At 41.8% G+C, this 217926-nt stretch overlaps 14 protein-coding genes and 3 long non-coding RNA genes across 23 annotated transcripts; 5 read left to right on the top strand and 12 right to left on the bottom strand.

Moving 5' to 3' along the window:
- Positions 1–15513: 15513 nt before the first annotated feature.
- Positions 15514–21897, bottom strand: LOC120724089 (transmembrane protein 182-like). Its single transcript, XM_040016057.1, has 4 exons — positions 21868–21897; positions 19023–19146; positions 16053–16190; positions 15514–15734 (listed from the first exon to the last, which is right to left on the bottom strand). The coding sequence occupies exons 1-4, from the start codon at positions 21895–21897 to the stop codon at positions 15514–15516; spliced, it is 513 nt and encodes a 170-aa protein (XP_039871991.1).
- Positions 19038–29621, bottom strand: LOC120724254 (sodium/hydrogen exchanger 2-like). The gene is made up of 14 exons (XM_040016356.1): positions 29369–29621; positions 28772–28994; positions 26901–27141; positions 26575–26825; positions 26258–26475; positions 25976–26172; positions 25801–25890; positions 25418–25488; positions 25106–25243; positions 24907–25003; positions 24662–24787; positions 24164–24227; positions 21868–22931; positions 19038–19146 (listed from the first exon to the last, which is right to left on the bottom strand). The coding sequence occupies exons 1-13, from the start codon at positions 29613–29615 to the stop codon at positions 22747–22749; spliced, it is 2148 nt and encodes a 715-aa protein (XP_039872290.1). The 5' UTR covers positions 29616–29621; the 3' UTR covers positions 19038–19146; positions 21868–22746.
- A 13379-nt stretch (positions 29622–43000) lies between these two features.
- Positions 43001–45158, bottom strand: si:dkey-237j10.2 (uncharacterized protein LOC568721 homolog). Its single transcript, XM_040015834.1, has 2 exons — positions 44908–45158; positions 43001–43961 (listed from the first exon to the last, which is right to left on the bottom strand). The coding sequence occupies exons 1-2, from the start codon at positions 45074–45076 to the stop codon at positions 43291–43293; spliced, it is 840 nt and encodes a 279-aa protein (XP_039871768.1). The 5' UTR covers positions 45077–45158; the 3' UTR covers positions 43001–43290.
- Positions 45159–46311: 1153 nt separating this feature from the next.
- sh3bgrl (SH3 domain binding glutamate-rich protein like) lies at positions 46312–59190 on the bottom strand. 2 transcript variants are annotated; one of them, XM_040015835.1, is made up of 4 exons: positions 58930–59190; positions 50496–50681; positions 47602–47682; positions 46312–47221 (listed from the first exon to the last, which is right to left on the bottom strand). In XM_040015835.1, the coding sequence occupies exons 1-4, from the start codon at positions 58972–58974 to the stop codon at positions 47183–47185; spliced, it is 351 nt and encodes a 116-aa protein (XP_039871769.1). In that variant the 5' UTR covers positions 58975–59190; the 3' UTR covers positions 46312–47182. The 2 variants fall into 2 exon arrangements, with proteins under 2 accessions (XP_039871769.1, XP_039871770.1); XM_040015836.1 differs by having other exon boundaries at positions 59133–59154.
- A 1013-nt stretch (positions 59191–60203) lies between these two features.
- On the top strand, positions 60204–63702 carry LOC120723963 (non-histone chromosomal protein HMG-14A-like). Its single transcript, XM_040015837.1, has 6 exons — positions 60204–60345; positions 61303–61335; positions 61513–61542; positions 62196–62243; positions 62335–62454; positions 62572–63702. Exons 1-6 carry the CDS (start codon positions 60331–60333, stop codon positions 62617–62619), a joined length of 294 nt encoding a protein of 97 aa, XP_039871771.1. The 5' UTR covers positions 60204–60330; the 3' UTR covers positions 62620–63702.
- A 4846-nt stretch (positions 63703–68548) lies between these two features.
- On the bottom strand, positions 68549–79460 carry LOC120724184 (flocculation protein FLO11). The gene is made up of 3 exons (XM_040016231.1): positions 78302–79460; positions 75699–76013; positions 68549–75439 (listed from the first exon to the last, which is right to left on the bottom strand). Exons 1-3 carry the CDS (start codon positions 78314–78316, stop codon positions 72149–72151), a joined length of 3621 nt encoding a protein of 1206 aa, XP_039872165.1. The 5' UTR covers positions 78317–79460; the 3' UTR covers positions 68549–72148.
- A 325-nt stretch (positions 79461–79785) lies between these two features.
- LOC120724186 (charged multivesicular body protein 1b-1-like) lies at positions 79786–86049 on the top strand. The gene is made up of 8 exons (XM_040016233.1): positions 79786–80359; positions 80676–80773; positions 80867–81013; positions 82016–82084; positions 82177–82284; positions 82431–82474; positions 82667–82739; positions 85855–86049. The coding sequence occupies exons 1-8, from the start codon at positions 80344–80346 to the stop codon at positions 85900–85902; spliced, it is 603 nt and encodes a 200-aa protein (XP_039872167.1). The 5' UTR covers positions 79786–80343; the 3' UTR covers positions 85903–86049.
- A 10423-nt stretch (positions 86050–96472) lies between these two features.
- Positions 96473–103733, bottom strand: tbx22 (T-box transcription factor 22). Its single transcript, XM_040016232.1, has 8 exons — positions 103212–103733; positions 102519–102777; positions 101295–101396; positions 101044–101218; positions 98838–99002; positions 97968–98032; positions 97570–97655; positions 96473–97476 (listed from the first exon to the last, which is right to left on the bottom strand). Exons 1-8 carry the CDS (start codon positions 103345–103347, stop codon positions 96950–96952), a joined length of 1515 nt encoding a protein of 504 aa, XP_039872166.1. The 5' UTR covers positions 103348–103733; the 3' UTR covers positions 96473–96949.
- Positions 103734–108086: 4353 nt separating this feature from the next.
- Positions 108087–109417, top strand: LOC120724359. The gene is made up of 2 exons (XR_005693897.1): positions 108087–108543; positions 108708–109417. It is a non-coding gene; the product is annotated as an uncharacterized LOC120724359 (long non-coding RNA).
- A 5264-nt stretch (positions 109418–114681) lies between these two features.
- Positions 114682–121221, bottom strand: LOC120723938. Its single transcript, XR_005693836.1, has 3 exons — positions 120583–121221; positions 119743–120025; positions 114682–115124 (listed from the first exon to the last, which is right to left on the bottom strand). It is a non-coding gene; the product is annotated as an uncharacterized LOC120723938 (long non-coding RNA).
- A 2413-nt stretch (positions 121222–123634) lies between these two features.
- LOC120723937 (integral membrane protein 2A-like) lies at positions 123635–129903 on the top strand. The gene is made up of 6 exons (XM_040015794.1): positions 123635–123863; positions 124243–124380; positions 125929–126108; positions 126205–126315; positions 127091–127235; positions 128661–129903. The coding sequence occupies exons 1-6, from the start codon at positions 123792–123794 to the stop codon at positions 128753–128755; spliced, it is 741 nt and encodes a 246-aa protein (XP_039871728.1). The 5' UTR covers positions 123635–123791; the 3' UTR covers positions 128756–129903.
- Positions 129392–136083, bottom strand: gpr174 (G protein-coupled receptor 174). Of its 2 annotated transcripts, XM_040015790.1 has the most exons (4): positions 135328–136083; positions 134891–135068; positions 131657–132106; positions 129392–131087 (listed from the first exon to the last, which is right to left on the bottom strand). In XM_040015790.1, the coding sequence occupies exons 3-4, from the start codon at positions 131954–131956 to the stop codon at positions 130287–130289; spliced, it is 1101 nt and encodes a 366-aa protein (XP_039871724.1). In that variant the 5' UTR covers positions 131957–132106; positions 134891–135068; positions 135328–136083; the 3' UTR covers positions 129392–130286. The 2 variants fall into 2 exon arrangements, with proteins under 2 accessions (XP_039871724.1, XP_039871725.1); XM_040015791.1 differs by lacking the exons at positions 134891–135068; positions 135328–136083 and adding an exon at positions 132207–134854.
- A 109-nt stretch (positions 136084–136192) lies between these two features.
- On the bottom strand, positions 136193–141719 carry p2ry10 (P2Y receptor family member 10). 3 transcript variants are annotated; one of them, XM_040015788.1, is made up of 5 exons: positions 140719–141718; positions 140253–140356; positions 137879–138118; positions 137620–137800; positions 136193–137338 (listed from the first exon to the last, which is right to left on the bottom strand). In XM_040015788.1, exons 3-5 carry the CDS (start codon positions 138025–138027, stop codon positions 136490–136492), a joined length of 1179 nt encoding a protein of 392 aa, XP_039871722.1. In that variant the 5' UTR covers positions 138028–138118; positions 140253–140356; positions 140719–141718; the 3' UTR covers positions 136193–136489. The 3 variants fall into 3 exon arrangements, with proteins under 3 accessions (XP_039871722.1, XP_039871723.1, XP_039871721.1); XM_040015789.1 differs by lacking the exon at positions 140253–140356 and having other exon boundaries at positions 140719–141719; XM_040015787.1 differs by lacking the exon at positions 140719–141718 and having other exon boundaries at positions 140253–140673.
- Positions 141720–143201: 1482 nt separating this feature from the next.
- Positions 143202–148656, bottom strand: lpar4 (lysophosphatidic acid receptor 4). Of its 2 annotated transcripts, none has more exons than XM_040015792.1 (3): positions 148354–148656; positions 144354–145106; positions 143202–144248 (listed from the first exon to the last, which is right to left on the bottom strand). In XM_040015792.1, exons 2-3 carry the CDS (start codon positions 144927–144929, stop codon positions 143760–143762), a joined length of 1065 nt encoding a protein of 354 aa, XP_039871726.1. In that variant the 5' UTR covers positions 144930–145106; positions 148354–148656; the 3' UTR covers positions 143202–143759. The 2 variants fall into 2 exon arrangements, with proteins under 2 accessions (XP_039871726.1, XP_039871727.1); XM_040015793.1 differs by having other exon boundaries at positions 148383–148656.
- A 7286-nt stretch (positions 148657–155942) lies between these two features.
- Positions 155943–161272, bottom strand: LOC120724431. The gene is made up of 2 exons (XM_040016640.1): positions 160941–161272; positions 155943–160152 (listed from the first exon to the last, which is right to left on the bottom strand). Exons 1-2 carry the CDS (start codon positions 160973–160975, stop codon positions 159375–159377), a joined length of 813 nt encoding a protein of 270 aa, XP_039872574.1. The 5' UTR covers positions 160976–161272; the 3' UTR covers positions 155943–159374.
- Positions 161273–174119: 12847 nt separating this feature from the next.
- cysltr1 (cysteinyl leukotriene receptor 1) lies at positions 174120–177580 on the top strand. Of its 2 annotated transcripts, none has more exons than XM_040016422.1 (2): positions 174120–174870; positions 175631–177580. In XM_040016422.1, the coding sequence occupies exon 2, from the start codon at positions 175639–175641 to the stop codon at positions 176671–176673; it is 1035 nt and encodes a 344-aa protein (XP_039872356.1). In that variant the 5' UTR covers positions 174120–174870; positions 175631–175638; the 3' UTR covers positions 176674–177580. The 2 variants fall into 2 exon arrangements, with proteins under 2 accessions (XP_039872356.1, XP_039872355.1); XM_040016421.1 differs by having other exon boundaries at positions 174121–174870; positions 175628–177580.
- Positions 177581–183766: 6186 nt separating this feature from the next.
- Positions 183767–184330, bottom strand: LOC120724389. Its single transcript, XR_005693901.1, has 2 exons — positions 184040–184330; positions 183767–183961 (listed from the first exon to the last, which is right to left on the bottom strand). It is a non-coding gene; the product is annotated as an uncharacterized LOC120724389 (long non-coding RNA).
- Positions 184331–217926: the final 33596 nt, after the last annotated feature.

The following is a 217926-nucleotide window of genomic DNA, read 5'->3' as shown; positions in this document are numbered from 1 at the left end:
ATTTAATCCTCTCTGTGAGGGGCAAGAGTTTCTCTCCCTGTTTGGTTTTGGGAGATCAAAGAGGCCGTTCAGATTCGGAGCGAGATGGTTCACTCTTTCTCCCATTGAGCCGACAGACGCTGCACACACTCGCACATACACTCACATACTTGGGGTGAGCTGTGAGGACACTGTGGTGGTAATGAGGCAGTGATTGATGAGACTTTATGCTTCTTTGCTTCACAGTCTTAAACCACCAGTGTTTGAGCAGACGCCAAATGAAATCAAATCTGTCTGTAGAAAGAAATCGGTTGGTTAAGACAGGAAAAAGAAAAACACAATTAGCTTCTATTAGCAGTGTCATAAAATGTTTCTTTTGCTTGTTTTGTTTCTCACTTATAATCACAGAATTAATTTCTTGCTTTGGGAATCTTTGTCCTCCCACGTGCTCCCACTGTGTTTCTTCATCTGGCATCGGCCCAGCAAAACAAACACACCTGGAGTCGGGTCAGTGTGGTGGTATTTGAACTCATCTGCAGTAGGAGAACACACCAAATGCAGCTGGCTGTGGGCCGTGGCCCTAATGCTAATCTGAGTGCATTTCAAAAAAACATTTTCCCACTGCTTTGGACATTCACCAGGACAAAGTTGATAATTCAGCTATCAGGAATTGGAACAATGCTCTAAAAAAAAGAAGATTTCTGAACTCTCGGTCTCGATATCTTAGAGTGATCAATTTTTAACAAATCTTCCATTCCAGTATAAGACGAGCATGCAAAATGGCTTCACCAATTTAATTTCAGCGCTCATCAATTTCTTGCGCTGTCAAATTAAAGCAAAAATAGCCACGGAAAATAAATACATTGCATAAAGTTGATTATCTGCAAACTTGATAAAGCTCAAAAGTACTTTTCCATTGTTTCTCTGGGTTAACGAATGCATGAAAAAGTATGATTAAGATGGCATCGCTTTAATTGTTATGCTCACAAATGGTCCTTTCAGTCTTCTCTGCAAAGGTAGGTGGAATACTAAACAACAATCAAACTTAGAATCCATCCATCCATCCATTCGCAAACTTAGAATCGTTTTAATAATATTTTTCATCAGGACAGATTTTTTTCAGCTTTCATTTATTTGTTCTAATTAATCAAAAACATTTTTAATCTTAGTAGTTTGTAATCAGAATTATTACCATAAGTATAAGGGACACTTTTGCTAGAAATTGGATGAAAAATCCAGAGCGTCCAGAGAGTCCAGAGCTACATTTTGTATAAAGATTTGATTTTGATGGGAGTGTAGATGCAGTGGGTACAGATACTGGGCACTGAACAACAAAAGCAGTGACTCTAAGAGTCCTGTACATTGGGCATATTTTGCATTTGATTGGGATGATCAGGAGCAGTGTGGGTCACATAAGAGTCACAAAGATTTGTGTCGTTTTGTTCAGGCTAAGCAATAACTCATAATGTGCTCATACAATCTGTAGGCTACACTCATTAATGTTAGATTTCCCAGAAAATACCATCAATGCTGCAGATTGTTTGTGGTTTTGTTTTTGTTTCAGTATATGTTAAAAACATTAACTTAATATTTTTATTTTATTAATACCAGTTGTAATTCTGTGGTGCTGTTCTGGTCTTTAAATGATGACGTATGAAACCTGCTTCTTTCCGAACTACTCTGCGTTTATTAAGGCTGTTGTGTTTTTAACATGTTTTAATGCTTTGTATTTTGTTCTATTTAAACTGAACAAGCCCGTGAAAAAAGGCAGTGATCACTGTCGGCCTCTCTCAGTTTTATTGCCACTGTTTATTTTAAAGCTTAGTTTTTAAAACCTTACGATGTCACTACAGCCCAGCACACACAGCAGTATATTAATGACTAACCTCGTATTGTGGATGGATTATCTCAGTTGTTCTCCTGACTGAAGTTTGGCCCGTTTACAGCATCCTGCCATGCGATTGCATTTGTCTCTAACCATCAGGAACCCTCACGTTAACTTTTATCGAGTGGAAAAAAAAATTGCATTCATCCTCCTGCTTCACTGTGCTAATGTGTTTATATTATGCTAACCATAGCTGTGTAGCTAGCCACCACGTAGCACATCATTATATACCAGCTAGTCCAACTTCGTAACCCTACAAACGTCACTGCTGTTTAGTTTTCTGTCTTCATTTATGTCGGAAGTGATAACAGAGCTGTACGTTTTAATTTTTTCAGAAATCTCTCAGTCAGAACATGCTATACCATCTTTAGATAAAAGCTAGCAAGCTAACTTCCTGCTAACTTCTGACTCCGTTAAATGACATAGATTTTGTTTTCATGGATGCCTGGATGTTAAACTTAATTCTTACACTTGGTAAAGTAGCAACGCTGATCATTTTATTGAAGATGAAAGAATTTAGACAGTATTTAACTCTCAGTGATGCTGCAGTGTTCCTTTGACTTTGGGACCTGAAACAGATTTTGGACCCGGATACGGCTAATGACGTCAGACTTAAAGACTGGATTAGCCATACTTTGATTACTTTGATTTGGATATATACACTCAGTTTAACCATGGACATGGTCAGCAGCAATACTATTCTGTGACATTAAGGGGGGCAAAATTTGCAAAGAAAACATCACCCGAATTACAATTACGTGACCATCACCAACCTGAACAATTGATGCAATGTAGGACAGATTCATGCTTTCATGACATTGGCACAGCAGAAATCAAGACAACGGTGTGGTGCATTCAGAGATGCTCTTCTGGATACCTTAGTTGTAAAGACTGGACATTTTCTCTGACCTTTGGCATCAACAAGGCTTTCTCACCTCCTGCTCACTGGATATTTTCACTTTTCCACCTATTCTCTGTAAACCCTGGAGACATGAAACCATGTCATATTCAGAGTAACTTAAATCACCTTTCTTCTTCATTCTGATGCTCAGATTGAACTTTAGCAGGTCATCTTGATACAGTTTCAATAGTTGCCATGTGATTGGCCGATTAAGAAACAAGTGTATCTAATAAAGTGGCCAGTGAGTTTATGTAGCCTCCAGATGTGAACAGTGAAGCCCTGAAGTGTCTTAAACCTGTATTTTTTGCAATGAGCACCAGGGGGAGGCTCCTTTGGTTGCAGAGGCAGTAATATGCTATTTTTTAACTGATTTAATGCTAAACTGTTTCCTAATGAATATATGGTACCAGTTGCTCGCTTCCTTTTAAAAAAATATATAATCACAATGTTCATTTGAAATCATAATTAAACTCAGATTGAAATAGGTGATAAAGCTGGAGACGTTTTGGACGTGTTCTTTCTTAACCAGAGGTTATTCCTGGCTAATGTCTGGTTCAGTAAAACAAAGGCTGAAGATGTCAAAACAGGACTAATGGGTAACACCAAGATGGCTTTGTCCATTTCATATAGAGTCATGTATCATCTACCAAACTTCTGGCATTGTGGCGAGCTGCTTGCACTCTTACTCTTGCCTGAGGAAACAGGAAATGTGGGAAACAGTATGGTTAGGTCAGAAAATGTTTGGACACCAACACATATTCCTCAGTGTCAGCAAAGCGCAAGACACTAGATTTGAAATGACAACATAAGTTGCAGTTAAAAAGTAGACTTTAAGCTTCAGCGGAGTTGCTCATTTTGGACGTAAGGCCTACACCTGTGGGTGATCTGTCATATCAAAAACCGTCCCGGGATATTTCTCGAGATAAAATATGCTAAGCAGCTCTTACTGCATCCAACAGTAAAGTGCAGGCTCTGCTGTTCGCAGTGATGTAATGCCTAAAATGAGTTTCACTCCCCTTGCAGTACCCCTTGCCAATGGTTTATAATGTTACTTAAAAGATATTCTGTGAGTCATGAAGTGAGTACATTTCAGCGCTTTCTGTTTCATCACCCTGGAGGAGTTTGTTAACAGTGGGAGCCATAAACCGCGTAGCTGACGATAAGAAAAGTGATGATTCCAATGTTTCCTTTCCATTTGTATTTTAATTTTATCCCGAAACACACACACACACACGCTCATACGGACTCAAATGTAAACCTGGCGGCTCCCCTGCCACTCGGCTTCTGAGGTTTGGAGGTCTCTGATAGGAAGCCTCTGAAATGGAAAAGAGATAAGAGTAAATAAACAAATAAATACAATAAAACTGAATTTGTGCTGGTTCAGTGCACACAGAGGGAAAGAGGGGGAGAGAGAAAAGGAGGGAGTGCACTCTGCGAGGCCTGACGGCGAATCCCACAAAGGTGCATTCTCAGTAAAGCAAAGCAAGGTAAATAGCTAAGTGAATTCATGCGAGTTGCATTTATTCACTGAAATCTGATGGAGAGAGACACCATTTTGACTCAGACAATGAAGCTATCGGTTACTGCCTCTGATATGATCTCTGTCCATTTTGCACTACCCAATTGCTCCAGAAAAGGCATTTTTATTTCCATCACAATGAAGTTATTTGGTGCTGTCAGCTAATTCTCAATGGCACGACAAGCTTTCTTTGGGCACACATCGATACCTTCGCAGAGGAAACCACGCTAAACCAAATGTTCTGCACAGCGAGCCCGCCTTTAATGCAGTGCCACGGGCTTTGATGTGCACCCACACCAACACACCACTCCAACAGCCTTTCTTCTCAGATGTTGCTTAATTACACTATCATAGTCTGTTAATTACCTTATCAGTGGTGCATAATCCCATGGTCAGTGTCTGAACGCCACGTATCAAAGCAAAGCAACGTCTCTTTCATGCGGCGGTTTCTTTTTTCAGAGGCCCTGATTAGTGAATTCAGTGGTTTGTGAGATTGCAGATGAGGTTATTTTTTACTAACAATTAGTGTCTTGAGGCCAAAATAAAAAAGATTTTTAAAAAGGTGTGTTTATTTTGTTTTGTTTATTTAGTAGTAGCGCTCTAACGGTAACTCTAATTGTTGCCCCAGAGAATCCGTCTTAGTCATATGATTAATGAAAACAGTGCAAGGCTGGATTTTGTAGATATAACATTAAAAGAATAAATCAGCTCACTGGAAAAATGTTTAAATATTTGCTTTCTCGTAGAGAGGGAGCTGATTGACTGAGGAGATGATTGGCCTAGATTAGTACAGCCGGTGCGCTTTACAGTTCGTTTGTTTGGTACTTTTTGGTATTAAAGTAGGCAAAAGATGTTAATTTCTATGCATCTAGTGTACTCATGGGGTAAAGGTAGGGTTAGTTCACTATGGCCACAACTCATATCTATCCAATAATAATAATAATACAGGCTCAAAAAAATCAAGCAGCACACAAGACAACAGGACTCTCTCAAAAAACAACAAGTATGGTTTTTAGGACTTCATCCAGCCATTTAAAAGCTCTAAGCACAGCATTAGGACTGTATGAATTTATCCGTTTCTTACATTGCTGTGGAGGAAACATGGTGGTGGTGCATTGAGGTTTGCAGGCATTCATTTATGAACAGCTCTCACAGCATTTCAGTCAGGTCAAGTTCTGGACTTGCAACATTTGTTGCTATTTTGGGGTCATTGTCTTCTTGCATAACCCAATTTCAGCCAAGTTTTGGCTTTTTGACAGAAGAGTTCATTGTGGAATCAGTGACTGCAAGCCGCCCACATCCTGCGGCTGTGGTACGCCCAAATCATGACTCTTCTTGGGGTCATTGCCTGATAATAATATAAAGAAACCATTCTTGTGATGTTTTTATATTTAATATATAAATGAAATTGAATTTAATTAAACTGTAATTCTCTTGAATTGCTGGGATTCATGCCTACCAATACTTACTTCAAGTGCATTTAATGCGGTGCATATGTGCCGATCTCCACGCATCTCCGTTTTGATGTGGAGATGATAATTAAGAAATAATTGAAGCGGCTAGAGAAGTGTGAAAGATGCATTCTTAAATGTCTGTTTAATTCTGCTCAGAATATGTTAACGTATGCACAGATGTTAATGCAGAATCTACGTTGGGCTCCTGTCTTCGCGCACCTCAGCGCTTCCACATATGTACTTACCCTCAGCTCTGCTTGCAGCCTTACTGGATCTGTCAACTTGGGGAAAATTTCCATTTTGCAGCTAACTCTGCAGCCTTTTGATGGGTGCGTCTTGCCGACTTTTATCTCTCTGCGCGTCTGAAAACTAATTAATATTTTTTTTACTCTCACTCACTCTCTCTCGCTCCCTCCTTCAGGCAAATATTTGTTTCCTCTGAAGTGAGCGTGGGCAAACCTTCTTCACGGCTCCATATGCTGCCAGCTGCCAATCAAGCGAGCTAGAACCCTGAAACTAATCGCAACCCCCTCCTCCTCCTTTCTTCTGCGTCTCCTCTCCCTCTCCTTCAGCAGAAATGAAGGAGCTTGGGAGAGTGATGTTTGTGTGTGAGTGTGTGTGTATGTGTGTAGGGGGTGTTACAGGAAAATAAAGACATACAGTAGAGAAGAAAAATGATGGCTGAGACACGAGCCCAAAGCAGGATCTCCTCTGTTGTGTCTGTCCACAGAGCACTTCATGCTTGTCTCTATGCTAAGCTCTCTGTTTCCATTTTACATCCTGCTATTTATTTATTTACTGTTCACATAGATTGTACTGTCTCTGTGCTGGATTTGTACTTGTTTGCTTGACAGCTCCAAGAGCGAACAGCGTGTGCACACAGTGGCTGGTGTATGTGTGCGTCCTACCAGATAGCTACAGTGGTGCCAAAAAAAACATACAGACTAGGATAGAACAGCTTTGCATGCCCCCACCCCCACGCAACCTGCAGCAGGTGAATGAAGAAGGTAACAGAAATGTATTTTGTCAGTCATACTGGTGTGTTTCCACGTGAGCTCGCTGTCTCTGTAAGATACTCAGTGGTTGAGACTGTTTCCCATGGGGCTCTTTGTGCATATAGCACCACTGTGGGTAATGAGGGAAGAGAGGGAGATGATGGACAAGTGTCCAGTGCTCTTCTGAGGAACTTTTAGGGCAACATTTTCAGCATTAGCATGAGGCTCGTAAGCCTCTTCTCTTTTTTTTCCAACCAGGGATTTATTTTAGACACATACACACACAAAAAAATGATCGTATCTCTCATATGAAACATCCAAGACCAGCTTATTCAGGGAAGAGAAATCAAACACACCTGAGTATAAACCATGAGAGTGCATCTCTTGTCTGGGACTATTTTTAAGTTTTTTTATGCTACAGACACAGGGGAAAGGTGGGTGTACATGACCATGACTATGTGCAATCAACTTGTGATCTCTTTGCCTGAAATGGTTGCTTGAAAACGGGGACGAGGTCTGCAGCTGCCTGCAGTCAGCTGCTGTCTTCAAAGTAACTGGTGCGTCGAGATGGTGATAAAATAAGACAGAGTCAGTCTGCTATCAGCTTGCAACTGAATGTGGTCATTTGGCAATCTGTCTGGGATAAAATCACAAATCATGAATCTGTCACTATCTACATGCTCGAAGGTATTTATTGGAGATAGGTCGCCTCCCACCAGACGACCTGTGCAGCTGCCTTGTGATCAAACGTGGCTGTCCAGAGATTGAGGGTGACAGTGATAGCAATGTAATCACTCTCCAACTGATTTTTCAGTCCTAGGGAAGTTGCTGTGTGACTGCAGAGTGTCCTGACCTTTAGAATAGAATAGAATTCAACTTTATTGTCATTGCACATGTCACAAATACAAGGCAATGAAGTGCAGTTTGCTTCCATCCAGAAAGTGCTTTAGCAATAATATAGATATATTACAGAATATAGATCTATTATAGGTATGTTACAATGTTTTATTATGCAAAACAAAATCTTATTTACTTGTGTTTATTTTTTTAATATGTGTATATTACTGATTTAGTGACTTTTATGTGTAGCGCACATTATGTGTAACTTGTGCAACACTTTGGTCAACTGATGTTGTTTAAAACGTGCCGTAAAAATACACTTTGCTTTGACATGACTGAGGCTTCAGGGGCGGAAACTTCCCGGTCATGCGTCAAAATATAACTTTTTTAGAATATTGAACACGTGTTAGAGAGATCAGTTTTTCAGGTTTCCCGGTTGCCTAGCGCCACTTCATATGCAGGTAATGACTTAAGTGATAATACCACGTGCAGGTCGTGACATGGCAGCTCGATGGTATTTTTAAAACTTCACTTTATCTCGCTAAAGCCTGATTGGACAACCTGTCTGGTCTTTTGGTGGGAACAAAGAGAAGGAGCCCAATCATGGCTGTTTTCTCACTTCCACATGCGTGGCCAATCCCTGAGCTAAGTGGGAAGTTATAACAGTTATCCACCTAGAAGGTTGGTACTAGATTATCTGACAAACACTTTGCTTTTCTCTTTGTAACAGTAACACGACTTCAGTTTTTCCACTTTTTCCACAAAGCATCTGCAATCTTCCACTTCAGTTATTGAATGAGAAGCACCTATGAGCACAGCACTCACATATACAGGACAGTAATGTAATGACAGTAACGTATTTTGTGATTATTCTGAACCAGCAACGAGTGCCAGACAAACAAACACAAACCTCGTGTCGCTCTATTCAACTTCTCCACCAAACGTAGACAATCTGTTTTCCTTTGCCTTACATCCAGTTTTTCTCTTTTGACCACACTCAGCAGTGCATTTCACCTATTTGCTCTTTTTTTCTCTTTCCTGCAGCATATGTTGCAAACGTTTGAGAGAACATCTCGGGCGATACAGAAGAATCTCTCTGAAGACTGAAACCACGACATTAAGTCCTTCACTAAGAGTCAATTCTTGTATCAGGCCTTGCTGTGAAGTACAGTCTGTTGTATACATTACACACACACACACACACACTCACACACACTCACAGGCTTCACTGTCTCCCTCCTGCTATCATCATCATGTGTGTGTAAATGATCCTGTCTTTGTGAGGTTAATTGAAGGCAGGAGCTCTGACTGTCTGAGACATAATCTGTCTGTGTGAAAAGTAAGTGTGCCTGTATTGTGTGTGTGTGTGTGTTTGTGTGTGTGTGTGTGTGTGTGTGTGTGTGTGTGTGTGTGTGTGTGTGTGTGTGTTTAAGGATTGGGTGTTTGAGGGGAGGGATGTCTTTAATATGGCGACACTACTTTTTTAAAAAATACAAAAACAGAAAAAGAAACATGCAGCAACTCTTCTTTATCCCTCCACCTGCTCCCTCTCTACCTCGACTAAAACCCCCAATACAGATTAGCTCTGTGTGTGTGTGTGTGTGTGTGTGTGCTGGGTGAGGGGTTAGTGGGTCTGTTCCTGGGGATTTGGGGTTTACAAAAGAAACAAAAAAAAAAGAAAAAAAAGCCAAGAGTGATGCCATAAGGCTTTGCTTTTCTCTCATATCAGCTCTTATCAGGGCAGTCATTTTTGACAGGAGAAAAAGCCTTTATCTGGAAGAAGCTGTGTCCGTCTGGCCCTGCGTGTGAGCACAGACACACACACACACACAAAGAGCCACACTCAGGGCCTATTGGACTGGGGCTCACACACACACAGAGCAGGTAATCGGCTCACTAGTAGAGTTAGGGGGTTAGAGAAAAGAAGGAAAAAGCTCTTGCCAGAGTGTATCCCCCTCTTTGACTGGATTAAAGCCCACCAGTATTCAGTCCAGGTGCTCTGGATGACAGAGGGCCGAGGGGGTCCACGTAGGGTTAACTCTCCCTACGGTCCGAGATCACTTCCTGCTGTTCGCCACCTGACACATCGTATGCACGTGGCCCTCAGCACAAACTGGGAAGTACATCAACGCATAGACATACATGGAATCATTTCTGCTGATCGATATGCTCCTCTGATGTTTCAGGGTTCATTTTCAGAGCGTTTAAGATCTTATTACCATGTCATGTCTTTATTCTTGTGATATACATTAACTATAACTATATAATAACACCATAATTGCCGACACTTGAAGTGCAAGATTATTTCTCTTTTAAATGAAGTGATACTGTGTTTCCATTGTAGTGGTTGACAGGGGAGGAGACATAAGAGTTAATTAACTCTGATTAGGATGAGCCACAGTCACTGAACAAGCCAGGGCTCTAGCTCGATACGCCGCTCAGTAATTGCTTCCTTTCCTTTTTCTCTTCTTTCCTTTTACTTTCCCTTATATGTCTTCCTTGTGTCCATCCACGCATGGGAAGCTCGTCTTTCATAGAGGAGAGCTGGAGAGCCCTCTGCTGGCTCATCATGCACGTCTGTCAAGTGAAGATAGGCCAACTATTCATCTGGGCTGCAAAGCATTGGTTTGTTCAATAAAAATAAATAAAGATGTACAAAGTACTTTTTTCCATACAGAGTTCAGTTTTTCAGTCAGCTTCATGTAAAAGTCTTTAGTTGATTGTTTTTCATGTCTTTTAATCGCACACTGAGATCAGGCTCTGCGAGTGCCGTGCCATCTGTTGCAGGAGCTCTTACTCTTCCTCATGCTGCAGATAGCTGTTTATGACTCTGGTCTTATATTTGGGTTTGTTGTCATGCTGCAGCAGGAATTTGGAACCAATAATAGGACTCCCTGATGAGAATGCAAGACAGATAAAAATGCAAACATCTGTGTATGGTCATTTGATCTGCACGAATCAAATTTAGTTTTACAAGAGAGACGTTTTAAGACACTGACATCAGCTTTTTTAAATCCTCAATAGACAAAGAGTAAAATGACTCTAACAGTCAAGAGTCACGGGGTTTTAGTAACCCCGATTCTGAATTCATACAGCTTTTGTGGTCCCAGCAGCAGCAAGCCAAGTTTCAGTGAAATTTCCTGCCATTTGATTAAAGCTACAACAATAGGATCAATACTTTGTTTCTATCCCTAAAGGTCAGTGGGTAGCACACTGAATCATGTTACATATATTATGTTTTTGTGAAAAAGAAAAAACTGTACCAAAGTACATTTAACCAAAGCATTAACTTTAAAAGAAAGCTGATTAGCATGGCAATAGCAATAACATGGCTGATATCCTGAATTCAAATTGGATAAGCAGTAACCCTACTGATATACATCGATCTTTGTATTTCAATGTCATCTTTGTAAAATGACATTGGAAGATTGCTAGCATTAGCTAGCTAACACTGATATTTATGAAGGATGTATTAATAAAGAAAAGACACCCATTAATTACACATATTAATTAAGTAGTCAAAGAATCAGCTTAATTGAAGGTCAGTTGTTTAATATTTATGAGAATACGTCATTATGTGCTTATTTTTACAGAAAAAATGTCTACGAACTGCAGTGCCTACTTTGTAACACAGTCAACTCATGCTAAGCTGCACTTATACTTTGACATATTCAACAGATATTATGAGCAGAATAAGTCAGCGAGTTGATACAGTATTAAAGTCTTCCTACACAATCATTAGAAGTTTTAGTTTTCTTCTGCTCATGACTTACAGGACGTAAATTGAAAGAATTGAGGCTAGCCTAGCTTCAGGGCTAACAGCGTATGCGCTAACATTATTTGTGATGGGTTCAGTTTCAAGATGAGGACCAGACAACTCTCATAATCATGTATATTTAAACCTTATTAGTCAGTTTTTTAAGTAGGTACCCTTTCTCTTAATTTAACTCACCGAGCTTGAACAGAAAGAGTTAGAGCTACCACAAGGAATGATGATTAGCTCTTTTATAAAACAGGTATGGAGAGGGGAAGACAGCAGGTGGGGTCTCAGCAGAGGTCTTGGCAGGAGAGGATATTTATGCTCATGGCTCCTCGTGTTGTTAACAGAAAATGCAAATCAAAGTTACTATTACAGTGAGTATGTGTTTAAAGAATCAGGAGATGTACTTCTCTTTTAGTTACACATCCTCATCATAGGAACTGCTGTCGTACTGTTCAAGCCCCTCAGTGGTTCACCATAAGCCCCGAGAGTCTGAAAGAGTTTGTTTCTCAATATAGACCACAGGCCTGAGTCATGGCCTTTAGGTTACACACAACAAAGTAAAGAAGTTCAGTCAGGAATCTCTTCTTATTCTTATTATTCACGTAATTGTCACATAAAAGCGGTTCATAAAAACGTTTTTAGTACCCGACGAGCAACTAAAATGGGAGGTTTGCAGATTCGAAAGACTTTTTAAAAACATTTTCAGGCCTGAGTAAACTGCAAGGGTCTTCTAATGGGCAGTCAAAAGACAATACAATGGCTGCAATGTTTATTTCCTCTTCTTCTTCTTTTTTTTTCCTCAAATTTCAGTGAACCAGAAGAATATTTTGACCTGTTCAAAGAGTTCTAAGGACAGGGCCCAATACTTAAAGGGATTATGTTAGGACAAGCCGCACTACCCACTCTCTGTTCCTACCTTCCTCCCCAGTGCCATTCGGTCCCTTTGCCTGAAAGACTTCCAGTGTTGCCTCATCTCTTTCAGGACCCTCACATCCTCGAGCCTGACAGCCATCGCCTAATCAAAGACCTTCTTTTCAGAGGGAATGCTAAGTGCTCCTTAAATGGAATGAAAACAGGACACTTATTACTTGCTATTAAATTCTTTTCAGTGATAGTACACTTAACAGAAAACAAAGCTAATGTAAAACATGCCATTAAAGCTCAACTGTCACTGGAGACATCCGCTGGTCCAAGTCTGTCTGAGTGGCCAGCAATGGTAGCGAGAACCACATCATCGGCCTCGCATGTAGCGCCACTAGCAAATCACTGACTGCATGCCACAGGCTTTGACTTCTTCTGTTTGTTTTTCATCTGTCAGACTGTCATCACGCTTCCTCAGATCAGAAGTGGTGCTTTTTTTTCCCCTGTGGTTGAAATCCTGTCAGAAACCAGCTGTGCTCAGCTGTTCAGACTTCCTGCTCAAAGGACCCAGTGTTCATTTGTTATGTCACAAAGTCGAGTTAGTTTTATTGATATATGTTGTTGTATTTTCTGCACAGAAATAATTCCACACACAGAATTTCATTGCAAAGATGTTACAGTCGGTCTTGCATAAAGCAGCTCTAGTAACGATATTTAGATATTATGTGCACGTGTATTTCAGAAATCAGTGGACAGTTTGATCACAGCGTGTATGTGTGTGTGTTTGCGTGTGCATGAACACACGTGTGTCGAGTCCTTTGAAGCAGACATACACCCCACCACTATCACTGCCGTTCTTGCTCCTCAGATGAAAGCTGATATGTGATCGAGAGTCCGGCCGCTTATTTCCATTCAGAGCAGTGAAAAGGAAAGACGAGCTAATATTGTAGCACTTGTGATACAATCACCCGTCAGCGTTTCTCCTTTTGAATAACACAAGAAAAGATTCCTATAGGGCACGGCTCATTTTGGGAATTATTTTTGGATTTAGCTGCACTCTGGGTTTGAAATCTAAATCTAAAGTTTCTGTAAAAACGTGGAAAAAAGAACAAAAAAACAGAAAGAAACAATAAAGCATGGGGGGATTGAATGAGGAGTAAAATGTGATTGGGGTGAAGGAGGCAGGTGGCTGGCCTGCTGTACACCAACCAAACCCACAAACAGCTGTTCATTTCTCAAAGCACCCTTGTGCCCCCCTCCATGCATCAATTCTCCCTCTCTCTTTCTGTCTCTCCCCCCCAATATCTTCCTCTTTCCCGCTCCACCCCCACCCTCTCCCCAAGCCTCCAGTCCACCCAGCCATTCCTGCCTCCCACCTCACTCTGCTGCAGCTAAACACACTTTGATCACGCGCCAGAATCAGGACACAGCTGGCTCACCCGTGCACTTCTCACCGTCTGCTTATCATTTGTGGCGATAGTAAAACATGGCAGCGATAACATGTTTAAGTAAATAGTGACATTTGAGGAGAAATTAAGCAAAGTGGGAGACAGACAGAAAACTTCCAGGAGACCCAAAGCAGCGACAGTCTTTCCTGTATTTACAGTGGGGCAAAAAAGTATTTAGTCAGCCACCGATTGTGCAAGTTCCCCCACTTAAAATGATGACAGAGGTCAGTAATTTGCACCAGAGGTACACTTCAACTGTGAGAGACAGAATGTGAAAAAAAAATCCATGAATTCACATGGTAGGATTTGTAAAGAATTTATTCGTAAATTAGGGTGGAAAATAAGTATTTGGTCACCTCAAACAAGGAAAATCTCTGGCTCTCACAGACCTGTAACGTCTTCTGTAAGAAGCTTTTCTGTCCCCCACTCATTACCTGTATGAATGGCACCTGTTTGAACTCATCATCTGTATAAAAGACACCTGTCCACAGCCTCAAACAGTCAGACTCCAAACTCCGCCATGGCCAAGACCAAAGAGCTTTCGAAGGACACCAGGAAAAGTATTGTAGACCTGCACCAGACTGGGAAGAGTGAATCTACAATAGGCAAGCAGCTTGGTGTGAAAAAATCAACTGTGGGAGCAATCATCAGAAAATGGAAGACATACAAGACCACTGATAATCTCCCTCGATCTGGGGCTGCACGCAAGATCTCATCCCGTGGGGTCAAAATGATCATGAGAACGGTGAGCAAAGATCCCAGAACCACACGGGGGGACCTGGTGAATGACCTGCAGAGAGCTGGGACCAAAGTAACAAAGGTCACCATCAGTAACACACTACAACGGCAGGGAATCAAATCCCGCAGTGCCAGACGTGTTCCGCTGCTGAAGCCAGTGCATGTCCAGGCCCGTCTGAAGTTTGCCAGAGAGCACATGGATGATACAGCAGAGGATTGGGAGAATGTCATGTGGTCAGATGAAACCAAAGTAGAACTTTTTGGTAGAAACTCAACTCGTCGTGTTTGGAGGAAGAAGAATACTGAGTTGCATCCCAAGAACACCATACCTACTGTGAAGCATGGGGGTGGAAACATCATGCTATGGGGCTGTTTTTCTGCCAAGGGGACAGGACCACTGATCCGTGTTAAGGACAGAATGAATGGGGCCATGTATCGTGAGATTTTGAGCCAAAACCTCCTTCCATCAGTGAGAACTTTGAAGATGAAACGAGGCTGGGTCTTCCAACATGACAATGATCCAAAACACACCGCCCGGGCAACAACGGAGTGGCTCCGTAAGAAGCATTTGAAAGTCCTGGAGTGGCCTAGCCAGTCTCCAGACCTCAACCCCATAGAAAATCTGTGGCGGGAGTTGAAAGTCCGTGTTGCTCGGCGACAGCCCCAAAACATCACTGCTCTCGAGAAGATCTGCATGGAGGAATGGGCCAAAATACCAGCTACTGTGTGTGCAAACCTGGTAAAGACCTATAGTAAACGTTTGACCTCTGTTATTGCCAACAAAGGTTATGTTACAAAGTATTGAGTTGTATTTTTGTTATTGACCAAATACTTATTTTCCACCCTGATTTACGAATAAATTCTTTACAAATCCTACCATGTGGATTCATGGATTTTTTTTTTCACATTCTGTCTCTCACAGTTGAAGTGTACCTCTGGTGCAAATTACTGACCTCTGTCATCATTTTAGGTGGGGGAACTTGCACAATCGGTGGCTGACTAAATACTTTTTTGCCCCACTGTACATCCCAAAAACACGCTAATCCAGTCAAGTGCAGGACGTAAAAAAGTCAGGCCTCTCCACCACCCCCCGCTCCCCTCCTCTTCACCCTGTGATCCAGGCGGGCAGGTCACTTGCTGGCATGAATTGCACGGCCTACCAGCAAGAAGACCAAACCAGAGATGAGCTCCAGGGGCACTCCGGCAGCCGCCACCATGAATGACAGGCCGTAGAGGACTGAAACCTCAGCGTTCGGACATGTTTCCCCTCTCTCCTGAAGGATGTAGCTCTTCACATCCACCACCTCCATCCACAGGACGTAGAGCAGAAGCGTGAACAGGAACAGGCAGGCTGCGGAGAGAGACAGTATTAGAGAGACAGACACAGAGGCCGTCAGATCTGTGAGTGGCTGCAGAGGAACGCAGCTCCTCTTCATCTCTACTGTTACCACGGCGGCAGTGTTTACTGCTGTCGTTATAGTGACAACACTGCAGAGTGACATCTGCTGCTCCGCGTGCCGGGTGTGTGTTTATCATGTGACAGGTATGAACAGCTGACAGCAGCAAAGGCTGCAGAATGAATGTGCGTCTGTGCGTTCGTCTCTTATTTCACGCTACAGTTAGGACTTACACACACACATAGATGCACAGGCAGCAGTCTATATTTTACCAGCAGCTAAGAGGAAGGCCCCGCCCAACTTGTAGAGTTTGTAGCTGATGAAAGGAACACCACAGACCAAGAGGAAGCCTCCAGCCAGAGCTAAGACGAGTCCGAGGATTATCAGCACGGTCCAGAAGCCCCGAAACACTGCAAGAAACACAAGCACAGCAGTGGAATCCCATAAGTGTTCTGCAAAGAAAGGGTGTTTTTGCACAGGTTTTCAGTTTAATCCCAGCCCCTTGGATTCATTTGCTGACCGGTCCACATACAAGATGCTGAAGCCCAGGTTGCTCCTGTCGGCTGGCGAGTTTTGCATTCCTACCCAGGAATTTTGTGTATGTGTGTGAATGGAAGAATAGGAAACACATTGCAAAGTGCTTTGTAGAGCTGCCAAGGTTAAAAGGATGTCATATAAGAACGGATCATTTACATGTAAGAAGCTAAAGTCAGCATCCAGTTACTCTGGCTCTGAGAAAAAGAAAGCAAGAAAACTGCTCTTCCACATCAGTCATTACATGTTCATTTTGTTTGGTTTCAGTCACAGGAAGGCAACGCTGGTTCTGATCTTTTGCGAGAAGATTGGAAACAACCAGCCATCTGTAGATGTGGTTAAATGCTGTCCTATTTAACACACAAATAGAACAGTGTTTCCCATCTTCCCATAAAACGCTTAGCAAGAAAGCACAAAAAAGTATTTCCCAAAATAGACTGTTCCTTCAGGCTGGTCCTTTAATAACTTCGATATGGTCCTGATACGTTTAGGCTGTAATATGAGCACTTTTTGACTGAATAATAAATACCAGATTAAGTATTTCTCTGCTAAATCTTTACTGCTGTAGCAAAGATGGGATTTACTACTGATATATATGTGGGGACCTACAGATGAGGCCAAAATTATTAAGCGTTGCTTCTTTTAACAGATCGAAGGAATTTGTTATACAAGTGTCTAGAACAGGAGTGAGGAGTATCCTCAATAAATTCCAAGAAACCCACAGAGTACAGAACACGCCTGGCAGTGGTAGGAAGTGAAAGATTTCAAAGATTCTGGAAAGAAAACTAGTGAGAGATGTTTCTAGAGAGCTCAGAATAACTGCGAAGACACCCATGAATGATTTAGCCAAGTTGGGAATTGTAGTCTCAAATGAGACAATCACTAGAGCCCTGCACAGGAATGATGCGAGATTGGAGACCAGGAAAAACTTCACTTCTGCAGAAGACACACCTTCAAGCCAGACTGCGGTGTGCTAAGGACACCCTAGAGACAGATAATGCACACTAGAAGAGCGAGAAGAGGAGATAAAACTAGAGCTCTTTGTCCGCAGACACTTTGCTGATGTTTGGAGAAAGTAGTGAGAGTTCTACATCTCAAAGGACAGCGTCCCCACAGGGGAACACGGTGGTGGGAGGATCATGATGGGTGGATGCTTCAGTGGGTCTGGAACTGGGAATCTCATCAAGGTGGAAGGAATCATGAAGTTTATGTGAAGATTTTAAAAGCATTCAAAAACAAACCTGAGTCTGGGTCGTCTCTTTATCTTTAAACACAACAACAACCCAAAATATGTCGCTCCTGGGGAACAACTACCTCCAGAACACCAAAGTAAATGTTACTGACTGGCCAGTTCAAAAAATGCAAAGCCCTGACTTGAAAATCACTGTGGGATGAACTGAAAACCAGGGTCCCTGTTGGAAGACCATCAAATCTGGAGAGCATGTGAGACATGTTGAAAACTACAACAAACGACTGCAAGCTGTTATCCAGCAAAAAGAGTAAACGACTGACTGTTAGCATCGAGGAGGTAATTATTTTGACCCTGGTAGTTTTTGTGAAATAATTTTGTTTCTATGTGCAAAGCAAAAATAATGTAAGCATCCAAAATAAAACAAGGATGTTCGGACAAGCTGTGCTAAAAACAAGTTATCGCTCTGTTAAACAGCATTTGGGAAATACCCATATTTTTATTCAAGAGTAAAAACTATTTCTCAATCATGTATCAAAGATTTGTATCAAAGATAATTTTACCTGAAGTTTAGGAGTGAGACTACACCTTAAGCACTCCTCTTCTAAATACCTGTACCTGCTCCAAACACCTGTCTGTTCTCAATTTTAGGTCCCACCCTCCCCGTCTTTCTCTCCGTTTCCCAGATAGGCACTTGGTGTATCCGGCATCCTCATATCAATCTTCTCCAAACCTCTGCCTCTCACCCAGCTGGCGTCAAATAATCTATCCACGATTATTTGTACATATTTTGTTGTTCATAAAATGTCTTGCATAGATTGCACAGACCTCACTACTGAACAACAGGAAATAGAAAGACGTGTGTCCATGCAGCATATATTTGAGACTGTGAATTACCTGCTGTGGGGTCATAATTTGGATGAGGGACTTGTCCAACTGCAACCGGTAGCGGGAAGAGGTAACCATGGATGCAAACCTTAGACTCTGGCTGGTTTGCTATAGTTAAAAAAATTAGAAAGGTTTACAAAAATAATCACTCAAAATAATGGGCAAAGGTCTATAACCACAATAAACAGCAGACATATTAAGGCTTACACATAATTCAGTACTGACTTTATTGTTGCCTTTTATTTCCCATCATTGACTAGATTTTCTAAAAGCAGTGTCTGAATGAGTGGCAGAAGCACACTCAGCTATCAGGCCACTTGAATAACAATATGCTCAATGGTTATTCTGGATTTCTTTTTCAATTCAGTGATGAAACATTAAGTGCAGCAGAAAATAAAAAAGACACAAATGCAAAATGCAGTCGGGGGAAAACAAAAAGCCCCAAAACACCCCATAAACAACATATTTTAGCAATCCTTTACATTTACTGTCACATATGGGCATTTTTCTTTTCTGCACTTGTAGCATGTCAAGGAGACCGCAGTGTTGAGCAAGGGACACGCAACCACATTGGACAACTCCCAACAAAACCTTTGTTCAGCTTAACTAGAGGAAAGTTTCGCCTACGTACTGAAGAGAGTGGCCAGCACTGCGTGCGTCGTGGGCTCCACCTGAAACGCACAGCGCCAGAAAAAGCCCTCGTGGTGCAGCGTGAGGGAAGGAGGGGAGGTACTCGCTTCTTCCACCAACAGCGTCTGAGAAAAAGAAATGGAAGACAGACTGACATCACACAGATAGATGCTTGAATACCTAAAGATGGATGAATCCCATTTTCTGTCAGCGCTGTCAACACATCTGCGCTTGCAGCTCTGTGTGATTCCCTACTTCAGTGGAGCCACGGCATCAAACGTGGTTCTGATTATGGCCTGCTGGTCTGTGAGGTTTTCGAGGGGGAACTTATATTCTCTGCTCGCTTGTCAGAAATATGATTGATGGCGCCGAATAACACAACAACTTTAATCATCCTGTTTTATTGAAAATGAAAGACTTTGTTTCTGTGATGTTACGGAGGAATTCACTGGGGGATTAGCTTTTATAAATATATCCCTTACGTTGCACTCTTTGAACTTTCTCACAAGTGCTTCATGGGAGAATAAACTGGAAAATTAAAGGGCCACTCCACTGATTTTACACATGAAGCTCAGCCGGCTCGTCAGTGAGAGTCCTACTCGCCGTGTAAAAACAGTCGTATGAAGGTGCCACAGTTTTGTCAAACCTTACCCCGAACCGCTTTTATTTTACAGCTGGCAGTCGAAGTGATGGACCAAAAATATTAAATCTATGAAATACACTCAAATTTTCAGCAGCATGCTGATAGCAGCAAAAGGTTATCAAGGATGTCAGTGTGTGATGACTGGGTGGTCCACAGCTGTGGTCCAGACTGAAAGATCTCAACATCTGGGTGGATTACTCTGACATACTCTATATAATCCCTGTTTTTGTCTCCTATTCATGAAATAACACCTCGGCTGCTTATTTGCTTAATATCAGCATGTTCATATTTTAACCAGAGCCATGCTCATCTTCACAAAGATGCTACTGTAGTGTGTATGATGGGATGCTGTGTCACAAACTCTGGATGTGAAGTCAGGAAGAATGTAGGTGTGTAATGAGCAGGGAGGGTTAGATGAAAAATGCATTTGGAGGTATTGTGGTAAGATCATAAAGGCCACTAAATACAAACTACAAGTCCACATGTCTCTTCTAACTCCTCTCCTGTACACTTTACAGAAGTGCAGTCACCTACAACAGGAAGGCCAAACATAAGGTCCGGGGGCCAGAATCAACCCGGCAACAGCTCCAATCAGGCCCACTGATTTTGAACCTTTAACTGTATTTTCATACGTTTTACAGCTTTTCTGATGAAAACCTCCAACAACTCGTAAAGTACCAGTGGGGACAGTGCAGGGAATGAGCAAGCGGAACTTTTTCTGTACTTTTGCGAATTTATCATGTGGAAAGACTGAGGCGTGCTGTTTAAACTGCACTTCTTGTTCTTATATTGAGACATCTCATGGATTTAATGTTTGGATCAAAGTCTTTACACTGACAGAAAGGGGAGTTTTACTGGTCCAGTCTATTTAAGATCAAACTGGGCTGTACTAACCACTATGTAAAATGAGTTTAGACATCCCTGGCCTCCCACACGTTTGGGCAGAGTGTAATCGGTTAAAAAAAAAAAAAAATGCAGTGGTTTCCAAATCAGGAAGACTTCTGATAATGATTGTCAGTCAGCAGCTTTTACTGGATTCACAAATGCAAGACCTTTGCTATGCCATTAAAGAGACAAAAACATATTTTTTAAAAACACTTCAGTTGAACTTATTTAAGAGGCAAAGTGGAAAACTGTAGCCTGACTGCTTTCTCTTGCAGGCCAAAGAGGTTAAGAGTCCTCTGCCCTGACACGGTTAAAAGTCAGTACCTGTGTTGGTATGGAAGTAGATTAATAATAATAATGGATTGTATTTATATAGTGCTTTTCAAGGCACCCAAAGCGCTTTACAATTCCACTATTCATTCACTCACTGGTGGAGGCAGCTACAGTTGTAGCCACAGCTGCCCTGGGGCAGACTGACAGAAGCGAGGCTGCCATATCGCGCCATCGGCCCCTCTGGCCAACACCAGTACGGTAAAGTGTCTTGCCCAAGGACACAACGAGCAGGACAGAGAGCCCGGGGATCAAACCAGCAACCTTGCAGTTACAGATGCGCTTCCCAACCCCCTGAGCCATTAGTGAGCATTACTCGGGTAACCGGTAATGCTGACCAGTGGATTCAGGTTCTGGAGCAAAATATGCTGCATTGCAGTGTCTTGTTTCAGGGAAGGTCTTGCTTATTTCAACAAGATATCAGCAAACAACGTTCTGCATGTATTCCAGTATGGGTGGAGCTGTTGCCCAGTCAAAACATTTGGAGCAAGATAGGTTCAAACTGCTGGGCAACTGGAATCCTTACAAGAAAGAATAACGCTACTGCCACGTTTCAAGAATTCGATATTGCAGCAAAGCATCTGACCCAGCTTTTATGAAACATGCCGGTAGCATCAAATTCTAAACTTATATTTTTTTCTTTTAAAAACAAAATCCCTCTGCTTCAACATTTGCTGTTTTCCTTGTTCTAGTTTTAATTAAAACTCATATGTTCTGTGATTATAAATGTGTTTTGCACAGCCTCCCAGCTTCTTTGGAAACAAGGTTGTAAATTGCTTCAGGACATCTTTAAATATCTTATAGTGGCATAGCTCGCACAGCAGCGAGTCCACAGCACCTGATCGGGTTTCCCCGTTTATTCTTTTTGTGGTTTTCACGTGTGACCAGTTAAAAATAATATTTTCGGTTGCTGTTATTGAATCGATGTGTTTTGATGGAAGTGATCAGTGATTGCTTATGTTAGGAATCGCACTTCTATCGGTCCTACCTCAGTCCTGTTGGCATCTTTGTCCCCCATCGGTGTCGTTTGTGTTTGCCATCTATATGGTCCGCAGTTGTCGCTTGCGACCAGCCAGTAGTCAGTACCAAATGCCAGGAAGAAACACAGAGTCCCTATTACCCCAAAAATCCCCCCAGACAGGGCTGCAGCTCCCACCCTCATAACTCCGGCCTTTACCCCGCTTTAAAGTATGATTCCTCTTAGCTTTTAGTCTTCAGGTCAGTGACTCCTTACTTGTGTCCACTCTGAAGGCTGTCTGCCCAGTCCCAATCCTAAAGAACATGGCCAGCCTCTCTCAGCCACTCCCTGGCATGCTGGGAGCTGTGAGGAAAAAAATGCTACAGTAACCGAGCAGGTCAAACAGAGGGAGGTGGGGGGACAGGAGTTATTTTAGGACGCAGTAAGCCTGTCCTCGTCAGATTACCAGTGTATGTATTTTGCTGTGCATTTGTAAAGGAAACAAGGAGAGGAAAGATTGGCGTGAGGACGTTGTGGGCAGCAGGTATCAGCATTTATGACTGCGAGGTATTTGTAATGTTGGTGTTACTCTGGGAATGGCGCTTTGAAAATGAATTAGGCTGGAGATACAAGAGTTGTTCAAGAGGTGAAACATAGAGCTGAGAAAAGCTTTATTGTAGCCGGCAAATACTCTGAATAAATAAATAAAACCATTAAATTCATTTTATGAGGAATTTACTTGGGATGCGTCCATGAAATTGCTGAAGACTTCTACTAGTTCTGCTTTGCACCTCACAACTCTGTGCTTAAAGGAATACAAGGTACTTATCACTTCAAATGATGGAACACGCTGAGTTCTTTGCTTTCATATGTTTTTCTCCCTGCCTCCCCGTGTCTCACAGTCTGCATTCATTGCTGCTTCTCATTCTCCAAAACAAAGCTGAGGTGTTTCCTGGCGGCTCTCTCCACGGTTTCCTGATGTTTTGGAGAGACTAGGTCTTCTCTAGCAGCTTTTGGATCCATTGATCTAGTCTGAGCCGGGCCAGCTGAGTCTGAGGAGTCCAGGAGAGTGGATCGTGGGCTTATGGAGCACACTGCCAAGAGGGAAGAGGGTGAAGTGAGCTCAAGAGTCACAAAGTCAAAAAAGCTTCTGGTCAAAGATCAGGAGGGAGAGAAATACTAATAACCTGTTTTTTTTTTTTTTCTTTCTTTTCTTTAAGTTAGAGCAGAAAGTTTGAGAGACAGCAAACACACAGTTAAAAAACTGCATGAATTAAAACACAATTTTGCAGAAGTAGACAGGAAGACTGAGTTTTAATCTTACGTACTAACTAGCAAGAAAAGCAAAAAGCCTTTAAAAGTAAAGCTTTCCATTTGTTCAACATAAGTTTGATAAACAAACATTTGAAAAAGAAAGTGGTTGTCGGACTCTATGCGATCACATAAAAAAACAAAGTGCACCCTTATTGGTTCCATATGAGGGGAAAGTAGCAGCCTTAATTCATAATTTTGGTCATGTAGCCTGGAAAGTAGCAGCCTGGAGAAACTGCAAAAAACCAAAGAGCTGCATGTCCGACTCCACAGGCCTCAGTTAGCATGTTAAATGTTAAACTTCATGACAGAATGGTTGGCGAGATAAGTTATGGCTTGTTTTGGAAGGAGTGCCAGGAGAAAAAACGACCATGGCAGCATGGTTTAGTTTTGAAAAGCTGCATCTGAACAAACAACTTCTGAAACAATGTCCTTTGGACAGACCAACAAGACCGAATTTGAGCTGTCTCACCATCATGCACAGTTACGTTTGGAAAAATTAAACACAGCATATGAGCTGTCAGGCACAGTGGTGGAGGGGTGGTGATTTGGGCTTGTCTTGGGGCTGCGGGACCCGTGCACCTTGAAGTTATTGAGTTTAACTCAGTGCACCAAAGTCATCTAGAGTCAAATGTAATGCTATCTGAGAGCTAAAGTTTGGCTGAGAGTAGGTTATTTGGCATGGTAATGATCCCAAACATCGAGGTGTTACCATGGCTGAGACAAAGTCCAGACATCAGCTTCATTAAAAACTGTGGTGGGACATAAAGAGAACCCGCAAAACCGCAATGAACTGAAGCAATGATGTAAAGAAGAGCAGGAAAAATGTATTGACAATGATGTGAGAGACTGATAAGGTCATACAGAGAATTAATGATTCAAGTTATTGTTACGTAAGTTGGTCCTACAAGCTGCTGAATCATGCAGAGGACTTGGCTGTTTTTTTTATAGGACTGCATAGAGTCCTGTCAAGACTTTCTGTTTCACATGGCTGTGCATCTGGCTGCGTCTTTACCTGTGTGAGATCTGCTAAGTCCAGTTCTCACTCTCTGTGGCTCACTTAGCCCACCATCCTCCCCCTGCAAAAGTAGAAATACACAATACAGCACCATGGAGGATGTTCTCTACTCTGATACCGACACTCCATCATTCACGTAGAGTTTAAACAGATTCCTAAACTTGGATGCAGTATTTCAACATGAATCCACCAAACCACAGGTGTCGAACTCCAGGCCTCGAGGGCGATGTGTCCTTGATCCAACACAGCTCATTCAAATGGCTAAAGTACCTCCTCAATAAGTCTTGAAGTTTTCCAGAAACCTGGTAAGGAGCTAATAATTTGATTCAGGTGTGTTGACCCAGGGTGAGATCTAAAACCTGCAGGACACCGGCCCTTGAGGCCTGGAGTTCGACACCCCTGCAACCCTGTGAACTTACTCTCCTAACCATTCAGTCTTTTTAATTCTGTTCAATAAAACCCAAACATGAGGAAATGCAGGTAGTTTGCATGCACCTGAAAGTGTGTGATTGTGTTGTATGAGTATCTTTCTCCCAGACTTTGGTGTCTGTAAAGGGGCTTCCTTGTTCTGTCCACCGATGTGTCCTGGTGCAGGGTGTGTCTGCTGTAGGCTGGAGTCTGCTGGAGTGAGGACACATGCATGAGCCCAGAAGTGTGGAGCTGAATTATACACATTGTGTAATTTCTAAGTTATAGTAGCTGGAAATAGGAAATAGCTAACAGTGGCATAGAAACTTTACCTTGTTGTTGAAGTTTTGGAGGTTTCTTGAGAGGATGCGCCTGATGCTTTCCATCTCCTCCGGTAGCAGAGGTCGCCCTTGGGAGCGAGGATCCACTCTAGGTTTTTAGAAAACCCTGATTATGGTCACGAACCTTTCTTCCGTTATTCTGGGAACTTTAAGGACAAACACTGACACAGTCCAAAAACCATTTTCTTACATCGGCGGGGCCTCCTCCTCGACTCCCCTCTGCTCCCGTCTCTCCAGCTCCTGGTAAACTCTGAGGATGCTGGAGCTAGCCTGGCGGTCGTTACGGATGAGGAAACGGCGAAGGTACTTCTTGTTGAACTGCTCAAACCTCACACACACACACAAGCACACAGATGGCAATACTGTGACTTGTAGAAAATGTGCATAGTGTTTGCTGCCACCTGCTGGTCATTTCATATTTTATCTGTTTATATGCACAACAAACGCTTTATGATAAAACACAAGCAGAAGGCAAAGTAACAGTTAAACACGGAAAACTAACTTGTCTTTCCAGTAGTGCTGCCCCCAGTAGCCAACCACGTCCTCTATACCTGCCACCAGGTGATCTATGAGCTAACAACAAACAGGATTATTTGCAGATAACTTGCAAAAAATGATATCCTTTGGAAGTATTGAAAGAAATTCATGAAACAGGCTGCCCTCTGTGCACATCCACTTCAGTGCATCCTTCAAACATTGCATGCTTTGCATAGGAAAAAACTGAACTCACCTTGTTTCCTTTTGGTTAGTAAGCCTTGCTCTTCTGAGATCATAATCCTTGACAGTCTTTGCTAATTTACTGATATCTAAAAATCAGTAGTGTCCAGAGTTATCTACAGTCCTATCACAAATCCACACTTAGCTGTGATTCCTGTGATCTCTCACCCTGCTGTGGATCTCCTCGCTGAGAGTAGGCAGAGCTCTCTTCTTCCTCTTCACATACAGTAGCTCCACCAGAGGCTTGATGGTCATCCCCTGCAAACCAGACTCAGAAAATAAAATCCACCTTCAAACTATGACAAACTTTTTTCCTTACAATTCACGAACATGTTTGCCCCACCTGTACAAAGACAGTAAATAGAATGACCACGATGGTAGTGGTGATGAAGAGTCGTTTCTTTGGGAAGTCATCAATCAGGAAGACCAGGGAAAAACAGATTGCCCCTCTCAGGCCACCGTAGGCGATGATGAACTGGTCTCGGAAGGTCACGGCGTTCCTCCGGAGCTTGTTCACAAACGCGGTCAGCAAAAGCACGCCTTTTAAGAAGTGAGAAAGAGTTTAGATATCCACTTTGCTGATCTTGTGATATAACTTGTTTTAAAGTGCGGGGAAGACTTATACCCGTGGCCCTCCAGATGAGACAGAGCAGCAGTGTAGAGCACACAAACGGCCAGCTCCACATGTGGATGTCCTGTATGGTGGACACTCCCAGGAAGATGAAGATTAAGGTCTCGCTCACGCTACTCCACATCTTCAGAAAGTACTGGATGCTGGTGTTGCTGCGCTCCGACACATTTGCTTCCACGTACTGTTTCATTGTAGCAGCACAGGTCACTATGCTGCAGGGCGGGGAAAGGGGAAGCAAAGTTAACTAATGTTTATACTAATGTGTACAATTTGTGGTCTTTGGGATTCAGATGATTCTGAGCAGCACTCACGCCATGATCCCAGAGAGGTGAAGCATCTCTGAGGTAAGGTAAGACAAATAGGAATAGAGGAAGACAAAGAGCGGGGCGATGACTTGGGCCCTGGAGGTAAAACGTGAGGTGAGGGCTGCCAGCAGGCCGAAGAAGAGACCTACACACAAGCCCCCGATTCCCACCACCACCACCCTGCAGCCCCCCAGCAAAACATCCAGCCCTGACACTGATGGCAGACGGAGGAAGGACTCAAAAAGCTTGTAGAGCACCTGAGAGGAAGAAACGTGTATGAGTATCAAGTGTTTCATTTAGGTACCTGAAACACGCACCGCTTCTCTCCTCACCACAGTGACGGCGTCATTGAGCAGTGACTCTCCGAACACCAGGATATGCAGCTGTTCGTTAACTTGCATCTCTTGGAAAACAGAAAGCACCGCCACTGGGTCTACAGCAGCGATCAGGGAGCCAAACAGCAGGCAGTGGAGCAGAGAGACATCTCCTAGTGAGCTCTGAGCCAGCAGGCAAACACCGTACAGAGACAGGCCGATGCCCAGGACGTTCCACAAGGTCCCCAGCACTGCATACCTGCACATGCACAAGAAACCAGCTTTAAGACACCTGCTCCAGGTACCTTAAACAAATACTCGATGAACATCTGATTTTAGCCACTCAGATCCATAAAAATAAGCTCAAAATATGACAAATGTGGTAACATATGCAGTGCGTCATGTTTATTTTGAATATTCAATGTGATTCCTAAGTTCATGGTCAATTCTTAGTAATCTTAGAGTTCTTCCTCCCTCAGTGTCTCGTCTTCTTCTGTGTTCATTCAGCCTTGTCTTCACGTTGTCTTCATGTCTTGTCTCTGTGTTTTGTGTTCCCCTGTCAGTCATGTCCCCATGTCTGTTTCTGTCCGGTCCCAGTGTCAGCCAGTGTGTGTTAGTCTTCTTCTCTGTTTTTATTGTACTTCCTGTTTTATTTTGACAGTCTCTCATCCTTGTACAGTATGTTCAGTTTTACTTCCCCTGTCCTATTAGTCTGTATTGGTTCCAGCTGTGTTTGCAATTGTTGCCCATCCTCTCGTTAGTTTCTAGTTTATCTTTTATTTGTTTCTATTTGTTATTGTTTTTGTATTTTATTTCAAGCACCGTGTTACAGCACATGAAATTTGCCCTCCTTTAGTTCACTCCCTTTGTTTCATCTGTCTGCCACACAGCCATACATGACACAGTGGGTGAAATGATTATTAGGTCTCCTGCTGAATTTGTAAGTTCACTCACTTACAAAGAATTGAAGAGTCTCTATTTTTGTTGCAGATAAATACAACAAAATAAAACCAGTACCGGTACCCCAAAAAAAAGAAGATCTATCCATAACCACGGGAAAAGAACCAGGGAAACCAAGTTAACAGTAAAAACGATTAAAACAAATAACAATAAAAACCAATAAAAACCCTGAAAACCATAAATTTCACACCCAAGCGTCAACTCTTGCAGCCCGGTACCAAACGGCTCATGGACCGATACCGGTCCATGAGCCGGGAGTTGGGGACCGCGGCTTTAACCCATTCCAGTCAAACAATCCTGTGACTCTGTGGGAGGCAGAAATCTGGCTGGGCTGTAGGAAACCAAATACTTATTTCACTCAGTGACATGCAGGGATGTTTATATCTTGGTTCTCTCCATTAAAATAAAACTGTCATAAAAATTAGAGACTGTCCAATTCTTAGTACACGACCAAAATTATGAATTAAGCAGGAGATCAAATAATTATCATTTGGATGTTTCAAATTTCAACCCTGAGCCTGAACCATGAAATAATTGCCACAAAATTCAATTGTTTTTGAATGTAGAGCATTCATTAAATCATTTGAAGAAATTTAAACAATAAATAAATAAAATATAGATTTCTGTTAGTGAATTTTAATTTGTATCATATTTGGTGCATCATAACTTTTTTTTTTTTTGCAATTTATTCTTTTGAATTTTTATTTTATATTGTGTAATTTACACTGATGATTCAGACGTAGAGGTAGAAGAAGGCTTTAAAGGGTAAAACCAAAATAAAGAGTCTAATTCTGACTTTTAAATCAAACTCTTTCTACTCATATTTTATGTGGAAATGGTGTACTTTCATTCTGTTCAACTCAATCTGCATACCAATGCCTCCACACACACGCACACACACAAAAATCAAACATTTTAAAGCTACCAACCAGAGGATTGTACCAAGGTTTTCAAAGAACAGCCTGCCTGGCAGGAAGTATCCCGCATCTAACACGATGGGTGGCAGCAGAAAGAGGAAGAAAGCATCGGCGCTGAGAGTCGGTGGAGCAGAGTGGCGCACCCCATAGATCACACCTCCAACCAGGAGGCCCACCATGATGAGGACGCAGCTTTCGGGGACAACTGCAGGGACTCGACCTGACCAGTGGAAACCTGAGGGAATGAGAAACGGAGAGGGAGTAAAAGGAAATCAGCAGGATCCGAACTTTGTGGAGTTCTGACTAAATCGCTATGACTTGAGACGCTTGTGTAGCTATACCGAGGGAGGACTACTACCATTGCACTCAGATAAACTCTTTCGTTGATAGAACAGGTTGTTAGCTTGAGGTTTGGTGTGAGTTTTAAAAAATCCTGGAAATAACTAGAAATGTAGAAAAATAATAGATATTATATACATTATATTATATATGAAATAAGTTTAATGAACTAAATAAATGTTAAATGGAGGTAACCTAAGTTATTAACATCCAGCTATCTGACACCAAACTGGCTTCTCGTGGATGAGTGTGAGCACAACTGAGGCTTACCCAGCTTGGCCAGTGAGGCCAGCATGATCCACAGCACGATCTCAAAGGGAGCCTGTACGTGGTGATAGTCCATGCTGAACACCCTCAGAGCCATGGGCAGATCCACAGACAGGCTGCCATCGCTACTGTTGGTGCCCAGCGAGGGGGGCAGATTGTGGGGCAGAGAGCTCCCATCGGGAGAGGTCACGGCCAGACAGCCCAGCAGACTGGCAGAGAGCAGCAGAGAGAGAGTCCACAGAGCAGCCATCCTGCAGCCATGCTGGGACAACAGCAGAAAGAGGCAGAGAATAGGAGTGGGACTATGGAGATGGGGGGTGGGGGCGAGACACACAAAACAACCTGACTGGGACTCATGCAGCCACTAATGTGCACAGGAATCCCTGAGCTAGCAATGATACCAGCAGCACAGAGCTCAAGGGGTGTGTCACACACACAGACGGTCTCATCAGCAACTCAAAGAACATTACATCCATTTCCTGAAAATGAACCCTAACTGGAAGCCAAAACAAAACCCAAAATATGATTATTTCCATTACAGGGAATTGCTTTAAGTCCCCAATATGTGCCTGTGTACACACATTTGTGTCCCCACGGCATAAGTAATGCAAGTACACATGCACAAGATTCAGCCAGGGTATTAGCACTGATGGTTTGTTGTGAACAAAGCTTAGATTGCAATAATTGTTAATATATTTTGTTTACCTAGCAGAGAAAGGGCTTCTCCGATAATGGACTCATTTTCAGTGTTTGTTCTCATGCTGTGGCAGCAGTGCTTCATTTGGTGGAATTTGTGTTCTGCTGTGGCTTATTTGATTTGCAATCTTTCATTTCAAACAAGCAACTTATTGTCGATGCGGCATGTTGTGATTATTGAAATAGTTTGAATTACAGTTACAAATATGTTGCCTCATGGTGAGAAAAAGGCTTTAATTATCAGCCAAGACAGTATCTCTTCCTCCCACTGGCTTCTTATTAAATTCGGTTTATCGTCTTTACATATTTTATGCCAATATGCGTGCAGTCCGTCAGTTCCACTGCAAACACAAGGATCTGTGTCAGAATAAGCCTTCCACTGTATAAGTGCACAAAAATAATTGGTTTAGTGAGTTTAGTTGTACGGGTCATTTACACAGAAAACAAACAAAAAGTTAAAAATATGTTGCTTGTGTGACTTGTTCCCTTTTCCAAAATGTTAGGCAGATGGCATGTGATTTTTTTTCTGTTGCTTTAAAATCTGTTTGTGCTTCTGGAAAGTTGTTAGTTGTTCTTCTCCAGTCCAAGAGAACATTTAAAAGCTAAGAGTTGTTTTGGTTTTTTTACACACCCTCACTACCCTCAGTGATTTTGCCCTTCGTCCCTTCTTCCCTACAAGTGAACTCACTGAGGATCAGACCTCTCCACCTCTGATTAACACGCAATGCCTGACTGCAACTTCTGGCTATGTTAGGAAACAGCTGGAGAAACTAAGAAGCAGCAAGTCCATCTGTGACTCTGAGTCATATTTACAACCCGAGTCTGAAGCAGGAGAAGATACCATTGAAATGGAAAAAACATCCTGTTTGATTCCTCTACTGGAGAAGTTGACAAAGTCCAAACTTACTGACTATCGTCCTGGCGGACTTCAAATCGCGTGTGAGGAAGGTGATGGGAAGACACGTCAGTCCACGTCAGACCAGAGGTGAAACATCTTGACCCTCTGCAGTTTACACACAGTCCATCATCTACATGCTGCACAGCGTTTAATCATTTTACACGATTCAGCCACTGATACAGACAGAGGAGGTAATATCAGTAAACACACCCTCCATCGCATGGATTGCTGACAGACAGGCGTTGCTCCGCCCAATCTCACATCCGTGGACTGTGCAGTTATTCCTGTTCCCCTTGTTCACCTTAGACTTTCAGTACAACTCCAACTCACGCCACCCTCAGAAATATTCTTTGATCCTGGAGTGGTTGGATGTGTTAGAGATGGCCAGGAGGAGGATTACAAAGCACCAGGATGATTTTGGTAATGAATGAACTGAACAAACCACCCATCATGGAAAATCCTAAGCAACCTCACCACACAGGAAACCTGTCATATCACATGCTGTCATGCTCTATAATACAATATATCTGTCTGCCAGATATTATTATTATCATTATTATTATTACACAGTATTTATTTTGTATGCATTTCACAAATATGGGTTAAATAAAGCCATTGTCAGCTTCGTGAAATGTGTTCATTAACTCTAAACTGTTAACAGTAAATTTTAATGTTGCATATTATTACATAAGAAAAAGTATGTAAGTAATATATAATCAACTAACTTGTCATTAATGTATAAAAATTAATGTAAAATATAATTCTATAATACATGACTGGGAATATCAGCACAAACAAACATTATAAATTTGGATCTTTCTAACAAGGTTTACTTTTTTTTCCTAAATCCCTTTTCATTCATCTTTTACTTTAACAATAGTAACTTAAATACCAAGTTACTTGTTCACAAGAACATTTAATGACACAGAATCACTGTTCATCACACCTTACACATACACCTGTGCTATAAGTAGAGATGCCCTCTCATCTGAGTGTTTTCACTTATGCAAATTCATAAGAATAAAGCTACTAATTCTAAATAAATTTAATCACTTCATTAATTTTATTTGCTTAGAACTCAATTTAATTATAGGACATGTAAAGCCATGAATGTTGTGTAATGTAGGTGTACACACCTACAAACGGTGGAAACTGTCCACAGCCTCCTGCCTGCCGTCCGTCCTGTTTCAGGTCAGACAACTGCTCTGAACTGACTTGAATCTAAATTTCTAATGTTGCCTGTGCGAGCCTAAATCAGGTATGCCATTTTAATTCAGTTATTAAGTTGCAGATAATTTAGTTTTATGTTTAAAAAAAATCCATTTTCAGTCACGGGTTTTCATATCACTTGATTTTGCTAAAGCATGAATTAATGTCCTGTAATCCCTGTAAACAGCATGCATCATGGATACCAGTACACCACATCCTTTTGATGATGCCGGTGTTGTGCCAAAAAGTGACTGTCTGCCAAAAACTGATTTCCAATGTTTCTGTGTATTTTTTATGTGTAATATCTTTACATATGTTCGTAAATAGACTTCGGTGAACAGGGTTTACAAAGGGGTTATATAGAGAATTAAAAAATTATCCGTTTTTCAAGTATCTTTACAACTCTGCGTTATTGTACTTACATTATAACCAATCCGGTCCTTTATCCCCACACTGAAAAAAAGGGATTGGCCAACTCTTGGATTTACGTAAGCATCTTGCGTGTATACATAAGTGCCTCATGTTTTGAAGTTAAGTGTAACTATATAGTGTAGAAACTACATGATATGCAGAGAGGCTCGATTAAATTGTTCATATCATGTTCGAGTGAAGTAAGTCAATAACTTTCAGTCTCGTATGCTTTGGATCGTGGTTTCAGGAAGGCATCCATCTCAGTCAAATCGAGTAGCCTCCACTACTTTTTTTGGTATACTGAAAAAAGTAAATTGGGTGTTTGTTACATTAAAAACAAAATTACATGTTTAAATTAACTTGTAATTTAAACACAATAATTCCATGCTTCTATGAACGTAATTAAATCATGAAGGATCTGTACGAAATCCAATAACTTAATTTGTCCTTGTTGAGATGACATGATACAATCTAGTAAGAGTGGTTAGTTGCTGAACTCATGAAATTCACAAGATCGCACGAGATGTCAAACTGTAGGAAAATCACTGGCGTTATAAGAGGCAGACAACTACGACACACCACGTGCATGCTATTGCTATTTATTGTGGATTAACCTGTCAAGGACAAAAACGTACAAAAAAATTCTGCATCAAGCCTTGAAATCATAGCTTTCCTACTTTTGTTAAGTCTGGATTGGTGGCATGGTGGTTAGTGCTGTTGCTGTACAATAAGAAGATCCTGGGTTCAAATCCACAATCTGGCTAGTTTGCACTGGTTTCTCTCTGGGTATTCTGGTTTCTTCCCACAGTTAAAAGTCGTAGAGTTAGGTTAATTGATGATTCTAAATTATCTGTCAATGTAAGTGCAAATGGTTGTTTGTGACAGACTTGTGAGTTTTCTAGGGTGTACCCTGCCTAACAATTCAGGGTTATTTCCCAGCCCCACTGCAACCAGGATAAAGATAGGATGTTAGTTGTTGTAGATCCATTAAATTTTTATGTTAACCAGACTCTAGACTTTGTTGAACATTATGTAATATGAAGACAACATGTAGTATTTAAATGAGCAAGTAGTATTGGGGTAAATGTTATTTAATAGTGTTGAAATACAATGACAAAATTGTGAAGGATTAAAATATTCCAAGAGCTCAACTTACTTCATCTAAACATGTTTCAATCGCATTTTATGAACACAAAATGCACATGTTTATTGAATATGAAAAAGTTGTGTTGATTGAACACAATTGTTTAAGTTTCTGCCAAAGCAAAACATTTGTGTGCAACCAATGTCCACTATTGAATCGAGTAAATCCAACATGGCCTTTTTTTCAGTGCACTTAAAATATTTTTACAGAACTATTGTAATATTTGCTGCCATTTCTGCTGTGCTCTTGGCCAACTTACTCTTACAAAAGACATTTTAATGTTAATGAGATTTTTTTAACTGCATAAATAAAGGTTATATAAAAGTCACTGCCAAAAACTGATTGCGGCTTCTACCTTGTTACACTGTAAAATGTAATATTGTGTTTAATTAAAAATATTAAATAGGCTGAACTCAATTTTTAACAATTTGTTATTAGAACTCGATTTAAATAAGTTACCAGTACTTTTATGCAAAAATGCTGATAAACTCAATTTATTTGAGTGGTCTTAACTTAGAAAAACTAAGTAAGCTGGAAGTTTTGCTTCTCAGGGCGGAAGGATGAAAGATGTGTTTTGAAAATGCCACGTGACTACCGTCCTCCTCCCTCTCGGATCAGTCCGCGTGTTCATGGTGCCAGCATTTGTTATGGAATATGTTGAGCAAACCTGGAGAAGCGTCAGCTCAAGAGATTATTGTCATTGCTGATACACTGACTTGGTGAGTAAATGTTTACTCTTATTCAAACTGATTTTGTGGCTTCTCTTAGTTTAGCACCAGGTTTATAATCTTGCTAGCTAGTTAATGTTAGCCTAGCGTTGCTGCTGCCGCTGGGCTCATGTTACTTAAAAATTAACACCACAGCCTTAAAAACCTTACATAAAACTATGTCTGTGAAATTTTCTGTTGATTGTTTGAAATAAAAAGTGAGATAAGAGTAGGGTTGCCAACTCCCTGAAAAAAAAAACAAGGGACACCTCGTGGCCAGGGCCGGGCGACCCAATTGTCTTCAACCTTCCCTGTGTGGTGAATTTTTTTTAGCTCTTTTTTTGAGTGTGAAATTTTTTTTTTTTTAACCATTTGACTTGAAGTTGATTTAAGTAGATGCATATTCTTTGTGATATGAACACACGGGAAACAAATGATCATTTATCCATTTATTTTTAACGCAAAATGACAACATTAACACAATAAAATAGGTCTCTTTCCTAAACGAAAGACTGGTACGCTTCACTTTTTGTGCAAAATGACAAAATTAACACAAAGAACTCTGTCCTGCTTAACTTAAAATTATATAAATTAATAGAAAATGATAGAAAGAAAAACATTCTTGTAACAGTGCACATTTAGTGCAATTAGAAAAGTGCAAAAAAAAAGTCTGTGGAACACCTGTAAACACAACATTTGTGCCTCAAAGGCCTTGACTGTAGCTGAAAGTTGAAGTAAAAAAACCCAACGAACTCAAAAGCTCAATGCTACATTATGTGGAAACAGACTACTTTTTCCATTTGTATTTTTTTTTTGAGCTCTTGCTGCAGTTAGTTGTTTGTCTTTCAGTACTGCAGAGTAAAACTCTGAGCAAGACATATCATAATTTAGACTGACAATGAGCTCACTTCTAATTAATTCAGTAGAACATTTGTTCCGCACATCAGTCCACTTATTCTTCATAAGAGAGAAAATCCTCTCCTCAAACCCAGTGGAAGATGGGATGCGGAGTACAAAGGATACAACAGCCTGCATATTGGGGAGGTCAGCTGCCTGAAGAATTTCCATCCACTTCTCTGCTGTTCCCTTGGACTGCCACTTTTCCTTCTCCTGATGTTCTTTGGTGAGGTGCTTCAGAAGGCTGGTTGCAGTGACACACTCTTCATAAAGCTCATCCATAGAGATGTTTAACCTGCCAATAGAGATGAGAAGTTGACCTAAATCCTAAGTGGTACATAGAACATTTATAGTGGTAAATAAATGGAAAAAATGTATTGTATATGTTTATAACGTTGTATAGCATTTAAACAATACAATAAGTATAGTTTATTTATTATGTATTTATCCATCCTTATATTAAGTATATGAACTCCTTGAATTTGTAAAATAGTCTATAAAAGATTGCATGCGTGTGTATATACACTCCAAACAAAGTTAATGATTATGGTTTTATTTATATATGTTATCTATCAATTGTATTTGTTTATTTTTAACCATCAATACTATTAAAACATAGTTTATCATTTCACTGGCAAATGTTTTCTTCTTACCTGCCAGCCAGGTGAAGCCGTTCCATGATCTTCTCCATGTCATCAAAGGAAATCTTCCCAGATGCTAGAGAGAGGGGCTGCAGGTGGAAAAGCCAGTTTTCTTCTGAAAAGTCAAACCACTTCCGGACATAACTGATGGCAGTGTCTAGGAAGGCTGTAAACTCCTGCCTGGCACCATCAGCATCAGATGGCGAGAGACGCTGGAGCTTTTGTCTTGTTAGGTACCCATAGAACCCATCATCTCTTCTCTGAATAAGTCTTTTCAGGAAACACTCCATGATGGAATAGAGGTCAACAGACGTGGTTACATTCTTCTCCAGTTTTTTCACCACTTCTTCAAACAGACACATGACATTATTACAGAAGAGGAGGTAGACTTCCACAATGTCTGCCTCTCCCTCAACTCCAGCAGCATCTTCTGTCAACTTCAGCAATTCCTTCAGGCGCCTTGGACATTCCTCACCAATGCTGATGAGATATGACTTCAGCGGGTCCCAGTTCTGCAGCAGGCGGGTGATTGCAGGGTTGAGTGACAGCCATCTTGTCACAACATGGCGCAGGATATCATGGAATTCAACGTCACAAAATATCTTCAGGACAATATTTTCCACATCAACTGAGAGCTTGTCCAGGGCTTTTTTCACAGTGTCATGAACAATATGTGCATGGCAGTTGCCACGAAGGATCTCACTGTTGGTCTCTTTCAATTTTGTGAAGACTGAGTTGTGGATGCCATAATTTACATTTGCATTGTCAGCACTGAATGCAGAAACCTGATCTAAGGATAGCCCCACGTTTTCAAGAGAGCTTTGTATTATTTTTACTATTCCCTCTGCAGACTCATCTGGATTTTCAACAAAATCCAACATCTTGTTGACAACTCCAGCCTCTGGTGTAAAAAAACTGCAAGGCCAAGGGAAACATCTTCTGATTTCCCTTGTTTGAAGCATCAGTGTGAAGAGAGAATGGGAGTGGAGTTACACCACTTTTCAATTTTTTGATCACCTCTTCTATTGCCTTTGGAGACAGGACATCTGTGACAACTGCTTCAGCTTTCGTCCTCCCACAGGACATCTTTTTGGCAATACTGGAGTCATTCAGCATTCGTACAGTCAGTTTGAGTGCACAGTCACCGAGTTATAACTTAAACCGTGCTTTACAGTGTGGTAGACATGGGTCACCTCTGCAGCAGTCACCTATAAAATAGAAATATATATATATATATTACAGTATATCTGTGTAATTTGTGTAGTTTATCAACTGACTTTAAAGTATAAATTACACATGCAACTTGTAAGAAATGGGTATGGTCATATATATTTATGTTTTCAATATAATGTGTATTCTTTATATATATTCAATTCAGTAATACTTTATTAATCCCAGAGGGAAATTAGGTGTTGTTGCAGCTCAGACTAATCAAGTCTTCAAAGAGTTGTTGAAGACCACAATCACTGTGGGAAGGAAGGATCTCTGCCTTGCCTTGAAACTGAAGTCTCTTCTGTGTCAACTGTCTGTGTCGGGCTTCGTGGCTTCAGTTGAGGTATTATTTCAGCTTTTCTAATGCTAATCAGCTGCTCCCGTTTGTAAACCCGCTTGTTCCCATGATTACGCATCATAACTCATCATCATTATTCATATATGTATTACTTTTATGTATTAGTCATCTATTTGTTGTAATCATCTATCCTTGCAGTTGTTTATTACACAAAACAAATTATATTATCAAACTTCTGGCCACACAGCGCTGATATTCACTGCACATGCCCATATTAACCTTAACCAGAGGGTTTAAAAAAACAACAATGTTTACATACCATATCTGGTTCTGCCGTGGCCTGGTGGACAACAAATTGGTCAAGGGTTCCTCTTTCTTTCACGCCCCTCATATTCATCATGTGCCCACCAGTAGAAGCATGCTGCTTAACGTCAGTCAGTCCACCATGGCAAATGGAAAAAGTGCGCCGGCACACAGTGCAGTGCGCTTTATACGTGTTATCGCGCACTTTTCCCAGCCAGTTGTTTTCATTTTCCCATTCCTCCCTGTATTTTTGCAACCTTTTTTTTCCTTTCTAGGAGGGGAACAAGCACTGTTGTTCAAAGGTGTACTGTCGTCCCAGAGTCGCGCCGCAGTGTCGGTGTTTGTCTCTCTGTTGGCCATGCTGGTCATCTGTTGTCTTCCGGTATCTTCTCCGCACGCGACCTTTCCTCGACCAATTAGATAAGCGGTAATCTGAATTGTTATACTCGTGCTAAGTGTGCTGTCAGCTCATTGGTCACAGAGCAGGAGAGGGGCTGGGAATTATGTTTTCAAACAAAGCGTTAAATCCATTAACATTTATAGACTTTTTGTGATTCTCCCTGTATTACGGGACGAAGTGCGTCCCTTATTAGCTCAATACGGGACGTGTACTTTTGTTTCTAAATACGGGACGATTCCGTTTTTTAAGTGACGGTTGGCAACCCTAGATAAGAGCCCAGACAAAATTCTTCGGGAGGTGCAGCCGTTAGGGGTAGGGTAGGGTGTGGGGGGTATTTTCAATCCATAGCCATAACTAACTATATATATATATATCATGTTTAACCTGAGTAGCAAAAGAGTGCAGGAGGGTTGAAAACAATAAGCCAGGAGTTAGCTGTGCTCCTGGACTCTATCGAGCCTTGACCTCCCGGTCAGCTATCGCGCTGGTGGATAACAGAGCTCTCCGAAAACGTAGAAGCACTTTTGCAAATATGTGATATTTTGATAAATTAAGTAGATATTTGAGCATTACACAGCTACATTCTCGCCTGAAAATATCTTAAAAGGTTATTTTGTGACCCAGAAAGGGTAGTCTGGGGAAAAAGGAGGATCGCATTTGTCACTGGTTGTCGGAGCCTGTGCGTACTTGTAAGCGCGGTACTGGCGGAGGAGCGCGGCTAAAAAACGTATTACTTTTTCTGGGTCACAAAATAAACTTTTAAGATATTTTCAGGCGAGAATTTAGCTGTGTAAAGCTCAAATATCTGCTCGATTTATCAAGACATCACATATTTGTAAAAATGCTCTGACGTTTTCGGAGACGTCCATTTTTATTTTTTTTTTTCATGCTTTGTGGCAGCTTTTGAACATCTGTGGCATCTATTAATGTCAAATCTAGCCTTTATTTAACAACATAAGCAATCTCTATGTTACAATGATTGCACAGCCATTAAGGATAAAATCAGTTTCTGAAAAATGTTCTGTTTTTTCTCCCTCTGCTTGCTTCTTACTGTCTTTGAGGCTCGGGACCAGCACTCCTGTTGTTGGACAGAAAGACATCAGTAAGTATTTTGGTTTTCCAATATATTAGCAACTGTCAGTGACATTTATATTAATCAGGCTGAACTTTAATCATACTTTAGATCAGCCTGTTTTACTTATTGTTTTATTTGTGCTTTGGTTTGGGGAAGTTGTTTCTGTACTGATCTTTTCCTGTCTTCTGTTATTAGACTTGAGATATTGCACTATGCTGTTGCTGGTGACTCCAGTTAATTCTACAAGACATGCTGTGTAAGTAAACAAACAACAACAGTTTGGTCTGCATTTCTTGAAAGATCACATCCCCCAAACTTAGTTTAGAGGGTCTACACTGTATATAGTGAAGTCTGCAGGTTTTCTAACAGCAAAATTTGTTTTGTTCCCAAATCATTTTGCACATCATTAGAATGAAAGTTATTGGCCATGTTTGCGTAGTCCTTTTTAAAATGATGCTTTCGTGACATTATTGTGTGTTGGGTGGTGGTCACAGCTATCCAGACTGACAATTGGGACATTGAATGTCACCTCTCCGGTGGGGAGGGAGCCTGAGATTGTGTAAATTGGAGTCTGTTTTATACCAAATGCAGAAAAAAAATGTTTTAAGAAAGCAATTAAGTTCATGTTCCAAAAAATATGATTGTTTGCTTGCAGGACAGCAGGAGAGATGAGTCCTCCGTCACAGATGGTGTGGTCAGTGAAGATGGTCGCCTGCAGGTTCAAGCTCATTGCATCTCCAACCCACATCCACTGCCACTGTACTTAAGGGAAGTTAAAGACTTTCTTCTGCACCTACATTTGGATCACCTCGATCCATGATAGTCATTCAGGCAGTAATGCCTGGACTGGAAACAAGCCATCCTTAAAATATTACAACATTCCAGCTCCTGTGTTGGAATGAAAAACAAATGTGTTGTTTAAATCAGAGACTGCACTTGTGACAGAACAATAAATATTTTATTTTGATTATATAAGTAATGTAAGTACAAAACAAACTTGTGGTAGGCCTAAACTTAGTTTCAGAATAATTACATCTGAGACTTTGTTTCATTGTAAGATTATAACAGTGATGGCAATATAATTGTTTGTTGTTCAGCAGAACAGTGTCCAGTGTGTTGGCTGTTATACTTTGTTGTGTTTGAAAATAAAAGTTGGGCTGATTTTAACATCATTACAAAAAGTGTTGTTAATTATTTTTAATCATATTCAGGTTACCACAAATAGTTTTTTCATTTAGTTGAACTTGAAATGTTTGTCAGTAGGTAAACAATTAAAATTGTGCAGTCAGAAATATCAAGTTATTCTTAATACTGCAGACTTGCAATGTGTAAGTTGTCCTAACAGTCATCTTAAGTAAGCTTTACTTAGTTTTTTTGAGGCAACGAGTTTCCTCAATTTTTTTGAGTTCTGGGAACTAACAAGGCTGTACAGTGTACTCAAAATGAGTAAGTTGCCCTAACTTGGTCATCTTACGTAAACTTGATCCAATTTTCTTGAGTTCTGGGAACAAATGAGCTCGTACAGAGTACTCAAAATAAATAAGTTGTCCTAATTTAGTCATTTTTAGCTAAGCTTTACTCAATGTTTTTTTGAGGCAACGAGTTTCCTCAATTTTTTTGAGTTCTGGGAACTAATTAGATTTTACAGTGTACACGAAGGTTGTTTGTGGCTCAAGATGACTTTATGTCATCCATAAGGGATGCATTTGACGTATGTTTCACATAGTATAGCCCAACAAGTTATTTATAGCAGTTTAAATACGAGCAATCAGTTTTTGGCAAATACCGGAAATCAGTTTTTGGCAGACAATCACTTTTTGGCACAACACCAGAACCTGTTAAAGTTGAATAGCTTCCACTTTCTACCACAGGACCTTATATAACTCCTGCTTGCTTCTGCCTTTACTGGGGTCTAATCAACCAGCTGAAAACACTTGTGTAATTACACTGGATAGGGCCCCTAATAAGGTATAATGTTATCAATGTGAAGTGGGGAAGTGATTCAAAACATGAGGTAGCCTACACTGCTCAGGGATACCTCTGTAGTAGTTGGTACGTGGCAATATTAGCTTTGCTAATCAGAAAAATTAAAAAATATTTTAGTAAATAAATTGTGTGATCATGAACAGGCGTGAGTTATGAATAAGGACTTCAAATAGACAAAGAGAGGGCAAAAATGATTAGAATAGCATGAATACTGGGCCAGAGTGAATAATAAATACTTGAAATAGCTAGCTAAACGTATAGCTAAAAACAGCTGAAACTGTTAGCTAACGGGCTGGATTAACATATTGTGAAACACTAAACTGACGTTAAATAGCATAGCAGAATAAAGTAGTGGTAGAATTGTTTCGTAGTTAGCTAAAAAATAATGATGATAATAACAAGTTAGCTACAAGAATATCCAAAACATTTAACCATCATTGACTATGCTTAGCATTACCTTTAGCTATGCTTAGCTAAATGTAATGCTAAGCATAATCTGAAAGTCATTGAGAAGTGGTTTAAATAAAAATGTATTCATGATGAAGTAAAACTCTTAAAAATGAATTGATGAAAATGATTATAAATTTGCTGGTAATGGACAGATAGTAAAATACAAAGACTGTAGCTCAGAGCAAACTGACCAAAAAAACCCACGGACTGATAGTTTGACTTGGTTGAAACAAGTGTTAAGTTAGACTGGGTTCAGATGAACACATTTAACAACAAACATGAGGTATTTGAATCCATCTCAATAGACTTCAAGCTTATATCAGATAAAACATAACTTAATTTCCTCTGTTCACTCGGTTTGGGACTAATACATCTCCCACAAGTTAAATCTAATTTACCCCTGTTCTTTGTCTTTGTATTCAATTTTTAGATTAGCTCCTCTAAATTACCTTGGATTTACCTGCCATAATCTCCACACAGAGGCTACATATAACAAAGCCTGATCACACTGCCAATTCTAATCTATTAATTACAGGATAACCTCAGTTAAATCTCTGTTTTCCATCTCTTTTCACAGATGAATAGCATGTCTTAGGCTTCCAAAGATTATGTTGGTGCATGTTAATGAATTACCATTAACCTCACTGCAAGATGCCTACTTGTGAGGACGATTTGTGTTTCCTCTTAGCAGCCAGATCAATCATATTTCTTGAGACTGCTGCTCTGACAGTTGATGCCAAAGCTAGAGTGATCTTCAGGTCCCTTTAAACAAAAACCTAACCACTACTACTAATAATCATGGTGGAAACAGCTGTACTAAAGCCTATTCTCTAAACTTAACAAGGTAACATCTTTCTCAGGACTACAGGAAGAACCTGCTTTCTCCTATTCCTTTATCTGCCAGCGGAGATCAAACTAGGTGATGTGTATACACCCGTGGAAATCATCATGGAAACCTAATCACACACGTTTGCATAGAACTGGTCGATAACATGTAAAGTTTGTGCTTGTGTTGAAGGGGGGCCTTGTCGGTGGGGTTGTGTTTAATCTCTGTTGCTAACATGGCAGCATTATCACCTTTTTCTCCTGACCTCTATTAGATATCAGGCAGTCCGAAGGCTTTTTGTAATCACACTTGAATCAGTTATTTGGTAGCGAAAACCTTTGCACACCATATTTTTTCATAGCGCACATAAATGTCAATATCCAGCCTTCTGCTGTCTAAGTAGATGGGTACAAGATGGCTTTACAGGTGTTGGTAAAAAGCAACAGATTAATAAAACGCAGTTGTAAACAACCACAAGCTGATACTTTGTTATATCTTGCTTTATTATAAATCAAACACTTAACACATTCCCAACTATAAGTCAGTAAAATCCATTTGAATGTATAACAAGTAGCTCCCCGGTGGTGTAATACTCAAATCTAACAGGAGATGGCATATGAAAGCAGCTAAGTTTCAGGCATCTTAAGCAAGAGAGCAAGGCTTTGTATAAAAATAGCACTGATATAGTGGATACAATTGTGTGTGTGTAAACTTGGGTGTGAAGCACTGAATCAAAGTCGTCTAGGTCACAATATTTAAAGCTTTTGCAGGATCATTGCGGATGAGGATTTTCCGCCTCTGAAATCCTCAACACTGGGGAGCTGAAGTTGGAGGAGCAGGGCACTAAGTTATGGGTGTTCAGATAACTAATTTTACTGCTGCTGTCTTCTGTGCTTTCTTCCATGCATCCCAGTAATGAGTCTGGCCCCTCTGACTGGCTGCTAGGCTGCGGCGGGGGCACCAGGCCGTGCAGGAGGCTGTTCCCCAGGTGGGAGTTGCACCGAGCTAAGTTCTCAGTTAGATGCTGCATGTACACCTCCTCCAGCTGTTTCTCCAGCAGCCCGTTCAGCACCGAGTTAGACATGGGCTCTAGCCCCGATCCAGGCAGATCCAGGCTGATGTTCACACTGTCCCCCATTGCTAGATAACCCTGGTCTGGTATGGATGGTACTGAATTCTGTGGCTCTTGCTGGGCTGTGCTTGGACAAACTTGAGAGATGGGAGACTGGATGCAGAAATCATGCTGGCTGACAGCAGTTCTCAGTAGATTGTGTGTGATGCGGCCTGAGTCAGCCACCTGCAGGTCTGGATACTGTTCCAGCAAGCTACAGTCTTCTATGTAAAGGGGGTACAGGTCAGTAGGGATTGAGAGGGCTACAGGTCTCTGAGGCACCACTTTGAGAATCTGCGGTTGGCTGGAGTTTAGATCTTCCTCTATGATCCCTGATTACAGAAGAGAAACTGGTTACATGCTTGCTTACAATTTTTTTTCCCAATATGAAACCATATAAAGGACAAATGATTATTTACAAATGGATTGCTTCTTATTAGCTATATTTAATTATTTAATACAGCTGTTAAATTATTTAACCAAACTACAATATGGGTATTATTAGTTTTAGATTCAACAAGTTTTTACCTTTAAAATATCATAAATCCACTGTCACCTGTACCACACTTTATTCTATTACGTTCAAAAAAAGGTTATAATAGTTAAATAAAAAGAGAATAAAAATCACACCTTTGAAAAAAAAAACTCGAAATGAAGTGATTTTGTGAAGAAAAATAACTAAAATAAAATAAAACAAAAAGTATAGAGGATATATTCATAGTATATTAGTTTGCTAAAATTTGATCAAAACTTGCCTGACGATTCTTTGACGGACACATTTTGGGTGTTTACAAGACTGAGTTCACTGCTTTCAGAAGGTTCTGTGTTTTTTGTGTAGTTTCTGTACTGCTTTTCCTAAATCTAACCTCTGACATGTGCCCTCCATACAATAAAAATTCATGAAGACTAAAACTAACACAAACTAACCTAAAACTAAACATGTTCAAACTATAAATAAATAACCAGAATGAGCAAACTCTGCCTGGAAATGAACCAAAACGTAACTGAATTAAGAGAAAAAGCTTTTTGTTGTGAGGCGTTAGTTCTATCAACTGCACCACCAACCATTTTAAGCCAGTGACTGTTGATGTGTGTGTGTTGGCAAGTTTGCATTTAACAAAAAGAGGAAGCTTTTTAGTTCGAGGGAACTAGACTGCAGCAGGATACAAAGTTACTGCATAAACCCCACTGCAGAATAACTGTCTGTCACACTAATATGGGACAGTTGTTCCAACATGTTTTGTTGTTTGTAATCGCAAAAAAGGCTTCTTTTTTTACCTGCTTCTGCTGAATGCACCCCTGGGACTGCAGAGCTCGAGTCAGAGCGAGCACAGTTGGATGGATCAGCACAATGACCACTTGTCTGCAATCTCCTTTGCTTGGAATTGGAGGCAAACTTTCTCTCCTCCCTGTACACCAGCAGTCTGAGAAAACCTTCAGCCAACATGCCCGCCTAGTAACTGGCCTTCTTCTTCCTCTGCCTCTCTTGCTTCTTCGGTCACTTGCATGCACTAATGGCACTGCGTGACTGTAAGTGCGGTTATAAAGATCTCCAGTCTGGTTTCACTTCTGCATATAAGAACTGCCCCCTCCACCTTCCCGCCCCGGCACTTCCTTTATTTAATCTATAACTGAAAATCTGAGTTAAAAAAATGAGAACAGCGCATTTTTACATAACAGGATAAGTTAACATCGTCAGGTTGAGGAGCAGATGGTATCCGGCTCCGTTACTTAAGCAAAGGAAAAGTTCAGTTCAAGTAACAGTCATTCATTCAAAGTCAGAGAATAATTATATTTAAAGTCTGTGGAAAAGTTTATATAACGTGGCGTTTAGTGGCTAATAACCTCAGAATCAGACCCAATTCAAAGAGTGACAATCAAAATAACTCTGCTGTGATAAACGAGGTAGGCTGTTTTAGTTTGAAAAACAGCAGTCTGATATAATTTCGTTTCATTTTCCTTGAAATAGTTATGTAACTGACATCATGAGAGATGTTTATATGGGAAATCTTTTCTTTTGGTTCTATTGATCATATGACCATCCACAAACCTTAAGAAACCTCGAAAGGAAGGTTTACGCATCTCACCTTAGGACTCCTGTCCTTACCACTAAGTTGGTGAGAGAATACACGGTGCCTTACAGAAGTTAAAGCACTTTTGAAATGCAGTTTTTGTCTTTATGTGTTATTCAAATGATAATCAGTTCCAGAGGTTTCACATTCTGAATTTCATTAGTACTTTTAGTGGCTTCAAGTCTTCTGGGTAGGTTCTGTTAAAGTGAACACCTATCTGAGATATTACAGTCAAATTTAATCAATGTCTATTCTTACATTTCACAGCTGTTGAGGCTGGTGGTAACACGCAGAGCTTTAGAATAGGTTACATGCGCTTTTCCTGATTGAGAGAGTTTTATTTTGAAGGTCCACTGACAACTCCTGGGACTCTTTGGTCCTGAGTTTGGAGGGCCACGGTAAAGTGTCTGAATACTTGTTATTATTTAGTTACTTCAGATTGAGATTTTGAATAGAATTTTAGAGAAGCGACACATATCAGTCTCCTGGATGTAGATGGATTAAAACAGTGCATTTGTTTAAAACTACATTTACGAAACAGTTACGTGTTCTGAATACTTTCTGAGATGACTGACACACGCTAAAGTAAAACAAAAACAGACACGTCAAGTCAACTTACAATTATTTATTGTACATAAAAAATGAACAGCACGGGGTGAGGAGGCAGAGCTCGTTTCAAAATCGGCTGACTGTTTTAAGAGTCATTCTTTTTGTCTGTGTGTCATTGCTGTTTTATTCCGAGGAGAGATTGTACCAGTTTACGTAAGTCAGGGATTTACCAACACATTGTTAAAAAAAATTATTCTAATAGGAACAAGAGCCTCTTATCCAACTTCCCCCAAAACAAAAAAGCACCAAAATTGCATGTATTGTCATTTCTTTTAAGCAAATATCATCTTGTAGAAAAAGGGTTTGCTATTAAAACAGTTTTAAGATGACAGAAAGTAACTATAAACTCAGCAGGTGGGACTGTAAGAGAAAACAGTTACTGGGTCACACAATGTGGCTGAAAAATTTAAGACTTCTACTGATTAAACCTCTAAAAAACAATAATATTCATGTTTACAGTCAAAGGTTGGATGATGTTGTTTGTGGCTAACAGTGAATCTTTCTTTGTATATTTCACTGGGTCTGATGATGTCGTCCCAATCGGGTAGTCACACATTCACGGTAATGCTCTGATTGACATGTCATTGGGCCAATAGGATTATCAGGCTGAGATTAACGGGAGGAAGCTGAGCTGTTTTAGATACCCTTAATAGTCTGCTTTAGCACCTCCTTTCAACTACAGCTAGCAAGGCACGGCTGAACGCAGATTTATGAAACAGAAACGTCATGAGAAAAAGTACATCGAAACCTTCATTATATTTATAAGCTGAGCAAGGTGTTGCTTCTATTCCCCCCCCCCCCCGGGTCTAGGCAAGGCTGGGTCCAGATGTAGGTTAGGCCTGAGGTGTCAGGACGGGAACGATGGGAAGCTGCTACTGCTGTGCTGCTTTCTTCGCTTGAGCCTCGGCCTCCTGGAGAGAAAAAAAACAGAGAGGGAAGGGACAGAGCGTGTTATATTAAAATGGAGGATACTGGTTAATATATCCCTTGCCACAGCTCAGAGGAAAACCCCCTCTGTCTCCATGGTAACTGGCACACCTCCCTGCAGTCCCCTTTGTGGCCGAGAGGAGGCGCCAGCGAGCGAGAGAGCCTGCAAAACCGATAGGAGGCCTGCTGTGGTGGATATCATGAACAGATGTATTATGTAATGTGTGTTTTCTTTATGGAAATTAAAGTGTGAAGACGAGTGTATATTTAGGATTGTTTTACAGGAAATGTGGCTGAGGGTGTAGGAATGCACTTCTCAGGAGGGACAGTCACCCAGCATGTGTTACTGTGTCCGTGAGCTCACCTTAGAGCCCGGAGGAGCGGTCAGACCCAGAAATGCGTACACGGCGTTTTCCTCCCTGGCATCAAAGAAGGCCTCGTAGTTCTGCGAAGCAGGAAGAAACACAAACAGAGAGGTTTAAGGCAGATCAATCAGAAGATCCGGCTCTCCTGAAGCTGAGCGCTGATAATTTGAAACAGCCTCTGAGCATGTGCGGCCTGAGGCAACAATCTGGGCGGCTGTGAGAAACAGTTGAGGTTGTGTTATCTGTCCAAGGACAGACCTCGGCAGTCAGTGTGATAGGAGGGCATTGTCTTTTGAGAATGCAGCGCAGGGTAAACAAGCTAACACGTTCAGCCCGTCTACGGTTTAGCCGTCTTGCACATTCCTGATCCCTCGCTCCTTCTCTGACCCTTTGTCTTCTTCCTCTTTCTCCACCAGAGCACAAAACTGATTTTTCAACAGAGCTCTACAGCTGCGAGCATCCCTGTCGTCTTTGTCTGTGACATTCAATACAGCCCATGCTGCAAGTGCACCTTCACTTTGAGCCACCCATTAGCAGCACAGGATGATGCCACAGTGCACGCATGCTAAAGGCCCCAAGTGTTTACAAAGGGAGTAAACGAACATCTGCTAACACAGTGCATCAGGTTTGTGTAGTGTTTGGTAGAGTATGTCTGATCAGCACAGCTGCCAAACTGATTCCTGAATAGAAAAAAATGAATGGGAAAGTAAACAGAGGAAAGCAGAATTCATGTGTCACATTTTAAGACTTAATGCTTACAATTGTTTTGTTGTTTTTAATTGTGCGATTAGTGTATTTATACAGCCATTGCAAGAAAACTTCTTAAAGTCTTAAAGTCAGTCTGGATATAGTTCCTCCTGTAGACTGGTTGATGTCATGCATTGGTTTGTGGACTTCTCAAATAAGAGGTGGATGACTAAGAAATCACTATATATGCTTTTTCACTAGAAGTGAGGCAAATCGCAGGCCTGTGACCTGGTGACTCAATTACATTTTTGTAGAGGATACAAATTTTGGTGACTGTTAAGTTACGTATGGACTCTGTATTATGACTGAACATAAAAATAAACGCAAACAGAACATAGCCTTACATCCGCAGGGTCATGAGGAATATGAAAAGAATTTGGATCTATAATAAATGTTTGTTTTTTTTAACACATACAGATGCTAATAATCAGTGTCTGAGTGATGATGTTCAACAAAGTTTTGTTCAGATTGGCCTGTTTGTTAAGGAGGATATACGTACATATATATACCCTGATCAAGCATAACATTCTGACCGCCTGTCTATTATTGGGTTGGTCCCCCTTTCGCTCCCAATACAGCTCTGACCCGCGGAGGCATGGACTCCACTAGACCCCTGAAGATGTGCTGTGGTATCTGGCACCAAATTAGCAACAGATACTTTCACTCCTGTAGTTGAGAGGTGGGAACTCCATGTATCAGACTTGTTTGTCCAGCACGTTACACAGATGCTCGACTTTGGAGGCCAAGTCAACACCTCAAACTCGTTGTTGTGCTTCTCAAACCATTTCTGAACTATTTCTGCTTTGTGGCAGAACGCGTTAATGGTCTGCAACAGTGGTAGGTGGGACGGGTCAAAGTAGCATCTAAATTAATGGCAGGACTGAACCCTGCAAAACAATATCTAAAGCATTGCACTGCTTCCTCTAGCTTGCCTTCTTCCCATAGGGCATCCTAGTGTCAGGTATTTCCCTGGTAAGCGATGCACACAGACAACTGGCCTTCAATGTGACCAGGCCACCTTCTTCCATTGCTCCATGGTCCAGTTCTGATGCTCACGTCCCCATTGTTGGTGGACAGCAGTCAGCATGGGCAGCCAGATTGGATTGGACTACACAAGCCAGTCTTCACTTCCCACATGCATCAGTGATCCTTGGCCGCTCATGACTCTGTCAGTGGTTCATCACTGGCCTGGAACATCCCACAAGAGCTGCAGTTTAAGAGATGCTCTGTCCCAGTCGTCTAACCATCAACATTTGGTTCTTGTCAAACTCTCTCAAATCCTTTCACTTGTCCATTTTTCCTACTTCTAACATGAACTTTGAGGACAAAATGTTCTCTTGTTCCCTCATACATCCCACCCACTAACAGGTGTCACGATGAAGAGATAATCAGTGTGATTCACTTAACATGTTAGCAGTCTTGAGTTTTGCCTGATACATGCATACACACATTTACTACATTAAAAATGAAACCATACCTTAAAAGACACCCTGATTTGTCACCAGTTTTACTATAAATCATTTACAAAAAATGGCCACAATGTTGCAAGCAGTCAGGTTTAAAACTGAACATAAACTCAGCAGGAGAGCATTTATTAGGCTATAGATCAAATGACAAGTACGGTAAACAAGCTCCCCCTATTGCCCATTAGAAAGTAAATTAAAGGTAGTTTGCATTAGTTTATTCTTTCAGACTCAGGGGTTATGTCCATCGTTTATTTACCGTCCGTAGGGATAGCAGAACAGTGACATATTGAGACCTTACGTGTTTTGTATCAGCTTTAGTCTCCAAAAACTCTGTTTCCACTTTTAAAAAAACAATAGCTGTCTTGTAAGTTGCTAGATTCCCCACTGTGTTCACCAGCTATTTGCTAACAATGTTTGGCAGCTCTGCGGTGCTGGGAAGGGAGTGTACGGAGTGTATTTTTATTAAAGCCTTTTCACTGAGCACAGCAGCTACTGAAAGAACAGTGAAGCTGCAGTCTATAAACCCAAAACAAAGGGATAAATGACGCCTGTACACTCTGTATACTTGAGGTCAACTTTTAATCAGGTGGTATTGAAGACATGAGCTTTATTATCACAACAGTAGCTGCTTAGATGATCGCATGAAAATAATTTTATGTGTGTGCACGTGTGTGTCTTACCCCGCAATATTTGGTTTCATTAAATATCTGTGGGGGGAGCGGGTTCCCCGTGGCAGGCCTGGATTCCTCTGGGACATTCTCCCTCATCCACTTCCTGTTAGCCTCGTTGGCTGCGATGTCACACTCCTCGAACTCGATCTTATTGGCCGCCAGGAAGCCCATCACATCCTGCTGCTGCTTTTTAATCTGTGTGCGGGTGGATGAGAAAAGATGGTAGAGGGGGAAGTTGTCAGTTAAACATGACTCAGCCGTATGAGGAGACACAAGAGCCTCAGTTCATCATGCTGTCATGAGTCTGTTTTAGAAATAAGGAGACTTTTTCTCTCCTGTGAGAACTACAGAGATCACTGACTCTCTGTTACTAAGTTACCACTCTGCTAGCAAGTGAAGGAAATGGGAACTTGGGAAAGGCTAAGCAGGCACAGATTATACTTCATCTGTATCAAAAAACACCATACAGTGAAGAAGCCTGCAGACACCAGTAATTCCCCACATTATCAGAGGAAATGTTTAAAATAAAAGCATCTCAAAATTAGTCAAAGGCTGCACTGTTTTTCTCACTGTCTGGGATTTTATGCAGATGCGATTGATTTCGACAGGAGGATATCCTGCTGCACTGGAAAAAGCACTAAATTAAACATTAACACATTTGTCATTTGTCACACTTCTAAAATAGTCTATCCGGCTTGTTGCAAAGCAACATTTTTATCTAAGGGGATGCAGCTCTACAACTAACAAGGAAATAAAGGTCTATCAAGGTTGCCACGGTGATATCTTGCAGGGTTTCATCTCTTTACAAAGAAGCCTAAATGCATCCTGCTGACAGATAAAGAAGAAGCTACAGTCTGCATAAAAGTGAGTGTTTAACTTTGTTTTCTTCCTCCTTCTGTGTGTGTGCGTGTGTGAGAAGTTGTGGTCCAATGAGCTCTCGGTGGGTGTGTTTAAGAGGGAGGATGGCCCTACAAGGCCAGACGGAAACATTAGCTCCTCTGGGACTTGAGAGGAGGTAACTGGTCAAACACGAGCCAAATAAGGCCTGCTGAATGGAGACACACACACACACACACACACACACACACATTCAGTCTTAGCGGCACACACACACCACACCCACACACCAAAAGTAAACCAACTTCACCACGAAAACACATAATAAGGATCGATGTATCATCTTTGTGCCAGACCTGACGCCCCTGTGCGAGGGTTCCTCCCAGCTTTATGGCATGCAGATGAGACAGGTGGATTATTTAATAGCTGTTGAAACTTCACTAAGGCATGGAGGACAGTTCTCTGTGATCAGCCAGGCTGCAATCTGAATCATGGCAGTTTCACTCCAAAGGGCAAAGTCCTAAAACCAGCTCTCACTGTCTATCCACCTGCCCCGAAAAGCAATGCAACATAAAGCAACCGAGCAGAAACCTCAAAGGCTTTTTAATAGACTCTGTGTCTCCTAACGTGCATGTTTTGCACAATCACAGGAGATTATTTGAATCTCAAAATGCTACAACGACAAGTTAAGCATAAGGTTTCTCATACTTTGGTCTGTTTTCTGCTTCACTTTGGTGCACTCGGGCCATTGGTCCAACAGGGCTACATTGTACCGCTGCCAAGCAAAATTAATTTGTAGGACAAACTGGCCACATGCCATCTGCACCGTAACTCTAATTGAGCAGTGGGAGCTCCCAGCTCCGGGCCTCTGAAATGCTCCCTCATGTCTTGAGTCCCGAATTGAGCGCCTGGTGAAAGAAAACTGGCTGTCCTTGGATTTGGGTGTGGTAATAAACAAACACTTACTTCTTATCCATTTCTTCAGAATGCTTTTATATCATTCCTTCTTCTCAAGAAGAAGATAATCATCTAATCATCTTCTTCTTCTTAAGAAGAAGAACACAAAAAGAAGTGTGAGGCAGGCCAGTATGTGCCTTACAGCAGAGACCTGCAAGTGTGAGGTTTCATTTCCATAAACTATGCTTCTCTTGCATCGAGTCCAAGCATGCAAATTAATACTGGTATTTAGCTGAACATAATGCAAAAACCAAAAAGGGTGCGCTAATGTCAGGGTTGCTTCTTCTGCATAGATGCTGATCAGCATTAGCCGTGTTACTCTATCTAATCCAGGCGTTCGTGGTACTAACCCAATGATTCCTAATCAATCAAGCGGTCCTTTTAACATTTCCAGCAGTTGGATTCAGTCATAGAATAACATTCAATAACATTCAGTTATTGAATGTCTTGCACAATTGGTAAGCAGTTTTCCTTTAGGCCAGACTGTTTAAATATCTTCACGATCAAAGTAAGCTTAACTTATTTAAGTAGTCTGGCTTACAATCAAATTAAGACAGCTGAACATCAACATGTTAGCGGTGTCACTGTGAGAAAGATAGCACCCTGATGTCAGTGTTTAGCTCAAGGTGCTGTGCAGCACTCACTTAGCGCCGTGTCTCCTGTGTCGAGTCACTCGCACACAATTACTTACTGCTGACTAACTACGCTGATTTCAAATGTATCATCTGGGTTAGGAGAGAGGAGCCTGAAACAAACACTTCAAATCACTGATAACTACCATCATAGCACTTACTTGGCACAGTAATTAAATTTGATCACACCCACGCTGACGGACACACCCATGGAATGACTCAGACAATTCCACATTAGCTTACTATGATTACTTATTACTAGGATGTCCGAAACCTTGATAAACAACTCCAGTAGGACAACTCCAGGGATTTATTAGAATATGAAAATGTATCAAACTATGCTTTTGAAGTCATAGCAGACAGTGCCGGATAGCTTGCCCGAGCTTTAAAGTCAGGAACACTTGTTTAATATAGTTTAAATTTCTTAATTATTACTTGGTTAAAATTGTTACCATTGTTACCCTCCGACTATCTGCTCTTAAAAGTTGCCATGCTAAGCACAAACCAGTATGTCTAAAAAGATACATACAGTCATGTAAAAAAGAAAGTTTTCACAATAGTCTATGCAGTCCTGTGAGCTCAAGGTGAACTCAGTGACCGCAAGGTACCCGGTCCAAATCATCAACCTTCTACCACCGTTGTTGACGGTTGCTACAAGGTATTTGTGCTGATATGCTGTGTTTGTTTTACGCCAACATCTAAACTTTGATTTCTCTGTCCAAAGGACATTGTTCCAGAAGTCTTGCAGTTTGTTCGGATGCATCTTTGCAAACCTGAGGCATGCTCCCATGTTCTTTTCTGCTGCCAACACCTTCCAAACAGGCCATACTTGTTCAGTCTTTTTCTAATTGTACTCAATGAACTTTAACGTTTAACATGCTATCTGAGGCCTGCAGACTGAGAGCTCTTGGGTTTTTGCAGTTTCTTTGAGCATCGCAAACTCTGACCTTAGGGTGAATTTACTGGGACGTCCATTCCTGGGAAGATTGTGGCACTCTTCCAGACCACAAAAACTGCCACAACATCTGCTTTCCTATAGGTGCTCACACTTTAATCAAGTGCATTTGGTTATCATCGCCTGGCTGCTACTTGCCATCTTATTTTCTTTGGAACCAGTAAGGGTGTACTGACTTTTTCCAAGTACTTCATAGTCTTTTGAAACTTTCTTTTGCCTGTACTAAAGTTACAGATTGAAGTACAGATTAAGTTTATTATTAATTAAAAGAATAACTAGTTTTTGGTAGTAAGTTCAGCGGAACTTACTGTATATCGTTACATGAATGATTATTGTTGACTGACTAGAATCTGAGTTGAATACAGTTGAAGGAGGTGGAATCTGCACCACGTGAACTTTGGTTTACATGCCTTATCATCATGTGAGAGAGTTATGGCAGGACAATCCACATCCAGACATGATCAATCCCAGAAAAGGTCAGAACTCCGGCATTAACAGCTGCCAGACAATGACAAGCATTGATTGGATGGACCATATCCACAACACTGGCTTAGATCAATATGGTGGACACTAATTGAATACCCCATCTGATTAAGGGTTGGGTTCAGCTCATGTTAATTTCAATAAGACAGGAAAGAAAACATGTTTAAAACGTCAGTTGCTCTTCACAGATAAGACAAATAGCCTTTCATATTCCCCGGAAGCCCAACATTTGAATATGGGAAAGAAACCACTCTTTGCGCCAAGAGGAAACATGAATCAACCCCTGCCCTGTATGCTCATAAGGGATAAACGTTTGTTTTGATTAGATCACGTCTGATTTCAGCTGAAAACAGTTGCTTACTGGAAAAGTACCAAAAGCAGTAGCCTCCACCCAGTCCTGTACTCAGTCAGCATTACAATATAGTTACAAAAGAGCCTTACACTGTTGCTCTGGCTGAATTCCCATACTGCTGCCTGGAGGTGAAACAGCAACAAAATTAGCTGATATAGAAACGAACAGTAGCACCAGCCCAAATCACGTCTGACCTATAAACCTTAACATCAAATCCACAATAGGGAAAAGCATGATAAGGCTGACATTCTGAGGGCGAAAGTCCTGGGCATAGAGAGTTACACTGCATGTCCACAGCATCTCAGGTTATTACAGATTCACAGAGCATTTATTGTGACGATAAGGAAATTGTAAAACAGTGTGGCTGCAGTTCAGGCATGGAAATGAGGGAGGAAATGTGCCGTGGTGCTGGCCAGTGCCTTTGGCTCGTTAGACATTTGCAGTTTAAGTCGACCTTGTGGTCTATGGTCTAGATATACTGTTGTAGGTGCATATGTGCATTGGCATATGTGTATTTAAGGAAAAAAAGATTCTAGTTTGTTAGGCAAACTTGGCCTCGCTCAAAACCAGGCGCAGTTGAGATACCCGGTGGCATTCTGTAAAAGATATTTTACATACAAATACAACATCAGAAATTTGGGTTATGTTTTAAAGAGCCATTAGCAACAGGATTGAAAACATCCCTAGAGAACTTACACGAAAGCACAATATTATATATCTAAGTGATTGAAATGCTCTGCTTCACATTACTGGGTGGAAATACAATAATGTCAGCTCACATTGTGATACCCTCCTTCATACTGTATAACTAGCTCAGACCAAAGTCAAGCAGCAACCTCCAGGGATAAAAACTGAAACCGATGTGGGAAAGTGCCAAAAACACCAGTTCATCAAACGGCCACTTGGCAATATAATGCACACAGCTTCTTGCACTGGCACAAAATATGGCTGTTTTTATAAAAGCGTGCAGGCACTGTTAACAGATTCCACTGTTAATGTTACTCACTAGTCGCTCCTGGAGGTAGTGCTGATAATACGGAGTCTTCGTAGTATTGTACCTTGAGTTAGTCTACAATTGTAGCCACTAAACATGGGTGTCTCTCCCTGTGAGACACATCCATACTGTCTATAGCTGTGCCTTTCTCTTTTAGCACTCAAATCCAAACATGGCCACTTGTGGCTTCAAAAAACCAAGATGCTTTTTGGCTATAATGCCATCTTAAAGCTTCAAAATGGGACTTCACGAACTCAACATCACAATGCAAATGTCTCCTGGGGAAAGGTTTTATGTTCAGATGGGATAAATATTGAGCTGTTTGGCCACAATGACAAGAGGTGTGTTGCAGGAGTAAAGGTGTACCAACTGTCAAGCATGGTGGTGGTAGCATTATGCTCGACAGTTAGTACACTATTGTTAGGTTTGAAAGCCTAGCATTATGCTCTTGTTAATGAAGAAGGAGGACTACCTCCAAATTCTTTAACTTCATTTTAAATCAACTGATAAAGTGTTGAAAGTTACTCAGAGAGTTGCGTTCCAACAGGACAATGATCCAAACACTGGTTTTGGAATGGATAACACATGCTAGCAATTAGCTTCTGTAATGGCCTTCCCAAAGCCCCGACCTCAACCCTATTTAATATTTTGGGACTATAATTAAAAGCCAGGCCTGTGCAAACAAACCAACCAGATTAAATGAACTCTACCAATTCTGCCAAGAAGAATGGTCAGATATCGATCCAGAATTATGCCAGACGCTTGTTGATACCAAAAGTGCCTGATCAAGGTGAGTGTATATGTATATACTTGCGCCTGTATGTAAACTTGGCAACTTGTGTATATCAGAGAAAACCTGAAACTATTTCAAACTTTTGTACCAAGTTTATGTTTTTGGATATAGAAAATCTGAAAAAAATAACATGTCATGCATGACCATGATGGATGTATCTGAACTTCTAATTACAACTGTATACATTTACCATCTCCTACCAGAATACTCACATTGTGTATTTATTTCTTATATGTATTTCTTTAGTGTAAAGTGATCTATTTTTTAGATCTATTTCTTTTCTGATAGTTTTATTTTTATAGAGCTATGTTTTTTAATGTTTTGGGGACATGGTAATTTCCCAATTTTGGGGATAAAGTATTTCCTCATCATATTCTTCTGGAATTTTATTGTTGTTCCCTTTTTTCCATTTTTTTCTGTCAGAAAAAAAAACTGTTTTTTCCAAGTGGCAGCAACGTATGCAACTGGAGTTTGTGGCATTTTGCTAAATCATATTTTGAGGAACAGTACTGTTGACATAACTCACCTCAGTTCTTTTTTTCATTACCATACTGTAGCCTTTTCTAACTGAAATCTGTCTATTGACACATACTGTAAATCTGATGTTGTGCTCTTCTATGACAAACTGGTACTCAAGCTCAATCAAATTAACAGTACTTTGTTTTTGACCTTTGGCTCTTGTACGGATCAGCTTTCACATGAAATCAATCAGCCCCAAAAGCTAACACAATGCTCAAACACAAAGCAGAACTTAATGTCTTGGAAAACAAAACCATCTATCTGGATGATGCTGACTGTTGTAGTTTGTCAAGTGCTGAACCTCATATAGCCCTCTGGCTAACTTCACACAGTCTGCTGCTCTGACCTGCATTCAGTTTCCTCTATGGAACAAAAAACACTTGAAATATTATTTTTTTTTAAATACTCCTACTTATCTCCCTGTTTTTGGATGTTCCTCTCTGCACATTCTTATTTATACTCGAGTGCTTAATGTAGTATCAGATGGGGCTGGGTAGAGGAATGTGATGACACTGTTTTGTAGACACAGACGCAATCAAAAAAGCAAGCTTAGTTGCGACAGAGGCTTTTCGCCACAATTTCCCGCTCAGCAGCCTACTCATGCTAATGTGCGAAGAGAGATTTTAAATACTGTGTAATTCAGACATTCAGTAAGTGCTTTAATAATCTACAATAGTGCATCTGCTAAAATAAAAATCAAAGGGAATGAGTTAAACATGGTAAGAACAAACAAAATGAACTCTAACGCTGCTGCTCTGCTGACTATGAAAACAGTGCAAAATCTCGTACGCCTCTTCTAGAGGACTTAACCAAAAACAAATCAATGAGAGGTAATGCACTTTCCCAGACAGACTCCAGGACGCTGATGGCATCGCTGGCTCTAAACTCACTCCACTCTGACTCTACAGGAAGCTCCTGTGCTCTAAAGCCTGCTGCTGAGCCTGTGCAAATGTCATTTACTGTCAGGGCAATAAAGTCACTCAGAGCAGTCCAACTGAAAGGAGGCTCTGTTTGATTATTTCCTGTATGTGAGCTGTGAAAACAAACGGCTGGCGGAAGGAAAATCGCCCTACAGGTGATCTAAAGCACAAGGGTACGACAAGTGACTATAAAGTTGGACACTTTTATCAAAGGAATCTTTAAAGGTTCTTTTTTTGGGAGCATTTCTCCTGATAAAATTTGCACGTTTACAGTTTTGAGACTTTGCAGACACCAGGCACGATGCTAAATGCAATATTTTCATCGCATCTGATGTTGACTAGTTGTAGGATACAGTGTGCAAGAACTCAGTGTTTAATGAGCTTCTGCATGCTCGTGTTTATGTTGATCCAGAACTTCTGCAAGTCTTAAACCCTACTTCAGGGCTGCAGCTGCTTGTCTAAAAGGGGGGCCCTGGAGAATTGCATCACCATCATTCCTCTGCACCCTGGAAGAAACTGGCAAGTCTGGAGCTAAAAGAATGTCCTCTCTACTGAAGGAAAACAAGAGTCCTGCTCTGGCATCAGGTGACACAGCACATCGTTTTAAGTTCATCTATTGATTTTTGTATTTTCTGCATGTCTTTCCTGTTCACAGTCTAGTTTCAGCTGAAAAACCCAATAAACTGCCACTCCAGGAAGCACTGTGACAAACCGCAGCTGAGAGAGACAGACGCCCGCTCGCTCCTTAAACTTCCTCCCTGCCCCTTTCTCTGTGCACGAAGTTAAAAGAAAATCAAGGAGAGACTCGAGCTGCGTTCAAAGTGTGGTGGACGGCAGAGCTGCATGCTTACTGATGAGTCAGGCCACCCCGCGCAGTGAGAGGATGACAGCCCGGTGGACATCAGTTAAGTAAAATAAAAAAGTTCGGCCTGGCTGCTGCATATACACCCGCCTATCACCTCGTACGCACACAAGCCACACGCAATCACCCCGAATCTTACCGAAGTGGATCCAGAGGACGATGCTATGTACACTTTGATCACCATCTTATCTCCCTGATGCTGTTGTCACAAAAGTCCGGCGGGCTGAGCTGGTCGGCTGCTTGCTCTGCTGCTCGCAGACACTGTGCAGGTGGGCGGCTGAGCAGCGAGACACAAAGGAGAAAAAACTACAGCAACAAACTTCCGAGGCTGAAATAACGTACCAGTCTCTGGTAGACAGCGCAGACGATCTGCGCAAATGCTCCGGTCCTCAGCACTGGATGGAGCTTTGCATTCCTCCCCCGCCTCCACTCTGCCTCCCCGCCCCTTCTAGCCTCTCTCTCTCTCTCCGTTTGTGTGTGTGTGTGGAGCTGAAAAGCACACACTCTCAGACTGGTACACGCACAGAGAGGTGGCCTGTCAAGATGGCAACGGGGTTATACTGCCTGAATATTTCAGCATCGACCTCCCCCTCCACAGCATCACCACCACCCCTCCTCACCCCTTTGTCTGTAAGCCAGACATTGGCTATTGTTCGGCGCACAATGCACGTGTGCACGGTTACAGGTGTCCCGACACTACGTGTGAACGAGGAGGCAGGTTAATGTGATAGAAAATAAAAATCTGATTTGAATTTTTTTATTTGGAGAGTGTGTGTGTGTGTGTGTGTGTGTGTGTGTGTGTGTGTGTGACAGCACAGCCTGTGGAAGCGCCGTCTTCAGAGCAGGCGCTTTATTATTAGCCGGGCTTCGTGGGCCCCCTGCAGGCGTCTGGAGAAGTCGACGCGAGGCCTTTTTTTTCCCCTGAAACGAATTTAAGGAAAGCCGACTGACAAAAAAAAGTGTCGGAGAGGAGGAGGGGGAGGAGTGGGCGCCATATTGGACTGAAACTCGAAGTGAATCTATGGTTAAATCTCCCCCGCTGACTTCTGCAGAGGCGAGCCTGTGCTTTAATAAGAGCCAGCGAGGATGCCTGGCTCGCACTGGGGGCATGTTGCCTGCCGCCGGGGCCTGTATGAACCATGCATGCGGCTCTCTCTCTCTCACACACACACACACTAACACGGCTCACTCGTGTGAAGGCAAACATGTCCTCGAACGCGAGCCTTTTCCCCCTTCTTTGCAGGCTTCCTCCCATCTCCCTCTGCAAGAACAAGCCATTCGCGGCAGACCCCTCAACATCACCGGCTCCAAAATTCCAAGTGTTCTGCAGCCCCGAATGGCGTCACCCGATTGGCCGAGGGCCTATCAATCATGCCTTTAGCCGCACCCCTCCCCCCATTCAACCACTCGCCTCTCTGTTCCAGTGTGTTTACTACACTGCCGAGCATAAGGGAGACACTCGTCTTCACATGCACTGATCCCACAGAGAAAAAAAACAGTTTTTAGTTGTATTTGTAAGGAAACCCTCCAAGAGATCAACATGCCCAAGAGAAAGGTACGTATTACGAAAATAGCAAAAATACTTTGAGGCGGATAGCAGCCATTAATGCAATGAAAACGATTGTGAAGACATCCCTCTGAGACATTACTTAATTATAACGCAACGGATAGCGGTTATTTTTCGCTGGTAATTTTTTGCCTGTTTTCTAGATATAATCTGCATTTTTTTTGTGTTAGAGCGAATATTTTCCTGCTCGGACACGGCCTTTAAAACGCCTTTTTCGTGTGCGAGCCGCTGTCCTTTGGGGAGTCAGAAGTCTCTCTCGGTCTCCATGCAGTTAAAGCACAAGCAGCAGCCATGCTTTGCAGCTCTTGTCCACCTTCGTCGCCCGACCTACCGAGAACAAACGCTTCGCTTATCGCCGTTCGGGCTCCAAACCGGCCCGAAGTGGCGCCAGAAAATGCCTTAGTGGCTTTACTTTGCATTTTGACCGCGAAAACAAACATTCGCCGTCGCGTTTCGATAAAATTATATATTTTCTCTCTTTGTTCGCGGTCCCAAATGGCTGCGATGGCGTTTCCCTGCCGCCCGGTGGCGCCTGTGAGTCCGCTAAACCTGGTCCCTCCCCCTTCTCAGAGACTCCCGCGCCAGCTTTCAAATCTCAGCTCCATGCACTGAATGAGAGAAAGAGATGGGGGGGGCGTGGAAGGGGAAAGCAAGGCCTGGACCCTCGAAATATGGCCTCAGAGACCCGCACGACTCTGCTCTCACAGCCTCCGTCGGAATCCAGGCGTGGAGCCGGCATTTCTGGCCTGTAAATCGCTTAAACCCACCTGTATTTGAAATGAACTTTGCTTTTCACCTGAAACTGAAAAGTTTTTTCAGCACCTCTATGACCAATCCTAATATGTGTCCAGGTCGCACAGCATCTGTTCGCTGTTGATATAAACAGCAGCTAAGCTCTTATTTTTTCCAGTCACTCATTTAAAGCTGTTGTATTGTGTTTTTCAGGCACACGGAGCAGAGGCAGGAGAAAAGGAGGAGGTAAGCAAGGAAACGGCGAGCTGCACCTCTCGCACGCCATTTAAATTCAGATTTTAATCGGCACGTGAGAGATTAAAAGGGAAAATAAAATTTTTAGATTAAATACCTGTGTGTCTGTGCTTCCTGCTTGTCAAAATAAAAGCCTCGCATTAACAACAACCTCTTGTCATGTTTCAGCCCCAGAGGAGATCAGCTCGGTTATCGGCGGTAAGATGGCACACACTTTTCCACGCTCACCGACATCACCTGATGAGAATGGACACGTAAAAAACCCAAACAAAGCGGAGCGGCTAAAGGTGTAGCACATGCAGATATTTAAATTGAGTGTGCATAGGGGCGCATAGGAGCAAGAACTGCGTTTTCCAGCAAAGCAAAACTTTTCAACAAGTTGTTTTTGCATAACAAAGCATAGCAGTGACTTGAGAACAGTTATATAGTGCATTAAAATTACTACAAATGTCTCAGATATACTTTAATTTGCCTAAATTCACAATTAAAGCAAGATTAATGAACATTACAGTGAGTTAAAACCACCAAAATCAACCTCAAAGATGTGTTCACATGTATCTACATGTAATACTAACTAAAAGCCAATAGCTGGCATAATCGAGCCCCAGTATTGACTGTGGGGGTTTTTTTTTTCTTAATGAAGCAAATTATTGGCACACTGTGTCTTTATTCAAAGAAGTTTCTTTTCAGGAACATTTTAGGGGTTTAAAGATGTCTTTCATGCACCAAAGTCCTCATGAACATTCAGAAGTACTGGGAAAAAACAGGCTCTAAACTATCATAGATACTCCTGTAGTGCTGCTGTATTCAAGTGTAGCAGTTTCTACATCGCTTTCCTCTTCTTTCCCCAGAAACCGGCCCCGCCCAAGCCGGAACCAAAGGTGAAGAAGGCGGCGAAGGTGAGAGGCTAAATGAAGTTGTATTCGAGGGTGGAGGGAGGGCGTTTGTAGATGCTCAGCGTGCTCACTGCTTGTGTCTAAACCTGAACAGAAAGAAAAGGCTGTGAACGACAAGAAGGAGGACAAGAAGACCAAGAAGGCGAAGGAGAACGCCGAGGCAGAGGCGAACGAGGAAAACCACTCTGAGAACGGCGAGGCCAAGACCAACGAGGTGTGTGAGCAGCGGGGACGCCCCTCCCCTTGGCCTTTTTGGACAACCCTGGTAATTTCACGATTTCACCAAAAACTAACAAAGTTTTAACTTCAGCCTTTCTGCTTCATCCCTTAGGTGGAGGCAGCTCCCGAGGAGGCCAAGGAGGAGGCCAAGTCCGAGTAGCACCACTGCCCAAACTCTCTCCTCCTCCATCTTCTACAGCCCCTTCCCCCCCACTCCACCCAAAAAAACTACCCCAGCCAGTCCCACCCCACCCCCCCTCTAAGTCTCTCTCACATGGTTTCCCTCCAAGGCGTATTGTTAACAGAGGAATATTTTTATCAATGATTTTATAAGTATCCGTACAGATTTTTAGCACAAAAAAGCAAAGCTGATTATGGAGCGCCTTGCAGATTTGCAGTGGTCATATCAAAGTGTCTGCAAGCGAAATGAACACACTAAAATCTTTTTTAAATGGCATTTCATGATTGTTGAAGGCTTGTTTTTGGTGTAGAAAGCGTGTCCCTGCCGGATTGGCTATGTTGTGAGTTGTGTATTACTGTGGGTTTTTTTTTTTGTTTTGTTTTTTTTGTTTGTTTGTTTGTTTCACTTCTAACTCCACAAAAATCAGACCTTTTCTTCCTCACCTCCTCCCCTTTCTCCCCCCTTTTATCCACGTTTTTACTACAACGGTTCAGACATGTCGGTGTGGGCGATTCCTTTTAGACCTCTATAAACGTGCAGTGAGTCCCCTCCTCATTTTTTTTTTTTTCCATTTTTGTTTCTCTGCTTCTGTCTCATGGTGTTTTTTTTTTTTCTTTCATTGAAATTGTGTTTTGACGAAGAAGAAGAAAAAAAAAAAGATACAAAACGAAAAACTACTAGCGTGTTGTCCATAAGAAAGAGGAAGACGAACATGTGAAACATTCCGGAGAACGGCGACTGCCTCCGATCCGTCTCCTTAGACGACCCTGCGTGTATAAAAGAAAAGAGGAAAAAAAAATTCTAAAAAAAAGAACAAAACAAAACAGCTCCCGCTCCATCCACGCTGTCACGCCAGCTTTTCTAAACACTGTTTTTTGTTTTAGTTTTTTCTGGTTTGGTTCGGTTTTTTTTTGGTTTTTTAACAGCGATTGAATTTGGAATCCTTCTGTGACAAAAAAAAGGAAAAAAAAAAAAGAAAAAAAAATATATGCAGGTGTCCGGTCCCTCTCTTATGTTCTGAAATTCTCTTAATAAAAAGAAGTCCTGGGAATTTTCCTCGAATCGGAGTGTCCAGTTTGCTTTCTTTGACGACAGAGTGGGATAAATAAAGGGAAATGAATGGGGGGAAAATGGGTTGTGAGTCAAAACTCAAGCGTTTTGTAGATAAAAGCAACCATGTGTTGTCTTTGAATTGAAATATAAAGCCTGCTTGTTTCTTTAAAGCATGCGATTTCCACTACTAACTGTGCTTAAGAGCCTCCCGGGATCTATCTGTACGCATAATCAAAAATGACTGCATTCATTTTTCTTTTTTAAACATGAACATCCTTGCCACTTAGCAAAATCCAGTATTTCCTTCAAGAGAAGCTGCTGCAGGTTATAGATTCCACATTTCATCCGTCCTCCTTTCTCTGATTACACACTCAAGTCCACTTCATCCTCCAAACTTACTCGAGGCATGTTTGTTACAGCCTAGACTGCAAATATCTGTTGCAAAAGACTCTTTAAGGGAGGTCAGGTCAGCAAAAGGTCAGCCAGACCTTCATTGTTCATCCCACTGATCGATCCTTCTAAAATGCACCAGTGAGAGGACATCATACCCAGTAACTGAGCAAAGTCTTTAATAAAGTCATGCTTCTACATCCTCTCTGGCTCGCAGCCTTTACAAACCCAGAGAAAAAGGGCCTAGATGCAGACAGTTCCTAACTGCCCGCTTCTTCCTTCCCCTTTAGGGCTTAACACGCTCACGTTAAACCCTGGCGTGAGTGCTGTGACCCACATTCACCTCGACACTGAAAGAAAGAAGAAGTTGCTGCTTTATTTCGTAACCTGCTTTAAAGAGAGCCCCACATTTAGGTTGCACGTACAAAGCTTTCATGCATCGGTTCATGGCAAAGGCCTGGCAGGAGAATGGTGAAGAAGATGCTTGTAGTCTGCTGAGCAAACACGGTGTGAATGGGCGACTCTGATGTGCACTTGCCTGCAGCACTGGGTGTGTGAGCGTGCACGCTTGCTGCGTTCTGTTGAGCCTCAAAGTCAACCGCTGCTGCGAGTTCAAGTATATGAAGACACATATGCATGTGTGTGTGTTTGTAACAGCATTGTTTTTCAGGCTTGGACTGGGTGCAACAGCCTGCAGCAGCTCCTCTGGTTTAAGCTTCAGCTTTGTGTCTTCATGTGCTTCACTTATCTGTGAATCACTGCACAATATGACGCTCGATTTTAATTTGTATTTATTTATTTTGTTTAGTTTTGGGTTATTTCCCCCCTTCTCTTCCGCTATGCTGTGCAGCAGTCTCAGTCCCTCTGACCTGCATTGTCATGGCCGAGCACTGGGCTCCATTTTGTCGATGTCTTGCTGTGCGTTAAGCGTCGTTGCGCCTCGCCGCCACTAGATGTCAGTCTTGTCTCATATTTCATACCTTAAAAGAAACCAAAACAAAAAACGCTCTTTGCCCACGGCCTCATGTGGAGCTTTGATTAACCTTACATTTGGTTAACTCATGCATTAAAAGGTGTTATTCTGTGTTTTATTATTATTTTACTATGAGAGATGACTCACACATTTCTTAATAGAGCAAAAAAAAAAAAAAAGCATTTCAAAGGCCTCCTTACCTCCCTTCCCCTTCTTATTCACATCTCGCTTCGTTATGGCTTTTAATCCTCTTGTCATCAGCTGTTGTTTAATGCATTTACTTTTCAATCTAGTGTGACTTGAGCCGGGCCGGATAAAAGCACACGGTCGGGCCTAGGCGATTAATTCGCAGCCTCTGTGTGTGAGATCCGTCGATAAGTGAGGGAAACTAAAGGAAATACATTATTGATCAGACAGAAAGTTTCACATCTCAGCCAGGGTGGTCTCTTTTTTATTGCTCACCACCTTCTTTCATCTGTGCACTCCTTGTGATATTCCTCAGCTCTTACACTCTCATTGATCCGTCCATTCACCCTGTCTCCTGTGATCAGCCCTCTGACTCGTTAACGGCTTTGATACCGAGACACACACAAACACGCGCAAACAAACCAAACATGCAGCCCTCTCTTAAGGCAATCGGGCATCAAAGTTCTAATTAGCCCCTACCGATAGTGTTTTATCTTCTGCCTGTGTGAGTGCTCTGGCTGAAATTGAATGTTTGTCTGCCTGCTTTATCTGTCTCTCGGCCCATCTGCCGGTCTGCCTGCTCATCCTCTTCTGTCTTTTCACTGTCTGGTCTGAGTAATCACAAGGCTGCTTTGCCCCCACCGTGCATGAACCCCCCTCCACCGCCAGTGTTTACTCTCACTTTGTCCTTACTCCTGGCAGGCTTGTTGACTAAAATAGCCCCCACCCCCATTTTTCCCCTTTTATTTATTTTTTAAACATTTGCACAGCCTATTCTGTCATCCCACGCGTTTTCAGCTCCCGTCGTTTACCTCCCCCTGTCCGCATCCCTCTGGTCAGGGACTGTGCATGTTTGCACACATCTTCCCCGGTGTGTGTTACATGGAAGGAGATGGAGGGTGGGGTGCTCTCTGAGTAAAAAAGAATGAGGATGACCTTTTGCGAGGAAGTGATTTAAATGATGCCCTGTCGTCAGCAGGAAGAGCACTGTGTGAATGTGGATGAGCAATTGTTGTGGAAAGGACGTCACACTTTTTGCACACGCGTAAAGCTGGGGGACAGTGCGCGCGCGCGCGCGCACACACACACACACACACACACACACACGTTCAGGTTCACATTTTGAATGGAAAATGTCTGGCTGTCTTAAACAACTGTTTGTGTTCGACTGTCTTGTTTATCTGTACTCGATGGGGGTGGGATGTTCAGGAGTGAATGGGAAGACGCAGGAGGAGAAAGAGAGGAAGAGGAAACTAACGGGAGGTGAGGAAGAAGAGGGGAAGGAGAGAAGAGAGGAGAGGAAGTGTGCAGGGGAGAAGAGCTGGATGCAGATGGGGATCTATTCTCTCCGTGCACACAGACAAGATGGAAATGAGTGGGCGTCTGTGACGTCAATCAGTGAACACACACACACTCCCCTCCTCTTCCAGTCCCATGCTAATACATGCTTCACTGCAAACAGCAGCAGTCCTACGGATCACAGGCATAAACATCAGCACACACAAACACCATCTCCACCACACACACACACACACACACACACACACACACACACACACACACACACACACACACACACACACACACACACACACAGGCACATTCAGATATGCAGAACTGAGTTTCATCTCTGAGCGGCTCGCGGAGCGCAGGATCTCTGCTCTGTTGTTTACACAGAAAGAAAATCTTGTTTGGCGCCACAGATGGCATTTAAAGACACTCAGATCTTTACCAAAGTATAAAACATAAAAAATTCTAGTCAGATTAATGTAAACATATATATGTTTTGTTCATTCTGTTAAAATTTCTTCTAAGTTTTTCAAACTTGTCAAGTCTTTGTTTGAACCTTCTGCAGAGCGCACTCACTTAAATTAAAATTTCAATAAGAAACAAAAAACTGGCATATAAGCCGACTCCAGCGCACGCTACAGCCACTCTTGTTTTTGTGCAGACCTAATGGAAAGTTGCTGTGTATATGTAATGTGGAATTATCTTCCTTTTAATGGATGAAGGTTCCGCTGAATTCAGTCCCGGCCTCCGTAGACTTCTCGTGCCATCTTATCGCTGACCGAGGGAATCGAAACAAGAAAATATAAATTCTTCATGTATAACCAAGAATGTACACAATATCACACAAGATAGCATTAGGGGGTTGTTGGAAGAATGAAAAGAAGATGACTACAATTAAGGCATGCTATTGACGCACATAGATGGGTTATCTTGTTGAATGCTGGGTAACTGTACCCCACTGTTCATTTAAATGAGAGGGTGTGAAGAGTCTAAAAGGAATCCACCGCATCTTGTCTTGAACATGAAAAGAACTACTTTCTAAAAGCTGACATTTTTTGAAGGATTTGAGCACAGAAACTGAAATTCGTCAGTGAATGTCACAATACATCATCAGCTACATAGCAGCACTTGTGCTGCTGTATGAAGCAAAACACTTGGTAAACTCACAGCAGCCACCTGCATGTTTTTCTCAGTAAAATGGGCCCCTCCCGCTGTCGTAAACCTCCCTTTCCGTCCGCCTGATTGATCACCTCTTATGTAAGCCAGTGTCTTTGCCACGCAACCACCATTAAGATCCATTATGCTGAATTTAGTTTGCATAATTAAAAAAAGAAGTAAGGTCTCGTTGACCCGCAGGTTCCTGAATAAATCTGATAACTAAGAGTGAAGTAGGCAGGCGGGAGGCACAGACAGCCGCTCAGTAAACATAATTGTCTGCCACTATATTCCACATCGGTGCACAATTTTCCACTACTTTAAGAGGAAGTTAAAGCCATCGTGGTGCGAGCTGAGCGTGAAAAACATCACAGATGGGTTGGCGCCGCTCGGAGAGAAAGAAAGTGATATGATCGACAGCTTTGATTCCTCAAGGTTTTCTGATTCAGGGCCCATGTAAGGCGTGTATTTGGCAAGTTCGCCTTTAAGAAATCATCCATCCATGTCACAGAGTCGTGACGACACAGACTTCTATCTAGAGAAATGAAAAAACTATTTTTGAAACACTCCACGCTGCCTGCCCAATTTTTGCTTTTAAGGATGAATTACCGGATAAAGTAAGAGCGCATCCGTTTCAGAGCGGGGGCGGCGCGTGTCTGTGTGTGGGGGGGATTTGGGTGTGTGGGTGTGGTGGGTAGCATTAATGATGCAGCAGACACTTGTCTTTCTGGCTGCTTTACTTCTTTGAGTATTTATCTCCCCCCTCCCCCCCATAATGTTCTCATGTATCCTCAGCTGGAAGAGGACTGAGTCACTGCAGCCATGGAAGCAGGTGGGTGGGTAGGAACACAGTGGATGGGAGGGCGAGGACATGGGTGTGGGATGTGGGGTAGTAGGAGATGAGGGAGGGGGATGATGAAGAGGGAGGTTGTAGTGAATGAAAGAAAGAATATGTGAATGGTGAATACTGTGTGTCCATTTTATTGCTCTGCACTGCTCAATCACTAAAAGACAAATTCTGTCTGCAAAGGCAAATAAAGCCGTCCCAACTGGTTTTGGACTCTTACAGTCGCACGCAGGAGACTTTAAAGGGTAATCGAGAGAAAGGAGCAGAAAAATTAATTCATGGGAATATGATCGGGGGAGTGGGAGCAGGGGGAATACATTTGTCGGCAGCCTTAATTATCTTAATACACACTTCAGGCAGAGCTACATGTTTCATCCCTTAAGCCTCCGCTAACCCCAACTTGATGCTTTGCTTTTCTTTTCTTTTTTTACATTTTTTCCCCTGCAGAGGCTAAATGTGCCCACAAGCGATTCCAGATTTAACTCTGAGGTATAAAAAGATTAGGCAATGTGAGCATATCAAACTAGAACCCATATTGTGTTCATAAAATGGTGCTGAGAACATCATCTAACCAAATGTATTGGCCTGAGTGTGTGAGGGACAGAAAGAGACAAAGGCAGATGTGTGGGTGATGTTCTCTTTTTGTCTCACTGAGTTTGAAAATGTTTATTGAGGGTGGACGGGTGGGCAGACCATTAGGAAAATTGATGTGCATGCAGATGTGTGTGGACATGTGTGTGTGTGTTCCTGCTCTGACATCACTGCTGCCGTCACTGCAGCCACCTCACGGTGACTCCCTTGTGACTGAAGGCCTGACAACCTCCCACGCTCTCCCCATCAAACTCCCATGCTCCTGCTCCTCTCTCGCCTGGCTTCATCTATAAACCCACCCCCCTCCCACCTCACTCACTCCTCATCCCCTGCTTTCCGTCTCCTCCTTAGCTCCGTTTCTATATCCATACATCATCTCCGTCCACTAGCTTTTCACCTCACCCACCTTCTTTTCATTCTTCCTGTTTTTTTTCCCATCTCTTTCTCCCCCTCATTTGGTGTGTGGGTCTTCCCTGTCTTCCGTCATGCTCTCTGCACCCACAGTGCTCCCTGTCTGTGTCTCTATGGAAACCCTGAGTGGACATAAGTAGCTCAGAGGTCTGTGAAACACTGATACAGACACTATTAGATCACATGCTCCCGTTTCCTCTCAGAAAGCCGCGTGCGTGTGCAAGCCCTACTGTGTGGGAATAGATGCTGCGTGACCATGGCAATACAGCCTCCTCGCAAGATACACCTCGTCTCCCCCTGTGCCAATGACCTATCAGTGGTGTAAAGTGGGAGGAAAGGATGGAATGAGGGAGTAAGTAGGGAGTCCTATTGTTTCATTATACTGTAAGTCTCTTCAATTACTAGCTGGGGAAAGGGACCACCTGATGCCGCCTCTGCACAAATATTTCCATCAGAAGAACACACACAAGGCTGTGTTACCATGGCTTCAGAGGACTCTTGACTTACAGTCATTTCTTAGAGACATACCTTAACCTTATCGCCTTACCTTAAAATATGTCCCCATCTTATACTATAGTGATTTAAATTGCTTCATGTCCTCATAAAGATGACAAGTCCCCATAAATATGACTATGTAAACAGATTTAGGACCCCGTAGTATCATAAATTCCAACCCATACAAACATACACACACACCGTCCCCCTCCTCTCCTTTCTCCCCGATCACTCTCACACCTCATGAACCGTACTCTCCTCACATTTACACATTGTTGAGCCTGCTGTGTTGCGTAGCTCGTGCGTCATCTGTGTCCAAACACATCAGAAGGACAGGTGATTTGTGATAAGAGGCCTCGCACAGACAGAATTTTACAGCTCTGGGTCGCTCTCCTGGGCACCATCGTTATTTGTCGGTCACGCTTAAGTGGATCATTACAGAGCTTAATCATGGGGAAGGATACGTAAGCTGCACAGCATGTCATTTCGGGAGTGCCGTGAGGTTATGAACGTGCGTGCAAAAAGGCAGGAAAATACGATAGTGGAATTCTTTTTCTCTTTGCAGTCGAAGCATTAACCGATTTGAAAAAGGGGGAAAAAAGAATCAGTTTCACTCACATGTGAAGGTTTGTCGAGTCTCCCCTTTATTTTATCAAAATGTACATACAGAAACTACAACAGGACTACATTAAAGAAGACATCAAAATGGGCAGCAATAACAGGGGTCAACAACTGAACAAACACCCAACCCAGCCCCAGGCCCACCCCATTAACATCCCCAGTGCAGTGAGATAAAGACATGCCAATGATGTCTCACATTTAGGCACTTGATTTCCCTACCGAACCATCTTTGGTCATAGTTGCTGTTGCACGGTTTCAAACTGAGATTCAAACAGGTTTGAGGTGGATCCGAACTCGATTCATGTGGGTTCTGCTGCGAATCGGCCGAAGCCGATGTACGCTGAGAGGAGTCGCATGAGTTTTAAAGCAAATCGGTTTAGACAGAGCTGCATCTGCCAGGTTTAGAGATGACCCAAAGATGGTTTTAACCTGACCGCCTCCATAGAGTAAACCGCAGTATTAATTAAATTAACACTAGATGATACAATACTTCACATGATTACAGAAAAGACTCCACAACAGAAAGGAATCAAGCAGCACATCTTAACACAGTTTACCTGAAAACAACGCAGTGTATTTTCACACGATATACTGTAATCAATACGCTGTACAGTCTATTCCAAAGGCAATGTTGTTAGACTTTTTTGTAAGAACTAATCAGTCTTTTTACCACTGAGTATAATCTTGGAAAGTCTTGCAAAAATAGATCAATTTTTAATAAATTAAAAGCCTTGTTTTGATTGTAGGATGTGACCTTTTAAGCTACTCATGCATTGTCTAACTTTGTGTGTATACAGTAATATGTGTTACCTTGTATCTCTTTATGTATGTATGCATGTATGTGTGTCTATATGTATGAGAGTGATTTGATAAAAATACTGTACACACTAGTAGACTTATCCCTCTCTCCTTTTTTTGGAATACACCTCTTTCGGTAAAGGAATAACAAAGTTACATTAAACTGTTTAAGAAGCATAGTAGTCACACAGTATTTGGCAGTGAACAGTCCTAATTTATCCATGCACAATATCAACCACAGGCAAGGTCCACATTCTGAACAAACCCATTAAGAACAACACAGTAAGAACATGGAAAGAGTTTACAAGAATTTAAGACCCTGGAAGTGTGTGTGTGTGTGTGTGTGTGTGAGTGTGTGAGAGAGAGAGAATGTCCACAGCACATTTGGTTTCCCAGGGAGACCAAAGGCCTATGACTCATGTAGTGCATACAGCATTTTCTGGAATTTTTAACAATATCGGAAGAATTATTATTTTCCACAAAGCCCAGATAATTACATATAATCATGTTAGAACCTTACAGAGTACTTGGGGAGTTTAGTGTAAAAACCCACTCAATCCCACCCCCATAGGTCTATTATAGACCAAACAGTTTATCCCTGGATTATATTTCCATTCTCAAGCTTTTTCTTTGGAGCATGCATCATCCCCTAGCTCAATTGTGTATTTTGTGTAATGACATGTATATCCATGCATGTTTTACACAAGTCCAGTTTGCGGGTGCAGGTGTAAAGGGTAAGGTTGGTACAGCAGAGCTGATCCCCCTTGGGGTATGTAGTAGCTGCAGTAGCTGGGTTCTGCTAGATAGGGGGCAGTGTGCTCAGCAAGGTACGGGGCAGGCTGGTAGAAGCACGTCACATGGTCTGTGTTGGGTATTATGTTCTGCTCTCCCAGAACCTTCAGTGCCAGCACTGTGATCATATTCAGTGTTTGACGCCTTTCGTGTCCCATCAGACACACTGTGCTGTCATCTACCACACGACGCAACGTCATCAAGTACTGGTACTTGCTTCTCTCCTCGCCGATAAAATGGTTCTTCAAGTAGGACAGGATCTTTCGCTGTTGTTCCTGCACGTCAGGGAAATCAATAAAAAAGCGTGAGCACATGTAGCGCTCCAGTGTCTTTATCTGAGTCTCGCTGGCTGGTCGGTAGTCTCGCACCAACAGGTTGCTGTATTTCAACAAGCCACCACCTCGAATCTCTTCGGGGTTCCTGGTAGCAATCAGGCGGTAGCGCAGGTGGTCCATGGCTGCCTCAAAGTCACCATACATGCTCTCCGCCAGGACCTCGACAGCAGGGACTGAGTCAGATGCCTGAGGAGAGTCACACTGTTCAGAAGTGTCTGTGGTTACCTCAGGGGCCTCTTTGTTCTCAGGCACAGAGTTGGCTGCCTCAGTGGCTTCTGGAGAGGCAGATTCCCCGGGGCATTCAGACTGAGAGTGAGGCAGAACATGTGAGGTGGAACTTGGGATAGTGATTGGAAAAGAGACAGGCTCAGTAACCTGAGGCAAAGATGAGATATATTCATGTTCTTTTTTAACCTCCAACTGTAAGAGAGGAACTCCCGGCTGAGGGGAAGACTCTTTAATCTGTTCATCACTGTCCGTGTTTAGTATCAAAGGCTCCATGTCTGAAGATACCTGAGGTACAAGGTCCTCCGACTCCACCGGTGGAGTGAGGCAGAGGAGGGGAGGGCTCAGGCAGGGGGAAGGGGGGGTGAGACAGAGCGGTGTAGGGCTCAAGCTGAGCATTGGAGGGGTGAGGTAAGGAGGCGAGCTGAGGCAGGATGAGGTAGGGCTGAAGCTTAGGGTTGGAGAGCTAAAGCTAGTAGCAGGGCTGACAGTGCTTAGCATCGGAGACGAGAGGCAGTGAGATGGAGGGGTCAGGCATGGGGGAGGGCTGAGGATGGGGGGCGGGGGAGTTAGGCAAGGAGGGGACAGACTGACTACTGGAGGGGTGAGACAGGACACAGGAGGTGTAACACAGTGGACAGGAGAAGCTGGACTGAAGGCGGACCCTTGCGGGCTGTCACTTGGTTGATTCACAGCCATCTTTTTGGTCTCTTGTTCTGTTCTGGAACTAGAAGGATCTGACTGTGAAACTAACATGTCTGCTGAGTCAAGGGGCTCTACTTGTTTGGCAGTTTCTGTAGGGGAGGACTGACTGGGCTCACTGAAATCCACATGTGTAGTTGGTGTTTCAGTAGGGCTCTGAGTAGCCGTTTCACCTGGGTCTTCTGTGGCTAACTGAGAAACCGGTGGGTCTTGAGGTAAAGCAGACATGGAATTCAGAGTAGAGGTGGAGATTATATCAAGGGCTGGATCCGGAGCTGGGCTAAAGTTAAGATCTGAAGCTAGGTTACTGGAAGGACTAGGTTCAGAATTAGTTTTAAAAAGAATGGTGCTTGTTGGGGTAGCTGTAGAGTTTGAACTGGAAGCAGTTGGCTCTGTGTTAAAGGCTATCTCGGGGCTCGCGTGAGGGTTTGACTCCAGGCAGGGCACAGAAACGAGTAACTCGTTTTCAGGGAGTGAGCTGGGGTTAGGACTGGGGGTGACCTTTCTGCACATCCTCCGAGGGGGTTTGGGGGATGAGTGTTTGAGCACCACCATGTGAGATAGTCTCTCTGAGGCCTTACAAGGGGGAGCAGAGGAGGTCTTTTTGTCAGAAGAAAGGCTAGGTGGTGGAAGTAAAATATCCTGAGTATCTGGAGGGTTAGCGGCATCAAGTGTGTTAGGTGTTTTTTCTGAGTTTTCTGTTTGTTGTGTGTTGTCAATCTCCAGCAAATCCTGTGCGTCAGGAAGCTGTGTGCTGCAAAGTGTGAGAGCGGAAGAGGAGGAGCAGGAACAATCAATACCCTGTGTGTTCTCTGTGATTTCACATATTTCTGTGTCAGTTTTCCTCTCTTCCTCTATTTCTTCCTCTGTTTCTGCATTTTGTTCATCTGCTAACTTGTGTGAGGATGTACTAGTGTGTAGAGCTGGCACATGTTGTGTTTTATCTTCCTCACTGCTGCTCTCATACTCTCCGAAAGACTTAGATACGTTTGTTTTATCAGATTGCTCTGTACTGCGAGGGCTTTCTCTAAGGTTCAGACACTCTCCCTGGGTTTCGTTTGAGGTTTTTGGCATCTCAGACTGTCCCATCTGCTCTGCTAGTTCTTTCTGTTCATCAGGGGGTTTTGTGTGGTTAGCAAGTTCTTTCTGGACAGAGAGTTCTCCGTGGTTTGAATGTGCTGGTGGTAAGTCGTCACAGGGCTTCGCTTGCTTTAACTGTTCTACCTTTGTTGAGCCTTCAGTCTTTTCCAAGAGCTCTGGCTCATGTTCAATCTGAGCTGGTGGTTCAGCTTCCTCAGGGACTTGTTTCTTTTCTGACAAAGATGTCTGGCCTGTCTCGTTTAAGTTTTCTCCGTGCTCTGACACTTCCTTCAACCCTTCAGGTATTTTCTCTTTGCTGTCTTTCTCCAGTGCTGTGTGTTTTGTCTGGTTTGAATGTACAGTTTGTTGCGAGAATTCGGTCTGAGAATTGTTTTCCTGCACCTCATCTCTCTGTTTTATCTGGCTGTTTTGAGCACCTTCTTCACCGAAAATGTCTCTATCTGTGGGCTTTTCTGTTTCTGGCGCAGCTGTTTGATTCAGCAGGGAAGGAGAGTATTTATTCTGATTCTCTGCGGGCTGGTCCTTAACTTCAACCTTATTCATTTTGCGCTGCGAGTCCTGCTGCATGTAAGACTCTAGAAGACGATCCAGAATGATCTGGAAGGAGTCTACGCTGAACTCAAATTGCCGCCTGAGCGCACTCACAAATTTGAGCTCCAGGTTTTTGCCACTGTTGTTTGAGAGGGAGATGAGGCTCCAGCGGTCATGTTCGTTGAAGACTTTTACCATTTTCTGGACATAGGCCTCTTTCATTGTGGCGTTGCTGATCCTTTCCCTGTTGACTGCAGCAGGCAGAAAGTCCAGCAAGCAGCCCAGCACTGACTCTTTGATCACCTGGGAGGGCAAAAAGTTAACAGCATGACAGCTACAACTAATCACAACGATCTACTGAAATAAAAATCACTGCTGTGGTTTAGGTTTTGGTATAATCTAGTTAAAACAAGCATGATCGATTCAGCTACAAATTAATTATGGTTAGGATTACAATATCATGTTTAACAGAACCCCAGTAAAAATCATTTGCAACCCCTACATGGCTTATTCAATGCTGTCAGCGCAGGTAACTGGTGTCTAAACGCTACAGTAATCTCACCTGGAACTCCTCTTGAGTGGGCAACTCCACTCCAAAGATGATGTCCAAGTCCTTGTAGCTTGTTCCGTTGTCTCGGACAAGGACGTGGCTGGCCGTGGAGCCGTTCAGACGAACATCTCTAACTGTGATTCCCTGCTTCTGCAGCCTGGCCCGCACGGCAATGATGATGTCACGAGGACGCAGCTCCAGCGTGGGAAAATTCCCACGGCCGTGGATTGGAACCACCTCTGAAAGAACCTGATGGAGAACCTCCACCTGCTCAGCGTTCAGGCTGTGAAATCGCTGACTGGATTTCTTTTCAGACATGCTGCTGCCCTGAAGGGAGGGATGACAATGAGAGTTTATTACAGCTCCTCAATGAAATATGCTGTGTGTTTCTCTCTCTCTCTCTCTCTCTCTCTCTCTCTCTCTCTCTCTCTCTGACACACACACACACACACACTCACACACACACTCAGTATCACTCATATGCACACTCTCTGCCAGTCTGCTGTCTGCAAGTCACAGCTTGGCTGACAGCTTTTCCACAATGCTAATGTAACTGCTGTGTTGACAAGCTGACACATGGAGCAAACCACGCAGATGTGCTTTGCATAAATACTCTTCAACTGTTCACCCAGGTCACAGCAAATTATGGGGAAGTGGTCGAGTTACAAAAAGAGTCTGAAATGCTTTACAGTATTTACTACTCACGACTTACAACGTGTTAATTAGTCACTTTATTTACACTCCATCTATTAATAGCTGGCTCAGGATTTCATGTAATTCCCTTAACTCAAAATATAACATTTACTTAGCCTTTGTATAAGATAATAATAAAAGATAATAAAATGCAACCTTTGTTTATTATTTTCACCGGACAAGAAAGGGTTAAGTTGAATGAGTCATCACCAGCAGACTGCATTAATCACACCAACGTCACTAATTAAAGACACACATCTGTTTTTGTGGCCGTGTGTGCAGCACATGATGCGTGCATATTACAATCAATAAATCCATCCATTTGTGGGACTGCATGTTAAACGTATAAAAAAAAATTCCAACCCAAATTGAAACAAAGAGAAATTAAATAAGAGCTAATTATGCTGTTTTGCATTTAACATGTGGAGTCCTCCGGGCACTTACACACTCAGCCTCTGCATCCAGACTCCATTAATAAATCTCTAAAGAGTCAAAATATTTTCAATAAGCTGCACAATATCTTTATTTGCCTAACCAAGTCAGTCTGAAGAGTCTCTGTTAAGTGACTGAGTGTGCGATTGTGAGCGCCTGTCAAAGTGTTTCGGCGAGTGAGTGCTCGTGTTCGTGTTTGCAACTGTGGTTCATAGCAGCCCATTATGATCTATTGTTTGCTTTAATCAATAGTTGTCACTCAGTGCTACAGCTGAATGCAGCTGATTGCTATGATTTGTCAATACTAGCAGGCTAAACAGTGGGATAATAATGAGCAGTAATCGGATGCTTTCTGGTATCATTTAGTCAGACACCAGAGGGTTATAGTCTGTAACAACCACAAACAAAATCTATAATGGGGGCGTCTTAGAAAGCTTTGCATGCATTTCAACAAACACTAAATCAGCATAAGTGCAGATCGTACATAAAGCTACAGAAGTACAGAAGTTGCTGTTTTTTGAAGAACTGCTTACCAGGATGAAAAGAAGTTGAATCTTAGAGCACAGAGCTCCTAAATAGCTTTTGTGGATGAGACATCGGCTCACGTGTCCCACTTTAACCAGGCAAACTTCACATCGCAAAATGATCATACATCCAGAGCTGATACAAACACCTCCAGATGTTTACACTTATCACACGCACAGCGACACAATATGTTGACGAGGCACTGCAGGAGCGTTTTTCCAACTGGCCCCTTGTATTTCCCCCACAACCCCCCTCCCCCTTTCTCACTCTCCTGCAAACTTGCAGCCTGAGTGACTCATCCAGGCGTATCGGCTCAGCTCACACATAATCTATAGCCACTGAAAACCCAACAAATCTGAGAAGCTCATACACACTGGGCTACATGTACAAACAAACAATAAGGCTCTGTAAACTCAGGTGAATGTCTTGGGTATAAAATCTGTCAAGTAGCACACAGGAGGGAGAGTTAGTCCTGTGGTTAGAATACTCTAAATATATGTCCTTTATATATACCTATATATAGACAGACAGACAGACACACACACACACACACACATACATACATACATACATATATGTTATTTGCATGCAAGTCCTTGATTTTATAAACATATGAATACTGAAGTGGAAGACAACTCAGTAGGCTACTTACTGAGCTTATAACACAATATTTACTGAGAAGAAAGTCTGTATTTTTAAATGCAGTGCTTGAGTTCACCAGTACATTGCTAAAATAAAGAAATAAATAAGAAATAAAAATACAGCTATTAATTTTTCCCATAAAAGTTAACACCTGTTGGGTGTTATAGTTCACCACTTGTACAGTTTCACAGTCCTGTGGCAAGTGGAGGCAATTAAGCGCAATGAAGTGCCTGCCAGGGTAAAGGGCAGCACTCGTGAGAATTAAAAACTTAAAAACGGGATTAAAAGAAAAAAAAAAACTTCACAGAGCTGAGTGTTCTTACCTGTTGCTGAGGCATCTGAGGGAGCAAGCGGCTCCTGACTTGTCAGCGGGATGAAACAGCGGGTATCCACCGAGCTACAGGTCCGGAGAGTTCGTGTTTTCTACTGGCTTTGTTTTTTCTTTTGAAGTCCCTGCCCGCTCCGTTTAGACTCGATGCTGACGCGGCTGGGTCCCTTATAAGGCATGCGTTGCCAGAATCTGCGCGCGAGTTCATTCGGGCGCTGTCCGGGAGGCGCGTGGTGCTGAAATGAAGAATGAAACGAGTCCTCGCGCTCTTGTTTCTCCTTCGGCAGCCTGGAGCGTAACGCAGTTTCCATAGCGACCTGCCGTCATTCAGTTATGACTGGGGAGTGCGCGTGCACGCGCGCGCGCGTATGAGTGCGCGTGCAGCAGTCTTCTCACAACAATGGTGGAGTTGTGGTGGTAAAGAGGGCGTTAACAAGTGTCAGGGATAATTCGAGTGTTCGTGCCAGGCCTGCATTAAGAAGAATAAAAGTTTACAGGACGAACTAATCACAGCCGTGCAACCTGTGCGTGTACCAACAAATCCTCACTTTATTATGTGGCCTTTCTGTGTGTTTGACGTGTCAGCGCTGAACTCAACTGCTACCACATCACCTCAGTATTACACCGTGGCTGAGCTGAGGTTGAGGCCATAAATGTCGGGACATATGGTTTTGGGGGGACATTTTCTCAACCGCTTCTCATCACGAAAACATCATTATATCTAATGCTGTGTCCACACAAAGTGTCAGCAGATACAGTATGAGTCATCCATGCAGCTCCCTCCCCCTAACCCAGCCTTAAACCCCCCCAAACCCGAGCCTTCTTTGGCTGGCCGGTGCACGCACACACTGGAACACTTTCTCTATCTGGACAATTACAGCCAATAATCCTTCTCCCCCCTTCATACTGCAAATTCTTGCTCCATCCCTTAAAAACCTACTTGCACAAATCCCCGCGCGTGTTCCCTTGCCGTGTTAGCTCACACAGCCATTCTTTCCGCGCGGAACTCTATAAACAAGCAGTTGCAGATGTTACCTAGTTACGTGTTAATGCATCCGCAATAAAGTGGAAGGATATGCGTGAAAGCGTTAAGTCAAACACGGCTGGCTCTGTGGAAAAGGTCAATTTACTCCTTCTCTCTCTCTCTCTCTCTCTCTCTCACTCACACACACACACACACACACACACACACACACACACACACACACACACACACACACACACACACACAAATGACGTCACTAGACGTGTACCACAACCTACCGATACCGGGTAAACTATTTTTAGCCTGGATGGAACTTGTCTGCTTTGCTTTGGACACGCGCACCCAGTCCACTTTTCCAACGGTCGTGACGTAGAAGGCGCGAGCACGTCACGCAGAATCGTGATCAAGTGTGACGACGGTGAAAGGTGGCCAGAAGTATCAGCGATTGTATTCAAAGATAAAGATTAACTAAGATGGTTCACACATTTCTCTTCTGCCCCGATATAAAGGTTTTAGTCATAGATCGACATTGTTAATGCAGATAATTTATTAATTAGTGACAAAGCTTATTTTGTACGTGTAAATATGGGTCGAATAGTGGGCTATTAATAAAATATAGATGCAAATGTTGAGAAAATAGGTCATAAATACCACCAAAAACAAGAAGGAACATTCGGGAATAGTCGTCGTGTCTAATAGACGCTCTTTAGCGCATGCGTGATAAGAGAATTCCTAATCTTTCACACTTAGTAGCATTTTTTGCGAGCGATGGAATTTATTTTTTAACTGCCTTACCAACGGATTAATATTTCACGATTATAAGAGCATTTTGGGGGACAGAAAGACAAATAAAAAAATCTACCACTCTTTTTTAATCGAATTAAAACAAAAGCGGAAGTATCTGCAACCGATGCATCTTGCCTCGCTACACTGCCGTATGGTATAACCCTCAAAAATCAAAACAAGCATCTCCGGTTGAAAAAAAGCGAGTGTCTGGATGCTACTTTGTACATTACGAAACTCAGTAGTTGTCTCAGAAAAAGACTTTTATCATGTCGAATATGGAAAGTATCCTTTCATTTGTACTCTTACGTACATTTGCCTAGCAAAACCGTAGCTAGTCATAAGCTGGGCTTGGTAATTAAGCTAACTCTTTCATACATGGAAGTTCTGCTCTGTTGTGTCGTTATGAGCAAAAACCTGACCTTGTTTTCACGTTTTTCTTTTTATATTTGGCTAAATTTTCGCTAGCATCATGAGAACCACTGACTTGGGTTAAATAAGCTAGATGTATTCAGACTCGTCCTCATAGCATTAAATTGTAATTTGGATTTATTACCAGTGCTCTGCTAACATGAAACAACCCCTTGACCAGCTGCTCAAGAACACTTGTTCAACCTGAAGTTTGCTGCCAAGGAGCTACAGCGTAACTCCAGGAAATGTGATAAAGAGGAAAAGTCAGAAAAAACTAAAGTGAAGCAGGTTGGTTTATTACACTTATTAGAGTCTTGAAAAGCTGGCCCACAGTATAACTGCACCGCGTGTTACACTGTGTGTGTATGCTGTGTTTCTCAGGCTATCCAGAAGGGTAATATGGAGGCAGCCAGGATCCATGCAGAGAACGCCATCCGGCAGAAGCACCAGTCCATCAACTTCTTGAGGATGAGTGCCCGGGTGGACGCTGTAGCCTCTAGGGTCCAGACAGCTGTCACTATGAACCAGGTCAGGACTGTGGGTCATGGGTTTGCAGGTCACTCCTCTTGCTTTTCCACTGTAATGTAAACGATGACCACCGAAAAACTCTTTTAATGGCATACATTAAGACAGAGAATGTTCCCTGGCTTGAGTTGGTTGTACTTTGCTTTTTACGTTCCATTCAAAGTCAAAATCAGTTTTGCTTCTCTTGGATTGCAGTGATTCTAAAGAATGATATAAGTAATTATAGTTGTGTACTGCAACTATTCCAGATATTTGTCACACATTCAGATGTGTAAATATAGTGTTTTTTTTTTCATTTTTAAAAGGTTATATATGTAAACCAGATTTCATCGTAGCCTTGCATGTGCTATGACATCAAAACCTCTTGTCCTACATTTACAAGGAGTGTGCTCGTTCACCACATCAAATGTTATGCATGTATTTTTTTCACTGTGCATGTTCTGAAAATGACATCTTATTTCAGAAGAGGTGAAGAGCGCAGCCACTTCAGAGTCAGGCAAAAGGGCTCGCAGACATGCAAACAAAAAGACACCAATAACATAATGTCATTAGAGGCGCTTTAGACCTTGTGCTATTAGCTCCTCGCTCTTGTGAGAGTGACGGCCTCTTTTAAATTGCTTTAATTCAGCATCACTACAGGAAAGGCACCTTTTCACAGAGTAAAGCGTAATAATGTCTGCAGAAATGGAAGGAGTGCGTGTGATGTTACAGCCGAGCAACACCTCTGAGCACCCTTGTGTGTTGCTATAATACCGCTGCCTCTCATTAAAGCTAATGCCATCGCATTTATTATAAACCCATTTACCGCAGCTTGTTTACCTAATGGTAGGTTTGTTTTTGACTAGATTAATCTTTAATCAGCATCATCCTAGAACTATTAGAGGTGCTTCTAGTGTGAGAGTCATGATAGAGGGTCTAGTTAAAAGGGTTAAAGTGACACCTAGTGGACACGTTGGAAAACAGCACCCAAGCTTCAGTGGTGTATTTCATGTTTTGTTTTCCCAGGTGTCAAAATCCATGTCTGGAGTGGTGAAGTCTATGGATGCTACACTGAAAAGCATGAACCTGGAGAAGGTTAGAGGCTGTTTGCAGCATATGGCACAAAAACTATTCAGGAAATTTCTATTCGTTAATTCATTTTTTTGGCTCACTGTGTTTCTGCACAGATCTCTGCACTGATGGACAAGTTTGAAAAGCAGTTTGAAACTCTTGACGTGCAGACAGCTCAGATGGAGGATACCATGAGCAGCACCACCACTCTAACGACGCCTCAGGTAACACTTCCTGTTATCTCCCAAGAAGGAAACACTCCTGAGCCCTTGTTGCTGCTTATGCATGCAGGATCACTGCATTCTTATTCAGTTGTTTCATTTCTAAAGGCCTTTTTTTTTAAATTACTATTTGCTTGTTGGGTCCCTAGAATGAAGTGGATATGCTGTTGCACGAGATGGCTGATGAAGCCGGGTAAGATCTCTACGCTGTCTAAAAGCATTAGGAAAGAAATTGGCAACTGCAGTGTATAAAATGAACTGTACTAAAAGCTTTATTCAAATGACTTTCATTAAGATCGAGGATGCACCTCTTTCACTGTTTACAAGGCTGCCTTGAAACACAAAAGGCTCATTAAGATTAATTAATTAGATTTTTATTTTTCAGTTTGGATCTTAATCTGGAGCTTCCTGCAGGCCAGACCTCTTCACTGGCTTCATCTGTGGCATCAGCAGAGCAGGTAAGATATCCCAGTAGAGCAGGGCGATATGAGCAAAAATATTTTATCACAATATACATTTGAAAATTTGCGATAATGATATAACTGACGATATAATTGACACTAGACAAAATACTTTACAACTCCACAATTTTATTAGTGAAAAAAAAACCCATCAATGTATTTTCACTTAAACAAGCAGCTGTTTTTTATGTGCATTAAAGTTATATAAAAATGTAACAGTGCAAATGCAAATTCCTTGCTGACAGTTTAACCAAAAGGCATTTCCAGTGGAAATTGGCCGACATATCCTCAGCATAACCATGTAGAATATCCACAACACTTAAAAAGAGATTAAACACACACAATACGGTAATATTATGTTGAAGCACCGTACGTATCACTCTGCGAGGCTCCTGCCTACGATAGCCGTAATGCTCCGAAAATCCATCAAGTGGTGCGGGTTCGTAGGCAGGAGCCTCGCAGAGTGATACGTACGGTGCTTCAACATAATATTACCGTATTGTGTGTTTGACAGATTTTTGAGTGCCATGTACCACATAAAATCGTTTAGAGGTCAGTAAACACAACCACAATTCATACATAAGACACACAGGATTATAAGGGGCACTGTAGATTTTCAGGTAGCATGCTCTACCAAAAATAGTGCTTTGTTGTGTATCTGACGGATGAAAGCTAAACCAGTTCCACACCACTGAAGTTGCAGCATTTTTACAAACCAATTCTGGTTCATCCGTTTCATTCAACGATCTGCTTTCGCCCTTCTCATTCTCCGTCGCCGCCATGCTTTTTCTGCCATTTGTGTATGAAAACAAAGGCACTGCGTATGCGCGTTTTACCCATATTCTATCGCGATATTTCATTTTCTTATCGTTGCCCAACATTATACCGGTATTACCGTGAACAGTATGATATGGCCCAGCCCTATATACCAGCTGTTAAACATCCATCCTTTAGAGCAGCGGTCCCCAATCACCGGTCCGTGAGTCGTGTATGTGTGATATCTGACAGGGTTTTATTGAAGCGAGTCATCAGCACGACCCTCTGGTGGACAAAAAAAAAAATCTGTGCCAAATCAAGCGTGCTGATCCATCCACTGTGCCGATCCCACGGGAAATGAGGAGGCAAGTGAATGTACCTACTTCAAACCCATAAGTATGCAGGTCACTCTGTTATTGTTAAGCAGAATTTATGGTTCAGTGAGGGCAGCGCAGCCGGGGATAGCCCATCTACCTGCAGACCAGTGTGTGGGCTACTCTTGCTTGTGCTGTGGAGAACAGTGTAAGTGTGAAACTGAGTGTAAAGATCAATGAAAAGTGTCCACTGACCCGCTGTCTGTGCTTTTCATGCTGTATTTTTGAAGTCACTAAAGGTTTTTTTTTGCGGTTCTCCAGTTCCCAGTAAACTCCACTGTTGCTCCTTTCTCTATTCCAGCCCACTTGTCAACCAGTCAGCATTTAGCGAACGCATATGACTTCCGCTTTCAGTGACATGCAATTGGAATCTTGGAAAACTGCAGAGGAGCAAGTCTGTGTTGGGTGAAAACCGTGATACACTCGTTGTCTGAATGGTAGTGTGTACGCTGGAGGACACGTTTACGGGACCTTAAATTACGCTTTAGTCTGACTAAACCATCAGAAACAGACTTCATGAGGGTGTGCTGAGGGCCCGATGTCCTCTAGTGAGCTCTGTGCTCACCGCCCAGCATGTGGAGCCCGATTTGCATTTTCCATAGAACACCAGGATTGGCAGGTCCACCACTGGTGCTCTGTGCTTTTCACAGATGAGAGCAGGTTCACCGTGAGCACATGTGACAGACGTGAAAGGGTCATGAGAAGCTGTGGAGAATGTTATGCTGCCTGTGACATCGAACATTGATTCTGCAGGTTGATCATTTTCATTTCCATCAAACGATGTGACATCCCTTCACTCCTAACGCATTACCTCGTCCAATCAGTGTAGATATCGATGTGATTTACTTTCCCAGTGAGATCTGATGTGTTTTCAAAGTGTTCCTTTAATTTGTTTGAGTAATACATGTTCTTCACATGCCATTAAGGGTCAGTCAGTGGGATTTGTGGAACGTGTGAAGCCACAAAAAGGATCATCATTGTCTTTCCTGTTTAAGGAAACTTGTCTTTTATTGAGGTTTTCTTCGGTTTGTTTTGTCCTTTTTGTTAGTGTGATTGCTTTGTTACTCATCTTTAACCTCCTAAGACCCGAACTCTTCCATTGCATGCATTTTTAATTTCTCTTTGATATTTGGGCATATTGGGGCCTGATGAATGTAAGATTTTTTTTTCTTACCTTTTTCTGTTTTTAAGAAAAGTAAGAGCCACATATGAAGATATTTGTTTAAAATTTTGATAGAACAGTAGCAGTAAAATGTCCTCGTAAGTGGATATCAGGCCCTTAAGTTAAGTATTTTGGTCTAAATAACCCAAAATGTGATGTCCACATATGTGGACGCCAGGTCCTAAGAGGTTAAAGAACATTGCTGTCTGTCAGGCTTAACCCTGTATCCCTGTAAACCTCACACAGTTACAGCAGTGAGCTGGTTGGATTTTACTTAATGGCTCACCCTCTGTTTCACTGTATCACATTTGGATGAAAATTGCTTGAAACCGAGAGGTTGGTTAGCGCCCCCCCGGGAACAAGTGCTAGGAAAAAATGTGTATTCCCGGATAGCAAAAGATAGCGCATGAAAATTTGAATTTCAATCATTTAGCAGGTTTTTGGAAGTTGCAAGGATTTTGGATCACCAGGTGGTCACTGACTGGTTTCCGGGCATGCACGACTGGGAAGATAGCTAACAATATCTTAGTACCTGCAGCCCTCACTAGGATGACCTGCTGTCTGTTGTTTTGAAAATGTGTACATGATGCTGGCTGCAAACTAAATCTACCTACAGGTATAAATATTTAAAGGAGCCGGAACATAAAAGATTTACAGTTTTTATAACTCTGTTCTTTTCTTCAGCCCTAAGAACACACAAGATCAATATATCGAACTGGACTATGAATGATTTAAAACCAAAGCTCCTGTAATAAATGTTTCCTTTGACCTAGCTGTCTCCATCTGCTGATTTCTCTCTCGTCTTTCGTGCCGTCATCAGGATGAGCTCTCCCAGAGGCTGTCCAGGCTGCGAGACCAGGTGTCATAGTGACACGGCGAGGAAAACAACAAGAAGGGACAAGAAGGAGCAAAAACACGGAAGGGCCAATAAAAACAAAAAGTGCAATGTGCCTGCAGGCTTCATGCCCTCCTTTATATTCTTTTTTTTTTTTCTTTTGAGAAAAGCCTGAAAGCAGAAAATGATGTTTTTATAAGAAAGCAGGCTTTCAGTCCTGCAAGTGCGTACAGCTATTACCTCAGTCTAAGCTGGTTATGTTGCATGTGTATATAATGCAAAGCAAAGTAATATATTTATTTATGTACTCATTTATTTCCTAACTGAATGGATATTGTAAGGGTGTACTTTTACTGCTACTGCTGACGGTGTTGACACTTTTGTTTTTTGCTTCCAGCGTCAGCTTTGCTGTCGTAATACAAAATTCTCCAGGTGAAATAGTTTCCTTGAGTATTTAATAGAATTTTCTTCATGTAGCAGTAACCACTCCAAAGGCTCACACCGCACTGCTATTCACAAACACAAAGTCATTAAAAGTATTGCAAAATCTCGTCCTTGTCACTTTTTTTTTGTTGTTGTTGTCCTTGTCATTTTGTGTTTTGGATGAAGTATGCAGCACACATTCCTCTCGGTCTCTCCATTTTTCTGCGTGCCCCTCCCTCTTTCTCTTCTTCAACAGGGAACAGATGAGAGGTCAAAGGTGTCACCTGTAGAGGAAGCAGCCTTCTGCCACTCGCATGCCAGTACCTCATTACACACACACACACACACACACACACACACACACACACACAGTGTATCTCTGGGAGGGAGGCACGTCCCAGCTGGGAGCCATTACAGGTGCCGTCCTAACACACACACACATATATCTTCATATGAACACGTTCGCAACCCTGTAGCGAGGGGAGCTCTCCGGAGTGACACTCGGTCACCTCTGACCTCTTTTGTGTCCCTCCTAATCATCATCAGCACAAACTTAACTACATCCACAATCATCATCATCAGTGCTCGCAGACTGACACGAGTCTCTTGTTTGCGCTTGCTTCCAGACACTTTGATGAGTTCGAGGTCTGCAGTACGTTTGAGCACGCACCCGCTCCTTTAAGTCCTCAGTTCTTCTTATTTTCCACTGACCTCGGTGATCCAACAGCTGTCAGTCATTTTTTTTCTCCACCGTTTTTTTGGGGGTCTAAAATTCAAATTCCGTGTTCCTTTTGTGGTAACAACCACAAAATGTATTTGATACTTTTGTGTGTGTGTTTCAAATCTAATTTTAACCCTCAATGGCCGTCTCTTCTCTTTCAACATGATTAAAGCTGGGAGAGTCTTTCACCGCCTGCCCCCTCCACTGTGTGCATCTCAACATATGTGCAAGGGATGTTTTCACCAGATGTGCAGGAGACAACTCCTGTGTGAGCAACACCGCAGGGAGAAACCTGTGTTTGTATGTGTGTGTGTCAGGTGTTGATACCTAGCAGCTCTCCCCTCCAGTCAACACCTCCCTGTCCAGGTTCCTACAGGAGTGCCACTTGCTGACAGGAAGGGATCTGGTGGGCTGTGGGTTGTGTCCCTGTGGCTGACCCTTCTGCTTGTGCACAGTGTGTGTCTGCATGTCTGTGTTGGTGGATGAAAAGCTGCTCAAAGCCACAAATGCTGGCTCAGCGAAAAAAACTAATTGCAACAGGGGGGATTGGTTAGACTTCCATATGATTCATGCGCAGGATATGAAACAGCGAGTTTAAAGAGTCATAAACTGGATTCAGCAGGAAGAGATGAATACCAAAAAGTCCCAAATTATTTTCTGGAGAATTAAATAGAAGGAAAAAACGAATTAATGGATCCCCAAAGAGTTGATAACTTCCTGATAGTTCCCTTGAAAGTGCTAAAAAAATATGGTACTTATTATAAAGAAAACTTGTTGTACTTGGATAACACAGGTTTATATAAACAAAGATGTTTTAATAATCATTTAATTGTTCCAGGATAAGTTTCAGTACAAATTGTTTTAATAATGCAGTTTTGTTATTGTTCAAAAACCATACAGTGGTGACGAACGCAAAGAAACAAAAATGAACTAATACCTAATGAAATAATTAGCAACCATTTATCATTTAATTTAAATTACATATGATCAGCAACAAATTATCTAGTTTCTTACAGGAAACTTAATGTTAAGCTGTTTTTAAGAAATCTCTGATTTGCAACATGAATACAAAAAAACCCCTAAATTGATCAGTTTTTATTATTTAAACCATTATAAAATCCTGATGTTGTACTTTTAGAGTGTACTGTGATTAAATCAAAATGCTGAGAAATGTAAATAAACGTAACATCTGCAGTTTTAAATGTAACACATACTTTTTCAGTGAAGACCACATTTGCCCATCACGTGTGTCTTACGCTCATCTTTTTTGAGTGTGGATGGTAAGAAGACCGATATTTAAGGTGGCACAGTACATGGAAAAGTGCAGCGCGGCCTCCTTTTCCTCCTCTCCTCTGCTTGTCTTCCTTCCACCTCTCAGCTTCCCATTTTAAATATTCAATTACCACGCGTGAAGGGTCAGGTCAAACACAGGAAGCCGAGCTGATTGGTTCTACTCAGATATCGATGGTCGTGTGTGACCAATCGCTGCTGCTCAGGGCTTTGCCCAGCTGCTGCTCTGTGTGTGTGTGTGTGTGTCTAATCGTTCCAGACCACGGTTTCCCTGGGTTTCCACTCACCTCTTGACCACTGTATCCTGTCAGACGTGTAAACGCTGCTTTTAATCAGTTTTACCGTCTCACACACACATACACCAAATGCAGCTGACCCTGTCCATCCCTGCTCTGTAAAGCACGCTTCATTAAGATTTAACTGATCTCCTGCTCACACACCCCTCTCACAACCTCTGTCAGGCACACACCTGATCCTACCAGCGCTGTTAACCCCCCCAACTTAACCCTCACCTCACCCCATCATCCACCCTGATATCTCTTACACTGAAACAGCTCTTCAGCTCGGACATGCATCCTTGACTGTATGTGCTACGCTTCCAAATCTGCGTTTGACGTTATAATTGATAAAAATCAAACAAATTGGAAGACGCAGTAAGACCATGTGTTACAAAATAATAACCATAATTCATCATACTTTTTTTCTTTTTTTTTGCTTTTGTCTGATTTGCTCTGTTAGCCAAACTGCAGAATTTGACACATTAAAGTAATAAACTCGACACTTTTGGGAAGAATATGTTAGAAATATGGATGCGATTTTCCTTAGTGGAGAATCTGGTGGACCAGAATCTGGTCCATTCATCTTCTTCCACTTATCCAAGGTTGTTTGAGCCTAGCAGAGCTGTCACAGAGCAAGAGAAGCTTGGTGGAACCTGGACAGCTCGCTGATCTGTCACAGGGCTAACACAGAGAGAGACAGAAAACCATTCAAACTCACATTTACACCTACAGCCAATTTAGAATCATCAGTTAGCCTGACTCCGTACATGTCTTCGGACTGTGGGAGGAAGTTGCAAAGAAACCCCACAGACACAGGGTTAGCATACAAACTCCATGCAAAAAGGCCCCGGGCTGTGCGGTGACACTACTAACCACTACATCACTGCACCTCTATAGAAGTTAGGTCACCCCAACAATTTCATTTTGCACCACATACCTGCTAAACTCCTGTCAGTCACATCAAATTCACTTTATGTGCTTTATGTTGAGTCCTGATACTTGTGCACTATTTAATTTATCTGCTGTGCTACTATTGTTACTTTATAGCTTCTTAATGTATCGAGTGCTTACATCATGCTAGCCTAATCCCACCCCAGCTGAGTCCGGCTGTGCCAGAGGTTTCTTCATGTTAAAGAGTTTTTCCTTCCCGTCACCATGTGATTACTTGCAGGGATCATCTGATTGTTTGCGTTTTCTCTGTAATGCCTTACCATATTAAAGCCTTAAAACTGAACTAAATGCTTTATTTTCCTGTAAAGGGTTGGGCACACTAAAATACAATCAAATATGAGAAATCTTTATTGCATTTGGCATCTAAAGCATGCTTTCCTAACACTTTACAAAAAGGACACTGAAAAAAATGGCTCCATAATGTTATACTAGATAGGGATTAATAAATTATCTAATAACTGTTGATTAGTCAGTGGTCAAGCCATAACTCCACCCCCAACCATCCTACAGAAAACTGCAGATTATACAGAATTTATCTGCTAGATTTTTAACTTTTAACTAGAACAAAGAAACAGGATGACATCACTGGCATTTTTACGCTGCCTCCCTGTTTGTTTTAGAACTGATTGTAAGAGCTTATTGATTAGTATCAAGGATCTTCATGGTCTTCCTCCCGCCTACACGTCTCACCTCTTACTACCATATGAACCAGTATGTATCCTGAGAGCCATGGGCAGAGTTTTTAGGGGCCTGGCTGAAAATGAAAAGAGAGCATTTGAAGTCAGGGCCTGGAGGCTCTGCAACAACCTGCCCAAGGAAACTGGGTCAGTGAAGTCAGTCGTTGCCTTCAAGTTGACTCTTAAAACATGCTTTTTATTGATTATTATGAACTGCACGGGTCACTAAGTACATTTAATAATTATTAGGGAAGCACTGATGAATGACTCCCTGACTCTCGGGTTGCTCCTGATTTGCTCCTCGCTCGTTCTTTGTCGTCTCTTGTGTATTAGCCACGTCTCACTTTGCTGGTAAGGTGATTCTGGCGTAGGCAGTGAGGATGAATCGGTTAATAAGGTGTTTGTCGATAGTTGTTGACAAGAAGGTAGACCCAACAGTTGTATTCTTGACAACGAGGGAAACAGGAAGAGAAGAGAGATCTACCGAGGATTTCTGCCCCTGGAATAACGTTGTTATAGCAGTGGATGTGGCAGAGCTTTGTGTGTGTGTGTGCGTGTGTGGTGCATATGGTAAAATACTCTGCAGGTCTGCTGTTAGTCACACTTCCGCGTCTCAAATTGAATTAGCGTTGACAGCGCACAGCGCCGGCCGCGTGTATGTGTGTGTGTGCACCGGGGGCACTAGCTGTTGGCAAGCTGTCCACGTGTGTGTGTGTGTGTGAAACACAAGAGAAAGACGGCCTTTCCCCCCTGAAATCAATTACACAAGTATAGGTCTGTGGATGTGGGGGTGAGAGGGGCACATCCTGTAGAAGGCAGCCCAGACAGACAGCACCATCTGGGGCAGCAGGCGGGTCGACCCTTGGTTGAGACATGAAAGAAGCAGAGGCTTGGATAAGAGGAGAGGAGAGTACAGCCTGGTGCTAAATCACTTTTTTCTCTCCACCCAACACCCTCGCCTCATCCTCTCATCTGCCATCCGATACATCAGCCACAGAGCATCATTCTCACTCAATCACTCTCTGCCTCTATTCCTATTTCCCCCTCTCCCCCCTCTGTATCTGTCCCAGGAGTGATAACCTGTCATACACAGGAAGCAGAAAGAGGTAAGAACGATCTATCCCTCTGCCAGAGATAGGGGCAAAGAGAAAAAGAATATCTCACATCTCTTGTTCCAAAGGGGTTGATGTATAGGCTTGTATTAAATAAAACCAATGCCAGAGACTCGCTCTCTCTCTCACACACACACACACCTGTAGAATCACACTTTAGCCTAACAGACAAGGGGAGGAATTAGCAAACACACACACTTTCTCCCAGGAGGAGTGGAGCTGCATATAATAAAGGGTAGAACGTGTTTTTTGGACAATCTTTGTGCAGAAAGTGCTTTAGCTAAATGGATGCACTGTCACATAGCTGCAAGTGTGTTAATTATGTTGAATCCCTTTTTTTGGGGGCTTCTTAAATTAGGAGATCCAAAGATATGATATGATACATGATACATGGACTGAGAGAAATGATCTTAAGTATAAATTTGGGAAATGAGGGAGAATGCAAGAACTGGTTGGGTGATTAACACTTTTTCTGAAGAATGGCATGTGTCTGAGGCCCAGATGGAACATGCAGAGGAAACCCCAAAACTCACACACACAAACACGGAGGCCAGCTGCCAGACCACATGTTAAAATGGTTTGTCCTCCACTCATCTAACCTCTGCTCCTGTAAGACAGAGGCTTGTCAGGGAGCACATGCCAAAGCGAAGCCCCCATGACCCCCGTCTATGCACACGTGTGGCTGTACTGAAAGGTATACACGTGCATATAAATAGAAATCTAACTCATTGAGACTTCTTGCGCTGCGTCAGAGAAGAGGTTTTGGACTATATCTGTAACTAGGAGGGAGATAACGATCACAGAGAGGAGGAGAGGAGCACTTTCAGTGTAACTGTGCAGCGTACGCCCGGTCGATGGGGCGGTAGAGGAGTGCTTAATAACTGTTAAACTGCTCTTGCTTTTCACATTACTCACAGAGTGTAATTCAATTTCAGCCACAGCTGGTTTCACTTTTAACTTTACAGCTGAGCTCAGTCATGTCCCATAATCTGACCTGATAAATAACCAGCTTTTATTGAATTTGCAGAGAAAATAGGGTCCAGTATAAACCTTCACGAGAGACACGCAGAGGTGAACACGAGTTTGGCTGCAGGGCGTTTAAGCTGAAAGAGCATATGTGTGTGTGTAAGTGGGTGTATGGCAACTATTATTAACTGGCATACACGTGTTAGTGGTGTGTGTGTTTCATGTTTTTTAATCTAATGAAGGCAGAGTATACTTACACGTTCCGACTCTCTGCTGAGCCTCTCTCCTGTTTCAGGATGCCATTTCACATGATTGGAAACAAATGACTTCGGGGTCACATTTCTTTCCCTTTACTGCCTGTCAATCACAGTGGAACAGTCCAGAAAAAATCAACACACACAAAAAAAACACAAGCCACCCTTTCTGTTGTTTCATAAGCGCAGCCTCCATGTTATTTCAACCAGAGGATTATGCTGACTCGGTATAAGGCAAATTCATAGAGCGGATGAATGGGCAGATATGGATATTCTTCCACAAGTTGATGAAAGGTTAACCCAGCTGTTACCTTCAACACGCTATGGGGTCTAACCAACACAGCAAAAAGATGGATAGTAGATCCTGTGATGTCACCCACTGGTTAGTAAATTTATAAAGCCTTGAGCTCAACTTGTTCCCATCGCCATATTGAAAGCGGATATAACGGGAGAGCACGGGACACCACACAGTCTTTGGCTAATGACTTGTGATTGACAAGTTGTTAGAACTTGTTGACAAGTTGTTAGCCTAAGAGCTAACAAATTGTCAACAACTTAAGATTTACAAGTCAATGAGCAAACTAATTTGTCTTTCCTGTCTTAAATTATAATCATATTTCACAAAGTGAATTTCATATTTTTTCTGTATATAAAACTAGCGACTCAGCCCATGAAGTCACCAGGAAAGTGTTTAACGAGGGAGCTAAGGACCATTTTCTTATAGACTTAGCCTACATACAATACACATCCATCTTTTAAGTGGTTTTAAAACACGGTTTCTTTAACTAGCCAAGTAATATCCTGCTAAATTATAATCTGTAAATACATGTAACTCTCATTACTGAGAGTCGAAGGAACTATTGTTGCTTTTATATTCTTCCAAGTTTCCAATTTTATGCTAAGCTAAATGAAGCTAAGATAACCTAAGCTAACCATGTAAGAACCCTGCTTCCGGGTCCAAACTACTCTGTGTTTATTAAGGTTCTATTTAATCTGAACAAGCCTCTAAAAAAGGTATTGATAACTGTCGGCCTATCTCGGTTTTTATTACCACTGTTCATTTTAAAGCTTCGTTTTAAAAACCTTACGATGTAACTACAGCCCAGCTCACGCGGCAGTATATTAATGACTAACCCCTTATTGTGAATGGATTATCTCTGTTGTTCTTCTGACTGAAGTTTGGTTCGTTTACAGCATCCTGCCATGCGATCGCATTTGTCCCTAACCATCGGGAACACCCGTGTTAACTTATCGAGTGGAAAAAAGTTAACGTTCATCCTCCAGCTTCACTGTGCTAATGTGTTTATATTATGCTAACCATAGCTGTGTAGACACCTAGCCCAACTTCAGTATCCCAACAAACGTCACTGCTGTTTAGTTTCCTGTCCTTATTTATGTCGGAAGCAGAGCTGTATGTCTTAATTTTTTCAGAAGTCTCTCAGTCAGAACATGGTATATTATGTTAAGTGGAAACTAGCGAGCTAACTTCCTGTTAACTTCTAACGCCATTAAATTTAATAAATTCTGTTTTCATGGATGCCTGGATGTTAAACTTAATTGTTACACCTGGTAGAGCAGCCACACTGATCATTTTATTAAAGATGAAAGAATTTAAACAGTTTTTAGCTCTCAGTGATGCTGCAGTGTTAGTTTGACTTTGGGACCTGAAGTGGAGTTTGGACCCGGAAACAGCTGGTAACGTCAGACTTAAAGACCGGATACTTTTGCAGTTAGCCAGGTAGCTTTTTTAAAAAAAATTTATTTGTTATATGAATTCTGCTTTCCAGATGAAATTGGAAGACAGAATTTACAATTCCCAGTTAGAATTTTCATCTTGAACAATTTAAATCAAACAAAATTAAAAACAATAAAACAAAAAAATTCTAATTTGAAAAATCGGAGCAATCCCGCAAACCCCAAATTAACAATCCAAGTTGGCATGAGCGAATGGCAGTGAAAGTGTAAAACCTTTAAAAACAATTAAATTTAATCTTTACTGCCACTATCACGTATTTGTGACTTTAAATAAGCCATTCACGCAGTACTGATCAGGATCTATCCATAAGCGTGCTGCAGGGGTGTTTTTAACCATAAAAAAACAAGTATTGCACTGCTTTGCTAGTGACATATGACTGGCTCTACCTCCTAAGAAGCGAAACAAATCCTGTTTTTTCTTGCTTTTCTGACTTTACTGCTGTAACGAGTTCTGAAATCCACCTTTTCTAGGTGGAACATAGACTAGTGGCATATTTCTTCTTCTATTGGCAGAAAAATTGTTTGATGGACATTGATGAGGTACAGCTGTTCAGCTTTTTGACCATTACAGGTACACCATTCATCGTGGACTTTATGTAGTAAGACATGATACTATGAACACTGCTATATGCTGAAACCAACAAGTATAAGCCTACAGTGTAAGTGTGCTCCTTCATTTATTAATTCACAGTGTGCAGTCATGGTAGATGGCTGTCCCCAGCTTGAGCCTGGTTTTGCCAGAGGTTTCTTCCTGTTAAAAGGGAGTTTTTTCTCCCCACTGTCACCAAGTGCTCAGAGCATAGGGGGTTGTTTAATTGTTGGGGTTTCTCTCTATTATTGTAGGGTCTTTACCTTACAATATAAAGCCCATTGAGGCGACTGTTGTTATGATTTGGTGCTATGTAAGCAACACTGAATTTAACTGAATTTTATCAAACACAGTTTTAGCTATTTCAGACTCTATGAATGTGCGTCAAACCTCTTGTTTATCTTTTTCAATTTAGCACACTCATATTTAGGCCCACATGCTCATGTTATCTTTTTCCTTCTGATATCTACCACAAGCGTGTGCCTGCTTCACTGAAGAGTGACAGGTGCAATGTTCAGCCCTCCTGGTATGAAAGCAATTTGTCTAATTGAAAGATCAGGAATTAGAAGGGAGTTTAAAATGATTGTCCTATGCAGGCCAAATGGAAATGACAGACAGTATCAAATAACCTGTCCAGATTATGTCGGTCTGCAGACAAAGAGCAGGCTGTTTGATAGCGGCGCACCTGACCATTCACCAAAACACGGGCCATCCCCTTACCGAGATCCTCAATTAACTTCTTCCTGCTATTTCCACGTCCAGCTCACATTAGCTCACCGCCATGCTCGGCTGTGACAAGTAAATTGCTGTTTGGTTATGACCGTTTGTCGGGAAACAGGCCATTTCCCTCTCCCTCCCTCCCCACTTTTCCTAAACTGCTGTTCCTAGCTCTGCTGAGAGGGAGGAGAGAGACAGGGATGAACGGGTGCTGGTTTCTGACTGAGCTGAAGGCAGGAATTATCACATCAGTGGCTGAACGGGCGTGCCCCATTTGGTATGAATGCAAAAAAAAACCCCAAAACAACCGTGTTGTGTTGGCCAACGGTAGTGATAGCTTTTCATTTGACTCTGAACGTCTTTCACATTAAAAAAAAAGCTTCTACAACACAACAATCAAGAAAAGAGCTGATTTAAACTGTTTCAGGGAGCAAAGCTCTTGTTCCGAATAAAGGGCTCTACTGAATAACCATTTCACCTCCATGCATCTCTGATTAGCCTTATTATTGGTAATAAAATGCAGGAATGGAAACTGGCTGCCTGGATTCTGGCAGCTGTGGTTCTTCCCCTAAAAATCACACAGAAACCTGATGAGCTCATGTTATTAGTCAGGGGTGGCCAGGCCTGACGCAGAGATTCAAAAACACAAAACATGCTTTTGTTCACTTTAAATGGACAGCGGCAGATAATTGGAACATAATGTGCACCCTTTCATCATGTCTCCTTCAAACTCGCTTCCTGTTGCTCAATACTGCATGTGTGCTTTACTCTGAAATACATTTGGCATTTATGTTCAAGCAGAACTGTCATTATGCGTGTGCTATGTGTGCACTGCCGTGTTTGAAAGTGTGTAAAAAGACCATTTGGAAGTTGTGGAGCTCAACAAAAAGCAGGAAAAAACTTTAATGGGCACTTATGGTCACTTTAACAAACACGTTCATTATAATAGTTCTGTTACATACCTCATTGCTGATGCTCTTTGGTAACACTGTTACAGCCCTTGATGCAGTAAAACTGTGGACTGAACTGTCAAAAGCAATCTGTCCCGAATAAAAATCTGCATCCTGCCTGAACAGGAATGTTTCTGTTTACTCCGTTTTTGGCTTCTCTGGCTCTAGACGAGATTGCAGAATCAAAAGGAGCTGCTCGCAATCTGCCTCGGGATCGCTTGTTTGTGCTGGTAACTCCAACACGTTTGTGTAAAAGAGTTTATAAATACAAAGAAGTCCCCACAGCCACATTTCTCCTCTCAGTCAGATCAAGGAGGATCAGCCCTTTCTGTTTTGTGTGTTCAGTTTTGGGATTGTTATGCTCAATGGGCCGGAGCCCGCAAGTGCCGTCCAGCCGTCAGAGGCAGTGGTTGGTGGTCGGGAGCCAGGGAGGCTGGCGTAGCAGACAGTCTGTAGTGTCTTCGGCTAGTTTGGGGTGCCGGGAAATGGCTGCAAGCTGGGGGTTCAGAGGGAAGCTGTAGCGGTAGAGGCAATACGGGCTTACAGTGTCTGAGAGATGTGGGGGGAGAGGAGAGCTCTGAGGGCTGAGAGGGCAGTGTAAGGGGAGTAGGCAAGGAGACCCCGGGGACTCGTGGGGACACGGGTCCCTGCAGTGGGGCGGTTTCTTCCCCTGCAGCGCAGAGAACAGCGGGAGGTCTGTGAGAGGAGGCAGAGGGGAGAAGCCTCTCAGTCTGTCTGCTCCCAGGGAGGAGAAGGCTCTGCTGGGCAGAGGGGAAATGCTGGGTGAGGTGGTGGAGGTCTTGCTGTAGAGGGGGAGAGTGAAAGCGTGGACAGCGGCGTCCTGACAGGACAGTGGGTGAAGGGATGAAGATGAAGAGACGGGAAGGAGGCTCTTCACACTGCTGGTGGGCGACCCTGAGCTCCCTGTCAACGGACAGGACAGGAAAAAAATAAAACACTGAATCAACACGTTAAAAAAGTCAAATCTCAGAAGTAAATAGAGCTGGAGCACTTTACCTTGGAACTGTATGGTGAAAGGCTTGAAGTCCAGGCTGAAAGGGCCTCTCCAGGGATATGACTCGAGCAGGCCATCCAACACTCCCCTGCACACACACACACACACACACACACACACACACACACACACACACACACACACACACACACACACACACACACACACACACACACATTTATACATACTGTAAAAGCAATGAAAAATGTTATTCCAGGTATTTATTTTTGGTACTGAGAGGTGTGAAATTCTGCACTACTCAGCTCAGCTTTATTTGAAGGTTTTATGTGGCTTCAGATTTCAGTGGTTGAACTTTAAATCCCTCTTGGGTCCTTTAGTGGAGCACTTTCAGCTAAATAAAAAGTATTTATGTTCAGCGTTCAGTGAGAGTTTGCTATACCTATTCCTTCCTGGATCTCGGAAGCCTTTGGCAAAGGGGTTCCTGTCGATCTTCAGTTTTGTAATCTGGCCCAGAGGAGAGGAACAGACACGGGTTAGAGTGGATTTGTCAACGGTTGACGTGCTTAAGCTAACAATGAGCTCAGCTTTTACAATAGAGGAGAGTGGCAGAGCACCCCCGCGGGACTGCATCTCCCAGCAGCACCCAAGGCGATCAGCCATGTCAAACAGGGGTTCTTGCAGAAAGGGTTCAGGGTCGTTCGGTTTTATCCTGTACTTTAATAGGCCGTGGACGGCGGCAGTCGGCGCAGTCACAGCTCGTTACTGCGTTTCTGTAATAACACGTTCACTGATCGTAAAATGAGCCCTGATGAAAAGAGCTGGCAGTCCCTGCGGAGGGCTCTGTTACTGGAGGAATGGTAGCCAACAGCAGGGTCAGGTCCCCTCGATGGGAACACACACACACACACACCCTCTCTGAGCAATTGGACCAGCAGAAAATCAGAACACTGCAAATTTATGATTTGGCTGCGAGCACATGGAACCGGGCCTCACTGGCTTCACAATGTGGACATTTTATGAGGTCAAGCAGCCTGAGCTGTTCACTGGAACATCATCATAACAACCGTGCCAAGGAAGAAAAGGCTAAACATCTGTTTTTTGATCAAATCTGGCAAACAGTAGTAACACAGAGTCACTGACTGATCTTTCTTTATTAAACATCACTTCATTTTTTTAACGTTCCAATTCATGAAAAAGTCAGATGTTTATTAAAGAAACAATCCAACATTAGTGCGCTTAGTTTCTGAGCTCAAACCTTCTGTTTGTGAGAAGTATTGAGAAGTATTTCAGCACTGCTGCTGAGTGTTACCTGCTGGTTCTGGTAGGCTGTGACTGTGGTGAACTCTGTTTCTGGGAAGGAGAAGCTGTGCACTCCGTCAGCAGGCAGCGACTGGATCTGAGACAAGTCCATGCGAGGGTTGTGTTTGATGATGTGCACACGTGGCTTGTATTTATGCATCGACTGAAGAATGATCTGCATCATGAGACAAAGAATGAAAGGCTTTTTATTTATTTATTTTTTAAGGTGGACATCAATTTGGAATCATCTTTCAGATCAGAAACGGCCATATCAAGTATTACAGCTGCATGTTCTTTTTTGTTTTTTATAAAAAAAAACCCTTTAAAATAAAAAAATGCAATTTTGTAAATCTGTCATTTCCATTTTTTGTGCTAACATTCCAAAAAAAATAAAGAAAATTCTGGCAAAAACTAAATTTTGCTGTACTTTGTAGTTTTTTTTTTAAATGTAAAACACATTTTAAAATAAATTTCATTCTTAAAAAAAGGAAATTAAAAAAGTGGATTTCAGGCTATTTTAGATATAAATCTTCTTCTGGTGCACTACAGTAGGTTGCATGACTAACAGGATAATGAAAGGAAATATCCAAGTCTTTAAAATACAATTATGAAGAGCTCTACGTTTTATAAAAGTATTTAGCACAAATGTGCCTTTCATCAAATAAACCTAATAAAACATCAAATATGGTTAAATATGTCATATTACTAACAAAGGTCTGACAAATTATTAGTAATACACTATGGGTTACATGTGACCTCTTTGTGAACAAAACAAAATATATGAAACAATTATTTTGTTCCTCATATATTGTCATGGAGTAAAACTGGTCTCCTAGAAGGTTTTGGGGGATTTTATAGCACAATTTTTGAGGTGGAATATTAATATTATCATTTTTTTAATATTTGGGAAAGTAGATTAAAAACACTGAAAAGAGTCAAAACAAACAAACATGTAAATGTAACAGCACAACTGTAAAAATTTGTGGTCCTAACATCTCGAGCAGCTGTGTTAAACTCATTTTGCGTCGTGGGCCACATACAGTCCACTTTGATGTTAAGTGATCTGAAATGGGCCGGGTCGGTGAAACAACATGATAAATGTGTAAAATTATAGAAAAGGCTATAATAGTTCACTGTTCTGTAATTATAAAGCCTAAAGCTCTTCTTAATACAGTTTAATATAAACAAACTATCCTGTAATTACAAACGTTTTTGTTTTTTAAATTATTGTGGACTCATTAATATTTTCATATTATTTGATATTTAATATTTGAAACAGTAACTTTCCTGTAAATTTAGCTCTTTATCTGTTAGTAAATTACTGTGATGTTGTATGATGAAAGGCGATGGAGGTGGAGAGGTTTAATAGGAAAAGCTGTAAAATTTATGAAATTAAAGATAGAAATTTAAACTCTATCCACTCCTTCCCATTTTCTATAGCTGCCCAATGGGCCGGATTAGAGTCTTCAGCGGGCTGATTCTGCCCCCCAGGCCTTATGTTTGACACCTCTGATCTAGACTATTTCTTTTCGCAGGAGAAAAGTCCAATAAAAAAAACGGTAATGTGATATATGAGGTTTCACAGTGGAGGGAAACGCTTTCTAAAATAAACTCAGCACTTACTGACAAACAGCAATATGTTAAGAAATAAAAGTGAAGACAATAAAGTTAATTAAAAATGCGTAAAATGTCCATTTGAGATTTTACACTGACCACGAGAGATGTGGATTTCGAGAAAGTTATTCTTGTCTTTTTTCTTTTCTTTCTTTTTTTTTTAAACATGAAATTAATTTCACAAACACACAAGTTCCAGCGTGGACGTATAAACAGCAGGATCGAGTTGAAAAGCCTCCAGATGCCTCCCTGGTCACAACATTTGCAGATTGCTAAATCTTTCGCGGTAAACTTTGTAGCTGAGAAGTATTTCCGCTTCCTTCCTCCCTCTAAGACATCCAGGTTTCCCCTCGATGTTACAAATGTGTAGGAGAGCAGTTTGAGGACTGAAACTCTCAACGCAGTCAGAAGAGCAAAAGCAACACGCAGAAACACATAAAAATGATTAAAAAGATTTGTTAATATCATGATCTAATACACAAAAATTAAAGAATGATCTTCAGCACCTCCGCTTAAAAAAACGAACTCCCTTTTAATCTCAGTGCATCTGATCCTTATCCAAAGCAAGAAGAGCAACAGGAGGCAGCGTGTGGGTTACCTACATGTCCCTTATCGTCCATCTCGTTGTTGGTGAGCTTGACTCGGTCAAAGCTGATGACCTGACGCATCCACGTCTCTCCTGCGCACGGGGAGTCCGGGTGCACGTAGAGCCGCGGCGAGATGCAGGAGTGATCCGTGTTTCCAGCCACCATCCACTGCGAGCTGTGGTACACATACCTGCGTGGAGGAAAGCGCGTGTAAGCAAAAGGAAAAAACAACAACAACAATAATAAAAAAAAAAATCGGCGCTCACCTGTAACGTTTGGAGTCCACGGGCATGACGTCCATTGCGATATAATACTGCTGGCAAGGGTCCAGATTGCGCACCTTGACGCGCACAGAAGGAAACATTCTCCTGATGAGAGGAGAGGAAAAATAACAGGAGAGAAGTCATGTTTGATCTCTTTAATGAAAGCTGCTTAATAAAACTGTTAAATGCGTATTTGGCCATCACGGATTTCAGTTTATAACGACGCCTTAAAGACAAGAAGAGGCCGAGACGCTTCTGCTTCTGCCGACCAGGTTCACAGGAAAGTTCAGGGACCTCCAGGGGCCCTGAGGGCGTCGTCACTGTCCGAGATTTACAGCGCATGTTGTCGGTGATTGAGTAAACGGAACTTAGATTTCCGCGCGCAGTCATGTTCCAATAACTCATTTATCTGAGCAAGAACCCGTTTTCTGCGAACCTGAGATAGAAGCTTAATTACACTCCCAGCAACAAGTTTTCTCTGTGCAAACGATGCGTCGCATAAAAGAGATCTTACAGATCGGCAAATATGTCTAAAATACAAGCTAAGAATGATTTAGAAAACGGTTTAGTTCATGAATATGAGTTAATTCACAAAAGCAAAAGTAAGTGACATATTTCCACGTGATGAAAAGCCACTTTCAGTTTTTGTTCTGCACCTCATAATTTGTTTAATGATAGCTGCCTCGTTAGTTTAGGGAGGGATCTTATTGTACACTGTTGTTCTTCTGCTCGCCTCCGATTGGTTGTATCTTGATAGAGCGTTTTAAAATCCTCGATAAAGCCGCACCTGTGACCGCAGAACAGTTAATGTAATTATCATAGCCTGATAAGCCCGCTCCACATTGGATTTCATTTGCAACAGACGCTTTAATGAGGAAGCACACCTTCAGTTATCATTAAAAATGTAGACAAGTCTTTTTTAAATTTATTTGCGGGGGTAATCCCCTTCAGAGGCCCGGACTGAAAACTAAACCGACGGGTTTAAATTGCACTAAGATAAAGTATCTGATTAAACTGTCGTTTTAACTGAAATCTCAAACTGTGGCACTAAAAACATAACGGCCAGACTGCACTGTATCTGGTGATCTACAGAAAAACGACTGTAGCTCTTTGCTTGTTAACGTGGAGGCAAATACAGTTGGAGTTAAAACGTTTTAAATAAAAAAGCTGGTTAAAGACTTCACACGAACTTCTTTGAATTTAGTCTTTCTTGCGCAGATGTTTTACCTTCCGGCTTTAGTGATGATCATCTCGGTGCCGATCTCGTAGAATCTCCTCCACAGCTCGGAGCCCTGCAGCTCTACTCGGACCTCTCTGTCCGGCCGACAGTCGCTCTCCTTCGGCTTCTTCTCCTCGCTGCTCGGGTCAGAGTCTTCAGTCTGTGATCTGTCAGTCTGTCCCTGCGGGTCACAGGCTGAGGGGTCCTCTCCCCTCCTCGGTGTCGGACATGCTTTCTGTAGCTGGTTGATGGGATATTTATTCTGGTCTGAAAAGTGGGAAAAGGGGTGAAAAAAGAGAAATGAGAAAAAACACAGAAATGTGTCTATTTTTTAAAATATTTAATGGAAAGCCAGAACTTTGGAAGCTCTTTTAATTTGGGGAAATTTTAAAAATTGGTAATATTATAAATCTTATTTTACTTCATGAATGTTAAAGTTCCTAGAGCGAGCTAATTTTAGCCCTATTCCTCAAAAGCAAGTTCACGTGATAACTCTTGAGTTTTAACTGATTGAATATATTCTAAATCATGAGAATTCTAATTTTTGAGAACTTTAAATGTGGCCTAAAGATGAAAAATCAACTGAACCTTGCAACTAGAAAGTTGTGCGTTTTCTGTTTCCTCCCCCAAAATTGTGCGTAAAAGTCCTTCAAATAAAAAGCAGCAGGGTGCTCTCGGCGGTTAAGCAAAAGTGTCCTCACCGGGAAAGATGCTCCTATCGCCGCTGGTGTCAGCGCTGCTCGGCTCGTGCTCCTCCGACACTTTAATCCTCTTGCAGGGCTTCCCGACCAGCGCCTCCACCGAAAAGGCGTGAGCCCGGGAGCTCAGTCCCTGCATCCTGGTGGGAAACACCGTCTGTACGGCTCCTGTATTCCCCCGAACTTTAACTTCGTCCCGCACAAAGTTCAGCCTCCTAGCTCGCTCAGAAGAGGACAGGCAGAGCAAACACCAGCAGCCGCAGCACCTCAGGGAGCTCCGCGTGACGCTGCGTAATTAAACCGCTGCGTTCCCATGTGTTCTCCGAGACGCGCGCCCGCATCAAAAACACCTCACTGATTATTGGCACGCCTCTTCTCCTCACTACAACATTTCCCCCCTTTAACCGGATCAACTTCTCGCCTTCCCTCTCTCACAGAGAGCTCGTTCCTCCGGTTCCGCTCTGCGCGTCATAGAGAAGGAGGAGAGAGCGCGCATTCCTTCACGTGCGGCCCCGCGCCGTAGCAGACATCCACCTAAACTCTAATATAACCTGAAATTCATATTAACTGAAACGAATGAGAATAAAGTGAAATAATGACATTCCTTTCATAATCAGTATTTTTGCGCTCGACGTTGGAACTTTGGAACCAAAAACAAGCAGACATTTGGCTCAGTACGCACCTGAATTAAGCTTATCTGAAATATCTTTTTGTTTCTTAACGTTGAGAGAAAAGTAAAAGGACTCGATAGATGTTGGATATTTTTTGCTGTGTGTTACTTTGGTCTCGGAACAGCCTGTAGGAGCATGTTTGCGCGCCTCACTGTCCTCAGAAATTCAAAATTCTTAGGTCAGTTCATAAATTTGGGCAGTAATCTTCGACTCATATCAAATAATAAAATTAAACGTTTAAGACAAAAAATAAATTTGATGGCTTGAATTTATCCTGTATCTTCGTCAAATGTAAATTATGCAATGTAAAGGACTTTTTTTTTTTTTTTTAACAAATAAGCCGTTCATTTGCATTCTAAGATGCTCTCCTATTTAGACGGCCCATAGGTTAATACACTTATTCTGTCAAATATTGTAAGGAGGCGAAAGGCACAAATATTTAGATCTGTTAACTCGGACCATCTGGAAGGTAAAATATCACCGTGAAACTCTCTGCATGTCTGCTGAAGCTGACATTTCCTATATTAATTTGAAGGCTTTCCGTAAAGCGCGCTCACGTCTCCCGTTTCCTTGGTACAGAAGTGGGGTTCTTATTCGTGGTACCCGGTGAGGTTGTGCGCAATAGTCTGGTTCTCATAAATGCGTGGATCAGATGGAGTTTGGCGCACAGGGGGAAGAAAAAGGGTCTGTAATGACAGCTCGGGATTATTACATTACTGCTCGACATGAAATAGATCCGCTTTACACAAATAAAAGTCAGCAAAGGCTCTATTTAAAATGTTTTTTAATCACATGGTGTAATTGCTCTGAGGAGAAAACAAATGAGGGCTGTGTTTACAGCACGGTTGGTTTGGTTGCTGATGGAAATCTCTGACAACAGCCGGGAAATGGAGAACTATGACCAACCGGAATCACATGTTCCCTGTCATCATATAACCTGCTGTCGGACCCCGGCCTTCGTGTTTATTCTTTCCTAACTTGTCGTTTTCTTGCAAAGCATCTCAAACACCCGCCGTGGTTTCAGGCTGGGAGGGAGGAGGAGGGTGTAGCAGATCGGATCTGGCTGCGGCCTGCTGCTGCTGTTCCTGCTGGCTTTTATTGGAAAAAGACGCTCAAAACTGATAGAAATAGCCTGCGCAGTCTCTTTCCTCTCATGTTTGAGAGATTGCTTTCCGTGCTGTCTTCGCCAGTCAGCTCATAAATCTTTCTCATGGGATTATGGGATGTCAGGAGAGTGATGACGAGCGATCGCCTCGCCTGGCTTTCTGCTAAACGGCCCGGCACCTTCTTGCTGCTTTCTGATTTGGCGCAAACCTGCGGCCGTTCAGGGATGGCTGGCACACATGTTTCCTCTTATTAAACACAATATGCGTGCACGCGCTTGGCGGAAACAAGGGATTCAAATCCAATTAAGAGGGAGGCCTCGGGTTTCCATTAAAGCGGAAGTTCGATGACCAGCTGCAATTAGGTTTCCCATTCATTTTTTTTCGCCTTCCGGCTGCTCGCTGCCATGCTGTTGATTTGTATACAGGGCCTTAATTAATAGCAAATAATTGGCCTTAAACTAAAGGACCTTTATTTGTCCATAAGAAGTGTTTTTCTATTATCTGCACTTCAGTTTTCGCGTTGTTTATTCACAGCCATTTGTTTTTTCCAAGTTTGTGCCTATTTGGAGCTGAAGGCCAGGGCCCAAAGAATAATCACCACCAGCCACACACCCATGTGCTGTATGTGCGCACAGGCTCACAGCTCGCAACGTGTGTGTTTATAAACAGGTCTGGCTGTCTGTGGCTCACTGCTGAATGGATGTGACGGGGCTCCCTTATGGTTTGTTTTAAGTTGGGTCATGTGTGTGTGTGTGTGTGTGTGTGTGTGTGTGTGTGTGTGTGTGTGAGAGGGTTATTCTGGGCACAGGATGCCAGCTCTCTTGCCAAACATCAAACTTCCACTGCCTGTCTCCTGTGACGTTTGCAGAGTGATTAAATGTAGGACGGTGGCTCTAATGGGATGTGACCTCTCTGCTCTGTGCTGGTACATGGATGACGGCTCACCTGGAGTACTATGACTGCTATGACAATGATGTGCTCGTTTTTGTGTTGTTTGCTGATATCGTCATCGTCTGCTCCTGTTTTCCATTCGAAGTAGACGTGGAAAAAGACGCATAAGGAAGCCCAAACAGAAGCTATTCATCCTCATGTCATCATGTCCAGGGATGTGCATCTGTGTAACGTCACATCTGCTACTCATAACCTCTGCCTTGTCCCTCTTCTTGGAGGTACAGCAGTGTCTCTCAGACTTTCGTGTCCCTGCAGGAATGAAGCCTTCATTCACATTCACTGCCTCTGCATCTGCAGCAGCACTCATGTGAGAGTCACTGGGACTGATCACATCCTCTTCTACTTGTAATTAATTAACTCTGTGTGCCAGCACATCGTGGTTCTTGATTTGCTGTTGAACGTCATCCAAACGCTATCTTCCAAAATCTGATGATGAAATGGTAAAAAAAATGTAAGAGACCCATAAGTTTATCAGCAAATGGATTGTAGAGCTATTTGCTGTTCATGTTCACAACTGTGAATTTAATGACCATCATATACTCAACACATAAATCCGGCATGTGGGAGTTTCACACACTCTCTGCACATCATCACTGCATGTAAATTAATTTCTGGATTTACAGTTAGGTCCCCAAAGAACTTTTTTTTTCTGAATTATTTTGTAGCTGAATTTTAAACCAAACAATCAAGATGGGATTGAAATGCAGGCCTTCGCCTTTACTTCAGGCAGCTTAACAAAAGTATTCATTAACTGCTCAGGAATTACAGACATTTTTATACACAGTCCCCAGTTTTCAGAGGCTCGGCAGTAATTCTACAGTTAAAGCAGTTTCACAGATGAGGCCTCTTTTCATGTTATTTTGTAACAAATTAAGCAGGCAGAAGATCTGGAGTTGACCATTGAACTCTCTCATTTGGTCTCTCTTCACTGGAACCATGAGTTCTGAAAACATGTCAGTGCCAGTGAGGGAGGTTATTATTAGGAAGAAAAATCAACTATTAAAGAGAGATAGCAAAACGTAAGGAGTGTCCAAATGAATAATAGTAGTGTAGTCAGAAAGACTACAGAGGAAACCTAAAGTGGATGATTGCAGAATTCTTTCCTTCATTTCTTCACAACATCTAGCCAAGTCAAAAACACTTTTGAGGAGATTGGAGTATCACTGTCTGCAATCAACAGATGCGTTAATAAGTAGGAATCCAGAGGGTTTACAACACATTCAGAGGATTCTTGAGTATATGGGTTACACTTACAGTTTTTCTCAGTTGCTTTGGTGCATTTCTCACAACAGAATTAAACATTGCACAACAGTTAGTTCAACCACCACAACATGTAGTCGTTTTGGCACAACCCTGTGGCGGTTTCACGTTCACTGCGTCCAAAGGCAAATGCCTTTGGACATGAAGCAGTTGAGTGAGTACAAATATCTAAAGAATGGTCACTTTTGACTTGCTATTCATCACTATCTCCTTGCTTTTATCATGAATGTCACAATTATTCATACTTGTACCGGCTGAATAGTCATTGTCCTTACAACTAATAGTCTTCATTTCATTGCTTGTGTCAGTGCACTCAAAATTGTTGAACATCTTGTCAAACAATTTGTACACCCATTTTGAAAACCCTATTTTTAAGGAGTTTCCATGAAAATCTCATGTGAACCTTATCTCACACTAATGAAAATTGGTGTGTGTTACTCTTACTTGCAACCAATGAAAAGCCTCTTCTACCCAGTCACCCTACTCTACAAGTATATATATATAATGTAAACCAACAGACAGGATTGGCATAAGGTGCATACTGAATCTACAAAACTGCAGAACATGGAACGTCAGCCTTGTGGAAGAGGGGTGAGGATCGGTGGAGGACGAGGACAAAACCGGGTAAGAAGAGGCCAACCACATAGACACGTTCCTGATGAAATCAGGGCAACACTTGTGGATCATGTGATAAACCATGGCCTCACAATGGCCGAGGCTGGTCGAAGGGTGCAGCCAATGTTGGGAGAACTACTGTAAGTTCTATTATTCAGACACTTCGTCGGGAAAACAGGTGAGCATACTGTAATGTAGTTATTCAGCACAAACTAATTTGCTCTGCACTTTCATAGTCATACAGGAGACTTGCATTAGGACATGACCTTATCTTTACATATAGACGTACTGTAACTGAAGCGCAGACTAGGCCCAGGTGTGGCATAGTGTGCTGTGGTACAATACAGTAATGCTGTAAAGAAAGGAGTTTTGAATGATAGTCCTGTAACAATTACTGTAAGCATGTTTGCGCTTATTTATGTTTGTTTTGTCATCTGCATCTCAAAAAGGACTGCCAGACAACCTGGAAGAGGTGGAAGAGGTCCACTTTTGACTCCGCAGCAAGAGGAAAGAATTTGTGCAATGGTGGCTGCAAACAACGCTTTGAGACTGAGAGAAATACAAAGAACTGTCGTAGAAGATGACACCATCTTCGGAAATATTCAGTCAATATCAATTTCCACCATAGACAGAGTCCTCAGACGGAATGAAATGTCCATGAAGCGATTGTACAAAGTACCATTTGAACGGAACAGTGATCGAGTGAAGGAGCTCCGTCACCAGTATGTACAGGTAAAACATAATTGCATATGTACCTCTGTTTACTGTAAAAGTTTAGGCCATGTACTGCACTTACATTTATGCATGTTACTGTAATCCTATTTACAATTCAAACTGTGCAATCTGTTGTGCCAAATGCACCATTACAGACTTTTTTATTCTCATCCTTTGTATAGCGTATCCTGGAATTGGAAGCCAGGGAACCCCTGCACACGTTTGTATATCTTGACGAAGCGGGATTCAATCTCGCAAAAGGCAGACGGCGTGGACGCAATCACATTGGAGAAAGAGCCACCATTACAGTTTTTCTCAGTCGCTTTGGTGCGTTCCTCAGAACACCATTAACATTTGCACAGCAGTTAGTGCATTTCCCAAAACAATTAGTGCAAACTGCAAAACCTAGTGGATAGCCTGCAAAAGCACGTCACATGCACAGAATTGATTATCCATACCTCAAAAGCAAGTATCCATGTCAATGAAACTGTCAGTGCCATCAAAATGAAAAGTCTTGACACCATCTTTATGAACAAGATAGTCAAATGGCATTGTCATGTTTCCACTATGACAGTTTATAATTTCAGTGTTTCCCATTGCAAAAACAATTGGTGACACCTGAAAATGCTGACGACAGCACTATGGCCTACCTGTACAGCCATCTGAAATGTGCAGTAAAGTCACTGTAGATGTTATGGGAGTCTTGGGAGTAACTGAGACACTGAATACGTACGTTTCACATTTCCATTGTGTAGAAGTGTTTGTAATCCTACAGAATTGTGCAAAAGAAAAATATGCTACAGTCACTTGTTCACTGTAGAATACATGTAAACATAAAATCACCCATTTGGTAGAGCTGTGCACTAATGTGAACAATAAACAGCACATGTAACAGTACAGTAAATCATTCTGGCACATCCAGACGTTCCTGTCTGTCTGGCCACATATTTTCATCTACATCACAACAGATGTTATCCCTTGCAATGCAGCGAGGAAAGTATCTCCTGGAGTGGCGAATCCATCCTCTGCAGGACCCTGCTGTGATGTCGTCACATGCTGCATCCATGGCTGCTAGCAGGGCCATTTGCTCATGTGGATGCCGGTCATAAACTTTCCACCTCCAGGCAGAGAAAAACTCCTCTATTGGATTAAGGAATGGGGAATATGGAGGGAGATATTCAACCAGAATTCTGTCATGTGCTGCAAACCACTCTCTGACCTGATGGGAGTGGTGAAAATTGACATTATCCCAGACAACAACATACTTGCTGAGTTGGCCTCCACCTCTCTCATTCTCAGGGACTAGGTCCCTGTAAAGAGTGCCTAAAAATGTCAGGAGATGTTGGGTATTGTATGGACCAAGAAGGGGGATATGGGTGAGGACGCCGTTGTCTGAGATGGCTGCACACATGGTAATATTCCCTCCGCGCTGACCAGGGACTTCAGTGGTTGCCCTCTGTCCAATGCGATTTCTTCCACGCCTTCTGCCTTTGGCCAGATTGAAACCTGCCTCATCAACATATATGAATGTGTGCAGTGTTTCCCTGGCTTCCAGCTCCAGTACACGCTTTAGAGAGAGACAGAAATGCAATGTCACAATATGCCTGTGTATAGTAACAAACAGTAATGCATGCATTTGGTAAAACACATTGTAGAGTATGTGCTGTGGAATTGCAAGTGTACTGCATGAAACTACGAAGTACTGTAAAACAGTTTGCAGTGCAGAACATAGAAGACCAGCTTTACCTGCACATACTGGTGACGGATCTCCTTCACCCTGTCACTGTTTCGTTCAAATGGCACTTTATACAATTGTTTCATGTGGATTTCATTTTTCTTGAGTACTCTGTCAATTGTTGAAATTGAAACAGATTCAATATTGCCAAATACCGTGTAATTCTCTATGACAGCGCTTTGTATGTCTCTCAGCTTTATTGCATTGTTTGCAATGACCATTGCACAAATGGCTTCTTCTTGCTGTGGGGTAAAAAGCGGCCCTCTTCCGCCTCCGCGAGGTTGTCTTACAATCCTATGTGGTGCAGAGTGAACTTTTTGTGAAATTGCAAATACAGTACAGTAACATGTGATGTGTCTGAGATGGCACAGTACAGTACAGTGTATTACTGTTTGCATACCTGTTTTCCCTACGGAATGTTTGAATGATTGAACTGACAGTAGTTCTTCCAATATTGGGTTGCACCCTTCGACCAGCCTCCTCCATGGTGAGGCCGTGATTGACAACATGGTCCACAATTGTAGCCCTTATTTCATTAGGAATCCGCCTATATCTGCCTCTTCTCCCTCTTCCCCTTCCCCTTCCTCCCCGCATCCTCACCCCTCTTCCACGGTGCTGACCTTCCATTTTGTGTCACAGAAGTGTAGAAATGGTACACACTAGCTCCTGCGCAGTTTATATATGCTTGCCAATTGGGGATTCACAGGATTCATCCATAATTGACAGTGAACAAGTTGTTTGTCATTGGTTACAACTAAACTTTCACACGCCTCCTCATGAGTGACAGCTGTAATTCACCTGAGATCAATTGTTCAATTTCGGAGACATTTCCAGGAACAATGATACAGAAAGGTATAGGATTTGCTTGACAGATGGCCAATATTTGGCATGTGATAACTAGTTCAACAATTTTGTGTGTGATGACTCAAGCAATGGATGTATGACTATTAGTTTTATTGGGAACGACTATTCAGCATCCATAGGTATGATTACTTTTGACTGACATGACATAAGCAAATGGAAATGTCAGAAAGCAGCAGGGAAATGTATGGAAGCAACTGATTCATGTCCAAAATCATTTGCAGTTTGTTCAGAGAGAGGAGAAATTGCTACTATGATGTGCACAAATGACTGAGTGTTGTGGAGGTTGAACTAATAGTTATGAGAATTTCAATTCTGATCTGAGAAACGCACCAAAGCGACTGAGAAAAACTGTAATGTCCCAGGCCAACGAGGAGGAAATATTACAATGTGTGCAGCAATCTCAGAAAATGGCGTTCACACCCATATTCCTCGTATTGGTGCATACAATACACAACACCTGTTGGCTTTTCTGGACGCTCTTTATAGGGACCTAATCCCACAAAATGAAAGGGATGATCCTGGTGACAATCGGACAATGTATGTAGTGGTTTGGGATAATGTTAGCTTCCATCACTCTGCTGTAGTCAGGCAGTAGTTTGCAGCACACGACAGGATGCTTATGGAGTTTCTTCCTCCTTACACTCCATTCCTAAATCCAATTGAGGAGTTTTTCTCTTCCTGGAGGTGGAAGGTATAGGACAGGCATCCGCATACCCAAATGACCCTGCTAGCAGCTATGGATGCAGCTTGTGATGACATCACAGCAGAGTCCTGCAGAGGGTGGATTCGACACTCCAGAAGATACTTTCCCCGATGCATCGATAGAGCTGACATTCGCTGTGATGTTGATGCAAATATGTGGGCAGACAGACGGGAGCGTCTAGATATCAATGATTGATATGCAGCAGTGTCTGTTTTTCAGTTGTGGTTTTTTTTTTTTTGTTTGTTTGTTTTTTTTGTTTTTTTTGTTTCATAACTACTGCAGTAAGGTTTACTGTCTAAATGAGTTTATGTTTGCTGTAAAATGTTTGATTTACTGTATTTCCCCAGTTGCACAATGCTGTGAACAGTTTCAATTAAATATTATCAAGAGTGCATATGAAGTGTCTTGATTTTCCTTTACAATTTATGGTTTTCAACATGCCATGCATGCTGTCCAGACTTGACATGTCATTGGGAAGCACCTACAAAGAAATCCGTCACAATGAGAACATGTTCAAACAATTTGATTTTGTGACCAAAGGTGCTGGTGTAATGACTTGTAATTGTGACAGCCCTGACACTTTGATATAAGTACTTGCTTTTGATGAATATATTATCTGTTTTGATTAAGGGACTTGCTTTTGAAGCATTGACTACTTATTTTGAGCAACTGACTTTTCTTTTTGATGAAGTGACTCACTTTTGCAAGTTATCCACCATGTGCTGCAGTTTGCGCTAATTGTTTTGAGAAGAGCCTTAATAGTGGTGCAGAGATCAATTCTGTTGTGAGAAATGCACCAAAACAACTGAGGAAAAACTAATCTTCGATGGCCAGTCATCTGATCTCAACTCAACAGAGCAGCTTCAGTTATTAAATACAAAACTGAAGGCAGAACGACCCACAAACAGACTCATTAGCCTTTACTTGACATGGAGAAATTACCGTACACTCACATATGAAATCACCCAAGAAAGGCCGTTTCTGAGCCAAGAGAGACGCCTGAAAAGGACCTGGTTGCATTATGAGAAGCAGAGGATCTGAGGCTTTTCAGCTTGACACATTTAAGGGAATGAACAATAAACAAACCGTCTCCTGGAAGTTATGTTGATATGAAGTTAACTTGTAGTAATGGCGCTGTGTCTTGTGCTTCAAGCTATGTTGACTTTTCCAATATTTAATCAAGACCACAATGTCAACTATGTGCCGTGAGCGGCTAAACACACCCATTAATAATGTTAGTCATAACAGTTCCCGTAGTGGAAATTGGGAATACTGTATTATAAACATTGTGTTGTTTAAAAAAAAAGAAAAAGGTATCCGGTTGGTGTTAAATTTGTACCAAAATGCATATGACAGAAAAAATTAGTATGAGATTAGTTTAGATAGAAAGCTCAGCCTGTCTCTGCTCCTCAGCAGCACATTTCTAAATCAACTACAGATCATTTAGTCTTGGGGGGGTTGTTATGAGTTATTACAATGGTTATAGAAGTGGTGAAACTGTCTCCCTCTGTGGATCCCCTCTTGCTGTCTGCTCTCTGGGTCTCTAGCCTGGCAGCATGTGGGGATCCTGGGCACAGGGCCTGGTACTGCTGCCCCCGCCTCCCCCTTTGCCCGCAGTGCAGGAAGATTTAATGGCTCATGTGTCACGGCATCCAGCCTTCACTGGCTCCTTCTGTCTCAGCCCGGTAACAAAGGAGCGAGGGCAAGAGGAAAGCAGGAGAGGAGAGGAGCGCCTCTGCCAAGATGCAGGCCTCCTCCTCCTCTCACCACAAGTGTGTTGTGAATTATGTCCTCCCTCTCCCTCCCTCTTTTCTCTCCCTAAGCTTTTACTTATCCCTTACTACTCACCCTCTTCCCATTAAAAACATATAGATCTTCATCTGTCCACAATGCTTTCATGAGGCCAACTGTGAAACTGACTCTACGGCACATTCGTCTCACTTGTTTGGATAGCTAATTCTTTTTGATGAAAATTGCTTTCTCTCTCTCCCTCTCTCTCTGCCTGCCTCTCTCTCTCTCACTAACTCCCCCTGGCTGCCAGTAACAGTGTGGTTAATGGCTGTGGTAAAAAGAAACAAAAACAGCCGTAATTGATAATGAGAGTCAGACTCTGCATGTGAGGGTCTGAGCCGAGCATCTTTTCTCCCTCGCAGACAGCCCAGACGGGGCAACTCTGCCAAGCAGGACGCTGATTGAACGGGGCACCGGGAAAGTTGGGATTTAGGAATAGATCTCTGGGAATGAGAGCTCTACTTCCCAGAAGGATGTCAAGGGGTGAAAAACTAATCTGCCGGGTGTTAGGGTGTAATTTTCTAATACTGTAATGTGTAACTACCACACGATTTTGGGAATGTTTGGATAGAGCGATGCATAAAAGTGAACGACGCTCCAACGTAAATACACTTTCTGGATGGCTCGCTGACTTGAGCAGGAGTTTGAAATGTGTTGAGTGCTCCTTTCGCTGTTGTTAACACGTTTGGTGAGAGGGGGAAGTAGTAATTATTTGAAGGGGGGAAATCCGTCGTTTCACATGCATGCGGTGGAAAGCTGTTGAGGAACCGTCACGCATGTCTTTATCTGTTTCTGTCCCACAGCGCACAATCGTTCTGAACACCAATATTTTTTTTTTTTATCAAAGCCACACCGCAGCAGAGGAGGGATTATTTTTAGATTTCCCTGATAAATGAGGGGTTTCGTGTATCTGGATGTGGTCGCAGGCGGCCAGGGAGAAGGGTGAAAATTTAGGAGAAGAAGAAGTTGGGTGGAAAGAAAAAGAAAGAAAGATCTGGCAGAGCTACAAAAGCGTTTAAAACATGTGAAAAATCAGCAGTTCTTTAACAGTTAGCTTGTCATTTTTATTTGCCTCTTCAGATGGTGGCAGCGGTTGTCTTTCAGGCTGTGCCAGCTGGGATTGGCTGCTGGCTCGAAGGCGCAGGCCTGGCCCCGGTTAGCACTCTTATTATCATCACCACACACTGTAATTCACATGCCAATCACAGCTCTGAGGAGCGCAGGACGGAGGGGAGCAGGGGCTGGTTAGAAGGGGGCCGCCGACTGGAGTGATGGGCCGGGCAGGGTAGCGACTGTGTGCTGAATACTTCCAGCAGGCCCTAATCGGACCTTTCATTCCCACATCTCTGCAGAATGAGTCTGGATAGTGGTATGATCAGTTATACAGGGCTGGCCTGTGTTGAAGCAGGAGGCCGTGCTGGGCTGGCTGCTGTAAGAATAGGAGTGACCTCTGAGGAAGGTCAAACTGTCAGAGTTTGGCTGGTTTGGCCTCGAGTTAGACACAAGCTGGGAGAGACGGCAGAGAGGAGAAGAATATAGGAAATATTAATCTAGCAGAATTCTCAGTTTTTAAGCCAAAAGTCACAAAGCTGAAAATGCCTGTTTAAGCTAAAGAACAGTGGGTTATATGCTGTACATGAATAGTTTAGGAAATTTGTTTTAAGATGAACACTGTAATTCCCTTTGGAAAAATACTGTGCTGCAATGGATGTCTTTTTACTGCAGGGAAACTCTACAACCTTCTCTAGATGACTATCCCCCTTGTAAAATGGAGGATAGTTACTGAATTTAGATGCATCATTAACATTTAAACCATTTAATATGGGTTGCGCCACACATAGCTTTAACATAAAGAACCTTTATCTGTGCGTCCTGTGTGTTCTGACCGACACCCCAAGGTGAACACCACTGCTATTCAGCCAACACCTATACAGTCCTGGGTTCAACCCAAATTAACATTAACTGTTATTAATTCTAAATCATGCTGGGAGTGCAGGAGTTACGAGATAGATAGATAGATAGATAGATAGATAGATAGATAGATAGATAGATAGATAGATAGATAGATAGATAGATAGATAGATAGATAGATAGCACATTTGGGATGTTGTTAGGGGGCCGGGACAAAACACACACACTGTATGAGTTGAATAATAATTTATACGTTCACCAAGCATCTGCAGTTATGTTTGATGTGAAAGCTGTTTTGTAAAACTGTGGTTTGGAATTTAAAAGACTCATTGTGATGCTAAAATACAATTTCACATTCACGTGGTCGACTGTGCTACAGTGCTAGAGATGGTGTGATTCTGCCTTGGAGGGCATTTGTTTGAGCATGAAAACACCACACACATAAAAGACAGATGTAGTTTCTGCATTGTTTTTAATGGCCAGACGGGGGCGACTCCTCTGGTTGCATAAAGTTTCCCAGATATAGAAATTAATGGGAGACAACACTTGGCTCCCCTGCTCTGTGACCTTTCCCCTACGGTGGCCCTGAGAGGCCAAACAGACTGCAACTTAAGAAAACACCAGCAATAAGAAAAATGCTGCAAAAGCACACACAATACAACGGAAATAGGAAAAAAACAGATTTCCAAAAAGCACAAGGGAAGAGTTTCTGGGGAGACAATAACCCCAGAAACACTTCAGGAACCAAACATGCTAGGTAAGTGTGTTTTAGTCTCATGATTCATATAATACTGATGATGGATTTTTAGGCTAATAGTTAGGCTAACACACTTACCTCTCATCTTTTCTTTCCTCATAAAACCAATAGACCCTCCACTTCTTGTAAGTGTCTCCAAGAGCAATTCTTAGCATATTTTGGTTCCTGTAACTGGTCCGTCGGGTTATTGTCTTCCCAGGAACACTTCCCTTGTGCTTTTGGAAATCAGTTTTTTCCTATTTCTGTTTTCTTTTTCCTATTTCCGTTGTGTTTTGTGTGCTTTTGCAGCGTTTTTCTTGTTACTGTTGTTTTCTTAAGTTGCAGTCCATTTGGCCTTCCAGGGCCACCGTACCCTTTCCCTTTCCTGATTACTCCCCTGGATCAGTTTTCAGGTCATAGTAAATAGAACATCACATCTATTTTTATATATTATGGTCATTATTAAATTAAGAAATGAGGATTATCCGTGGTATGCACATTGGCCACTGACTTCTCGCACATTCAGTTTCTAAACACCAACACGGTGACGATGAGCTTGAAGGTTCATAACGGGACAAAAATCCAATTAACATGGTTGCATGCAAACTGTATCATGTAATCAGAAACATGCATAACCATAATCAACTTCGATTTCATTTGGAAAAATGTGCAATTATATTACAGTTACACTCTCAAGGAGTATTTAACTGCATTTTATCAGTAATCTGGCCTAACCCTGGTCAGCTTGTACAGCATTTCCATAAATCATTAGCCCGTGAGTGAGCAGTTTCTCATTTTTCACATAACGCTTTAGCCATTTAAAGGCAGCAGGAGGATGTTGTGGGAACAGCGCTGACATACAGCATCCCCTTTTAAGCTGATATTTCAAACTTGTTATCAAACACTTTCTTGTTCACACGTGCACTGATGTTTTCAACCACTTGTAAGAAATGCAAGTAAATGTAAAGTAAATCTCAACTAGCACGCAATTTATCAGGTTCCACATTTGAAACTTGCAAGAAACAGTTACTAAGTAATTAGTGGGGACTTTACACATAAACTGAAATAATTTATGTGTAGCAGCTGGAACCTAACCTACGCCCCTTGTAATTTTACTGAAAGCCATCACCGCAAACGACACGACACCCGGTGACAGGAAAATTCACACGCGAGGTTTTGACACCAGTGTGAAGCTGGAGAAACTAATTAATCTTGCTACTGCAGCGCCTGGACCAGCATTTGGGGAAAATTAAGAGTTGTTCAACTTCCCTTCACTCATATCCACAGTGTCCTCACATATACTGAAAAAAAACTTCTCTTTCCTGACTTTATTCCCACCCTTAGAGACGTTCTGCAGCCCCGCAGAGACACTATAATTTAAACGCTGCCGAAATGGGAGCTCAAAAGACAACATGCTATTTCAATCAAAAGCCCAGCTCTTGCCCCATCATCCCGGCTGCCAAAGCCTGGTGTGACTCTTGTACACACACACACACACAAGCGGGATTTCGCCTGCCAATGTGCGGTTTGCTTTCACGATGCCTTAATGCCTTGTGGTTAGTGCTCTATCAGGGCCATGAGAAATGATTTATTAGTGGCTCCCGCCTGTATTTATAGATAATGAGCCTCCGTCAGTGTTAATAAAGAGATCCATTCTCAGCCTGGAAAAGCAGCACTGCTTTAAGAGATTACTGCCACTGCTAAACAATAGCTCGCCCTCCAAAGATAGCCATATATGCTGAAAGTGTTACCGTATATGTCATGGGAATCAAGGAAGAGGGTGGGGCAGGGGGGGTAGACAATCCCTCTGCCCTTCTTAGCACGAGCTCATTCATTATGGATACACATTTGTCTTCACGCACGCTTACTTTCCCATTATTGTTGCAGTCAGAGCTTTTCAATCTTCTCGTCGGGCTCTTCACTGATCCAGCTTTATGGAAGATCTTTGCTCTGCTTCAGATGTGGGAGAGGAGCAAAGCAGCGCGAATAAACGTTTCCCTTGTAGGCACTTTTATCTGTCTACATGTCAGTCACATATACAAGTCTGAGAGTGTGTGTGTGTGTGTGTGTGTGTGTGTGCAGTGATGATTGGGATAAAAGGGGGGACGTGGAGACACTTGAGAGCTTTGTGCTTGTCTGACATCACTCTGTCTCCCTCTGGTTCCAATCAGCCCATCCTCCCCCTCTTAATGACACCTGATAGATTAATGACTGATAAAGTGTGTGTGTGTGTGTGTGTGTGTGTGTGTGTGTGTGTGTGTGTGTGTGTGTGTGTGTGTGTGTTTGTAAGGACTATACATTTCAGAAGTCTAAAGCTCCAGTCAGGATGTAGTTATGGAGCGCTAATTTGAAAGTTGTCTGATTGAGGGCTTTGTGTGGGCCCCTACCTAACACACACACACACACACACACACACACACACACACACACACACACACAGGCTATCACTTTCATCCTCACTAGACATCATATTTGTCTTCTTTGCAGCATGTTTACAGTTGTAACTTTTATATCACAGCTCCTCCATCTAGCACACTCTCTGTCTGCACACTTATCATTCCTAAAAATGTTGTTCTGTATCATTGCATTTATCATTTACTGATCTATAAAATGACATACATGTTTAATCAGTGATCTCTTCAGTTAAAATAATTATAATAACAACTGTAGATGTGATCAAGAGACTACAAGGTTTGTTAGAAAAAAATGTAAGTTAGGCAGCACTGCGAGTGAATATAGATTTTTAATATATCGTCCTTAACATAGGCTGGTCTTTAACTAATGACTTTATAAGTGGTCTGTAAATCGGATTTTTAAGGCTTTATATTTCTGCTGGACTCGTTGGTACTGAGCACACTGACACCTAATGGCTTCGCAGTAAGGCCCCGGTCTGCTTTTGACCACAAAGTATTCTGTTGAAACGGTCAGTGGTCACTGGCACGTCAACAGCGGTTGCAAAAGGAAAGCAGTGTCACTCCTCCCCTCTCATTTTCCCTGTCATCCTAGGTTATAAACCAATGGCCTCCCAATGGCCTCTTCCCTAACCTCTGCAGGCTACTAAAACCATATTAGGGGCATGTTAGAGTCCAGCGAGGGACTCTGGCCTCATGGCTCTCAGCCATGAGAGTTTAAGTCTGTCAGTCCTCAGCTGTTCCCACACAATGATGTGAGGATAGTTCCTCTCTAAGTTCAGTTAAAAGAGGTGGAATTAAAAAGCCTTGATTTGACCTCTGTGTCATAAGTGAATCAAAATAGAGATCAAGCTGCTGCCCTCTGTTGGAAAGGCTCTGTGTGTGTGTGTGTGTGTGTGTGTGTGTGTGTGTGTGTGTGTGTGTGTGTGTGTGTGTGTGTGTGTGTGCTCCTCCCGTGAACCTGACAGAGGTGACGTTACTGAGTCTGGAAGTGATTCGCACAGGCTATGATGCTATTGGCCACAGTTCAGCGGAGGGTGTGTGTATGTGTGAGTGTATGCGTTACCAGTGAAAAATCAACATGGCTGCAGCGCTCTGGAGAGGTCTTGCGATGAGGTAATTTCCCCAGAGTTTAACCCTCAAGAACATAACAGACATACATCCGTTTCCATCCCTCTGTTCTCCTCTGCTCCTCCGTCTTTGTTCTCTTTCCACCTGCGCCAGTTGTCTACCTTGAGTTGAGAGCAGTACATGTGTGATTCACCTTTTACTTTTGCAGATCTTTTTGCCCTTTCCCAAGATTTAAAAATCCTCTCGCTCCAGGGTCCTCTTGTTCTTTTTCTTTGTTGCTTTAAGCAGACAAAAGATGGACAGACAGGCAGCAACATGAGGTCATAAGTTAAGAAAACAGCCATTCATCTTAAATCTATAGGCAGCCTTTTGAACATTCAAACTTAGCTAAAACTTTGGGTTTACTTAGTTGAAATGTATGTATCAGTGAATTAAAATTGGCTGAATGGCATAAATGTATTGAATTTGATAAACAATAACATTTATTGTTTTTAATTTGCTCCTAGTAACTGCTAAAAGGCTAACTGCTAAATGATTAAAATTAGCATTAGCTTGCTAATCTGGCATTTAAGTCTTTAAGAAAGTAAAGAGGGAAGCACTAATGCTTAGCAGTTGATAAAATTAATTTAGTAGCATTAAATGTATAATAGCATACGTATTTCACGATAATCCTTCAAAAACAATATACAAGACCTACCTTAAACTGCAAAAAGTTTCGCTAATTTTACATGATTTTAGTTAAATTAGCATATTAGGAATTTAGCTACAAAAAATTGTGAAAAATAAATCGCACAATATTTCCTTGTGTATCCACATAAATATAGCAAAGTTATACCTTTTGTGAAAAGTCAGAAAACCCATGATCCAGTAGTTTTCAAAACCACCTTTAGCAACAGTAACTTGAAGTAACTGTTTTTCAGTAATTGTCTTTTTCTAATTGTACTGCCATGAACTTTAACATTTAACATGCTAACTGACGCCTGTGGAGGTTTTTTTTGTTGTTTTTTTTGTTGTTTGCTGGGGGTTTTTTTTGCAGTTTCTCTGCACACTGCATGGTCTGACCAAGCAATTGCTTTTATAGAGGGGCTCACTCTTGCTGATGGTCAGTGCATTTGATTAGCAGGTACTTTCTCTGTTGCTATGGAAGCAGTAAGTGTGTACTTAGTTACAGGCTTGCAGAGAGTCCTATGAACAGACATGACTGTGTGTTCACACACTTTATTTAGCTCTAAAATGTCTGTAGCTTGTAGCATTACTTCCTCTTTACAGGTTTATGTTTAGCATGGAAGTTGCTACAAATATTTTCTACCTCTCTGTAGCCAGACTATATATAAAGAGTTATTTACATACTGTCTATGGTTTAGAGTGAATGTATATATTTTTAAAAAACTAGTTAAAAGTGCTTAGGAACTTCATAAGGGAGTCACATAAAAAACTTAAGAATAGCCAGTGCAACCCAATCCTACCCTATTATCCCCCAACCACCCCAAAAGAACTCCTTCAGCATGAAATTATTACATTTCCCAGAGGTGAGCCAAGCTGAGAGGATGAAGAGCACAAGACAGGCAGTGCTGTGAGGGAGCAAACACAGCTTTAGAAGCTGATACTCATAGGAAAGACTCATTTGTCACCCTTGTCTCAGATCCACATGTGATTGCCAGAAGTGTGTGTGTGTGTGTGTGTGTGTGTGTGTGTGTGTGTGTGTGTGTGTGTGTGTGTGTGTGTGGTGGGGCAAGGATCACTCAAAATTTTGGATACTGTGAAGCAGCATCGCTGCTCATTCCCCGAGAGATCCGCCGCTCTGTTTCTCCATCTTCTTCTGCTCTCCCGTTCTCTTTGACCACTAAATGTTCTCTCACTGGAGGCACATGGTGATTATGGTGGATCCACATGAAGACATGTCAGTGACGCTATGAAGCACCGAGCAGCGTCTAACGTTTTGGGCTCAACAAAACCCTGTGGCCAGCTGTTACCATAGCAGTATTTTAGGGCTGTGTGTTTCTGTCTGCGCCGTGTGTGTGTGTGTGGTGTGTGAGCACTGAAAGGGACAAAGTCATTTGTCACTTGTGGTTTCACATGTCTGGTATTGAAATTGATGACAAATCTATGAGGTGTGTGTCTGTATGTGGGTTCATATTTACTGGCACGAGAGCCGGTGATGTCATGCATGAGAATGTCTTTGTGAAACCAGCTATGCCCCTGCAGACTCCCACACTGTGCTGACTTTGCAGGCGCAGGGTGTGCGTGTTGTGTACACATGTGCACGAGTGCAGCCTTATTGCTTTTGTTGGACGCTTGCTGCAGACCACAGGGGAACACTGGCGCTCAGACTCCCATCATACATGCCTGCCATCCACCATTATGACACTCTCCCACCTATGTGTGCTTGTGCACCAAAAACACGGCTGTCCGATTGTGTTCAGCTGTGTTCAGTTCCACCTAGGAGGCGTGTTAGAAAGTTTGAGATCTAAACTGGATGGACTGCAACCTTAATCCGCCGCTAATCAGCTCTTCGGAAAACTCACTCAAGCATCAGACTCTGTAGATTGCTCTGCCTCTCCCGGCAACTCCTTCTCAGTGTTGCCCCCCCCCCCAGTCATCACTTTATGTTCTACCCGAATCACTCTATTTCACCCCCCACCTGCTTCCATGCCTCTCCCACCCCACCTCACCCCCAGTCATCCCTTGTTTCCCTCCTGGAATGAGAATCCTGCTCTCTCCTCTGCTTTTTCCCCTCTCCTGCTGTTGTGTGTGATGCCGAGAAGCCCTCAGGATTACATATAACTCTTTTGTTTATCATCTCAGCTATTACTGCTAATGCTGTCTCTCCCTCTCTCTTTTGCAGCGTGTGTGTGGCGTGTCCGTGCTACGCATGTGTGGGCAAGCTCTCAGATCAAACACAGCGTAAGACGAGCCCATAAACAAGCCTTCAGGACCACTTAGGATTTTCAGGCAGAGCCAGTGTTGAGGGGGCGCACGGAGGGGGAGTAAGGTACAGAAATCAGCTGCTCTGTTTATGTACCTTTCAGTGGTGATTACCGGTCCAATCTGTCTGTTTAACAGAGCAAATATCAGAGCCTTGCAGAGTGTGTGTGTGTGTGTGTGTGTGTGTGTGTGTGTGTGTGTGTGTGTGTGTGTGTGTGATGCATACAGTTGCAGTGCAGAGGGTTGGAGAGATGCCACCGAGTTGCGTGGAGTTAAAGCGGCAGTACAGCAGTTAAGTGTTTATTTACTCATACGTACAAACCTAACTGAGAGAGAGGAAGCAGAGGGACCACCGCCGGACTGAGGATATGTGTCAGACATACTGTACGGCCTTGGCAGCGGCCCGTGTTTTGCACGCAGCGCAGTAAAAGCTGTGTACTGTGTGTGCTAATGCGAGTGGGCAGACACGCTGGCAGGTAGTGCCCAGCATGCAGGAGGGAATGTGTTTGCAGAGTGGAACATTCGCAGAGATGAATGAGCTGCATTATACACTCAGATATTATTTTTCATTGCATTACAGTGCAGTCGGTCGTGAGATCGAGTCGTTTGTCATGCAAGAAGTGAATGTAGGCAGTGTAGCTGACTGAAAGTGTAAACAGTTGTGTCTTTGGGTGTCAGGTTCAATCTGATGAATGAATGGAAGATCTTGCATGGGGAATTGTTTAGGTTCCACCTGCGGCCACTGGATGGCAACAAAACTACACAAACACACCAAGAAAAAAAATAAAGGCTGTGGAGAGAAACTGCTAATAAATAAATTATGAAAGCGGTAAATGTTAAACCGCTACCTGTAGTTAAACTAAGGCAGGTCATGGCTGCCTACGTATTCTGAGACTGAAGCATATTCTCCAGCCTGTTGTTTGTTTGTTATTTTGATTCCGCCCCCTGCAGCCACCGGAAACGCTAGATAAAGCCGAGGCTGGAAAGTGCGTCACACAGCTGAGCTGCGGAGAATAAACGGAACCTGCAGTCTAGCGCCGCAAGTCCCCCTCCCCGGCGTCCTCCTCTGTTATTTTTGTTTGCACAAGAAAAACCCAAGCTGACGTCTGTTCTTCCAGCATGGTGAAGATCGCCTTTAACTCGGCTCTGGCGCAGAAGGCGCTGGGCAAAGAGGTGCCAGCCGCTGTTAAGGTGAGCTAACGGGGCACAGCGCTGCGCCTGAGCCCGGTGTTCGACTTTAGCCTGGTAGCAGGCCTGCTGTGCCGGATCGGCCAGCAAAGCGTGTGGACTTCACCCATGTGAGCATTCACAGGGTTGTCGCGCATTGTTGTGCTAAGTGTGATTTGACACGCGGTGATTTTTGCATAGCGCACGGAGTCAAATTGCACCTGGCGCAGGACACGATGGGACCGCCCATCTCATGCACAGCTGTTTTTGTGCGGAGGACAAAGATGGGGTGGGATTAAGGGATTGTTTAATCAAAGCTGAATGTGAATGTCATGCTAATATGGTGTGTGTGTGTGTGTGTGTGTGTGTGTGTGTGTGTGTGTGTGTGTGTGTGTGTGTGTAGGACCCTGAAGTGGCCTCTGCTCCAGTGGGCGCCGAGGGCTCCACAGGTCGCTGCCTGCTCACCTTGTTAGGCATCGCCTTCATCCTCAGTGGGCTCATCGTAGGGGGGGCCTGTCTCTACCGATATTTCACCCCAAAGGTGTGTGCGCGTGCTCTGCAGCTCATTCTTCGTGAATATTCTCTTACACATGTTACCATCTTTTAAAAAGGGGTTGCAAAGAGTGGGAGGGGGTCTTATGAAATCAGAATATTTGATTTTAAAAAAGGCATTTAAAATCTTAAGTCCTCCTCAAAGTAAGTACCTGTATATGTATATATATGTGTGTGTGTGTGTGTGTGTGTGTGTGTGTGTGTATACATTAGGCCATGATTGTGGTTTCATAACTGTGCATAACACTTTAATGTTGCAGATGAGGCAGACTTTGCAGACTGCCTCTGGGAAATTAAGCAGCTGTATGAATTAATTTGGTTATCCACTGACGTTATCAGATATGTTTTCTTCCACTCATAAACTGTCACTGTCTAGAAGTGATGAAGAATTATTAACACTGGTTTGTACCGTTAGAAAACAGAGTGCTATTGTTCACTCCTTTTCATGTTTAGAGAAAGTGCAGACTTCACCTTTTCCCCCCCAGTTGTTGTGTTGCCAGTAGGAGGGTCTTAGAGTCAATGAGATGAGGCAACCACACACCCATGCAAATGAAGCAAAGCGAGGTGGGGGGAGAGCAGTGTGTGAAACTGTAACTGTCAGTATGTTGCTTGAGAAATTCTGATAAAATTGAGATTTCATCACAAGAATCTGTTGCTCTGAATTTTGTCGTGCTTTTGATCTCAGCTGTTTCCTCACTTCTAAGCTTTGAAACTGTAGTGACACATGATACACAGAAAAAGATAATGCAGCAAAACTCAATGGTCCAGTTTGTGCATTTGCACAGCATTGAAATGAATCTTGGACTAAAGTGGAGAAACCCTTGCAAAAAGAATCCATATCAATAATAGGCGCTGCCCCCTCTGTTCATTTCATTCTGTTTGAAAGTATGATTCTTTTGATTGGATGCTCTTTGCAAACAAAAGGTTAGAGCAGCGGGTGGGTGGGGCTTCTGACATCTCAGCCAGAGCCAGTGTGCCATAATTATCACAATTTGATTTGCAGGAAAATAAATGCCTCACATATGCCAAAAATGTTACTGGAAATCTTTATTATCAGTGCCATGTGGAGAGTGAGTGTGTAAACATAAGCTTAAAACCTGATATTAAAAGAAACTATGATCAATAGTCATGGAAAAACTGTAGGCTTGTTTGTGTAAACGTAGTCCTGCTATATGCCGTCATGTAACTGTGCTGGAACCAAGCAGAACATGCGTGCTTTGGCTCCCCCTGGCAGCCTGAGCTTCCTCGACAGCTGCGTGATTGTTTTTCAGTAGTTGGTGCAGTTTGTGAAACGTGAACTTTAGACAGGAACAGAACACACAGGTTCACAGCTGATATTGCAGATTCACAGTAATACCAGATGATGCGTCTGTGGTTGTAGAGACAAATCCCAGCTGCACCGCTGGTTGAAAATAAAATAACTCTATTACGGTGCGTTTTCTTTCTTTTTTTTGTAAAATGTACATAAGCAAAGGTTCCAGTGCCCCCACCTCACTTTACATGTTCTTAAGACTAAATGAGATGCATTCTTCATCAGAGGATGTATCATGGCGCGATGGAGTTCAGAGACGTGTCGTCCGGAGCAGAGAGCCAGCCTTACTACTTGCCGCGAGTGGAGGAGGAGGTGGAGATCTCTGACAACATCGCCGTCATCAGCGTCCCTCCTCCCCGCTTCAGGCCCGGAGACCCCGCTTACATCCTGCACGACTTCAACAGGGTGAGGATTGTGGACTCTGTCACACTTGGCGCAGCTCGGTGGATGATTTCTGCTGCTCTAAATTCTTTCCCGATGATTTCATGTGTGTGTGAGCAGAAGCTGACAGCCTATCTGGACCTGACTCTGAGGACCTGCTTTGTGATTCCCCTGAACACCTCAGTAGTTCTCCCCCCTCAGGACCTCATTGACCTGTTCTCACAGCTGATGGTGAGTACGGTCCCTCCTAGCAGCACCTGAAGACACAGATGAAAGTCCAGACTTGGATGACGGACAAACCGAACACATAAGTCTTGCTAAAGCTCATGCACACATAAGAAATTCAGGGATGTGTTGTCATTCCACAGACTGTCTGCTCTTTAATCCTTCTCAAATCTGTTATATCTTTAATTTGTACATATGAAAAAAATCTTCACCTGCCAGTAAGTATGAATGTGCCAGGTGTCCTTACAGCATGTAGGTTTTAAATATTGGCTAAACTGTAAAGTTCCTGTAATTCAGTTTTCTATTATTCACTGGCAGAGACTAGCAGAGACTATGCAATAATATCATCTTAAGTGAAACGTAGGTTCTTGACAGGAAACTAAAGATGATAAATGAGCGACTGCCACCCACAGGCTTGTCCCCTTCTTCCTTTATTCATGCAGTAAACTAGAAGTACGCTGCATTTATACTGCATACTTGTATTCAAAAAGTCTCCATATTCAAATAGGGACTTTGTAAAAATCCTTGATGTAGTGTTGGGTAGTTTTAGCATGTGAAGGTGGAAAAAGCTTGGCGGAGTTTAGTTTGCTTAGTGAGGAAATCAGGAAATTTCAACACTTGGTGTAGAGTTGTTTCACAAATCTAGGGATGTTTCATCACCTCTTTAAATTTTGTTTTTTATTCAGTTTTCACTGATCTGTTTTATCTGGTGGAAGATCAAAAGTAATTTTTTAATTTAAAAAGGTGCCCTGACAGTCTCATGCTCTGGTCTTTGTTCCAGTCTGACTCTTACCGCAGCTACCTGGTGCACGAGGACCTGGTGGTGACGGAGCGCATTGATGATGTCAAACCCCTGGGCTTTTATATCCGCCGTCTTTGTGATGGAAAAGAAACGTACAGAATGCAGCGCCGTGCCAGCCTGCCAGGTATAGATGTGATGGAAATGTAAAACCTCTGATTAACGTGCAGCTCTGTGGCAACCCCTCGGAAATAGGGTGCAGACCAGAGGAACTTGTGTATATAACATGCATGTCTTTAACTGTATTAAGCTGTAATATATAATCCTCTTTAATCTTTATATTACTTAATTATATTATTTAATCTTTAATTATGACATCACTGCTGTTATGCAAGATTTTTTGCTTTACTCAGCAAGTGCAAACTAAAAAGTTTGAGTTTGCAACTTTTCTATCCTGTGCTTGTCTTGTATTTTAGAAAGGAAGCTACTTGGCTGACATTAGCTCTTTCATGTCGTGGTTTTTTTTTTTTTTTTTTGGTTGATCTGGTTATGGTTAGGATAAATAACCAGAACGTCAAAATTAATGTCTGTATATAAAATATATCTGAAACTGGACTTTGTCTTACAGTTTCAGGATCATTTGCATTCATGACTATGTGTAGAGCTGTTAAGTCATAAGCTAACATTAGCGGTAGCTAATGGTAATAAATAACCACACAGTCAAAATTAGTTCTTGTATTTAAAAGACGAATGCCCCCAACATGACTGTGCTCTTTAGTTTCAGGACTACAGGTTTGTAGTCATGAGTTAAGCTTTTTGGTAATACCGTGGTGCTGCTTAGTCATAAACTAACATTAGCGGTAGCTAATAGTAATAAATAGCCACACGATGAAAATTAGTGCTAGTATTTAAAAGACAGACCCCACCAACATGACTGTGTTCTTTAGTTTCAGGACTATAGATTTGTAGTCATGAGTTAAGCTTTTCGGTAATATTGATGTAGTAGTGTTGTCAAGTAATCAGCTAACATTATTGCTAGCTAAAAAATAGCCAGACCATGAAAATTACTGTACTGTATTTCACACTGGTTATGTATAAAACTGTATGAGCTAGCTTGTTTAGCAGAGTGTTAGTGTAATTTACTATGATTTTATCTTTTGGCTAACAGAAACAGCTTTCAAACAAAATATGCTGACCACAACATAAAGGAAGCAAGCTGTCACATAATGCAGCTACAACTTTAGGCCTTCATACATTTCTGATGGTTGAGTTATATAAACATGTATCCCTGTATAGTTCTTATCAAGGATGAAGTTAGCTGCTGACATTGATAACTTTTTATTTACTAGGTACACATTAATATTGATTTTGGAGTCACTAATCACTATGGCTCAAACAGAAACTGCTGATTTATCAAGTAGATGCAGAAATTATACACTGTCAAACACACTTTGGTTAGAAACCGAATAAGAGGACGAGTGTAAACAGGCACCAACCATGCTTGACACATCTTCCTAAATGTAGTTGTGTTTGAAATGTGTCAAACACGCCCACGGCTGAATATTGAGATGAATACTTAGCACTGCTGCTTATGTGTCTTTTTGTTTGTCAGGTGGAGGCATCCAGAAGCGCTCTGCGGACGAATGTTTCACCATCCATCACTTTGAGAACAAGTTTGTGACTGAGACCCGCATCTGCAAGGCTTAAGCATGAATATAGGTCATAGAGAGCGAGAGAGGGTAGGTGGGAGTGGGTGGTGAAGGGAACAGCAGAAAGTTACTTCTGTACAAAACTCTTTCCAGTTTTTGCCTCCCCTGCTTTTAATCTAGTGTTGAGTGAATTTAAGTTGCAGCATTAGAGCCTAGCCCCCTTCTCCTCTGATGTACTCCCTCGAACCCGTGATAGGTCACAAGTGCGTAAGTATTCATTAGCTAGTCTTGTACTGGTTATTACTTTAAGTCAGTAAGCTAAAGTTAGATATACAAGTTTCATTTATTACGTTGCTTTCTGTTTTGTTGCTGTAGTTTCCTGCAGACAGATCTTATTGATGTTACTATATAACGACACATCCGCCTCATCCAGAGCAGAGCTATTAGTCATCCTACTGAATATTCTAGTGAGATCATATTAGGCGTGTGTTGCGTCAACCTCCTGTCGCCGCTCTGACCCGGGTGCACGGTGCAGGTTCGACCAGGTATTTGTATTCTGTTACAGCGTGATATAGCACAAGTCAGCATGGAGATGTCTGGTACAGTATACGTGTAACATGCTTGTCCGTGGATGGTAACGCAACGCTCTCAAGTCACCACTGTTTGTAGATATCCCCCACAGTGCTGCTGTGTGATGACTTTAGTGTTACCGATGGTCTCATACCTGATGGGGAAACAGTCCAGCACCCTTACAATATATGACCAGTTTTTGTGTTTGTGTTTCAAGCTTCATGCGTGATCCTAAACCAGAGTGATGAGCTAACGATGAATAAGCTAAAGGGAAATTTCACTTAATTTGACTTGAAAACAGTCGGTTATCTAATTTGACTATTATGTATCCGTAGTGTTATAACACGAGATGGCTCCCTGTGATCTTTACACACATCGTGTGCTTAAATGGAAAACAGTCGTCCTTGATTTCTGAAGTCTGTCGAGCACATTTTAAGTCATTTTTTAGTGATTTCCTACTTGATGCCTGCACAGAGAGACAATCAACAGGAAGTGTGTTTGTAAAGATGGGGTTTCTGTCTCTGCTTTTTAATTGAATACTAGAAGATATTAGGGGGGGAAACGCCCAATGTTGTGTGCAACTACTGAACTGAACTCCACTTTGTTGTTTGAATAAAGTTGCATTTGTTTACCTACTGAACTTCGCAGTGGCTTTGTTATTATAATGGCGGTGAAAGCGGCACCAACACTAACCCTTTTATCATCCTGTGAAGGACATCGGGTTATCAAAACACTGGATCTGGAGGAAAACTGTCGCTGCGTTTCGGGGTTTTCCTCTCTTTCACTTGCTGACACTACTCGCCCTTCATCGAGGAAATGCAAATTGAGAGGGGGAAGGGGAAAAAAACTTTTATTGAGAAATAAATAGGTTTAAAAAAATAACATTTTAAAACTCTACTTCCATATTTTCACATTCCCGTTTCAGCATAAATGTTATTTCCATAGTTTGCAGGAAGTTGAAGTTTGCATAGTCTTCAGTCTCAGTTAGTGGTTGCGGGGAGGCTGTCGCCACCAGAAGTTTAGTCCTCCTCTTCGTCCTGTTCTCCGGTTATACAGGACAGACGCCGGCTGAGATGTATGCTCTCCGGTATCTCTGGCTTGCTCAGTCGCCTCCAGAATTCATCAGTAGTGAAATAGTACATGATAGGGTCCAGGCTGCAGTTCAGGCTGGCCAGGCAGAGTGTGACCGGGTGACTTCGAAGAACCAGTTTCTGAAAGTCACAGCTGGTAACTTTCTTAGCTTTGACCATAAGGTCGAGAGGCATCGTGGCGTGGTAAGGTACAAAGCACACTAAGAAGACTACAGCACAGCTTAGTATCATCCTCAGCGCTCTCTTTTTCTCCCCTCTGTCAGAAATAGCATTTGCTGTATTTTCCCGAAGGCTCCAAATAGTCATGCACGTGCAGCCTAGCACCAAAACAAGAGGGACGAAGAAGCCGAACAGCTCTAGTAAAATCAAGAGAGCCCACATTGCCGGAGGACCGATATCCTTCCGCAGAGGCAGCTCCGTGAAACACTTATTTGTGTCGTTCCTTTCGGGCAAGGAAGGATCGTGTCTGAGCAGAGGGAATCCGAGGCAGACGGTACAGATGATCAGCCAGATGATCCCACATATTAACACGTCTCCTTTTTGTCGACCCGAGTTGTACAACAGCGGACGCATGATGAGCTCACAGCGACGTATGCTGACGAAAACCAGGAAGTAGATGGAGGCATACATGTTGACGTACTTGAGATAGAAGCAGAACATGCAGAAGAAATACCCAAAGGGCCAGGAGTTATTCAGGTAGTAGTAGATCCGCAGAGGCAGAGAGAGCACCTGAGGAGAGGCCAGAGTGACAAAACTGAAGGCAGAGAACAGCAGGCAAACACTGATGTACATATTTGCTCTTTGGGGATGATGGTAAGGAGCTTGCTTGGTTATCTAGTAAACAGAAACATTTCTAAATAAATTTTTAAAATAAAATCCTCCCCGTTAGGCAGTTCATTGGAATAAAGAGATGAACTTCTGTAGTTGTTGTGTTCTATAATGGAAGTTTTTTCTTGTGGTTGGAATTCTCCCACAACTCTGCCAACATCTAAGAGTCATTTTGTTTTTTTGACTTCCTAATTTAGTACATGAAAGCAGAACAAAAACTAAAGAGGTCATTACACTAATTTGCTTTATTGCAGTTTTACATTACATTTACATTACAACACTAAATGTAACTATTAGAGGCACAAGTAGTGTAACAAGTACTTCTTGCATGCAAACTTCTTCCCTGATTAAAGCTTGACCCCTGAGGACGGCTATGTGGTCACTTAACCACACAACCACATCATGTGATTTCACAGTAATGGTTTAAACTAGAAAGTAAGTGCGAAATACGACTGAAGAGGATTTTTTACCTGCAGTAGGTCGGCCACAGCCAGGTTCATCATGAACACCACGGCCTTCTTGGTCTCTCTGATGTAGGCCCTGAACACCCACAGCGCCAGCACGTTACCCAGCAGGCCCGGTGCTAAGATCACACTGTACACCACGGCATACAAATGGTGCTGGTAGTCTATTATCTCACTGGTATTGGAGCAGTTCATATTAGGAGAACTGACATTCATGTCAGTGTTAAGATGAGCTGCCTTGCAAACCAGCAGGAAGCTTGTATCAGCAGAGCTGCTTGTAGTCCGGTGACGGGTTGGTTTGAGCATCCATGCCGCTGGTTACATCATGCTGCCGCCCGTGCAGCTGGTACTCTCTGCGGCATGTCAGACAGAGGAAGAATGTCTTTTGTTTTAAGTTTTTGTCCAGCGCTGATGTGTCCTCCAGGCTTCTCTGCGATCCCCAAAAAGTCTGGTGGTCTGGTAGAGGAAAGAAAAGTAAGTTAAGTTAGTGTAGTCGGAGGTGGAAAGCGTTACCAGAAAGAGGAAGAAAAACAACTACAGGTTTCTGTGCTGTCACCTCACACCAAGAGGTTCTGTCTCTGCCTGTGTTTTCTCACACACTGTAGTACAAATCAGCTCTTGACAGTGACGCAGTTGAGTTTTAACTGCTTTATCTTTTGCCCAGTGCAGCCTGGGGATATTAAAGTTACTGTTTTGCATGTTGCATAGATAGCCATCAGAATTGGAGAAGGAACCTTTTTAGATGAGACACAGATGACACAGATGACATTGTGCTCGGCGGCAGCACCTGCCAGCTATAATCTCCCATGTGTTTTTATGAATAACGTAATTAATCAATGATCCTTGATAGCTGTGTTTTTGCAGTGCCCTTTACAGCAAGCGTGCAAACCCGCAGAGAAGTCGGTAAAATCCCCCACGTGCTGCTTCACTGCCGAGCATTATGGTGCCTGCACTGAGTCTGTGTGAAATAACTACGGCGCAAGGCATCGAAGTGAAACTAGCGTGGTTAGCGCAGGCAGACCAGGCAACTGGTTAACAGCCCAGATCAAGGAAAAACCTGTCACTAAAGGGCACTTTGAGATGAGGAGCAGCACCTGCGGGTGGTTTTTCGATGTAGGTGACGCCTGTAACGCGCTTCTTTTTTTCCCTCCTTCTTTGTGACACACACACAGAGCAGAAAATGAAAGTAATAGAGATGAAATTTTAAAGCTTTTAGATGACCTTCAACTTAGATTATCTTCAAATGCTTTCGGTTCAAATGGAAATAGTAATGTTAGGGACTGAACGGCCTATAGGTGCACACACCCACAGCTATAAACTTTAGTGCGTATAAACCAGTTTAAAATTATGTTTTTTTACTTACTGTTTTCATCCTCTTTTTGATCAGCTTTTGTTTCTTGTTATCTTATTTCTAATGAGACTTATCAGACCCTAGCAAACCCAGGAACGATGTGGTGTTGCGATCTTCCACATACCTAGTACCCAGACACCTGCTATGCTCAAATAAACACCTCCATGTGTTTATTTCTGGCCTCCATTAGTCCATTAACCCTCTATCAGTTTAAAAGGGACACTGTTTATCATGTGGACCCTTAGTTCATACACTGTCTTCCTCCCTTCCCGCTCTCTTTAAGCTAGCTTTCTTCTGATTGGCTGCTCCTTGCAACCAAAAGGTTTGAATAGCTGGTGGGTGGAGCTGCTGTGCTAACAGCATTGGGATATTTTTCAGTGACATCATCCAGAGCAAAAAGCAGTGAAAAAAAGAACAGAAACTGTGTTTAGAGTATTCTGAAGCCTGAACTTTGACTCACAGGGATTAGTAATGCATACTCTGATGTCATTATTTGGAACTTTGGCCTTGTTTAGCACTATAAGAACACTATATATGTATGGCAGAATGTTAGCAAAGCATATTAGACCTACTTTAACCAGTTTCAGGACATCTCAGGATCATTTATGAACCATTTTATCGATGTGAAAATGCAAATCAGCCAGTAAAATATTGTTCATATTTGACAAGAAACTTACTGCCACGTAAACTGTTCAGAACAGCATTTTTTGTTTTGTTTTTTGCACCTACTATACTCAAAACACGCAGCAAAAAATGTGTAGCTATTTTCGTGCATGAGGGGGAAATGGCACTTGCCAAACACAAGACAAACAGTGGTTAACTAACTGCTCTTAGTTCTCTTTACGGGCTCCCTCAGCAGGTTTTTATATACACGATATTCGCGTTCCTGTTGCTTAACTAAAAGAACGCCACATTTCTTTACAGGGAAATGACTGAATATAGCGGCACATTTGACTACATTTGAATGCATACATTTGGCTGCTAGCATTGCACTGCTGTTTCAGCTGCAACAGTAAAAAGATGGCACGGTTTGAGTATCGCCTTCTCACCCGTGTGTCTGCCCTCCCCTAAAGAGTCACGAGATAAATTCTGCATTGGAGTAAAATGATTAATAGGGTGGACCTTTTTAGAAAAAAACAAAAAACCTTTATTTGGGAATATATTTTTACTTTCTTCAATGTTAAAGCTATTTATCTAAGACATTTACACTTTTTTTTGTTAGTTTGTACTCCTTGTTTTTGTAAGCGGTTACAAGCCAAAGAAGTTTAGGCAGCAGTCTTTTGATAATGACCTGTTTAGTAACTTGTACCTTTAGCAGTGTGTAAGTAAATGTAGCGGAGTATAAACAGCGATCCCTGCCTGGGATGTACCAGTGTAAATGTATAAAGTAGTATTTGGGCCTGAACTTAACTCCTCACAATCATACACAAACAAACAGTGGAATTTTATTTGTAAAAAGGGGGGGTATGCTAAGCTTGGACTGCTTCTCAGCTCCCTGACTGCCTTTTATGCTCAGGCCGAGGCCCCAGTAGACCGTCAGCCCTCGGACTGCCTTTTAACTCAGTGACCGCTGACCTGTGTGTTACTGTTTGAAAAGGATTCTCCACTTATTACTCTCACTTATGCACGTACCATGTGCTTCCTTCCAAGGCTGTGTGTTGATTTGTATGATGTGCAAAAGGCCAATCTGTGACAAGCTCTCGTTTCCTTCTCGCAGTAGAGGCTTTAACATGTATGTACAGGAGTCAAACCGAGACCATCTGTTGTGAAAGTAACATGTTTACGGTAACGAGCGTCGGGATCAAGCTGAAATTTCCATCTAACCGAGAGAAGTGAGCTGTTTTTAAAAAGATAAAGATAAAAAGAAAAGGCAAGTGCTGCTCCCCTACCTTAGGACTCAGTAGTTTTCATCAGGTCTTGCCAGTGGAAACACATAATCTCATCTGCTGTGATTCACCTCCGTCTGTGGGCTGCTGGCATGTAAGCAGCTTTCCGAAGATCTGACCTCGTGTTACAGAACCAAAAATGCTGCCGGTGAGCATCGGGGTCCCTCCACGTGTGTGTGCCCTGTTCAGATACACAAGAAAATATGCCATGATCTCCAGGAAGTCCACTGACACATAAAGACCAGACACCCCAATACTGGCCCTCACACACACACACACGCACTTCAACATAACAGGCATTCCACACACTGGAGAAACAGACAAGGTCCCCCATGAGCCATGACTCCACATAGAAAGCATCCACACACAAACCCCCACACACTCGCTACTTTCTCCGAAAACTTCTGAACATTATTAGCAATTAATAATCATCCTCTCACCTCTGTCTTTAAAGATGCTGGAGAAACGAAAAGCTGATAAGACCGAAGCGTCAGACGAAAAACTCCATCCTCCTTTCTCCTCCTCTAACACTCTTTAATTTCAGTGTCCCGCCTCTTTCTCTCTCTCTGCCTCTCTCTTTCATTCTACCTCTCTATCTATCTTTCATATCCATTAACTTTTGTCTTCACTCGTACTCTTTCCTGTTTTGATTTCTTATCTATCACTCGTTGCATGTGTGTCGCCCGTCTGTGTGTCTGCTGTTCTGGGGATTTTAGCGCGCACACACACACACAGACACACACACAGAGGGCTTCCTGTGAGCGTAGGGGTGTGGTTTACAAGAATTTTCTTTTGACACTTCTGCTATTACACTCTTAGTTGCCATTTCCTTGTGGACAAAGTCAACACGCACTTTTTTTTGTTTTATTGACAGGACATCAAAAACAATCAATCAAAAATAAATATTTACACCAAAGCCACGACGCAAACTTTCACAAGTTACAATGTGACACTGTCAGAAAGCAAACGCTAAACTTTGATGCGTGTGAGAACAGAGAAACAAGAGGCAGGTGCATTTTGGTGGATGATTCATTCTTGGTAGATTTCCTTAGGTGGGCTGCATTTGTGCGTCTGGGGGCTGATGTAGACTCAGAGTTGGCTCAGGCTTGGCCTGTACAGATGGGTGGGTGGGGGGGCGCCTGACAGTTACTGGTTTCAGAGCTGCTGTAACTGCTGCCAACTGCCTTCACCACTTTGCATTCTGAGAGGAAGTGAAGCAAAAATGAGCTGGCACCTGTTTTCACATTTTACCTGAAAGAAAAAAAATCCAACTCGCAGTGAAGAAACAAACATCAGAGCCAGAGGTGAGACTTAAAGCTTTTAATGGGAGTGCATTTCACATACAGCTTTTATTACATAGCTTATATCAAGTTTTATACACACTAACTGAAACATTGGGCAGCGTTTACGATACTGCATGTTGGAAGGTGTTTTCTGCTTGCTTTAGAGGAGGCGGGCTTCACACAACTCAGGTCAATGTCTTTTGGGTTGTTTGTGTTCAGACAGCTGCAACATGTCAGCTGATCATATCCAGCTTGGACCCGGTGTCAGTCGGCTTTAAAGTTCAACAGAATCCTTCATGGACTTTTCCTCTGAGCAATGCTACTCCCTGTATGAGGAGGTGCTCATGAGTCTGCTCTGCAAAGGACACTGGGTCGGTGAAGTGGTCGGGGAGGAGATGGAGGACGAGAAGGAGGAGGTGCGCCTTTTGAGGTGCATCCTAAACTCGGCTGTAAGAAAGTAATAAAGGATGGGGTTGAAGCAGCAGCTCAGGCCCGCCATGCACAGAGACACTGGGTGAAACTGGAGCACCACCCTTCTGACGGTGCAGCTGGACACGATACTCTGCTTCACCATCAGGTAGAGCGCGAAGTTGAGGTGGTACGGAGCGAAGCAGAACAAAAAGAGAATGAAGCAGCCCACCACCATCCGCAGAGCACGCCGCTTCTCGCCATTTGTGTGCTTTTCATTCGGTTTCTCCGCCTGGCAGTTGGAGGTGACTGAGTGGAGGCGGCTGCGTGCTGAGGAGTTGAAGGAGTTGTGCTGATCCTGGATCTGCTTCTCCTTGAGTGACCAGAAGATGCAGACGGTGCTGTATGACATGCATGCTAGAGGGATTAGGAAACCACACGCCTCAAGAAAGACCAGCATGGTGATCGTCAACGAGAGAGGAGGTTGGCGCATGGGCAAGTCTTTAAAACAGCCCGCCGAAGTGGCGTTGGAGTCTAAACTCTGTTTGGTGACACCTAAGGGAAACTGGGCATGGGTGCTGTTTAATGCCACTTCATTGCTGCTACTGTTGTTGCTACTCCGCATCAGGATAAAGGGAGAGCAGCTCAGACCAACCACAACCCACACTACAAAGCTGATCAGCAGGTCATAGCGACGCCGCCACCGTCGAGCCGTGAACGGCTTCTGCAGGAACAGACACCTCTGCATGCTGATGCACACCTGAAATCAGAGAGAAATGAAAAGAAGCTACTTTGTTATTTATTCTGAGGCACAGGAAGCAAAGCAGTTTCAAGAAGGAAGACAGAGGCTTTCATTCAAATCACTTTCTGCTTTGGAGTTTAATTTTTAAAACAAAAACAACAACAAAAGTGCTTTGTACTGACATTTGACTGATTTTCAATGTAATGAAAACTAGAAAGATCTCATTTGATTATCCTTGTTCCCTGTGATGAGCATTATCAGGAAATTCAAGGCTTGCTTTCCCTAAACTGCCTGCTTACCAGGAACATTATAGCGGCGTACATGTTGAGATATTTCAGGTAGAAGCAGAACAAGCAGAGACCGCGTCCAAAGGGCCAGGTGTGCGTGAAATAATAATAGATCCTGAGGGGCAGAGAGAGGATGTGGGCCAGGTCTGCGATCGCCAGGTTTATCATGAAGATCACCGCCTTGGTCTTCTTGCTGTTAAACGGCACATACAGAGAGAGTTAGTGAAAACATACCTGAAAATCTAAAGGTGTGAACTTGTATGAGTGTTACCTGATGTATCTGAGGAGGACCCAGAGTGCAGTGGTGTTGAGCAGCAGCCCGGGTATGAAGAGAATCAGGTAGAAGTAGGTGTATATCACGTCCATTTTCTGATTCCAGACCGTTTCATTGTAGTTGCAGGCAGTCATATTGGTGACCATTTTTCTTTTTCTCTCACAGTGACACCGATGATATAACCAAGCGTGCCTTTCCTTTGATCATAATTTTTTTTTGCTGAAGTAGCTTTGACAGCTGAAAGGCAGAGGAGAACTTGTGAAACATCCGATGCACATACACGTTGCGCTTTATCTTTATTTCATAATTTGCCCTTAATAAAAATCTTGTAGCCTGCGCGTGGAAAGAAAAAAGCTGAACAGTGCTTCATGTTTCCCGTTATGTTGTTGCGAAAGTTGAAACTAAAAGTTTGCTTTGAAAACTGGAATCAGCAGCTGCCAGAGCAACAGTCAACGGTGAACCTACATTTTCACTTTGGCAGGTGTGAAGCCTCCTGCAGTATGACACATACTTTGTAGCTTTAAACCCAGTTTAACACAGAAATGCTCCAAAAAACAAGAGCAACTGCAAAAAAACTGCATACTGGTTTAATTCAAATCCAATTCAATTCAATTTTATTTATATAGCGCCAAATCACAACAGCAGTCACCTCAAGACGCTTTATATTGTACAGTAGATCGTACAATAATAGATACAGAGAAAAACCCAACAATCATATGACCCCTTTAGAGCAAGCACATTGGTGACAGTGGGAAGGAAAAACTCCCTTTTAACAGGAAGAAACCTCCAACAGAACCAGGCTCAGGGAGGTGACCGGTTGGGGTGAGAGAACTGAATGACTGCAAACGTCTATATGTAAAAAAGTATCAAGTGTATTTAGATGAGATGATGTAATCGTTGACTCTAAAAGTGAATGTTAACAACTCATTAAAGGGGCATTCCATGAATTCAGTTCATCCACTTTCATTCGTTGCTGTTGCTCCTGACATCATCATCCCGATGATGTCATTAGCACTACAGGAAAAAAATTTAAGAGTTTGGCTTTTGCTTGAAAATCAACTGGGGCATTCATTTCATGCTATTTGAATCTGTTAGCCACTTTGCAACCCACCTCAGCGATCCCTTTCATGCTGCAACATCAACACCTGCTCTATCCTATGTGCTACTCCTCGTTTCACCTCAGTGTGCACATGGAAAGGCAGAGGGAGGTGTGTCCTCCTAGATCAGCTAAAAATAAATTGCTACAAGTAGAAATATCAGTCTTCCTTCACTATATTTGTTCCTTACTGATCAGTCAGGATATCCCCACCTTTCTTCTTTGGGGCTTGTTTGTGGGAATTTCTAAACAGATTTTGAAGCAGATGTAGCTGCTCTCTGGAGATAAGTGCCATAAAGTCTATTGGACTGGTAAGCTGCAGACCCAGATAAAAACAAGGTGTCATAAAGCAGCAGCCAGCAAAACACAGAAAAGGCTTGCACTAATGGCATATAGCAAAATTACAACAATTTTCTATATGAAGTAATTTTGGTCATCACAGCCAAGCTAATATGAAAAAATAATGATTCAGTTAGATTTTTCTCCCCATTCTTGTGTGATGGTTAATTGTTTAAATTATGTGTTTTTATATGAGAATGCCATGAAAAAGCTGTTAAAGTGAAAATAAATCAAAAACTGCTTAGGACGGCAGCAGGAAGTGACCGGAAGAAAGATCGGGGACTGGCTCTGCTTATCACGGGAGGATCATCCTTCCTCTAACATCATTATAAGTCCGCACCCTTTCCTACACTAGGCCCACGAGGGGAACACAGTAATAGTGGTCGTTTTTTAAACTGCTTCACCAGATTCAGGCCTGTTTAGACTTGTCTGACAGCTGCTGAGACTCTCAGTTTAAAAAAGCTCCCTGATGATGCCTGTACGATAAAGAGTTGTGTAATACTATCTGAGGAGTTGTGCTTAAGGAAATTACAGAAACCGAGAATTCATTTTAATGACACACCATGAAACACGTGTAAAGAGTTTCTTATATCTGTTAAACGTGCTAACATAAAATATCAAGTTGATATGATTAAATATTGGTGATACAGTAACTGGTGATTCGCTTTAGCCAACATCGAAACAAAAACAACAATAACGATAACTTTTTTTTTTCAGCGTATCAGAAATTTCAAAGTCTTTATATCTTGTGACACAAAAGCTTTCGTATGCACACGGCGACACATATACATTTCCAGATTTAAGATTAAATGCAAAGTGAAAGCACTAATAACAGTCCTGTTAACATCAGCAAAATTCAAAGCATGACTGACCGCAGGGCACAGCAGCATGACGCCCTCACAGACATGTCTACACAAACAAACACTGTGTCAATACCTCGTTTCTTGTGCCTCTAAATCACCCGTATAGGCAGAAGGTAGAGGTCAGAGCCAGGAGCGACTGCGTGGAGCATCGCGCACACCTTCTACAAAGTCCTCGCGCTGTGCAGCAGAAAAAGGAGTCAACAGGTGCCGAAAGAAGAATCTGTCAGCGCACTGCAGATGAATACAGCATGAAGCTGATGGTGATGTGATATGAGAGTGTTTGCTGGAGGTGGCGGGATCTGGTGTCACTTGTTCTCTGACTCAACTAGCTGCCAGTTTTGAAGGGAAGGGGAAGCTCTGCCCTATTGCGTTTGAGTGTTTTTCTGCAGTTTGCGACGTCGTCACTAGTGCTTAGCAACGCACGTAAGAGCTAAGACGAGCAGAGTTGGACACACATGTGGTTAAACCAAATGGCAGCAGGAAAAGAGGTTACGCTGAAAGAGCACAGGCAGATGCAGACACATGCTTGTTTTTCTTACCTCAGAAATTTCTGAAGATTTTCAAAAGATCTTTTCAAAGGTGATCTGGTCCGCAGACGCAGCAGATCCCGAGGAAATCAGCCCTCTTCTTTAGCTTCTCTTCTTTGCAGTCTGTATTTAAATACATCTACAGTGCAACACTGACGGTGTAAAAGTTGTCTCAGTTCACTGACAGCCGTTGTGACCAAAATAATTGCACTCATCTGCTTCCCCGTTCAGATTCCTTACTTCCGTTTTTAAATCATAGTATTTATTCAGCAAAATGTAGGTTACCTGGCTCCTAGTCCTCTAAAAATTAAAAAGAAAAATTAAATAAAAAAGCTGCATTTGTGTGTCCTCTGACACTGAGCAGTAGCTTTTAGGCTTTGTTCTTGTGGTTATGGTTTTCGTTCACGAGGCCTAGAGAAAAAAAAGAAGGAAAGCCTTCACGTGCTGTAGAAATGTTTAACCACGCTTCAACTTTATGACAGACACTCGCCATCCTGTTACTTTCAAAGCATGAGGCCACACCCAGAGAAAATAACTTGATAACACTTCCCATGCTTGCCCCAGCTGCTTTATGGCTTCTCTGAGACTTCTACAGGGCTGACAAACAGGTGACTATAAAGCCCAAAACAGGAAAATAATCAGCAAACGTGGAACGTGGTCTGTGGTCAGTCTGTCTCAAATTAAAAATTGCTGTTCTTCCAACTTGTTGCCACTAGATGTCAGGACAAGCCACTGGTCATAAATGACTGAGCCATGTGCATTTTTCTCTTCTAGATTTAGGGCAGACTGTTTCTTTAACAGGCGTGCTCGAACGGTAAACATCTGACTGTTATCTGTTCAAAAAAATGGAAAAAAAGTGACGCAACACTCTTGGAATGAACCACTCGGGGGGTGAAGCTCATGCATACCTCTACACTCCCACTGTTCTTATTTCCTGGTTTTCTTCTCTCCTCCTGCTACCCTTGACCCCAAATCTGAGAATCCAAAGACTGCTGCCCCTCTGTCGTTCTGCTGCTAAATGCTCCCATCATTCACACAACCAGACGCCCCCCCCCAACACCCTTATTTCTCACTGTGCATACCAATGAAGCAGGTATACTCTGTTACATTGCCAACTAAGGCAATGGAAAGCAAAAGTTGTATTGCTTAGTAAAGGAATAGAAAAAACTAAACTTGTACCTACATTGAGTGTAATGACCCCAAGAGAATTTATTGAGCTTCTCCAGCAGGGGGCTGTAAGTACACAGAGAGAAGCTGCGAGCCTGCTGTCATCCTCGGCTCTACAGTTTATGCTTTAATGACCAAACACGAGGTGGTGCTTCAAGCATGGTGGCATAGGGACTACTTGTTGAACTACTGAAACTCGCTGGGTTGGAAGACGGTAGAGTTCAGCAACACAGCTGGTTGCTCTACACTGTGTTGTTTACTCTCTGGACCGTTTATAATTCCAAGGTTTGAAGATTAAATAAAGCCCTCCAAACTATCCAGCAATCCAACCCAAACTTGTAGCTCGGTTGATAACAGGAAATTTCACCGTTAATTCTGCATTTGCTTGTGTTATTGATTCCTGCCTCACAGCTGACCTCAACTCATGTGTCCTACACGTGTATGAATACTTCTGCGTCAGATCTACATTGTAACTTATGCAACAACCGAAACTTCATTTTAACCTTATGCCGAAATCTTCTAAATAACCTGCTGTGTACATCCAGAGAAATGTAACTAAACGTCAGGTTGATGCATACCACATAAGGCTGAGGTGTGGGGATAAAAGGAGTTTACTGTTACTATGTAGATTTCCCACAGAAGTATAAATCAAGTTTAATGTAGAGCAGTTAAGCTACAGGTGGTTCCTCCATCTTCAGATGCCAAACTTGACCAAAGTTTAACTTGATTCAGAAGCTTCTTCACAGATTCAGCTGCAAAATCGATTTATTTTGCTGTTGCAGATGCTGCTCTGACCGGATTGTGCATCCTCTTCGGACTTTATGATAAAGATTGGACAAATTCTGCACATTTCTGCATTTTATACATGCAAATTCAGCAACACTCAAACATCCAAATCTGCTGACACACAAGTGTTTTGTGCTCCATGCAGTTTAAATCCATGATTTTGGGTAAACAGCTAAAGGCGTTCATCTGTACTTGGAGTGTTTGCACATTGCTGTGTGTAAGAGACTTTGAGCAGATCTGCAGTCTAAGGCCGGATTAAGACAGAGAGACCTCATTCAGAGGCAAACAATGGACCATTGCTCCAGTCATAATAAGCATTTGGCCTGTGACACAGCACACAGGCCGAGGTCCTCAACTAAATCAGAGCTGCCCTCTGCGCTGAGGACAAGCTCACACTGGCTGCTTGGTGAAAAACCAAGAAGCTGGAGTAGAAAAACTCCCGCACAAGTTCAAATGTACAGGCTCGCTGACAAAGAGCAGCTCAGAGCAGGTTTGACTGTGAGGACAATCACAAGACCGGAGCAAAGAAATAATGAATGCAATTCAAAAACAGACATTTACTGGCCTCAGTCTTCAACATGATGAGATACATTTGACTCAGCAGGTCAACACAATGCTGTGTTACACAGTAGCATTACTAGTAACACACCACAGTGATATAATGCACTGTGAAAGCTTGAGCTTTATAACAATAATACTTAAGGAACTGTTGTGTTACACAAGTACTAAACAGCATGTGGATGGACATCATCTTCTTCAGAGTCCAGTGGAAGTGTGCATGTCTTATGTTTGATCAATGACATGTCAGAATCTCTTATAGACCCACTTTGAGTCTCTGGATTATTGCAATAGTCCCAGTGTAGTTGGATCTCTGGTCCCTGTAGCGATCGCTCATAAAAACCACAGATACATTCCTCTGATCCCCGGTGCCGGGTTAATCCATAAAGCCCAGGCCATGCCTCAGGACTTACCTCAGGACTTAACTAATCTGGTGAGTTATGTGTTTTCCATTTTCAGGACCAAACAAGTGATTGTTATATTTGTTAAATTCAGGAGTTGCAGTCAAATCCACCCTGTCCTTCTTCTCCTTCTTTCTTGAGTCACAATTGAATTTCAGTGATCTTTGTCTCTTTTCCGTTGCTGGTCAGAGTGTGGGTGTCGCTCGGGACAGCGGTCGCTGTGTCCTTAGTCTCCGTGTCACTGCGGGGCATGCTCTCAGGTCGAGAACCAGACCCTTTGCCTCCCTTGGTCAGGCTCTTCTGGAAGCTTTCTGAGGTGAAGTAGTACACCACAGGATCCAGGCAGCAGTTGAGACTGGCCAGACATAGAGTGATGGGGTAAAGTGTTCGGACAAAGCGCTCCACAGTGCAGTTAGCCAGGGCCTGGGTTCGCACCAGGGCATACAGGAAGAGGATAGAGTTGTACGGGACGAAGCAGATGATGAAGATGCCAAGATGGACAAGGATCATCCGCAGGACGCGTTTCTTACTGTCACAGCCGTGACCAGCAGTCACGGGGCGACGCAGCGTCCGCAGAACCAGCGAGGAGCATATTAAATTGGCCAAGAGCGGGAGGAGGAAACCAACAATCTGGAAAAAATAATAAAAACATTATGAAAATTACACCTTAATTCTATGTCTTGGTTATCGTAATAAAAAAACAAAGTCATCTGTATGTTGTGCGTCTCGATTCACCTCGATAAAAATGGTGATTTTAGACAGGTAGGTCTTCCAGGTGTTCTTGGAAAAGCCCTCGAAGCATGTGGTGGCTTTGTGTCGGCTGTTGATGGTAGAGAAGAAGGTCACCGAAATGCCTCCTCCCACGATGGTGAGCCACACGGCGGCGCACATCAGCGCCGCGTTCCTCCGAGTGCGGATGCCGCGTGAACGGAACGGATAGACTATTGCCAGGAAGCGGTCCACGCTGATGCAGGTGAGGAAGAGCATGCTGCCATAGATGTTAGTGATGAAGGCTGTTCCCGAAACCTTACACAGTCCATCTCCAAAAGGCCAGTTGCGGTTCACGTTGTAGAAGACCTTGAACGGCAACGTGAAAACAAACACTAAATCAGATAATGCTAAGTTGGTCATAAACATCGTGGTCTCGTTCTGCATCTTCATCCGGAAACAGAACACAAAGAGTGCGGCACAGTTGGTTATCAGGCCCGACACAAAGACCACGCTGTAAACCGCAGAGTACAAGTTGTACTTGAAGGAGTCGTCAATCCCACAGTCCACCATTCCGGTCTCGTTGATCACCAGGCTAGCCATGTTGAGAGCTCGGCCGCAGGGCGGGAGGGGGGGCTCCAAAAAATATATAAATAAAAGGGTGCACAACAGCTCAAAAGCTGTCGGGAAATGGGGGTGTTTTAGAGCGGAAATCTGGGGATCAAAGATGTCAGCAGGGGATCCACCAGTCAAGCCCCCTCGGACTCATCGTCAGTCCTCCTGTGGAGAAAGAAGGAAAAAGCACTTAGTCACTTCCTCATTACAAAACCGCTCTAGTTCTCCAGAAAATGTGGTACAACTGAACATGATGCAGATTTCATTTTAGGAATATGGCTGGTTGAAATGTATTACTCTGTGTTTCTACAACTGAATCTCAAGTGTACAATTCAGAAGAAACTACCAGATAGAGCCAAGTATTTAAAAGAAACAAGATACAAACAAAACTACATGGATTATCCATCCAAAACCATCTATATGTACGTATTGATACAGTCCTAAGATTTGGTCATGTTTGTATGTGACAGGATCGGGAATCATGGAGTCGCTCGTGATCACGTATCACAATATTTTATATTTTAATTCTGAAAGGCACTTATCCGTGAGACATGCCAAAAAGAAAATAATAAACCTGAATCTTGAACTGCATGATTATTATATATTGTTATCTGGCACTACTACATTTGTAGCTGATCAAGTAGAGTTAGTAAGGTAGGTTGTGAATGTTTCTCTCTAGTTGCTGGTCGACTTTTCTCTGCTTCAGTCAGTTTAGGAGGAAAATAACCTTTTAGACACAAATAACTGTGACGTCTTGTTAAATTCACACTATTGGCTAGCTGATAACATAAAGACATCAATGCTGCTGAAGTGGGACCTCTGCAGAAATTCTTCTGCAGTGCTGTTAATGTCAACTGCAGGTCACAAGTTCAGCCTCTGCCTCCCTGCTGCAGTGCTGTGCGGAGTTGTTTCCACAGGAAGAGGTGAACACGGCACGGTTAGCGTAGTGTCAATAGTGTCAATCGGATGGTAAGTTTCAGTATCGATTAGCATCAGAGTATCAATTTCTCTCATAAATGTAACGCTAATAATGGGTCAATTCAATTAATTCACGGGATTTATATGTAATTATTTGCTATAACAGTTACAAAATTGACAGCTGGGCCATTTAAAAGTGCACATATACAGACTGGGAAACTTTACGCCCATAAAAAGAGAGAATATTGAATGAATAACCACGCTACTTTTCATGAAATCTTGTATGTAATCCCAGTAATCTTTTATATCAAAGAGCGCAACGTAAAATGAATGTATGGCTGAGCTCCAGCTGGAAGAAGTAAATAACCCAGCATGGTGGAAAGAGCAGCTGAGAGCGGCTCCCACCATCACAGTGCACTGCTGTGGGGTGAAATACAATAGTTTTGTCAAACATTAACAATTACACTGATCTGATATTGTTCCAGACAATGTATTCCCAAGTTGTTTACTCGATGCTAAATCTGAATGTGTGAGGTCAGAACAGGAAGTAGGCTGATGGAAATGTGTTGGAGAGTGGTAACTATCTTATCTCTGCCACATCCACAACAAATTCAGTATTTGGATTGGGGTAATGATTTCCAGTGAATCACAGTGTTCGAGTGGAAGTAAGTTAGAGGAAAAAAGCATTTCCATGTAAAAGAACATGGGCATGAAATTGCTACACAAAATAAGAGTAACTTTCCTTACAAAGTATTACAAATGTGGCAAAATAAACAACGCTTTACACTGAGAAAGAGGTGACGTCACCGAGCAGAACTACAAACCTTTAACTGCTGAGTGATTCAGTGCACGTTAACACATTATTTTAAGTTTCATAAGCAGTGCAGCTGTATGATGTTGGTTTCTAAGGTTTCTAAAGTCAGTTAAAAGCAAACCTCAGTGATGTCATCACACTTTGTGTCCAATTAAAAACGAAAAATTTGGCATTTTAAAGCGATTCCTGCATCCATCATTTTTCAAGCTTCACCTAAAACTCTAATTCTAACTTTCTTTTTTGGTCTTCCATGGAAATGTACCCATGCTTTCCCACCCAGTTAAATAACCCGACAAGAGCTAAATCTGGGTTATGCAATTACACTAAACAAGCAGTGAGGTGCTCTCAACAGACTCTCCAACGCACGTACAAAGTAATCAGAGTTCAGGCTGTGTTGACAAATAAAGACGAACATATCAAATATTGATTTTCAAGTTCGATGGAGTAAAGCGTACACTAGTCCATCAGCACTGTCCTGTGCCTCCATCAGCCTTTACAATACCCCTACTGTACCCGTCTGCACCAGACGCACGCTTACATATGCACAAGGCTCCACATGTGAACGCACAAACAGGCAAACACTTTAAATGTGCCAGTCTTCCCTCTCTCTCTCCCACACAAACACACTAACACTATGCTTTTCTGTGTGCCGTGGCTCAGGCCCAGGACCCCTGACAGCGTCCCTGATTCACAGTCAGCTGTTGTTGCCTTTAAATGCAGCAGAGCCTATAGAACCGGGAATCTGGCAGCTGAACAGCTTGTTTAAAAGTCAGGAGAACTTCCAAGGTTTGAGCATGTTGTGGATTGCCAGTGGTCCAGCTGAGGGTTCTCAGCCTGGAGTGTGTGATTTCTCGCACAGGTCGTGGACAGCTGCACGGTTACGGGGTCTCCCCCCGCAGCAGCGACAGAAACAGGCCTCTGGAGACTCGCTGATACCAACAGATCGAGTTCAGAGCTCAGCACACATCCAGCTGTTCCTTTCTCTCACATGCTAGAAAGAATGAAAGCACACAGGGCTGAAGGTGGAGGACGAGGAGACGCACAGCGCGGTGTAATAAACGGACATCTTGACTACTTCACAACAGTACATGAAGTCCTCTGGGTGTTACTTAGATCAAAGCAGAAACAGTCAAAAAAAAAAGCCAATATTAGAACTTTTTTATTATTATTAATAAATGTGAACATTTGCTAGTTTTCTTCTTCTATGATCCCAATTCGAGTATTGATTGAGACCTGAGAAAATGTACTGGACGTGTTTATTTAACTATTTTATGATAATACATACACAAAATTATTTATCAAATGTTTTAAAAATAAAGAAAACTAAAAGAAAAAATATGGTGCTGGACGTAGTGTAATTTAACCAGGCTGTTACATGCACAACAAATGCACAAAAATCTACTCATACTATCCATACTGCAAAAAATAATAATAATAAGTAATGAGCATTACAGACAGATGCTAACGGTATTTCTTTCAGCTGCATCACTCCATCCACAGCTTATAGGTTTTCTTTGTTAAAGCTGTTAGACCTGCTGCTGGTTTCAGAAGCTTCAAACAACCAGAACCCGATAAAAAGGTGTTTTGTTTTGTTTTTTCTCCACTAGAGACAAAATCATCAGTTATCATCAGCTATAAAGGGAACTATTGCAGCTTAAAGACAAAGCAGAGCAAACTTACTGACAGCTGAATGGATGGTGACAGCTCACCTTCCGGTCACTGATGTTTGTCGGTGCAGCGGCGCAGCTGTCAAAAGGGGGCGAAAAAACCCTCCAGACCTTCTTTTATTTCCCAACTTAAAGGTTTTGCTGCTGCTCCGACTGCAAACTACTTTCCTTAGAGTCTCTCACGAGTTAAACTGTAACCCAGCAGCGCAAACCACTGGTTTTTAAGCGAGCCGCAAATCCTGACGACTCGCTCCGTCCGTCCGCTACAAATGTGACCGCATCACAACCCGCCGCGCCTGCTGTGCGCGTGCGGAGAGCCGCCCGCACGGTGACAGGAAACGAGACAATAGTACCTCGGCCAGTGAGAAGGAGAGGGGAGGAGGGAGAGAGTGAATAGAGATTTGTGAAGAAGGAGAGGACAAGGAGAGAGGGCCACACAAGAGTGATCCATCACAAAAGTCTTTCTTTTTTATTTTGCTTGGATGAGATAAAGATGGCGAGATTTTATTGGAGGATGTGTATAAACAGAAATGCACAAACAAAAAGTTTGTATAACTTCATTGTTCAAGTAAATATTTGGTATGATCATCTATATTCTTCAGTACAGCTTCCTTTTAATTTGCTCAAGTAGTCTTCAGGAATAGTTTTCCAGGTTTGCCAGGGACATTCAAAGCTCATTTTTTGATGTTGGCTGCCTCTTGTTTTTTTTTGCTCTCTGTCAATATTTTTAATTCAAATCTTTTTTTATATAACTCCAAATAACAACAACAGTCACCTCATATTTATAGCCCCCTTTATATTGTAAGATGAGAACCCAACAATAATACAGAGAAAACCACAACAACCATTAACTGGTTCTGGGTCCACATTTGCCTACTCGTTAGAGTTGGACAGATGGCACGGCAAGGTCGGATTCACCGGAAGGAAAAGTTGGAGGCTGGTACCCTAGAGATTGTTCAAAGGGCAAAAAACCAGTAGCAGAGGAGGTAAGTGAGTTATGTGCATACCCAACCCACACCAGTTGAGAGGACCAGGAGGAGGGGTTTGGGGGGGTTACACAGCAGAGAGCTGTTTTTAGTTCTGGGTTTAGCCTCTCTGATTGACCAACATGTTGGGAATGAAAACCTGAGCTGAACTCCGAGGCTCTGAGTGCTGAACATTAGGTCTTTCATGCCTGGGAGATGAACTGAGTTCCTGGGTTGCTGACTATTTCTGAGGGAATTACATGCTGCCTGAAAACATCATCAGTCAATAATTAGTTTCAAAACAGTGCAAGTTACAGTGCAGAATTATTTCTAATAAGGTAGCACCAATCTATGGTGAAGAAACGTCAAACGGTCTGAAATATTGTTGAAGATGCAGCAATTCATAAACATTCACTAGGAGTAAGTGCTGCCTCATAATAACATCGCAGTTATATTGAAGTAAAAATTTCAACCACAAGATAACTGCTGTAATAATGGAGATAGATATCCCATCTGCCACAGGATGAAAGGCAGGGGTGCACCCTGGACTGTTCAATTGTCTGTCGCAGGGCTAACACAGAGAGACAAACAAGCACTCACATCCACACCTACGAGCAATTTAGAAACACCAGTTAACCTGATCACACTAACTGTTTGGGAGGAACCCAGAGTACCCAGAGAGAACCAGCACAGGCTCAGGGAGAACATGCAAACTCCTCACACTCCCCAGCCTATCTATTTCTTTAGCAGGTCTGTTCCTGCACATCAATCTAGGATGGATTACAAGCCCATTTCAAAACAATCTGAAGTCTATCAGCGATCGTGGCTCAAAGAGTTGGCAGTTCGTCCTGTAACCGGAAGGTTGCCGGTTCAAGCCCCGGCTCGGACAGTCTCGGTCGTTGTGTCCTTGGGCAAGACACTTCACCTACGGCCTACTGGTGATGGCCAGAGGGGCCAATGGTGCGATATGGCAGCCTCACTTCTGTCAGTCTGCCCCGGGGCAGCTGTGGCTACGATCTCCACCAGTGTGTGAATGTGCGAGTGAATGAATAGTGGAATTGTAAAGCGCTTTGAGGGGTCCAAAAAGCGCTATATAAATGCAATCCATTATTATTATTATCATTCTACTGTGAGAAACATTAGTACATTAAGATGGAACGGCTTGTTTGCAAGGAAAAAGACTCTTCTCTAAAAGGAACATGGTTGCATCCATTAGGTTTGCTAAAATGCATCTGAACAAACCACAAGACATCTGGAAAAATGCTCTTTGGATAAACAAGACCAAAGTGGAGATGTTTGGCCATAATGCAAAGCGCCGCTATTGGCAAAACCCAAACATAGCATATCAACACAAACACCTCATACCAACTGTCAAGCACGGTGGCAGAGGGGTGATGATTTGTGGTTGTTTTGCAGCTCTGTACCTTGGAGGCAAAGACCCCAGTCACCCATCACATGGACTCTTCACCCTCCTGCCCTCTGGGAGGCGCTACAGGAGCCTCCGGACTAAAACCACCAGGTACCGGAACAGCTTCTTCCCCACAGCTGTCAGACTCCTGAACTCTGCCTCCTGACATCTGACCCATGTTAACACATGGACTGGACATACACACACACACAACCACCTACACACACAATGGACAACTGTACCCTCATACACACAATAATAACATGGACTGAACCACCACTCACAACCACTAGCACTTTATACAGCCTCTGTAGAAATTATCCACATATCTTACTTATCTTAACTGCACTACTGTATAGTTCTGTGTAAATAATCATTCTGTACAATACCATAATTTTTAAATCTACAACTGTTTATAACCTGCATAGTTCACATTTCTGTATAGCTGTATATCTCATATTTCTGTATAGTTTTTCATATTTATATCCTGTTCATAGCCTGTACATAGCTTGTATTCACTACAGCCTGTACATACTTATAGTTATAGCATATTCATAACATACTTCATACCGTGTACATTATAACATACCATAATAGACCCATTTCATATACTTACATATCTATATTATTGCTAATATATATTGTAATATATCTATATCATGGCTAAAGCACTTCTGGATGGATGCAAACTGCATTTCGTTGCCTTGTACCTGTGACATGTGCAATGACAATAAAGTTGAATTCTATTCTATTCTATTTAGTCAACCACGAAGTATTCTAGGGTCAAATACGGGGCCATGTGTCCAACAGCTGAAGCTTGGCTGAATCTGGGTCACGTAAGTGGACGATGATCCCAACAAATCAACAACAGAACGGCTGAAGAAGAAAAAAAAGAGTCCAAATGTTGCAACAGCCCAGTCAAAGTCCAGACATCGCCATGATTGAAATGCTGCGATGGGACCTGAAGAGATCTGTGCATAAACAAACGACCGCAGACCTCGATGAACTGAAGTGTGCCAAAATTCCTCCACAACACTGTGAGAAAACTTCATGTTTTTCCTGCTAAATGTGGTTCTACAAGCTGTTGAATCATGCGGCGTAATTCGTTCTTCACACACTTCTTCTGCTTTACCGCAGCTAACTGTTAAATAACGATCTGAGGTAGTATTTAAATCATTTTGAGACCTGGATTTTAAAAATTATATCCTGATATGTAAAACCTCAGACCAAAGAGAGTACAGTCTTTTTTCCCCCTATTATATACAGTATAAATACAGCACAATAAAAAAAAATGGATGTGACATCTTCGGGGTGCCTGCCAACTTTACGGAGCCAAAACACACAGTCAGCTCTGGTGAGTGATACCTCAAAATAACAGCGTAGTGCTATTTTGGCTGATCAAAGTCCTGCTATTGTTAAAACACAGCCATAATCTGTTGCAAAAAGAGTTATTTTTAACCAGGTGACAGGGCGGTGTTGGCCAGGTTTCCATTGTGTTCAGGCTGGCATGGGGCGGTACAGTATGTGAGCATGTGTGTGCTTGTGTGTCCGTGTGAACAATGTGTTTTTGTGTGACAGAGACACAGAGAGTGAGGTGCTTGACAGAGGGGAAGTGGTCTTTAGGAGTAGCGTCTGGCAGGCTGACCACTCCACAATAGCAGCAGGGAGGACAGGACATCCTGCTTAAAGCCTAAACTGAGCTGAGACACACACACACACACACAGACACACAATGCTTTGCACACCACCAGATGTCTTTAACCGTCTTAATTTCTGATGTTGAAGAACAAGCACTTAAAGAAGTGTGAGTCACACCGTGTGATAAGAGCAGATTTCCTGAATGGTGTTTCACGTCTTGACTACTGTAATTGAATCCAGATAGTGAGCCTAAACAAGCTACAGCTTCATGTAATCATCCAGAGGGTATCCCATTAATTTGGCAAGGCCTAATATAAGCCACAGTGGCATGTAAAACAGTGCAAACAATGCCATTTTCACATATATCCTTACAGTGACTTTCATCTGCCACCACCAAATCCACTTTAATTTATTCAGCCATCATCAGAGGGGCTGGATGCTAAAGCAGTATTAATAAAGTTAAATGTGTAAATAATCAGAGTATTGGACCTATATTACCTCGACCTAGAGCCCCAAAACGTACCCCAATCACACAAACCCATATGCACTCCTCCCTCCTGCTTCTCTGTGTTTGGTAAGGGTAACTAAGCTGTGCGGCCCTGGCCAGGGCTTTGTGAGTCACACCAACCAGAACAAAGACCCCATTACTGCCACCACCGCCTCCTTCCCTCCCTCCCTGGCCTCTTCTTCTTGGACCCTTCTGTCCAACGCTCCTTTAATGCGATGATGAGTGTATTTCCTTTGCTTTTCTTCCCTTGCCTCTGCCCATCCTCTCATTCACGGGCTCCAGGAGGGTTTAGGGGTAGCCCCGTCATGCCGTACATGCCTCTCCCCTGACAACAAGGCTGGACAAAGGCAGCAAGGCAGTATAACACAGGAGTCTCGAGCTTTGTAGGCTCTTTTTGGACTGATGTTAACAGGAGTACAGTGGGCTTTACTCCTTTACTCCTGTGTGCATGTGTGACCTTAGTCCCTGAGACGGCATTAATCTCTGACCTGATTAGACACTCGATTGGGCACTGCCCAGATCAATGCCGCTGGCTTTAACTGAGGCCTCTGAGAGCTACTACAGCTTGAGATCGAGGGGGAGTTGTTTACCCCACAGCACTGATAGGTGCAGCATGAGCAGCCATGGGTGAGTGCCCGTTTCTCCAGACTGAGAGGCGAGGCAGACAGGCTGACCAGACTGACCTCAACCTGTTCAGACTGAGCTGTTTGTCTTTGTGATATAATGGGCTGATGTTCCTCATTTCAAGGGAGTAAAAAGTCAGCTCTCAAAGACTGTATCAGCTCTTTTTCCAAACATGGTCTTCTTGAAGGGAAAAATTGGCATTGCTCCAGGCGATAATTGAATTTAGTTAATTTTAACCCTCTTTACTGTATGATACAATAGATAAAAGCACTGTGTTACCATAGCTGTGTTGAGTGCTGAGCTTAGAAACAGTAAAAATCCATAAATGCCTCTAATGATACATGAAAAAAGGACGTCCTTCATCCTATTAGCATAAACATTACAACCAAAGTTTTGTATTTAAAGTTCGGTTGTATATACTGTATATACAGCTGTTCATTAAGCAACCTACATGCATAGCTGTCTCTTAGTTAAAATTATCTCAGTGCAATAAACAGCTTTTTAGGGCCGGAAGGGGTGCCATTAAGGGGGGGCAAGGGGGGCACTGGCCACCACCCAAGATTTGCTGCCCCCTCCAGTGGCCCCCCACTGGCAAGCGGAGATGGGCGTTCGATTACTTTTTTCAAGTAACGAGTAGTGTAAGAGATTACTATTGCAAAAAAGTAATTAGATTACTGTTACTTTCCCGTAAGCACACTGTGTTACTGCGTTACTGCGTTACTAAACCTTCATGATTTTGTTTGTGAGAGTGTCTCATGACAGTGACGTAAGCATGTGCGACGCCCGTGGCAGCAACAGACGTGTGCAGATCAACAACGGATAATATGGAGTGATGGAGAGAGTACGACCGTGCAGTTTAAAGCGTGGCCGTACTTACATTACTTTAAGTTTTAGTCCGTAAAAAGTGACAAATAACATTAGCGTACACTGTACACTCTGCATGGGAAGAAAACTTCTGTCTACAGCGAAAAATCCAACTTCAAATCTGAGCGAGCGCCTAGCACGCCGCCACGGGAACGTGACATTCACAGAGAAACCCCCGGATCCCCCTGCGGACATGACTGCGACACCAGGCAAACCTCCACCTGCTCCAATCCTGCTAAACAGGTGAACATAGATTTAAGAGCGACAGGACTTAGTGCCGCTGAATCTTTGATTTTATTTATTTTCTGCTGTGTTTTACTTGCATCTATTTGAAAGAGTGTAAACAGAATATGCAGAATATGCAGAAAATAAGTTTAAATGTTAAACAATTTCTTCAAGTCAAAAACTGTTTCATATAGTTAAATCTTTGCTTAATGCAGTGGGCATAAAATTAAAAGATTAAAACTCATAAAACATTTTCTATTTGATTCAATTTCATATGATGGATTATGCATAAAAAATAGAATTGGGCTGAAAGGTCTGTTGCTTTATTACGTATTCACATTGTGTATCATGTTTTTTAAAAAATTACTAAGTAACTAATTACTTTTGAAAATGAGTAATCAGTAAAGTAGCGGGATTACTTTTTAAAGAAGTAATCAGTAATTAGTTACTAATTACTTTTTTCAAGTAACTTGACCAACACTGCTGTCATGACTGTCCTATGCTGGTATTAATTCTAATAAACGTGAGCAAAAGAGAGCGACACCCTACAATGAGTTGAAACATTAACTTCTTATTTATTCCTGCTTAAAACTGATTATTATGAATTTCAAAATCTTATTTGGTTTTCAGTGTTATCATCTTTAACAGCAGGAAATTAACTAGGCATATATTTCTTGTCTCTCTTTTTGACATATTTTTCAAGTAACCTGTATTTGACAACACTATAATAAGACTGGAAATTCTGTATTTGGTGCGACACTCCACATGACCACTGCTATGAAAAAATTCTGGAGACGCAACTGCAGCAGAAACTTGAGAAATCTCTGCTGGAAACATGTAACAGTTTATAAATATTTTCTTTATACATCAAAATTAAGGAGGGAAAAATACTTTTCCTGTATATTGTGAGTACGTTTGCAGGTAAAAAAAAAAATCAGTTAAATACAGTAAAATGAACGTGTGTCACAGCTCAAGGGATGGACATGCTAACCTGTCTAGAACAGGTCTGCAACCTTTACTATCCTAAAAGCCTTTATGTGCGTTATCGTTCTGATTTCTCATCCACAGGAAGAGATCCATGCCATCACACAGATTCACCAGAATAAATGAGAACAAGGCGTCGGGTGGTAGAAGTAGGCTATGATGAACTTTTTTTGCTGTTGCTTTTTTTTTTAATATAGCTACATTTATATTCACACTCAGCCTGAGTGTGGTTTTTTTTCTCCTCCTCTTACCTCATGTTATGTATTTTCGTTGTTTTTTTCCTATCAGCCTACCTTTCTGACATGTCTCCCCAATGTGATGTTTGTGTAAAGTTGGTCAGAAGGTTTCTTTGTAAGTGCGCATGCGCCATTAGCGTACTGCCTTCTGTAACCCTAATTTCCTTCGGGATTAATAAAGTATTCTGATTCTGATTCTGATTAACAAAATGTAAAACTGTAACTTACTGTCAGTTTAATCAGTTGGCGAAAATCTGCACATTAATTGATAGATTTCTTTACAGACATCATAGCTGCAACAGTGTGACAAAGCATGTGGCTTAATGATCTGGACTGATGGATTTTTCTTTCGTTGAGACTGGAAAAATGAAACAGTCCAAATGAGGGCGCTGTTGAACTACATGTCAAAACAAGAGGCCATTCTGTACTGGTATATGTTACTGACTGTTTCATTGGTAACAAATGACATGTTTTTGATGAACGTATAACAACCTCATCTTCAAGAAATGTTAGGACAAATAAATCAGGTCCTATCAGGACTGTTGGCAATGAGTGGATACAGGTTTGGTCCATTTGCTAATTAGTAAAAGTCAAACACAGAAAGAGTTTTAAAGTGGCCGACAGGCAGGTTGTTGGTGACTTTCACATGATAGAGTTTTAAGCATAAAAAAAGAGTAGATAAACTCGAGGAGCATGGCAGCCTTCCTGAGAATCATGGTTAGCAGGATCAGAGAAGAAGTGAAACCCAGGCCACAAGCACGGAGGCAAAACAGCAGACGCATTATTATTACAGATAAAGGCAGTGGGAGAAAACAGGAACAGGAGAAGGAAAATACCCAAGGTATGAAAATTTTCAATTTCAGCCTTATATTTAAAATTGAAAGACAACACATCAAAGATCAAAGCTGAGAGAAGATGAAGTCTAAATGTCAGAGGGCTCATTACAGACATACAAACTTCGGTCCGTAAACCTTTGATGCAAACCGGTCGAGCACAAGGCCCATGTTGATTTGAGATGAAATGACCCAGTTACCACAGTCTCTCCTTTACAGCCTGTAGTGCAGATGAACCTTGACTCGTTCGAGAGAACAAACAGGACATGTTGTTATTTTTAAAAGTGTAACCTCCCACATTGTTCCCCTGTGAGTGACAGCTGCGATGCCAAAGTAGTCTGCGTAGGGCGACCACTGCCAAACATCACGGAAAGGAAGCGGCCACCGAGGCCCCTCTTTCTTAAGCTGTTCCTTGCTTTTCAGCTTTAATTGATTTCTTCCAGGAACACTTGAGTTTGCAGCTACACACTGATACACACAAACACAGTAGTAAATAGGTTAGCATAGAAGCAGAGTTCCTCGATCCTCTTCAGTCTTTTACACTGTGTCAGGAGCTCCTTGGAGTGGATTATGTAAAGAAGCAGAGCAAGCAGCTCTGTGCTTCCTTCTGCTGGACACACCGCACACTGCAAGAACAAACTCTGGATTCAGTCACAAGTACGTGGAAGCTGCTGCTCACATTAACTTTGAACCATGTAATGTGTTCACCCCTCTCTGTGGTTGGAACTTCCTTAATTTCATCATGTATGGCAGTGACAGAGCACATATTTCTCGGCACTGACTGCTGTGTGTGATGTGGTTATGTCGCAGATTCTATCCAGATGTAAGCACCTGTCATTATCTTGAATCTCTCATGTGCTTTGTGACAAATGTGAGGAGTTCAGGTATGACTGTGGTGGTTGGTTAGATCATGTCTTGATACAGCCCTGCCTGCCAAGCTGAGTGTTTGTGGCTTTGGTCCTGCCCAAAGTTACCCACATTTCACTAACCATCCATCAAATCATTTAGGAAAATTATTTTCCAATCAGCGTGTGCGGATTTGTACTATCCATATAGTAACAAATTAAATCAATAGAAGACATTACGGAAATTACGCTGAGGCCATTTCCATTCATTAGAGCTTCCTTGTGACCCATCCCAGTTTGTTGTTTTTGTTGTTGTTGTTTTCCGTTTTGCCGCACAAAAGAAATGATGAAAAGCTGCAGTGAACTGGAAACCTTTTAGGAAAGACTGTTATGAGCTCTAGTGTGCGGTTTTACCACGGCAAACATTTTATTGTGTTGCACTCTGGTATTAACACCATTTCCTGGGCTGGCTGCCAGTTTAAATAAGGGAGAGACAACAAGTGAGCGCGCATTTGCACGTAAAGCTGATCATGTCATATAAGCCTCTCAAAAATCAAGTGTGAAAGCGTGTGTGTTCAGATTCCCATTTAAAGGATGTTTTGTCCTGTTGCAACACATTTTGTTGTACCAAAAGTATTTGTTTTTTTAGTAATATATGTCAATACATCATTTTAAACTCCAAGCAAATTTCAGGTGTTACTCCAAGTAATGTTAAAAAAAACTAAACTTGCTTTTAGTTTGTGTTTACACATGAAAAGTTGCATTTAAAAGAATTTAAAAGTCGTTTTATGTCTGACAGTCAGACGTTCCTCTGCTCAGTTCATAAAACACTGTACATAAAAGATGGGCATTAAATGTGGTTACTGAAAAGTGAAACGGCTTAAATGTGAACTCTTTTTGAATCGTCGTGCCGAGCAGGGTGTGACGACTTTGAATACAAAGAAAAGAAGAATTGTTTAGAAGTTTATGAGAAAATTACACTAATTCATATTTGATATGTGACCTCAGTAAAGAGCTTCCTAATGAGTTAATGGTTATAGTCACATGTTTTAACTCTTACTGAATATAACATTACATTAATTTTGTCAATTATAGTCCCATTAAGACTCAAACAGATGCAGATAAAGCAGGGAATGTTTTAGTGCATGGCTCCGCCTGTAACAGATAAAACACAAAAATTCCAAAGATTAACCCCTCGATGCCTAGTGTACCACATATGATACAAAGAATGTACTGAAAAACCTGAATAAACTCCACAATGCAGCTTTTTTCCCCAAATGCCAGATAAAGCAAATATGATACAAATTAAAAGTCCATCCATTCTCTTTTCCTTGTATCCTTATCAGAGTTGCTGGGATAAGCTGGAGCCTACCTCAGCTGTCATAGGGCGAGAGGTGGACTCAAATTAAAGATCAAATTAAAGGTCATTTATAGAAATTAAAATGTTATTAATTTTTAAAGCAAATTCCTCAGATCATTCATAAAGCTAATTTTCCTCAATGATGATCTGTTTCTGAAAAATCACTTTCATTTTACTCTGAAGCTCCTGAACTGGTTAAGTGGCTATGCAAATGGGAATTCAGATGATGGGTTAGTCACTGATTAGTTGCCTATTTATGACTACTGTAAGTATGAAACACTTGTATTTCCTGTTCCAGCTGAACAGAAGGCCTAGTGTAACTTCTACTTTGCTTTCTGTAGTCAAATTCATGTTTATTAACATTTTAAAGCATTCATTTTTACATTAGTATATTTTTTTTATTGGTTTTATAAATTAAAATCAAATAGTCTGTATGACAGATTATTCGCAGAAAAGCTTACATAGTCTGGCTTGTAAAATAAGTTTTATAAATAAGATTTTGTTTTTGTATAAATACAACCATTTCTCCTCCTCTTACAAAGGTCTAATGATAAGAACTCTTTTTCCTCTGTGGTTGACCATAGAAGATGGTGTAATGCAGCCATGAATTCACCAGCCATAACATATTCCTCAGATAACATGAGAAAGTAGGCAGGGAGGGGGGAAGCACGATGCCAGGAGGGGAAATCTGAGCATCCTGAAATGCTGAGGGGTCCTGCAATGTTTTGCAGTGTAGCAAAGACGTGAGTTCCAGCAGCACAAGCATCCAGGCCAGACGGCAGCTGAGCTGCGCCCAGCGAGAAGTCCTGAATCTCCGAGTCTGCTGAGGCCAGCGTGACACCAGCGTGGCCTCGAGTCCCAGCAGACCCAACAGCAGCAGAGAGGCCAGCTGATGTGCATCAAGCAGCTGATGACAGAGCACTTTTGCAGCCTCTCTCCACCAAACCAATTTCCCGTCCTTCATAAAACTCACCTCCGCCTTCCAGCCCGCCTCCTCCATCCACTTGCCCAGGGTCGCTCCCAGCCGAATCGCCCAGTGCAGCAGCACCAGGCTATCTGAGTGAGCCAGTTGGCTCAGGAGGACAGTGGAGGGCTTGGTGGAGATGTGAGGGGAGCGCAGGAGCAACAGAGCACGCAGGCTGAATACACAGCCCAGGAGCAGGGGGAGGCCCACCCCATGGGGGAACAGCAGCACCGTCACCAGCTTCAGCAGTAAAAACCTGCGTAGCCATCCTTTGGAGGCCGGGTGCACCCCTTTTGTGACTGAACCAGGAAGGCAGAGGCAGCTTATCTCCCAGATCGACTTTAAAAGTTGATGCGACCTGCAGAGAGTGCAGCACGGGGCGGTTAGCTCAGAATGACATAAAACAGTTTAGACACTAAATAATTCTCTAAATTGTCGCTGCCTCACCACAGACTCACTGCTGACTTATCTCGTCTACATAGATTTCTTAATGCTGTTCTCTATTTTTATGAGTAGGCAGTACTACTCATGAAGGCAGAAGCCCAGGCAAGCAAACAAACCACTGATAAATTTCTCAGCTTTATAGGAGTCTTAAGATGACTCATGTTAACTTCATTTAGCCTATAAGTCAAGTTACACTAAAAAATACAGCAGTAAGTTATGCTTTTAATTGGAAAATAAATATAACGTGCAAACTTTTAAAATTTCCTAAGCAAAGTAGCTATATACCAGTTTATGTGTATAAAAACTCTCATGATTCACAGTATGTATGTATTCAAACCTTAACTAAAGCTATCTGGAAAACGATACGTTTGAAACTGCTCTTATTAATTATAAAAGTTAGCTTCATTTAGATCAGGGGTGGGCAACTCCAGGCCTCGAGTGCCGGTGTCCTGCAGGTTTTAGATGTGTCCTTGATCCATCACAGCTGATTCAAATGGCTAAATTACCTCCCCAACATGTCTTGAAGCTCTCCAGAGGCCTGGGAACAAACTAATCATTTGATTCAAGTGTGTTGGCCCAGGGTGAGATCTAAAACCTGCAGGAAACCAGCACTCAAGTCCTGGAGTTGCCCACCCCTGATTTAGATCATTTCCTCAGCTTTGTTAACCTTGGTCTATCGCTTCTAATATCTAAGGAACTCACCTGTGTATAGACAGGAAGTCGCGACTGAAGGTCATTGCCCTGTTTCACCTCTTGTGCGTTGATCTCTTCTTTTAAAAAAAATCACATTTTAGCCCCTCATCCCAGCCCGGCTGCCGGCGTGGGCAAATGGAAAACAGTGAGTGTGAGGAGCCCCAGCTCTCTTCTCCTTATTAGTGCCGGTTGCTTCAGCTCAGTTGGCTCATTCTCACTCTGTGGTGTCATGTCTGTGAGCAAAGCTGGATCTGACTCACAAGGGCAGAGGATCTGTGCCCAAGAGTTATCTTTTAACAGCGGACATCAGCCTAACCTGTATGTTTTTCAATGTGGCACAGAGACAAAAAGGAGTTTCCTCAAAGAGCCTTTTATACAGACTAATATCAAACCAGTAACTAATACAACTTCATATAATTTTGTCTTTTTTCTTTTTAGAACTATGATTGAAGAGTTGACTAAACAGCCAGCATGTGCTGTCAACATGTCATGTATTGCTGTAGGGCAGGTAGAGACATGCCCACAACAAGGATGTGATCACTACAACAACTGCTGCCGGCTAAGAATGACTCATTACTTGACTCACTTTGACATTAGTTGTATTCAGTTCAAGTTTGTTTATACAGCACCTAGTTACAACAGCAGCCACCCAAAGTCACTTTGTTCTGCAAGCTAACAACCGCACGAAAACCCCAACAATCAGATGATTCCCTATGAATGAACTCTATGCAGCAGTGGGAGGGGAAAACTCTTGTAAGAGGAAGAAACTTCTGGCAGAACCAGCTATGGGTTGGGGGCGATGGGAAAGACTGGACGTGTAGCAGTGGGGAGAAAAAAGAGGTGACTGGAGAAGAAACCAGCGGATCACACAAAGTCCGGGAGTCTGAGCCTATAGCGGCGTAACTAAGGGACGGTTCAGGGTCACCACATCCGACACAAAGACTAATCTTAAAAGTAGAGAGGGTGTCTAACTGGCCCAAATGGACACAAACGGTCTAATGGCTGAAGGCTGTTAGGACGTTTTTGTATGAGGAGAAAGCTTTTAAATTAAACTCTGTGATTAAGAGGAGGTAATGAAGAGAAGCTAGTACAGGAGAAAAATGCTCTATCTTTCTGCTCTGTTGCAGTACTGTCACTGCAGCTTTTTGGATTAACTGCACAGCCTGATAATAATGAATTACAGTAGCCCAGCCTAGAAGTAATGAATGCACAGACTAGCTTTTTGGCGTCAACCTAAGATGGGATGTTTCTGCGATATTGAGCAGATGAATGAAAGGCTGTCCTAGATATTTGTTAATGTGTGGATTGAAGGGCATATGCTGTTTAAAAACAACTCCTGGGTTCCCCACAGTGTTACTGGAGACCAAGGTACTGCCATCCAGAGTAAGACATGCCTAGTTTAACTAGATGATTTGTGCCCCCTGGCTTCACAGATAAATAAAGCTTGGTATCATTTGCAAAGCAGTAAAATTATATACTGTGTTTTCTAAAAATACTGCCTAGGGGAAACATGTATAATGTAAATAGCGTTGGTCCCAGCAAAGAACTCTGAAGTCCACGATTAACTTTTGCATGTGAAGAAAAGCCATTTACAGCCAAAAATCTGAGTTTATCAGATGTGATTGAAACCACTGCTGCACATTTCCTTTAATACCAATCCTATTATTGGAAATATTAAAGATAATAAAGGAAAATGCCAATTTTATTTAACCTCCTAGGACCTGGTGTCCACATATGTGGACATCACATTCTGGGTTGTCTAGACCAGCGGTCCCCAAGGACCGATTTATGTCTGACAATATTTTCACGGACCGGCTTTAAGGTGTTGTGGATAAATACAACAAAATAAAACCAGTAACGGTACAAAAAAGAAAATTTATTCATAGCACACAGGAAAAGATCCAGGGAAACCGAGTTAACGATAAAAACCCTGAAAACCATAAATTTCACACCCGAGCCTCAACTCTCGCAGCCCAGTACCAAACAACTCCCTGGGATTGGGGACTGCTGGTCTAGAACACAATACTTAATTTTGCTCTATAAAGGCCTAATATCTCTTAATATCTAATATCTCTTACGAGAACATTACACTGCCACTGGTCTATCGAAATTTAAAACGAATGTCCTCATATGTGGATATCAGACCCTTATAGAGAAAAATCAGGTAAAAAGATAATTCTTTGATTTTACATTCATCAGCTCAAGTAGCAAAACGAAGTTAAAAATGCATGCCATGAAAGAGTTCAGGTCTTAGGAGGTTAAGGTAACAAACTGTATCAAATGATGCACTGAAGTCTCCCAGGACAAGCACAAAGATGAGCCCATGGTCAGAGGCCATGAAAAGGTCATTAGTAACGTTCACTACTGCTGTTTCTGTGCTCTGAATCCGGACTGAAATTTCCTCAAGTAGATAAGTCCTTTGCAAAGTTAGCTTAGTTAGTTGTTTCACAGCTACTATTTGAAGAAGTTTTCAATAAGAGAAAGGTTGGAAAAGCTCAATGATTAGATGAGACATTAGATAAGGCTTGGCACGTGGTGCCTAGGGGCATGTTGCTGCTCTGGATGAAGTAGTTATTGGAGAGAGTTTGCAGAGGCTGATGGGAAGGCAACTGTCTAGATAAACATCAGTAAACAATAAGGTAGCTATAATTAATGAGGTACTTGTCTGAAGGTCGTAAATATTTTTTCCTTGAATGCTTACAATGTTGTTATTGTGAAAAACAAAACAAAACATAAAGTTTGATGGAATTCTTGGGTAAAAGAGCTCCAAGGCGAATAGGTTTACTGCAGAAAAGGAACCTCGTGTTGTTCCTCTTTCTTTTATCAGTGAGAAACAGTAAGAAGTCTGCGATTTGTGAAGGTGTTTTTTCATACAGCAACAAATTATTTATCCAGGCTGATTGAGAATTATAGCAGCAAGGCAAACTTGTCTAATTTGTCCCTTTCTTTTCGAGAGAAGCCAGGCTGTCCAGTATTGCATAAAGTGAGGCATGCATCGCCCCTAACAGGAGCAATAATGCAATATTGCTCCTAACAGGAGCAATAATGCAATATTTGCCAAAAATGCCACAAACTTTGCATATTGAATTGCTTCATGTATTTGTTGCTGTGCTTATCGCTCATAACAGGTGCAAATTTATTCGGTCTCTAAGCTGGTAAACACTTGTCTGCTGGCTGGACTGAAAACAGCCGTTTTTACTTTTAGTCTGGTGCACTTTGCATGCAGTGTTTACACAGTGAATAAATCAGACGAGTATGTTTGTATCAGACTAGACATGACAGTTCGTTTGTGAGTTCTCATACGCATGACTTTGCCAAAACTAACACAATTATGTGTATTAGTTTCAATGCTTATATGAAAAGAGAACGGGTTTATGGTAGTGGCAAGAGGTGGAGGGATGAGATTCTAAACTAGCCTGTTATAAAGAAAGTAATGTTTCAGAAAATAATGAAACAATAACAAGGAACAAAAAGGAACGAATACTTTGCAAGTAATATTACAATGGCTCTAACATGATTTATCCAGGAAAACATTGGGTGTTAAGATTTAAACACAAGATTTAAGATTTAAAAATATTTTTCCCATCACTTCCTCTGTCAGCTTCATTGTCCAGGATGCAAAACATATTCAGTTCAATTCAATTTTATTTATTACAGCGCCAAATCACAACAACAGTCGCCTCAAGGCGCTTTATATTTTAAGGCAGACCCTACAATAATACATTCAGAGAAAAAACCCAACAATCATATGACCCCCTATGAGCAAGCACTTTGGCAACAGTGGGAAGGAAAAACTCCCTTTTAACAGGAAGAAACCTCCGGCAGAACCAGGCTCAGGGAGGGGCGGGGCCATCTGCTGTGACCGGTTGGGGTGAGAGAAGAAGGACAGGATAAAGACATGCTGTGGAAGAGAGAGAGAGATTAACCCTTTAGAGCCGATCGGAGCGGGCACGCTCTGTTTTGCGTAACTATTTTTAAATCCCGGTAGCACTGCAACCACGTAAGCTAGCGCAAAAATTTTTTTTGCATATGAAACCGGAGGAGTTGTACTTACATCTTATGCCACCAGCTTGTCCTAGGTCACGGTTTCCTTCCACATAAAGCTTTGCAAAAACTGCATAAAAAGCGCTTGCAGGAACAAAAACATAATATTCCAGAAACACACTTTGCCGATCCGATCAGCTGTTCATAACACTTCCTACGTTGGAATAGACGTCAGCGCGTCTATTTGCATTTCCGCCATTACCTGCCCAAAACCGGAAGTGACGTCATTTTCACGGAAATGTAGTCTTTTTTACCATCAGGGCCTATACTGGTCTTTTTAAAAGTTATCTTTGACTTTATGACTTTTTGTGTCGTTTCTGGGATGCTTAGGACTCATATTGCACTGCTGGAAATAGTTTATTTTGATGCAGATGCTGCTTTTTTGCAAATTTGCAGTATAATATTTATTTTCGTTTTTCCTGCAGTGTATAAAAATTGGTGTATTTCAAAAATAAAACTATGAAGACACTCAAAATAAATTTCCTGTGGTAGGAAACTATTTTGTGCAACTTTTTTGTATTTACAGTTTTGAGGGATAAGCCTCTTAAATTTCTCTAACTACAAATATATGTTAAAAAAGCAAAAACGATTTTCAATTTTTTTGTAGTTTATTGCACTTTTTTGCAATTTATGTAATTACTATGCACTTAATGAATACATATTATTAAAATCTGGGCTATAATGGTTGTATTGATGTATAGCAACTTGAAATGCTCCCAAAAATGGCTCCACAGCATGTAAAAATATAATATAAGCTCTGGCGGACTTGGTTCTATGGTAGGTCTTAAAGGGTTAACAAGTGTGATTCAATGCAGAGAGGTCTATTAACACATGTTGAGTGAGAAAGGTGACTGAAAAGGAAATACTCAATGCATCATGGGCATCCCCCAGCAGTCTACACCTATAGCAGCATAACTAAGGGAGGATTCAGGGTCACCTAAACAAATATAGAAAACATTTTACAATACATGCTGAGGCTAAGCATGAAAAATGATTGTCATTGTGACATATCAGCATGCCATCACACTGCCAGCTCATGAACCGTCTATCTATCATCAGCAAGGAATCCGATCTTTAAGTGATGACATATGAACCCTGCTTCAGGGTCAAAACTACTCTGCGTTTATTAAAGCTGTTGTGTGTTTAACATGTTTTAATGCTTTGTATCTTGTTCTATTTAATCTGAACAAGCCCCTAAAAAAGTCAGTGATCACTGTCGGCCTCTCTCAATTTTATTACCACTGTTTATTTTAAAGCTTCGTTTTTAAAACCTTATTGTTACTCCCCTCGAGTCGTAATAAAGCTCAACTTGTTCTTTGCGTTTTAACTGACATTTATTTCGGACAGGAGGATTCTTCGACATGCTTTAACATGTAATGATGTCCAACCACAGCCGATACAATGCCGTCAGAACTAAAAAGAAATACAAACTTAAATGAATATTCTTAATAAAGCCCTTAAGCATTCTATATAACAAAACATTCCAACAAAACAATCAATAAAATACACATTACACCTCACACTGCGGTAATTGCACTCGAATATCACGCAACACTAGCGTATTTACATACAACAATAATAAACAAAAGAAAACATTTACCTCATTGGCCTCACTCAAAGGGAATAAAACTTTAATCCTTACGTCGTGGGGAGGTCCAAAAAAGGCAGTCTTTTATTTATCTTACTGTAGACGTGCAAACCTTGTGGCTCATCTCTCAATTAGCTTGCTGAGTGTGACAGCCAAAAAATACCCTCTTAACAATAACAGACGGAACTATAGAAACGGTTCCTATCTAATTGCACAATTAGCACAAATAACACATTTAAACATATAAATCTAAAGAACAAAACATGAATTACTATTTATTTATTTATTATTTCTTAATATTTCAACTACTAATTGTTTCAACCTTACATATCTAATAAAATGAACTTAAATGCGAGAGTTGCCTATAATGGCAGCTCACTTATGATGCCATGCGACTGTATTTGTCCCTAACCATCGGGAACCCTCACATTAACTTTTATTGAGTGGAAAAAGTTAGCGTTCCTCCTCCAGCTTCACTGTGTTTATGTTATGCTAACTTAGCTGTGTATCTAGCAATCATGTAGCACATCATTATATACCAGCTAGCCCAACTTGAGTAACCCTACAAACGTCACTGCTGTTTCGTTTTCTGTCTTCATTTATGTTGGAAGTGATAGCAGAGCTGCACGTCTTAATTTGTTTCAGAAATCTCTCAGTCAGAATATGCTATATTATATTTAGATGGAAACTAGCGAGCTAACTTCCTGCTAACTTCTAACTCTGTTAAATTTAATAAATTCTGTTTTCATGGATGCCTGGATGTTAAACTTAATTGTTACACCTGGTAGAGCAGCAACGCTGATCATTTTATTAAAAATGACAGACTTTAGATAGTTTTCAACTCTCAGTAATGCCGCAGTGATCGTTTGACTTTGGGACCTGTTTGGGCCCAGACAAAGCTAATGACTTCAGACAAAATAGGTTATAAACAGTTCACCAAATGAATGCCCTCTGTTCCACATCAAAACCGTTATATATAATCTCAAATGAATAAGGATCCTTCATCTGTCAGTCTGTCTATTTTTGAGAAATGTTCTTCTAATCCACCTCTAGTTGGTGACTCTTTGGCCCAAGCTGGAAATTGTTAGGATGACCAGTGTGTGTGGGGTGGTGGTGGTATTGGGGGTGCCCACGTACACTGAGCCACATTTCTTTCTTGTAATTTCTTTAAGCAGCCTCCAGGAATAGTTCACTCTTAAAAACAAGTTTTCAAACAGCTATTTGAAAGGGTCTAAAATGCTCTTCAGACTGGGTCTTGCTACAAAAAATGTTTTCAGTTAATTTAACTGTCTCTGTTTTCCTGTGACAAATGACATCAGTCACTCACATATGCTGTATGGATGAGTGGCTGTTGAGAAAGTCTGAAACCCACAGTCTGCACGTTCTGCACAGTCACATTTTGAGCAATCGCACACACACGTCCTTCTAGCTGTCTTCATTTCAAAACGAACTTTACAGTGGCCCTGAGAGGCCAAACGGACTGCAACTTCAGAAAACACTTGCAAAAAGAAAAATGCTGCAAAAAGAAAAACACCTTCAAAAAGAAAAACACTTGCAAAAAGAAAAACACCTGCAAAAAGAAAAACGCTGCAAAAACAAAAACACCTGCAAAAAGAAAAACACCTGCAAAAAGAAAAACACTGCAAAAAGAAAAACGCAGCAAAAAGAAAAATGCTGCAAAAAGAAAAACGCTGCAAAAGCACCCAAAACACATCGGAAATGTTTCTGGGGAGACAATAACCCGAAGGACCAGTTGCACAGACCAAAACATGTATGTATGGCTGTATCCCAATTCAGGGTCTGCAGCCTTAAAGTACGCAGCCTTAACGGTCCTCAAGGGCCGCGTACTCAAAGACCGCTGAGGCCGGAAGTGCGAGGCTTGTAGGCTTGTGAAATGGGACGGTCTAGCCTCCGCATTTTAGCACCATTGGCCTTTCATTTATTGTATTTGTTCACAGGCTTTTGTATTTAAAGTATCTGAGGCTAGACCACGGACTGTAAAACATGATTGTTGGGCCTCATTTCTGTATTGAACAGTCATTAAGATTAACTAGTAAATAACAATTAGCAATGTTTCATGGAACTAAAGTTCATCTCACTTTGGTAAGGTAAATATAATATGGCCAATATTATAGTTATTATATTAATCATTATTAGTTATTACAGCAGTGAGTTTGAACTCCGTGTCAAATACTGAGCTTCAGTAAAGATTCAAGTTGCATTTATTTATATTTCCTGTCACCTTAAATCTTCACTCAAAGACAAGTATCTTTCACAGTGTATATATAGATGTATTATATATGAGACAAATATTGTTCTTTTAATATGTTGGCATTACTAAATTTGGCTCAATGCTTACATATATGTGTAAAAAGAAAATGTACGAGCTGTGATAACTGTTTCTGATAGAATGAAGAGTAGACTGATATATTAAATATTCCTTTATTGGGTGAGAAAATCAGACCATGTCATAACTGCTTTAAGTCATACAGAATAGATATCAGAGCCTTAAACAGGCTGGCTTCTGCTAAATGGGTCAAACTGGGCAGAAAGTATCCAAACACATAACATCCTTATAGAATATGATGTAACACTATAGATCAACTTACCTCAGAATATATAAAGCATATAAACAATTACAGCAATATGATGCAACAAACACAGCAGTACTACTAATCCAAAATACTCAAAGCTTCATAGAACTGAAACAAACATTTCTTTTTAGGTCCATGCTGCTGCTGATACATACTTTAGGTTTCTGAATATTAAACTTGTTGCTGCCTTTCTTAGTGTGTAACTTGAAGGCCCTGAGTACTTTCTCCCATACTGAAAACACTGGAATGATCAAATTATTTGAACATTACCTAATAAGACTGATTCAGGACAGACAATTAGTTATTCTAAACTTTTCTAGCAGTCCTTCACTAACAGGGAACAGTCTGTCTATTCTCTCCATCTGTCAGCTGCTGCTGGCTTTTCCTCCTCCTCTTCCTCACACACTGCTGAGTTTGTCCTGGTGGATCATCAGGGGTGCAAAGCCTCACAGATGATGTGCAGCAGTGGGTCCCTCAGTCTGTCCTCATTCTGGACACTTGCAGTTGTCACACATGGAAATCAAATGTGTGATAAGCTGCAGGATTCAAACACAAGTGTAACTTATAAATACATGTTCATACTTTTATTACACAATCAGAGAGAAAGAAACAGAGAGAGAGTGCAGGACAGACAGACAGGTGACAGTCTCAGGTGTATACACTGCTACAAAACAGCACCAGAGAAGGAGGATTTAGTGTTTGTGTTATTACAAGTGCTAAACAAGAAGAGTTCCCAGATGGTACAGTGGACACATGTGTGACTCCTGTGATTAAAGCATCTTTCTTACAGCTTAACGAGTGAACTGTCAGCTCGTTCAAACACACGTTAAAGTCAGTTTGGCTCGACACCACCGAACAGAGGCAGCAATATAGCATAGCTAGCATTAACAGTGCAGTGAATCCTGCTTGTGCCGTGATATTCAGGACTGCAAACCGAGCAGCATCACTGACTTTCAGCTTGTTGTGTTTGTGGATATATGACTGACTTTAATTATCCATAAAATCATCAGATTCTCTGTAAGATTAAGGTCGACTATTGAACGGTGTATAAAGTAAAAGCTTTAAAACCAAGTAAACGCTGACAGTACAAACATCGCTAATGTCACATAACTTTGCCGGCATGTGGCCAACAGTAATGTTTTAATGTTCTTCATTATTAAACATTTGCACATAAATAAGTGACATAATATTCAGTACTTACTTTTGAAAGTTTGCTCTTTGGCCGCCCCGCTTCCACTTCTTTGAAGTGTCTCCCAGTCCCAGTGCACTTGTTAGCATGTTTTGGTTCGTGCAACTGGTCCGTTGGGTTATCTTCTCCCCAGAAACATTTCTGTTGTGTCTTGTGTGCTTTTGCAGCGTTTTTCTTTTTGCAGGTGTTTTTCTTTTTGCAGCGTTTTTCTTTTTGCAGGTGTTTTTCTTTTTGCAGCGTTTTTCTTTTTGCAGGTGTTTTTCTTTTTGCAGCGTTTTTCTTTTTGCAGGTGTTTTTCTTTTTGCAGCGTTTTTCTTTTTGCAAGTGTTTTCTGAAGTTGCAGTCCGTTTGGCCTCTCAGGGCCACCGTACAAACTTTATAATTTACGATAATCTGTTAGTAGAAGCTGCAAAACACTGGACTGAAAGAACACTTGGCTAGTCCACACAATGAGCAGATTTACTAGTAAAACTGTTGAAAATGTGCCTCTTGGTTGGCTGATTTATTTGAATAAATGAAATGTTAGTGAAGATGAAGAAACCCAGGATATATGAGCTGTCTACAGTGTAACAGTAGTTACATCTGACTGATAAATATATGATAAATAATATCAGTGATGATCTAATCAATGATTTGATTGGAATCTGCATGACCATTTAGGTTAACATGCTCATGATGAGACTCACATATTTAAAGGACACTTGACTTAATACAATTCTAAAAACATCAGGATGTTAGAACAAAGGACTCTCACGACTGATGAGCATCTGGAATCCTCTTGAGCAGCTGGTGTCCTCAGTTTCTAGATGTTTACTGACCGCTGTCAAAGAGGAGGGAATGCTACACATAGGTAAACATGACTGAGCTGTGTTTTTTTCCTAAAACAGTTCATTGTCTCAGTTGAAACACTTGATATGTGCTCTCTTGTGAATAAAATATAAGGTTATTACATTTGTAAATCCGTGCATTCTGATGTATTTTGATTTTAAACAACATTTAAACTTTGTTTTTTACAATCGTGGTTGCAAAAATGTTGACATAGATGTAGACTAGATACACTTTCACACAAAGTGTGTCCTCATATCTTTACTTCCACTGAAAGTGGCCTGTAAGTTGTTCTGCTTTTGCAGGATGCTACAAACAGCGCTTACACAATGTTAACAGCTCAGATAAACAACAGTTTCCCCATGAATATTTCTTTTGTATGATTTTAGTTTTGTTGCTTTTTATATACTATTAGATTTATCTGTTTGTTTGCTTTTTCATTTGTTTGCATGCACTAAATTAGTCTGGTTTCATCTTTGTTTGAGAGGTGTTATGTGGTAAATGTGGTAAAAATATGAAACAACAATGCTGAGTGTCATATAACCCTACATACTCTGCATGAGGACTATAACGACTAGCAGGGGGTCATCTGAAAGGACCGTATTCTTACATATGTGCAGCATACACTCTGGCTTAAATTCTTTATCATGATGTGTAAAATGAAGCTGTACCATTCAAAGATGTGTCACTATTTCCACTGACCCAAAGCATCCCGGATGTTTGAAATAATATCTCTAGATCAGCTAACAAGAACTCTGTATACATGCACAAACAATGTCAGCGGCTAGAAAACCACAAAGCTTTACATGTTGTTTGTTTCCTATGAGTGTTCTGTCAGGGTTCTGTCTCAGAGGTAATTGCTGAGGTAAGTGGTAATTTCAGAGATAAAGTGACCTACATAAACATCTGCAGGATAGCACCGGCTCTGCAAAAACCCACAGAATGGACCATTTTTAAAGTCAGATATCACATCAATCATATGAAGATGTTCTTTCTCATATGATTTGAAACAGATTTGAGTTTCAGGGGATCACACATATATTTAACAGTGATTTGAACCTCAACAAATCTCTCTTTAATCTATAACAGCTATATTTTGCAAATTATGGAGGTGAATAATGACAGACTCAACAGTGTAACACTGGTTTAAAATGATTTAATTAAATTAATGTGTATTAGTTAATGATGAGGAATGGCGGCTGCTCTCATTTCCATGAAAGGATTGGAGCTGCTGTGAAGTCAGAAGTGTTGTTGGGCCCATTTCAAGTATGTAGGGTGGCTACATCCAATAAACAGAAGTTGACAGGAGTAATACCAAAATCTGTGACTACTTCCAAAAGAAGTCATGGATTCTTCTAGCATTAATGGTTATCACAAAAGAGGTCTGTGTTCCAGTTTACAATGCAGCGACTGCTTTAAACACACTTTTATGTTTGGTGTGTTTTTTTTTTAAATGTGAGCATTAACCCACAGATAAGTCAGCTCTGTCAGCGCTTTCTCTTTTTTAGTGGGTTATTTTTTCCCCCAATCATTGCTAACCCAGTGTAAGCCACATACCAAGCATCAAACCTAGCAACTAGCTAGTGAATGTCCATCTGTTCATGTCCATCCACCTATTTTCTTCCGCTTATCCAATTCAGGGTCATAGGTGGGTAGCTAATGGAGACGGATTTGTCGCAAAGCCCTGCCACGCGGGACAAACGCTAGGAAGAAGAAGAGGTGGGTGGCTAACACAGAGAGGCAGACAACTGCTTGATCTTATCCCAGCTGAAAATGGGTAATAAACAGAATACCTGCCACTCAGGTCATGGTCACACCCACAGCCAATTTAGAAATACCAAGTAAACTGTTACACATGTCTTTGGGTCACTGTAGCAAGCCAGAACACCTGGAGAGAACGCACACAGGCGCAGGAAGAACATAGCAATTAGCAGTTACACAGCTGTGGCAGCCGTGGTATTGGGGGAAACAAGGCTCGTCTTTTTTGGCTTTTCCAAAGAGCTACAAGTTAGCTGGAAATGCTGAGGCGAGACAGCAAAAGAGCTCTGTGTAAATGAGCAGTCAGTCTTGTAAAATTCTGAGTAAATGAGGTAAATCTGGGATGATGCACTCAACATGTTAAGCGTCTCCACTTCCCGCCCACATTGGATTGTTTTATTGCATTTTGTAGATCAATACAATTATGATCCACAAAGAAACCACAGTTCAGAATCCACAAAGTGCACTCGAGTTCATCACCAGTTAACAGTTTTCAAGTGCACGCTCACAGATGCAAACAGATAACGCTAATCTGTCGAGCAAGTGTTTTTGAGTCTGCCACTGCATATGTGCACTTTGATGTACTGATTAATGCTCTAGATGCAAATCCAGATTTCTCAATGCGCCATTAAGTTTTGCGATGGCGGAGAAAAGCATTTGTTGCCAACATTAAGACTCAAATCTCATTGAGGTCACACAAAGAACGGCTACATGTGGTAAACGCTAAACACTTTGTACGTTTTTCAGTTTCTGGCACTCGTATTTTGTGGAATGTAATGACTCAGAAAAACAAACAAACACACAAATATCCTCTCAACATCTTTCAACGTCTCAAAAGACCTGCCCCCACCTACCCGTCATTACTCCCTGCGTTTGGCGCTAATGCATTTTCAAGCTAATACATAATGTAACAGACGCCTTTGTTTTTCTATGCTTGTGCTGAACCACTAAATAGGTTATAGATGAATTATCTTGCCCTTCCATCCCAAAGGCCCTTCAACTGTGAGAATGAGTTTGCCCATTTCCACTGCAGCATCCGCACTCCATTAACTTAGTGTAAACCACGCTCATTGGCAATATACAAAGGAAATGCAGCACAACAGCTGTTGATGATGATGGTGTTTTCCTTCTTTGGGTTAACTAACTATCTCTGCATCTCCTTTCTTTATAGCTAATCGCCATCATCACCTGTGTCAACCCGAGTTCCAACTTGTTGTCAACATGTTCAGACAAAACAGCTGCGCTAAACTCTCCAGTTTACTCGACAGCCTCATTGTAAACGACGTGTTCATTACAAAGCGACTAGACATAAGCTGTCACCTAAAGCAAAGACTTTAAATGTTTCTATTTCCCAACACTTTTCATGCAGTGCCCAGTGACATTAGACACTATGTACACAATATGTTGTTAGAAATTGCTGTGTCAACAAGGTGTCAGACTCGAACAGGTCAGGCAGGCTAATACAATCATCTGAGGGGGAAATATGAGAAAATAAATAAAGAACAGATGGTGTTTGCATTGCACCAGGAAAGTGTGAAGTGAGTGGAAAATATGGGTTTAGGGTGTGTGTTCAGCAGAACCAGTTACAGGTTAAACCAGTAAGTGGCAGTATAAAAAATATTAGTAACAAATTTTGGCAAATGAAAGCACAATATTGCCTACAGCGAAGAAGTAAAAAAAGATCACCTTTACAGTGGTTTCTCCCCACCCGCATCTGTGCATGAGCTAAAGTGTTTGTGATGTCACTGAGTTTGATGTGACTGTGCTGCGTGGTTAAAGGGAAAGACCAGCCCCACTTCGACTTGCTTTCAAAGTGAGCCTCTGAAGACGCAGCATCATTCCATTACTGAAGCAGGCAGTCGGTCTGAGGCAGCATTGTGATTGCGGACGTCAGGTGGGAGTGAAGATTGACATACCATTTTTGAAAACAAGAATTCACCGGTAAGGAGAACATGCCTTAGCTGGAGTTGAATTTGCTGGAATGTGGGTTTTATTTTTGTGATGTTTATACTTTTGCTAACAGCTGTGGGTGACAGAGAAAGCGCTCAGCAGCGTGTAGGCTTATTGTTAGAAGTTACCACTCATTGTCTGAGCGCTGCAAATAATCTATTTGTTAATTTAAAGAGTGCTTTGAGAATGTCTTTCAATCAAAAGTGAAAGAACAACAGAAAGTCTGTTAACTGAAACTGAATCAATGAGTTTTTAGCTTCACAGTAGTGAATGTGCATTACAGTTACGCTCAGGTGCACGGTGAGTTATGTAACACATATGCACGCTCCTTAATAATTTATCGCCTGCACAATGCTAAATGAAACGATTTGCCCTCTAGTGAAGTGGAGTCTGACAGAATGTGATCCATCTGTTAATAATGAGTCTGTGACAAGTGCTCACAATGAACAGTGTCTCAACATTTCACAAGAACTGCATCTAAAAGAGACATTAGCTTATGAAACCAAAAACAGAAGCTTTACCATGTGACAGGATGGAGGTTGAAAGTGCTTATCTGTTTTCGGTGTTTCTTCCAGAATTGCACGACAGGCTCACAGACTATCTGAGAAACAATCTACCACATTGGGGTTACAGCACTTTACACAGCTCTGCGTTTTTGCTTTTTCATATGCATATTTTCTGGGGGCCTGAAACACTTTCATTTACACATTTTTATTCACGCTCATAATGCGCTTTCCTTCTGTCTCAGCAGCTACACAAATGGAGAATGTGACAGGTGGTTTGCAGGACAACTCCAGTCAGTGCGAGTCCATCGATGACTTCCGTAACCAGGTCTACTCAACAGCATACTCCCTCATCACAGTTCTAGGCCTGGTTGGGAATGGCTTTGCCCTGGTGGTGCTTATCAGAACGTATCGCCAGAGCTCACCCTTTCACGTCTACATGCTGAACCTGGCTGTGTCTGATCTGCTGTGCGTTATGACGCTGCCGCTGCGAGTTCTCTACTATGTCAGAAAGGGAGACTGGCACGAGGGGGACTTCCTCTGTCGTATCAGCTCTTACGCCCTCTATGTAAACCTCTACTGTAGTATTTACTTCATGGCAGCTATGTCTTTCACGCGTTTCTTGGCTATTGTTTTCCCTGTGCAGAACCTGCGGCTGGTGACAGAGAACCGTGCACGCCTTGTTTGTGGTGCTATCTGGGTAGTGATCTGTCTTTTATCTTCACCCTTCCTGATATCTGGCCAGAAGTTTGATCCGATAACGAATAAAACCAAATGCTTCGAGCCACCTCCACCTGGGAAAAGCTTGAAAAAACTAATTGCGCTGAACTATGTGTCGCTGATGGTGGGCTTTGTCCTGCCCTTTCTGGTCATCATACTTTGCTACGCTGGCATAGTCCGAACCCTGCTTTCCCGCACCCACGCTGCCCGCCGTCAGCGGGGCACAGGCACCAGAGCCATCCGGATGATTGTCATTGTCCTGCTGACCTTTCTGGTCAGCTTCATGCCTTACCACGTGCAGCGCACCGTGCACCTGAACTTTCTGTCTCGGGGGGACACTACCCACTGCGAGAACGTTTCCATGCAGAAGTTGGTGGTGGTGACGCTGTGCCTGGCTGCTGCCAACTCCTGTTTTGATCCGCTGCTTTACTTCTTCTCTGGGGAGGGTTTCCGCAGCCGGCTGTCCTCGCTGCGCCAATCCATGAAGGCAAGCACCATGCAACGCACAGACAGGCGAAAGCCCATCACAGCTTCAGAGTCAGGGGAAAACCAACAGCTGAAGACCGGTTAAATGGCACCATGAAGACAAGTTGTCAACAAGAACATTTTATCAGGCTTAGAGTGAGTAGCGCTCTCACGCCAACAAAAGACAGAAGTTTAAAAATGTTGACAGTTTTAAGTATTTAAATAGAATGTCTCCAGAGGATCATCCTCACGTAAGTTGATATTTATCATCTCAAAGTATTTGTTAAATATTTAAGTGATGTTATGTATTTTCAGTATAATGTAGCCTGTCATGATCTAAAGGTTGTGGTGTAAATGCAAATATATATGTTATGTCACTGCATGAATGTATTTATATGATGGTGTAATAGGCTATGACTTTTTATTGAAGGTTCAAGAAGGTCAAGGTTCGAACTTTGTAACTTGCATATGAAGGGTTAACCTCTGCCTCATGGTGAATACTGTAGAAAGAGCAGTGTGGTAAAGACTGTGGGTATTTATTTTCCTTTATAATTATTCTACTCTATTCTGTCGCTTTTATTTTTCACATTTCTTTGTGGAAACATTACTTTGATTTCTGTTTCTTCAGTACGAGTTATCATCATTTCCTGTCTTAGTTTATGTGTTTTGGTTTACTCTGAGATTTCTACACATTTTAGACATTATTTTTCTTTTCTTTTTTTTTAATGTATGAATAGTAATAAATATTTCACATTTTTACAGGAAGGTTTGTGGATTTAGAGGGTACCTCTAAAGCAATAGTTGACATTTTGGGAGATTGGGGAGAACGTACCCATGTGAAACTGAAGCCACATGACTGGAAGAGGGACTAAATAGCTTGCATGTTGCTCTCCACAGGTAACACATCCACCTACAGGTGTCTGTAAGGCTCACTACTCAGTGCACATATTTAATCCCTCTAATGTTTACAGCTTTAGCTTTATGCTGAATTAAACCTCACTTTCACAAAGCAACATGAGAATGGTGCCACTCTTTTTACTACCTGACATTAGCAAAAATAAGCAACATTTATTACCCAAAATGTCGAACTATTCCTTTAAACACATGGAAATATGTTGCTGTATTCAAGCAAATTTTCAAGCCATGTATAATAACTGCATTAATAAAAGATTCTGTCATAAAAGTCTATTAAATTCCCAGAGCCCTTAGGAGCAGCTACACCCTCTGGCCACTGGGGGTCAACACCAGTACAAATATTGTTAGTTCTTGCATACAGCTCATTGTCTCCCTTGCCATACTATGTTTTTAGAAAAACAATGAGCCACTGTTTTCATGTCTAGAAACTGTGGAGGTCTTTCACAAATTGAATTTGTGAGAAACATATAAGTCATATGATCATATGTATGGTATGTGAGCATACAACCCCAGTTCCCAAAATAGGTGGGACGCTGGATGATCATCTGATTTGTGTCCTCTTTTATCGACATTTCTGTTTTTTTGTTTTGTTGATTTTTTTGTGGCTTGTTTGTTTGTTTTGTTGTTGTTGGGTTGTTTTTGTGTGGTTTTGTGTGTGTTTTGTTGGGATTTTTTGTTTTTTTGGAGTGATTGTGAGGGTAAGTAAAGGTTAAGAGCATATTTCATCCTTCCATAAACCCACAACAGCCATAAATGAATTATGCTTCGGGGGTAATTTAGAAATACAAAACAGTGAGAGAAGATGAGACTGCTGAGGCTGACCCTGCTGATTAGAACATAGAAGGCCACTGTAATACCGCTTCATACACAGATAATATCGAGCACATGATCGGCTCCCCCCGCCATTGGCACAAAAAGCTGTTTGTCTCAGTCTGGAAAACAGGAGCTATCTATCCCATAACAGTATTAGTGTACCTCACAGCAAGGATGCTAGCTATACAGGAAGCAGAGAAAGTCCCTGCTTGATTCTTACTTGCTTCTAAAGAGGGTATAGATAATTGTGCACTATTCATTGCAGGAAGTCACTCACATAGCTTTATTCAATTCATGCTGCAGATTCATTCCTATTTAATTGATTTAGCTTCATTTATGTATCATACTTATTTCTAGCTCTGCATTGTTTTTCTGGGACAATCATTTCATTCATTAAACTAAGGCTATTTGAGGCCCACCTTACTAAAGACAGTCTTGTCTATGATTGGCCAGCATCTGGAAGCACAGTGAGGGGCAGAAATTGGGGCTTGTAAAAACTATTTTATTGTTGGAAAGGTTCGAAACCTGTAAACCTGCTAAGTAACATGATTTTCTATTAATATTTTAATTATAATTAATATTTTTCCAGGTTGGACACGCTTAAAAAAAAATCTTGACAGATTTCATCTGTTAAATGTAACAGAATATTCCTCTTATTTTTAAGTACATGAAATTGCAATAAAATTAAGACTTTTACTTTAAAAGCGAACAAAAATTAATAATAATAAAGACCTAAAATAGAATTAACTGTACTTTTAAATAAACATAAAGTTAGCTTTATTTTTTTTTCCAAGATAAAATTATATAATATTAAAATACAATTCCAAATTTAACATAATATCAGAAAAGGCTATTTTTTAAATAGAAAAAACGGAAAGTATAGTTTGCCATAAATACTTTTTTAAAACTAATTTTACAGATGTTATTCAACCAAAATAATAAAATTCTGGAAAAGTATCAATAATAGAAAAGTCATGGATCATTTTAAAGATTTGTTTTTAATAAATACACGAATTTGATGACTTTGAGCAATAAATGCCTGTGGAACCATCCATCTTTGATCATTAAAAATATACTAAATCTAAAAGATGACTTTAGAGATAACTCATTAAACTTCTATGATTAAAATATTAATTATTATGTAACACTAAAAATATCTAAATATTTTGTAATTTCTTAGTCTTTTTGTAAAAAAAAAAAATTTAAATCAGGAGCATTCGGGAACAATCACATTTTGTATTTAAACTTTGAACAGAAACACAGTGTGTAGAGAGACTCTTCAGTTTTATTTATATATGCTAAAACACAGCAAAAGTTGCCTCAGCATGCTTTATATTGTAAGGTAAAGATCCTACAATAACACACAGATATATCAACAGAAGTTAAATTTCAGAGGACGCAGGAAATGAACTGACCTGACATGTTGAGGCAGTTAAAGATTCGTGGACATTTACAGAGCGACACTGTGGAATTTTAAACTTTTTGCAGAGAATTTTAACACTTAACCATCAACAAGTGAAACATTTGTGGGAGAAATTGGGCCATTTATAACTTGAACCAGGTGAAGAATGACAAACAGACCTTACAAGTCTGTAAGCCACCAACCAGTAATGTTTACTATTGGATAAGTACCATGGATGCCGCAGCTAATGAAGAAAATGGGCCGTTCAAAGCCAGCAATGAGCACGATGCATCTGCAACTCAAGCTCCAGCCTGGCAGTAAATATCCATGAGCAATCATACTGTCTATTGTTTACATATACTTAAGGTGTCAGCTAACCATTAAAGTAATGAAACCAATGCTTTTCTTTCATGATGTTTATATAAGTTTATATAAAAGTAGAATATGGTGGCGTAGTGGTCAGCATTTAGCACTATGCAGTTAGTGGGGTTAGGCTAATTGAGGGTGATTTGCCCATAGGTGGGTGTCTGTTTCGATAACAAATGTTACCATTCTTGAATTCAAGAATTGCAAGAACTGCTCTTTGACATCACTTTGGAGGAATCTTGTCCCATTCTTCTTTGCACACTTGTTTTAATTCAGCAACACTGGAAAACTTAAGCATGAACAGCCTGTTTAAGGTCATTAGAGAGCATCTCGATCCAGTCTGAGTTTGGACTTCAAACTCAAAACCTCCAAAACCTTCATTTGCTTTTATTTGTTTACTTAGTTTGTTTTTTTCTAATCCACTTTCACTGACTTCACCTTGTCTAACAGGTTCTATTTAAGTGATATCCTTATTCATCAGGTCTGGAAGTAATTAGGCCTGGGTGTGGTTACTGAAACTGAACTAACCATTCAGACTGTCTTCCTCAGATATTTTGCTCATAGGAGCGACTTTTAAACATGTTTAAGTCATTACTTAAAACTTTACGCATATTAAATGTAAATGTCCAACACTGTAAGATTATACTGAATGGTTTTGGGGGGTTTGTGTTTTGTTTTTTAAAGGGAAACAGACTTACTTTTACAACATGTGTAAACACTCACTCTGCTAGATGAGAAACACTTGGAGGAGCTTCCTGGGAGAGCTGTTTCTGTGTCAGGCATTTAGCCTTTCAGTCATATTTTCAAATTAAGTAACCTAATCAGAAAAGCTTGCTAAAATTGTTCTGAGGGATTTTTGTATTTGCCTTAGACAAAGAGATCACACTGATGAATACCACGAGAGGAACAGGCCTTGAATATGTAGTTGTCCACGGTGTTTTATTATTCTGTGTTTGAGAGGCCGATCGAGTTTAGGGTTTTTATGGAGCTGATCAAAAACAGAATGGCCCAAAGTGATACAGAATTACCCCACATATATTTATTTATTCACTAATATCTAATTCATGGGCGTTCAACATGGAGAAGTAGAACAAGTTTTCAGGCATTGTCATTTTATATCATCATTGATCAGTTACTGAGTTTTTGAGCGGTCCTTTTGTTGCTGTTGTTTTTATGCCTGGGACTTTGCAATGAAGTATTATTAGCAGAAATTAGAGTCGAGTACTCTTTTCCTTTGCACATGCAGCTATAATTTTTGAAATTTTTGTCAGCTGATTTGAAATCTTCGAAAAATGTTTTTCCATAGCGTCTTTCCTGCCTGGTAAACAGTCGTATCTGTCAAACTAGTGTGTAACAAAAGCTTTCTGTTGAAACTTTGAACTCTCTAAACACAAGCCGATATTTTTCTTAGACTGGAGAAAGCACATCAAGAGCCAAAGGCCATACGTATGCAATATGTTTTTATCCCCGGGAGTCACATCCCGGCATTCTGTGAAATCCTGCTTGCGTCACAGAGACAAGGCATCCTTTGGCTCTCATGCCTTGAGACAGTGTCTGCATTGATATTAAACGCAGGGAGAGAACAGCCTCTTTTTAGGAACCAAAAACGTAGCAGCAGGCTGAAGCAGTGATGGTGGAGTGCCTTGAAGAGCTGGTCAGCTATAAGATTACAGTTGATGACCTGTGTGGGAGGTTTACACTTTGTTTTCCTCACTTTTTACTTTCACTTTCACTCACTGCTTGATTTGGCTTGGCCACCACATTTTTTGTATTGCTGCCTCTGTATGCAACCACAGTCAAGGTGTGATTGACGTGTCAGTCAAGTCTACAATCAAGAGAAGCCTTCACGAATGGAAATATAAAAGGTTTAAGGTACAAACAATGGGTTACACTCAACAACAGGAAGATCAGACTAGACTTTGCCAGAAAATATTTTAAAAAAATCTCCTGCACAGTTCTGTAAAAACTGATTTGGACAGATGATCAGGATGTCCTAAAACTCCTTGAAAAGTCTTTAATTGATCCAAAATGCTGCAGCAAGAGTCCTGACAGAGACTAGGAAAACAAAGCATAATTCTTCTTCATTGGCTCCCTGTTAAATCCGTATCCTACTCATCAGCTACTTGAATAATGTCTTGAATAATCAGGCCCCATCTTATCTTAATGATCTTATAATACCGTATCACCCCATTACAGCTCTTTGCTCTCAGACTGCAGGCTTGCTTGTGGTTCCTATAATATTTTAAAGTCGAATGGGAGGCTCCCAGTTTGGATTCAGGAGACAGACGCCCTCTCTACTATTACCATTAGGTTTAAAACTTTCCTTTTTGATAAAGTATATAGTTATATAGGCTGGATCAGGGATTCCCATGATGCATTAAGTGATTCTTCTTCACTCACCTTTTTCACTCACTATGTGTTAATGCACCTCTTTGCATTTAATTATTTGTTATTATTGATCTCTGGCTCTCTTTCCAAGCATGTCTTCTGTTCTGTCTTCATCCACTGATCCCCAGTTGTTTGCAGAAGACAGCCGCCCCTCCCTGAGCCTGGTTCTACTGGAGGTTTCTTCCTGTTAAAAGGGAGTTTTTCCTTCCCACTCTCGCCAAAGTGTTTGTTCATAGGGGGTCATATGATTGTTGCGGCTTTCTTTGTTTTCTTTGTGTTAATCAGGGCTCAAGAGTTGGCAGAGTCCGACAGTCTGGCCGTTGTGTCCTTGGACAAGACACTTCACCCGTTGCCTACTGGTGGTGGTCAGAGGGCCCGGTGGCGCCAGTGTCCGGCAGCCTCGCCTCTGTCAGTGCGCCCCAGGATGGCTGTGGCTACAATGTAGTTTGCCGTCACCTGTGTGTGAATGGGTGGATGACTGAAAGTAGTGTAAAGCGCTTTGGGGTCCATAGGGACTAAGTAAAGCACTATACAAATACAGGCCAGTTACCATTTAATGTGGGGTCTTGAGGGAACTGTTGTTGTGATTTGACACTATAAATATAAAGTAAATATAATTGAATTGAATTGAAATGTCAAGACACAGAAGCTCCTCACAATGCATTGAGGTCTCCATCCAAAGTCCATCACCCCAAGACTCTATGAGCAACAGAAAGAGGTAGGGTGAGGATTAATGAGTGCCAGAGACACAATCCAGGAAGAAACACGGAGCATCTGTGAACAGATCAGGAAGATTGCACCCCGGAGAGGAAGCTAGAAGAAGTGGCTGACATCAAGAAATCATACCAGTGTCTAGAAAAGCCTGGCTTACAGGACAACAGACGTTCTGATCATGGAGGCACAAGAACAGGCCCTAAGCAACAGATCCATAGAGGCAGAAGTCTACCACAGCTAACAGGGCCCAAGTTGCAGACTCTACAAAGATGACCTGAGACTATCTAACACATAGTAGCAGGATATTTGTTGGGACTGTCTACACTGAGAGGCTAATTAAGTGACTGAGACAGTACACAGGAACATCTGTGCCGCATATGGACTAGAAGTCCCCAACTCCCGATGGGAGACACCACCAGTGGTGTTTGGGAACAACAGGGCAAAGGTCCCGTGGGATTTCAAGTTCCAGACAAGCAGCTGCTGGTCAACCAACCGGACATAGTGGTGGTTGAAAAGGGGGAGAAGACCACAGTTGTGAATGTCACGGGCTGCGATGGCAGACCGAGGAGTGGCAGTGAAAGTAGGGCCCAAAACGCGAGACTCTTAGCGAAGGACAGTGGATTTATTTACAGGAGGTGAACAACACACAACTATATACAAAATCCCAGCACTGTGGTCCCGTGGTGATTCTCCCTGAATCCCACACAGTGCAGATGTCCGTAAAAGAGAAAGGTGGCGACTCCAAAAAACTCCAATTCCCACACCGTGACTTAGAAGCACACTCCGCTCCAGATTCCTGGTAACACAAAACACAGAAGGTTAGCAGGGGATCTATTTCCTCGGAGGTTACGCAAAAGCTCACGGCAGTACTGACGAGTTCTGACTCAAGGATCCAGCGTCAGCCTCAGCTCAGCTGCAGTCTTAAATGCCGTTCCCTTTACGAGCGTAATCTGCTGCAGCTGGCAGAGGACGACGAGCGGCAGGTGTGGCTGTCTCTGGAGCAGAAACACTTCCGGGTTCGCAGTCTCCTCAGCGAACCCACACCTCCGGAAGCTCACACGGAGACACATGGAGAAATGGAGAGCAAACCAAAACAACACACGGAAAACATAAACATAAACATATACTGAAAATACATGAGCCCTGGGTCCCTAGACCCAGGCCATGACAGTGACAGATGTGGCAGTGCTAGCAGACAGCAACATCAATCAATCAATCAATCAATCTTTATTTATAAAGCACTTTTCATACAGAAAAAATGTAGCACAAAGTGCTTTACATAGTTAAAAGCAGCCCACCCCACCCTCCAACTCACTCCCCACACTCTCAATACACATATATCCCCCCACCCCCACCCACACACACATACACACACGCGCACACTTAAAGAGTAAAAATTGGGCTGGGCTCGCATGAGCCAAGTGAGGAAACATTATAACAGAGAGCCGTCTGCACCGGGAGCCGGTCACAGACCGCAGCCTCCGGGCTGGGCACACAGCAGGAGGGAGGCCAAGGAGCCCCCCAACCAGGCTGAGAGGACCCCAGAGACCAGCAGCCACGGTCAATAACAGCCCCGGTGCAGAGAGCGCCCTCCGAGGAAACACTGGAGATATGACGCAATACGATATATACAGGGTAAAATGATAAAATAAATAAGAACAGGATACAATATAAATATAAATATAAATAGAGTAAGAAAATTAAAAAATGAATAAGAATAAAATCAAAAAATATTAGGTAAATCCTAAATTAATAATAGAATAACAGGATAGAATAAATAAGCATAAAAAATAAATAAACGCTAAGTAAAAGCTAAATTAAAAAGGTGGGTCTTGAGCCTGTTCTTAAAAACATGTACGTTCTCTGCGGCCCTGAGCTCCTCCGGCAGGCTGTTCCACAGACGAGGACCATACCACTGAAAAGCTGCCTCTCCGTGAGTATGTGTCCTGACTTTAGGGACAATCAAAAGGCCAGCACCAGAGGACCTCAGGGTCCGCGAGGGTTCGTATGGTAAAAGCAGATCTGAGAGATAAGAAGGCCCAAGACCATTAAGACATTTAAAAACCAATAAAAGAACTTTAAAATCGATCCTGAAACACACGGGGAGCCAATGCAGCGATTCTAAAACCGGTGTAATGTGGGCCCGCCCTCTGGTCTTCGTCAGCACACGAGCTGCCGAGTTTTGCAGGAGTTGTAAAGTTGAAATATTCTTCTTAGGAAGACCAGAGAGCAGGGCATTACAGTAATCAATGCGACTGGTAATAAAAGCATGCATCAGCATCTCCGTGTTGGCCCGAGAGAGAATAGGGCGGACTCTGGCTATATTTTTTAGATGATAAAATCCAATTTTGGTTACATGTTTAACATGTGGGATAAAACCAAGCTCAGAGTCAAAAATAACACCCAGGTTTTTCACTTGTAGCGAAGGACATAGTGAAAATGCCTCTAATTTAGACAAGAGTTTCTCTCTCTGAGCCTCAGGACTGACAATTAAAACTTCAGTTTTGTCCTGGTTAAGCTGTAAAAAGTTTTCTGCCATCCAAAATCTTATATCCAAGATACAGTTAAAAAGGGCATCCATTGGTCTGGTGTCATCAGGAGACACGGAGATGTACAGCTGCGTGTCATCAGCGTAACTGTGGAAGTTCACTCCATGCCTCCTGATGACACTGCCGAGAGGCAACATATACAAATTAAAAAGTACAGGGCCTAGAACCGACCCTTGAGGCACACCACATGTCATTTTATGGATCTTAGAGGAAGATCAGAACATCAGGAAGGAGGAGAAAATAGAAAAGTACCAGATGCTGAAGGCACAACTAGCGAAGTCTAAAGTAGTAACAGGAGCATTAAGAGCTGAAAGAGTGGTTCCAACAGATCTCTGACCAGGAGAGCGCAGTCCTAAGAACCGCCTCTGGAGGAGGACCCGAGCTTCAGGAACATATAGATCTATATGTTACATACAGCATGTTTGGCCTTGTGGTTTTTAAATAACTAATTGAATTTGGAGAAGAGATCCTTGACTCTAAATAACTACTGGACTCAAGTCATATCAGGTAATTAGCCAAACTTCTTCCAATCAGAGAAGACCGCTACACTAAAAAAAAACCCAGACAGTCACATTTGCTGTACTAACCCTCCAGACGAGGCCCCACCTGCTCTAACAGGAAACTTGTGAAGAGTGCAGCAGTGTCAATGACAGTAATTGTGTATCGTATTGAAAATATTTTTAGCCAGCAGTGTATTTTTGTCCACACTGTGACGCACGCAGAGAGAAAGGCCCCTTCAGTCTGCATGACTTTGAAAATGTTATCATCCCATCACTTCTCTAAATCACATAAAGCCTTGTGGCATTTGTTTTCCACAAAACAAATGAAAACGAGGGTCGCTTTTAAAATAGATTGGGAACTGTTGGGATGTTACAGTGTTGGTGTTGTGTACGTTCTTGTTTTTATCCTGCACTTATAGACCTGACGAGAACTCGTCGGACATCAAGTCCTTGAAGTAGGAAGTGCTAAAGGAGTTAGGATCTTGACAGTGTTTCTCATGACTTTGTGCAATATTTCATATTAATTAAAATTGGCAAAAGCCATAGTTTCACTGCTCTCTGTCCGGCCAGCTTACCTCTCCAATAAACAGAATGAATAAGATTCCTAAAACTCTCCAATTCTCAAACTCCAAGAAGCCTAAATCTTGTTCAATCTGTGTGAGCACCAATGACCAAATGAGTCACAGACTTGCTGATCTTCTACCATGAAATTCTCACATAATCTGAATCAGATCAGTCTGAGCAGAACTTCACAGCTGAGTCCACACTACGAGAGCACTTTAATGGCAAAAGCTGCAAATGAACGTTTGGCAGAAAACTTAACTTTGGGAGGATTATTCAAACAGAAAGCTCATTGTTCGGGGGGAGGTCAAAAGAAGCAGTCCCTTTTGAAAATTTCAGTTTGACTCTTTGAGGCGGAAAACTGCTTTGTTAGTCAATGAGGGAAGAAAGAGAGGATTTGGAGCTTTGGTAAGGAGAAGACAGTCGTGATGCAAAATTCACTGAAAAGCTGCAGCATGTCCAGACGCAGTGAAACTGGGTCATCCTGCTGATATCCCAGTTAGACCTCGTCTGTTTTGGTGCCTTATGCACGTCACTGCCTGAATATTAGCAACACATACTGGCCTGTTTGAAAGCTTCAAGACAAACTGGTTAGGAGTATACTGGGACAGTTTGTGAGCAGCCTGTACAAGTTCATCTGAACCAAAGAGAGCACTTCACAGAGCAGATCTTGAGCAAATAAAAAAATGTAAACACAATTTGTTCCCTATGAATACTAAAAAGTTATCAGGCATCATCATTTATAAGCATGCAATGCTTAGGTCATGCAATTTAAAACAACAAGAAGACTTTTAACTCGTTTTAATTCTTCAACTGAAAACTTCATCAGAAACAAAAGACTAGCTTTACAAGGAACTACAAAAGCACAGGAATTGCAGTCCTCTATAACACAAGTGCATAAAAGAAACTGTTTTAATAAAGAGCAAACATGTGAATTTGAATCCGGCTTATTACAAACTCATCGATGCAGGAAAACGTTAGATTCATCATATCTCGAGTTTCCTGCCATCGGAATGACTTTTTCAATCAAAACCGAGCGTAATAGCAAAATATTTTGACACTTGGAAATAACTGCCAGGTCCTTTGAGGTGTCGGAAGAAACTCAAATGATTTAGCAAGACTGAAGATTTTGTGTGTTATATAAATATAAATAAAATACAACAGTTTGAAAAAAAAACCATTAAAAAACATTGCATGAAAACATGACAAATCTGAAAAAGTGAAACATGCTCATTTTGATTTTGATTCCATCAACATGTTTCATGGAAGTTCAGCTCACTCTGGAAAAGTGCAGGAGGACAACTTCTGGAAACGACTGTTGGGAATTCAGCCGGAATTCTTTTTAGAAATGATCAGCACACACTGCAACATCCATGGGGGGCATTACTGAACATGGCCTGGGTTATTCACAGTGAAGGTTTCATTAATGCTGATTACACTGGGCAAAAGCACAACCCCTAATTTCCTTATATTTTAATTAGAAAGACACAGATCTTATTGTATTTGTGTTTTTTAGTGTTCTTGAGCAACAGTTCTCCAGGCTTTCTGGAGTTCTTTCAGCTTTTCTTTAGACATTTGGCTGCTTTTTCACCATTTTCAATCCCGTCTTTGTAAGAGACCATTTTCAGAGGAATGTTCTTTGTTTGTTTGTTTCTTGAACCACTTAACGCTGACTTGTGGATAATTCAGTTAAAAAAGGCACCTAACTCAAGGAATGCACCAGTGTTGTGTCTACACAAAACACAAAACTTAACTTAACTTTACTTGGAATCTGTTAAAAACACATCATTTGTTTCCATTTCTTTTGTTTCATGTACAGAAAATGACAATGCTAATATAGTTCAAAAGGCATAAAACAATATTTTTGCATCCAACAAGATAACTTCAAAGGAAATATTGGCTAAAAACTTAGAATATCTCTGTATTGTGTGCACTGTCATTAAAAAGGTTTCAGGAAACTGGAGAATTGGAGGTCAAAAGAAGAAGAGGCAGGTCTAAAAAACTAGTGTTGAAGTACGTCGACTTCACGGATTCTTTTTCATGGTAGCGACTAGGCGGAGACTCTTACTTCGAAAATCAGACGTCTTTATTTGCGCTTTACAATAAAAGACAGATGCAACCTAGCTAACTAGCCTACTTCCGCTATGTCTAGCAAGGTCTGGCTCACAACCGGGAGTCAACACAATCTTATGGGTTCAGTGTCCCACCCATTGTACCGCCCCCTTCAAATGTCCTGCCTCCGGTCTTCCTCACCTCAGCAATCTAAATAGAATCACCTAAGTTTAAGCATAGCTCTCTAATCCTCTCTACCTACAATGAAAATAGGAAACCAAGAGTACATAATCACATTCTCCACAAGCACCTCTTCCCACACTAACTAAAGCAGTTGAACAGCGTTTCATGTCCCTGACACAGGACCTGAGAGATGCATCTGGCCCTTCAGTTTATCTCTCTACTCATCACTGAAGCCTCGGTGGAAGGTTGTCTGTCAAGAAGCCATTCTTAAAGAAGGGAAACAGGAGTTAACGGATGAGGTATGTCAAATTACACAAGAACTGCAACTTTGTTGAAGCAGTGTGGGATCATCTTGACAGAGAACAGAACAAAAGGCAGAAACATCCAAAGAAGAGTTTTGAATGCCCTGCAAGAAGCCTGGAGAACTACTCTTAAAGACTATTTAAAGAAATAACAAAGAAGCTGCCTGAGAGAGTTCAGACTGTGCTGAAGAATAAAAGTGGTCATTAAAAATATTCACATTTAAGCTCATTAAAATTGTACCATGTTCTTGTTTTATGTACTGCACTAACTTCCCATTTTCCAAGCCATTTTTTGGCAACAAGCCTCTACTACTGCATGCTTCGATTTAATTTAATACAGTCGTTGCTTATTGAGCAGCTCAAGGCAGACAAGAAACCACCACGTATATATAGTATGACATAATGACATCATGCACATAAGAACTTGAAATACTTTCAGGTTAAAATCATCAATAATAAATTATAATTGACTGGCAAAAGACGCTGGTGCATGAGCTAAGCAGTAAAGCAACTATTCCCGCTGTGTTTAAGACAGATAGGATTTATGGCTTCTGGAATAAACCCAACTATTTTCTCCTCATTCTGGGCTTCTTTTGCTCTCTTTTTCTGGAAACATCACAGGAAAACCCGACAGCGTGATGAGCTGACATGACACAAAACAGAATCATCACTCACTCTCATCTATGACTATCACTGCAGCCACAAAGCAAGTGAGTTATCTGACCACTGACCACATTCATCTTTAAACTTAAAAGGTCATTTTGAATTTGATGGTAGCAACACGTCTCAAAAACACTAGGACAGGGTCGTTTTTACCGCTGTATGGCATTCCCTCATCTTTGAACACCCTCTGTAAACATCTGGGGACTGAGGAGACCAGCTGCTGGACCTTTGGGAGAGTCATGTTGTGTCTTTCTTGTCTGATACAGGATTCAGGCTTCTCAACAGTGCTGGTTCTTTGTTGGTTGGATCCTTCGTTTATGATTTGGCACATGAAAAGTCTGGACTGCGGGCAGAACAGTTCAAATTCTTCTACGTGGTTTAACATTGTGTTGCTGAAATATGCAAGACCTTAGTTTAAAAAGACGTCATCTAGATGGATGTTGTTCTAAAACCTTTATATACCTTTCAGTATTGATGGTGGCTTTCCAGATGTGCAAGCTGTCAGCTTTATAGGCACTAATTCAGCCCATTAGCATCATAGACAGGCTTTTAAACTGAGCACTAATAACAAGCTGGATGGTCCCTATCCACTTTAGGTCATCTCCACACTAATACATTTTCATTTGAAAACACATCGTTTTCTCTTCATTTTGGCCTCCCCGTCCACACTGAGACAGCGTTTTTAGTCAAGGAAAACTGAGCTTTTTGGAAACGCTCTCCAAAGCGGATGCATTTGAAAACGCAGCTTTTCGCGTCACAGTGCAGACTGCATAAATGGAGCCTTTCGAAAACCATGAGGCATTTTAGTCATATGATGCAGTCATGTAACCAATTCAACTAAGATAGTGGAGGTTATTGTACAGCAGTTGTTTTGTTTGCTCTCCATTTTGACAACCCTGTTAAAGATTAATATCAGTCTGTACATGCTCCAGATAGCTTTTCTTCAAATCCTTTAACTCTCACTCGCTTTTGCAACTTTGTACTTTTGTGTTACTCACAGCAACAACTCTCTCTCATTGTTAGTCCATTTAAAAAACTCGGTGCTTTTCCTCGACATTTTGCTGCAACGTTTCAAAGAGCTGGAAAGTAAATAAACAGCAGACAGAAATGAGGCACGTTGAATTGTCTTACATTTCACGTATGCGCAGTACAGGAACGTAACCGTTTTCAGTCGTTTCAGTGTGGATGAACAACTGTTTGGAAACGATTGAAAACGTTAGTGTAGACCAGGAGCCATATCGCTCCATCGGCCCCTCTGGCCAACACCAGTAGGCGGTCGGGTAAAGTCTCTTGCCCAAGGACACAAACGACTAGGACAGAGAGCCCGGGGATCGAACCTTACAGATGCGCTTCCCAACCCCCTGAGCCACGGTCGCCAATGTAAAAGTTTGATTCGTCTGACCAGAGAACAGTCTTCCACTTTGTCTCGGTCCGTTTTAACTGAGCTTTGGCTCAGAGAAGATGATAGCACTTTAAAAGTTTTGTTTTTTATAGTAAAAAATATAGGATTATGAGATATGTAAATCACTGTACTCCGTTTTAATTAAGATTTTACCTATTGTCCCAACTTTTCCAGGATCGTGTTTGTAAAATATGAAATTAAATAGTAGCTCTGCGCACTTAAACAACTATGACGTGCGATGAGTCTAATTGCAATTAAACTGGATAGCTTGACTAGATCTAAATTTTCTGTTTTTCACACAATCTTGCGAGATTTTCCATGTATCTGTTATCTCACATGTACAGGCCCAAGCCCTCTGTGAGGTGAGCGAGAGGAAACAGCTGCTTTTGAAGTTGTAGCTGAAGTGCCCTAATGTGGAGGAGACTCACAACAACCTGAAAATTGTGGGTATAATTAAAGGAGGCTGAGGAATAACATAACACAAGCCAGCTGCTGAGCCTGAGATATCAGCAGAGTCAGAGGACACAAAGAAACCAGGAAGGGAGAGGCGGAAAAGGGGAACCCAGGAAAAGCTGCTGGCTTGAGCAGAACCAGCAGGTTTGTTTACAGAGGAGTGCTTTTGCCTCGTATGTTACAGGACGCAAAGTAGCAACACTTCTTTACTGTACTTAAGTAGAATTTTCAGGTCTCTGTACTTTTCTTGAGTAGTTTTAAGTTAGGAGCCTGTGAGTTATTATATCACATCATTGCAAACATTCAAACATTAACAGTAACACATGAAATCCTGTTGCCTGTTAACCAGATAGATGAGATAAAAGAGGCAAAACTGTGTGCCAAAGTCAGGGGCTAAAGTGGGTTGTGTTTCGAAGAAGAGAAGAAGCTGTGGGTACCGACAAAAAGAACTAGATCACGGATACAAGAGGTGGAAATGGGCTTCCTCCAAAGGGTGGCTGGCCTCTCCCTTAGAGATAGGGTGAGAAGTTCGGCCATCCAGGAGGGGCTCAGAGTAGAGCCGCTGCTCCTCCACATCGAAAGGAGCCAGCTGAGGTGGTGACAAGGATGCCTCCTGGGTGAGGTGTTCCGGGCATGTCCTACAGGGAGGAGGCCCCAGGGCAGACCCAGGACATGTTGGAGAGATTATATCTCTCGGCTGGCCTGGGAATGCCTCGGTGTTCCCCCGGATAAGCTGGAGGGGGTGGCTGGGGAGAGGGAGGTCTGGGCTTCTCTGCTTGGACTGCTGCCCCTACGACCCGGCCCGGATAAGCGGAAGAACATGGATGGATGGATGGATGGATGGATGGATGGACTGCTCATTTAAAGCTTACATGTAAGTCTTCATGCTTTTAAATCAGATATTGGGACTGTACAGGCGACATTAGGTTTTTTCATATTGCTGAAAAAAAGCTGAGGTAGAGTAACTGTTTTATTGCACTACTATGCCTCCTTACTTGAATACTGTATATTGTATAGCTTTTTTAAATGTTGTGTCTTTTTTTTTTTTACTTTTTTATTATTTTTATTTGCATTTTTTAATCACTAGGTTGAGAGTAACGAAATTGCTATTCTCTGTATGTCTGTCATGTGCAGAATTGACAAATAAAGTTGACTTGACTTGACTTTATTTAAAGGTGTCACGTTATGTGTAATTCTGGTTTAAAATTATATTCTTTGACTTGTTGTTATTCACAGTTATCCACAGCGTCATACACAACAAAAGGTTGCATGAAAAGGTTAATGCAGGATAAACAGGTTAGCTTGTTGTTCTGTGTTGGATTTAAAGGTTCTCCTGCCTGTTGAATCGATTTTAACCTCTCCTCTCTTTTTTAAATATTCCTTCTTTTTCTGTTCTCATGTTCTACTTAACCGATTAAAGCTGACTACTTTCATTAGAATTAACATTTAAACTGAAGTAGAGTTTTTAATGTCATTTATTCGTGCTATTTCATTATTACATTAATATAACACAAGGCTCAGTTAGCTTTGCTCTAAAATAGCTGGTAGTAGCGTCCTCCAAAGAGCTGCGTTTTACTGTTTTACTTTGAGTACATTTTAGAGCCAGTACTTTTTTACTTTTACTTGAGTAAAGCTGAATCAATAACTGTCTTCAACTTTTACTGGAGTATTTATTAATTACTTTATCATGTCTGAAGCATTGTCTATACAATTTTGAACTAAAAAGCAGTCGCTATGGAAATAATCTACATGCAGGCTAATTAAATGAATTGATTTTCTCATTAATTTATATTTATATATATATGCTTTCAGACTAATCAGACTATTAGGGAAAAAAGCAACAAGCAATTTGCAAAAATTTGCACTTTGTGAATAATGACATGTACACTATAAAAAATTACATGATTTATTTAACCACAAGAAGTCATACTGGATAGTGTTTAACAGTAATTATAGACTTCCAGTCCTCCTTTGGCATTAACATTGGGGAAAAACTGTGGGCCAGGAGCTTCATGGTATAGTTTTCCATGAGCGAGCAGCTGCATGCAGGCCAGGCACAATGCCAGGCATTGGCTGGAGCCACCACTGGACTCTGGAGCTGTGGAAATGTCTTCTGTTGAGTGATCAAACACACTTCTCTGTTTGCAAAGTATGATGGACAAGTCTGAGTTAACAAGAATATTACCTGCCTGGCTGCACTGTGCAGGGAAATCCTTGAAGGGAATGAAGGGAAATCGAAATCCTTCAGCTCACTGAGACATTTTGGACAATTGCATGTTTCCAGCTTTGCGGGAACAGTTTGAGGAAGGCCCTTTCTATTTCAGCATGACTGTGCACCAGTGCACAAAGCATGGTCCATAAAGGCATGGGTTGTATGCGTTTGGTGTGAAAGAACTGAACCACAAAAAGCCCTGACCTCATGCTCTTCTGGATGAATGGGCAAAAATTCCAACAGACACATTCCAAAATCTTGTAACAAGCCTTCCCAGAAGAGTGGAAATTGTTGTGGCTGCAAAGGGGGGCACCAATCCATACAGAACCAATTTAGATGTTTTACATCTGCCTGTAAGGCTGTGAGACTAGACCCTGGCCCCTGGTAACACAAAGAGCTCAGCCCAGAGTCTACAAAAGAGCTTGTTCACACCTTCAGCTTATTTACTCTACTTGAAATCTGCTGACGAGCCAGTAAACTTGTACTATACTTTGGTTTCTTTTCATGCAGAGAAATTCCAAACGAACACCACAACAAACCACACGAGAACATTCAGTCCATTCTTTGACAAAAATAAATAATAATTTACAGCACAGATTTTCTTTTATAGATAGTTGCTATAGTTTGTGTAATCTCCATGTGTACTCTGCTGTATCAAAGCATACATACTTGCAGTGTACACCTGGTAGTTGAGTCTGAGTGAGGCTGGATCATCTTGATGTAATTACCATATACACATATGCATGACTGAAAAAAAAAAACATATGCATGACTGTGGACACCCTAAAATATTTTAGAATGGGTTTCTTGGATTTCATTAAACGTGACTGTCATTGTTGGTATATGAGAATGTGGGCGGGACTTAATTGACTCATCTGACTTCCAGTTCAATTCAATTAGGCCAGCGGTCCCCAACCCCTGGGCCACAGAGTCATTTGGTACCGGGCCGCGAGAGTTGAGGCTCTGGTGTAAAATTGATGGTTTTCAGGGTTTTTATTGTTAACTGGGTTTCCCTGGGCCTTTTCCCGTGTTGCAGTTGTGCGTCTTATTTTGAAAGAAATATTTACGTGTTACCATAGCGACGAGAGCATTAAGGGGCAGAGAGGAGGATGTTACTCTCAATGTTGTTGGCGCATTTCAGCAGGACGCTGCTAAAGTTACACAATCACACAGTAAATTGGCTTTTATTGTTATATTTACAAAATACCACAGTTTTTGTGTTGATTGTATGATTTTCTTTTGTTGTATTTATCCGCGACACCTTAAAGGCTGGTTCATGAAAATACTGTCTGACATTAAACCGGTCCGTGGCACAAAAAAAGTTGTGGACTGCTGAATTAGGCTCATTTACATGGCATCAAATCACAGCAACAGTTGCTTCAAGGTGCTTTATACTGTAAGTTAAAGGCCCTACAGTATTAGTTAAAGTTGGAAGGAAAAACCCATTTTTAACAGGACCAGGCTGAGGAAGGGGCGGCCGTCTGCACTGCAGGCCTGAAGTGGTGCCGTGTTATACTGCTCCAGATCCACAGAGCAGACGTGTACCTCTGTCGGTGGGTGAGGCAGTTGCTACAGTAGGAGAAGACAGCATGCAGGGTTAAGGTTGTTTACTTTCTTTTTCAAGTGGCCATTGTGTTTACTTCCACCCATCACATGGCACCTGGTCACAGTCTCCTCATCAGGGCTGAGCTCGACCCTCAACATCTACCATCACAAAAACACACACGCACAATCACACACTCAGATGCACACAATGGGCTGCTTGTTATCTCCAGTGAGTGTACAGGAAGCCTCTCCTGCAGATTTCAGGGTCAAAGTCATGATGTCGGCATGGTCCTGCATGTGCCACTTGCTCATGGCGCAACCTCATCAATGCAGCCTATTGATGCAGCAGCCATTTCCTCCAGTTAACTGAAGACAGCACCTCTTATCCTACGGCCAGTTAACACTGAAAGCCACTGAAATATGAGAACATGGCGATTTTGTTGTTTTCACCGTCGTATATTTCACATCTGAATAATCAGTGGTTTATGTGTAGTCAGCTGAAGCTGCTGCTGCTTTTGCATGGGACACCGGCTTACGTAGGCTGTTGCAAAGCTTGTAATTAGCAATGTACCTAGCACGCCCTGATCCCTGACACTGCGGCCATGATAAAAAAAAAACAAATCTGTTTTCACCAAACAGTTTTCTTTGGTAGAAACCTTTTGCCCGGTTTTATGGAGCTCACATGCTCATGTTAAGCATTTGTCAATATTTGTGGAGACAGGAAGTCTGAAAGTTTGAAGACCTACCATGTTTACTGTTTCATAAAAGTCATAGAGCAGTGATGTGTTTTTGAAGTTAGTTCTGCTTAGTGTTGCCACTGCAAGCTCAAGGGGGAACTCGTGGAATTGTTCATGAAATGAAGAAAAGTTTGCATGTTCTTCAACGAATTTATATCTTACATTCAAGGCATGAGGGAAGTAATAAACTTTAAAATTTAAAAAAAAGGTTTAATGTCTTCCTGCTCTTCCACCCACGGTGATGGCGATGACGCTTCATGCTGTTTTCAGAAAATTCAAGTCAGTGGACCAGAGAAAAGAGAAAAAAATGTAAAGCAGATGTCCAGCCGGGTTTGTAAGCACAGCCAAACCCCCTCCACAGCACCCATGTTGAGGAAAGAACATAAATTCTGATGAGATGCTGTACTAGAAGCCAAAACAGGTTAGAGATTTCAAAATTTTTATTCTACTGGCTTTCGCTGACCTAAAAATCCCATCAGGCTGCTCTGAGACCAGTGCACCTAAACATGCAGCACAAACAGATGCAAAAAAGCTGGAGCTATGGAAGAGATTTCACAAGCCCCGAGCTGTTTGGAATCAGAGTGTGCAAATATAATGGTGTGTGTGTCTGTGTGTAGCCTCTGGGTAAATGTGCAATAATGTAAAACAGGATTTGGATCACCCTCAGCTGTGAGCAGGTATGAGGTTTTTTCCAGCTAACTTCCTCTCTTGTCCTCTTCTGTCCACTGACCTCGTTTTTAGCAGTCTAAGAAAATCAGCCACTGCGAAAGGACTTTGCTGCAGATTCACAACATACATTTATTGGGCCGAAAAACAACTGGCAGCTTTGTGTCCCCAATTACGCTGTTTGCCAGCCGGTAATGGGATGCATGAGAGCTTCATTAAAGGCGGTGAGCCCCTCTCTGTCGTCAGTGACCTCGAGATTTGCATTCGTACACAAACACACCGCAAATGCAAGAGTACAGGAGGCGGCCAAAGACTCAACATTCCTCGCTGGTGGCCGCAAACACATTTACACACACCAGGGTGGCCTGGCCTTCAGTGCTGCCATCATTCAACCAGAAGACAAAAGAGCTGGAAGCATCTGTGCTTCGCTTCTTCTGCTGAAAAGGGGTTTGAAAAAGAGCCACCTTATTGCTACATGTTTTTATTTTGTGCAGTTCTTCATTAATCATAACATTAACTGTTTAATGACACATAACATATTTAAAATAAAGGACTGGTGGTATATCACAGCAAAATCTCCAGTGTTAAATTAACACTGGAGAGTGTCTATATGGGTCCACACCTCTGAGTGTTAAATACAACACTGTTGAGTGTTAAATGAACACTTTTGACAGTGTTATATGTTTAAAAGTAACCTAGTCAGTTTTGAAGATTAACAATGGCTAACACTGAGCAGTGCTGATTTTCTAACACTGGAAAATAACTCAAAATGTTAGAAATATTCCAGTGTTAGAAAATCAGCACTGCTCAGTGTTAGCCATTGTTAATCTTCAAAACTGACTAGGTTACTTTTAAACATATAACACTGTCAAAAGTGTTCATTTAACACTCAACAGTGTTGTATTTAACACTCAGAGGTGTGGACCCATATAGACACTCTCCAGTGTTAATTTAACACTGGAGATTTTGCTGTGTACAAGTTATTTTGACTTGAATTTAGTCAGTCTGCCTAACAGAGTGTTTTATCATGTGGGTCAGCTCTTGCACAAGCACATGACGACTAGGGCTGCCACGATTAGTCGACTAGTCACGATTCCGTCGACTATCAGAATCGTCGACGACTGATTTAATAGTCGGCGCGTCGTTTGAAGCTTTGTAAGATCACAAAAGATGCAGGAATAAGTGGTAGGATTTAAGAGTGTAATAACGGACTGAAACAGAAGATGGCAGCACTGCATGTACAAGGATGCCAGCTGCCGTTAAACCCCGAAGAAGAAGAAGTAGTTCTGTCCCAGAATTCATAGCGCAGCCCTGCTCAGTTTACAACAATGGCGGCAGCTAGTTAGTTTTAATATTACTCTTACTATTCTTTCTGGGTCACAAAATAAACGTTTAACATATTTTCAGGAGAGTATATAACTGTGTAAACCTCAAATATCTGCTCAGTTTATCAAGACATCACATATTTTCAAAATCGCTCTGAAGTTTTCGAAGATGTCTGTTACCCACTAGCTCGATAGCTAAGCCGGGAGCAAGGCTCACTAGAGCCCGTGAGAATACCGGACTCCCGGCAAATCGTTTTCAAACCCACCGCCATCTTTCACTACTCAGGTTAAACATGATATATAAGTCACTTAGATAACTTAAAAATTTTATTTTTTGGCTTTTTTCAGTATTTTATTTGTTCCTGAGTAAATCGGTTTGGCTGAGATTAAAGTTACAGTTTTTACACAGCTGAATAAACGTCAAGCAGACAACTGATTATCAGAAGTGTGAGATGCTTGAGAATTTACTCCGGTGTCCTGTTATATTTTAGATAGCAAGGAGTTTATTAAACTTCACCGAAACAATCTGCAAATTTCATTTAAATTTAATAAACTATCATCTTGTCTTTATTTTTAGTTAGCACATACCTTAAACACTTCAAGCTGTAAGCTAATGATAGTTATATAAGAGCAGATGTGTGCTGGTGCAATAAGCTGTGCGTTTTACGTCCAATGGATGGATGATCTGATTAGTCGACTAATCGCAAAAATAATCGGTGACTAGTCGACTATCAAAATAATCGTTTGTGGCAGCCCTAATGACGACTGTAGAAAAGTAAGTGTGATGGTGATTGTGTTACAGTCCAACTGCAGCACAAACAAAATAGCTGCAAACATAGCTGGAGTGGCCATCGGGCATACCGGGCATTTGCCCGGTGGGCCGCTGGCGATTTTTTGTTTTTATGGGCCGATCGATTTTTTTTTTTTTTGGAAGGGTATAAATAATGAAAGGTGTTGGATTGGCCAATTGGTCATGATCAACTCTGGGCTGGACCAATTACAGCCGAGGAGGTCGGATGCACCCTCCCCCTTGTTTAGCAATCTTATAGACGAACTAAAGAAAATGGAGAACAAAAAAAGGAAAGGAGGTGCAGAAAAAATTAGGGCCAAAAAGAAACAAGCCCTTCAGGCAGACGCTGCCAAATGTGTAAAAATAACTGAATTGTTTGGCGGTAGCTATGGCATAGCTTCCACAGATTTAGCAACATCAGCAAGTGGTGGAGGCCAGCAGGTGGATAAGGGAAAGGGGAGGCAAGAGGAGGAGAGGCGGCCGCCGGTCATAGTGGCAGAGGAACTGAACTTCAGGCAAGAAGTTATGACCTGCTGTCTATCTGTGTCAGATATAAACCAAGTTTAGTTGTAGTTTGTTTTCGTTGTGCTGACTTTTTACAGTCGCTTAGAATAACTGGTACTGCGTACTAGCTAGCATGACGGAGTTTATATACTGCTGGGCGGGTGCTATGAAGTTACTGATAGTAAATTTTATTTTATGCTTAAGGTTAGTTTCTCAAACTCCTCAAAATCTTAACAAATTGTGCCAATCCTTACATGTTGCACCAGGCTGATTTATCATCAAAAGTGGAGAAGTCTGTGACAGAGGAGACAGAAGAGCAGCAGAGAGAGATGGAGATGGAGAGATGACTTTATGTCGTCCATGAGGGATGCATTTGACATATGTTTCACATATTATAGCCCAACAAGTTACTCATAGCAATTTAAATACGAGCAATCAGTTTTTGGCACAACACCGGCTATTGCAGTTAATAATACAACAGCTTCTTGCCATTTTTTGTGTTTCTTTTTATAGCTGTGTAACTGAGTTCAATTGAAAGCCTGCACGCGCTAGTACCTCTTGCCACAAGTTCCCAGAATCCTTTGCGGTTTTACCCCTGAATGACGTCACATTTTTGGTGGGCCGGTCTCTAGTCAAAATGCCCGGGCCGATTTTTTGTACCAGTCCAGCCCTGGCTGCAAATGTGTGCCATGAACTGAAATGGCTGCTTCAAAGATGGGGACCAGGTCTGACACCACTCACAGTCCGTCTTCAAATACTCTGGCGCAATGTGATGGTGACAAGGTGGCAATAAAACTGTGTCTGTCTGCCATCGGTTTGCTGCCAGTTTGTGATTGAATGGGGTTAAGTTGGCAACTACATGCAAACTCTGCATGTAAAACTCATGCAATTAACTGATGAATCAGCAAAGACTGCAAATCTGCTGTTGTCTACATACACATAGATTCCAATTACTCATATTTGGTGTTTATAACTAGGGTGGTAATTAGTTGCAAACCATCAGTCTGTCTGAGAGGGATTGCAGTCAGTCTGAGTTGCCTATCTGGCAACCTGAGCAACTGCCTTGTTCCTGAGCCATTATCCAGTAGATACAGTGAGGACAAACTATGACGGACACAAACAATGGTGGCACAGACAGACCAACTAACAAAGATTCTTCTTCTAGTGCTTTATAGCAGAGCGCACGGCCTGTTGTTGACGTTCTCATGCTGTTTGTGAGTTACTACAGACATGTCATCATCTGATGAGCAACATAGCCAACTGACATATACAGTATGTTTAATTTCCCTAAATTAAACAGAAGAAAAGGCTGAAGCTGGCTGGACAAAGTTAGTATTCTTCTGTAGATACTACATATATACAAAGTGTTACATACTTGTTATCACTGCACATTATTAGGACCGTTGATGGTTGTCTAACCAAGTTTGCGTATCGGCCAAACCGCTCAACCGATGATGCCATCTCCACTGCACTCCACTCAGCACTCACACACCTGGACAAAAAAGACTCATATGTTCGAATGCTGTTCATAGATTTCAGTTCAGCATTCAACACTATAATCCCCCAACAGCTCACTCAAAAACAGGTCCAGCTGGGGCTCAACACCTCACTGTGCAACTGGCTGTTGGATTTCCTCACCGGAAGACCTCAAGCAGTACGGGTCGGCAGTAATACATCCAGCACCATCATTTTAAACACGGGGGCCCCGCAGGGATGTGTACTGAGCCCCCTCCTCTTCACTCTGCTGACCCATGACTGCACTCCATCATATAGCTCCAACCTCTTCATCAAGTTTGCGGACGACACAACGGTGGTGGGTCTCATTAGCAACAGGGATGAGACCGACTACAGAAGTGAGGTGAGACGCCTGGCCATGTGGTGTGCTGACAACAATCTCTCTCTGAATGTGGAGAAGACGAAGGAGATTGTTGTGGACTTCAGGAGAGTGCACACCCAACATGCTCCTCTGACCATTGACGGAGCGTCTGTGGAGAGAGTGAGCAGCACCAAGTTCTTGGGTGTGCACATCACAGAGGATCTCTCCTGGACGTACAACACCACAGCACTGGCCAAGAAATCACAGCAGCGTCTCTTCTTTCTCCGCAAACTAAGAAGAGCAGGAGCACCAGCCCCCATCATGTACACTTTCTACAGAGGCACCATCGAGAGCATCCTGTCGAGCTGCATCACTGTGTGGTTTGGAGCCTGCAATGCGTCCTGTCATAGAACCCTCCAACGCATAGTGAGGGCTGCAGAGAGGATCATTGGTGTCTCTCTCCCCTCCCTCCAGGACATTTACAGCACCCGTCTCACTAAAAAATCCCTTTGCATAGCGGCTGATCCCACGCACCCAATGCAAAGCTTCTTCAAGCTGCTGCCATCAGGGAGGAGACTGCGGAGTCTCCAGGCCAGGACCAGCAGACTGAAGGACAGCTTCATCCATCAGGCTGTCAGGAAGCTTAACTCCCTCCCGATTCTGCCCCCTCTCCCCCCCACAGTCTCACTGAACTCTGTCACACACACACACACACACACACACACACACACACACACACACACACACACACACACACTCACTCTGACTCACTCACTGGCCTGCACCAGTTACCAGTCACTTGTGGAGCATTGGACTGCCATTACCTCATAAGACTTTGTTGTTACACTATCTCTTACCGCATACTACTAAATCTCCATTTGCACTATTTGCCTATTTGCACTACTATGCCTCCTTACTTGAATATTGTATATTGTATATTGCATAGCTTTTTTTTTGTTGTTGTTATACGTAAAATTGTATTGTATTTATTTAAATTTTTACTTTTTAATTATTTTATTTGCATTTTTTAATCACTAGGGTTTGAGAGTAACGAAATTTCTATTCTCTGTATGTCCTGTACATGTGGCAGAATTGACAAATAAAGTTGACTTGACTTGACTTGACTTGACAAACAGTTGGGTAGTTTGTTAGCAATCTGAGACCCCTTTGTCTAGTCTGCTGACGTAGCCTCTGGGCACATTGGGCAACATTTTAGTGTTTCCGATGTAGCTAAAGTCTAAAAACTTCCTGTTTTCCGGGTCATTGTTCACAAAAGCTGATGAATTTTAAAACGCTAATACAAAGCTAAATTGTCATCAGACAACAGCCGGTGTTTTTGAATTTCTGCAAATACGTTCTTTCGTCTGCACTTCAGAAGGATTGTTTACCTGCATGAAGCCAAAGGCTGCACAAGCCTGATTGAACAATGCTATCTGCCCTGAAAGCAGACTGCAAATGGCAACCAAATACTGAGACACACTATATGGACAAAGTAGACGGGCCACAACTCTTAATATTTAGATTCAAGAGTTTTCAGTCCCGTTGTCACAGGTGTATAAAATTAAGTCACATTTTACAAACATTGGTGAAACAATGGTCATTCTAATCAGCTCACTGAATTGAGCATTGTACGGGACACAGCCCCTGCTCTAACCACTTGGCACCCTAGGCCAGATTTTAGGTGGCGCCCCCACCCTTGCATTGCAGTAAATTCCACTTCCTATTTACATATACTCCTGAAAGGAACTGAATGGCGTTGTCTTTGACATTTTCTATACCGTACATGTGTTATATACAGTGCTTTGTTCTGAATAAGCAAATGTTTCTACTTAGATTCAAATGTATTGTCATTACAGTGAATTATTGATTAAATTTAGTATTAACATTCACGGTGTGCACTTCAACACTGATTTAGAGTTTAATACTATAACCAGATAGCAACAAAAATGTAGAAAATGTAACACCTGCTGAATAGATAAAATCTTTAAAAAATAAAATTTCACTGAGGAGTTTAAGGTGGACAAAGTAATCTATAATACTATAGGTGACTCCTAATCCTGAAGCTACGGTGGCCCTGAGAGGTCAAACAGACTGCAACTTAAGAAAACACCAGCAATAAGAAAAACGCTGCAAGCACATAAAACACAACGGAAACAGGAAAAAAGAAAACAGAAATACAAAAAAATAACATATTTCCAAAAGCACAAGGGAAATGTTTCTGGGGCGACAATAACCCGACGGACCAGTTGCAGAAACCATAAGCTAAGAATTGTGCTGGGAGACACTTACAAGAAGTGGAGAATCTATCAGTTTTGCGAGGAAAGAAAAGATGAGAGGTAAGTGTGTTAGCCTAACTATTAGCCTAAAAATCCATCATCAGTATTATATGAATCATGAGATTAAAACACACTTACCTAGCATGTTTTGATCCTGCAACTTGTCCGTCAAGTTATTGTCTCCCCAGAAACATTTCCCTTGTGCTTTTGGAAATATGTTTTTTCTTATTTCCGTTTTCTTTTGTCCTATTTCCGTTGTGTTTTCTGTGCTTTTGCAACGTTTTTCTTAATGCTGGTATTTTCTTAAGTTGCAGTCCGTTTGGCTTTCAAGGCCACAGTATAAAGCACTTTAACTGATCTTAAAACTAGCTATTTATTGATTAGCAAACCATGCTAGGCTAAAGGCTACTAGCATTCAACAGCAAATTAGCAGGTTAACACTACGTTCTGCTAGATAATTAAAGCAAACAAATATTATCATATTATATTTACTGTACCTCTGTCTCTGCTACTTTTTCCTCTTGAACGATCAGATGTAACTGATTCTACTGTAAGATGGAGTCAAATAGGAACCACACCAAGTAAGCCACAAAGTGGCAAACCACATAAAGATACAGAGCTAGGCACTGAGTGCTGAGGCCCATAGTTCTCAAAAGTTGCCAGCGCTTTGGTGATTCAGTAACTGCAGGGTTCCAAACCTCCTGTGGTTTTAACATCAGCACAAACAGTGCACACCAGGAGTTTAACAGCATAGCTTTACATGGCCGAGCCTTTCATCACCAAGCACAAAGCCAAGAATTGGATGGAGTAGTGTAAACATTTTACTAAACCTGCTATGGAGGTGGCAAATGCAGGATGAGCACTTGTCAGAATGTTTTTTCTAAAATGCTTCTTTTTAGTGAAGAAACCAGCAATTGCTTTTTAGGAATGTGGGATGTTATTCCCCCAGTAACCATCTGGAATCAAATCTACAAAATAAAATTATGGCGTCAAACATCTAAGACAGTGTGTGCAATTCAGAGGTCAGTTTGGTAGAGTCCTTAGCACTTCAGGAATTTAGAAATGGACAAAAATATACTACACTACCGTGCAAATAGTCTGGAATTTTGCTAGGAAAATGGGAAAAAGATGGAGTGATTTATTGAAAAGTTCTCCTTTGGATGTTGGCTGTCTGTTATTCTGTTCTCTATCAAAATGATCCCACACTACTTCAATAATGTTGCAATCTGGGCTCTGTGCAGGCCTTGGATAGTGATCCATAGTGTGTCTTTCTATCCAGGTATGTTTTTACAAAGTGTTTGGGATCACTGTCGTGCTGAAAAATGCAGCTCTTGTCAATCAGATTCCTTCCAGATTGTACTGTACATGACAGTGCCTCCACCGTGTTTTACTGTACCCATCTCCTGACCTCCTCCATACATACTGATCATTATTTGAACCAAGGCTTTAACATTTGGACTTATCCATCCATAACACTGCCGCTGATTTTCAGTCTAGTTCATGTATAATTTGGCATAGATCAGTTTTTTCTCCCTGTTTTCATTTCTTAAGAATGGCTTCTTGAGAGCCAACCCTCCACTGAGAGCAGTTCTGATAAGGTGAACAGAAGATGAATCATCTCTCAGTTCCTTTGTCAGTTCTTTTCTTAAGGATATGACTTTCAGATCCTGCTCATCTGCTGTAGATAGGTTTTCAGGTCTGACATTTATACCTTTTTCCTCCACCAGTCCAGTTTCCTCAAAGGACACACTGCACACCACGCCAAGTTTCCAGCTAATAGCTCTTTGCCAATCACCTTGTAAGTGTAAAAATATTATTTCATGCCTGTCAAACTGTGTTATCCTTGGCCTTTTTCATATATTCAGCTAAAGAAATGAAAGCAAAATGTGTGTTTTTGTGACAGGCTGTTAGTAACAAAGTGCCTAAAGATAACATTTTAAATTCAGTTCTTTACTAAGTTTTCTGTAGACACAGCATTGTGTCCTCCTTTGAGTTAGGTGCCTTTTTGTGCTTGAATTCACTGGTCAGTGTTAAATGGTTTAACAGAAAAACAGCAAAAGAAAAAAATCATTTGAAAATGGTCAGGCACAAGGACTGGACTGAAGATGCCGTTTAAAAATGGCACAGTCTGATACCATGAACGCCAAATAGAAAGAAATAAGGAGTGGCTAAAGACTTGCACAGTGCTTCAGATTTTATTTTTAATTACTATTCAGATGTTTATTATCTCCAAACTCTCCAAAGATAATTTTATGTAGTTTCAATCAATGTTCACTGGAGAAAACCATCAGGTTTTCAGTACATGTGATGCTAGATCTCTTGAGTGTAACACGATTTGTTTTGGTTTTGGCATACCAGAATTACACTTGTAAAAAAATACTCAAATGAAAACCATTTTAGGATGTTATAACAATCCCAGATTTCAATCAGCGCCCTGTACTACTCAGTGTTTCATACAGATGGAACAGCAGACTTGTTATACGTGCATCTCTGCACACACAGGGTGATGAGAGACACTATTTTACAGTCCAGACCTGAAGGAAGCACCAAATGGTTGTTACCATCATTCACATGGTAGTAAAGAACTGCCTGTCTTATTGTAATCTGCATCCAGGGAGCTGTTTTCAGGTGAATGGGTAAAACAATATTAAGTAGTTCTATCTGTCTGGTTCTTTATTCCTTTCTGAACTTTTATTATAGTTTGTTTAGCTGGTTTCATGTGTGTGAAATGGCTAATAATAAAAGGTTAATAAGATCCTAGCTAAAGTAACAGTTACAGCCTCTGTATTTAAAATAAATACTTGTGTTTAGAGCTAGCAGGGAATATGTCTTGTCCTTCATAATATAAGTACCCAAATGCTTGACTATTGAGCAGAACAACAGTCCCTATATTTACACTTATATTTTTTCTCTGTCCTTTTTACTGCACAGGGTCCACAAACAGTGGGAACAATCCATGATAGCTTCCTGAACTAAAGCCAAACTTCCCAAATTTCAGAATGACTTCAGACCCACGGCCTTGACCTCTTTATTAATAAAATCATGAGAAAAAATATTTAAAACAGCAGTGAGCTTTGCTTCTAGAACCGAGAAGGGACTCAGGATCTTCGCCTTAAGAGTTCGACTGAAAATGCAGAATTGTTTGGGGACTTCAGCGCCACACAGCCAGACATGCAATTGCATAAGCTCGCTATCAGAGTTAAATGTCAGTCCTCTTTTTCCTTTTGTACTCATGGACTCTACAAAAATGAGACATTGATCAGACTTAGATAAGTTAGCATAACCCATCCACCCAAAACCAAAAAAAGGTTGTTTTTGTGCATGCATGGCTTTCTATATTGTGTGCTTCTAAATTCCTGATTTAGTGTTACATTCATGTGTCTATGTGTGCTAAATGGGTTACCCACTGGTTATGGTGTATCCCACTGCAGTATGACTAACAGCCCCATAGGGACAAATAAAATCAGTGATTTATTTATGGTCAGATTTTCCAGAACTCCTGAAAACCACAAGAAACCCACAGCAGAGGGTGATAAAATAAGAGAGATGACAGCAAAGGCCTCCCTGTAGCGTGACATTCAGCCTGCTTATGTTGTATTTGGGGGGGGACAGGTGTTAGAGGAGAACCAGGCAGTACACCGAAGCTCTAAACCAATGAACATATGGTATGTTTTTGAGCTTTACTGGGGCTGGAAACCACATTTAAACCACATGAGAATGATCTGTCTGGATATTTTTTCTCCCCTCAATACAGATGTCCTCTATGAAAACTAGGGAGGAGAGAAATAGTAAATGATTATGTTTTATATGTGTTGCATGCCTCCTAAAACTTATCTCTCATACTGATAATGTGGCCCCTTTTGCATCATGCAGCATAAATATCAATCAAGAAAACATTATGCTGCATGGGAGATTTAAGTCTTATAAACATTTAACATCAAAGGGAAATCCTTATATTTTTGTCTTTCTTCCCCATATGAGGTCGCTCAGCATAAAATGTTCATTCAAGCGGATACAGCGGAAAATCTTACAACATACAAATAGTGCAGTTAGTTCACTGTCTTGTCCAGTTTCTGTTTAGTCTTGGTACTGGATGATATCCTCCTATTCACTCAGGATTTCCCCAAAACTAGCAGTATGATCTGTAACCGGAAGGTCGCCGGTTCGATCCCTTGGCTCTCTGTCCTGGTCGTTGTGTCCTTGGGCAAGACACTTTACCCTACTTGCCTACTGGTGTTGGCCAGAGGGGCCGATGGCGCGATATGGCAGCCTTGCTTCTGTCAGTCTGCCCCAGGGCAGCTGTGGCTACAACTGTAGCTGCCTCCACCAGTGTGTGAATGTGAGAGTGAATGAATAGTGGTATTGTAAAGCGCTTTGGGTGCCTTGAAAAGCGCTATATAAATCCAATCCATTTATGAAGACAGTTAACATCATTCAGACATCTACCAGTCAGGTATTGTACTAAAGATGTATTAAAGCTTCATGAACAGCTGAGCATCGATAAGTGAGTGGAAGATGCCACTGGTTCAACCTTCACATAGTAATGGTGTAGTACAATGGTCCCTCGTTTACTGCGGGAGTCACGTTCTAAAAATAAATTGCAATAGGTGAAATCTGCGAAGCAGCCAGCTTTATTTTTTACAATTATTATAGGTGTTTTAAGGTTGTAAAACCTCTCAACCTCTTTATACACTTTTCTCAGACAGGCATGAACATTTCCATGTTTTTCAAGTTCAAAACTTCGTAGTCCAGTATTATAGAATGAAACCAAAATCAAACCTTGTTTTCAGGTCCAGAACATGGGAATAGAGCAGCTGCCAGAGAATTCACCATTAATGAATCAATGTTACGGACGCAGAGGAAGCAAGAAGAATGAGTTGAGTAAAGTTTGACTTATCTGACTGTTTTGTTTCGCTTAATGCGCCTTATAATCCGGTGCACCTTATGGTGTGAAAAATACGGTAACTTCTACCTTCCTTTAGCATGTCCAGAAGTTGGGGAGAAAACTTACAAACATACAGTACAGCACTTCAGAGTCACACTGCTAGCCATCGAAGATTTACGTAAATTTGATAAGCTGAACGCATTCTGCACTGTACAGGAGACATGGCACGGAGAAGACTGATTGACAGTGGTCTACAGCCAATCAGGACGCAGAACAAAATGCGCTGTAAAAAAAAAAAAAAGCCTGCATGATTGCCAAAAACCCCGTTATAGCGAGGGACCACTGTAATGCTAATGTAGTAATGCTAGCATCATAAACCTATACAGATTCACTGTAGAACCTTCAAAATGACGATCGAGCCCTGACATTTTGAACATAATTAACAACATTCAGTTACACTAATTATCAGCCCAAACGTGCATTTGCACATAAACATAGGAGCAGGCCATGTAAAGCATGTTAGTGAAATCAAGAATCTAAGACATGAACTGCTGTTTTTAAGATATATTTTTAAGATATTATTAGAGATCGAGCATTAGCTGCTCCTAGAGAGCATTCATCCAGCTACAATTTAGCTCCATGGTATGAATCAGTGGGTTAATTGAGTAATTTGAAAACAGCCTTGTCCACTCAAGACAATTTTGTTATGTGTGACAGCTAGCAGTTCATCTTTGCATTGGCTGTGGAGTTTTCACAGAAGCCCATTTTTAAGCAAACATTAGGGCCCAACCATCTCAAATCAGCCAATTTTTTAGCACATTTTTTGCTCAAGCATCTCCGATTGGACTAAAAGTTTCATGGAATAAAGCTTTAACATGTGTAATCATTTCTGTGAAATTTTAGCTTGAAATTGAAAAATGGTCAATGAACCCGCTTTCTGGGCATTTTTGGCTCAGTGAAACCTGTGATAATGTTTTAACATGAATACTGCAAAAACTATTAAAGACAAAAGCCTGAAACTTCCACTGGCCCATAAAAAATGAAGGAGAACCTGTAATATTGGGACAGATACATAAAAAAAATGTCTGACACTTGGCTTGTTAAAATATGAAAACAACTTCAAGCTGTCCTGTAAAGTCCCATATTTCAGCGCACAATAATAAAAAAACTTCACATTGGAAAAAACAATTAATAATAATTCTGAATGGTATCTACTTCAATTTCACAATACGGCAAAATGACACACGTAGAATATGTCGTAACATGAAAATGAAAAAATAGCAGTTTTCATTTAACTTTCATGTTGGATGGAGCAACTATGACGAAGTTGTCCCACAGAAACAAAAATATCAGTGGATTTTGCTGTTAATACAACAAAACATTTATCATATAATATACTCATATTTTCACATCCAGATGGCACTCTTATTATAACTCGGAAAATCTTGTTAAATATGTGTATATTTCTTGTTTTCGAGACCTGAGTCACTTAATCTCAAATCATTAAAACATTTTTTCTGCTCAACCATCTGCAATTTGCATAAAGAATTTAAACGTCAGTTTCTGCTGGACATATCTCTTCAACATGTCCTTGAAATCCTTGTTGAGCTTTCCAAGAAAAGAAGCATTTATGGTCAAGAATTGTTTCATATTATCTTTATGTTTGTTTGGTTTTTTAATTATTACTTTACTAGAACACAATGAAGTAGGCTGAGAGGAAATCATTAATGCCAAGAAAAGCCTCTAAGGTGCAGGCATCGTGAACTTCTAATCCTAATGAACCAAATGATCAACATGTATGCATTTGCATCGCAGGATATTATTGCAAATGTTTATGTATGTTTTCCAAATTCAACTGGATTTAAACATATCATGTGTATTTGTGTAATGAGGGAGGGAGTGCTCTCAGGAGATCAACGCCCTATATCAACATGTGCATCATTGTCAAGCAGTTCCTTTTCCTGAGGTAAAAAGAGTTTTAACGAACTCTGAAAAGGCAAAAGTGCTCAGAGACACGACCAAGGTAAGGCAGGCTGAAACCCAACCATCAAGACTGGACCAAGAAACAGCTGAAAACAGATTTTTCAAAGGTTTTATAGACTGATGACATGAGAGTGACTCTTCATGGGCCAGATAGATGGGACTGTGGCTAGACCAGAAACATGCACTGAGCTCCGCCTCAAATCAGATGCCAGCAAGGTGGAGGTGGGGTTAGATTTAGAATCTGTTGGGGATTTTTTTATTACTCTCACTTCTTCTATTCTTCTAGGAAAGCCAAAACCTCACTTTTGCTTTCATAGACATTCAGGTTTGACTTTAGCATTTTGGATTGACCCGGAACACTGTACTTGATCAATAGTAAAAATGAATCCTCAAAAATATACTTTGGCTAATAATTGTTCACAAGGTTCAGAGCTACTTAGTAACCAAACCTGTTGTCAATAAATGGTGTTAGCTGACCAGTTTTGACTGGGAAGACATTGTTGCTGTTTTAACCATGTTTGCAGGGATAAAAGTCACATGCTGGGGATTTTTTGCAGAAGATCTATCCCAAATCTTTCCTATAAAATTAGTCCAATAAGGGAACCAAGCTTATCAGGGAAGGTCAGATTTATTAAGTTCACATGCCAGCTTATTGAGGTTTTCAGTTACAGAACTTCTAAATCTGTCATGCGCGTTTAAATTATTCTGCAAGCTATTGTTCCAAACTGAGAACTACTGAACAAGAAACATTCAAGCCCTTGAAGTTATCAGCATCCCTGATGCTGTCTTTGTGTATCAGATGTTTCCTGCACAGGGCCTTAGCGGAAAGGAAGTACCCACCTATCCTGACTCTGACACTAGCTATCTCGTACTGTTATGTTGTTGCTAAATAGACCCTTTGCCCCGAAGCCAGCACTGCAAACGTTGCTTATTCAATAATAAATCGGATGCGTGCAGCAGGTTTCCTAGATGTTGATGTCATCTGGAAGTCACTGTTCCTGTTCCCAAGGGTAGAACCAGCCAGGGGCTGGTGGGAATTGTTCATGTGCTGAGGGAGGGTTACAACATGTGTGCATAGTGTGGCTTTGGGGTTATCACTGAGCTACTAATTGGAAAGGCTTCAAAAATTTAAAAAAGAAGAAGAAACTTTGTACAGTGTAAGGTACCTTTTCCGATTTCTCACATCATCAATCATATTTGTACACGTTTCTGAAAATTACAGCAGACGGGTGTGGACAGAGCAGGGAGGGGGGATTTTCATAATAGCCCTGTGATAACCCTCTCGTCAGTGCTAATGCACACATGCCTAGGCCCAGCTATACACTAAACGTAATACAGAGCTGCAAAACAGATTGCTACCAGATGTGCTTTTCCTCTGCACCAACTATATGACAATTTCCAACCTTACTCAAATATTTACCGGAAAACTGCAGTTATCGTAAAACGTAATTTTCTGGTAAATATTTGGCACAGAGATCTCATCATCCAACACTCTAAGAAATTCATGACAAATCGTTCAGGTTGTATCCCTGGGAAAATCACCTATTGAGTAATGCTGCAATTTTCTCAGTCTTCCGTACATTTGATATCCAGCGGTATTTTCTTTATTCGTAAGAGAGAAAACAAAATTACAGAGCTGGTTTGGATTTCATTAAAGAATAAATTCCAAGCTCAATGAAGAGATTTCTCTCTAGTATATTCCCTACTGTTCTTCTCTCTCCTGCCAAGTGGTATCATGCTACAGAAGCAGCAGCGTGCAGAAGAGAAACTATTAGAGTGTTAATGGTGCTGTCTTTGGCAGCACCATGTGCACCTTCTGCTCAACTCATCCCCCGATCCTGTTAGTCTGAAGCATTATTTTTAGGATTATTTCAGAGCCAAAGCTCATCTTTAAGTCCAACGGCAAACTGATCAGTCAATCCATCTCACAATTTGTCTTAGGATTTATCACCTTCATCCTTCGCCATCGCTGAATTATACTGCTATAGGCCTTGGCTCTTCCCAAGGTAGAACAGTTTCTGTATTTAAATATCGAGAATCTTTAAACAGCTGATGCCAATTTCAATGGCAGATTGTTGTTGTTCTTCTTTTTTTGGGGGGGGAGGAGAGGTTCTCTTCATAGTTTTGCTTGTAATTGAGTACTTTTGATGGTATTGATGGTTTAGTTTATTATTAGCTTTTTTAAATTTACCAGCAGCAAAAACGATGACCTCCAGACAGAGGCTGAAATGTTGGCTCAAATATCAACTGGCTACCCCAGAAGCCCTGAAAACAGACCAGACAATGTGTTTCCAGATAGTCCACAAAGCACTGAGCACCTTTTCTCTCATTTTCCCTTCATGCCTTTTAATCCCACTCTGCATTTATGTTGTCTTCTGAGGGTAATGTACCATTTGTTGTTGTAGTGTCCACTATTATGTCAAAATGATGGACAAAATAAGGAAAATGATGCAATTCTTGTCATTGGTCTGTTCTACAAGAAATCTGAAAAATGCTTTAGGATTTATGCTGCCACCCTAAAAGGGGACTCATGGATAATTTCCTATATGAATGGATCCTCCCTTTATTTATTTTTTTCAAACCAAAATGTTTAAAAACAGTCAAAATCAGAGTAACTGTAAATCCAACTCATCTCTGTACACAGCGTCCATTGTTCCATCTTAAGGATGATTTGTACTTATATTGGAAAACCAGTACTTCCATAAAACAGACAAGTCCTTCTGCACCACAGCACTGTTGAACAAAGGATAACTTGGACTTGATCCAAGGGCAGGAATATGCAATCCTGAGACAGTGGACCAACACGAGTTCTTTGCAGCTTTAGCAACAGTGATGAGTGTGAGGCCTAACAATGCTGTTTAATTTCCAGCATCCTAATGTGGCAATCTTCCTGTGGAGTCCAAACTCCACCTATTCAACTTCATCACTCATATACAGTTCTAGTTCCATCAAGCCAAAGCAAAAGTGGCTATTGTCCCCTGAGATTTAAGTCTGTCTGGTCACTGAAAGATTGAGTTCAGCTGTGCTCTAAATCTTTGTTTCCCCTCACAAATATCCAATCCATCCGGAGCTAGCTCGGCTGAATAGAGTAAACAATGAACCATTATTTTGTCAGCACTATAGTAAAGACACGCAGTACCAACTGTACCCTGTTCACACATTTGGAGAACATGGAGAGTATTATGCATCCAAATATTCACTATTCTTTGAGCATGATGTTCTCCCTCATTTCCTGTCACCACTCCAGTGGCAAACAGCTAAATTCTGCAGAACAGAGATGTTTTGGGGTTTTAGCATCATTTTAGTGAAAGATACCAAGAAAAGAAAATAGATTTTTTGGAATCTCTGGACCTTAGGAGAAGAACCACAGAAATTGGATCTTTCTGTAAAAGTTGCCAAAACTCATCAGATTGAGCTACTTTGTCTAGAAACAAAAGGAATGAGACACTTTATCTGATAACTTTGTTCCTTATAACTTACAGCCTTTTTTGTGCCACAGACCCGTTTATGTCTGACAGTATTTTCACGGACTGGCCTTTAAGGTGTCGCGGATAAATACAACAAAATAAAACCAGTACCGGTACCAAAAAAACAGAAGGTTTATTCATAACACACGGGAAAAGACCCAGGGAAAACCGACTTAACGATAAACAACGATAAAAAAATAACGATAAAAACTGATAAAACCCCCGAAAACCATAAATTTCACACCTGAGCCTCAACTCTCGCGGCCCAGTACCAAACGACTCACCCGGGGGTTGGGCACCGCTGACTTACAGCACATAGTGTAGTCTGACCACTAGTTCAAGGAACTTTCCTCTTAGCCTTTCCTCTTTATTTCAATCTACCTTCAAAAAGGCACCCCCTCCTTAAAAATGATTAGCGTGTAAAACAGAACTTTTAATACTCACCACTGAAAAAATATCTCTCCATTAACACCTGAATGATACAACATCAAGAGCCAGAGGGATGCATTTTAAGGTTGCTATGTTCCACATCACAGCAGCACACCAATAGAGGAAGGCTCGATGTTGTAAAAAAAGCAGTTCTGGCATTTGGCAGTACTTTATGTTCTTATTATCAGTGAAAGCTGACGGTAGCAAGTGAGCTGAAACAGGAAAAGCAAAACTGCATGCAATCCCCTGATGATTTTGTCCTGCAGGCTATGCTCACGGTTGCAAAAACTGTATATAAGGTGTAAACGTCACAATAAGATGCAAACAGAATGAGATGTTTGCCTTTTTGGTTAGCATTGTCACCTCACAGCAGGACTTCTTCTAATCCAAACCTCCTGGTTGACTGGAGCCTTTTTGTGTTGGGTTTGCATGTTCTCCCTGTGGGTTTCCTTTGGGAGATCACGCTGCCCCTCATAATTCAGAGTCATGCATGCTGGGTTAAGTGTTATAAATTGGCCATGTGAATGTTATTTGTCTCCATGTGTTAGCCCAGCAGTGGATTTGGGATTTTGGGATCCTTGTTCTGTTGGAACATATAATTGTGTCCAACTTTCAACCATCTAGCTGTTGATTTAAGGTGAAGTTGAAGAATGTCTTCATTATTTCATTCACCTTGTTCAATGCAGCATTAGCACTGGCTGCAAGAAAGCTCCAGAGCATGATGGTACCACCACCATGCTTGATAGTTGGTACAGTTTCTTAGGTTTGAAAACCTTTACTACTGTGAACACAAGTAAAGAAGAGACATGCTATGTAAAAACCAGCTCAACCATTCATTGTGACCAGATAGCTTAATCTTTGTCTTGTCTGACCATAGCTTGTCCATGTGAGCCATTTGAGCTTGAAGGTGTTGATTTTCGAGTGGGTGCTTCTTTCTTAATCAGCCTCTCTGAGTGTTTGGCGATGTTTTACTGACAATGCTTCACTGTGGGCAGTGAGACTGGTGTTTCAGGAGTTCATATTTCATGGTGGTTCCTGTGTTGTTTCTGAGTATCCTAACCAATTTCCTGTCATCTGAAGGTGATGGTTCTTCCAGCATTTGTGTGTTGACGTATCAAGTGTTGACGTATCAGAATAACTTGTACTTATATCTATGTACAGTTGTGCTATGTTTCCCTGTTGAGCAGAGGATGGATGGTATTGGTTTGGGAAGTTTCTTTTTATTTTATCAGTACTTGCTGGTGTATGCATGTATATTGCCACTAAAACCTGATTTTACTTCATATTTTCTGTTTTAAAATCAGATCAAAATAAAATATATTGTAAGTTTTCATAAGCACATATTAAGTTTTAGTTTAGCGAAAAGAAACATTTAGCCTCCATTTGTCTTCACATTTAGAAGAAGACGGTGCATTCACTGCTCGTGCTGCTTGGCCTCTCTAGATTTATGTCAAAAGTCATGTGACGAGCCTACATGAAGAGATTAATTTGAGCTGCTGGTGCTGGCCGGTATTGTTAACCAGTAAATTTTACATATTCTCCCATTATGCAAATTGTCAGGTTAGCTACACCCTAGAAAGACTTCTCTTTCAGATATTCAGATCAACAAAAATGTAATCAGTCATCAAGTTCATTCCATTTTTCTGCCAGTGCAGGATTTCATATTGCAGTGCTCATCATTCATTTTATCAGATACAAAGCCAAAATTTGACACAAAGAATCTCCAGAGCGTTCTTGAGTTTTTGATGTTATTTGAGGTGGTGCCAGAAGCCTTGACTAGCAACCTTTCCAATTTGCACCCCACCTTTTCCCAAAGATAAACTGGGATAAGCTCCAGCCCCACCACAGTCAAGATCGGATAAGCGGTAAAGGGAAAAAAAGAGATGGTGCCAGGTTAAAACAGTCCTGTCTGCTGGATAAACTCGTCATGTTTCATCAGGTTAGATCCAGCACCCCTTAAGTTTTTTAACCATATGAACTCGGTGATATCAATTGTTAAAAACTAATGTTGGGTGACCAAGCATTGTTCAAACCCACAGATATTTGTTTTCAGTTAACATAACTCATTACAAAAAGACGTCAAACATCTCTGAGTTTGCGGGAAGAGCTTATTTACAAAGTGATGGAGTAATGGTGCTGTGGCATTATGAAGAAGTGTGGCTTTATTTTCAAAGTTTAAAAAACTCCAGAGTTCAAGAGGTTGAGCAGGCATAAATGAAAGATACAAGAACGATTCTTTTTGTGCTTTTTCTGGAAGCGGAACATGATGTGTTGAAATTGGATTTATCACATTACAGCTGAAGAAAGACGAATGAACTGTGCACTTGTGTGCCTTCAGGAAAAAAATAGCTCAGATGGGTGAAAAGAAATTAAGCGGCAGAAAAACTTCAGCAATGATGAGAGGGGTTTGTTTTTGTTTTTTTTTAAAGAGTCTTAATAAGTTTGGGGATGCGTTTTGCCCCAGGAGGCTTATTGTGCAGCAAGAAACATCATATCCAACATCAGGTTCCTCCCACTGGACATCAGCCTGAAGGTGGAGCCATGGAAACTTAACTCACACATGAAGATCAATCATTGTCTTCCTCTATTGTCTCTTTGCAACCTCCGTTCTTTTTTGAGTAGAAAACAAAATAGACTCCAACTTGAAGAGCTTTCGTATTTGCTGCTTTCCAATTTCAGAGTTTGGCTGCTTCCTGTGGTAGAGGAGGAGGAAGAAGGAAGAGCTTTAAAAAGTGCCTGTGTGCATCTGCCAAGGCCAAATTCTCTAGAAGCACAACAACACATCCTCTCTTCGGTTCCTCCGTCTCCTCAAGCACACACAGGTGCAGAGCAATGCTGCATTAAGGAGTGTGTAATGGTGATAATGTCTGTTAATGGTTTAATAATTTGAGGCTGTGGTAATGACAATAATGATGCACCAGGAATAGTCGCGTCCCAAAATAGAGCAGGGGATGGGTGCCATTAAACAGACTCCACAGAAAGGTCCTTTGTTTTGTGTGAGCGTGTGTGTGTGTGTGTGTGTGTGTGTGTGTGTGTGTGTGTGTGTGTGTGTGTGTGATGTGAAGGATTCACACATGCAGAGGGTAAGTGTGCAAGCATGCATTTGTTACAAAGAGAAATGATTTTATTGTTATTGTATGTTTTGAATTGTTAAACTCTAAGATTGTTAAAAAAAAAATGAAAGCACACAGTGTGTTTGTGTTTGTTTGATAATGCGTGTGTTGCACCTTTTGAATACCTAAACAGCACTTAGTCATCAAAGTAACAACAATGCATGCAATAAAAACAAGTGTTAAGTTCACACCTGCAGGTTAGAGTAACAGCAAAAGGCAGGTGTGAATCCCTCTGATCCTGCAGCCTGTAAAGATGTTTCCATATTAGAGTCATGCATGCAGTCATATCATAAACATAGGATGCATTTTTATAACAGCATATGTGTCACTGTTGCAACTGCCCACCCT

This window comes from Simochromis diagramma, unplaced genomic scaffold, assembly GCF_900408965.1.
Source record: "Simochromis diagramma unplaced genomic scaffold, fSimDia1.1 OVJJ01000685.1, whole genome shotgun sequence".
Classification (NCBI taxonomy): domain Eukaryota; kingdom Metazoa; phylum Chordata; class Actinopteri; order Cichliformes; family Cichlidae; genus Simochromis; species Simochromis diagramma.
This window is presented reverse-complemented; position numbering and strand designations above follow the sequence as displayed.

Coding starts and splice junctions, on each gene's coding strand:
- si:dkey-237j10.2 (XM_040015834.1), bottom strand. CDS start 45,076: ATGTTGGCTGAAGGTTTTCTCAGACTGCTGGTGTACAGGGAGGAGAGA. Junction 43,962..44,907: donor GGTGCATTCAGCAGAAGCAG/GTAAAAAAAGAA, acceptor TTCTGTAATCAG/GGATCATAGAGGAAGATCTA.
- LOC120724184 (XM_040016231.1), bottom strand. Junction 75,440..75,698: donor CCACTCAAGAGGAGTTCCAG/GTGAGATTACTG, acceptor TTGCCCTCCCAG/GTGATCAAAGAGTCAGTGCT.
- LOC120724431 (XM_040016640.1), bottom strand. CDS start 160,975: ATGACCTTCAGTCGCGACTTCCTGTCTATACACAG. Junction 160,153..160,940: donor GACTTCCTGTCTATACACAG/GTGAGTTCCTTA, acceptor CACTCTCTGCAG/GTCGCATCAACTTTTAAAGT.
- LOC120724254 (XM_040016356.1), bottom strand. CDS start 29,615: ATGGCTGCTCTGTGGACTCTCTCTCTGCTGCTCTCTGCCAGTCTGCTG. Junction 28,995..29,368: donor GGCCTCACTGGCCAAGCTGG/GTAAGCCTCAGT, acceptor TCATTCCCTCAG/GTTTCCACTGGTCAGGTCGA. Junction 25,891..25,975: donor TATTTACTGTCTTTGTACAG/GTGGGGCAAACA, acceptor TCTGGTTTGCAG/GGGATGACCATCAAGCCTCT.
- lpar4 (XM_040015792.1), bottom strand. CDS start 144,929: ATGGCTAGCCTGGTGATCAACGAGACCGGAATGGTGGACTGTGGGATT. Junction 144,249..144,353: donor AAATCACCATTTTTATCGAG/GTGAATCGAGAC, acceptor TATTTTTTCCAG/ATTGTTGGTTTCCTCCTCCC.
- tbx22 (XM_040016232.1), bottom strand. CDS start 103,347: ATGCAGGGACTGAGCTCCCGGGCTCACGCCTTTTCGGTGGAGGCGCTG. Junction 101,397..102,518: donor ATCATCACTAAAGCCGGAAG/GTAAAACATCTG, acceptor TCCTCTCATCAG/GAGAATGTTTCCTTCTGTGC. Junction 99,003..101,043: donor AGATGGACGATAAGGGACAT/GTAGGTAACCCA, acceptor CTCATGATGCAG/ATCATTCTTCAGTCGATGCA.
- p2ry10 (XM_040015789.1), bottom strand. CDS start 138,027: ATGGTCACCAATATGACTGCCTGCAACTACAATGAAACGGTCTGGAAT. Junction 137,801..137,878: donor GTCCTCCTCAGATACATCAG/GTAACACTCATA, acceptor GCCGTTTAACAG/CAAGAAGACCAAGGCGGTGA. Junction 137,339..137,619: donor ACGCCGCTATAATGTTCCTG/GTAAGCAGGCAG, acceptor CTCTGATTTCAG/GTGTGCATCAGCATGCAGAG.
- sh3bgrl (XM_040015835.1), bottom strand. CDS start 58,974: ATGGTGATCAAAGTGTACATAGCATCGTCCTCTGGATCCACTTCG. Junction 47,683..50,495: donor ATGAAACCAAATATTGCGGG/GTAAGACACACA, acceptor CCTGCTTCGCAG/AACTACGAGGCCTTCTTTGA. Junction 47,222..47,601: donor CCGCTCCTCCGGGCTCTAAG/GTGAGCTCACGG, acceptor TTTTCTCTCCAG/GAGGCCGAGGCTCAAGCGAA.
- cysltr1 (XM_040016422.1), top strand. CDS start 175,639: ATGGAGAATGTGACAGGTGGTTTGCAGGACAACTCCAGTCAGTGCGAG.
- LOC120723937 (XM_040015794.1), top strand. CDS start 123,792: ATGGTGAAGATCGCCTTTAACTCGGCTCTGGCGCAGAAGGCGCTGGGC. Junction 123,864..124,242: donor AGGTGCCAGCCGCTGTTAAG/GTGAGCTAACGG, acceptor GTGTGTGTGTAG/GACCCTGAAGTGGCCTCTGC. Junction 124,381..125,928: donor ACCGATATTTCACCCCAAAG/GTGTGTGCGCGT, acceptor ATTCTTCATCAG/AGGATGTATCATGGCGCGAT.
- LOC120723963 (XM_040015837.1), top strand. Junction 61,336..61,512: donor AGGCAGGAGAAAAGGAGGAG/GTAAGCAAGGAA, acceptor GTCATGTTTCAG/CCCCAGAGGAGATCAGCTCG. Junction 61,543..62,195: donor GATCAGCTCGGTTATCGGCG/GTAAGATGGCAC, acceptor TTCTTTCCCCAG/AAACCGGCCCCGCCCAAGCC.
- LOC120724089 (XM_040016057.1), bottom strand. CDS start 21,897: ATGGGGGACAAAGATGCCAACAGGACTGAG. Junction 16,191..19,022: donor AGTGCTGGCCACTCTCTTCA/GTACGTAGGCGA, acceptor TGTTTCTTGCAG/TGTTTCGGGGCTTCTGGACC. Junction 15,735..16,052: donor GGCCTTCCTCTTAGCTGCTG/GTAAAATATAGA, acceptor CTCTCTCCGCAG/CCTGCCTGTTCCTGTTCACG.
- LOC120724186 (XM_040016233.1), top strand. Junction 80,774..80,866: donor AAAAAACTAAAGTGAAGCAG/GTTGGTTTATTA, acceptor TGTGTTTCTCAG/GCTATCCAGAAGGGTAATAT. Junction 82,085..82,176: donor AAAGCATGAACCTGGAGAAG/GTTAGAGGCTGT, acceptor GTTTCTGCACAG/ATCTCTGCACTGATGGACAA.
- gpr174 (XM_040015790.1), bottom strand. CDS start 131,956: ATGCTCAAACCAACCCGTCACCGGACTACAAGCAGCTCTGCTGATACA. Junction 131,088..131,656: donor CTGTGGCCGACCTACTGCAG/GTAAAAAATCCT, acceptor GCCTCTCCTCAG/GTGCTCTCTCTGCCTCTGCG.